General features: G+C 39.2%; 2 protein-coding genes, 1 long non-coding RNA gene and 1 pseudogene across 16 annotated transcripts; 1 reads left to right on the top strand and 3 right to left on the bottom strand.

Annotated features, from left to right (window-relative positions):
- Nucleotides 1–100,415: 100,415 nt before the first annotated feature.
- On the bottom strand, nt 100,416–102,288 carry LOC101438995 (Fanconi anemia core complex-associated protein 24 pseudogene; annotated as a pseudogene).
- A 6,791-nt stretch (nt 102,289–109,079) lies between these two features.
- On the bottom strand, nt 109,080–198,221 carry DPY19L3 (dpy-19 like C-mannosyltransferase 3). Of its 11 annotated transcripts, none has more exons than XM_058280101.2 (20): nt 197,634–197,803; nt 195,959–196,009; nt 195,746–195,884; nt 188,345–188,478; nt 169,434–169,524; nt 164,309–164,430; nt 163,616–163,761; nt 161,238–161,361; nt 160,559–160,693; nt 143,043–143,174; nt 141,750–141,851; nt 139,316–139,389; nt 139,006–139,164; nt 135,976–136,098; nt 135,492–135,603; nt 134,918–134,974; nt 130,602–130,684; nt 117,437–117,569; nt 113,869–114,027; nt 109,080–112,688 (listed from the first exon to the last, which is right to left on the bottom strand). In XM_058280101.2, exons 3-20 carry the CDS (start codon nt 195,846–195,848, stop codon nt 112,527–112,529), a joined length of 2,151 nt encoding a protein of 716 aa, XP_058136084.1. In that variant the 5' UTR covers nt 195,849–195,884; nt 195,959–196,009; nt 197,634–197,803; the 3' UTR covers nt 109,080–112,526. The 11 variants fall into 11 exon arrangements, with proteins under 11 accessions (XP_058136084.1, XP_058136086.1, XP_058136085.1 ...); XM_058280103.2 differs by lacking the exon at nt 134,918–134,974 and adding an exon at nt 135,029–135,049 and having other exon boundaries at nt 197,634–197,790; XM_058280102.2 differs by lacking the exons at nt 134,918–134,974; nt 195,959–196,009 and adding an exon at nt 135,029–135,049 and having other exon boundaries at nt 197,634–198,198.
- Nucleotides 198,222–210,652: 12,431 nt separating this feature from the next.
- Nucleotides 210,653–240,985, bottom strand: ZNF507 (zinc finger protein 507). 3 transcript variants are annotated; one of them, XM_012518244.4, is made up of 8 exons: nt 240,797–240,981; nt 239,318–239,409; nt 236,447–236,492; nt 231,552–233,680; nt 230,123–230,240; nt 226,330–226,444; nt 214,623–214,757; nt 210,653–214,501 (listed from the first exon to the last, which is right to left on the bottom strand). In XM_012518244.4, exons 4-8 carry the CDS (start codon nt 233,676–233,678, stop codon nt 214,135–214,137), a joined length of 2,862 nt encoding a protein of 953 aa, XP_012373698.1. In that variant the 5' UTR covers nt 233,679–233,680; nt 236,447–236,492; nt 239,318–239,409; nt 240,797–240,981; the 3' UTR covers nt 210,653–214,134. The 3 variants fall into 3 exon arrangements, with proteins under 3 accessions (XP_012373698.1, XP_004475156.1, XP_004475157.1); XM_004475099.5 differs by lacking the exon at nt 236,447–236,492; XM_004475100.5 differs by lacking the exons at nt 236,447–236,492; nt 239,318–239,409 and having other exon boundaries at nt 240,797–240,985.
- Nucleotides 240,986–241,044: 59 nt separating this feature from the next.
- Nucleotides 241,045–260,123, top strand: LOC111759576 (uncharacterized). Of its 2 annotated transcripts, none has more exons than XR_011646322.1 (3): nt 241,045–241,095; nt 257,499–257,774; nt 258,252–260,123. It is a non-coding gene; the product is annotated as an uncharacterized lncRNA (long non-coding RNA). The 2 variants fall into 2 exon arrangements; XR_002793512.3 differs by having other exon boundaries at nt 241,066–241,197.
- The last annotated feature ends 28,235 nt before the right edge of the window (nt 260,124–288,358 follow it).

Raw genomic sequence — 288,358 nt, 5'->3', positions numbered from 1 at the left:
TACCACCTTATTAGGTGTCCTGGGTGGATCAGTTATCTATTGCTGCGTAAGAAACCACCACAAATTATTTGTTCATGATTCCATGGAATCAGCAATTTGGTCTGGGCCAGCTGGTCTCACCTAGGGTCACTCTAACGGCTGTCATTGTTTGGTGTTTCACCTGGAGCTGGATGATCCAAGGTGACCTCACTCATATATCTGGTAGGTGCCGATTGAATTCTTACTCCATCTTGTAGCTTTTCAATTAATTTTCTTGGATTTTCCAATCAGATCATCTGCAAATAATGATTGTGTATCTCTCCCTTCCTAGTTTCTATGCCTTTCATTTCTTTCTATTGACTAATTGCATTGGCTAGTACTGCCAAGACATCGTTACGCAACAAGGAGTGTTGGAGGCATATTTGTTTTCTTTCTGACTCTAGCGGGAATGATCCTGGTGTATCCCCATTGTGTTGATGTGTGCATTGGGGCTGAAGTTTTTATTAAAGTAGACAAATATGTCCTTATTCAGTATTTATTAATAATGTTGAATATGCCTTTTTAACATCATGAAAAATTTTAGATCATAATTTTCTCCTTTGATCCATTGATCAAATGGTTAGAAGTCTATTCATAGAATGCACACAAATTCTACATTTCCTATTTGATGTTGGCTATATTAAAGTTTTTTCAGAGAGCTGAGAAGCCCAGCCTGGAAAAGATAGTTATACAGGATGAAGGTAGTAACAGTCACAATGGGAGAAGTAGATGAATTTGAGTTACATTTTGGACATAAAGATAAATCAAGGATGACTTTTTGGGTTTGGGTGTGACAAATGGCTCCAACAGAGGTCACCAATAATTCCTGACTGCCAAATGCAGTGGAATCTTTCTGATATTTGCTGGAACCCAAGGCCTAGGCCCCTGCAGACAACTTTCTTTACTTGAAGTTCTGCAATCCCAGGCCCTCCTCCTTCAATTTTCCGACTGTTTCTTCTTAAACTCTTAGTGGGCTCTTCTCCATTTGCCTTCCCATTAGCCTGAGATGCCCAGGCTAACTCATCCCACCCCCTACCTCTGTTCTTAGCTACCTTCATTTCTTGAATAATGTACCACCTGTGATGCCAACAACTCCCAATCTGTGTCTCTAGCACCCTCTTGCTCCTTATCTCCTACCTGAAGATCCCATTGGCTCTCTCTCTACCTGGGTCTTCTTAGGTTTCTAAAACCTTTCATGTCTAAAGCCAAACACCTCATGTTCCCTTTCCCAAATATGATGAGAGGCACATCGTAGATTCCATCTCCTCATTCACTCTTTTCCTTGGTCAGTCACTAACTCCTGATGACTCCACTGTCTCAAATCAGTTCCTTTGTACTTCCTAAATTCTGCATCCGTCTTAGTTCCAGTCTTCTCCACTTGGACTTGCAGAACAGCCTCCTAAATTATCTCCTACTCCCTTTCCTCCAAACAATCCACCGTTTATGAATGTCACCCTTTACTTCTGACCCTCGAGTGGCTCTCCACAAAATCAGGTTTTCATCCCAAAGTATCAATGAATTCAAAGGACTTCTACTTTGCTTTCCCAGAGTGTTTTTTTTTTTTTAATCTATTGAGACACTTTTGTCTTATAAGAGACTCTTCTATCAGAATGCATTTTTGCTGGCAGAACAATGAGTACCAGAACAGAATGCTATGTTCTTCCCATCTCTCTTATCTGGCCATAGAAAATTGGGGTTCCAAGATTCTTTCACTTTGAGACTGGTGCTTTGTCAAACTTTTTTGTGTTTTAAAGAAAGTTTAGTTACCATCCAGTACAAACCATGTTGAGAATGCTTGCATTAATTTCTGTATCTGTTTTGTGTTTGAAATACAGTCTTTAATTATTGATAAGGCCGAGCAGTTCCATAAGCTGCTCTCCTTCTACAGTCACTTGACTCTCAAGGTCAACATTCAGACATAAATTTTAGTCTGAAATAGTTTTCACTAGCCACAGTTGCAAGAATCTGCTCTCACTGATATATTGGATGACAGAAGAGGAAGAGGTGTGTGTGCCAAGGGTCCACGTGGGGCTGGGACCATGGGCTTCAAGTGGCCACCAGCCTGCAGGGCTGTGTGGCTTCTTGGGCAGGACTTGGCAGCTGGCAGGTGCAGGACTGGGGCAGGTGGTCAGTGAGACCTGATGCAAGGGATTGAGCTTGCGAGGGAGACACCAGCTCAGAGGAGCCACTCCAGGGTTCAGTGTGGGAAGCCAGAAAGGAAGGGAGCTGGGCCAGGCAGTGGAGAGCAGGGGGACGCAGAAGCCCTGTGAGCTGATGCCGCCGTTAAGAGCCAGGAAGAGTGGGAGGTGGAAAGTCAGGAGGGGATGTTCAGAGGGCTGAGGTTGGGCTTAACACTTCAGACAGGAACATGCCTCAGTTTGTGGGAATTCACGGATAGAGAGGGTGAGGGAGGAAGACACTGAGAAAGAGAGAGACAGAGACAGAGAGAGAGGTAGGGAGGGAGAGAGAAAGACATGGAAAGAGAGACAGACTCCACAAGTGGAGGGAAAACAAGATTTAACAATATTTTTTTGCACTTGTCAGAGAACTTAATCCAGGTGTCCCCACTGGGTGACTCATTCTAAAGGGCAGGGGGGCTGATATTTTCTCCTTTCTGTGGGTGAGACACCAAGCTATGTGATCTCCTGGTGTTATTTCTTTTCCTCCTACCCTAATCCCATTTTACAGATGAGGAAATGGCGTCCAGAAAGGTTTAGCCTCCCAGTTGGTATTGGAAGAGTTAACATGGCATCTCCTGAGCCCCAGCTTTTTACAGCTGCTCTGGACAAAGAGAGCCGGGACAGATGTTTCACAACTTGTGTAGAAGACTGGTTCTTCGGCCAGTTCTGTCATGCGGAATCCTATGAGACATAACATCCCAGTCCCCTAGGAGCTTATGAGGAAAGTCCCTTGCCTACGTTCTGAGGAATCAGGTCTTGATAGTATACCGGGGGCCACATTCTCAGTCTTCTTTCGCTCCCATAGGGCACCCAGATTAAGAGATTGGATTTAAAAATCACTAGAGAACTTCATAACATTTGAACGTCTTCAGGGACCCAAATAAGCATGTCTGCAACCACGGGGAATGAGGAACTAACCTGAGCTAAGGGTCTTCCAACGCGGTAGCGGGGGACCAGGGGCTGCATTCGGCTGCCTGTGGTGGGAAGTTACTAAGAGGGGAAGGGGCGGGCCATCAGCGACCCCAGCCGTCGGTCCGAGGCGAGCCGCTTCTGAGAGCAGCTGCGATGAGCACCCCTGCAAGGCCTGAGCGGGGCCGCGGGGCCGCCAAAGGCGGACCTCCTTGCAGCGGGCCAGGCCAAGCGGTGGTCTGCTTGGAGTCTTGACGGAAACCCCTCATTTAAAGTTCCGACGCGATTTCAGCCTCCTAGGGGATCTCGGGCGGGGGGCGGGGGGGAGGTTTGTGCAGTGAGAGGCGAGGCTAGCACAGCAGGAGGGGCGGGGGCCTGCAACTGCTGAGCGGACGCTCCCCACAGGTTCCCACAGGGAGCTGACCTGTGTCCTGCGTTGGATTCTAAGGGGAGGGCCGCTTCCAATCGGGCAGCAGGAAAGCGTCAGGATAATTCAGCGCCTGAGTGTCTACGCGCAGCAGAAGCCTTGTCTGCAGTACCTCTTCTATTCTAAGTCACATTTTTGAAAAACACTTTGCTTCCTAAGTTCCTTTGGTTTATTGTGGTGGCTGCCTTGTGCACATTCACATTGGGTAGGCTGCTGTGACCACACTATGCAAATCAACACATATGTGCAGTAGGAAAATAACATAGATCCTGAAGGTAAACAATTGGAGGTTAGGAGTCAGTTTAGATAAAAATTACGGAAACTCCTTTTGCTCTCTTAGTAGGAATGACCCTCAGAGGAGCGCTGGGATGTCTGGAACACTGGTCCTCATTCTGCCTGGCTTTTGTTGGAATCATGCAGATTTTGATTATGGCTTTTATTAACAGATCTCTTCTCTCTCCTCCTGGGAAAACTTACTGCCTTTTTTCCCCGTATCTATGCTTTGGTTCCCATACATTCAGTCAAACATTTATTAAGTGCCTACTGTATGCATGGGCCAGCTGGTTCTCCCTCCCAAATCTTGCCCCATGCTTCATTCTCCTCCCCCTCCCCACCCAAAGTGGTGCTGGACCGAGATGGGAGAAACTCAGAGTTTTCAGGAGGGTCCTTGGAGCTTTGGGGAGCACAAAGAATTGTGCTTGGCATCTCTCTGTTCCTCATCACCCAAAAGCCAGAATGTTGCCAGCGGTTCAAATCCCTTAGATAGAAGCAGCCCAAATCAGAGCTTTATCTTAAAATTGAGTAACATATATTTAATAAAAATATTTAAGAATGTGTACTATTGGCACTTGATGTATACGTCCCCATTCTGTCGGGAAATTTCAAACATATACCAAGTTGAGAAAATAGACTGATGGACCCCCAGAGGCCCAGACCCAATTTCAAAAATTATCAACTCACAGCCAGTTTGACTTCATCTATACTCCCACCCATTCTCTCCTCCCCCCGGATGGTTTTGAAGCAATCCCAGACATCGTATTATTTCATCTGTAGTATTTCAAAAAAGTCGGGTAATAAAATATGGACTAGAGTAGACTTACTGGTATTCTACTATAGACTTATTGTGATTCGAGCAATGGAAGAAATTATATCACTGATGTGGAGACAGTGGCCACTGGAGGTGCTGAAGTCAGGGAAGGAAAAAAGAGGTGTGATATGGGGGCATTTTTGGGACTTGGCATTGTCCTGAATGACCTTGCAATGACAGATACAGGCCATTATATATCCTGCTATAACTTACAGAATTGAATGGGAGAGAGCAAAAACAACAGTGTAAACTAATATCCCTGCTTAGTGGCAATGCTCCAAATATGTTCATCAATTGCAATGAATGTACCGCACTAATGAAAGAAGCTGTTAATGTGGGGAAGGGTGGGAGGTGTGGGAAGTGGGGCATATGGGAATCCCTTATATTTTTGTGTGTAACATTTTGTGTAATCTAAGTATCTTTTTAAAAAAATGAAAAAAATATTTTTTAAAAAGTAAGGATAAAATCCACAGGACTATTATCTCACTAATCCCCTCCCTCCCTGAATTATTTAATATCAAATATCTAGTCAGTAAGTCTCAAATGACTAGAGTGCATTTCCAGGTTGTCTGTTATAGATGGTTTCTGGATAAGGCCATATATCGAGTTTATCAAGATGCCTGCTAATTCCTCAATCTGTGCATTACTCCCTTTTCCTTCTGTTGCTCACGTCTGTTCTTTAAAATGGCAAAACCATCTGTTGAATATTATCTGCAAATGTATTTAGATGTCATGAAATCATCTTCAGTGAAAAATTAAAGTTGTTTTATTGGTTTATGTACATAATTAAAAACAAATAATAGAGAATTGCTTACAATGAAAACGGTCCTCTGCCTCATTATATCCCCCTCCCCTCCCAGTTCACTTTATACTGTTTTGTATTTACTTTATTTGTTTGTTTAAAAAAAAACAGTTTGCTGGACCTAATTTTGTAGTTCTTGAGTCAGAGCTAATTTTCATGGAAGGTTAAGGTTCTTTTCTCTTACACCACCTATTCTCTGATGTTAGCAGTTTTTCACTGCATTAGTTTGTGTATTTTTTAACCAGTCTTTTTCATTTTTGCCAATCTAATAAGTAATAGTAACTTTTTTTCCCTATTAATTTGCAGTTCTTTGATCAGTAGTAAGGTTAACAACATACTTTTTGTCCCCCAATCTTTGAGACTTCTAAAAGCTCTGATGAACTTTTCTTCCTCTCAAATTATTCTTTTTTTTTTTATTTAAAAATTTCTAAAATGTACAAATACTTTATGCCCACCATGCAACAGCTCCACCTTCACCCCTGCTCCCATCCCCTGGTAACCCGTAGTCTAGTTTCTGTCTCTATGAATTTGGTATTTCTCAATATTTCGTATAAGTGGAATCATACAGTAGTTGTACTTATGTGCCTTATTTTACTCAGCATAATGTTTTCAAGGTTCACCCATGTTGCAGTATGTCTCAGAACTTCATTCCTTCCTATGGCTGAGTAATATTCTGTTGTGTGTATGTACCACATTTTGTTTATCCATTCACCTGTTTATGGGCATGTGGTATATTTTCACCTTTTTGCTATTGTGAATATTTCTTTGGGTATATGCCTGGAAGTGGAATTGCTGAGTCATATGGTAATTCTATATTTAACTTTTTGGGGAACCATATACTGCTTTCCACAGTGGCTGCACCATTTTATATTCCCACCAACAATGCACAAGTGTTCAAATTTCTCCACATCCTCTCCAACATTTGTTATTGTCCATTAACAGAAATTGTCAGCCTTGTGGTATAAAATGGTATCTCATTGTAGTTTTGATTTTCATTTCCCTAGTGGCTAATGATGTTGAGCATCTTTTCATGTGTTCATTGGCCATTTCTATATCTTCTTTGGAGAATTATCTATTCCAGTCCTTTGCCCATTTTTAAATTGGGGGTTGTCTTTTTGTTGTTGGGTTGTAAGAGCTCATTATATATACTTGATATTAAACTCTTTTCATATATATGATTTTCAACTATTTTCAACTATTATGCAGGTTGTCTTTTTACTTTCTTTTTTCCTCTTTCCCCAACTCACCCCTGCCCCTGCCCTACTGTTTTTGCTGTCTGTGTCCATTTGCTGTGTGATCTTCCATATCTATTTCTCTGTTTGTCTTCTCATCTTTCTCCTCTAGGATTCACTGGGATTTGATCCTGGGGACCTCTGATGCAGAGAGAGGTTCCCTGTTAATTGTGCCACCTCAGCTCCTGGTCTCTGCTGTGCTTCACCTTGACTCTTCCTCACTTCTTGATAATGTCCTTTGATACACAAATTTTTAATTTTGATGAAGTTGAATTTAGCTATTTTTCTTTTGTTGCTTGTGCTTCTTGTGTCATATCTAAGAATCCATTGCTGAATCTAAGAAGATGAAAATGTGCCCCTATGTTTTCTTCCAAGAATATTATCATTTTAGGTCTTATATTTAGGTTGTTGGTCCATTTTTAGTTAATTTTTGTATATGGTACAAGATAGGGCTGCAACTTCATTCTTTTGCATTTGGTCACCTAGCATCATTTGTTGAAGAGACTATTCTTTCCCCATTGCATGTACCTGACACCCTTGTTGAAAACCAATTAGCCATGTTTGAATCTATTTCTGAACTTCTAATTCTATTCCATTGATTTATTTTGTCTATCCTTATGCCAGTACCATATGGTTTTGATTGTTGTAGCTTTGTAGTAAGTTTTGAAATCAGGGAGTGTGAATCCTCCAAGTTTGTTCTTCTTTTGACTGTTATTTTGACCATTTGGGGCCCCTTGCAATTTCATATGAATTTGAGAACTGGCTTTTCAATTTCTGTTAAAAAAAATATCTGCTGCTATTTTGATAGTTGATTGTGTTGAAACTGTAGATCACTTTGAGTAGTACTGACATCTGAACAATATTAGGTCTTCTAATCCATGAACATGGGCTATCTTACAATTTATTTAGTTGTTTTTTAAATTTCTTTCAGCAGTGTTTTGTTGTTTTCAGGGTGAAAGTCTTTTATGTCATTGGTTAAATTTATTTCTAGATATTTTATTCTTTCTCATACTATTGTAAATGGAATTTTCTTAATTACCTCTTTGGATTGTTCATTGCTAGTGTGAATCTTTAGTTTTTCTAGTGTTACTCTACAACTATAATTGGTATATGTGTCTCTATTTCACAGACAGCATGGACTGACTCCTCATTATGAAAGATGAGGATTTAGAGCTCTTACCCTTTCCTTTATCCTCCCTCTTTCTATGTACACTTTTGTCTTTGGTCACCTTTGAAACATTAAATAACCAACTTAAACTTCTGCATATTGTTTCATCTACTTTTGGTGGTATCTCTAAACTTGCTACCTCAAAGAAGGGAGATATTAATTCCCTGTAGCCTTCCACTCTCCTTCTATCTACATTTACCAACTGCCTTTAGATGAACCTTCCACTTTTTAGTATATTCAAGGTAAAAATATTTACATTTTTTTCCTGTAACTGTTTGTTTTTTCTTGGTTTACCTAGAGATTACTTTTTAAAAAACTAGAAGCCAATAAACGGCATTATCTGTTAAAATTTTTTTACTTTGGTCGTGTGATCCTGTTCACTGGAGTACCTTGTTATTGGCTGAGTACACTCAAACGTAACAGAATGAATGTTTGGCAGGTAAATCTTATGAATCTTTGAAAACACTTTATTGATAGTTGCCCTGGGTTTAGAAGTTGTAAGGTCTAAGAACACTGGAGGCATTTTAATTGAGAAAGTAACTTGAAGGGGAGTGGATATGGCTCAAGAGGTTAAACACCTCTTTCCCACATGGGAGGTCCTGGGTTCAGTCCCTGGTGACTCTAAAAACAAAAACAAAACAACAAGCAAACAAACGAAAAAACCAATTCAGACGAGCTGATGTGGCTCAGTGGTTGAGTGCCAACTTCCCACATACAAGACCCCAGTTTGAATCCCTGGCCCTGGTATGTACAAAAAAAAAAAAAGTAATTTACAAGGTTAATTTCCTTAGCTATTATTACTAAGGGCTAACATTTGAGTATTACTATGTGTCAAACCCTGTTTGAAGTGTACGTGAGAGTATCAAATTTAAACCTTAACCCTAGGAAGTAGGTGGCATTAGTATTTGCACTTTACACATGAGGAAACCAAGGCACGTCACTTGTGCAGGAAGGATTTTAAAGCCCAGAACTTGCATTCTGAACCTGGCAGCCTTCTTCTGCCTAAGGCCATAGCTCCTGTTGAAGGGCCCTCTCCCATCGTTCCAGTTCCCACTGGATTCCAGAAACTGCTTCCTCCCCTTATCCTTTCGAGGGTTGGGGTGAACAACTTCCCTATGCCAGTCTCCACATGCTTTGCCATCCAGATTGGTTCCTCAAGCCAGCCCATGCCTCTGGGAACAGCTTTCCTTAACCCCTTTGAGTTCCCCGAAAGGACCTGGCCTGATACAGTCATGAGGCTGGGAGGTGCTGGGCCTCAGCTTCACTTCTGTTAGGCTCCAGGTGCCACTGATGTGGAGAAAGTGGCCATGGTAGTTGCTGAGGGCAGGAAGAGGGAAGAAGAGATGTGATGTGGGGGCAATTTGGGGACTTGGAGTTGTCCTAAATGATATTGCAGGGACTGATGCTGGACATTATATAGCCTGCCATAGCCCACTGAATGTACTGGGGGAGAGTGTAAGCTACAATGTGAACTATTATTCATGTGGTGCAGCAATGCTCTAAAAGGTATTCACTAAATGCAATGAATGTGCTGCAATGATGAAAGACGTAGTTGATGTGGGAGGTGAGGGGTGGAGTGGGTGTGGGGTATATGGGAACCTCATATTTTTTAATGTAACATTTTTTTGTGATCTATGTATCTTTAAAAAATACAATTAAATAATGATGGGAGTGGGGGTGTGGGGAGGGGGTATATGGGAACCTCATATATATTTTTTACCCCCCCCTTGGCTTTTTGCATGGTCTGCTCTCTGTGTCAATTTGCTGTGCATTCTTCTGCGTCTGTATTTATTTATTTTCCCTCTCCCCTTGTGGCTTACTTGCTGTCTGCTCTGAGTCCATTAGCTGCGTGCTTTTCTGTGTTTTTGCTTGTCTCCCTTTTTTGTTGTGTCACCTTGCTGAGTTGGTTCTCCACGGCGCCTGTGGGCTGGGCAGCACTCCACAGTGTGCGGGCGAGCCTGCCTTCACAAGGAGGCCCTGGGACGTGAACCCAGGGCCTCCCATATGGTAGAAGGGAGCCCAACTCTTTAAGCCACAGCCACTTCCCTCTTATGTTTTTTAATGCAACATTTTGTGTAATCTATTAACTTTTAAAAAAAGATAATTAAAAAATAAAATTAAATAAAAAGATAAGAAGACAATAGTTTGAAAATGATAGAAGAGGAAGATGGTGAAAGTTTGGGTTCATGTATTTTAATTTAGGATGGAATGTCCCCATATTTTAAATAAGCAACATGTTATAATATTATAATAATTATCACACTAATCATATTGCCATTTTTAAAATTTTATTTATTTTTAATTTATTAAAATATATCACCCACACACATTCATACATAAACATAGCAATAGTTGCGAACTTACAAAACAAACATATGTAACACCATACAAGACTCTCATAACTCACCCTATCACCAACACCTTGCATTTTGTTAAACCTTTTTAACTAATGATTAAAGAGCATTGTCAAAATATTACTACTAACCAAAGTATTTTCCCCCAACCTTCCCTATTATTATTATCTTTATATCATTTAAATATGAACATACATAAACAAGTAAGTGTATAGTAAAAGTTGTGAACTTACAGAGCAAACAATGCGGAACATCATACAGGGGTCCCATACATCAACCCTCCACATCCTTGCATTGTTATGAGATGTTTGTTACAAATTATGAAAGAATATTGTCAAAATCTGACTACTAATTATTGTCTTTATCTTATATTTGGTGTGTTTTTCCCCCAACCCACCCTTTTATTGTTTTTAAATATGTTTTTTTATGACAGAAGTTGTAAACTTATAAAAACAATCACGTGCATGTGTAGAATTCCCAAACAACCTTCCTCTATCAACACACCACACTTGTGGAACATTTGTTACAGGTAAGATAATATCATCTGATTGTTACCATGTCCATAGTGTACGTTTGGCTCACATTTTCCATACTGCCTCATTATCAACATAGCACATCTTTTGCATAGATGCAAGAATATTATATTGTTACTGCTAACCACAGTCCATAGGTCACTCCAGTTTTATTTCTCCCATGCATTCCCAACACTCTGCAGTAGTGATGTACATTTGCTCGAGCTAACAAAGGGCACACACTATTACATCTGTACCATCAACCACAATTCTCATCCACCTCTTGGTGAACAAGATAGCACAGTAAAGTGCTATTCAGTTCCTAAATTATTCTTCAGTTTTCTGTCTATTGGCATTTATATCCCTAGACTACCATTTTCAGCCACATCCCCATTTATAAACTAGCCATTAGTATTTGTCACCATCCACTCTATACATTTCCACACTTTTACAGTAAAACTAATTAAAATTTCTACGTACATTAAACATCAGTAGTTCATCTCAGTCCTCCTCTTATCTCTTTTAAAAATCTACCACCTACCACCAGGTCTTCTTCTAGAAGTTTTATGGTTTCTTGCTTGTATTTTAGATTTTTTTAATCCATTTTGAGTTAATTTTTAGATAAGGTGTGAGATAGGGGTCCTCTTTCCTTTATTCAGCTATGAATATCCAGTTCTTTCAGTACCATTTTGTTGAATGGAATGTTCTGCTCAAGCTGTGTGGGTTTGACAGGCTAGTCAAAAAATCACTTGACCGTGCATGTGAGGGTCTGTTTCTGAACCATCAGTTTGGTTCTATTGCTCTATATGTCTGTCTTTACACCAGTACCATGCTGTTTTACCACTATACCTAGGTAATATGATTTAAAGTCTGGAGATGAGTGTTCACTTTTCCTTTTTATTGTTTCTGGCTATTCAGGATGCCTTACCCTTCCAAATAAATTTGATAATCTAGTTTTCAATTTTTAAAAAAATGCTGGTGGAGTTTTTATTGGGATTGCATTGAATCTGTATATTGATTTGAGTAAAATTAACATCTTAAAGATATTTAGTCTTCAATCCATGAGTATGGAATGGTCTTCCAGTTATTTAGGCCTTTTAAAATTTCTTTTAACATTGAGTTGCAGTTTTCTGGATGCAAGTGCTTTACCTCGTTGGTTAAGTTTATTCCTGTCTATTTGAGTTTTATCTGTCATATTTTATTTTCACCACTCTTTCGACACTCTTAGTTACTTTTATTGATATAATCTTCATTTCTAGACTCTCTTTCAGACCCCTCTCTCCTGTTTTTTCTTTTCAGGCTCTAGCACACTCTTTAGTATTTCCTGAAAATTTGGTCTCTTGCTTAGAAATTCTCGCAGTTTCTGTTTATCTGTGAATATTCTAATCTCGCTCTCATTTTTGAAAGACAGCATTGCTGGATATAAGATTCTTGGCTGGAAGTTTTTCTCTTTTATTATCTTAAATATATTGTACGACTGTCCTCTTGCCTCCATGGTTTCTGGTGAGAAATCAGCACTTAATCTTATTGGGAATCCCTTATATGTTATGCGTTGCTTTTCTCTTGCTGTTCTCTGAATTCTCTCTTTGTCTTTGGCATTTGACATTCTGATTAGTATGCATCTCGGAGTTAGTCTATTCGGGTTTTGCTGTGCTTCTTGGACATGGATATCTATATCCTTCAATAGGGTTGGGAAATTTTCTACCATTATTTTTTCAAATATTCCTTCTGCCCCTTTCCCTTTCTCATCTCCTTCAGGCTCACCAATCCTTTCTTCTGTCTCCTCAAATCTATTATATGATTCCAATGTTTTTTTAAAATTTCTTTTATTGAACCTTTCATTTCCATAAGATCTGCTATTTTTCTATGTATACTTTCTTTTTTTTAAAGATTTAATTTTTATTTTATTTCTTTCTCCCCACCCCCCCACCCATTTGTCTGTTCTCTGTGTGTTCTTCTGTGTCTGCTTGCATTCTTGTCAGCAGCACTGGGAATCTGTGTCTCTTTTTGGCTGCATCATCTTGCTGTATCAGCTCTCCATGTGTGTGGCACCACTCCTGGGCAGGCTGCACTTTTTTGTCATGTGGGACAGCTCTCCTTGCGGGGTGCACTCTTTGCGCGTGGGGCTTCCCTACACAGGGAACACCCCTGTGTGGTATGGCACTCCTTGCACACATCAGCGCTGCACGTGGGCCAGCTCACCACATGAACTAGGAGGCCCTGGGTTTGAACCCTGGACCTCCCATGTGGTAGGCAGATGCTCTTTCAGTTGAGCCAAATCCACTTCCCTCTATGTATACTTTCAAATTCTTCTTTGTGTTCATTTAGTGTCTTCTTAATATCCTTAATCTCTTTAGCCATCTCATTGAATTTATTAAGGAGATTTGTTTGAACATCTATGCTTAGTTGTCTCAACTCTTTCATGTCATCTGGAGACTTATCTTGTACCTTTAACTGGGCCATATCTTCCTGTTTCTTGGTGTGGGTTGTAATTTTTTGTTAGTGTCTTGACATCTGGATTATTCTAGGTGCAGTTTTTCTGTTTAGTTTAGGACTTCCTGTCCTTTCTCCCTTCCTGGTTGTGCAGTAGGAGCCAAGGATGTAATTGGTGCTATAAGCTGTGGAGGCTCAAGCTGCCCTCATTGCCCCTGGGACCAATGAAGCTTCTTCCAATTTTCTCTTTTACCAGAGGTAGGGACAGAGTCATAGCTTTGTGGAATAATCCAAATCAGGCAGGCCTAGACTGTAGTTGCCCCGAGAGACTGATGAAGCTTCACGCCCCTTTCTCCCCTGCCTGGGTCAGGGATGGAGCTGCAGGTGTGGGCAGCAATCTATGCAGTGTGGGTCCAAGATGACCACAGTTGCCTGGGTACACTTCCTATTATTCAGTCTGTGCCAGCCAAAGGTACCTGCAGTTACCTGGATAGTCTCCTCCTTGCTGGAGGTGGGGCTGAAGCCTAGACTAAGGCTGCAGGCTGATCTGGGTGAAAGAAACCGGTTCCTACCATCACTGTGATTTTTGGTCACACCAGCTTCCCCTCAAGCTGTGGGCAGAGTAAAAATGATAGGCACTGGCCTTTTTCTGACTTGGACAGATTCACACCCCACTTATTCCCAGGGTTATCTCTTAGGCAGCCAAGTCTACTAATCAGTAGCTGAAATCGGCAGTCAGCCGTCTCCTCCTCCTCAGTTTGGGGGACATGGAGCTTCCAATTCCAGCCACAGAACAGCTTCTGGGGTGGCTTGCACCACCAGAGTAAGATAATCAACGGCTTACCTGGTTATTTCCTGGAAAGACTGGTGCAGGTCCCCACAGCTTCCTCCCTGCTGGAGGTGGGGCCTAGACTAAAGCTGCAATCTGACCTGGATGGAAAGAAGCCAGTCCCTACCAGCACTGTGATTTTCAGTCTGCCCTGCTTCCCCTCATGCCAGGTGCAGAGTTAAAATGGTGCCTCCCAGCCTCTTTCTGACTCAGACTCAAACTTTAGCTGTTTTCAGGATTATAATTTAGCCCCTCTGAATTTACTCATCAGTAGATGAAGCTGGTGCCCAACCGTCTCTTTCTCCCCCATTTTGGGGAAATGGAGCTTTCAATTCCAGTCGTGGAACAGCTCCCAAGGTGGCTGTTCGTCCAGTGGAGGGTGGACACCAGCCTCCATGGTGTGGAGCACTATATTTACAAGTCTTCTCTGCAGATCCTCCTTCCACTCCCCCAAGGATGTTGCAAGATGCTCTTCTGGTCTCCTGGACCCCCCAAACAGGTGCTTCAGTTAGCTCCAGAGAGCTCTGTATGTTTACTAACTGCCCTGTAGCAGGAGCTGACTCTGGGAGCTCCTTACTGCACTGCCATCTTGCTGGTTGTCATATTGCCGTTTTAATATGTCACCACTTCATATCTGTGCAGTAAAACAGTGGAGATAAGCAACTAAACTTTTTTTTAAGGTACTGAGCCAGGGATTGAACTTGTATGTGGGAAGCAAGTGCTCAACTGCTTGAGCCTCATTTGCTCCCAACTTTTTTTTTTAAAGATTTACTTATTTATTTTGCTCCCAACTTTTTAAGAAGGCATAATGTATTTTCAAGTCTTTGTTTTGCCATTTTAAAAAACTTTTTATTTTGAAATAATTTTGAACGTCAAACTTTTTTGAAAACCAGTGATGAGCTATCTGTGGGACACTCTGGTGACCTGAGGTTCAGCCTCCCATTGGCTTTTTTTTTTTTAAGATTTATTTATTTATTTCTCTCCCCTTTCCCCCCCATCCCGGTTGTCTATTCTCTGTGTCCATTGGCTGCGTGTTCTTCTTTGTCTGCTTCTGTAGTTGTCAGCGGATGGGAATCTGTGTTTCTTTCTGTTGCGTCATCTTGTTGTGTCAGCTCCCATGTGTGTGGCACCATTCCTGGGCAGGCTGCACTTTCTTTTGCTCTGGGCAGCTCTCCTTATGGGGCGCACTCCTTGCGCATGGGGCTCCCCTACACGGGGGACACCCCTGCGTGGCCGGGCACTCCTTGCGCACATCAGCACTGCTCATGGGCCAGCTGCACACGGGTCAAGGAGGCCCAGGGTTTGAACCGCGAACCTCCCATGTGGTAGACGGATGCCCTAACCACTGGGCCAAGTCCGCTTCCCCCCCCATTGGCTTTTAATTGTCATCTCAGAGGACAACTACTACTCTCCCGAGTTTAAACAACTGACCTATGGTAAAGATATTGTTTCTGGCAGAGTTACCATGACAACCTCCCACTTCAAGGTGAACAGTTGAGTTTTATCAAAATAAACGACTGGGCTTGGTGTTAAATTGGTCACATGGCAGTTTTCATCACAGCATGTCTGCTGTGTTTGCTGCCTCCGCTTCTCCTGTAGCTTCTCCTGACATCCGGACCTCTGCCCAGGACTGATGGCCACCTGCTTCCCATTTGTGCTCAGACCAGAAGCCTGGTCTCTAAGGAACAAGATCTGGTTTCTCTAAAGCAAGTTCTTTGTGAATATAGGCTCTTAGGTTTGGAAAGAAAATATTGTGTCTTGGAATAGACTCCTGTTTTTTTCTCTGTCCTGCATCCTTCCACTCTCCCTCGTTCTTCTGGAAATAGTTTTTGCCTTCTTTTGGAGGACTGGTCCACTGATTAGTCAATAAATATTGCTGGGACAACTGGCCATCCATATGGGGGAGAAGTTACATCCCTGCTTTCCTAATATTGACAAAATTCTAGATGGATTAAACATCCAAAAGTGAAAGAAATACTAAAGTAACAGGAGAAAATATAGGAGCATGTTTCATAATCTGAGAGATGGAAATTAAATAAATCCAGAAGCAACAGAAGAAAAAAAAGACATGGCCCAAAATTTAAAAACTCATATGTATCATAAATAAAGTAAAAAAACAAAACAAAACATGAAAACATATTTAGGACATGTAGCAAAGTGTTAATACTCATAATGTTAAACAGCTTCTGAAAATAGATGAGGTGAATATTGGGTGAAAAGTGCTCAGCATTATAAATCAAAGAAATTAAATAAACTAGCAACAATATCATGGTCACCTATTGGACCAGCTGAAATGGGAAAATGTTAAAAAGAAATTCAGTGTTTGTAAAGGTGTGGGGGAGAGGCAGTTCTGCTTTGTTGGTGGGAAGATACAATTGTGCCATCTTTGAAGAAGGTAAATGTGGCAGATTTTGTCATTTTAAAATGTCCTGGGAAGCGGACTTGGCCTAGTGGTTAGGGCATCCGTCTACCACATGGGAGGTCCACAGTTCAAACCCCTGGCCTACTTGACCCATGAGGAGCTGGCCCACGCGCAATGCTGATGCACGCAAGGAGTGCCATGCCACGCAGAGGTGTCCACCGCGTAGGGGAGCCCCATGCACAAGGAGTGCGCCCAGTAAGGAGAGCCGCCCAGCGCGAAAGAAAGTGCAGCCTGCCCAGGAATGGCGCCGCACACACGGAGAGCTGATGCAATAAGATGACACAGCAAAAAGAAACACAGATTCCTGTGCCGCTGACAACAACAGAAGTGGACAAAGAAGACGCAGCAAATAGACACAGAGAACAGACAGCTGGGGTGAGGTGAGGGAAGGGGAGAGAAATAAAATAAATAAATCTTAGAAAAAATTTAAAATGTCCTATGGGACTTTTCTTTCAGGTTAAATGTGTGTGTGTGTGTGAAAGTTGAGTGTGTGTGTGAGAGGATGTTGCGTTAGAGGGTGTGGGCATGTGTACTTGAGACTGTATATACATGGGTGAGTGAGTGTGTGCATGTTGAGATCATATATGAGGGTGCACATGTCACAGAGTATGTAAGTGCATATGTGTGTATTTGAGACAGTAGATGTGAGGATGCACCTGATTGAGTGAGTGTATGTGTGTTTGGGAGTGTATGAATACGTGAACATGAGTCTGAGTGCAAGAGTGTGTGAGAGCATGTGTGTGTGTGAATTGGGTGAGAGTGTGTTGAGAGTGTGAACACGAGTGGAGCGAGTGTGTGTGTGCATGAGAGCACATGTCTGATGTTGGTAATTGGTTTAGTCTCTTCCCTCCATAGAAACTGCCTGAGGGCAGACTCTGCTGATTCTGGTCTTTTGGTTTGTACCCAGCACCATGGACAGTGCCTGGCACATGGTGGATGCTCAGACATTGGACTACTCAACTGCCAGGCAGATGCAATAAAAAACAGAAACAAAAAAAGAAACTGCGGTTGCATTTTTATTATGCAACATAGAATTTGGGTCAAAGTATTAATGGTACAGATGATATGATTCACAATGAAGGGATCTACATCACTAACACAACTGTAGCAAGTTATTGAAGTTGAAATAAAGGAAGAAAAACCAGAAGAAACTGCCATAAGGAAAATCAGAGTAACATACTTTAACACATGTTCTCAATCTCTGACTGGTGAAAAAGGAAAAACAAAAGATTTAGAGGCTCTGTAATAAGATTGATTTATAAATTCATGGGATGTTGGGCTTGTCCCAGAACCTGTGAAACAAGAAGAAAATCTCCAATTCTAATGGGCAGAAATAGTACAGGCACATTTTCTGACAACAGTGTAATAAAACTAGAAGTTAAATGCAAAACTTTTATTTTAAAAATTCAAATTAAAGAAACAAGTCTTTCAAGTAACTCTTCTGTCAAGGAGAAACCAAAACAGCAATTACAGACTCCTCAGAAGTTAGGAATTGGGAGAATACTGAACATCAAATTTAGGATATATAGCTATAGCCAAAGCTTTTAAGAGTGAGGCAAATGAGATAGTTGTATTATTACGCAAGAAAGGAGGAAATAAATGGACTCAGTATCTAGAAAAACAATAAAATAAAACCAAGAAAAATAAAAACAGAACAAATGGAGATTAAATTAGAGAACAACAAAGCAAAGAAAAGAACTAGGATAGAATTTTCAATACAAGAAATGGTTCTGTTAAAAAAATTAGAAATGACCTAAATTTTGGCAAAGCTAATCAAAGAAAAACAAAGAGCAAACATTGGTAATGGCAAAGGACATGAAAACACAGAAAAGAGGGGAGATTGTTACCGTTACTCTAAGATCTACCCTCCCCAACCCATTCTCTCAGCAGGCTTGGCTCTCTTTGGGGCACTAAGAGGGAATAAAGAGTCTGGGCTGGCCAGCCCAGGCCCTCCTACATCACACAAAGGCAGAAGCTTCACAACCTCTTTCTTCTCTTCCAGTGGCCAAAGTTTACTCGTTTTCTATCTATAGCTGCCTGGACCAGGGGCAGATGCCTGAATCAAGCTGGAGTGGTCACAATCTCTCTCCTGAAAATAGATTTAAGATTCCAAGACTCTAGTAACTCAGGACAATTCATCTAACTTGAGACCTAGGGGAGTGGTGGTGGTGAGCATTTTTACTGTGTGTGGAAAGAGGGTCAGCCTGCTGGGAGAAAAGCATATTGGAGTCTTGGGGAGCAAGGGAGCAAGAGATAGTGTACTTGAGCACCCACAGGGACCCCAAGGCAGGGGCCATTTTGGGAGGCTGGGCAGCTTCTCCAGTTCTTGGGATTTCAGAGATGCCTTTTTTTTTTTTTTTTACATTCAGTTAAAATATAAGTCACAGAACTTCAAATAACCTGACTCTCTTGCTTTGCCAGGGCTGCTTGAGTCCAACATCGAGGTCTCGACAGTCCAGCCTTTCTCCTGAAGGCGGTAGTGCTCTGGTGCCTGCCGGCCGCAGTCCTTGGGGTTCCTTGGCTTGCCCCTCTGCCTCTGTCCCATGGCTTCTCCTTCTGGCTTCTTCTGCGTGGTCGTCTGTGTCTCAGTCTAGGTTGCTTCTCCTTATATGGACTCTATTCGTATAGATTAAGGCCCACACTGATTTAATTTGGCCTCATCTAAATAAGATCTTTGAAGTTCCTATTCGCAAATGAGTCTACACTTAACTAATAATAACACCTTCAAAGGTTCTTTTTACAAGTGGGTTCACACCGGCAGGAATGTAGTTTAAAACTTGAACATGTCTTTTGGGGGTTCCATGATTCAATTCCCCAAAATGACTCATACAAATATAAGATGAACAAGTGCCAGGATTTTTTCTTTAACACTTTATTTAATGAGGGAACCAATAGGATGTTGAAACGGGTTCAAAGCACACTTGCGCACCTAGGCATTTTAGGCAGCATAATAAAGGAATGCCAGGATAGGATTGCTGGTGTAGATACTATGCTTGCCAATCACTTACAGGTCTATGAAGCCATAACATCTGGATTTATCTTTTCCACTGGTCAGAGATTATTCAATACCTACCCCCAAAATTCTATCACTTCACCTGGGCCTCCTCAGAGATGTGAACTAGTTCAGGCAATAGAAAGTCAATCAAAGGCACAAGCAAAGTAGTGCACTGAAACAATACCCAGCAAATCTTTTTAAAAAAATCTATTTTCAGGTGTAAAGGAGTTTAGCCAAACTGCAGAGTCATTAGGAACAATCCCTCCAACACTGCCCTTGTGTCAGACAACAGCTGCAAGTTTGGGCCTTCCCAGGACCACACTCACTTCAGACCAACTGACTACAAATTTTGGGGTCCCCATGACCACCCTCAGTCTTGGTAACTACCTAGAACAATTACAGAACTCAAGAAAGTGCTATATATATGACTATGGTTTTATTTTAATGAAAGGATACAAATTGGAATAAGCCAAAGGAAGGGGCGCACATGGTAAAGTCTGGGAGGGTTCCAAACATGCAGCTTCTGAGTCCACAGGATGTTACCCTTCTGTGACAATATGCATGGAGTATTGCCAACCCTGAAAGATCACGGAATTGGTGTCCACAGTTTTTCTTGGGGGTTTAATTTTACCCAGGCATGATTGATGGAATCATTGCCTAATGGTTGAACTCACTCTCTCGCCCCCTCCACTCCCCAGAGGTTGAGCTGATATCATGTGGCTCAAAGCCCCAAACCTTTGATCACGCAGTTGGTCTTTCTGGCAAGGCCAGCTCTTACCCTAAGATACCTTGTTAGCATAAACTATTGGGGGCCTGCCAGGAAAACAAAGGCACTCCTATCACATGGAACACTCCAGAGGTTTAGACGTTACCCCCCAGGGTCCCTGGAGCTGGAAAAAAGGCCAGACTTCTCTTTGGGTGAGACCAAATTTGTGTGTCTTACTAGACTCAAGTCTTTGGATAATTTTTTCTGGCACTCGAAATAAATCCCTTCTTTAACCTAATCTGAGAAGGGGTTTTGTTACTCACAGCCAAAACAGTCTTGACCAATTCTGGTGGGAAGGGAGGAATCAAGCAGTTAGGGCCAATCAGGCATTGAAGACTTTAGGAAGGAAGAGGAATCCTCAGCCTGACTGGGGAGCCGGTCCAGAACCAACAAGCTTCCCTTCCGTCACTTCTAAACAGAGCTCTGTAGAAGAACAGTATTCAGATTTTAGTTCATTAGAAATTAGTCTAGTATCCATCAACTGTGTGTTTGAGAGCCTCCTACGAGGTTAGATCCAGGCTGGAAGTATGAGATATGTGGAAGTACTTGGAGACTGCCCTGCAAAGACTTCACTGGTGTAGCTAACACATGGAAATTAGTTCTGTGTGTATCATTATACATATGCAATTTCTTTTCCTGGAAATCTTTTATAATCATAGCTGCTATTGTGATTGATGGAGAGAATAGGAACAGTGCATTTGAACTAGGAGCAAAAACTAATAGTGAAAAAAATAAGGAAAAGACACATTTGTGTTTTCAAAGATTGTTCTCCATAGTTAGGCCTTCTCTTGTAGTTTCTAGTACCATACAGACTCTCTCCTGGAGACTGAGGGTTTGGAAACTGTGCCAGTTAACTATTGCTACTTAACAAACCACCCCCAAACTTAGTGGCTTAAAAAAAACATTGACTTGTTATTTCTTACAATTCCAAGGGTTGGTTGGGCTCGCTAGAGGATTCTTCTTTTAATCTTGCCTGGACTTACTCATGTGACTGCAGGCATCTGGCACCTTTCTTGGGGCTTGAAGGTCCAAGATGGCCTAGTCATATGTTTGGGGCTGTCAGCTAGACCTATCCCTCTACTTGGTCTCTCATCACGTGGAAGTCTAGTCGAGGCTTCAAAGAAGATTCTTACGACCTAGTCTCATGGCTGCCACACTCTCTGGGCTAAAAGAAATCACAAGATTCAAGTAGTGGGAAAGCAGACCCCTCCACGTGATGGAAGGAGCCAAAAAATCACACTGAAAATGGGTATGATGCCAGGAGGTATGATTCATTGGAGGGGATTTATGTCTCAATCTACCACAAAACTGTGAGGCTATGTGTTTACAAGGTGCAGCAGGATATAGGCATTTGTGAGTTAAGCTACGTGCTTAATTCAACCAGCACCACACATACGGGAAAAGTTTAATAAACTTTTACTGCACAAAACTAGACTGAATAAATTTAGACCCAAAGTGAGTGTTTCCTCTCCCTCCTTTGTAACCTTCATCTTCTTACCTTGTACAGAGTCAATGGGCCAAAAACCCTGGAAAAGGTAGTTAAAGGATGGAGTGAAACCTTTCGTGGAATTTTTTTTCTACTTAATTTTAACAAATAGTATAGATATCAGTTAATGAATATTTCAGTCTTTCACGTATGAACCAAAAATGTAATTATGGATTTGATTTTACCAACGTTTGCTGCCTGCAGTAGTCAGTGATCACAAATCGCATTAAATGAAAGGTGAACCCCATTAAAGTATCTGGAAAATGGAGCTTAATAAGTTTTGTAATTATGGGGCAAATCTATGCAAATTGCAATTTTTATTAGGTAATTTTCCATCTTCATCTAGGCTCTAATAGTCTATTAGACTTGTGGCACTTCAGTGCTTTTATTAAGGAAGTTCTTTAACTTCTCTGTTTTGTTCCTTATAATGAAGAAATTGTATTTTGAGGTAAAATGGTCACAGACCTGATTTACTTATCTTTTTCAATCTTATTACAAATAGGTAGCCAAATTCTATGTTAATTATTCAGCTAAGACTCTATAGAGCCAAATTATGTCCATCTTACATAAAGATTAAGAATTTAAGAGAATTTTATACTAAAAAAAGGAAATCCTACAACCCAGGTATATTCTATTTAATATGCCATGTTGAAATATTGGCCAAAGGAAAGGATGTCTTGATATCAAAATCTTACTGGGCCAGACTTTTGTCCTAAAGGTGTTGTGTCACCTGTTTGATGCTTATGAAATTATAAATTACTTTTTCCCCCTGCACTGTTTTGTGTTGGTGATAAGATTTTGTGATCTATTAGATTCAATAATTCCATGTTTAGCAAATTATCAGGTTTCATTGTCACATGCTTTTAAATCATGATTTGATAAGGAAAACTTGGCTGTGTTAATTCTTCTAAGTAGTAGGAAGCAGCCTTGTGGGGAGGTTTTGTTCAGACTGTTTGGATATTTCTATGTGCAGTATTGGAGGCGGATGAGGCAGGACACCCCTGGGCTTTGCTCCATGCTCAGCAAGTGAGACATTTAGCACAAACCTGGCACAGTGAGCACAGAGGGCATGACAAGCAGGGCTCGCCCCGAATAACGCTCAGTGCAAGGGAACTTGGCACATTAGGCAGAGGAATGTGCATGCTTTTGCTTTAATTTTTCATAAAGGTTTTGTGCCAGGTACTGATGTCTCCATAATTTGGACTCTTTCTGCAGACTACTTTCTGTCTTCTGCATCTTACCCTTCAGATGATGAAAACAGTTTCTCATTTGGGAGGTTCCGGAAAAACAATGTTGTGTGCTTTCTTGGGATCAGAGATCCAACTTAGTCCTAACTGATGCCAAATCACAATGCCAGCTTTGCTTGTAGAGACTTTGGATTATGAAAGAAGCAACATGTTAAGAATATGTTTAATCTAGAAAGCTGGAAAAACTACAGAGCGGAATAAAACCCCCTTCATCCGCTCACCTATTTTTCCCTTTAAGGTGTTAGGTATTACATAACCCACTTTTTCTCTTCTGCTATTATCCTTAATTTATTAAATGATTTAATTTTAAATTATTTTTCTTTTAAAATTTAGAGCCATCCAATATCCATATTGTTCCCTCCCACAAAGCAAGCCCCTCAGCAGCCTTTACTTCCTAGCTAAGATATTGATCTGCTTACTGAGACTTAACTAACCTTGCATTAGCGTCCTTCTTCACTTACATGGTAAATTTCCTAAATCTGCTAAGTCTGTATTTGCCTCCTGCCCCTCATTTTTGAAAGATAATTGGGCTGGGAATAGAATCCTAGGTGCAGAAAAATTTTCCTTCTAAATAAGGAAGGAAGGAGGGAGGGAGGAAGGAAGGTCCTCTGTTGTAGTCTTCTATGCAGGATTGTCAAGGAGTTCACCGTGAAAATGATCACTGGTTCTTGCTCCTTCTGGAAGTGGCTGAGAGTTTTCTCTCTCTCTGGTGTTCTGAATTTCACATACTGTGTCTTGGGTGAGTTCTCCTTTCCTTGCCCCTGGGGCGCTTAGTCCTATGGATTCTGGTCTCTCTTCAACTCTTGCTTACGCTTCCTCCCGTTTTTTTCTTCTTCCCCTCCCATAGGGCCTCTGCTCCTGGATCTTCCGCTGACCTGCTGTTGAAACTCTTGGCTCTTTCTCTCTGTCCTCCACTTTCGGGCTCTTCCATCCCTGCAGCCTTTGTGTGAATCCAGGCCACCCCACTGCTTGCCGGCTTGGTCCCCAGCAGTACCCATTCTGTCACATGGTCCATCCGTTCATTCCCATGATTTGTATGTGTTCTTTTCATGCGGCCCGTTCTTGCCCTTGTTGGCTGCTTGGTGTGGCCTGGAAACGGGGTGGACTGCCCTGCCTGCGTGACACTGCTGCAAGCTCCAGGGCTATGGAGCTGCCTCCTGCCCCTGCACCTTAGCTGCTCCACAGCCCTGGCAAGTCACTCCTGGGCATGTTTGGGGCTGGTGAGTCCTCCCTCACTCCAGGCCCATCTGCCTTCTAACAATCAGGGAGTTCTCATGACTGCAGGTTCATTAAAGTCACCCTTTCTTTTTCCAGCACTGTTCAGAGATTTATAAAAATATAAAAATATTTATAAAAACAAAAAAATACATACATACACACATTTATGTGTACAGGCATGTGCCATATTTAGTCATTTGCAGTCGGAGGAGCCTTGATATACTATCTTGATTCAGTGTCTCCATGCTGGCAAGTATCCTTTTTTTCTCCATTATATGACATTTTTTACCAATCTTAAAGGAGTCCTTGAGAGTCTCTGAGAACAAGGCTCTTAATGGAGTGGCAGACTTGGCCCAGTGGTTAGGGCATCTGTCTACCTCATGGGAGGTCCACGGTTGAAACCCCGGGCCTCCTTGACCCGTGTGCAGCTGGCCCATGCGCAGCTGGCCCATGCGCAGTATTGATGTGCGCGAGTGCCCTGCCACACAGGGGTGTCCCCTGTGTAGGGGTGGCCCCCGCATAGGGGAGCCCCATGCGCAAGGAGTGTGCCCCCTAAGGAGTGTGCCCCATAAGGAGAGCCGCCCAGCGCGAAAGCGAAAGAAAATGCAGCCTGCCCAGGAATGGCACCACACACACGGAGAGATGACACAACAAGATGATGCAACAAAAAGAAACACAGATTCCCGTGCCATTGACAACAACAGAAGCAGACAAAGAACAAGACGCAGCGAATAGACACAGAGAACAGACAACCAGGGGTGGGGGGGGAGGGGAGAGAAATAAATAAATAAATAAATCTTTAAAGACAAGGTTCTTAATGGTCGCTGACATTGTTACATTCATATACCATCGTTTATTGAACTGGTTCCTTATTATTAGAATAAAGAAGTTTCCAGGTTTTTTCCTATCATATCCATAACTGAGAAATTCCCTCTACCTATTTCTTCCTCAGTTGTATCTCCCTGTGCTGTGACTCCCATATCCACCTCCTATCTTCCTTCCAGAGGTAGCCACTGCCCTAATGCTTTTCTTTCCCTTGCATAAAAATAAAGTTATGTTTATATGTATCATTAAACAATATATTGTTTAGTCTCCCTGATTGAGTTTATAAAATTTACATCACCCTGTCGGTGATCCTCTGAGACTTGCTCTTATCACTCAGTGTTCTAAGATTCACTCATGTCATTGCATGGAGCTTTCACCCAGTTGAGAAGCCCATTTTGTGACTCTATCTAACCATTCTCTTTTTGATGGACATTTGGTCTCCTGCTTTTGCCATTAAAATCATGTTTCTTATGAATTGGCTTCTATATGTCTTTTGGGGCACACATGCAAGATTTTCTCTAGGTTTATAATAGTGGGGTGATTGCAGGGTTATAGAATGTGTGTTGAACTTCACAAAATTGCTTCTCACTTCTCCAGAGTGGTTTTGGCACTTCACACTCCGAAGAGCAGTGGTGTCAGTTCCCACTCAGTCACCTGCTCATTAGCATGTGTCAGGCTTCTAATTCTGGCCCACCAATTGGGTGGAAAACAATTTCTCATTGTAAAGTTTTGTTTTTTTTTAATTTTTCATTGGATTTTTTTTAATAAAGCTTTTTTTTTTTTAAGATTTATTTATTTCTCTCCCCTTCCCCTGCCCACCCCCGTCGTCAGTTCTCTGTGTCCATTTCCTGGTGTTCTTTTTGTCCACTTCTGCTGTTGTCAGCGGCATGGGAATCTCTGTTTCTTTTTGTTGCGTCATCTTGTTGTGTCAGCTCTCTGTGTGTGCGGCACCATTCCTGGGCAGGCTGCACTTTCTTTTGTGCTGGGCAGCTCTCCTTACGGGGCGCACTCCTTGTGTGTGGGGCTCCCCTACACGGGGGACACCCCTGCGTGACCCGGCATTCCTTGCGCGCATCAGCACTGTGCATGGGCCAGCTCCACACGGGTCAAGGAGGCCCGGGGTTTGAACTGCGAACCTCCCATGTGGTAGACGGATGCCCTATCCACTGGGCCAAGTCCGCTTTCCTGGATTTTTTTGTAATTATAGAAGTTGTAGGATTACAAAAAATCAGATTAAAAAAAACAGCATTGCCATATACTCCCTATTGTTGACACTTTGCATTGTTGTGATACCTTTGTTACAACTGATGAAAGAATAGTAAAATATTACTATTAACTATAGTCCATAGTTTACATTGGGTCTATTTTCCCCCATATGCCATCCTTTTATTAACACCTTATAATAGTGTTGTACATTTGTTATAATTCATATAAGAAAATTATTATACTTGTACTATTAATCCCAATCCATCATCCACAACAGGGTTCACTGTGTTACAGTCTCACCTTTTGCCTTCTAACTTCCCTTCTAGTAACATACATGACCTAAAACTTCCCCTTTCAACCACATGCACAAACATAATTCAGTGCTGTTAATCACATTCATGGGAAACAGCTGTGGCTCAATTGGTTGGGCTCCTGTCTACCATATAGGAGGCCCTGGGTTCACAACCCAGGTCCTTTTATGAAGGCAAGCTGGCCCGTGCGCCACGGAGAGCTGACACAGCAAGATGATGCAACAAAGGAAGACAAGCAGACACAGAAAAAACACACAGCGAATGGACACAGAGAACAGACAGCAAAAAATAAGCCACAAGGTGGGGGGGATAAATAAATAAAAATAAATAAATCTTAAAAAGAATTCACAATGCTGTGCTACCATCACCACCATCCATTTCCAAAGCTTTACAATCAGACTAAATAGAAATTCTGCCCAAATTAAGCATCAGCTCCCCATTCTCAACCCCCATTCTATCCCCTGGTAACCTATATTGTAGATTCTAACTAGAGTTTGCCTATTATAATTAGTTCATGTCAGTGAGGTCATACAATCATTGTCTTTTAGTGTTTGGTTTATGACTCTCAGCATTATGTCCCCAGGCTTCATCCTAGTCACATGCATCAGGACTTCATTCCTTCTTACAGCTGAATAATATTCCATTGTATCTATACACCATAATTTATTTATCCAAAAACCCTTTTTATTATAGACCCTTTCAAATGTACACAAGTAGAGAGAATAGAATAATGAACCTCATGTCTCTCTCACCCAGCTGGGTGTCTTTACCTCGTATTTCAAGCACCCAGGCATCGTATTTATTATGGTCTCCACTTACTTTTTCCTGATGTCTAATGAGATTGAGCAGCTTTTTTATGTTTATGGGCCATTCTTCTGTAAAATGATTGTTTTTGGTTTTGTTTTGTTTTTGTATTTTGTGCATGGATATATTGGTTTTCTCTTAGGTTATTTGTGTTTTCCTTCACATATTCTGGATTCTTAAGCTGGTTATAGGTGTTGCAAATATTTTCTCCTATGCTTGTGACTTGTCTTCACTTTCTCTGGAGTTGGTTTTTAAACTTTTTATTTGATATGATTTGAGACTTATGAAAAAGTTGCAAAAACAATACAGAACATTCCTGTATACCCCATATCCAGCTTTCCCCAATTTTAATAGCTTACATAATCTCTCTGATGTTTTTGAGTAGACAAAAGTTCTTATTTTAATATGCAAATTTATCCTTCCCATCTCAAGATCATATGTTATCCTATGTTTTCTACTAGGCATTTTATAGTTTTGATTTCCAGATTTAAACCTTTAACCCATGAGGAATTTCACCATCAGGTAAAAGGTAGGGCTCCAATTCCATCTTTTTCGATACAGATTATCCTAACACTATCACCGAGTGGTCCATCCTGTAATGCCACCTTTTCCACAAAGTGTTTCCATATTTGCTAGTTGTGCCAGGTGAGCAGATGTATCTTAACGGAAGTTTAATATACATTTCTCTTGTGCACTTGGGGATCTCTCAGATAACATTTTGAAGAGATGGGATGAGAAGTGGTGGTGGCTATTAACAATTGCTGAGAGCCTGTGATGTGTTGGCTCTCTGTGAGGCCCAGGTACATCGTTTCATTGAATTCTCGTGATGGCCTCATGAAAATATTCTTAACTTCCCCATTCGTGGTTAGAGACATCGAGCTCACAGAGCAAGAGAGTTGCAGAGCAATGACTCTGGCGAAGTCTGTCTCGCTGCTTAGTTCTGTCCTCTGCAGTACATTCAGGGATAACATAGATGCCCCAGGACCTATGGCCCAGTGTGACGGGGGAGTGGTGCTCGTCGTGCTTCCTCTCCTGTTGCTGAGATGATGTCAGTAGAGGGGTCACTGATCTCTGTCGCATGCCAGCTTTCTCCTTGTTTGATGCCTTTTCTAACTCTCCCCACCAGAACATTCAGCATTATATATTGAAATAGTCTTGCTTTAGTTACACAAAGCTTTACGGTCTCTCTAAAGAATTAAGTTTATCAATTACTGACTATAGGAAGAAGTTGAATAGGAAAACTCTTGATTTAAGCAAGAGTCCTTTTTTTCCCAGGTGATAGTTCCTTTCTAACTGAGATAAACTTGAGCTTCTGTGACTTTAGGACAAAAAGTTATGATTCTCCATTGTCCAGTGACATATTCGGCATCAATTATTTACACATTATGTCTGTTTAAACAAATTGGACGCGACACTCATTTGATACTCTAGTGCTTTTGAGTAATGTGCTTTTGGTATGTAAATGGTCTAAAGCCCTAAGGGTGTATTTCTGCATCGTCTGCAGATTCGTCTTCATTTAATGTGCAGGGAGACAGTGTAAGGAATCAGAGCCGACAGAAGGGGCTCAGAGGGGTGTTTTAATCTCTTGCTTCTTGCCTCTCTAGACAATGCCTATTTGCACATTTTCATCATTGACATGAATGATAAAAACAAAGTCTTGGGACTTCCGGTTTCAGCTCCACCATCTAAAGAGCTTGGAAGTCATCACGCCTGACCTGATGACCGAGGAGCCTGGCGGCAGGCCAAAATCATATGTGCAAGCTTTCGGGTCTGACCACAGGCAATTAAAAGGTTTTACCTGGCAGGCCTCATGGAGAAAGCTGCCCTCTACACACTAGATTGTGTGCACAGTGTGTAGATTGCAGTTGGCAGGTCAGCCATGCTTGCATGTATAGCTAAATTCAAAGACCTTCTTATCAGGAGCATTTCTCTTCTTATTAGGCACTTTTCTCTGCTCTAATTCAGTACCTTTCCACTCCCATTTCTACCTCCCACCCTCTGCTTCTCTAGGTCCACAAAGAGGTAGAGGCCTTTCATTTGGTGTTGCTTGGCAGAGAGACCATTCTCTCTATCTGTGCTGAATCCATCTGACTCTCACCTGGTGCTGTTACGTGAAGGAAAATGGAACACCAGGGAGCTAATGCCTGTCTTTTTGCCTCTTGCTTGCACCTGTTACAATAAATAAAGGATTGATTGTTACTTTCAATTTGGCTCATTGTCCTAATTGACCACCTCAACACCTGGCAGCACACCAAAAGATGGACAATTGGAAATCAGTGACTTCTTGGACACATCAGAGAGCTGATGTTGCAGGGCAAACCACTACCCTGAAATCTAGGGAAACAGATGCATCAAGTGGTCATTGCTGAGAGTGATTCCCTGGAGCAGAAGCTGCTGGGACAATAAACTGGTAATTTTACCTTCAATTTTGTCATAAAATGGTAATTTTTGTTGACTTTCTGGAGGCTGGATGAATGTAAAAGTGAGAAATTCTTGGGGACCAGTTTCAAGGGCACCCCACACTTCTGTGGGCTTTATATCTAAGAATCCCAATAGATTCTCATGGTGAAAATACATGAAAGATTCCCTCATGGCCCTGGCAGGGAGAGGAGAAAAACAATCATTGTGAAACATGCCATAGCCATTTCTATAGCAAAGGGATTAGTTAAAAATATTGTAAACTCTTGAAAGCCACTAATTTTTTAAAAAGTATAATTGATATTTTAAAAGAGGAGATAAAATGGAACCATATATTCTCAATTAAAACCAGAGAAGGAGGAAAAGGGGAGAGGGAAGAAATAAAAAGGACAAATGCAATGAATAGAAACCATTTACCAACATGGCATATATAAATCTAACTATCTCATTAATCACTTTAAATGTGAATGGTCTAAATACACCAGTCAAAAGACAGAGATTGGTTATATGTTGTCCACAGGAAATCCACTTTAAATATAAGACACAGGTGGGTTAAAAGTAAAAGGATGTGTAAAGAGATACCATGCTAACAATAATCAAAAGAAAGCTTAAGTAGTTATATTAATTTCAATCAAAGCAGACTTCAGGACAAGCAGTATTACAGGGGATGAAAAAGGGCATTTAATAACGAATAAGGGATACATTAATATTCTCTAAGACATAAAATCCTAAACATGTATGTATCTAACAATAGAGCTTCAAAACTTACAAGGCAAAAACTGATAGAACTGAAAGGAAAAATTAGACAAATCCACTATCATAGTTGGAGACTCAAAATCCCTCTATCCATAATTGCCAGATCTAGCAGGCAGAAAATCAGTAAGGATATAATTGAACCAAACAGCACCATCAATCAACTGGATCTAAGTGACATTTATAAAATACTTTATTCAACAACAGTGGAATACACATTCTTCTCAAGCTCACAAGGAACACTCACCAATATAGACCACATTTTGTGCTATAAAACACATCTTAAAAATTTAAAAAGACTAGAAATCCCACAAAGTATGCTCTCAGATCACAGTGGAATTAAACTAGAAGTCAATAACAGAATGATAGTAAAAAAAAAAAAAAATCCCCAAATATTTGGAGATTAAACAACACACCTCTAAGTAACACATTGGTCAAAGAAGTCTCAAGAGAAATTTAAAAATATTTTGAACAAAGTGAAAATAAAAATACAAAAAAATTGTGGGCAACAGCAAAAGCAGTGCTTAGAGGGAAAGTTATGGCATTGAATGCATATATTAGAGAAAAAAAGATCTAAAATCAATAAGCTAAGCCATTTTAGGAAACTCGGAAAAGAAGAACAAATTAAAACCAAAGCAAGGAGAAGAAAAGAAGTAGTAAAAATTAGAGCAGAAATCAATGAAATTGAAAACAGGAAATTAATAGAGAAAACAAATGAAACCAAAAGCCAGTTCTTTGAAAAGATCAATGAAATTGACAAACCTCCAGTCAGGCTAAACAAGTAAAAAGAAGAGGAGACACAAAATACTAATATCAGAAGTGAAGAGGGATCATCACAACTGATCCTAAAGCTAAACATAATCTGATCATATATCTAGGTGTTTATCCCAATGAGTTGAAAATGTATGCACATTCAAAAACACGCACACAGGGAAATGGATGTGGTTCAAGCAGTTGGGCTCCGTCTACCATACAGGAGCTCCAGGTTTCGATGCCCAGGACCTCCTGGTGAGGGCAATCTGGCCTGCACAGCGAGTTGGCCCATGTGGCATGGCACCCTGCACAACAGTGCTGCCCCACACAGGAGTGCTGGCCCATACAGAGAGCTGGTGCAGCAAGATCACATGACAAAAAGAGACATAAGAGGAGAGTCAATAACAGACATAGCAGCAGAAGAGGGAGCTGAAGTGGCACAGAGAATGATCGCCTCTCTCCCATTCCGGAAGGTCTCAGGATTGGTTCTCAGAGCTGCCTAATGAGAATACAAGCAGACAGGAGAACACACAGCAAATGGACAGAGAGCAGACAATGGGGTGGGGGTGGGGGAATAATTAAATAAATCTTTTTAAAAAACGGGCACAAACGTTTATAGTAGTTGTATCACTAATCACCAAAAACTGGAAGCTAGCAAGTTATCTTTTAGTACAGGGGTTCTTAACCGTTTTTGTTTCATGAACCCCTTTGCCAGTCAGGTGAAAACCACGAACCCCTTACTAAGTCCACATTATACTGTGTATTGTTTAATAAATATATCACATCCCACCAACATATCCCCACAAGAATAATGTGGTTTTTAAAAAAAATTTCAATTCAAGCTCATGAACCCCTTGTTAAGAGTCCCTGCTTTAGTAGGAGACTGGATAAACAAATTGTGGTGTATTCAGGCAATGGAGTACTATTCATCAATAAAAAGAACTGCACTATCAAGCCACACAAAGACATGGGTGGATCTTAAATGCATATTTCTAAGTAAAAGAATTCAGTGTTGTCATGATGATGGGAACGAGTGTTGCTGGGGGGGGGAGAGGTGGGGTGGGGGGGTGGGGTTGAATGGGACCTCATATATATATTTTCAATGTAATATTATTACAAAGTCAATTAAAAAAAAAGAATTCAGTGTGATTCCAATTAAATGACATTTTGGAAAAAGCAAATCTATGGAGATGGTAAACAGATTCGTGGTTGCCAGGGGTTTGGGTGGGAGTTTGAATAGGTGAAGCACAGGAGAGTTTTTAGGGCAGCGATAATGTTCTGTATGATACTATAGTGGTGCATACATGGTGAATATAGGGTGGATACAAGCTCATAGAACTTTACAGCAGAAAGAATGAGTGTTAACATATGCAACTTTTAAAAAGTAATTTAGGAGCTCAGGGGACCCCAAGATGAAGTGCAGAATGTGACAAAAGACTAACTATATTACAAATATATGAAACAACATCAGTGAAATGGGTGGGGGAATAGGTGCTGGCCTAAGTAACTGTAAAGCAGTAGAATCTGTAAGACAAAAGACAAAAGGAACTGTACATAAGCACTGTACTCTATCTGGTAAAGTGGATTCCCATGGGGTACAGGTTAACAATTCTGAAGCCACCATACAAGTATACTGGAATTGAACAACTAAGTAAATAGATGGTGGATGGTGGGAGCCAGGTTTCTCACTGTTGGAGTTGGAGGTTACAGATGATCAAGGGCAGGAGGCTAGCATGATCTGTGTGGTAATGGATTAGAGGTGGAGAAATCAGTATGAACTCATGTTTCACTTCGTATAGAGATATTTATAGATGTGCACATATACAGAGGTTAGTACATATACACACATACATATACTCATTCTGTCAGCTGAGAGGGCACCCCCAAAGAAGTGATTATCACTTCTTTGTTTAATATGCAGCCTTACACACTATTTTTTTTTTTTTACCAGATTTTGATTTCTTCTACCATTCTCTGAGAAAAGGAACAAGGGTTCCTCAGGACAAAAGGCTGATTGAAGACTGGGGCAGGAAATATACAAGATGAGCCTGGAGCATTTTATAGTATCGGGAAATAAGGCAGTGCTCAAAAAACAAATCCCCACAATGATGGGAGTATGTCAAAGGATCAACAGAAAGATGTCCCAATGGCTAAAGGTGGAACAAGGAGCAGCAAAATAATGTGGTATTGGATTATAACCCAAAGTATAAAATAAATATTAATGAGTCCCTATTGATAAAATTAAATGATGGGATACACAAATAAATGGGGAAGACAAATCTCATTTGCAGGAGAATTCCAAGTAATTTATATAGATACTCTGCCCTCAAGGAGGTGGAGCCTAACTCCCTACTCCTTAAACATGGGCTGTGCATAATGACTTCCTTCCAAAGAGTACCAGTGTGAAAGCATGTGTGTATGTGTGATAACTTCACAGTTGTGAAACCTGACAAACACAACGTTGGCCAGGTGATCAAGGTCAACATCAACAGTGGTAAGTCATGTGCAGTGGGATGAGCAAGCATGGAACTTCATCTCTGTGGTCTCCCTCCTCAAAATTCATAACCCTAATCTAACTGTGAGAAGAACATCAGACAAACCCAAATTGAGGGACATTCTCTACAATATCTGACCAGTATTCCTCAAAACCATCAAGGTCATCCAAAACAAGGAAAGTCTGAGAAATTGTCACGGCCAAGAGGAGGCTAAGGAGACAATGATGACTAAATGGATTGTGGTGTCCTGGACAGAATCCCAGAACAGAAAAAGGACATTAGATAAAAACTAGGGAAATCTGAACAAAGTGTGGGCTTTAGTTAATAATAATGTATCATATTAGTTCATTAACTGTGACAAATGTACTAATGTGGCATGTTAATAACAGGGAAAATTGAGTGTGGAGTATGTGGGAACTCTATTATCTTTGACATTTTTCTCTAAATGTGAATCTGTCCTAAAATTAAAGTTTATTAAAACAAACAAACAAAAAGCCTGTATACAAGGTTTTTATGAAGTTCCACTGCATAAACACTAGGGCGTAAGCTTTTCTTTTCTTGCCCTTCAACCCATTGTTTTTTGCCTACCTCATTTCAGCAAGGATTTACTGAGTGATTCTGCTGTGTCAGGCCCTGTCCCCTGCCCCAGTGATGTTGGGGGTAAGATTGACAATCAGTACAGTAAATTTCAAGGTAAAAGTGAACTACTGGAATTCCCTGTAGCTTAATTTATTTATTTGTTAATACTTAAAATTTTTTAAAGATACTTAGACTACATAAACGTTACATAAAAAATGTAGGGATTGGGAATCGGCTGTGGCTCAATTTGTTGGGCTCCCGTCTACTATATGGGAGGCCCTGGGTTCATGTCCCAGAGCCTCCTTGTGAAAGCAGGCTTGCCTGCAAGCACCGCAGAGTGCTGGCCGGCCCACAAGCACCACAGAGAGCTGCCCATCCTGTAAGTGCCGTGGAGAGCCAACTCAGCAAGGTGATGCAACAAAAAGGGAGACAAAGCAAAACAAACACACACAGAAGAGCACACAGTGAATGGACACAGAGAGCAGACAACAAGCAAGCCACAAGGGCGGGAGGGAAATAAAAAATTTTTTTTTTAAATGTAGGGGATTCTCATATGCCCCACTCCCTATCCATCCCACACTTTCCCACATTAACAATATTCTTCATGAGCATGGTACATTTGTTATAATTGATTAACACATATTGGAGCATTGCCACTAAGTGTGGGTTATAGCTTATATTATAGGTTAAACTCTATCCTGCACAATTTTCTAAGTTATAACAAGATACATAATGGTTTGTATCTCTCATTGCAACTTCACTCAGGATAATTCCAATGTCCTGAAAATGCCCCATGTTACACCTATTTTTCCCCTCTCCCTCCCTTCAGAACCTCTGGTGGCCACTGCCTCCACATCAATTTTAAAAGTTCTTCCATTGCTAGAAGAACAAGTCTACAGTAGAGTAACAGTAAGTCTACTCAAATCCTGAGGATTCTGGGATGGTGATGCCCACTCCACTTCTAATTGAGAGGGGGTTTGATCCCATGGGGCAGATGAATGGGAATATCTTGCTTTCAGTTGTAGACTCTCTCTATTCCTTGGGATGGTCATTGTCCGATGTCATCTCCTTGTTAGTTGTTCTGGGTGAGCCCATTGAACTGGAGAGTAGGTGCTGCAACTCTGTTGAGATTCAGAGCCCAACTGGCACATGGAAAGCCCAAAGATTTAAGTCTCTTGGACATAAATCTATCAGTTCTAGTACTAACAATAGGTTCAAATAGAAGGGCCAGAAGAGCTATGTGTAGGGAAACCACAACAGAGTCCAACTCTGTCACACTGGGCAGCATAAGTTCCAAAGTAGGGCCTCCTAGCAGGGCACCAAGTGCCTGAGCTGTCAGCCCTGCCTATAGTGTCTCGATGTCTCCAGAGCCCTCAGGAGCACTGCTAGCTGAGGGAATATTTACTGTGGCAGTCAATGAGTTCCTGCTGAGACATGCATAAGTGTAACCTCTGGAATAACTTTCTGACTCACTTTGAAGTCTTAGCCATATAAACTCATTTGTCTTTACCCATTTCCCCTTTTGGTCAAGATCTTTTTCCAGTTGAGTGTAGCTTAATGTAAAGCACCAACCAATAATTTTCCATTTATTAAGACACTTTTAATTTTCTGTACTTAAGAACTTGTGAGTAAATTTGTAAATGGGCATTACCCATTGTAGTGGTCATTTGTTGTTGTTTTTAACTTCAGTGTATCCATTTTGCTTTTCCTCCAATCCATCCCTATGGAGGTTCCATGTCTTTTGAGCTCCATCCTGCACCAAGCCTCAGTCTGTGTGGACCAGATGGACCCATTCTCAGCTCCCAGGAGGGAACACTTCGCCTGGGCTGCACAAGGATGGTTTCAGGGAAGGAAAGTTAATTGTAGTCAAAGCAATTGGGACCAATTCTGGGACTTGTGCAGAAGTTTCCAGAAAGAGAATATCAACCTTTCTTGCTGGTCCTGAATGTGGAAATTAAGGCTGGAGTGTCTTCATCCTTCTTGCCACAGAGAAGGTGAACTCAGGGGAGAGGCAGCCAACACAGAGAACGAGGGGCTGAGATGAAGAAAGAGGACCCAGGCTTTGGTGACATCATTTTGGCTGCTGACTAAAGTAACATCTCTTCAATCATATAAGCCATTTTGTTCTCCTTTGTGTTGAAACTAGTTTGGGATGGAATTTCTATCCCTTGTAGCCAAAAGCATACTCACAGGTTCTCCCAAGTAACTGTTTTATTAAATCAGTGGGATTATAAAAAGTGGGATCAAATTTGCATATGCAGGTTTGCCTCTCTTAAAGAGCACGTGATAACAAATATTTAAGAAAGAAAAGATAAAAATAGTTCAGATTGAATCCTTTTAGCCTCGCAGCTTCTCTGGACTCAGGGTAGGTACTGATTTATTACTCCCAACTGGTAATAGCTAAGTCAGGAGGGGCCTAGATAGATAAGGAGCTGTGCCTCTCAATCTTTTCTCTTTATTAGAGAAGTTGTATGTTTACAGAAAAATCAAGCAGAAAGTACAGTCTCTATATTATCCACACACCCCTGCTCAGCTTTCCTTATTATTAACTCTTTACATTAGTGTGGTACCTTGATTACATCTGATAAAACAATGTTATAATAATACTGTTAACTATAGTCTATAGTTTACATTAGGGTTCACTGTGTTGTGCAGCTCTATACTTTTTAAAATTTTAAAATTCTGGGTGATGGTGATGGTAGCACAACATTGTGAATGTAATTAACACCCCTGAATTGTATTTTTGAATGCTAACTATTCATATTGCTCCTTTCCAATTGTAATCCCCTTTCTACCCTACAGTCTTTACCATAAAGTCAGAATGGTGATGATTATGTCTTTGTTTAGTATTCAGCCTTAAATGCCAGTTTATTTTTTTACTGTTTTAAATTTTACATAAATAGCATCACACACTTTAAATTCTTTTATGTTCAGCTTCTTATGCTCAAGATCAAGAGGATTTTTCCCCCTCTTTCTTTACTTTTAAAGAAACTTGAGATTACATAAATGTTACATCAAAAATGTAGGGAATTCCCATATTTCCCACCCCCTCCCACTCTTTTCCCCATTAACAACATCTTTCATTAGTGTGATACATTCGTTACAATTGATGAACACATACTGAAGCATTGCTACTAACCGTGGTCTATAGTTTACATTATGGTTTACACTTTAGCACTGAACAATATTACAGGTTTTGACAAAATGTATAATGGCTTGTATCTGACATTGAATATCATGTAGAACAATTTCAATGTCTCCAAAATGCCCCATGTTACACCTATTCTTCCCTCTACATCCCCTCAGACCCTCTGGTGACCACTAACTTTATATCAATGTTACAAGTTCTTCCATTACTAGAATAAGTCTACTTTAGTTAATAGTTGCATCCCCCTCTTATGTTTGTTCATTCCTCAATATTGAGGATTTGGGGATGGTGATGCTAACTCTGCTTCTGATTGATTCCATGGGGCAAATGAATGGAACTGTCTTGCTTACAGTTGTAGATACTCTGTTTTTTGAGATGGGTATTGTCCATCGGCATCCTTTTTTAGTTATGCTGGGTGAGTCTGATGAGCTGGAAAACAGGTGTTGGCTGCAACTCCGCTGAGACTCAAGGCTCAACCAGCATATGAACAGTCAGAAGATTTAAGTCTCTTGGACATATGTTTAATGGGTATAGTGCTAATTATAGGTTCAAATAAAGGGGGCAGAAAAACAATGTGCAGGAAAATTATAAATGAGTATAACTCTGATGTATTGGGGAGATAGGTTATCATATATTCCAAGATAAGGCCCACTGACAGGGTGGTGATTTCCTGGGGTTGTCTGCCCTGCCTATAGTGTCTACATGTCTCTAGGGCCCCCAGGATCATCCCTGCTTGAGGCAATGTTTACTGTGGCAGTCAGTGAGATTCTCCTGAGACATGCATAAGTGTAACCTCTGACTCACTTTGAAATCTCTTAGCCACAGAAACTCATTTGTATCTAATATTTTCTCCTCTCTTGATCATGGTCTTTTGCCAAGTGCATTGCTAGTTAGCATTTTGTGATAATCCCTCTGGTACCAGGGAGGCTCATCCCTGGGAGTCATGTCCCATGCCTAGGGGAAGGTAGTGAGTTTATATGCTCTGAGTTTGGCTTAGAGAGAGGTCATATTTGAGCAACAAGGAGGCTTTCAGGAAGAAACTCTTAAGTAATATATATTACTAGATTAAGTTTCAATTTCACAAGAACAAAGTTCATAAGTACAAGCATCAATATCAAGGTCCAATCTCCTTCCCTAGGCACTGACCATGTACTCTAGAGTTTCTTGCCACTCTATTAGGGAATGTAGCAGAACTCCCCAAGATGGAAATGCAGTATTCCTTTGGTTATTGTATAAGTCTCCACCCACTGAGACAACATCCCATGACCACATATACTCATTCATATTCCACAGTGGCATGCCCCAGGTACACCCCTCCTCACACATTCCCCCAGTACCGACACCCCACACCAGTGACTCTCCCCTGCCACAGTTGTGACTCTTCTGCAATCCAAAACCTTCCCCCAAACAAAGGCAAAAAATAATGAAATAAAATAATAATTTTTTAAGAAATTTGCATTGTGCTTTCATCACTGTAAGATCTGTAATCTTTTATTTATATTGACAATTTCTTCTGTATGTTCCCCCAGGGTCTTATTTATTTTTTCCACTTTATTTTCCAAGAAGCTTTAGTTACAGAAAAGTCACAGAGAAAATATAGGGGATTCCTATATTTACCTCCCCTCCCTCCCCCGTCTGCCCCTACCAATAATATCCTACATGAGTTACAATTGATGAACAAATATCAAAGCATTGCTACTAGCCATGGTCAATGGTTTACATTATGGTTACGTTTTGCACCATATACTTTTATAGGTCTGACAAAATGTATAATGGTTTGTATCCCTCATCACAGATTATACAGTACAATTCCAATGCCCCCCAAATGTCCTATGTTCCAATTCTTCCACCCTGCTCCCCTCAGAACCTATGGCAACCACTAAGTTTCCATTTTTGAAGAATAAGGTTCATAGTTACATACATTAATCTTGAGGGCTTTACATACTTGTTTGTTTTCTTTTATTAGGCACTACCTACATAGTTGAGAGATTCTTGCCTCTCTATTTGAGAATGTAGCAGAACTCCCCAGGATGGGAGTTTAATATTTTGCTGTTTATTGTGTGGGTCTCCACTGACTGAGATAACACCCTATGCCAAGAAGAACACATTCATACTCCACAGAAGCATGCCCCTGTTGCATCCTTTCCCACATGTTCCCCCACCACCAATGCCCTATACTAGTGACCCTCCCCTGCCATACTTGCCAAAAGAATAGTCCCACCATTGTAGTTTTAACCACAGACCTACAAATTCCCAGAGTTTACCTGTTCCTTCCTCCAGCACTTCCCCTGGTTCAATGGATAGTCCAACCCAACCCACCACCCTGTTCACCCTCACATTCCATCACCATCAGCCCCACTCACATCCCTACACCACCATCATCCCCATCCACTGCCCAACCACACCCTTCCACCTTATCATGGGTTTTGCCCATATTGCACATCAGCTCACCACACTCTACTTCCTTTCTGTCTCCTGGTAACTTATCTTCCAGACTCTAGCTCTGTGAATCTGTTCAATATGCTTAGGGCTTATCAGTGAGGTCACACAGTATTTGTCCTTTTGTGACTGGCTTACTTCACTTAGCATAATATCTTCAAGATTCATCCATGTCATGTGTCATTTCTTCTTACAGCTGAGTAATATTCCATTGTATGTAAATACCACATTTTACTTATCCATTCATCTGTTGATGGACACTTGGGTTGCTTCCAACTTTTGGCAATAGTGAATAATGCTGCTATGAACATTCGTGTATATATATCTCTTCATGTCCCTGCTTTCAATTCTTCTGGGTGTATACCCAGCAGTGGGATTGCTGGATCTTATGAAAATTCTATAGTTAGCTTCCTGAGGAACTGCCAAACTGTCCTACACAATGACTGTACCATTCTACATTCCCACCAGCAGTGGATAAGGGTTTCCTTTCCTACAAATCCTTTCCAACTGTTGTAGTCCTCTATTTTTTATAATAGCCCCCAGTCTAATAGGTGTAAGATGATATCTCATTGTAGTTTTGATTTGCATTTCCCTAATAGCTAGTGATGTTGAGCATCTTTTCATTTGCTTTTTAGCCATTTGTATTTCCTCTTTGGAAAAGCATCTGCTCAAATATCTTGCATTTATTTTTTTATTGTATTTTTTTTTGAGGATATATAGATCACAAAAAATGTTACATTAAAAAATACAAGAGGTTCCCACATACCCCACACCACTCCCCCATACACATTCCTACCACATCAACAACCTCTTTCATCATTGTGGCACATTCATTGTATTTGGTGAATACATTTTGGAGCACTGCTACACAGCATGGATTATAGTTTACGTTGTAGTTCACACTCTCCACCAGTACATGGGTTATGGCAGGATATATAATGTCCTGCATCTGTCCCTGCAATATCATTCAGGACAATTCCAAGTCCCCAAAATGCCCCCATATCACTCCTCTTTTTCCCTCTCCCTGCCTTCAGCAACTCCTGTGGCCACTGTCTCCACATCAATGATATAATTTCTTCCATTGCTAGAGTCACAATAATTCTATATTTTATTCCCCCATCCTGTGGACCCCAGGACGGCAATGTCCACTTCACCTCTAAATTGAGAGGGGGCTTAGATCCCACATGGTTGATGGATGCAATTCTCCTGCTTGCAGTTGTGGACACTCTCGGGTCCCTGACCATCTTCACCTCCCTATTAGCTGGCCTGGGTAAGTCCAATGAACTGGAGAGTAAGAGTTGCAACTCTGCTGAGTCTCAGAGCCCAGCTAGCACATGGCCAGTCTGGAGATTCCAGTCCCTGTGTAAACACCAACCCCAGTGCTAACCACAGGTTCCGTAAAAGTGACAGAAGAGGCATGTATAGAAAGGTCACATCTGAGTCCAACTTCGTCACACTTAGGAGCACAAATTCCAAAGTAGGGCCCACTGACAAGGCACTGAACTCCAGAGGCATCTGCCATGACTGTAGAACCTGTGTGTCTCCATTGGCTCTCAGGAGCACCAATATCTGGGGTTGTATCTACTTTGGCTGTCTCTGGGATCCTGCTGAGGCGTGTGTAAGTGCAACCCCTCTGATGTCCTTCTGACTCTTTTTTGAAGACTCTTAGCCATATAATCTCATTTGTCTTTACCGTTTCCCCCTTTTATTCAAGGTCTTTTTTTATCCCACCCCTCCTTGTGGCTTTTTTTTTTTTGCTTGCTGTCTGCTCTCTGTGTCCATTTGCTGTGCATTCTTCTGTGTCTGTATTTATTTTTATTTATTCCACCCCGCTTGCAGGTGCTTGCTGTCTGCTTTCTGTGTTCATTTGCTTCATGTTCTTCTGTGTTTTTGCTTATCTCCCTTTTCGTTGCATCACCTTGCTGAGTTGGCTATCCGTGGCATTGCAGGCTGGCAGCAGTCCATTACACCTGGGCCAGCTGCTCTTTGCAGTGTGCAGGTGAGCCTTCACAAGGACACCCTGGGACATGAACCCAGGCCCACCCAAATGGTAGACAGGAGCCCAACTGATTGAGCCACAATCGCTTCCCTATTCAAGGTCTTTGTCTAGTTGCATCACCAGTTAGTGATTGATAGTAGTCCCTCGGCTAACCAGGGAGTCTCATCCCCGGGAGTCATGTCCCATGCTGGGGGGAAGGTAATGCCTTTACATGCTGGGTTTGGCTTAGAGACTGGCCACATTTGAGCAACGTGGAGGCTCTTAGGAGGTAACTCTTAGGCACCCTGCAGCTCTAGGCCTAGTTCAAATTTCAGGCACACAGGTTCATAAGCATAGTCATCAGTATCAAGAGCTCATCATTGGACCATCCTTCTTCACTGGTCTTTGTCCTTGCACTTGGGGGATTGTTGCTGTTCCATTGGGGAATGTGGCAGAGCTCCCCTAGCTAGGAACTCAGCACTCCCTCAGTTGTCGTTTGTAACTGTAACTACTATGAAAATATCCAACGAATATCCGAACATTTATATATACCCTACATACATGCTCCTGAGAACTCCCTCCCAACCATGTGTCCCCCATCAGTAACACTCCACACCAGCATTCCTCCCCTACCATAGATGACCACCTCTGTGGTCCAAAATTTCTTAAAAAATGAAGCCTAATATATTGCCAAATTCAATTAATAGGAAAATGAAATATAGTGATGGGTTTAAAGATTAGAAATAGAATACATACTAATTTAGAAAAACTAAAATAAAGTAAAAATAAAATGTATTAAAAAATGAAAAATATCGTAAAACTTTGTTTTTGACATTTTGCCTTTCATCACTGTAATAGGTGTTGCCCTGTATATACAGTAGCAAGGCAATTTCTTTCATTTTTTCCTCAGTGTCTACATCCTTTTTTCCCCCTAATTTTTTATTTTGTCTTCAAAAAAGTTTTAGATCACAGTAAAGTCACATATGCAATATATGGGACTTCCATATATCCAACATCAAACCCTTTCCCCCTTCCCCAGTATGATCTTTTTACATGTTCATGTTATATTTGCTGCCACTGATGTACAGATATTGAAATATAACTATCAAACATGGATCTATTTTGGTTTACATTATGGTTTATTTTTTAGACTGTACAATTTTCTAAATTTTTAGTTACATTCTGGTTTACATTTTAGCCTATAGACTTTTAGGCTGTAATTTAACATGTCCTGTATTCATCATTGCCTAATCTTGTGGAACACATCCATTGCTCCCCAGTCACCTGTTTCCATCTATTCTATTCTTCCTTCCCCCTCCCCTCAGGGCCCACAGTGACAACTAAGCTTCACTGCTTGAAGGACCAGATTCACAGATACTTGCAACAATGCCGAGGGCTTGACATACTAGACTGTCCTACCCTACTGGGAGCCACCAATTCTCTGGAGAGATACAATTCCCTCTGAGAAATCAGGCCTTTCCAGGATGTGGGTACACCTTCCCACTCATTGTATGGGTCTCCACACAGTGAAATAACACACTATGAGAAGATGAGCACTTACACACTCCCTAGAAGCCTGCCCCTGTGCCAGATGCCCCCCTTGAAGCACTTTAAACAGGTAATCCTTCTTTATTATATTTTCTAAAGAGTTTTCTCAACATTATAGTTTCAACCACATACCTGACAATTTCCCATGTTCCACTGTTCCCCCCAAGCCTCCCCCCAATTCCTTGGGCTATCTGACCCATCTTCCCAATCCTAGCCCCCCTCAAGCCTGCAAAGCCCCACCCAATAGTATCCCTATGCCTCTGTCTTATCCCTTCCCTTTATAAATACTTACCTCCACTTTATCATAGATTTCACCCATGTAGGTGTCAGCTCACAACCTCCTCTCCCCACCCCAAATAACTGTAAGCCTATCATCCAGTCTCTAGCTCTCTGAGACAGCTTGGTTTGCTTATTTCATATCAGAGAGGTCATGTAGTATTTGTCCTTCAGTGCCTGGCTTGCTTCACTCCACATAAGGTCCTCAAGATTCATCCATGTTATCACGTGTGTTTGCACTGTTTTCCTTCTTATAGCTGAGTAGTATTCCATTGTATGTTTATATCACATTTTGTTTATCCATTCTTCTATTGACGGGCATTTGGGTTGCTTCCAACTTTTGGCAATAGTGAATAATGCCAGTATGAATACTGATGTGCATATATCGGTTTGTCCTTGTTTTCAGTTCTTCTGGGTATATACCCAGCTGTGGAATTGCTGGGTCATATGGCAAATCTATAGCTAGTTTTTTGAGAAACTGCCAAACTGTCCTCCAGAATGGCTGGATCCTTCTGCATTCCCACCAGCAGGGGATGAGTGTTCCCATTCCTCCACATCCTCTCCAACAGTTGTAGTGTTCTATTTTTTTGATAGCTGCCAGTCTTATGGGAGTAAGATGGTATCTCATTGTACTTTTGATTTGTATTTCCCTAATAGCTAGTGACTTCAAGCATTTTTTATGTGCTTTTTAGCCATTTGGATCTCTTCTTTGGAGAAGCATCTGTTCAAATCTCTTGCCCATTTTTTAAATGAGTTGTTAGCTTTTTATTTTCTACATATAGGAGTACTTTATATATGCAGGATATTAGTTTCCTATCAGATATGTAGTTACCAAGTATTTTCTCCCATTGGGTAGGCTGTCTTTTCACTTTCTTACTTCCCCATTTTTAAAATGGGTTGTCTTTTATTTTTGAGATACAGGATTTCTTTATATATGCTGGATATTAGACCCTTATCAGGTAAGTGGTTCCCAAACATTTTCTCGAGAGGATTCTTTATGTTATTAGGTACAGCTGTAGTGCATTCATTCTTGAGTAATATAATTCTCTTAAAAATTCATATACCACAATTTATTTATTCACTCCATTATTAAGGGGATATTATGGTATTTGATTAATGCTTCTGTGAATATTCTTAAGCATGCTTCCTGTATGGTAAGTGTGCCTTTTTGGTGTGTATACACCTACAAGCAGAATTTTAGGGTATAGGATATATGTATCTTCAACCTTAGGAGAGAATGACAATTTGGTGGTTATACCAAAATATCATCTTACCAGCAGTGTTTGAATTTTTGTTGTTTCACATCCTTTCCAACACTTGGTAATATTAAACTTTTAAATTTCTGGTGGGCATGTAGTGGTGTTTCATCGGGTAATGGATCAAATCAAGGTGGCCCGTTGTTCAGTCTTGGAAGAGGAAGCATCCAACAAGGGGGCATAAAAGGTGGCTGGGGTGTCTGGGAAGATTTCCTAGGGTGACCACTCTTGTCTCATGGAAGGAAAAGAGCATTACTGGAAAGATAAATCATGGAAACTGTGAGAGCCTATTTTGTTTCCATCCTATCTCTGGTGCTGACTAGAGATATGATGTGAAATACTGAGCCATCCTTGAAGACGGAGAAGACAAAAAATTAACCCAGGAGGTAACACAGCTCTCTGATTTCCAGACGTCAACAATGAGATTATTCTAAGGTTCATGACCAATATCTGGCTTGCAGTCACTGGGGGAAGTTAGTTCGGATGCCTTTCTAGTGTTAGTAAATGTAGAAATACTTTCAACATTATTTCTGTTAGGAGTGACCCAGACCAGAAGGTTTATCTTGAAAATGATAAATACATTTGTCCAATTGTCTTTTGAAATGCTTTGATTATTAGATGTGGACAGATAGGTTCAGTTTTGCCATTGGAGACGCTGTTGTGGAATTTAAGAGAAGTTCAATTATTTGAGTATAGAGAGGCCAGGACTCAGGAATGATTTTGAGAAGGAAAAATGGTTTATTGACGGCCGGCCGGACTCGGGAGCTTTCAGTTTGAATCCCGAGCCCCGAACAAGATTTTCAAACGTCTTTTATACAGAGAGGAAAGGCCAAATGGTCCCTTTGTTTCAGTTCTCAATAGGCTTCAATTAGCATATATCTTCCACATCTTAGGTAAGCTTTTAGCATGGACTCCAGACATTCTAGATAAGCCTTTAGCATATTTGGTTTTTGCATTTCCCCTAAATACTTAAAGTTTATAGCCCCCGCATTGTTAAACATTTCCTGGGACTGGAGCTGCTGCTAGTCCCCAAGGGCAGGACTGCAGCCCCCCACCGTTCCACACCCACAAGTCAAACAACTTAGTTATCTCTGAAGAGACAAAGAGCCTTCCACCCATAGCCCACATCATTCCCCCCTTTTGTCAAAGTTTACTTGCTAAGCTTTGGCATAATTATTGTTGGAGCTATGAGGTGGATGGCTGTTTGTTGTCTTGACTGATTATTTATCAGTCTTTAGTACAGCATCCAGGACCGTTTTTAGAAGTTTAGAACTTTTCGTTCTGGACAGCAGAATCTTGGGCAGGGGCCTCCCGCAGTTATTCTGCTGCCACTGGCACTCACGTGGATTTCCAGTCAGGTTCCAGATCCATCTATTACTTTTATTTTACTTTTAAAGAGTTTACACCTTTAATTTAAAAGGGGTGCTGAAGGGAGACGATCTCTTTTCTGTAACTGCTTCCTGCTGGCCATGGGCTGTAGTCATTGCCTAATAAGGTGTAAAACTCTTTAATTTATTCTAACTGGAGGAAGATGGATCTGGCATTCTGTACGAAGTTGGATGAAGTTTTCATATGGTTAATAAGATGTTCACTCTGAAAGAAACAAACTTAATTAAAATTTTGGAATACCTGTTTTTAAAAGAGGACACATTGGATTACAGAGGTAGACAAGGTTAGGTGCCTATAAAGATGGCATTCCTTAAAAGCTGGTGGGAACAGCATATATATATTCTTTTTTAAGTTATCCATCTTTAGAGAGAAATTGCAACAGACACTTAGCTTTGTCTGAAGACACATTCCAAGCTGTTCAATGATTGACACTCATTCGCTCTGTCAGATGCTCCTGGTGAACTGGTACTCCTTGGGCAACTGGCTTCACTCAGGATTAGAACACTAATTTGGAAATACTCTTAGTTTTCACCTGTGGGAGTGATCAGAACTACAGAATAAAGATTTTTACACCTTGGTTTTCATTGTACAATTTCTAGCAATTTTGACTTGTTCAATAGGTGACTCACCATCAGCAAGCAAGCCTCACTTTTGCTAACTGAGACTGGCTGAGACTGCCACCTTATTCTATAGACATGTTATTAACTGTTTAGAAAATGATTTTACCAGGAATTTAACATGTCTAATATACTTCTGCACTTGATCCAAAATAGAAAAGATAACATTACAATTATTAGGCATATATTTAGTACAGGATAAAAGTACAGCACTTAATATTAACTAATGTATTACTTAATGCATAAGGATTCAGAGTTGCCATTATTAGTTTTGAGTTTCAGGTTTGTAATACTTTACATGTTATCTCTCCATGAGAGCAGGCCATAATGCCAATTGTGTTTAAGTTTTACTTACAGTCTCCTGGTATCATGGCTCCACTTAGCATGTTCTTCAACGCAGTGAGCAAGTTGCAGCATCCTTCCAGTATTCCAGAGATTTTCCAGTATTCTACTAGCCTGGTGCATAGTGCTCTCTGGCACCATGGAACAGTGCCAGTCTGGAGGCGATATCCATTGTACACTTGGCTGTACCGAGTCATTATTGGCTGCAGGAGCTTGAAACTGCAATATAGTTTCCATCGACTTCAGGAGCAGAACCAGAGACTGATATAGCACATATTTTTAATTGAGGGGTCAGTGACCAGCCTAGCCAATAACTCACATGGAGAGGCCACCTGTAATGTATACAAGGCCTGGTTCGAATGCACAAGAGTTTGACAATGTTAAAGTTTATTCCTTGTTTTATATATATTTTAAACAACTTAACGCAATACATATATCAAATGACTATTTACTTACACAATTTTACTATGAAGATAACAGTAGGTACTTTACTTTAGTAATAGAGGAAAAATATTATTTTTCATTGTTAGAATGAAAACAGAATATTTCCAATAGAATCAAGACAACTTTTTATTACCATTTACTTAAATGTGTATTTTGCAGTGGCCTTCAGACAGGTTTATTATCATGAAGTTATTTCTGCTACCAATACCAATCTAAGTTTCTTTAGTTAACAATGACTTCTACAATTAGAACTATTTAAACATTTTCAGTTTGGAAGATGTTTTACAAACTCCTTATAATTGACTATAACCGCATTGACTAGACACCTCATGTTTAAATAAACTTACTAAATTACAATTACCAATGAAAGAAATTTACTCTTTATTTAAGAGAGCATATCTACAATCTTTTTCCTTTAGCCTAATTTCACCAATGTGAACTTACAATTTTCATTACTGTAAAGATTTTGTACATATGTTAATTTAGTTTATAAATTAACTATAGGAGATTACACTCAAGTTAAATAAAATTGAAACCATAATAGTTTATGCAAGGAATGTTCTCTTTTTCCCTTACAGGAAGCTAAAAACTTCTTTTCTTTAAGTTATGAAAATTATTAATTTAAAAGCATAACTGACTACCAGGTTTTAAAACACATGCATACTGACTACCAGGTTTTAAAACACATTACACAATTACTTAATTTTTTTAAAAATCATAACCCAGGAAAGATCTCTCCATAGTTTTTATGGACTTTCCTTTACTTACTGAAATTTGTTAATAGAGCCACTAATTACCTTATTTTGTTGGAAAGAAATCTTCTGGAAGAAAATAAGGCTCACCAGATTGTGGAGAAGAAAATAATTTATTCTCAATCTTGCAAGAAGGGGCGCAGAGCCAGATATGGCTGGTGCCCCGAACAAAGAAAAATGACACAATTTATACCCCTAAGCCTAGCATGCAAGCTCTTCCTCTGTTTTTCCATAGATTGGATACTTCAGAAGTTACAGCTTATCTGAGATTTAACTTTCCCACGCAAAAGTTTGATTTAACTGCTTCCTCTATCACATTCCAACCATTTTAGTTTTTACCTGCTCCCCCCTTTTTCAAATAAGGAATAGAATTTAGTGCTGAAATGGCACCGACTTAGTTAGCTCCTTCTTGGGCATCCTTCCACTGCCCATAGGACTGGCCTAAACTGGTCTCCACTGCTGTCCAACCCGGGAGTGGGAGACTGAGGCAGCAGGCCGCCAGGTTACATCAACATTTTTCTTATGTGAAAATTAACCTAATCTTTGTGGTTTTTTTTTTTTTTTTTTTGCAATTTATGGCTGACAAAGGTTTAAACTGGGAGATTACCAGGCAAACTGATTCTTAATTCCCTAGCCTAGTAGATAGGTTTAATCTGCCACACCTAGTCTTGCCTTAAAAGCTCTTGCAAAGAGGAGGCCCTTTCCCAATTGTTTCCATAATCAGATTTCTATGACTTTTTCATCCTGCTTAGTTCAATTTGGGCTTTAAGAATATTTATAAATATAACTGCATATTTAATTTTTAACAATTTGAATAGACCTCTTTTAAGAATTTTTATTTGTTAATTTGATATTATCCTGATGTATGAAGACATACATTGAGCATTTTTTTAAAAAAATGGGCAGACACAAAGAGTTAGACACAAACACAACTCATTGATATTACTTGTAATTTGCATTATTTTATATACTGTTTAGCTTAATTAATTAGGGGTCCAGAAATACATATTACTTATATAACTGCATATTTAACCTCAACAATTTGAGCAAATAGGCAGACATGAATAGTTTGACACAACAACATGACTTTAGTTACTTTAAACTTTTCAAAGACTTTTGAAACTCTTCTTAATTTGCACTATGACCATGCAGTTTACCACAAGAATTTTCTTTCTTACTTAATGGATTGTAATAACCAAAATGTTCTCAATGCCTTAGCACCATTTTGTTTTAGAACTTTATATTTTACCTTGAAATTAGCAGAATTTTGGATAAGCAACAAGATTAATTTTATATATATTTACTGAGGCTATTTGAAGCCTCAGGGAGACAGACTGCTTTCTCTCATGAATTGCCACTCTTAGGAACACTGACAGTCAAGGCAGGAGACTTCTCCCCCTCCACCCCCCTTTTGGTTTTGGAGATAATAAAACTCCAGTGGTCATTTAACCTTATTCTATCAGGCAGCAATTTATTTAGTTTACACTTGAATTCATGAGAGAAAGGGTTACTAATACCAGAAGAGGAGACAGTGATGTCCCAGCTCTTCTCAATTATGAAATAACCATAGGCAAAGGCAAAGGGTGAGGTTAGGCTTGAAGTAACCATAAACAAAGGAAAGGTTAGTGTAGAATTTACACTTAAATAATAGTTTCAGGCTAAATTCACCCAGCTATAATCTCAGTTATTGTCTTTCCACTGTTTTATAATATAAATGCATTTATAAATGATTTTAACTCTTAGTTACAGTTTTTATTAATTTTTTAAAACCTATTAATTTTATAACACCTTTAAATATCTTTCATTCAACTTATAACATATTAAATGAACTTAACCATTACTTTAATTTTTCCTTTAAAGTAAAAGAATAAATCTCTTGCAGTTAGTTTGAAATAAAAGGCTACTTTTCAGGATTTGATTTCTAGAACATAAAATGTTCTTTTAAAAGAGGTAAGACTCTTCTTCAAACATTGAGGATATGATGAGGTTAAAGCACAAGAAGCTATTGATAAAATATTTTCTTTGTATATTGATCTTACTCAATTTAATCATAAAAATTTCCCTTCCACAAACCTTCTACACTTTCAGTATTCATTCAGGTTCTGTCCCACACTCTACTCTTTCCAATAATCAATCATTTTATCTTAGGACAAAATCATCTTCTGTTGCCTTAACAATAAAAACACACTCCATATATCCCACATGCTAAGTTACCAGGCAAACTTCTTACAACATATAATTGCCATTAATACTAAACATGTTTGTTAAAATAATGAACTTTTCTTCTCTTTAAATACTTAGTAGCATGTAATACCAGAAACAGTTTTTTTGGAAGCAAGTTGGCAGGGGAGATTGGCTGCCGAAAAAGTTTGTTATAAAATTGCCTTTTATTATTATTATTATCAATTCAGTTTTGTTAAATAATGACTTTCTGCAATTAGCCACTTAAATACCTTAAACAATGTTTTGTAAAATTTTATAATTATTTATACCCTTAAGACAGATTTTACCTTCACAGAACACATTCTCTCACTTAAGGTTACTACAATACCTTCTAAGAACCTGAGCAGAATGCAAACGTATTTTGGCTTTGACACCCTAAGGAGGGAAATTTACTGCATTTATTCTGATTCTGCTTTTCACCTCCTTCAATTCCCCCCCTTTCAGGCAGTCGGGTGCACAACAAACAGGAATGCGGCTTATGAATAGAAGGGTGGACTCACTGGAAAGGGGCAAGCCGCTCCCCGATTTCCAGCTTTCAGCCAAAATGGGCAGACAGAACCTACTCAAATTTGGCAACTCTCCCAGGAACCCAGCCGCCCCGACTGGGACATTCCCAACAAACTTGGGTGCTTGGCGCGGACACAGATGGCCTCCAAGCCCCGGCAAAGGGCCAGACCAGAGACAAGACAGCAGAACATGCGCAAACATCTAGACTCCTCAGCTTTTGCCCCAGAATCATTTCACCCCCTTGCCAATGGCAAGGGAGGGCTCCAGCTCAGCTGTAATTCTACTTTATGTAAGGACACAACTCCAACACTAACATTGAGCTGACACAGACAGAAGCACAAAGGTCACTAATCTGACTCACAAGTTTATATATTTATTTTCACCATGGCTGCCCCCACAGCCATCACAAACCTCAGAACACTTAACATTTGGTATAAAGCGAATTCATTCACAAATTAGCACCATAACAAAAGATTTCAGCTAGACTTTTCCACTGTTTAAACTTTACATCCAGACCAAGCTCCACCAGAAAAGCCGATCCATTTTCCTGTAACCAAGTTTTGTTTTCCTTAATCTAGACCAATTTCCAAGACATTAGGGCTTGAACCTATAAATAGCCCTTCCTATTAAAATCGAGACTCCACTCCTTTAGTGGATATAAGACCAGTACCAGATTCTAACATGCAGTTAGACAAACCCAAAACACCAGGGCTTTTCCCCGGTTTTCCTCCTTTTCCCAAGCCTAGAGAGAACGGCTTCCCCCCAGCCTTCTGGGGCTACTAGGGTTCTCTCGGGAGGTGATCAGCCTCCCCTTCCTAGCAATTAAACTAGGGCCTTCCAGACTGTGCTCACCCGGGGAGTCTTACCTTCTTCCATGTTCGGAGTTCTTTTTCGTTCCCAGAATCTTTCTCTTCAGACCTTCCATTGCCCTCGATTTTTGTCGGGAAGATTCTGGTGGAGCCCACATCTTTTCTGGATTAAATTTAATCCAGGGGCGCCCAGATTTGGGGTTCACCCGAGTCCTCCCGGCTTCCTCGGGGATTTGGAAGGGTCAGCAAAATGCTACCGTCTCTGGCCTTCATTTACTATCCCACCAGAGTCACCAAAAATGTTGTGGAATTTAAGAGAAGTTCAATTATTTGAGTATAGAGAGGCCAGGACTCAGGAATGATTTTGAGAAGGAAAAATGGTTTATTGACGGCCGGCCGGACTCGGGAGCTTTCAGTTTGAATCCCGAGCCCCGAACAAGATTTTCAAACATCTTTTATACAGAGAGGAAAGGCCAAATGGTCCCTTTGTTTCAGTTCTCAATAGGCTTCAATTAGCATATATCTTCCACATCTTAGGTAAGCTTTTAGCATGGACTCCAGACATTCTAGATAAGCCTTTAGCATATTTGGTTTTTGCATTTCCCCTAAATACTTAAAGTTTATAGCCCCCGCATTGTTAAACATTTCCTGGGACTGGAGCTGCTGCTAGTCCCCAAGGGCAGGACTGCAGCCCCCCACCGTTCCACACCCACAAGTCAAACAACTTAGTTATCTCTGAAGAGACAAAGAGCCTTCCACCCATAGCCCACATCAACGCAAACATGTTTGATTGAAATGATCACAGTGCATTTCTTCTAAAGTATGGGTTGCTGGTTGCTTCATTGATGGTACCTGAGGAAGGCTTTGGTTTAAATCAGAGGTTCTCAAGCTTGACTGCATATTGGAATCACTGGGGGAGCCTTTAAAAAAAAAATCCAGTAGCCCACTAGACCTCAGACCCATTCAATCAAAATTACTCCTCAACTGACTCATGTCTCCCCTATCCAGGTGATTCTGTTACCGCCCTAGTGGGCTCCTCATCTGATATGCACAGAACTCAATGCCTGATGCCAGGATTTTGAGAAAAGGGAGTTTATTGTGAGCAGCTCATGAAGGAGAACAGGAAGTAAAAACTTCAGATCTATCTTCCTGAGATGGAGAGGCTTGAGATATTTATGCACTTTGGGGTAAGAGGGTCTAGGGGAGGGTTTAGGTTAAGGGGAGGTGATGTGGGTTAAGGGGCAGGCTTTAGGGGAGCTCGTACAGTTAGTTCCAAATCATGCTACTTCTTGTGACGCGTGTTCAAAAATGGCAGCTTAGCCAGCTTGGTGGGTGTGATTTTTACTATTGTAATTAGGCAAAGGTAAGTTTAGATTGGAGCATCACCTGCCTGTGCATGCTCTAGTGGCTGGATTCCCTCCCAAACCCTTTAGCAGAGGTGGGGAGAGAAAACAGTAACTTTTCTTGCAAGGTAGCAAGAGGTTTTCTAATACACATGAGGAGGTGGGAGCTGTAACCTTTGGCTGGCTGCCTGAAAAACAAACTCAAGAAGAAAAGGAAATTTACAAAACTTATGAATAAGCAAATATGCTACTAACTGGTTCTGAGCTGCTGCATTAACCCTTGCTGAGTCCCTTAGCAGAGGAGAAGGATAGAATGGTAATAACCTGCCCTCGGTTTCACTCCCTCCTCCTTTTTTTTTTTTTTTTTAAGATTTATTTATTTATTTATTTCTCTCCCCGCCCTGCCCCGCCCCGCCCCGGTTGTCTGTTCTCTGTGTCCATTCGCTGGGTCTTCTTTGTCCGCTTCTGTTGTCAGTGGCATGGGAATCTGTGTTTCTTTTTGTTGCATCATCCCCTGTCAGCTCTCTGTGAGTGCAGCGCCACTCCTGGGCAGGCTGCACTCTCCCTCGTGCTGGGCGGCTCTCCCCACGGGGCGGGGGCGCACTCCCTGCGCGTGGGGCTCACCCACGCGGGGGACACCCCCACGCAGGGCAGGGCACTCCCCGCGGGCAGCAGTACCGCGCATGGGCCAGCTCCACACGGGTCAAGGAGGCCCAGGGCTTGAACCGCAGACCTCCCATGTGGCAGTCGCCCTAACCACTGGGCCAAGTCTCCCGCCTCACTCCCTCCTTCTGTTGTTGCATTCCTCAACCTTGAGGGATCAGGGGCTTTGACTGCTCTAAGTACTTCTTGCTGACTTGGGGCCTAAATTGGGGTTCACAGAATGGAGTATCTTGATGTGCAGTTGGAGGTAATCTTGGGTCCCAGGCTGGGGAAGGGCTCAGGAATGTTTATTTCCCCAAACTGGGCTGGTAGCTAGGGCCCAGGCTGGTACCCCTGTTTTCTAAGTGGGAGGCGGAGTAGAAGAGGCCTGTGGACTGCAGTCTCTGGGATACATACTTGGCAACAAGGTTTCAGAACTAAGGTTCAAACAGGAGAAGCACTTTTATTGTTATTACTGGGCTTAAAATGGGTAAGAGCCAAGACAGCTGGGACAAGTAGCTTTTAATTGAGTCCCATAAGGTTTGTGCAGGTGTGTTTTTAATATTACACAGCCAGGTGGCTTGATTGTATGGCTTTTGTATGTTGAACTCAATCTGGCTGGAGATATTTACCCAAGTACAGCAGGAGGTGTTTGCCATAGTGTAAACTTCTCCTCGTTCTGCTAAAAGATAGTCCTAAACTATCGAATTATCCATGACAACATTTGCTAGAATTGTGGTTAATCCTAACCTAGCAGTAGTCTCACCCAGTGTCCATTTATTATGTAGATTAGCAAGATGGTATATAGAAACGTTAGGCCTTAAATACCCTGGAGTACATTGGCCTTTTATCCAGATATTATTTATGCATTGGAACATTCTGACCCTAGTGCCAAAGATGCCTTCTTCAAAACCTTTAAAAGGTAAGTGGCTCCTGGGGGCTTCTATGGATAAATACATAGCTGTTTAGGACACAGAATTTCCAAAGAAGTTTCCTGCAGGCTTGTATTTGTTGAAATGCTTTAGGACTATCTAGGGTGTTGTTAAGGTCACAACAGAGGGCAGACAAGGGGCCTACTTTATAAGGTTCAGGTGAGGAGTGTGACTGGCAGGAGGGGCTTTTACAGGTTTTCTTCCTTTTATTTCAATTTCTTTTTTTATGCTAATTACCAGTTTCAGTTACTAGCAAACGTTTTTTTTTTTTTAGATTTTTAAATTTTTAAAAATTAATTTCTCTCCCCTTCCCCACCCCCAGTTGTCTGCTCTCTGCGTCCACTTTGCTGTGTGTTCTTCTGTGTCTGCTTGTATTCTTGTCAGTGGCACCCAGAATCTGTGTCTCTTTTTGTGGCATCATCTTGCTGTGTCAGCTCTCCGTGTGTGTGGTGCCACTCCTGGGCAGGCTGCGCTTTTTCATGCTAGGCAGCTCTCCTTATGGGGTGCACTCTTTGTGTGTGGGGATACCCTATGTGGGGGACACCCCTGAGTGACAGGGCACTCCTTGCGTGTAACAGCACTGCGCGTGGGCCAGTTCACCACATAGGTCAGGAGGCCCTGGGTTTGAACCTGGACCTCCCATGTGGTAGGCGGACACTCTATCTGTTGAGCCAAATCAGCTGCCCACTAGCAAACATTTTGATGGTATAAGAGGTATAAACTTCTCCCTCTATCTCTATGGTTCCCTTTGCAAAGTCCTGGCAGGTTGCCATACTACTCAGACTTCCATTCACCATATAGTAGCGTGTTGTATGATTACAGTTGCCTACATAGACCCAGGATAAGTTAGCTCTGTGACTATATAGAACCTGCTGTGGCTGAAGGAGCTTAGGAGTAGGATTCCGTATCTTCGATCTTTTTCTAGGGAATGGTTATGACAGTGGGTAAGATAGAAGCAAAGGAGGGAATGAAAAGTGAGCAGTTCCCTGCCTATGGGAAGCTTACCCTTACGATTCTGGCAACCCATTAGTGGGATTAACTCAGGAGCTTGGTGAAAATTGGTCATAGGTAGAACAACGTAGGAATTGGATTTTGTATCAGGGTTTTGATGGCATGTCCAGCAATTCTCCTTCCTTATGAAAGTGTGATTATTTGAAAACAAAGTTTTCCTTCTAATTCCCTTTTTCCATGAAACTAGGAAGATTATAGTTGGACAAAATCGTGAGAATTATAGAAAGCCATTCTTTTTAAAATCTTTTACCTTCAATCTTAAATAGCATACCTGGAAGGAAGATGGTATATTTATCCCTTAACATGTAATTCTTACAGGCTGAAAAGAAAATGATTAGAAACACTGGCCAAGAGGCAGACAGACACAAATCCATAAAGATAAGAAAGAGAACCCAATTAATGCAGAAAAAAAGAATGTCTAGCCAAGTAGTACAGTCTACATTAATCATCACTTGTCTTTGGCTCCCCTGGAAAGTCGCTTCAGGGCTGTGATAGGAACACAGGTGTAAATGGGTGGTGAGCAGGGACTTCTGCCAGGACGATGGTCCTGCTTTCATGTTGACAACTTCACTGGAGCGTCAGTATTCTGAAGAGTGAGTGAAGAGTTCCCTTGTAGGGTGGGGAAAGCTTTCACTCTTGAGTGATAAATCTAAGGCTGGGTTCCCTCAACTTACTGGAACAGTAAGTAACAAGCAAGACCTGATAGGCCCATTCCATTGGGACTTTAATTGGCTATCTGCATACTGTACCTTCCAATTTTTAAGAAGTATCCAATCTCCTGGGTATATACAATATAGGGAGGACATCATTTGGGGACAGGAGCTGATCAGAAGCATATTGATTTATTGCCTAGAGAGTGGCGCCTAAAGATTGGACGTATTTTATGGTTTTTAGTTCATCAATTACATGTTCATTATCCTGGCTGATGTTATAAGTGGCTTTAAGGAAGGGTCTCCTAAGCACTATTTCATAGGAACGCCAACTGAGCCTGCCTCTGGGAGCTACTCTTATCCTAAGCAGGGCCCCTTGTAGAACTTTGCCCCAGGTCAGGTTGGTTCTTCAAAGTTTTGGCTATAATTTTCTTTATAGGGTGGTTCTTCTTTTCAGTCTTTCCTGTGGACTGTGATCTCCAAGATGCATGTAGCTTCCAGGAATACCAGAATCATCTGACACATCTCAGGTGGCTCTGGCTATAAAGACACTCCCATTATCACTTCAGATGGAGTGTGGCACTCCAAACTGGGGAATAATTTCCCTTAGTAATGCTGTATGTTCTGAAGGGGAATGCTTCAACCCATCCTGAGAAAGTGTCCACAAAAATAAGGAGGCATCTGTAATTCTGTTGGGCTTTTGACATAACTGTGAAGCCTGTGTTCCAATCCTCCCCGTCCCATTCCTCGTGGTTGACCCTCCTTTATGGATGGTGTGGATCCTGTCTTAGGGCTACTTTTAGCACAGATAAGACATTCTTGAGTCACTTTTTGTATGGCTTTCCCATGTTAGGGTTGTGTATTTTTTTTTTTTTAAGATTTATTTATTTATTTCTCTCCCCTTCTACCCTTCCCCCCGCCCAGTTGTCTGTTCTGTGTGTCTATTTGCTGCGTGTTCTTCTTTGTCCGCTTCTGTTGTTGTCAGCGGAATGGGAATCTGTGTTTCTTTTTGTTGTGTCATCTTGTGTCAGCTCTCCGTGTGTGCAGCACCATTCCTGGGCAGGCTGCACTTTCTTTCACGCTGGGCGGCTCTCCTTACGGGGAGCACTTCTTGTGCGTGGAGCTCCCCTATGCGGGGGACACCCCTGCATGGCAGGGCACTCCTTGCATGCATTAGCACTGCACATGGGCCAGCTCCACACGGGTCAAGGAGGTTTGAACCGTGGACCTTCCATGTGGTAGATGGACGCCTTAACCACTGGGCCAAGTCCACTGCCCCTAACAGTGTATTTTAATAGCTGTTGGAACATGGCCTCTCGCCCTTGATGCAGATGAGTGATAATTCTTTTCATTAAATTGTCTTGAGTTAATACTATGACCTCCATGTTATAAATCTAGCCTTCTGTACTGGTTTGATTGGTTCCCCTGGTGTCTCTGGGTCATACTGTTATTGAGGGGGTGTCGTGGTTTGGAAGGAAATTCCATTGCTCAGTTCTTGTTATGTCATTGAGCAATACCCTGGTAGGAGAGGTGTCAGTGTGTGATGTGAGAGCTGCCAGGTTTGTTGGCTGTTGAAATTTAGCTGCCTTTTTAGCTGCACAATATGCTAAATTGTTTCTTTTTTCTATTAGTTCCTTACTCCTCTGATGTCCAAGCCAGTGGATAATTATGACCTCTTGTGGCAGCATAATGGCATTTAGTCAAGTTATGACCATGTAGGAGGGTTTTATTCCCCTGTTCCCAGTAGTCCTCTTTCCTTCCAGATAGCACCATGTGCATGGACTACTGAAAAGCCATATTTGGAATCTGTGTTTATATTCACTTTCTTTTTGTTTCTTAAATGTAAGGCTCTGGTGAGGGTTATAAGTTCTGCTTGTTGAACAGATATAACTGAGGGAAGTGCCTCAAGAGTCCCTTGTAGAGTTCTTACAGCATACTCATCTCTCTGGTGTCCTTGGTCCATGAAACTGCTTCCATTGGTGAACAGCTCCAGGTCTGAGATCCCTGGAGGTTGGGTCCTAGATCATGTTGGCTTTTATAGACTTCCTCAATTATTTGTATACAGTCATGAACAGCTTCTCCTGGAGTGTTAGGGAGCGAATATAGCAGGATTCAGAGAGGAGACTACTTTTAGTTTTAAATTCAGATTATCTAGCAAGATAGCTTGGTACTTGCCCAGCCTCCAGGAGACAAGCCATTAGCCTCTGTTCTGTTTCTGTAGGAGCAAAACACAGGAGGCGTGTGTATAAGTGTGTGTAATCATAGGCTGTCCTAAAGGTGAATTTCTCTGCTTCTTGCAATTTCTCAAGTAGCCGCTACCGCCTGGAGGTAGACCAACCAATCCAAGCCCCAGCATCTTGTTGTTCTGAGAAACAGGCAACTGCCTCCAGGTGTTACTGAGATTCGGGGTTAACAACCCTAAACTGTCCTGTTGGTATTCATGCACAATCAAATCAAAGGGCTTTACATTTTTTTAAATTGAAGTATATAATTCATACATGAACATACATAAACAATAAGTATATTGTAACAGTTGTGAACTTATAAAACAAAATACGCCTATCATCCTGTATCTCATTCTACCTACCGGACACCTTGCTTGTGAAATATTTTGTAACAAACTGTGAAGGAGTGTCAATGTTCTTTTTAATGTTTGGGACACCTGGGGCTAGAGCTGTTAAAAAGTTTTTCTTTGATTTTACAGAATACTCATTTGCAGTCTGTAGTCCAGTGCAGTGGTTCTTTATTTCCACCATTCAAAGCTTCATATAAAGGTTTAACTAAAAGTTCCAAAGCTGGTAACCAAATGTGGCAGAATCCTGCCATTTCTAAAAACCTTCACAGCTGTCTGTGGCCGTTTGGTTCTGTTACTCTAGCTAAGGCTTCTCTCCTGTCAGGTAGCAAGTTTCTCTCTCCCTTTGACAATTTAAACCCTAAATATTTTACAGTGGGCTGTGAAACTGAACTTTCTTCTCAGATACCATATATCCTCAGTCTGCTAGGAAAAATTCAGAGTTAAATAGTACTATGGTTGGGTACTTCCTCTGATCTTCTGGTGATTAAGCTGTCATCCACATATTGTAAACCTACTCTATCCTGGAGGTACAATTCTTTTAATTTTTTTGCTAAGGTTTCTCCAAGCAAAGTAAGGGCATTTTTTAAAACCTTGGGGGACTACATCTAACAATATTGTGCTTTCTGTTAGTCCAGGGATTCTTCCATTTAAAAGCAAACAGTTCCTGGGATTCAGGGCTTAATGGCACACCCTAGGAAGCATCCTTTAGATCTAGTCCAGTAAATCAGCAAAGATCTCCAGACAGGGTAGTGAGAATGTGTATGGTTTAGCACTACTGGATGACTGTCCTCTACTATTTGATTGATGGCTCAGATCTTGCACAAATTGATACTCCTTTTTAGTACCTGGTAGTTGGACAGAGAGGATAGGGGTGTTGTATGGAGACTGGCAGGATCAAATTAACTGATCTTTGAGAATAGAGTCTATTATTGGTTCTATGCCTTCTCAGGCATCTTTTCTTAAGGGGTATTGCTTAACGTTAAGAATGTTCACGTTGGGCTGAATTTTTACTTGAATTGGTTCAGTGGTTCAGGCTCTTCCTGGTGTCCTGTCAGCCCACACCTCTGGCTTTACCTACAAAAGGATGTCTTCAGGAATCTTGGCTTGGACTTCTTCTCTTAGGTGTAACAGAGCAGCCTGGAGGATGTAAGCCTGGTCTGGGGAAACTTCAATGTCTAGTTTTTCCGCCGAGAAAGTCACTTGTGTATTTAATTTGGTTAGTAAGTCTAGTCCGAGTAGTGGCATAGGACACTTAGGTGTTTGAAGAAAGCTGCGTTTTAAGTTGATAGCCTTGCAGAAAAGGCCTATCGTTTGAGGCTCCAGACATCTCAATAATTGCTACAGTTCTTGGTGAAAGACTCCCCTGTTTTTAGTTCAAAACAGAGTAGGTAGCACCAGTGTCAATGAAAAAGTCTCTAAGGTTCTTTCCCCCTAATATAGAAACCCGGGGCTCCTTGTGGGAAATGGTGATGCGTCCACTGAAGGTGCCCCTAGGCCCATCACTCCTGCTCATTCTTGCCCCTGCAAGCTGTGGCATCTGGTAGGTGGCTTTGTGAGGCGTCTAGGCCTCCCCTGTCTGGAGGAGACGCAGGCCTTCTTGCATCCAGCAACCTTATTCTTTGCAATAGGCACATTGTGGCCATGGGGGACAGATATACTTCAGGTTAGCTGATGGGGGCCTTGGCCTTTCATTGTTGTTTTTTGGCTGATCCACTATGTCTTGACCCTGTTACACTTTAGCCAACGGCTGTTCCCCATAAGGCAGCTTGGTGAATCATCTGCTCTGAAGTTGGACTTGGTTGTTAAAGATCTTAAAAGCAATCTCAACTAGTTGAGACACTGGCTTTTTAAACCCCCCTTCTAATTTCTGCAGGTTCTTTCTTAGGCCTGGAGCACTTGGCTAATAAATGTCATGTTAATTAATCTCCTGTTGTCTGGATGCTCCGAATCCAGACTGGTATACCATCTACATGCTTCAAAGATCCTTTCAAGAAAGACCAAAGGATTTTTTCGTGGTCCCTGTTGGAACTCCTGAATTTTCTTCAGGCTTTTTTGTTTTGGAATGCCTCTCTGTATTTTCATGATGAACCCCTTGGAGTGATCCAGTTTAGCTCGATCCCCTGCCTATCTGGGTACTAATGTGGCTCTGTCATAGGAATGCCAGAGCTCCAGGGACATGGGCTGGGCTGTTGTATTTTCGGCCATGCAACCTGTCTAGAACCATTCTACCCCCCTCAGGGATGAGAAGGGTGTTCAAGAGAGCTTGAATATCCACCCATGAAGTACTATGTTGCAAAAATAGAAGTAAAGAGATACTCCTTTTTCTTAGGGTTGTCTTGCTATGAAGGCATGACGTTTTTCCAACATATACAGATCAGAGATGGAGAAGGGAGAATGCACGTAAACAAATCCTCTGGAGTTCCTTTGGTTATCTAGTCCAGCTGGAACTTGTCTGAGTGGAAACCGCCCTGCCTGGGTTTGGACAGTCCCCTGACCAAATTGGGTGCCTGAGGAGTATGTGGTGGGGAGACCATTCCTTCCAACTAGGTGGTGAAGGGGGGACCAGACACGGACTTACTCAGAGGGAAAGAGGCACTGTCTTCCCCTGTTCCCTGGTGTGAGGAGGCAGGAGAGCTGAGGGCTGTTGGCACTGATTACTATATGAATTCAAGGAACCCTCATAAGTACCAGTAAAGGTTATGATTTAAATACAAGTTTTCTTAATTTCTTATCCCCAAACCTTCAGAAGGGAGTTCCTTCTCTACTTTCCTTATGGTTATATATACAATGAGACTAGGAGTTGGTCTTAATTCCAAACTGCAGATAGGAGAACACCTGGCAGTTGAGCAAAATGGAAGAAAAATGACAAGGAACATCATCTTAGAGTTTAAAACACCAGTCTTTCTCTAAATGCACCCAGAAAATCCTTTTCAGACATGAGCAGGGTTCAAGATAACTGGAACTGGGTATTATCATGCTGTAGGATCAGTGAAGAGTGACAGGGGAGATGGAGTTAAAAGAGAACCTTATGGCCAAACCATCTTATTTATTTATTTATTTATTTATTTATTTATTTATTTTCAAATTGGCTTTGCCACTTGGAAACAGCTTAGAGGTTAGATGAAGATGAGGAAACTAGGAAACAGGAAACCGATTTTATAGCTGCAGACTAGAGTTTGCTGAACAGAAGTGGGCAGATAGACTATCAACCCCAAACCTGGAGGCTGACTGCAAAATAATGGTTACTCCTTCCATTTAGATGTGGAGTCTAATTTTGCAACCCTTGAATCTGAGCTGGCCTTATTGACTTGCTTGGCCAATAAATCAATTGCAGTGGGAGTGATATTCTGGGTATTTTGGGACTAGGTCATAAGAAGCTTTGCAGCTTCATCTTGAACTTTTTCAGAATGCTTGCATGGTAGCTGGTTGCCATGTACAAAATCCAACTACTCTGAGACTGCCATACTGTGAAGAAGTCCAAACTAGTCATGCGGAGAGGCTACCAGGAGAAAAAGATGCCTACCAGCCTCTAGCCAGGCCTGTCCAGCCTGTGCCAGGCATCTGAGTGAAGAAGCTCTCAGAAGATTCCAACCCCAGCCACCATCTGACTGCAACAGCATAAGATACAGCAGAAGAACCACCCAGCTGAGCCCAGTCAACCCTCAGAGCAGTGAGATAATACATTGTTGTTTTAAGCTACGAAGCACTGAGGTGGTTTGTACGGCCATGGTAGATAACCGGTACAGAGCTACAAGGTTTTACTCTGCTCTATGTTAGAAAGAAAGCTGCACCTGTAAGAAAACAAAAGCTCACCCCATTGTGGAGGAGAAAAGAATTTTATTAAGGATCTTGCAAGAATGGACATGGGACCTGAATAAAATGGCCCTGCGCCAAACAGCAAGAAACACTGACATTTATACCCTAAACCTAACACACACGTCCCTTCCCTGCTCCCCATTGATTGGGTACCTCAGGGGTTACAGCCTATCCAAGATGTCTAAATTCCGCAGTTCCCACTCTCAGTCACTGCTCCACCTTCCCTACAGTCCAGTGGGCTGGGCGGGCTCAGCGCAGCTTTCATTCCTGGTGCACTTTTCAAATTTGGCGCCGTCTTCACTATTGGCCCTGCCTCCTCTTCTCACCATTGGTCCCCTTGCTTTGGCCGCTCCCCTAGCACTCACCATTGCCCACCCCCCCCCCCGCCTCATTTTGGCACCACTTTTCAAATTCCTGGCATGCCAAAGCCACTAGAACCCCTTTTCCTCCCCCCTCAAATGCAGAGCCAGCTCCGGCTTCCCCTTTGGAAAATTAAACTTAACTCTTTCCTGAATCAACTGCCATGATGCCTCTTACTCACCCCAAAGAGAGAAATGCCAGACATATCAGAGACATGAAAAAGATTTGCTATTAACATTCCGAAATTCAGGCAGCCAGTTACTAAAGCTCACATCTTACCCCTTTCTCCCATGCCCCATCACCTGCAAGTGTGCACAGATATTACGTCATATATAATAAATAACCATTTCTTTGTCTGTTTCTAAGGGTAGATTGAAAGCAGTGCTCAGGTTTTCAAAGAAGTTAGGGTGATGGAATCATGAAATTCTCAGGCAGGCTCAGATAGCCCCGTCCCCATTCAGTGATGATCAGAAAGGAACGCATGTGTGACTTAGGCACACACACACACATACGCCTATTTTTATGTAGGTGGTGTTGAACAAGAATTAGATCACATAAATGAAGAAAAAATTAGATAAAACTTGTTCAAACCCTCAAAGAAAGTAAAGAGGACATGTCTGTAAATCAAAAGTTCAAACCAAAGAAGCAAGAGGTCAAAGATGAACCCTAAATAACAGAAAGAGGCAAAGAGTAGCTTTTAGAGAATGAGTTGAGGGGCAAAAAACTTTATAAAATGAAAACCACCTTAGAAGCATCTCAAAGTTGAAGCTGTACTGCTGCCACAGAAATGAAGTCCAAGGGGGAAAACACATCAAGTGCAAAGGTAGAGAACAAACATGTCTAGATAATGGAAGCTGACAATAATGATAAAACATACACAAGTGGGTTTTCTTGACAACAGAAAAAATGCAACAAAACCACATTTATAGATAAAAAGGGAGGATGACTGGAATTTGTACATTAAAAGGATTCTGTTACTATAACAAGACAAATCCGTATAAAACCGTCAAGACCAATACAAGTTTTATAGGCAATGGGGCAGAAAAAGGTCAGCTTATTATGGAAAATTCCAGCTTGACTTCAGACTTTTCCTCCATAACTTGAGATGTCAAAAGATAATGGAACAATTATTTGCAGATTAGGGTGGGGGAAAGGCTTTGAGCCAGAGACTCACAAATGCTTCTTAAAAATAAATACATTAGTTGATGGGATAGATATCAAAGAAGAATCAAAATATAGAAAGTTCAAGATGAGCCTTGAATCTAAATAAGCTGCAAACTATTTGGTCTAAATGACTGGAAGTTATAGCCTTGAGGCAGAATTTACTTATTATAGTATTATTTTTATATTGTTTGGTTTAGTAAAGAAATATAATAGAGCACAAAACCCCTGGATAGTGTCAGCAGAAGTAACAGAAAGAGAGAGAGGATAGGAAAGGAAGTTTGTTTTTTCAGTTTTTTACAGGAGGAATCAAGAGACAATGTTTATTTCCATAACTGATAAATATACTTTGACTCTGTCATACCAACTCCTAACTTTAGATGACCACAAACTTTAAAAAAATCTTTCTGTATAAACAAATGTAATATGATTATATCATTTCCATATATTTGTATTCATTCATATACTTGTCCTGACTGGTTTTGAGATGACTTAAAACCCTTGCTGTGCTCTTGTCTTGTGTCTCTTTTTTCAGACATTTCAATGCTATGTTATCTGGTACATAAAAGTACATGACTGTTATCTCCATTGTGGAATGTAAACCCAATTATCCTAAAACAATCCTCTTTGACTCATTTGATGCATTTGCCTAGGATTCATATATTTGATGATAATATTGCTACCTGTTCTTTCTTAGTTTGCATTTGCCTAACGTATTTTTACATATTCTTGTATTTTCAAATTTTTGATGTTTCTTTGTCTCAGGTATGTTTCATATAGATAACATAGCGTTGGGCTTAGGTTCTAGACTGAATTTTAGAACATGTTTCATTTTATAGACTTTTTTTTAAAGATTTATTTTATTTAATTTATTTTTCTCCCTGCCCCCCCCTTGTCTCTTCTCTGTGTCCATTCACTGTGTGTTCTTCTGTGTCCACCTGAGTTCTTGTCAGGTGGCACCAGGAATCTGTGTCTCTTAATTGCATCATCTTTCTGTGTCAGCACCCCGTGTGTGCCACTCCTGGGTGGGCTGTGCTTTTTTGCGTGGGGCAGCTCTCCTTATGGGGGCATCGCTATGCAGGGGGCATCCCTGCGTCGCATGGTACTCCTTGCACAGCAGTGCTGCATGTGGGCCAGTTCACCACATGGGTCAGGAGACGCTGGGTACTGAATCCTGAACCTCCGATATGGTAGGTGGATGCTCTATCAATCAGTTGAGCCATGTCCATTTCCCATCATAGACTGTTTTGTTCCATTTTTACTTATTAGAGAAGTTGTGAGTTTATAAAACAATCATGCATACCATGTGGAGGCTTTCTAAAGGAAAGATCAGAGAATGTTTCATTTGTGTTCCATCTTATAGGGGGTCACCAAATGTGAAAAGTGGGGATGTCCAGCCACCCCATCCTGGGCAAAAACAGCAGCACAAGGCACTGGCAGTTTTGGTAACAAATCTGATCCCTGCAGCTTCCACAGCAGATAGGTAAATAGTATAGGCTGCATTCCCACAACTTGTTTGTGTGAGTCCAGCAGGATACTGCTTTAATTTTTTTCTACTGGGTGGTGTTTGTGTGGACATTTATTAAGTTTTCCACTTCTTCTCCTTAGATTTCTGTTCTATCCTGCCTCAACAGTGCCAAACACACTGTAGGTATTTGAGCTTGGTTTATGTTTGATTTGTGAAAGTCATAATTTTTATGCTAGAGATTTAGACCTAGAAGGTCTCTACTTAGCTATTATTGGAACACAAAGTGGGGTAGACTGTTTTACAGTGACAGGTATATATAAATTGGTTACTTAGAGGCACTTCATTTTGAAACCATTTGGACAGCTCACATTCAGGAATTACAGCAGAAGAGTTATAAGATGAGCATTGGGGAAAGCAGAAGTGACACATTTAAAATGTGATTGGCAGAAACATTCGAAGGAGATTCCATCCATCTCCGTATTCACTTCATGATGAGTGTTGAAGGGAGGCAGATGCTTTTTAGTGCACTAGCTCCCAATGACTTTGTTTTCTTATAGATTTGGGAAAGGACCTAGTAAGATTATCGTATATTAAATTGTTGGGTGTAGAGTTAAAAGTCATCAATTTTTGTAGCAACTTTTCCTAATTGCTTTACAGAATGTTTTTCCTTCTATGTGCCATCTTCTTCAAGACTGAAGAGTTTAAAGTTGATGCATTGATTTCATTTTGATTTTTAATATAGACTCTGTTACTTATATTGATTCATTTTCTATGAGCAGTGAACAGGTGGGGGCTGAAGTGGAGGAGGGAAACATGATTGGATTTGCATTTTGAAACAATACCACAGTGTGGAAAATGGGGGGGGGGGGCAGGGCACAGCGGTAGATATAGACAGAAGGCTACCAGACGACTCCAGCGGAAAGGTGACAACAGTTTAGAACAGGTTGTGGTGAAGAGGGTCGGATGCACAGATACCAGAGATGCTGGGGATATTAAAGGACTTGGAGATGGACTGGATACTGGGGACAACTGAAAAGATGGCATCAGGATAGCTCTGACATTTCTGGCTTGAAGGACAGGATGAGTGAAGGTGACATTCACTGAGCCAGGAGTCATGGGATGAATGGTGGCTCTCCAAATGTATGTCCACCTGGAACTTATGAATGTGACCTTATTTGGAAAATCGGTCTCAGCAGATATAATTTAAATTGAATATGTTGAGCTGAGATCATCCTTGATTTTATCTAGGTAGTCCTTAAATCCAGTGACAAGTGTCCTTATAAATGGAAGGCAGAGGGGGATTTGAGACACATGAGAAGAGGAAAAGGCCATGCGAAGATGGAGGCAGAGATTGGAATGGCACAGCCAAAATCAAGGAACACCTGGAGCCATCAGAATCTGGAAGAGGTAAGGAATGAGTCTCCCCTAGAGACTTTGGAGGGAGCATGACTCTTGATTTTGGACTTCTGGCCTCCAGAATTGTAAGAGAATTAATTTCTGTTACAGCATCCCCGGGAAACTAATATGCTAAGAAACATTGGCATTTTTAGGTCATTGGAATTGTCCTGCATGACATTGCAATGATGGATACAAGCCATTATACATTTTGTCATAAACTATAAAATTGTGTGGGGCAGAGTGTAAACTATAACGCAAACTATAGTCCACGGTTAGTAGCAATGCTTCAGTATGTGTTCATCAATTGTAACAAATGTATCACACTAATGAAAGATGTTGTTAATGTGGGGAAGTGTGTGGGGGGACAGGGGGTGGAGCATATGGAATCCCCTATATTTTGAATGTAACTGTTATATAATCTAAAGCTAAATAAATAAATAAATAAATAAATAAAAGAACAGGTTTGGTGGAAAAAGATAAGTTTCATTTTTAGACATATTGAGCTTGAAGTGCCTTTGAGATTTCAAGGAAGAGATGCACAGGTTGGTGGTACTTGGAGCTAGGACATAGATAAGATCATTGAGAGAGAGAATACAGAATAGGAAGGTAAATCCTAAGACCAAACCCCAAGGAATCCCAAGTTTAAAGAGATTAGCTGTATAAGATAAACCTGCACAAGAATTAAAGAATGAGAGGCAGGGGAAACAGGAATTGGATCAGGAAAGCACTGTTTCAGAAAATAAGGGAAGAAGGGTTTCAGAAAGGATGATGTGGTCTCCAATGTTTAAGATTAAAGAGAACATAGTAAGATGAGGATTAAAAATGTTTACTGGATCTCAAGAAGTCAATGGTAACACTAGCAGGAGTTGTCACTCAAGCAAGCCTCTCAGAAACTACCTTGGAGTGGACTGACAAGTAAGTCAGAAGTGAAGAAATAAAGACATCCAGAATATCTGCATTCACCAGTATGTGATTTACCATGCATCTTTCTCCTGAAGGGGTGATAATGAAAAGGCAGGTTAAGATAGAATTTTTGTTACTCTGAATCACTGATTGATTGAATGAGGTCCCTGCTGAACTACACTGTTGGCCGTGGTATCTAAGCAAGAAATAATGCTTTGTTGTGGGGGAAAAAAGAATATCTGCACTCAATTAAAGAAACAACTAGACACAGGAATAAAAAGAATAGGCTGCCCAAAGAAATACAAATGGTTAATTATACATGAAAAAATGTTCAACACCACCAGTGATTAGGGAAATGCAAATCAAAACTACAGTGAGATACCATTTCGCACCTATTAGAATGGCTGCTATTAAAAAGTCGGAAAATTAAATGTTGGAGAGGATGTGGAGAGTTAGGAATGTTTATTTGTTTTTGGTGGGAATGTAAAATGGTACAGCCACTGTGGAGGACTGTGTGACAGCTCCTAAGGAAGTTGAATATAGGCTTGCCGTGTAACTGGGCAATACCATTTCTAGGTATATACCCAGAAGAACTGAGAGCAGAGATATGAACAGACATCTGCACACCAATGTTCATAGTGGCATTATTTATGATTGTCAAAAGTTGGATACAACCCAGGTGTCTATCAACTGAAGAATGGGTAAACAAATTGCAGTGTATACACATTATAGAATTTTGTGCAATGGTAAGAAGAAAAGAAGTCATGAAGCACATGACAACATGGATGAATCTGGAGGACATTATGTTAAGTGAAGCAAGTCAGACACGAAAGGACAAATACTGTATGATTGCACAATTATTAACTAATGTATTGTGTAATCCCACGGAGTTAATAACTTGAATATGGGTCACTAGAAAAATAGAATGATGTTAGAGAATGGAAAGCTGAGGGTTAATCTGTGCAGAATTGGTTAAAAGGTTGTTTGTAAATCTTTGAAAATGAATAGAAATAGTGAAAGCATATCATGCAGTTTGTAACTAGCAGAGCTATTAAATATATATGATAGTGGTTGAAAGGGAAGTCAAAGGTCATGTATATTCTAGAAGGAAAGCTAAAAATGTAACATGGGACTATATAAGATAGTAAAACCTCATGTAAAACATGAATATGGATGATATTGCATATATAAGCCTGTTTTTACAAAATATAAATACAAACACACTAGAGAGAAGGAAAAGGAATAACATGTATGTATGGCAGGGGAAGCATAGAGAGATTGAGAGGTGATGAGTTTTGTTTGTTTTTGTTTATTATTATTATTGGAATAATGAAAGTGTTCTAAGAATGTTTGAAGCGATAAATTCACAAATATGTCATTACACAGAATACCACTGATTTTATGCTTTGGATGGATTTATGCTTTATTAATATGTATAAATAAAATTTATTTGTTTAAAGAAAAAAGAATGGACTGCTTTTTTGGTGGAGAGAAGTGTAGAGGATTTGGGCAATGGAATAAAAGGAGCAAATAGAGTGATATATATTGGAAACAGAATATAAGGAAGGGGTTTGATTTGTGTTTTTGTTGTTTTCTGTGGGAAGAATCTTGAGTACACTGAAAAGCTGATAGGAAAGATGCTGTTGAAAGGAGAGGTTGACTAAGTAACAAAGGGGATTACATAATCATCTAAGAAGAAGGATCAAAATGGGAACATAACCATAGGTGAAGAGGCAGCTTCTCTATTGCTACACGAAATAAGAACAATAGGATGGTGCAGCTGAATGAGTGGAAGATGACAATGTTCTCATGCATGGTTTCTACTTTCTGTGTAAGATTGGAAATGAAGTGTGCTGTGCAGCTTCTAAGATGGCCCCAGTGACCCCTCTCTATTCATGGACTGTGTAATCCCTTCCTTTGAGTGTTCTCTGGACCTACGACTTGCTTCTAACACATAGACTGCAACATAAGTAATGGGATATCACTTCCAAGATTAGATTATAAAATAAGGCAGTGGTTTTGTCTTGGGCTATCTCACACATGTGTTTTGAGGAAAATCAGCTGCAATGTTGTAAGTGTCCCTATAGAAAGGCCTGCAAGACAAGGACCTGAGGAAAATCTCCAACCACTTGCCTGCAAGGAACTGATTCCTCCAAACAACTATGTGAGTGACCTTGGAAGAGGATCCTCTCCCAGTTGAGCTTTCCAATGAGACCACACACCCACTGGCAGCTTGCATGAAATGTAATGAGAGACCTTGAGCCAGAGGCATCCAGCTAAGCCACACCTGGATTCCTAAATAGTGGAAACTAGGAGATAATAAATGTTATTTCTCTTTTAAGCCACTAAATTTTGGGGGTAACTTGTTACACAGCAAGAGATAACTAATACATGTCATTATCTACAGAGAATATGGGAAGGGAATTGGGTTCTGTGTTTAAAAAGGGTAAAATATTTGAAATAGTTGTGGTGGAAAGTGAGAAAGAGTAAACTGGCAATATATAGGATTTCTGGTCAGTTTGAGGACAAATATGGGCATGGAAGTCATGGCTTTATAGTGGAACCAGTTTGCCTTATGTAAGATTTCATGGGGATTAAGTTTTTTCTAACAAATTTCTATTATGCTTTATTATATTTAGTCTCCCCATGACATCTTTAGGGACATTTAGTCATTCCATACATTTACTGAAGGCCTATGATGGGCCTGGCACTTAAATAAATATTGAGTGTCTATTCAGTGCTGGATATTTGAGGCCCTGGGGACATGAAGCTGAGTTCTAGTTGGGGACGTGGAAAATAAATAAGCAAATAAGCAGTAAGTCAGATGGTGATGCATACTATGAAGAAAAGTAAAGCTGAACACAGGGGACAGAGCAAAAGGGATTACGATTGTTACGGAGAGTCCAGGGAAGCCTAACTGGAGTGGGCTCTGGAAGCTGGAAATAGAACAGCGAATAAGATAAAAGTCCTTGCCCTCCCAAAACTGACATCCTAGTGGAGGATGTATAAAATGAACATGTGAAAATATAATCATAGGTGCTGATAAATACTATGACACAGAGTTAGCATGACTGGGGTAAGTCTCTTTGAAGGTGATATTTGAGCAGAAAGTAGAATGGAGGGAGGGAGTCATGTGGAAGTGGCACATGCAAATGCTCTCAGATGGGGCCATGCTTGGAATGATCAGGTAGTGGCTAAAGCTTTGTGGCACAAAGAGTATCAAAAGGGGCAAGGAGAATATGTGGGCGGGAGGGGAAGGGCATATTAATATATTGTTTAGCCATACCAGGGGTAAACATTTTACATCATAAAGTAAAAAGAGTATGTAATACGAACTCCCTTTTAAGAAGTGTCAAAAATTGTGTTAATAACAGCAATAAATATTTATTAGGTACTTACCCCATGCTAGGCACTGTTCTAAGAGCTTTAAATTATTAACTAATTTAATCTTTTAAAAAACCCTATGGAATAGAACTTAATTTTATCTGTTTACAGTTCAGGAAACTGAGATACAAATAATGTACTCAAGGTCACACTGCTGGCAGAGATGACACTGGTGTGGAACCCTTTGTCTTTGTGCTGCCTTCTTCCACATCTCGTGAAAGGGTATTAGAAAATATTAGAAAATAATGTGCCTTATAACTTAGGTTTAATGGAGTGGATTATATATGTGAAGGGAAAATTAATTTCAAATATCTTAATATAATAAGTACCATTATATTTTTGGTAGTCAAATAGAAAGCAGCCTAGATTTTACAGATGACTCACTAATTGTTTTGCATTAGAATTTTTAAAATATTATACACTGAGTTTGCTTATTAACCTAAAATACCATAAGGATATTAATAGGCTAATGATTTATGCTGTAATCTCAGCTGCTAACATGCTAAAATCTTTAAGATATTGTTAAACTGGAAAAAAACAAACATGATAACAGATAGTAGTAATTCTTCATGTTTTATAGTGTTGCTGTTACACATTAGGCTCAAGTATTCTGTATTTTATTTTCTTTGTTAGATTTAAGGCCCAGCTGTTAATGACCTATTTTCATTTAATTAACTTTTTCTGAAATTTAAGATCACCCATTTAAGTCCAACGATAAAAATATAAGAACGTCTAACACTAGTTCTTCAAAAGTAACTTGTCATTTATGTCTAAATTACTTGATATTCCAGATTAAATCAATTTGTCGGGGAAGGGCAAAGAGATGGGAGCAGGCAACAAATCTCAGTGGAGGTAAACAAATGTAGTATGATCTCCTCTTTCCAGGATATTCACCTAATGATATATCCATGAACTGCTTCACTCATCTCTGTAAAAAAGCATTCTTGCCATCTTACCAGTTCAAACAAGAGGTAAAATTCATTGGTCTAATCTAGTTACCAGTATACTTTATTCAGCGTGTTCTTCAGTTAAATTTTCATCTTTTAAAGACTTTTAAAGAAATCTTTTAAAAAAATTTATAAAAGAGAAAAAAAGCCTTGCATATTTAACCATATATATATATATACACACACACACATACATACATACATATATTATTTCTAGAGTTCTTCATTCCTTTAGAAGTCTCAGTTTCCATCTGACATCATTTTCCTTCAGCCAGAAGAACTTTCATTAACATTTATGGTAGTGCAAATTCAGTTAACAAATTCTCTTAGCTTTTGTCTCTTTGAAAATGTCATTATTTGCCTTCATTTTTAAGAAGATATAGAATTCTAAGTGATAGTACTTTTTCTTTCAACATTTTAATAATGATGTTCCACTTGAGTACTATCTAGACCTTTTTCCAATGAGATATTAGCAGTAATTCTTCTCATTGATTCTAGTTCAGTAATGTGTCTTTTTCCTTTGACTGCCTAAAATTCTCTTATCTTTGGCTTTCAGTAATTTGATTATGATGTATTCCGGTATGATTTTCTTTGTGTTTATTGTTCTTGGTGGTACATTGAGCTTCTTGGATCTATGGGCTTACATTTCTAAATCAAATTTGGGAAATTTTCAGCTCTTATTGTTAAAATTTGTTTTCTGATCAATCTCCTCTCTTTTTGGATCTCCAATTAAATATATGTTAGACATTTGATATTTTCCAACAGGTCACTTAGGCTCTGTTCCTTTTTCTCAGTCATTTTTCTCTCTGTACTTCATTTTGGATAGTTTGTATTACCCTGTTGAAACTATCCGATCATTACTTCCAGAATGTCCAACCCTGCTTTTAAGAAAATCCAACGAATTTCACTTAAGATCTTAGATTTGCTTCTTATAGTTTTCATTCTCTATGGAGATTCTTGATCTATTTCCTCATTGTGTTTGTATTTTCCTTTAAATCTTTGAATACAGTGATACATCCTATCAATTCCAACATCTCTGTCATTTCTGATCTGTATTTATTGACTTATTTTTTTCTCCTGGTAATGGGACATCTTTTCCTGTTCCTTCACATGTCTAATATTTTAATTACATGCTGGATATTGTACATTCTACATTGCTGGTGACATGTTGAGTTTCTGAATGTTTTTTCCTTTCAGGAGTAGAGTTTTGTTCAAAAGGCAGTTGTTACTTGGGTTTCTGACTGATCCTTTAATGTCCTGTTTTTGAGCATTGTTGGGATGAAACTAAAAGGTGTCAAGACTAGTTCTTACTCTCGGGGTGCAGTAGTCCTACTTCTGAGACATGACCTCTCTGAAGTCTCAACTGAATGTCCAGGTATTCAGGAAAGTCTCTCTCACTCTGCCTGGTCATGATTGAAACATCTCAGCGTTGTGTGCCTCTGGGATCTCCATTCAGCACACAGCTTCTAGTAGTTGTTTTCTGTGTTGCATTTTTACCATACTTTACTAGCTCTATTTTCTACTGTGTCTGGTCTGCTTTTAAATGCATCCAAGAAGTTCTTAATGTCAGTTATTATACACTTGTTCTAGAGTCTTCATTTTTTGTAGATTCCAATTTTTCTGTTGAATTCTCCCTTTTTTCATCCATTTTGACTATCTTTTCCTATATTTCCTTTAACATAAACATTTTAAAGTCCCTGGCTGCTGGTTACAACATCTGGACCATTTGTGGCTTTTTAAAAAATATACTTTTAAATTTTTAAAAAACAAACTTAGATTACATAAATGTTACTTAAAAACTATAGGAGATTCCCATATGACCCACTCCCTAGCACTCCCACATTTTCCCACATTAACAACATCCTTCGTTAGTGTGGTACATTTGTTACAATTGATGAACACATTTTGGAGCTTTGCCACTAAGCATGGATTATAGTTCACATTGTAGTTTATGCTGTCTCCTGCACTATTATGCAAGTTATTACAAGATATATAAGGGCCTGTATCTGTCATTGCAGTGTCATTCAGAACAATGCCCAAGTCCCAAAGATGCCCCCAAATTATACCTTTTTTTTCCCCTTTCCTTCCCCTCAGAACCTCCAGTGGCCATTGCCTCCACATCGATGATAAAAGTTCTTCCATTGCTATGATCACAATAAGTCTATAGTGGTATGAACTGTAAGTCTACTCTAGTTCATTGTTCATTCCCTAGTTCTAATGATTCTGGGATAGTCATGCACCCTCCACCTCTAATTGAGCAGGGGCTTAGATCCCATAGGGCAGATGGATGGGACTATCTTGCTTGCAGTTGTAGACTCTCTCTGTTCCTTGAGATGGTTGTGGTCAATTGCCATCTCCCTATTAGTTGTCCGGGGTGAGTCCAAAGAACTGGAGAGTAGGTGTTGCAAATCTGTTGAGATTTGGGGCCCAACTGGTACATGGACAGCCCAAAGATTTAGGTCTCTTGGACATACACCTCCTGTACTAACTATAGCTACAAATAGGAGGGGCAGAAGAGCCATGTGTAGGGAGACCACAATTAAGTCCAACTCTGTCACATTGGGGAGCATAAATTCCAAAGTAGGGCACCAAGTTCCTGAGGTGTCTTCCCCTGCCTATAGTGTCTGGATGTCTCCAGAGCCCTCAGGAGTCCTGCTATTTGAGGCAATATTTATTTTGGCAGTCAATGAGATCCTGCTGAGACATGCATAAGTGTGCCCTCTGGAATGACCTCTCTACTCACTTTGAAGTTTCTTAGCTATATAAACTCACTTATCTTTACCCTTTCCCCTTTTGGTTGAGGTCTTTTTCTATTTGTATTGCTAGTTGGTGCTTGGTAGTAATCCCTTGGTGCCAGGGAGGCTCATCCCTGGGAGTCATGTCCCATACTGTGGGGAAGGTAATGCATTTATATGGTGAATTTGGCTTAGAGAGAGGCCACATTTGAGCAACAAGGAGGCTCTCAGGAGGTAATGCTTAGGTACCTTATAATACTAGGCTAAGTTTGAACTTCAAAAGTAAAGGTTCATAAGTACAGTCATCATTATTAAAGGCCCGTCAATTGTCCATCCTTCTTAATTTGTCACTGCCCCCTGTACTCAGGGGATTCTTGCTGTCCCATTAGAGAATGTGGCAGAGCTCCCCAGGATGGAAATTCGATATTCTTTTGTGTCCCCTGCTCCCACCCTGCTCTACACTTCCCTGTACTTTACCCGACTGTTCTTCGTAACCTCTCTGTATTATGGTCCTTCTCAGCAGTAGCTTATGCTGCTGCCTCCCTCCGCCCCTCCTCCCAGCCACTGTTATCTTCCTCCTCCCAGCCGATCGCTGTTCTCCCCGCCTCATTTCAACTGCCCTCATCCCGTATCCGCCCCGGCACAACCTCTGAAACAACCCCCCCTGCCATCAATGGCTTACGCCCTAAACCGCAGGTCCGCCCTTGCCTCTGCAGCCAATCCTCAGCTGCCCCGCGGACATGCCCCTCCCACAACCTCCACGCCCCCACGAGACTATAAAACCCCATGTACTTCCCTAATAAAATCAGACCTGCGCATAGACCTCGTCTCCGTGGTTCTTCTTCCATCGAACCGCGCGTCCCACCAAGTCTTGAGCTGCCCGCTGCCGCCCCAGTCCGGCCGTGGGCTCGGCCCGACTCCCGGCAGCGACCCGCCCGCGCGGCAGCGACCCGCCCGCGGTACCGCAGCGGCGGCCACACTTTTGGTTATTGTGTGAATTTCCATCCTCTGTGACAATGCCTCATGAATACTTGAACACCTTCATACGCCTTATAGGTATGCCCCAGGTTAACCTCTTCCCATTCATCCCCCATCTCTGACACCCTGCACCAAGGGTCCTGCCTTGCCACAGTTGCAACCCTTCTGTGATCCAAAGCTTTTTCAAAATTGAGGCCAACAAAATAACTGAATACAATTAATAGGAAAATGTTATAATAATGATAGGTTTAAAAATAATGAATAAGATACAAAAAATTTAGGTTTGAAATAGTTAAAAAATATAGAATTAAGAAAAAATTTCACATTGTCTTTCCATCACTGTAAGATCTGTTGTCCTGTATGTACAGTGACACTTTCTTCCATTTATTCCCCGTGTCTTATTTTTTCATTTTGTCTTCAAAGAAGCTTTTGGTTATAGAAAAGTCACATATAGGATATAGGTGATTCCCATATACCCAACATCCTCCCCTTTTCCCCTTCCCCTATTAATAAAATTTTACATGTGGATGATACATTTCTTAAAATTAATGTACAAATATTGAAACATTGCTACTAACCATGGTCAGTGATTTACATTATGGTTTATGCTTTGGACCATACACTTTTATAGATTTTGATGAAGTTTGACATGGTCTGTAGCCATCATTGCAAGATCATGTACAAGAATTCCATCACCCCAAAAATGTCCCACATTCCGTCTATTCTATTCTTCCCTACTCTTCCCCGGGGGACCCATGGTAAACATGAATTCATTGAAGGTCAAGGTCATAGTTATTTGCAACAACATTGAAGGCTTGACATACTGACCTGTCCTCCCCTATTAGGCACTGCCTATGCTCTCAAGAGACTCCCGCCCCTCTATTTGAAATCATAGCAGGACTCCCCAGGATAGGAGTCCAACAACTTCCTGCTCATTATGTGAGTTGCCACCCCCTGACACAACATACTGTGACAAGGTGAACACTACACACTTCCTAGAAACCTACTCTAGGTTCTGTCCCACATGTCTCCCACATCCAATACCTTAAACCAGCAACTCTCTCCTGCCATATTTGCCAAAAAAAACATTGCGAGAGTTGTAGTTTCTTACCACATACATGCAAATCCCCATAGTTCACCTGCTCCCTCCCCAACCCTCTGCACAGTTCCATGGGAAGTCCAACCCACTCTCCCCACCCTACTCTCCTCATAGACCAGCACCACCCCACCCAAAAGCATTACTGTACCCCTGTTATGCCCATCCACTGTACAACTACATGATTCCACCTTACCATAGATTTTGCCCATATGGACATTGACTCACAACCTTCTTTTCCCTTCCTGTTTCCTGTAAACCTATCTTCCAGGCTCTAGCACTATGAGTCTGCTCAATTTACTTAATTCATATCTGTGAGGTCTTGTGATATTTGCCCTTCAGTGCCTGGCTTGCTTCACTCAACATTAGGATTTCAAGATTCACCCATGTTATCCCGTTCCTTAATACTGCATTCCTTCTTACAGCTGGTAATATTACATTGTATGTATATACCACAATTTGTTTATCCATTCATCTGTTGGTGGACATTTAGGTTGTTTCTAACTTTTGGCAATAGTGAATAATGCTGCTGTGAACATTGGTGTGCATATATCTGTTCATGTCCCTGTTTTCAATTATCTGGGTATACACTCAGCAGTGGGATTGATGGATCTTCCTGAGGAACCACCAAACTGTGCTCCATAATGGCTGCACCATTCTACATTCCCACCAGCACTGCATAAGTGTTCCCATTCCTCCACATCTTCTCCAACACTTGTAGTCCTCTGTTTTTTAAATAGCTGCCAGTCTAATGGGTGTAAGATGATATCTCATTGTGGTTTTGATTTGCATTTCCCTAGTAGCTAGTGATGTTGAGCATCTTTTCATGTGCTTTTTAGCCATTTGTATTTCTTCTTTGGAGAAGTGTCTATTCAGATCACCTGCCCATTTTTAAAATGGGTTGTTTGTATTTTTATTTCAGTAGTGTAGGATTTCTATATATATGCAGGATATTATGTCCCTATCAAATGTATGGTTACCAAATATTTTCTCCCATTGAATGGGCTGCCTTTTCACTTTCATGACAAACTCCTTTGAGGTGCAAAAGTTTCTAATTTTGAGGAGGTCCTATTTATCTATTTTTACTTTTACTGCTCATGCTTTGGGTATAAAGTTCACGAAATCATTTCCTAATACAAGATCCTGTAGATGCTTCCCTTCCAAGATCTTTATGGTCTTGGCTCTTATATTTATATCTTTGATCCATCTTGAGTTAATTTTTGTGTAAGGTGTGAGTTGGTATTCCTCTCTCATTCTTTTGAATATGGATATTTAGTTTTCCACGCACTGTTTGTTGAAGAGGCCATTCTCTCCCAGTTGAGTAGGCTTGGTGGCCTTGTTAATACCAGTTAACTGTATATGTGACCTATATCAGAACCCTCAATTTGGTTCCATTGGTCAGTATGTCTGTCCTTGTGCTAATACCATGCAGTTTTGACCACTGTAGCTTTGCAATAAGTTTTAGGTCAGGTAGTGTGATTCCTTCAATTTCATTGTTCTTTTTAAATATATCTTTGGTTATTTGGGGCTCCTTGCCCTTCCAAATAAATTTCATAGTTCACTTTTCCAGTTCAGTAAACAATGCTGTGGTAATTTTAAAAGTAGCTGCCAGTCTAATTTTTGGGGGGATTGCATTAAATCTGTAAATCAGTTTGGGTAGGATAGACATCTTAATAATGTTTAGTCTTCCTATCCATGAACAGGGAATATTCTTCCATTTATTTAGATCTTCTTTGATTTCCTTTAACAGTGTTGTATAGTTTTCTATGTACAAGTCATTTATATTTTTGTTAAATTTATTCGTAGTTATTTGATTCTTTTAGTTGCTATTGTAAATTGTATTTTTTTTCTTGATTTTCTCCTCAGTTTGCTCATTATTGGTGTACAGAAATGCTATGATTTTTGCATGTTGGTCTTATAAGCTGCCACTTTACTGAGCTCATTTATAAGCTCTAGCAGCTTTGTTGTAGATTTCTGAAGGGTTTTCTATATACATGATCATGTAATCTGCAATAGTGAAAGTTTTACTTCTTTTCCTGTTTGGGTGCCTTTTATATCATTTTCTTGCCCAAGTGCTCAAGCAGTACTTCTAACCCAATGTTAAATAAGAGTGATGAAAGTGGGCATCCTTGTCTTGTTCCAGATCTTAGAGGGAAAGCCTTTAGCAGTTCACCATTCAATAGGATGCTAGCTGTGGGTTTTTCATATTTACCCTTTATCATGTTGAGGAAGTTTCCTTCTATTCCAATCTTTTGCAGTGTTTTTATCAGGAAAGGGTGCTGTATTTTGTCAAATGTTTTTTCTGGATCTATAGAGATGATCATGTTATTTTTTTCTTTCTATCTGCTTATGTGGTGTACTACATTGATTGATTTTCTTATGTTGAACCATCCTTGCATATCAGGGATGAAACCCATTTGGTCATTGTGTATAATTCATATGTGTTGTTGAATACAATTAACAAGAATTCTGTTGAGGATATTAGCATCTAGGTTCATTAGAAAGATTGGTCTATAGTTTTCCTTTCATGTGGTATCTTTGTTTGGCTTTGGTATAAGGGTGATGTTGGCATCATAGAATGGGTTAGACAATGTTCCCTCCATTTCTATTTTTTGGAAGAGTTTCAGCAGGATTGGTGTTAGGTCTTTCTGGAATGTTTGGTAGAATTCATCCATGAAGTCATCTGGTCCTGGGCTCTTCTTAGTTGGGAGGTGTTTTGTTTGTTTGTTTTAAAAGATGTATTTAATTTATTTCTCCCCACCCTCTCATTGTTTGCACTTTCTATGTCTTCATCTTCCTTGTTTTTTTAGGAGGCACTTTGAACGAAACCAGGACCTCTGATGTGGGTGGGAAGCACCTAATCATTTAGCCACCTCTGTTTACTGCTTTTTTGTGTCTTTTGTTATGCTTTTCTTCTTGTGTCTCTTTGTTGTGTTATCTTGTTGCATCAGCTTGCTGTACCTGCCCATTGCACCAACTCACTGTCTTCTTTTAGTAGGCACTGTAGGTAACCAAACCAGGGACCTCCTATGTGGTAGGTGGGAGCCCAATCACTTGAGCCACATCTCCTTCCCAGTTGGGAGGTTTTTGATAAATAATTCAATCTTGCTACTTGTGATTGGTCTGTTGAGTTCATCAGTTTCTTCTTTTGTGAGTGTAGGCTGCTTGTATGTTTCTAGGAATTTGTCCATTTCATCTAAATTATCCATCTTGTTGGCATACAATTTTTCAAAGTATCCTCTTGTAATACTCTTTATTTCTGTGGGGTCAGTGGTGATATTCCCTTCCTTGCTTCTTAGTTTATGTATATGTATCTTCTCTCTTTTTGTCTTTGTTAGACTAGCTAAGGGTTTATCAATTTTATTAATCTTCTCAAAGAACCAGCTTTTTGTTTTATTTTTTCTAGTACTTTCTTATTTTTCAATTTCATTTCACTCCACTCTAATCTTTGTTATTTCCTTCTTTCTACTTGTTTTAGGGTTAGTTTGTTGTTCTTTTCTATTTCCTCCAGATGTGCAGTTACGTCCTTGATTTTAACTCATCTTTTTTAAAATATAGGCATTCATGGCTATGAATTTCCCTCTCAGTACAGCTTTTGCCTCATCCCGTAGATTTTGACATATTGTGTTGTCATTTTCATTCATTTCAAAGTAGTTACTATTTCTTTTGTGATTTCCTCCTTGACCCACTGTTTGTTTAAGAGTATGTTATTTAACTTCCGTATCTTTGTGCCTAATCTGGCTCTCTGCCCCTTACTGATTTCAGCATCATTCCATTGTGATCAGAGAAATTCCATTGTATAATTTCAATCTTTCTGAATTCATTGAGTGTTGTTCTGTGGCATACCATGTGATCTAACCTGGAGAATGATCCATGTGTTCATGAGAAAAATGTATATCCTACTATATTTGGGTGTAATGTTCTGTATATATCTATTAGGTTCAGATCCTCTAACGTATTATTCAATGTCTTCTTTATTGATTCTGTGTTGAGATGTTTTGTCTAATGGTGATAATGGGATATTAAAGTTTCCCACTATAATTGTAGAGGCATGTATTTCTCCACTTAGTTTTTCCAGTGTTTGCTTTATGTATTTTGAGGCACCCTGATTAGGTGCATAAATGTTTATGATTATTCTTTCTTCTCGATAGGTTATCTCTTTTATTACTACATAGTGGCCTACTTTATTTCCTACAATAGTTTTGTGTTTAAAGTCTGTTTTGTCTGATGTTAGTATAGCTACTCCCACTATTTTTTGGTTATTGTTTGCCTGTGAAATTGTTTTCCAACCTTTCACTTTCAGCCTCTTGCATCTGTGGGTCTAAGGTTTCTTGTAAACAGCATATAGATGGATCATATTTCCTTATCCATTCTGCCAAACTGTGTCTCTTTACTGGAAAGTTTACTCCATTATCATTCAATGTTATTACTGTCAAGGAATTACTTGCATTAGCCATATTTTCTTTAGGTTTATGTATGCCATTGGTTCTTTTTATTTTTCTTTTTATCTTTTTAGTCTCTGCCAACTTTCTCTCTCCTGTTTTCTCCTTTTGACCTGTAGAACTCCCTTTAGCATTTCTTGAAGGACAAATTTCTTATTGACAAACTCTCTTAATTTCTGTTTATCTGTGAAAATTTGAGCTCTCCCTCATTTTTAAATGCCAGTTGCTGGATAGAGACTTCTTGCCTGGAAGATTTTTTCTTTTAGCACCTTAACTATGTCAAACCACTGCCTTCCTGCCTCCATAGTTTCAGATGAGAAATCAGCACTTAGTCTAATCGAACTTCCCTTGTATGTGATGGATCTCTTTTCTCTTGCTGCTTTCAGTATTCTATCTTTGTCTTGAGCATCGGACAATTTGACAAGTATGTCTTGGAGTAGGCCTGTTCGGATATATGCTATTTGGGGTGTATTGTGCTTCTTGGACTTGTATCTCCATGTTCCTCAATAGGATGGGAAATTTTCAGCCATTGTTTCCTCCAACACACCTTCTGTCCCTTTCCCATCTCTTGTTTCTCTGGGGTGCCTATAATGAGTATGTTTTTGTGTTTTGTATTGTCATTCAAATCCCTAAGTCCCTGCTAGATTTTTTCTATCTTTTATCTATCTGATTTCAGATGTACTGTCTTCCACATCATTAATTCTTTCTCCTGCCTGTTCAAATCTGCTATGTGCTTCCAGTATATTTTTGATTTCTTGCATTGTGCCATCATGTCCCTTATTTTTTTATGTATGTGTGTTTATAATTTCTTCAGTATGTTCTCCCAGTGTCTTCTTAATATCTCTAATTTCTTCCTTCACTTCATTAAGTTGGTTCATGATATTTGTTTGGATGTCTCTGATTAGTTGGTCCATGTTCTGTATCTCCTCCTGTTTTTTAGTTCTTTCATTGGACTGGGCCATGTGTTCCTGTTTCTCAGTATGGCTTTTAATTTTTTTGTTGGTGTCTAGGCATCTGTTTATCTTGATGGATTTATTCAGTTGATTAGCTTCTCTTTCTACTCTAGGGGTTAATTTTGTTGTGTGTGTGGTAAGGTTTCACTTTGACTCTTCATTTCTCTTGTTCTATTTCCTTGCTATTGTCTATATTCCCTTGGAAAAAAAATTAGGACCAGAGAAAAGGAGAGAGATAAGAAGAGGAAAAGAATAATAGTGATAATAATAGTAGAATATAGAAGAAGTGCTATACAACACAGTTTTCCCTTGGCTTCTTTATCTCTCCAGTACCCTCCTGGTGCTAGATGACTCAGAGCACCGTCCCATTCTCTCTATATGTCCAAAGCAGCTCCTTCAGTCAGGTCTTTGCCTTCTCTCTGCTCCTTCATTATGAGAGGGTCAGATTCTGCCTACCTACCTTGGCACTATTTTCCCAGACTTTTTAAAAAACTCCAAAAAAATACATATAACTTAGATGAAATGGAAAAATTCCTAGAAAAATTCCCAGAAAGACACCAATTACCAAAGCTGACTCAAGGAGAAATAGAAAATCTTAAAAGGCCTAGGACAAGTAATCTAAAAACTTCCCACTAAAACTTCATTCTTTATCAAGATGGTTTTGACTATGAGAGTCCTTTCATATGAATTTGATAACTAACTTCCATTTCTACAAAGAAGACTGTTGGAATTTTGATTGGGACTGTGTCAAATCTGTAAAACACTTTGGGAGGAACTGACATCTTTACAATATTTATTCTCCCAATCCATGACCACAGAATATCCTTCAATTTATTTAGGCCTTTTAAAATTTCTTTCAGCAATATTTTTTTAGTTTTCCAAATTCAGCTCCTTTATAATCTTGGTTTAATTTTTTCCTAGGTATTTGATTCTTTTAATTGCTATTGTATATGGATTTTTTCTTGATTTTTTCCTTCAGATTATTCATTATTCATGTATAGAAACACCACTGAATTTTGTGTGTTGATCTTTGCTGAATTTGTTTATTAGCTCTAGTAGCATTATCATGAATTTTTCCGTTTTTGTGTGTAGGATCATGTTATCTGCAAATAGGGATAGCTTTACTTCTTCCTTTCCAATTTGGATGTCATTTATTTCTTTTTCTTTTCTAATTACTTTGTCTAGAACTTCCAGTACAATGTGGAATAACAGTCATAACAGTTCTTGTCATGTTCTTCATCTTAGAGGGAAAGTTTTAAGTCTTTCACTATTGAGTATGATGCTAACTGTGGATTTTTCATATATGTTCTTTATCATGTTAAGGATGTTACCTTCTATTCCTATTAAAAATTTTTTTAATCGAGAAGTGGTGCTAGATTTTGTCAGATGCCTTTTCTGTGTCAATTGAGTTGATCATGTTTTTTTTTTTCTCCTTCATTCTCCTAATGTTGTGCATTACACTATTTGATTATCTTATGTTTAACCACCCTTTCACTCCAGGGATAAATCTCACTTGCTCTTGGTACATAATTCATTTGCTAGTGTATTAGTCAATGTTCTCTAGGGAAACAGAATCAATAGGAGATATCTGTCAATAGTAAGAGATTTTCTAAGAGTCTCTCACATGGCTGCACAAGTTATGGTTCTGCAGTCAGGCTGCAAACCAGGGGCTCTGATGAAAGCCCAGTGAAGGTTCTTGACAAGTTCTGGGAGACATTGGCTGTCCAAACATGAACTGGGAAATTCTCCCTGAATGCTGAAATCACTTCCCTTTTTATGGTATTCAACTGATTGGATAAAGCATCACTCATTGCTGATGGCAATCTCCCTGATTGATGTAACAGTAATCAGCTATCTATGCAGTAAAGTCACTGGTGATTAAAGTCCATAAATGACCTTGTATTACAGTTAGCCCAGTGCTTGCTTGGCCAAACAACTGAGCACTATTACCTGGCCAAGTTGACACATTAGCTTAACCATCACAGCTAGTATTTTCATGAGGGTTATTGGTTCATAATTTTCTTTATCTGGCTTTGATATTAGGGTGATTTTGGCCTCATAAAATGAGTTAGGAAGTGTTCCCTACTCCTCAAATTTTTGGAAGAGTTTGAGTAGGATTGATTGGTGTTAATTCTTCTTGGAATGCTGGGTAAAATTCATCAGTGAAACCATCTGGTCCTGGGCTTTTCTTTTGGGGGGAGTTCTTTTTTTTTCTCTTTTTTTCTTTAGGAGGCACTGGAAGCTGAACCCAGGACCTCCCATGTGGGAGGCAGGCACTCAACTGCTTGGGCCACATCTGCTCCCTGCTTGTTTGTTTTTGCTCATTGTCTGCACATTTGTTTTTGCTCATTTTCTGCTCCTTGTCTTCGCTCATTATTTTTGCTCGTTGTCTGTTCATTGTTTTTGTATTTTTGGGTTTTTTTTGCTTGTCTGCTTGTTGTTTGTTTGTTTTCTTAGGAGGCACCAGGAAACAAACCCCATACTTCTCATGTGGGAGGTGGTGCTCAACTGCTTGAGTAACATCCACTCTCTGGGGAGAATTTTTAAAAAATATTTATTTTATTTATTCCGCCCCCCCTACCCCCCCCCCCCCCGGTTCCCTCATTGTCTGCTCTCTGTGTGTTGTTCTATGTCTGCTTGTATTCTCATTAGGTGGCTCTGGGAACCAATTCTGAGACCTTCCGGAGTCAGAGAAAGGTGATTACTCTCTTGCACCACCTCAACTTCCTGTTCTGCTTTGTCTTCTTATTTTCTCTCCTCTGTGTCTCTTGTTGCATCATCTTGCTGTGCTGGCTTTCTGTGCCAACTGGCACTCCAACGCAGGGCAGCTTTCCCATGCTGGGTGGCATTCCCATGCAGGGCAGCATTCCTGCGCAGGCTGTGTAGGGTGGCATTCCGGTGTGGACCGGCACTCCATGTGGGCTAGCTTGTCGCATGGGCTAGCTTGCCCTTACCAGGGCGCCCTGGGATCAAACCCTGGACCTCCTATATGGTAGTTGGGAGCCCAATTGACTGAGCCACATCTATTTCCCTAGGGAGATTTTTGATTACTTATTTAATCTCTTGTTATTTGTCTGTTGAGATCTTTTTTTTTCTTGAATCAGTGTAGCTTGTTTGTGTGCTTCTAGGAGTTTGTCCACTTCATCTAAATTATCTAATTTGTTGGCTTAGAGGTGTTAATAGTATCCTCTTACCCTTTTTATTTCTGTGGGGTCATTAAGAAAATCCTTCTTTAAATTTCTGATTTTAATTATTTGTGTCCTATCTCTTTTTTTTTTCCTTTGTCAGTCTGGCTAAGGATTTGTCAATTTTATTGATCTTTTCAAAGAACCATCTTTTGGTTTTGTCACTTCTCTATATTATATATTTAATTCTCTATTTCATTTATCTCCACTCTAATCTGCATTTCCTTCCTTCTGCTCACTTTGGATTTAGTTTGTTCTTTTTCTAGATTCTCCAGTTGGGAAGTTTTCTCTTACTGGAGATCTTCTTAATGTAAGCATTTAGAGTTACAAAATTTCCCCTCAGCACTGCCTTTGCTGCATTCCATAAGTTTTGGCATGTTGTGTTTTCATTTTCATTTGCCTCAAGATATTTCCTAATTTCCCCTGTGACTTATTTGACCCTTTGGTTAAGAGTACATTTTAAAATTTGCACATATTTGTGAATTTTCCATTTCTCTCTCTGTTATTGATTTCTAACTTCATTCCATTGTGGCTACAGAAGATACATTGTATGATTTCAATATTTTTGAATTTATTGAGACTTGTTTTCTGATTGAGGGTATGATCTATCCTGGAGAATGATCCATGTGTACTAAAGAATGTATATTCTGCTGTTGTTGGGTGAGATGTTCTATATATGTCTGTTAGATATAGTTGGTTTAGAGTATCATTCATGTCTTCTCTTTGCTTATTGATCTTCTGTCTAGATGATTAATCCATTACCAAAAGTGCTGCATTGGAGTCTCCTACTATTAATGCAGAACCGTCCTGGAGAAGGATCCATGAGTGCTTAAAAAGAGTGTATATCCTGCTGTTTGGGGGTATAATGCTTTATAAGTGTCTGTTAGGTCTAGTTCTTTTATCATATTAATCAAGTTCTCTGTTTCCTTAATGATCTTCTATCTAGATGTTCTATCTGTTGATGAGTGTGGTGTATTAAAGTCTCCCCTAAAATTATTGTTCATATGTCTATTTCTTCCTTCAGTTATTTTATTTTGTTTTTTAAAATTTCCCCTCCCCCTTTGCAGCTTGCTTGCCATCTGCTCTCTGTGTCCATTCACTGTGCACTCTTCTATGTTTTTGTTTGTCTCCCATTTTTGTTGCATCACCTTGCTGAGTCAGCTCTCTGTGGCACTTGCGGGCCAGGCGGTGCTCCGTGGCACTTGCAGGCCGGGGGGCTTTCTGAAGTGTGCGGCGAGCCTGCCTTCTTAAGGAGGCCGCAGGATATGAAACCAGGGCCTCCCATATAGTATATGGGAGCCCAACCGATTGAACCACAGTGGCTTCCCTCCCTTCAGTTTTGCCATATTGTGTGCCTCATATATTTTGAGGCACCCAGCTTAGGTACATAAATACTTATTATTTCTTCTTGGTGAATTGCCCCTTTTATTAATATATTAATAACCTTCACCATTTCTTATAACAGCTTTACATTTAAGATCTATTTTTTCTGATACTAGTATCACTATTCCAGCTCTTTTTTGATTACTATTTGCATGGAATATCTTTTCCCAGCCTTTCAATTTGAACCTGGTTGTGTCCTTACACCTGAGGTCAGTCTCTTGGCTCATAATTTTTTAAATCAATACTACCCATCTATGTCGGATTGGGGAGTTCAAACCATTAACAGTCAATGTTATTACTGTAAAGGCATTACTCTGTTCATTTTGTCCTTTGTTTTTCTGTTGTCATATCTTACTATTGTCTGTCTTTTTACCCTTTTAGTTACCCTTACTAATTTTTTTTAAAGATTTATTATTTATTTATTTATTTATTTATTTATTTATTTATTTATTTCTGTTCCCTTCACCTCCCACCCCCAGTTGTCTGCTCTCTGTGTCCATTCACTGTGTGTTCTTCTGTGACTGCTTCTATCCTTATCAGTGGCACCAGGAATCTGTTTCTTTTTGTTATGTCATCTTGTTGTGTCAGCTCTCCGTGTATGCGGGGCCATTCTTGGGCAGGCTACACTTTCTTTCACGCTGGGCGACTCTCCCTATGGGGTGCACTCATTGCGCATGGGGCTCCCCTATGCAGGGAACACCTCTGCGTGTCATGGCACTCCTTGCGCGCATCATCACTGCTCATGGGCCAGCTCCACATGGGTCAAGGAGGCCTGGGGTTTGAACCCTGGACCTCCCATGTGGTAAGTGAGCACCCTATCCATTGGGCCATGTCCTTTTCCCTACCCTTACTAATAATCTTCATTTCTACACTCTTTTCCAAGTCTCTTGCACTTGTTTTTTCCTTTCAGGCCTCAGCACTTCATTTAGCATCTCTTGTAATTCTGGTCTTTTGGTAACATACTCTCAGTTTTTGTTTGTCTTGTGAAGACTTGAAACTCACCCTCAAAGGACAGTTTTGCCAGATACAGAATTCTTGACTTGAAGATCCTTTCTGGTATCTTAAATACATCTTACCATTTTCTTCTTGCCTCCATGGTTTCTGATGAAAGATCGTCACTTAATCTTATTGAGGTCCCCTTGTATGTGATTCATTGCTTTTCTCTTGCTGCTTTCAGAATTCTCTTTATATCTCTCATATTTGACATTCTAAATAGCAGATGTCTCTGAGTAGGTTTGTTCTGGTTATTCTATTTGGAGTGCATTGTCTTTCTTGGATATTGATATTTATGTCTTTCATAGGGGTTGGGAAGTTTTTGGTTGTTATTTGCTCATATATTCTTTCTGCTTTTCTCTTCTTCAGGGACATGGATAATATGTATGTTTGTGTGTTTTGCATTGTCGTTCAATTCCCTGAGACCCTGTTCCATTTTGTCCTTTCTTTTCTCTTTCTGTTACCTTCTCTTTTCAAGTTCAGTTGTTTTGTCCTTGAAATCACTAATTCTGTCCTCCATCAACTCCAATATGCTTTTTATGCCTTTAATGTATTTTTATTCTCATCCATTTTGTCTTTCATTCCCACAAGCTCTGTTACTTTGTGGTTATCATTGATTTGTTATCTTAAATACTATGTCTTATCAGGATATTTGGATTGTTCCTTTGGCTGGACCATCTTTTCCTGTTTCTTAGTATGGTCTGTAATTTTTTGCTGATTTCTAGGCATCTGATTATTTTGGTGAATTTACTCTATGTTAATTTCTCACTCTTGACTAGTGGTTTTGTTTCATGGCTTTTCTTTAAGTTTTGGTTCAACCTATTCTAAATCTTTAAGATTTCTCTGTTTCAGCTATCAGAACAGGACCAGGGACTCATTTTTAATGGGGCACAGACCAGATTCAAGAGGAGTCTGGATATGAGAAGCGAAAAAGCTTTTTACTTTTTTGCAATTTCTGGGCCTGCCCACAGATGGCACTCTTCAGGTGGACCTTTCCACAGAGATGTCTCTTTCTGGGTTGTCCAGACCCAAGATTAAAACAAGCTCTGCTGACCAAACTCATGGATGAGAAACCGTTCTCCACCTTCAGCCATAATCTTCCTCCTCCCAGGGAGGATGTTGTCTCTCTCTGTATTGTGTTTTTTCTCAATTTCATTTATTTATTAATCTTTGCTATTTTTTTCCTTCTGCTTGCTTTGTGATTAGTTTGCTGTTCTTTCTTGAGTTCCTCCAGTTGTTTAGGTAGGTCTTTGAGTTTAGTCCCTTCTTCTTTTTTAATATAAACATTTTAGGGCAATACATTTTCCTCTCAGCACTGCCTTTGCTCCATTCCATAAGTTTTGATATGTTGTGTTTGCATTTTCTTTCATCTTGAGATATTTACTGATTTCTCTTGCATTTTGTTCTATGATCCACCAATTGTTAAGGAGTTTTTAACTTCCATATGTTTGTGAATTTTACTGTTCTCCACCTGTTATTGATTTCCAGCTTCATTTCATTATGACCAGAAAAACTGTTTTATATAAATACAATTTTTAAAAAATTCAACAAGACCCAATGTATGGTCTATCCTAGAGAAACATTCATGAACACCTGAGAAGAATGTATACCCAGATGATTTGGTGTGCAATGTTCTATACTTGTCTGTTAAGTCTAGTTCATTTATCATATTGTTCAAGTTCTCTGTTTCTTTACTGATCCTCTGTCTAGATATTATTTTGATTGATGAGCATTGTGTATTGTCATCTCCAACTATTATTGTATCTCTACAAAAATCTCTACAAATATTTTTATTATTCTGTTTCTCCCTTCAGTTTTGCCAGTGTTTGCCTCATGTATTTTGGGTCACCCTGGTTAGGTACATAAATATTTGATTGTTATTTTTTCCTGGTGGGTTGCTCCTTTTATTAATATTTAATTTCTTTCTTTACCTCTTATAATCGTTTTGTATTTAAAGTCTGTTTTGCCTATTAGTATAGCTACCCCTGCTCTTTTTTAGTTACTGTTTGCATGTGGAATATCTTTTTCAAACTTTCAAGTTTTGAATTTTTGTGTTTTTTTTTTTTTTTTTTTTGTATCTTCAGTCTAAGATGGGTCTCTTTTAGAAAGCATATAGATGACTCATACATTTTTATCCATTCTGTAAGCCTGTGCCTTTTGATTGGGGCATTTAACCCATTAAGATTCAATATTGTTACTTCAACCATTTTATCCTTTGGCTTTCATTTGTCATGTCTTACTTTTTCTATCTTTTTACTCTTCTAGTTACCCTTTCCAATAATCTTCATTTTTATACTCTCCTCCCAGCATCTCTTTCCTGTCTTTTCCTTTCAGGCTGTAGAACTCCCTTTATTATTTCTTATAGGGCTGGATTCTTGTTAAGAAACTCTTTTACTTTCTGTTTATCTCTGAATGTTTTAAACTTACCCTCTTTTTGAAGGACAATAAAGAATTCTTCACTGGTAGTTTTTCTTTTTCAGTATCTTAAATATATCATGCCACTACTTCTCACCTCCTTGGTTTCTGATGAGAGATGGGCACCTAATCTTATTGAGCTTCCCTTTTATGTGATGTTTTGCTTTTCTCTTCTTTCAGAACTCTATCTCTGGCATTTGACATTCTGGTAAGTATGTGTGTCAGATTAGGTCTATTTGTATTTATTCTGTTTGGATTATGTTGTACTTCTTGGATGTGGATTTTCATGTCTTCCATAAGAGTTCAGAATTTTTTGGACATTATTTTCAAATATTCTTTCTGCCCCTTTCTCTTCTCTTCTTCTGGAACACACATGATGCATATGTTAGTGCACTTTATGCTATTAATATCATTCATTTCTCTGAGCCCCTGCTTACTTTTTTCCATTCTTTATTTGCTCTTATGTCTTTGCAATTTCAGTTGTTCTGTCCTCTGCATCACTAATCCTTTCTTCTGCCTATTCAAATCTGTTGTCATATGCTTCTACTGTGTTATTTCATTCATCTTCTGTCATTCCTATAAATTCTGTTATTTTTTTGTTCAAGCTTTCAAAATTTTCTTTTTGCTCACTCAGTGTCTTCTTCCTTTTTTTTAAAAAAAAGATTTATTTATTTATTCCTCCCCTTCCCCCCCCACATTGTCTGCTCTCTGTGTCCACTTGTATTCTCATCAGGTGGCACTGGGGATCTGTGTCTCTTTTTGTCACATCATATTGCTGTGTCAGTTCTCTGTATGTGTGGCACCACTCCTGAGTGGACTGTGGTTTCATGTGGGGTGGCTCTCCTTGTGCAGGGGCCACTCCTTGCATGGGAGTACCCTTATGCAGGGGCATCCTTGCATGGGCTGGCACTCTTTGCGTGCAGCAGCACTGTGTGTGGGCCAGCTCACCATACAAGTCAGGAGGTCCTGGGTATTGAACACTTGGACCTCCTGTATGGTAGGCAGATGCGTTATCTGTTGAGCCACATCCGCTTCCTAGTGTCTTCTTAATATCCTTTATCTCTTTAGCCATATTTTCCATCCTCTTTGAATTGATTTAGGAGATTTGTTTGAACATCATGATTAGTTGTTTTAAATCCTTTGTTTCACCTGTATTTTTTTAAAGATTTATTTTTATTTATTTCTCTCCCACCCCAGTTGTCTGCTCTCTGTGTCCATTCACTGTGTTCTTCTGTGACTGCTTTTATTCTTATCAGCAGCACCGGGAATCTGTGTTTCTTTTTGTTGCATCATCTTGTTGTGTTGGCTCTCCGTGTGTGTGGTGCCATTCTTGGGCAGGCTGCACTTTCTTTTGTGCTGGGCAGCTCTCCTTACAGGGTGCACTCCTTGGGCATGGGGCTCCCCTATGTGGGGGACATCCCTGTGTGGCATGGCACTCCTTGCACGCATCAGCACTGCGCATGGGCCAGCTCCATACGGGTCAAGGTGGCCCGGGGTTTGAACCTCAGACCTCCCATGTGATAGGCGGACACCCTATCCATTGGGCCAAGTCCGTTTCCCTGTTTCACCTGTATTTTCAATTTGTTCCTTTGACTGGGCCATATCTTCCTATTTCTTAGTATGGCTTTTAACTTTTTGCTGATGTCTAGGCATCTGATTATGATGGTGGCATTACTCTGGTCAGCTTCTCTCTTGCCTAGGGTTTTATTGTTGATTGGCTTTGTGTTACAGCTCTTCTTTGATTCCTGGTTTAAGTTTTTCCAGCTCTCTAAAATTGCCTGTGGGAAGCAGATGTGGCTCAAGCAATTGGGCTCCCATGTACCATATGGGAGGTCCAGGGTTCAATTCCTGGGGCCTCCTGGTTAAAGCGAGTTGGCCCACACAGGGTGCTGGCCCAAGCAGAGTGCTGGCCTGTGCAAAAGAGCTGGCTCACATGGAGTGCTGGAGATGCAACAGACCAGGGAAATGAGCTGGCACAAGAGATTGAGACCTCTCTCCCACTCTGAAAGGTTCCAGGATCAGTTCCCAGTGCCACCTGAAGAGAAGACAAACATTTACGGAAGAATGTACAGTGAATGGACACAGAGAGCAGACAATGGAGGGAAGGGAGAAATCAATAAATCAACAAATCTTTTTTAAAAACTTCCTGTGTTTAGTTATCAAAACAGGGTCAGGGACCCACTAATGGGGTACAGACCATTTTCCAAGGTCCCTGGGCAGCGGGACAGTAAAGTTTTTCTCTCTCTTTAGAATTCCTGGAGTGCACTTTCTCTCTCTTTAGAATTCCTGGAGTGCACTTTCCTGGCCTGTGAGCAGATGGTGCTCTTCGGCAGACCTTTCCCAGCAGCACTGGAAGGGAGTGTCTTTACTCCAACCTCCATTGGCTGGTGCAAAAACAATATCCTTGGGAATTCTCCCACTGAGGAGCCTAGAACTATGATTCACAACCAGGCCCCCATTCCAAACTTGCTGATCAAAAGCCACACTTGGCTCAGTGGAGTCCTCCCTGTTCCCATTGAGTCTCTGCTCTGTTCTGAGTCAGCAGCAGCCAGTTCCAGTCTGCATCAATGGTGACTCCTCAAGGGTGGGAAGTGGGTGCCGTTTCCTCTTGTGGCAGTGATTCACTCCGTTTTTGCTTCCACTTCTTGTCTCCACGTCCCACTCCATCCTGGATAGTAGATAGCGCTCCCCTTCTCTGCAAACCTCTAGAACATTTTTTTGATGGGCAGTTTCTGCCTCTCCTCTTGCTGTTTTTAGAAGAGAGGTGAGCTCTATCTCTAAGCTGCCATCTTCCCAGAAGTCTCCCAATAATCTATATATACTCTGTATTTGATACAAATAGAAAAGGAGGTAGGCATGAAACCACTCATTCAGGGAATAAAAATTAACAGGGAAAAATGGGCATGGGCAAAAATTAACAGGGAATTGTGAAAAATATTACAAAGATTTTAAACAGTGACTGGCTCTGCACCCCAATGGTATATGTTCTTTTCCTTAATATAATACATTGTGCCCTTTATTATAAGAAAAATGAAATCCAAATCAATATTGTAATATAAAGAAAGTTTCAAGCAATGATTCTTTTTTTCCTCTAGTGATCTTGCATATAAATATATATTCAAACTACTTTTTAAGGAGTAGTTTGTGTTTTTCTAATTCAAATCTCATCCTCACAAATAGACTAGCTGTCTGCAATAGACAGATGTCTGTTTTAAAATATACTTTTTCTCCATGGTTTGCAAAAACAACCTGTAGAAGTTCATCTAACCATGAAATCCATGAAGAAAAATAACCAGCCAGACTTGATCTTGCTGGTCTACTTGATTTTAGTGGAGACAAAATATTGGCTGTAGATTTTCATATAAAAAGTAAGCAAATGACATATTGTGTGATATAATAAAGCCTAACTTGTTATGTCTGCTCATTAGATGCACATTATTAGTTCACTTCAGAGCCTTCTTTAACAGTTGGTAACAGGTCCTCATTTAATACAATTATAATAAAACCATTGCTTACAGACTAATTACCAGCATGGACCAGGCAACTGTGGTTCTGCAACATTTCTATTGGCCCAAAGCCAAACCATCCTGGTTTTAAAACAATGTGAGAAAACTCCTGCTCAATCCTTCTTATATAATAGTAAGTTAGTAAGAAATAGAAGATCAAAGAGCAGATTCACTCTGGACTGTCCATGTGCCAGCTGGACCCTGATCCTCAGCAGAGTTACAATGCCTACTCTCTTGTTTGTTGGATGTACCCAGGTCAGCTGACAGGGAGGTGAGAATGATCAACCACCACACCGGGGAACTGAGAGTGTCTGCAACTGCAAGCAGGAGAATCACATCCATTAGCCATGTGGGATCTAAGCCCCCTCTTGATTTAGAGGTGGAGTGGACTTCACCATCACAGGGTCTACAAGATGGAGGAATATTGATGTGGGCTATGGGTGGAGGGCTCTGTGTCTCTTCAGAAATAACTAAGTTGTTTGACTTGTGGGTGTGGAGCGGTGGGAGGCTGCAGTCCTGCCCTTAGGGACAGTGGCGGGCGGCTCCAGTCCCAGGAAATGTTTAACAGTGCAAGGGCTATAAACTTTGGGTATTTAGGGGAAATGCAAAAACCAAATATGCTAAAGGCTTATCTAGAATGTCTGGAGTCCATGCTAAAAGCTTACCTAAGATGTGGAAGATATATGCTAATTGAAGCCTATTGAGAACTGAAACAAAGGGACCATTTGGCCTTTCCTCTCTGTATAAAAGACGTTTGAAAATCTTGTTCAGGGCTCGGGATTCAAACTGAAAGCTCCCGAGTCCGGCCGGCCGTCAATAAACCATTTTTCCTTCTCAAAATCATTCCTGAGTCCTGGCCTCTCTATACTCAAATAATTGAACTTCTCTTAAATTCCACAACAATATAATATGGACTGGAGTGGACTTGCTGGTATTTTACTATAGAACTGTTGTGACTCTATCAATGGAAGAAATTATATCATTGATATAGAGACGGTTGCCATGGGAGTTGCTGAGGGCTGGGAGAGGGAGGAAGAGGTATGATATGGGGCATTTGGGGACTTGGAGTTGTCCTGAACAATATTGCAGGGACAGATGCAGAACTTTGTTTATCCTGCCATAATCCACTGGATGGACTGGGGAAGAGTGTCAACCACAGTGTAAGCCATGGTCCATGTGGTGTGGAAGTGCTCCAGGGTATATTCACCAAATGCAATGAATGTGCCTTACTGATGAAAGGGGATGCTGATGTGGGAGGAGCCGGAGTGGGGAGGTGGGGAGTGGAGTATATGGGAACTTCTTATGTTTTTTAATGTAACGTTTTGTGTGATCAATTTATCTTAAAAAAAAGACAAAAAGATTTAAAAAAGAGCAGATTCAGTTTTCTTAGTTTTTAAGATTAAAATTTTATTCCAGTGATTAAACAATAACAACAACAAAAAGCAAAATGGTGGCTTTTGAACAAATAACATTACAGGGGTCAGTTGTTGGCATTGTTTCTAAAAGCAGCAATTGGGAAGCGGATTTGGCCCAATGGATGGGGCGTCCGCCTACCACATGGGAGGTCCAGGGTTCAAACCCAGGGCCTCCCAACCCGTGTGGGGCTGGCCCATGCGCAGTGCTGATGTGCACAGGGAGTGCCGTGCCACGCAGGGGTGTCCCCCATGTAGGGGAGCCCCATGCGCAGGGGGTGCACCCCATAACATCCAGCATGAAAGAAGTGCAGCCTGCCCAGGGATGGCGCTGCATGCATGGAGAGCTGATGCAGCAAGATGACCCAACAAGATGAGATGCAGATTCTGGGTGCCACTGACAAAGGCGGACACAGAAGAGCACGCAGCAAGTGGACACAGAGAGCAGACAATGGGGGGTGAAGGGGAGATAAAGAAATAAAAAATAAATCTTTAAAAAAATAAAAATAAATAAAGTACCAATTGCCCAGCAATATAAATATGACAACAATCATAACATACGTATAACGCCTGAGAAAACACATCTCTTCTTGGGCAAATCCAAACAGAGAGCTTCATGCATGTGTCTCACTCACTGGTCATCTGAAAATTTGTTCTATCAATGTGTTGTCCATCTAGGAAAGGACTCAAACTCATAAAAACAGGTTCCTCTATTAAAAACCCTTGGTAAGGAGAATTCCCACCCCCATCCCACTTTGTGTGTGTGTGTGTGGGGCGGTTGTTGACTTGAAAGCATGGATTTTTAAAAACAAGTTTATTGATACATATTAATAAAGCATAAATCCATCCAAAGTGTACAATCAATGATATTTGGTTTAATCACTTGGTGGTGGAGTCATCCCTGCAATCATATTTTTGAGTGGAGTTTTCATGTTTCATACATTTCTTTTGGAATATCTGGACAAAGTGGCTTCTTTGATAGGTATAGGAAGGGAAAGTTAGCTTACCAACCATCCTGGTCCATGCTCTCCTGCCTTTTCTTTCCCTGGGAGAGCCAACTGATGACGCTATCATTAATTTATATGAACTTCACTGCAGAATCCCCTCACTCTGTGTGTGTTTTAGGGATTTGAATGTGAAAAAGACATAGTCCCTGCCCTCAGGAAGATCAAAGCACAGTGAGAGGTATAGAAATGAGAATTCAGAAAGTACCATGTGAACTGAATGGAAATGTTATGAGGGTAAAGAACCTTAAAAAAATGTCCTTCTGGAGAAAACCAAACTCTTGAGAACTCTTTGCCTTCATGAGCATCTTCATCAGAGATCATTTGGTATAAGGAACCCACATCTACTCACATTCGTTCAAGTCAAAGAAGTAAAGTAACTTACTGGAAAGATAGGGGTGCTTCTTGGAACTCAACAAAAAGTGAATTGCTGCTTCAGGAGAAATGAATAGGCACCACAAGTCCACAACCATGGATTCCTCTCCCTGCCTCCTGAGGCCACACAGTCACATATCACTACTTTTTGGTGTCTGCTTCACTCCTCAGCAGGTTGGCTTTGTCTACTTTGGCATACATACAGCTGCTTCAGGCTCATGACTTTTCAAGTTTCCACTGGAGACTGATAAGGGTCTCCAGGTTGCTTTTCAAAATATACAAAGAATCTGATGGCCTACTTTGGGTAAGACTGCTTTCTAGTCATTTGTGGGTAGGAATCATAAATGTGGTCTCCTCCCTGTTCAGTAGAGGCTGAGGGAGCCTACGGGGATGTAGGCAATGCAGGTCATACACCAGCTAAAAATGGGCAGACTTCAGGCTTTTCAGGCATCTCTACATGGCTAATTATCATAGTTGTGGCACTGTCAAAAATGTTATTTTTTTCATAGCTTCCATGAGAAAAACGTTTGCCCAAATGAATCTGTTGGTGGATAAAATTTATGTACAAGATTTTCTCATCAATTCTAGCTGAAATTGTCAGTGTTTATAATGGGTCCCTGAAAGATGGGAATATCGTTAAGAAAGTACATGCAAAGTTCCAAGCACAGTGCCAGGCCTACAATAGGAAATGGAAGGTATTTTTTCTCTTGCAGTGGACGTGCCTTCCCAGCATCTATTCCCATGTTCTCCCTTCCCAATAGTGATCTTGTTTTCTTAGTCATGACATTTCCATGGGATGGGTCCCAATTTCAGCTCCAGAGATAGAAACTGGCCTGAGCCAATAAAGAGAACCCATTGCTCTGGTCACAATGAGTGGCTCTAAGATTAGCACATGATAGGTGAGAGACACTCCATTCTGGGAACTTTGACCTGTCTGGGAAGCACACTCTCTCCCCTCTGGATTTGGACTGGGAAGCATGCCTTGTGAGGAGCTGGCAGATAGTCTAAAACCTAGAAGTAACAGGTCTGTGAGAATGAAGTCAATATGCTAATACTAATTGAAGTAAAGCAGTGACGTGGCCAGAGGAACAGAACTGGATACACAGTTTATGATGCACTAGAACTTAACATGGCCAATTCATAAGTCTGTTCCTGCTTCTGCAAAAGACCTGCTCCTCCCCAATGTCATTCAGGAGAGACTAGATCCTGGTCTGAAACAACTCCCAAACAGCAAAGCTTTTAAACTGCTGAATGTTAAGTCGGCAGTAACTTCTGCTCCATATCATCCTTATTCCAGGACCCAGGCCATTATCTGTGAGAGGGAAAGAGAGCTCTTAAGGACTTTGCACTGGCAGTTAAATGCTCAGACCCAGAAGTGACACATCTTGTTGCCAGATTTTGTTACAAGGCCCCAACCAAGCAAAAGGGGACCAAGAAGATGGGCGAACAAGAAATATTTGTTTTTGTTTTTTTTTTTTAAAGATTTATTTATTTATTTAATTCCCCCCCCTCCCCTGGTTGTTCTTGGTGTCTATTTGCTGCGTCTTGTTTCTTTGTCCGCTTCTGTTGTCGTCAGCGGCACGGGAAGTGTGGGCGGCGCCATTCCTGGGCAGGCTGCTCTTTCTTTTCACGCTGGGCGGCTTTCCTCACGGGCGCACTCCTTGCGCGTGGGGCTCCCCCACGCGGGGGACACCCTTGCGTGGCACGGCACTCCTTGCGCGCATCAGCACTGCGCATGGCCAGCTCCACACGGGTCAAGGAGGCCCGGGGCTTGAACCGCGGACCTCCCATATGGTAGACGGACGCCCTAACCACTGGGCCGAAGTCCGTTTCCCAAGAAATATTTGTTGAACAGCAACAATGACTACCATACCAATCTTTGCTATCTCAAGGAAAGGCACTCTCATCATCTACCCACTCAAGCCAAAAACAAACAAAACTCAAAACCAAAGCTAGGTGTTACTCTTGATTCCTCTTTCCTTTATTACCCCCAACCTCTAATCTGCCAGCAAGTCCTATCAACCCCATTTCTCTTTTTTTTCTCTGCCAGTACCATTCTGTTTGCAAGCACCATAACGTCTTTCTTGGACTATTGAAATACCCTTATAACTTGTCCTGATCCCAATTTTACCCCTGGCCCACCCAACTATAATTTCCACACAGCATCTGTGGTAAGTTAACTCCCCTTTCACCCTTTCCCCCCAAAGAGGTCCACTTCTTCATCTCCAGAACCTGTGAAAATGTTACATTATATAGCAAAAGGGTCTTTGTAGATGTGAAGGTTACGGACCTTGAGATGGGGAGATTATCCAGCATTATCTAGTGGGCCCAATCTAATCACATGAACCCTGAGAAGCAGAGAACTTTTTCTGGCTTAAGTTGGAAAAATGCAGCACAGAGGAGGCAGAAAAGAGGCAGTGGCATGAGAAAGATTTGATCCTCCATTGCTGGTTCTGAGATGCAGGAGCAAGGAATGGAGAGAGGCCTCGAGGAGCTAAGGGTGGTCCCTGGCTGACAGCCAGCAAAGAAATGACAGCCTCAGTTCTACAACTGAATTCTACCAACACCTGAAAGAGCCTGAAATTAGAATCTTCCCCAGAGCTTCCAGAAGAGAACCTAGATTTCATCCTTGTGAGACTCTTGGTTTTTTGTTTGTTTTTTTTCTTTTTGTTCTTACTTGTGTTTCTTTTTTGAGTGGACAAGTATATTTTTTGATCCCCAGTCCCTGGCTCCCCTGCCATTTTCTTGTGTATGTTCCCATCGATGGGCCATACATTTACAAACACCCTTTCCCCCCCTTCCCTTACACACATTAGTTTCTCTCTAAATGGCAGCTTCAGGCTCTAGGATTTCTCAAGGCACTATGTGTTTGGAAGACATGTCCAGTGATTGTAGCAACTGTATGGCTACCAAAAAAATAAATAAATTTAAAAAAGGGAGGGGGAAGGAGAGGCAGTATAGTTTATTTACATTGGCAGCCCCAAAGCCCAGGTATATGAAGACCAGCCCTGAAGAGCAGCAGCTCTGACACCAGGAAAACTAGGCTTATGACACACAGTGCTTCACTGTAGGTTTGGTTTTCTTCAGATGTTCATGCCCACTACCAGAAACTTTAGAAGACCCTTCCATGATAGACGCAGGTCAAGGTCACACATTAAAATCTGCCCAGGCCGGCTTTCTGCTGAGGACGAGGATCTCCAAATTAACTGGTCTCCCTTAGGAAGATCCCCAAAGCCCAATTTCTGGGGCCCACGAAAACACCTGAACCCAGTGAGCGAGGCCTCATCTTTCACTCGTTGCTGAGAGGAAATATTTTTTGTTTGTTTTTAAGTATGACCCTGTAACTTGTGGTCTAAAGGAGAAAAGGGAGCAGATGTCCTGGGAGGAGCCGTCACCTGGACTGTGTGAAGAGCACGTGAATTTGCTGTGCCGCTGCTTGTCCTGTTGTGGCAGAGAGAAGTCGGATGATCGCGTTTGAAGGCCAGGACGCGAGAAATCCCTGAGAAGTAAGATTTATTACGACAGGCTGGGCCTGGCGAACTCCTGTCCAAAAAGCCAAAAAGTCTTTTTATACAGAGGATGTAGGAGTGGGGAGTCAAACGGTGCTTTTATGCAAAAAGGACTTTGTTAGTTTCTTAGAGTTTTGTTTGTCTGAGTACCAGATAGGTTTTGAATTAGCATATCCCCCATATTCCGTCTGGATGTAAGTTTGAATACACATTCAGTCTGCATCCTCCCTGATTATCCAAAGCCTATAGAGCCTGTATCACTTACTTGGCTTTCCAGGAACTAGGCATACTTGGATATAGAATAAGATAAGTTTGAATTCATGTGCAGGCCATATTAGTCCTAACCACCTGCTCGAGTTCTTGGTTGGAAGCATTACTTGGTTGTAGGATACTTGGGAATTGCTGAAGCCAAGGAGGGATGGCTCAGAGAGCAGAGCCCGTTTCTTCCTGAGAAAAGGGTTCTTACTGTGCAGCTTGGTTTGCTCCTGACCTAGTGGCTGATCAGGCAGGCTGCTTCCACTGGCAGCAACACCATCCCAAGGTCCAGCACAGTCAACTTCTGCACTGCTGGGAAGTATTGTTCACTCATCTGTGTTTTTTCAACTAGTACTGTTGTAGAAATTGAGAGAGGTTCAATTATTTGCGTATAGAAAGGCCAGGACTCAGGAATGATTTTGAGAAGGAAAAATGATTTATTGACAGCCAGCTGGACTCGGGAGCTTTCTGTTTCAAACCCCAGCTTTGAACAAGATTTTCAAGTTCCTTTTATACAGGGTAGGGAGTCAAATGGTGCTTTTATCAAAGAAAAGCTACTTTCTTTGTTAATTAAGTCTTTGAGTACCAGGTAGGTTTTGAATTAACATATCGCCGCCCACATTTCAGGTGAGCTTGAAGTAGCATCTTGGCCACATTCTGTCTGGATGCAACCTTGAATACACATTCAGTCTTACATCCTTTCTGAACATTCAAAGCCCATATCCCTTAACTGGATTTCTAGAGACTAGGCACACCTGGATACAGAATTAGATGATTTTGAATTTATGCACAGGCTATATTTCCCATTCGAGGCCAAGTCCAAGTTCCCTTAAGTTTTGGCATCACTACCATCAGAGTTTCCCTGGACTGACTGGTATTTATATAGAGTTTGCATTGCTAAATGGCCTCTCAGGACTGGAGTCGTTGCCATGGTCACCAAGGGCAGGACTGCGGCTTCTTACCGTCCCACACCCACAAGTCAGGACAGACAGCTCAGGTTATCTCTGAAGAGACAAAGAGCCTCGCACCCAAAGCCCACATCAGTACAATCCCTTCAAGATTACTGGCATTTCTAACCCAGACCAGTCTTTCCGTAGGCATTTCCTGCCACTAAATCAGCTTTGGTGATATAGAGAACACAGGATCTGATAAGTGAAAATCTACACGTGTTGTGCTATCCTCAAAAGTGAGTTTAATTTTCCCTTGCATCTCCTGTGCCAGTGGCGACCCGCGCCGTTTCTCATTGGCCATAATGTGCCCCAAAGGCACGTCTATGGGGCCTGTGGCAACAGGGGGTCCGCTTTCCTTCAGTGGCCCGGATCTGAGGGAAACGCAGACCGCACTTGAGCAGGCTCTCCAGCCGCACGGCCCCACCCACCTTCCGCCCAAGGCTGGAGTCTCTCTGGCAGGATACCGTCTGCAGCTAGTTCTTTCAAAGGCTGAATTATCTGCCAAAGTCTTAAGAGCCTGGAGATTTCCTCTCTCGGTGGCCGTGTTCATCATTTAGGTCACTTGCCTGGCCCCTGATTCCCCACTCAGCCCACGCCCTGGCTCCTAGCTTAGTCCAGGGCTAAGGTGGGCGGGATGCCTACTGTGGCCCAACCTGGGGGACACAGCAAACTTCCAAACTCTTTGGCAGAGAACACAGTGAGACACGCTGGGCTGACCTACAGAACTGTGAGATAACATATTTGTGATGTTTTAAGCATCTAACTGTTTTTGGTTGTTATGGCAGCAAAAGAATACAAATACAGCATCCATGGACACCGTTTTTTGAAATGTAAATTAGATCATATCACTATCCTGCTCAAAACCCTCCAATGTTTTTCTATCACATTTGGAATAAATCCAACTTCTTTACTGTGGCTTCTATGATCCGACTTCTTCATACTTCTATTCTCTCCCTTCCCCATTGTCTTATTTCCCATCCTCAGTCACACCCGGCCACCTGCCTGCACCTGGACCTTTGTAATAACTGGTCCATCTACCTGCAATATTCTTCCCTCTGATCTTAGCATGGTGGGCTCATTGTTATTCAAATGTTACCTTAAGTGTCATCTCTGAGAAGCCTTCCTGAGCACTTAAAACCAAGTAGCTACCCAATTCAATTATCACATTATTTGAATTCTCTTCCAACAATTAGCATTTTCTTATTTGTTGTCTATATCCTACAACTAGAACTCAACAATAAGGAACTTACCTATCTTGTCCTCTTAGTTGTTTCCAGTGCTTATAGTTCTCAACCGTTATCAGTTGACTGCATTTAATGAACTAAGACATTAGATTAAGCCTCATCTGAAGGCCTAAAAAACAGTTAAATGTGCTAATAAAGTCTCTTTATAGTTTAAGGTAGTTTGGGTTAGGTTTTCTGTATGAAACTTCCTAAGTGGTAGACGCTTTGCTTTCCCTTAGAGGAGTTTTTATAGCTTTGCCTAAAGCATGTCATCATAACCAGTTTTATTCAGTGCAATAATTTATTCACATGTGCTTCCAGAGGACAGTCCCTATCCCCAGGCTTCCTCCTGACAAAGAGTAGGTACTCAGCAAGTTCTCATTGAAAGAATTACTGAGCTGAATAATGGCATTGGAAGGTTGTACTCACAATGTTCAGACTCCACCAGGCCTTAGAGACACTCAAAGATGCTGAAACACTTTCTTCTAGTAAACAAACAGAAAGGATGCCCACAAAGAAAGAGCAAAGTAACAGTACAATCTGTCTCCTAACTATGGTGTTGTCTATTTGTACTACACTATTAATTATCAATGATCCTAAAGTACTTTTCTAGTGAGGGTGAAATCTAGTGTGAGATCAGGTGTTGTTATAAAAAAAAAAATTTAACAGCATTGAATGCTAAATGAGCACAACTTATGTAAATAATCTTAATAGTAATAATAAGAGAGATAATTGTTCACAGGTGTCATTTCCTGGAGAAAAAAACATCCACCTTTACTTGCAAGAGAAAATGCTAATAGTTTCATTAAATTTATGAGCCTTAATTAGCACACTGCTGTTCTAATTACTGTGCTAGTCCTGAAATCATGTTCTTTCCACTCCCTTTCCTTTCCTAAGCAGATTCACACACAACCAGCCACTTGTACTTTATGATATGTGCACTTGGCAGGGCTTTGACACTTAACTTCAACAATGATGATGTCTCTTCCAACAACATTCAATCAATCAGTCTCTCTTATTCTTTGTCTATGGCTCTTCCCACCCCTTCTCCCTGTACATATAGATAAACATTCACACACACACACCTCTCCTTGTGATGCAAATTCATACCTTGGGGATTACCAAGAAGTTGGTTTCCTCACAAAATATTCTGTCAATCTCATCCCAAATCACTCAAGATGTTTTTTTCGAAGATATTTTCTACAGTGAGAATATTTCTCATAAATTACTGAGAGTTTTTAGTTTCTGACTTACATGCAACTTTGCTCTTCATAATTTTCTCCTTGGCATTCTAATTTTGATGATACTGATGTTGAAATCCACTAGCTTCCATTTATTGTATTTACCATGTGCTAGGCACTAGATCTTTAAATGTGTTATTTAATCCTCTCAACAACTCCATAGATTATTATATCTCCATTTCCAAAAGAAAGAAAATAAAGAAAAAGAAACTAAGTATAAGTAGCTTGTCCAGTTATTTCGGCTCATTCTCTTTCCTTTTGGGATTCCACTTACATTTACAGCATAAAGTGAAAAGCTCTAAAGTATGTCTCATGTATTTTCTGTATTTTTCATCTATTTTTCTGTTTCAGTCAATATTTCCTTGTCTTCCTGTTGATTGCTTCTTGACCTATGTCTAATTTGCTATTTAACCCATCATTGGGTACACTGGGGATTTACTGCATCCTTCAGTTCTAGTATTTGTTTCTTTTAAAAATAGGTTTCAGTTCTTGTTCTAAATTCTATACTTTGTCATTTAATATCTTGAAAACAATTTAAAGTCTATGCTTTAAATTCCAATATCTCAATTACCTGTGGCTCTGTTTATATTTCAAATGTTTCAGCTTTGTTATTATTCCTAGTTATTTTTTATTGAGTGTTAGACATTGTATATAAACATTTGTAGATAATTTGAGGTCATGGATGAGGTTATTGTCCTTTATGGCAGATTTATATTTTCTTCTGACAGGATAAAAGCCCCCACCCCTGTTTAAAGGTGTGGCCTTTTCTGGGGTCTCAAATGAATGAAATACCTGGGAGTATCATGATGATCTCTCCCCCCACCCCCCACCCGCAGCTGGGTCCCAATCTCAATGTCTCCCCAGCATGGTGAAACTTTTAAAATCTTTGCTCAGTTCTCTGCCTCTTACCTGTTCTCTACTAAGCCATACATGTATAGGTTAGGAACTGGCCAAGGACCCAAGGAGAACTTTTACATGGATTATTTTGGATTTTCTTTTCTGCAACTCCCTCTTCTCTAACCCTTACTAAATTCTAGCCACCTTAGTGAAGCAGGCTAGTAAGGTAGGGAATCAATAGATGGATCTGGAACCTGGCAAGAAGTCCACATGGACGTTGATACCCCCAAGATGGGTGCTGGAAGACCCTCCCAGAGATTCTGCCATTCATAACAAGACTTCCTTCAGAAGCCAGGAGAAGCCCTGGATATTCTCCAAGGACTTTATCATTGGGCCCTAATGGGGGATTGATGGGGGAGGGAGTAATCAATCAAAACAGCAAACAGCTGGAACTCCTCCCCTGCCATTAGCAAAGGGGTGGAATAATTACTGGTTCAAAAAGCAGGCACACAGGTCCTGAGCCTCAACAGACTCCAGCACCTACAATCTGATCTATTGGACTTACCACACTCAACTAAGATGGAGTTGAAGAAGGACAACCACCACACCATGGAGCCTAGAGTGATTACAACTGAAAATGGGAGGATTGCATCCAGCATCCATGTGGAATCTGAGCCTCCTCTTGACATAGAGGTGCAATGGACACAACCAATCCAATGTCCACATAGAAGAGGTGGCATTGGATTGGGAAAAGTGGACATGGTGGACGATGGGTATGGGGAAAGGCAGGAAGAGATGAGAGGTGGAGGCGTCTTTGGGACATGGAGCTGCCCTGGATGGTGCTTCAGAGGTAATCACCGGACATTGTAAATCCTCACAGGGCCCACTAGATGGAATGGAGGAGAGTATGGGCCATGATGTGAACCATTGTCTATGAGGTGCAGAGGTGCCCAAAGATGTACTTACCAAATCCAATGGATGTGTCATGATGATGGGAACGAGTGTTGTTGGGGGGGGAGAGGGGGGGTGGGGTTGAATGGGACCTCACATATATATTTTTAATGTAATATTATTACAAAGTCAATAAAAAAAAAAAAAAAAAGAGGCAGGCAGACCAAAAAAAAAAAAAAAAAAAAAAAAGCAGGCACAAGGCCTGAACTCACCCTCTTGCCTTTAGACCCCAGTTCTGGCCATCTTCTCCCCCCCACTTGGATCACTATGCAAGTAAACCTGGGGATTTATAATCTATAATGGGAAATTGTAGTCTGTAAATTTTTATCACTTTTCAGCCCCTTCATTTTCACCCAGGACCCATGATCTGTTATTTTCTCCCATTTCTCTTCCCTCCCTATCTGAATAAATTACTGGCCTAACTACCCAACATGCTCTTGAAATTCAGTTCTGCAGCATAGTCCGGAACCTAGACAAAATCTGGTAACATTAGCAGCCATTAACTCCAAATCTGCTTCCCCCAGTAACACTGCCATTCTCTGACTGGGCTCCATTTTCCCTGTGTGACACCTTGGAAGACTCTCAAGGAGAAAGCCAGGGTGAAATTGGGACTCACTTGTGTGTTTCCCTTCTCTCAAAGATTATAGTCTTATGTTAGTTGTCAAATAGTCATGGCCAGAACCCTTATTTTCTAATTAAACTGTGATAGGCAGAATTCTAAAACAGCCCCCAAGATTCCCACTCCTGGTGTACATGTCCTGTATTATCAGCTCCCTTGTGTTCGAGTAGGACCCATGGACATGATGGATGTCACTCCTGTAATTAGTTTACCTTATTCGGCAAAAGTGAAGGGACTTTGCAGATATAAGATCCCAAATCAGTTGATTTTGAGTTAATCAAAATGGAGATTGCACTGGGTATGACTGGCTTAATCAGGTGAAAGCCCTGAAAAGAGGGACTAAACCCTTCCTAAAGAGAGATGCTTTTCTGCTGGCCTTGAAGAAACATAGTCATGTTGTGTACTGTTATGGATGAGGGTAGCTTCTTAACTAAGCCTCAGTCCTACAACAAAAAGAAGCTGAATTCTGCCCACAATTTAAGTGAGCCTGGAAGAGGACCCTGTTAAACTGTACTCAGACTCCTGACCCAGGGAAACTGTGAGATAAATGCATATTGTTTTATGACACCAAAGTCATGGTAATTTCTTGCAACAATAGAAAACCAACACACCATCTGTGTTGAGTTTTGGTGTTAAAATTGGGCTTTCAAAAATGAACTTGGAGCTTTTCCTGCTGACCCCCCATGGCCTAGACTAGTTCACTAACATTGGAATGATCTCTTCCTTTAACGTTAGAACGAACATTAGAATGTGTCCCCTTTTCATCCAAGTGTCATTTGTAACCTTTGAACATATTTCCAGATCTTCTATTGATGTTATCTATTCAAGTTTTCAACTTGTTTTGGGGGCAATTTTGACAATTTATATTTTGTTAGGAAATAAACCTATTTCCTGTAGGTTTTCAATTTTATTTCTTAGGAGGTACCTGGGGATTGAATCTAGGACCTCGTACATAAGAAGCAGGTGCTCAACCACTGAGCTCCACTCAATTAAAAAAATTTTTTTTAAACACAGAATTGCATACTTTCTTCTCATAGAGTTCTTTTTTATTATTTCTACAATTCTGGGATTATGTCTTCTTTTCATGTTCCTAATTGTTATATTTTTGCTCTTTTTCTTGATCAGGTTTACCGGGTATTTATTTCTTTAGTTTTTTAAGGAACCAGTTCACAGATTTTTTAACCTTTCTATTTTTCTAATTGATTAATTTTAACATTTACCTTTTTATCTTCCTAGTTTCCTGGCTTATTTTATTGGGTCTTCTCTAATTCCTCTTTTATTCATCATTAAAAAATTTTCCAAACTAGCTTAAATTCTATTACTCATGGCCAACCTTATTTCATCTATATACCTCACAAAATTATTCTTATGCAAATCCTGGATATAGAATTTCATCTGTAAATATTTGACTGCATTCTAAAAAATAAAAATTCTTTAAAAAGCATAGCCATGTCATCATACCTAAAATTATATGATAATTCTTTAATATCATCAATGTTAATAGGGTTCTACTAGAGTAGGGGGCAAGGACAGAGACAAGTTCAAGCTGCTGTAACTCTGTGGCTTTCAAATTTTGTAACCCACAGAGAAATGCTTTTTATACTTCCCCCACTCTAGTACACTAATATTTATGTACATAATGGAAACAAATAGTTCACAAAACAATACTTACACTTTCTACTCTATTCCCATCTTTTGTTAAAATGTTGTTTGCAATCTACTAAATTGATTTCATGTTCCACTATAGTACCATTGCATGAACTCTGAAAAACAATCCTATATAGCAAACTTCTAAATATTAAATAACCTGAAAAGATTAATGAGTTTCAGATATTCCTTCTAAAAGGAGAGGCAGAGAAAAAGCATTTCATTTGCCAAGTGCCTTGTGTCACTGTCAAACCATTATATATTCTGTTATTCATATCCTGAATCTCTTACTTGAATATACCAGTTGTAATTCTTCCTTTGCTAGAGATTGCTCAGTACAGAATATTTGAAATTCCACTCTGAGTTTCTTCTCTTTGGAAGTATATTACTCTCCCAAACTGTGTTGGCTTGGAATTTCAACATCTACTTTGAATAATCGAATGGTCAAGCACATTTGCTATCTACACACCCTTACTATAGAATGTGGACTAACATTCATCCATCTCAATTACTAAAGACTGAGAATTTAATCAAAAAGTAGAAACTATTCCAAAGGTCAAAACAAATACATATGTGTTTCAGGATAAATTCCTGAAAGCAGCTATCTCTTTAGAAATCTAAATCAGAACTTTGAGATTCACGTGAAAGAAGAGGCTATCAAACCAAATCCATGTGAAAAATAAACTCCTGCAACATTAGCAAGTACAATTAAGACCTTGCCACATCCATCTTCAATGATTACTCTCTAACACATATTTAATGCACTTCAATAAGCTGGTTCTTTGGTTTTTGACCTTCAAAGAAATGAAAGACATTCCTCTGGTGTGATTTAAAAGAGCTTTATTTAGTATATAATCTCCATACAACTTAGTACAACAGATTATAAAAGCTCTTTGTGAGAATTCACCCATAAGATGTTAAAAACAGAAAATCAATTGCTGCAAGAAAGTCACTCTCTCATCTTAAAAGCTTTTTTCCATGAATAGACAAACACTCTCTTCTAGGCCAAAAGGCTGTCATGTAAAAAGCATTTGGGAATATATTAACCAAGATATATCATCTGGGAACATTTTAATATCTTCCTATTAATTCCAAGGTTTAAATTAATTTTCAAAAATTAAACATTTCTATGTTAATTCAGGTAGATTTTGACCACAGAGGAGTTAAAATTTTTACATCTTAACTATGCTCATGTGGAACCAGAATAAACATTTTTAGTTAACTGTGAAATAAAGATGCAGACCAGATGAAATATCTACATATATCCTTGCCAGACAGTAGCACCTACCCAACACACACACACATATACACCCCAAAAAACTTAAGCTAGTTGATTTCACAAAGTCCGGAAAACCATTTTTCAATGGAAAACAAATGGTGTTACACCTAATTATGCTCCTGGCTAATATATCTAAAATGAATCCTTGTTCTTTAAAAAGCCTGTAATAAATGTGATTAAACCTTTTAACTTCAGTGGAATCTCTAACAGCTATTGTGATCAGTACCAGCAGCTGGTCACTGAATGAAGGGTAAGTAGGTTAAAGTAGGAAATCATAACTTAAAATGTTTGCTCATACATCAACTGCTGATCCTTCTGATGTAAAGGCAAGGCCTTTCCTTTGCATAAGGATCCAATGATAGTAGTTCTACTTGTATAAATCATACCTATAATATCATTTTAGTACATTTTATTACCTTTCTATCAGATTAGAATTTTAAACATATGAAGCAATCAAAGTTCAGAATTTTGATTCTTCTATTTTCCCTGGTATTTTATACTTTTCTCAATTTTCCCACAGCAGATTTGAAAGCAATTTTTTATTGGCAATTTAACCTTTATCAAATCTTACTAAAGCACTCAGCTTAATTTTCATAGAAATAATTCTTTTTATACCCATATTTCTTAGGTTTATGTAAGTAGTTAATTGAATTATGTATTTTCACTAAGAAGGCAGGCTTGCATGGCATACACCGCCACTGAGAAGCAGGAGTGTGGGAGAGTGCCAGTTTACAAGAGGGATAGAGACTGGGGTTCTGGTGAGCCAGGGAGGCAGAGGCCAGGTAAGAGCACTTCTGTACTTAACGGTACAACTCTGAGGAAAATTCAAGTGGTCTTTCTATCCATAAAAAATGGAGCCAGAGTTTGAGGCTATTACCAAATGTTAACACAGCTGCCAAAGTCTCTGGCCTTGGCTTGGTAGGGGGCTGAAGGCCAGAGTCAGGAATCAGGTGATGCTTTTCTTCTCTTTTCCCCTGTGTACTTCAAAGAGAATGTCATAAAAGAGAGTATTTAACATGATTCAGTGAGAGATTTGGTTATCAAGAAATAAAAACTTCTATTGTACATGGTCACAGTGTCTTGGAAAGAGTGTATGGGTTCTGTCTTGCAAGTTTTTTTGGCACTTTTTATTTTTTACTAAAGAATGAACACGAAGTTTTGGCAACAATGGCACCTACACTATGAAAAAAGAATCACTATATAACCATCAATGCAGTGATGATTGGTATAAAAATTTAAGTAAATGTTTCTTGTTTATCAAGACTCCAAATACTCATAATGCTTAGACTAATACACATATGGACATTTAAATTAAATGCATCTGAAAAAGAACCACATAGTCTGACATACTGTACCTTACATGTGCTTGGTTCAATTAGAGTAAGGCACTCGCTGAAAGATGTGCTGACCCATGCTGTCAGCTAAAACAGGCATGCAGCATTCCTGGCTTCTATTAAAGTTTTAGTATTGATTAAAATGTTTTATTATTGTATTATCCTAAACTGCAGTGGTCTCCAACCTTATTAAGGGACACAGGAAAGATGAATTCAGGAGTTTCAGTTGTGTAATTTAACCCAGTTACTGTCAATTTTTATTTAAGTTTTGATAAAAGCCAAGTATTCTTGTGTCTAACATGACCATGCATAAAAATTTCTTGAATGCTGCTTAATAAGGAGTAACCGAAATAAAATTATTTGAACATGTGATATATCCATCTCAATGTCTATGGTAATTTACTGCAATACAACTTTGGAGAAATAATTTAAATCATTTCCAACTGGCAAGAACAGGGGGAAAGTTAATTTCATTAGCTATCTTGATTTAATTAAATGAACAGTATGCTTTTGTCAGCAATATTTACATGTCCCCATCATTAGAAACTAATTATAAAAGCAATTATCAAAAAAAATTTGAGCAGGTATACATAATCCTCTTTGTGTTTACAGGTAGGCATGACTTAGAGGCACTTGATTATCTTTTAGTAAGGAAAAGAATAACACTACCAGGGTCCTCAAGGTAAGACTGGAGACCACAGATCAAACTTGGTATGAAAATGCTGTCTGCCAAAAATATTGGATTAGCAAGTTAGTTAGGACACGCATTTTAAAAATATTCAGACTTTGCAAGGTTCTAGGCAGTAAAAAATACAAAAGCTAAAAACACAAAAAGTTTACAAAATTTTGCAAACCCAGTACATTTAAGTGAGTAAGAATTAAAGTAAAACTCTCTTACTTGCTATCAGTAGATTTTAAAATAAAAACAGTAAACAGTAACAAATTCTACTTGGATGCCCCTTTTAAGGACTTACAATACAAAATTTTGATGTTGTGCCCAGCATTAAAACACACACACAAACACACAGATTTAATGTGTGACACATCATACTGAAAGGTGAAACGAGATTATTTCAGACAGAGCCCAATCCAGAAGGTTCAGATACATTTACAAAGACCTAACGTGATTTTTAAAAAAATGTTAAGAGCACGAAAATTGGAGAGCACTATAAAATTTTAATGTAAAACAGGACAATAAGGAGCTTTTAAAAAAGCCACCAGTTGGTCTTCACTAGTGAAACAATATGACAGAATAATTTAATTATGCATTCATCCCTTCAATTCAACCATAGCTGTCTTAAGTCAACTAGAAATTAAAAAAGTATTTCAAATCCCAAACAGGCTCTCAATTTCCAACATGCTATGTGGCTGTTCAGGTTACCCATGGAAAACATACTGTTCTCTTCAACACCATCTTAGAAATTTGTGAATATTTATGCTGAAGAACATCAATGGAAAAGATAGATGAGACTAAAAAGACTTAAGCTTGCAGAAGAGAATTTCAAAGATGGTAATGCTAGTGTAAACATCTGTAGAATTTACTCATATCACAGCTTTAAGGTACAGGCTACCTAATTACACAGGAAACTTTGTCAAGTGAGCTTCATTATGCTAGAATTTCACTGTATCAAAAATAGAGATAGAAGAGAAAGCTTGGTTACTTATTTTTGGACAGCTTGTAAACATGGAATGTTTTGTTCTGAAACACTCTAGTGAAGTGTGCCACATAAGGAGCCAGGTTTCTTTTTATCTCTTCACAGAAGCGAGGGTGGCCTGCAGGTTTCAAATCAGGATCATTCTCTCCTGGTCCATCCATTGTCTAAAATCCAAACAAACCCAAAAAACAATTTGAAAAAAAAAAAAAAAAATCATATTTATGAGACAACAGAAACAGGAATAAGTATTAGGTTTCTTTAAGATGGTATGTTGGTGAAATTAAATAGTTTCAATTTCAAAGGCTACTTGGAGATCATCTGGTTCACCCTGTCAGTCTTCAGAAGTCCAAACCAAGGAGCAGAAGGAAATTTCATTCTCACACAGTGATCACCACCGATGGCAAATCTAGACTGAAAACTTGTATTGCCTTTATCTTAGGCATGCCCCTCTCATGGCAATGAAATTAAGGGAAGAATTACTATGACCAGAGCAAGGTCTTCAACTCATTAGATGGCCTACTTAGAACAAGCTACACACAAAATTTAAATGCAGCCTTTGGTTTGTACCTCCTCTGAACTCCAGTTATGACTGTCCCTGGATAAAAACCTGAATCCCGAATTCTGTATAATCAAATTTTTAGAATTGTACTAGGCCTGTAACTTTGTTCCATTCATTTTATAAACATCTGTTAATTGTTATACTGATAATTACAGTACATACCACTTCTAAAAGGTGAAAAGCTTTTGTTTGCTCTATTTGAGACTGGAGAGAGCTCCAAGAATGTTTTCCTCTGAAGGGCGAAAGGAGAAGTAGCTATTTTTCTGCTCTGGAGTATAGGCTCACGCACAGAAAACCATCTTGTGGAAGTGTTAGAGGACAAAAGGGGCCACCCAACAGCCAGTGAGAGAGAGGAGGGACAGCAATCATAATCTACCATGTGGCTGGGAGGGGAGAGAGATGGGAACCACCACACAGCCTCTCATGTATGAGCCAACGTGATGCTTCAGAGCAGTGGTTTTTAAGGATGAAGTTTATTTAGTTTTTGCAGCAACATCCTTAAAAATATATTTTTTATGTACAGTCCCATGACACAAAACAATTAAAGGCCGAGCTGCCCTGTTGGATGTGAAGGTGGGGCTTGGGAGTTCCTCTCATTTTAACCCTGACCACCCCATGGGGCAGCTAATGAAGTGCCAAGGTGGTGAGTTCTGCAGAACGGAAGAACAAAACAAATACTTGATTCAAACGACAACTATCCATAGAGTATAAAATGATTGTGACAGTACTTCGGATTAAGAATGGCATCCTAGCTCCTCCAGGAGACTGAGATTGGCCATGCTTACGTGTCCATTGGCGATGTCCAGTAGGTCCCGCAGCCGGCAGCCCCGGTGGTGCCTTCGCTCATAGCAGATGCTGTCTTCCAGGATTACATAGTCAGTGCCAAAGGACCTTAGGAGGGCATGCACTTCCTCTGGAGACCTCTTTGCATATATCTGATAAACCTTTCAAAATGAGATCAAACAGAGTAAGGGAAAATGCCACTCAACTGCCAGGGAGTAAGCTGAGGAATATCTAAAGGCACAACCTCCTCTAGGGGTTGAATCTAAGACCTGAACACCCAGTTTCCTCTCTTCTCCCTGCCCAGGCCCCTGCTGCGCTCACTTGAAGTGTGTGGGAAATTTCCTAAACAATACTGCAATTATTTAGCTTTGATGAGAGGGAAAGTGAGTCATGCTGAATATATATGGATTTTGAGATCAAATACATTTTGATCCAGGATGTATTATTTAGAGTTATTTATAAGTAGATCCAATTCTAAGAATGCTTTACTGGGGTAAATAATGTGGCTGAGTACATAAGACATAGTCTCTACTTTAAAAAGAGCCCTATAGGCTAAAAGTATCCATTAGGGATAGTGTACAGTTTTTTTTTTTTTTTTTTTTGGGGGGGGGGGCACATACTAGCAAGGAGACCCAGTCCCTGATGATGGAAGCTGAGGAAAAGGAGCCCAGTGGAGACTCTGGTTATGGCTGGGACGGCTAGCAATTTTCCTGTAGTTATGCTGCATCCTGCTCAATCAGAATGAGATGCCCAATGCTCTCTCTCTCTCATCCTTCCTCAAAGCAAGAGCAACTTGCAGCACCCAACAGCAGTTCAAGAGGAGGTACAACTTTGGTTTTCCTCACCAGCTTCACGCACTGTATGTGAGGAACCCAGACTGTCAGTATCATATATCCTGGGACTTGGCATGGGGAAAAGCCTGTTGGGGAGGGGTAAGAAAAGGAGTCACTAAGAGAGTTGCTGCTTCCTTTGCTGCCCCCTGCTTTCTAATGACAGGTTTCTGACTTAAGAGGTTGGAATGAGAGCCTAATTCAGCGTGTCCATGAAGATGGGTGAAACGGTAGGAGGGCAAGCTGCTTCTACTGCTAAAACTGAAACCCATCCTACAGTCTAGCTGCAGGACTTGAAAGTCACAACTGAAGAAGAGTCCTGGGACATTCAAGATGTCAGTTTTTAGGGCATAAAACTTGGTATCTGGGCAGGTTCTGGATTCTGAAACACTCCTGCACAGTTTATCCATCTTTTCACTTTCCTCTTGAGTCTAAGCATTATAGACTGAGCCTTGTGTTTGCTGAGCCAGGCTCTGCCCCACCCCACCCTGCCCCCAATCTAGCTAACTTCGGGCTATCCGGAACACCTGGACCACCCAAAAATACCCATTTAGCAGGACTCTAAGGTCAAACAATTTTCAGAATACCAAACATTTTTTTTAGACTAGTCAAATCTCACCCCCAAACAGGATTTCTCCATGACCAAGACAAAATATCATAAAATTTGAAATCACTGCTAGTGAGGATTAAGGGAAACAGGTATACATCTGCATTGTTGATGCAAACTGGTACAACTGCTATAAAGGGGGTCTTGGCAATATCTAAATTACAAATTCTTTGACCCACAATTCTTCATATAGGAATGTGATGTACAGATATACATTTGTACCAGTGCAGGGTGAATCACATACAAGTTTATTATCTGGAGCACTTTTTATAATTACAAAAGACAGGGAAACAACCTAAAAGGTTAATTAAGGGAAGCGGACTTGGCCCAATGGATAGGGCGTCCGCCTACCACATGGGAGGTCTGCAGTTCAAACCCGGGCCTCCTTGACCTGTGTGGAGCTGGCCTATGCGCGCAAGGAGTGCCGTGCAATGTAGGGTAGCCCTACGTGCAAGGAGTGCATCCCGTAAGGAGAGCCAACCAGTGCAAAAGAAAGTGCAGCCTGCCCAAGAATGGCGCCACACACACGGAGAGCTGACACAACAAGTCCCAGTGCCACTGATCAGGATAGAAGCAGTCACAGAAGAACACACAGGGAAATGGACTAGGCCCAGTGGTTAGGGCGTCCGTCTACCACATGGGAGGTCCGCGGTTCAAACCTTGGGCCTCCTTGACCCATGTGGAGCTGGCCCATGCGCAGTGCTGAGGCGCGCAAGGAGTGCCCTGCCACGCAGGGGTGTCCCCCGCGTAGGGGAGCCCCACATGCAAGGAGTGCACCCCGTAAGGAGAGCCGCCCAGCGCGAAAGAAAGTGCAGCCTGCCCAGGAATGGCGCTGCCCACACTTCCCGTGCCGATGACGACAACAGAAGCGGACAAAGAAACAAGACGCAGCAAATAGACACGGAGAACAGACAACCGGGGGAGGGGGGGGATTTAAATAAATAAATAAATCTTTAAAAAAAAGAAGAACACACAGCGAATGGACACAGAGCAGACAACTGGGTGGGGGGAGAAATAAATTAAAAAATCTTAAAAAAAAAAAAGGTTAAATAAAATATGCTACATGTGCATAAGAGAATTACGCAGCTTTAAAAATAACAAGGAAGCTGTTAATATACAGATATGGAATGACTTTTGTTTGTTTGTTTCTCTCCCCTTCCCCCTGCCCTGCCCCAGTTGTCTGTTCTCAGTGTCCATTTTGCTGTGTGTTCTTCTTTTGTCTGCTTCTGTTGTTGTCAGTGGCACAGGAATCTGTGTCTCTTTTTTGTTGCGTCATCTTGCCGCGTCAGCTCTCTGTGTGTGTGGTGCCATTCTTGGGCAGGCTGCACTTTTTTTCACGCAGGGCGGCTCTCCTTACAGGGTGCACTCCTTGTGAATGGGGCTCCCCTACGCGGGGGCACCCCTGCGTGGCACGGCACTCCTGGGGCGCATCAGCACTGCGCGTGGGCCAGCTCCACACGGGCCAAGGAGGCCCGGGGTTTGAACCACGGACGGATGCCCTATCCACTGGGCCAAGTCTGCTTCCCCGGAATGACTTTTAAAATATATTAAGTACCCCTGAAAAAGCAAGATGTAGTAAGTTACTTCTTGTATAAAAAGAGGGATGAAGGATACAAATGTGTATATATTTATACATTTTCACAGGCATAAAATACCTGTGGAAAGATATACCAGAAACTGGTCACATTATTGCCTCCTAGGGGAACCAGGAGCTGGGATATAGGGCCTGGGGAGGAAGACTTTTTACTATATTCCCTTTGTATGCTCTGAACTTTGAATTCTGTGGCTATCCAATCTACTTAGACACATGCATTAGAAATAAATGCTCCAAACAGTGTGATAGATATTTCTCTGCTCCTTTTCCTTTTCTCTCACACACTGTCTTCAGTATATCTCAAAGCAATCATCATCTCTTTTATTCTAGTGAGAGGGATGTGTGGCCAGAGAGCATGCCTTTAACTGTCAAGTGCAGGCCCAAGTCCAGAATTAGGAGATGTGAGCCCCATGCATGACGTGCTCCTATTTCCCCTCATTACCCATGGCTGTTGGGGTATAGCACCTAAACCCCATCTTTAGCACCCACAGGATGGCCCTGGTGGTTGCAGGAAGCAAGGAAAGGCAGAGGGCTCTCACCGCTCTGGTCCGCTCCCTGAGGCCTTTGTCTTCGTAGTGTGGGTGGTTGGTTAAGATCCTTCCCGTGCAGAGCTTCACTCCGGCCAGCAGCTGCATGCTTCCAGCAAACACCGCCTTCCTTGGAGTGTTAGTGCTGAAAGATATTAGAGTATGAATTAACCCCATTGCTGAGGTTTCCTCCAAGGCAACAAAGGAGACATCATCACACTCACAGAATTACTCATGGATGTGAGGTGCTAGAGCTGGGAAAATCCAAGAGACTGCTGGGATTTCTGACTTGCATATAAACTATTTTAGAAAACTTATCACATCTGTATTTGACTGTTCACAATGGTTAGGAAGCTTCTAACTTAACTGTTAAAATGAACTGTCTTAGGCAGCAGGTATTTCCAACTCCAAAAAGGTTTCTAGACCAAAACCCACAATCCTCTCCTGCTATTGTTCCAGAGGGGCAGATTCTAACAAGAAGAATTCAGAAGACTGCCATTGCTTTTTGCATTAAACTTAACTAAAGGGCTGTCAAGTATAAAACATAAAGCTTGAAACTGCAGTTGATTATGAGAGGATTCCCAGGATTTCTTATTTAAAACAAAAGCAGGGAAGCGGACTTGGCTTAGTGGATAGAGCATCTGCCTACCACATGGGGGGTCCGCAGTTCAAACCCAGGACCTCCTTGACCCGTGTGGAGCTGGCCCACGCACAGTGTTGATGCACTCAAGGAGTGCCCTGCCACCTAGGGGGGCCCCATGCACAAGGAGTGCACCCCATAAGGAGAGCTGCCCAGCGCAAAAGAAAGCCCAGCCTGCCCAGGAGTGGCACTGCACACACAGAGAGCTGATGCAGCAAGATGACACAATAAAAAAGAGATAAAGATTCCTGAACTGCTGACAAGAATAGAAGTGGACACAGAAGAACACACAGCAAGTGGACACAGAGAGCAGACAACTGGGGTGGGGGTGGGGGATGGAAGGGGAGAGAAATAAATAAAAAAATAAATCTTAAAAAAAAAAAGGAAAAAAGATCAAGACATTACTAGAAGTACTTTTAAGAAGAAAAATATATAAAAGAACATGGAAAGAAGATTTTTAAATAGCAAATGTATCATTACTCAATATAGAAATTTAAAATATTTCTGAGGCATACAAGCATTGCATTTTTTTCTATTATACATTCCTTTTCTTTAGTCATGATTATGGAAAATATACATCTTAAGTGATACACCTAATATTAAATGATGATCTCATTTTCCAGTTAACACCAAGTTATGATTCTCTGCCTCCCTGTAGAATGTGAGGGGCAGTGATGGAGGACCAAAGAAAGACCATGAATACAGCAAAAGCATTTCTCTTTTTTGCCTGCCCCCCCCCCCCCAAAAAAAACCTATACCAAAGGAAAAACAAAACAAAAAACCCCACAACAATCTTAGAAGTCAACATAATTTCCTTCCATTTTTAGAAAACTGGCCAGTTACTTGCAAACTGATGCTATGTTATTTTATGAACACAACAACTCTTCTACGGAGTCTCCCCAAATATCAGCTAGGAATCCTACAAGATACATTAATTCCTCTTGGGTTAAGAAAGGAGTCTATGCCCACTAGAGAGTTTTGAGAAGGTGTTTAATTAAAATCATTGAAAGTCAACATCCAAGACAACCAGCAAGATGGCAGGAGAGCAAGGAGCTCCTAGAGTCAGCCCTGCTACAGGGCCGTTAGTAAATACCCAGACCTATCTGGAGCTACCTGAAGCACCTGTTTGGGGACTCCAGGAGACCAAAAGAGCATCCTGAAACATCCTTGAAGGAATGGAAGGAGGAGACTGCCCATCTGCAGAGAACATTTGTAAGCAGAGAGCTCCACGCCCCGGAGGCCGGTGCCCATCCTCCACTGGAGGCACAAACCGCCTCAGGAGCTATTCCATGGCTGGAATATGAAGCTCCACTTCCCCCAAAACAGGGAAAAGACAGTTGGGCACCAACTTCAGCTACTAATATGTAAACTCAGTGGGCTAAAGCATAATCCTGACAACAACTAAAGTTTGAGTCTGTCCAAGTCAGAAAGAGACTGGGAGCTGCCACCTTAACTCTGTGCCTGGCATGAGGGGAAGTGGGGCAGACTGAAAATCACAGTGCTGGTGGGGACTGGCTTCTTTCCATCCAGATCAGATTGTAGCTCCAGCCTAGCACCCAATCCCACCTCCAGCAGGGAGGAAGCTGGGGGGACCTGCGCCAGCCTCTCCAGGAAATTACTGGCCAAGCCGTGGAGGCCGGTGATTATCCTACTGTGGTAGTGTAAGCTGCCCCAGAGCTGTTCTGTGACTGGAATTGGAAGCTCCATTTCCCAAAAACAGGGGAGGAGGTGGCTGGCTGATTTTGGTTACCAAGTAGTGACTCAGCTGGCTAAGGTATAACCCTAGGAACAGCTGGACAATGAATCTGTCCAAATTGTAAAGAGGTGGGTGGCTGCCATTTTGACTCCGCCCCCAGCCGGAGGGGAAGCCAAGACTGAAAATCACAGTGATGGTAGGGACTGGTTTCTTTCACCCAGATTGGCCTGCAGCCCTAGCCTATGCTTCAGCCCTGCCTCTGGCAGGGAGGAGGCTCGCAGGCTCTGCACCAGCCTATCCAGGTAACTACAGGTACCTTTGGCTGGCACAGACTGAATAATCCAAGTCTACCAGGGTAACTGTGGTCATCTTGGACCTGAACTGCATAGAATGTTGCCCACACCTGCAGCTCCATCCCCACCCCAGGCAGGAGAGAAAGGGGTGTGAAGCTTCATCAGTCTCTCTGGGCAACTACAGTTGAGGCCTGCATGACTTGGATTATTCCACACAGCTGTGACTCTGTCCCTACCCCTGGCAAAGGAGAAAGTTGGGAGAAGCTTCATCAGTCCCTGGAGCAACAAGGGCAGCTTGAGCCTCCACAGCTTATAGCACCAACTACATCCTTGGCGCCTACTGCACAACCAGCAAAGGAGTAAGGGCAGGAAGTTCTTTTCTCTAACAAGAAAAACTGCACCCAGAATACTCTAGTAAGCCAGATGCCAAGACACAAAAAAAAAAAAAAAAAAAAAAAAAAATTATAATCCACATCAAGAAATGGGAAGATATGTCCCAGTTAAAGGAAAAAAATAAGCCTCCAAGATGACATAAAGGATTTGGGACAACTAATCATAGATGTTCAAACAAATCTCCTTAATAAATTCAATGAGATGCCTGAAGAGATTAAGGATATTAAGAAGACACAGGGGGAAGCAGACTTGGCCCAATGGACAGGGTGTCCACCTACCACATGGGAGGTCCACGGTTCAAACCAAGGGCTTCCTTGACCCGTGTGGAGCTAGCCCATGCGCAGTGCTGATGTGCGCAAGGAGTGCCGTGCCACACAGGGGTGTCCCCCACGTAGGGGAGCCCCACACGCAAGGAGTGCGCCCTGTAAGGAGAGCTGCCCAGTGCAAAAGAAAGTGCAGCCTGCCCAAGAATGGCGCCACACATACGGAGAGCTGACAAAACAAGGTGATGCAACAAAAAGAAACACAGATTCCTGGTGCCGCTAATAAGGATAGAAGCAGTCACAGAAGAACACACAGCGAATGGACAGAGAGAGCAGACAACTGGGGGGCAGGGAAGGGGAGAGAAATAAATTAAAAAATGAATAAAAAAAAAAAGACACTGCATGAGCACAAAGAAGAATTTGAAAGTATACATAGAAAAATAACAGATCTTATGGGAATGAAAGGTACAATAAATTAAATTTTTAAAAACCACTGGGATCATTAATATGCTATTGCATATTTGAGGAGGCAAAAGAAAGGACTGGTGAGCTTGAAGAAATGGCTTCTGAAAGGAAACATACAAAAGAACATATGAAGAATGGAAAAAATTGAACAAGATCTCAAGGAACTAAATGACAGCAAGAGACATGCAAACATGTGCCATAGGTGTCCCAGAAGGAGAAGAGATGGGAAAAGGGGCAGAAAGAATATGTGAAGAAATAATGGTAGAAAATTTCCCAACCTATTGAAGGACATAGATATCCATGTCCAAGAAGCACAACATACTCCCATCTGAAAAAATCTGAATAGACCAACTCCAAGACACATACTGATCAGAGTGTCAAATGCCAAAGACAAAGAGAAAATTCTCAGAACAGGAAGAGAGAAGCAATGCATAACATATAAGGGATACCCAATGAGATTAAGTGTTGATTTCTCACCAGAAACCATTGAGGCAAGAAGACAGTGGTCTGATATATTTAAGATACTACAAGAGAAAAACTTCCAGCCAAGAATCTTATATCTGGCAAAACTTTCTTTAAAAAATGAGGGCGAGGTTAGACTAGTCACAGATAAACAGAAACTGACAGGATTTCTAACCAAGAGTCCAGATTTTCAGGAAATCCTAAAGGGTATGCTAGAGCCTTAAAATATAGGAGAGGCCTGGAAGAGATTCTAGAAATAAAGATTATATCAATAAAAGTAACTGAAAGTGTCAAAAGTGTGTGGTGAAAATAAAACATGACAGATAAAACTCAAAGTAAGCACCTGTATTCAGAAAACTGCAACTCAACGTTGAAAGAAATAAAAAAAGGCCTAAATAACTGGAAGAACATTCCATGCTCACAGATTGGAAAACTAAATATCATTAAGATGTCAATTCTACTCAAATTGATGAACATATCCAATGCAATCCTGATAAAAATTCCACCACCAATTAGAAAAAAATGTAAACATGATTACCAAATTTATTTGGAAGAGTAAGGAGTCCTGAATAGCCAGAAATATCTTAAAAAGGAAAAGCAAACTCTTAACTCCAGACTTTAAATCATATTACCTAGCTATAGTGGTAGAAACAGCATGGTACTGGCATAAAGACAAACACATAGAGTAATGGAACCAAATGGATGGTTCAGAAATAGACCTTCACATGTATGGTCAAGTGATTTTTGACTAGCCTGTCAAACCCACACAACTCTAGCAGAAGCCCATTCATAGCCAAAAGAAGGAAAGAGGACCTCTATGTCACACCTTATCCAAAAAGTAACTCAAAACCTAAATATAAAAGAACCATAAAGCTTCTAGAAGAAATTGAAGGAAAATATCTTTAAGATATGTTAGTAGGTGGTGGATTCTTAAAGGAGGTAAGAGGATGACTGAAATGGACTACTGATGTTTAATGTAGAAGTTTTAATTAAGTTTACTGTTCAAGTATGGAAATGTATACAGTGGATGGTAACACATAGTAACAGCTAGTTTATAAGTGGGGATGTGGCTGAAAAGGGTAGTCTAGGGATGTAAATGCCAATTGACAGAATGCTTGAGAATAATCCAGGAAGTAATAGGACAGTAAACCAAGAGGTGGATGAGAATTGCGGTTAATGGTACAGATATAAGAGTGTCCATTATGAACTAGAGCAAATGTACATTGCTAGTGCTGGGTGGTAGGAATGTGGAGAAGCATGGGAAAAAATACAACTGGAGTGACTTATGGACTGTTAGCAGTAATAATATTCTTGCACCTATGCCAAAGATGTACTGTGTTGATAATGGTGCAGTATGGAAAATGTATCAAATGTACACTATGGATGTGGTTAATAATCAGATGATATTATCTGTAACAAATGTTCTACCAGTGTTGTGTTAATAAAGGAGGGGTGTTGTTTGGGAATTCTGCACAAGTGCATGATTGTTTTAGAAGTTTACAACTTCTGTCATAAAAAATGTATTAAAAAAAATACAGGGTGGGTTGGGGGAAAATACACCGAAATGTAAGAAAAGGACTATAATTAGCAAGATTTTGACAATATTATTTCCTAATTTGTAACAAACGTCTCACAACAATGCAAGGTTTTAGTGGAGGGTTGCTCTAGGGGACCCCTGTATGATGTTATGCATGTTTGCTTTGTAAGTTCACAACCTTTACTATACTTATTATGTATGTTCATATATAAATGATATAAATATAATAATAGAGTGGGTTGGGAGAAAATACTTTGGTTAGTAGTAATATTTTGAAAATGCTCCTTAATCATTAGTTAGAAATGTTTAACAACAACACAAGATATTAGTGGAAGGGTAGTTATGAGAGTCCTATATGATGTTATGTTTGTTTTCTAAGTTCGCATGTATTACTATACACCTATTGTTTATGTATGTTTATGAGTGATGTACTTCAATAAATTAAAACACACACAACAATAAAACCTCTAAAGCCAATAAAGAAAGGCCCCTTTTATAGCAGCAGGATTCATCCTTGAACCAGGAAGTCAAGTAAACATTTTGTTTTTGCTAAACTAAAAAAAAAAAGAAAAAGTCAATATCTTTTGCAGAAAAAGCAACAGTAGGATGTTGTCCTTCCTTAATGTTTCCAGAGAGCACGGTAGGAAACTTGCTCTGTTGGTGAAGTTTCTAAGAGAAGCCCTATTATATTCACTTATCTCCTAAGTATGTTCTATTTATTACAACTTAATATGCTACTACTACAGCATGAATGCCACCCCAAAAGGGCTTATGCTATAAGCAAGAAGTGACAGTTCAAGTTGTGATATTTATAATTTACTTTTTTTTTTTTCCCAGGAGGTACCAGGGATTGAACCTTGGACCTTAAACATGGGAAGCAGGTACCCAACCACCTGAGGTACATCCACTCCCCTATAATTTACTTTTGAAAATGTCTTAATTTTCTAACAGTAACATACCCTTTTACTTGCATTACAGTAAAGCTTTAAGTGAAAAAAAAAAAAAAAAGTGGATAGAATTACAATGAGATGACACACAATAATCTATATCCTCCCTTAACCATGCCAGAACCCAGAAAGTGGGTTATAGTTGAAAGTTCTATGTGAACTTGCCTGTACTTGATAGGTCATCGTTGTTCTAACAACCAGACCCAGGAACACAAGAACAAATGACTGGGCTCTCCCCCTCTGTACTAGCAATTTATATGGAATCCTTGACATCTGTCCATCATGGCCAGAGGGACATAAGGGTTCAAATGAGACAAATGAAAGTTCTCAGAAAGGTTTTATGGAAATTCAGTTTAATTCAATTAGGACTTATTCAACACTTATTCTGTGCCATGTATACTGTACTACCATCATTTGTGGTAGACCAAAATTGCTGAAGAGCATAAATATGGATATGAATGAATAAAAGAAAATGCCATCATTTTTCCAAGCCAGACTTCTCTCCTTCTGTATACGTATACTCTCAACTGGCATAAAACATTCCACTGCAAGAAATGATATAATAGTATCACATATGAATGCCAAGAAGTTGCTGTCTGGGTCCTCTAAATGAGACAGATTTAGAATGCATGAAAAAAATTAGTCTGCTGTCCATATCTGGCAGAGCATGAAGCACAGGCAAGAGCTATCAGGAGGTGCATTAACCTGATTTGTACAGCCTTACTGCCTAAATAGTATCAAATTGGTCTTTCTACACAAATGACAGACCCGCCAGCTGAACTTGTAACACCCATTAAAGCTGCAAGATTGTCTTACCATTGGCATTTTGAATATATAATAGGAATTAGCACCAAGCAGATGGACAGAGCTGTTTATGGTATACGTTTTATAATTATGATTCCTGCTAGCATGTGATGTTTTCTTAGGAGTAAAAGTATATTTGACAGCGATGGATGACTGACCTTGTTATCTATTCATGGCTACGGACCAAGATTTCAGTCTGCTTCCTGGATTTTAGCCATAATGCTTCCATGAATTACATAGTTCAAATTACATAGTGGAAATGTCAAAAGCCCTGACCCGCTTGTTGGTAGTTACAAAGTCTTAATTAAAAAATTATTACTGAGGGCCTACTATGTGCTGGGCTGGCAAACATAGTATGATGGCCTGCCCCCAAGCAGTGTACAAGCTAACAGACCCAGACTCAGCTCCCAATACAGGAAGACACTTCAAAATAAATTGGTAATTAGTCAATCAAGTGCTTATTAATGCTTACATAAGAAACATCAAACATGCCTCTCTCCTCAGCTTGCTCTGAGAGCAGTGGAGTGGTACACCCTCCCCTCACCCATCCACGGCTGGTGCAGCCCCCGAGGCAGTGGCAAAGCCATCACTGGGCAGAGGAATGTGACATGTCTGTCACCTGGGTGCTTGGAGGAGTTGAGGGAAAAATGGAAAAAAGTCACTAAATTGTAACATGTCTTAATGTTTGGCCTTGTTAGCAAAGAGTAAGAAAGGTTAAATGAAATGAAATGTAATCTGTTCAAACTGTTAGTATAACAATACTTTGGACTATTAACATACTCTTTTACTAAGTGCCTAGGTAGGTTTTATTTAAGTAGAAAAGACAAGCACCCTTATGCCTATAAAATGAATTAGAAACAATACTAGTTTTAAAAGTACTCACATCCAAGGACAGTAGAGGTGATGTTTATTCACTTTATTCTATTTTGTTTGGCTTTATGTGCTAGCCCCATGGCAAAACTGGGATATTTCATCTTCACTTTAAATATTTACATTTACCCTTAAAGTAATGCAACAAGTAAAAGCAACAAGCAAAACGGAACAAAATGAGAAAAGCAGCACACATTTTCTAAACTTTAAAAAACTATATTCATATTCTTCTATATTTTCTGTGATGAATTTTGCAGACAAAGGGAGAAGGGAATTTTTGTCCTTAAGATATGCAGTATGACAGATAAAACACTGAGTACTCATCCTTCACAGATACTTGTGCCTCTACAGTCCCTGGTCTCTAAAACAGCTAATATATTTTAACCAATGAATGACACTTCCCTATTATAGAAAAGCAAAGCAATTTTTACAAATGTTTGAACAATTGATGTACAAAATGAAATAACAATTTGTTCTTATAGGTCTCTGCCAAGCTCCATAGTAGGCTGTCCAACCTGAAAACAATTCATTCAGTAAGAAAGGTCACTAACAGGGACTCATAGGTCAAATGGATTTACATTATATAATTTAAGATTAAAAAAAAAAATTAATTTCTCTCCCCTTTCCCTGTCCCCCCCCAGTTGTCTGCTCTCTGTGTTCATTCGCTGTGTGTTCTGTGCCCGCTTTTATTCTTGTCAGTGCCACTGGGAATCTATGTCTCTTGTTGCGTCAGCCTGCTGCATCAGCGCTCCGAGTGTGCAGTGCCACCCTGGGCAGCTCTCCTTACGGAGCACACCCCTGCGTGGCAGGGCACTCCTTGCACGTATCAGCACTGCGCGTGGGCCAGTTCCACACAGGTCAGGAGGCCCTGGGTGTGAACACTGGACCTCCCATGTGGTAGGTGGACGCCCTATCCATTGGGCCAAACCCACTTCCCTACATTATATAATTTATATGTCATTCCAGGAAGACCTGATAACATTTTGACCAAGTAATCTCACTTATTTTTGAAGTACTAAATTCCCACAAGTTAATTACTATTGAACTAATGGGTAAACTGAGATGGTAATATTATGTGTGAACATTTGCTTTATCTACACTTGAAAAAGCTAAAGAATTATGCAAATACTACAAAATGATTCAATAAATATAAGAGGTTTACAAGCATTTAAGGTCTGAACTTCCACTGTATTTAAATTATGCAGTAATTCACTTTGATTAAATGTGAAGGAAATTTAGTGCATTTTTTCAATTGCAACAAGTCAATACAGCACATGCAGGCTTCATTACTGGAAAGAGACTATTTCTAGTGAAATTCCCCTATAGTCAAGTAGTTAATATGTCACACCTCAAAATATTCAAATCTACAGATCTGTTTATCTTAACTGCACAATGTCAAATAAAATTTTCTAGAAACATAAAGGAAACACTCAAGGACACAAAGGAACAAAGTACAAAGACTGGCAGCTGTGGCATTTGGCCTTGTTGAAATAAATGTATTTCTATTCACACATGAAGCCTATAAAAGTACCGGCCTAGTTTTTGTGTAAACAGTAGAAAGCAAAACAAAAACAAAAACCACCCAGGTTTTTAATCTTTGTATCCAGGAAACATTCTGGCCTCAGTAGGACAGGAAAGGAAGGCAACTAGGTAAACAGTAGGCTGGGTGGGGAAGGCAACTGGGGCTATCACCCTTGGAAACCTGATTTCAACACAATGTTCTTGCAGAATTCCTGTGAAATTTAATCCCTAAGTATTCTTGGTCTTAAATCCCCACTCATCTGAGGAACTAAAGATAGGAAAACATAAAACATTTTCTATCATTAAAATTTAGAATTTTTAAAAAATTCCACTGTAACTGTTAAACTTCTACAAAATTTTAAATTCTGACAGTAAAAATATGGCAGATAAATGAAGACGATACTACTAAGAAGAGTTTCAACATTTACTCTGATGAAAAGGGAGTTATAATGGATTGCTATACAATGTTTAAAGCAGTATTTGATATATACATAGTTGATGCTCAAGAAATATCTATTAAATTGTATTAATAAGTATACAACTTCAGCCAAGAAATAGCTTTATATATTAAGGCTTTAAATATTTTCACAAACATCAAACCCCTTTGGTAAGACCCCTCTCATATCATTAAGTCTTATCTTAAAATTTTGCCCTTTGTCTCCTCTTAAAGCTATCCACTTAGCCTGTAAAAGGGCATTATTCCCTTAAAAAGAACAGAGAAGAACTTCCACTAAGCGACAGAATCTAGATCTAAACTTACCCTCGAAGTACAGAAGTCCTTAGCAACATCAGTGGAAAGACCCAATCTGCAAATGGAAACTCAGTGTCCCTTGAATCACAACAGACTTACCTAATGCCAGGTGTGGTCTACCCCAGAATCAAGACCGGGAGATGATGGATAAGCCTCTTACATTTTATGTAAGTCACCCAGTGCTCAAAAGGAGGACCACTTGAGGTGTCCCTCGAGTTTCTGTAGGCCACTATTTCCCTAGTCCCAACACAACCTGGAGGGCAGGCATCCTTCACTGGAAGCTGAGGTGCCCTGCCTCTGTCCCAGATGCCCTGACTGCATAGACAAAGGACAGGCGACCACATGCTTCTACTCTGATTGAGACTAGACTGGATGGAAAGAGCTAAGGCATCCCTTGCTGAAACAGCCAGTCCCTTGCAGTTGTCTGGCGGCTGCTTTCAGATACATTCCATGTATTCTAGGCCACAGCTTTGTCCTCCAGCACATCTCATACCTACTAACATAATGGACATTGTGTGACTACTCAATGTAGAATGGTGATAGTTGAAGGTCATATTTTATGTTCCAAAAACAGAAAAATCAGAGTAGGCTGAAAGAATATTAAGTACATTCACTTGTGTTTGGAATTTAAGACTACAGACCAAAGCTGATTTAAATGTTGATTTAAACAAACATATTTTGTGTCTAAATAGACCCTGTTTTGGCATACATTCATCATCACTTAAGCTTAATTCACAAACATGCCTAGCAGCTATTTTTGCAAAAATGGTAATTTAGATTTGAAGAATTTAAAGGGAAAACAGGCAAGAGAAGATCACAATGGAGCCATTACAAAACAAACAAAGTACAAATCCTTCAATTGCAGAGAATTAAAAAAAAAAAAATCAAAGGAATATTTCTACAAAGGCACTACTCAGGGAGAAGCGTGGTTTAGTAGGGAATGAAGGAACAAAGACCATATCCCAGCCAGAAGAAGAAAGTCATACCAACATACAATCTTCCTTACACCTAGAATAATCTCTCATCTACTAGTTTTCAGAGCCAGAAATGTTACTTTCGTTTTAGTAATATTCTGTAAGAAAAAGCATGAAAATAAAAGACATTGCAAATAGTACATCCAGTCTGAGACAGCCCAAGACAACTTGGGGCTTTACTAGAATAAATGTTTAATGACTGCATAATTAAAACCTCAAAGGCTGGGGAGTGGAGGTGGGGATGTTTATGATGCTAATCCAGGTAGATGTGGAAGAGCTGCCATCTTCATGAGGCAACCAGCAAGTGGTGCCCCATGGCGCTGATTTCAACAGTGCAATTTTAAGAATAGGAAGTCACAGCCTCACCTTCAGATGCGTGTCATAAATTGCCAGTTGAATACAGTTAATGCAAGACTAATTAGCTTTCCTTTATCTGAATAATCCTCTTTTCTTCTACCCAATAAATACTGAAGGAATTATTTACTCTATAATTGTCTGCCATGATTTAAAATTAAATAAATAAAGACAAAACACTGCTTAGCAGTTTTAGCACTGGAAATACATGAAAAATTATACTCATTGCATCTAGTCAAACCCAGTCCAACATTGGGACCAAAGGCACATATATATTTTAGACATAAATCTCTATAAAATCCATGTATTGCACTCAAGAGACCTAAGCTATCAAACATTTACCATCGCTTAATACACAAGCGGTACTAAACTGTACTGGTTAGCAAACATTAGTCATGAGCAAGTGCCAATATGGCTACTAAAATTCTAAGTGATGGAGACGATGCAGCCAATGCTTTCAGAACATGTCACAAAAGATTTGCAACATCTATTTATGTGTGAATAATTACACTGCTGCTTTTTGCTTATAAAGTAGGGAAATACAGTTGGACAGGGTGCACTAATGCTGCTCTGAGGCAAAGAGTTTTGTTTTTTTGTTTTGTGGGTAGGAGGGTCGTTTCATTAACAAAGCTTGGAGGAGGCAAAGTAGTCAAAGTAAGAACCAATATACTGGCAAAGCACTGCAAAGTTCAAGAGAGGAAAAGCTCTAGCTTTCCTATTTTCAATTTTCTTTAGCTTAGGCTTAGACATTATGATTAAAAGTGAAATCTGAACTATTATGACTCTAATTAACTGTAGTTTACAATTTTTAAATGATTAACAAAGAAAGAATACTTCCAGGTGTCAACAGTAATGGAAAACCTGAATGGTATTAAAATGAAAGAAAATAAAGATAAAATTGACAGAAAGTATAAAACATTAAGTTTTAACACATGACGATGAATAAAATTTAATTTCCACTTATGTTAGTGGCTTGATATTTATTCCCTGATCCTGTTTTCTTCTTCAGATGGTTATCCTCCTTTCTTCATGGGAATATGGCTGGAGAGAATAATTTTGAATGAAAAGAAATTTCCAAATTTAGAATAAAAAAAAAGTAAATGAATATTTCTTCACAATTAAATTCATAAGAAAAAAAAGAAAATGAGGTCTGTTGTGACTCTTAAAAAGAACTTAAAATTTTAAAAGTTTAAAAAAATCTTCTTACTTAATCCAGTTCATCAGCTCCACTGTATCTGGATCATAGAATTCTCTCAACTCGGAGAGTTCATCCATCATTCCTGGCCAGAACTGAAATTAAAAACAAAACAAAACAAAAACAAAATCCACCCCCGTGCTCACAACTATACTCAAGTTAAATGAAAAAAGAGAAGCTACATATAATTTATAAACTGAGTAAACATGGCAACTGGAATATAGAAGTATTTTACTGTTATGAAAACCCTCCTAGTACAACAAGTAAGCTTAAGTCTGGAAAAGTTGACAAAATTATTTTGAGCAGGAGCTAGTAGGACTAGAAGTGTTGTCAACTTTAAACAATGAGCTTTTATTTTATAATTGTAGTGTCAATATCTAGGAAAACATTGATTTTGATGACAGGAATACCAATCACAAGAAAGTTGACAGTATATTAGGAAAATGTGACTAATTAACATCCTGTTGCTTGTGTGTAGTCTACTCTGAATATACCCTCAGAGTGAAATGGCATTACCATTTCTACAGAGAATTTGTGGGAGGTAATGCCATTTTATAGTTACAAAAGTGCTTTCAGATGTAGAACCTTACTTTATCCAGTGAGGCAGATGATGCCACAAGTATCATCACTGCTATTTTTCATTTTATAAGTAAGGAAATGCAGCTCAGAAAAGGAATCTGACTTGCCCAGGTCATAGAGTGGCAGAAGCCATGACTTGGAATCTGACTCGAATTTCAGCCCCCCTTCACTCTGTAATATGGTGATTTTGTTTTTGAACTAGAAATCTGGACAACTCTGGATATATTTTAATATAGTTTCAGGTACACTGGCAAAGAATATTTGAAAGCAGGAGTCTCTAAGAAAGCCTGGTAGATTTGAACATTCTATCTGTACCACTGGTGCCTCCTGACCCACATAATTTACTTAAGGTTATGCAGATATAATGTAAAATTACACTATGAATTCACCACCTAATATACCTTGTCTGTTTAATTTAACAATTAATTCAATCTTATTTGTTTTATAAGATTGATGGTTGACTTAAAAGACTTGATCATCTATATCCTCAGGTTAAGTGTGGAATCCATTTCTTATGTCGTAATGCATACATATATTGACAATGTATGTATGTTTCAGTGATGTTCCAAATATAATACTTTTATTTCAGTAACACTAACTAGAACCAAAGTAGCACCTGCCTGGTCTATGGCTATGCTTCAGCCCTATCACTTTCTTATCCTGTCATCATATTGTTGGTCATTTTTACTATGCGTTCACATTTTGTCTCCTGGGTATGTGAATCAAGAATAATCCTGGAGATGTGAAATCAGATGTCAGCACTTATAGTTCCAGTTTTTGAAGAGATGTAGTAAAAACTACTGATTAAATGATAACTTTGTAGTATTTCAACTATCTTACCTATTAATTTTGATCAACAGAGTACCTAGAGTACCAACTTAATGATAAGCTCTAATTTCTTCAGGTATAAAACATATATTGAAATCTGTGAACTCAAGGGATACTGGATATTTTTTGAAAGCTGCTGGTATTAATTCTGAAAATAACAAAATCTAGCCACAAAACCTTGCAGCAAACTCCTTAAACAATGTGAAAGTCAGCGCCAAATTAACTAAATACTGTTTCTAAACAATCAACAGTAGCTATATGGGATTTCAGCAACCCAGATAGTTATTTAAAACTAGAGTAATAATTTTATTTAACTCTTGGTTTCAGAATAGAGATTAGTACATGCTTTCCCCTTTGAAATAAGATTATCCAAAAGATAGTTATTTAAAACTAGAGTAATAATTTTATTTAACTCTTGGTTTCAGAATAGAGATTAGTACATGCTTTCCCCTTTGAAATAAGATTATCCAAAAGAAGAGACGCAGCAAAATTGGTAATGTGAACAACCAACTCTGAAAACCCTATTACGAATGTTATATAAAACTCAAATCAGGGTTTAAAAGACATTAACTCACATTACTCACAGAAAAATATGTTCAACAGTTGAAAAACACATTCAGTTTCAAGATAACTCATATATATTTTCCTTGTGATTTTTTATTTTACAAATTTTGAGAACATGAATATCTTAAGTATTTTATACAGTGAAAGATGGATGCCTTAAGATTTCTTCGTAAGTCCTATACTCAAAGAGACTAGGCCAACAGTCTTCTGCAGGATTCTTTAGAATACTAACTCCCTAACTCAGGGAAAATCTACAAAGATTTCCTGAAAATGATGGCATTTTCAAAGCAATCAGTTGGTTCTTCTTCAGCAGTGGTTCTCAAGGGCGGTGGAGGTGGGACTTTGCCCCCAGGGGACACTTAGCAAGGTATGGAGATGTTTTTGGTTGTCACAACTGCAGGAAAGGGGATGCTATTAACATTTAGTGGGAAGAGCCTAAGGACGCTGCTAAAATTCTATTCTGCACAGGACAATCCCTTGCAAGAAAGAATTATCCAGCCAAAATGCCACATGCCATGGGTTGATAAACCCTGTTCCATAGCAGGGGGGGTTCTCAAACTTGGTAGTGCAACAGCATCACCTGAAGCGCTGGTTAAAGCAGATTTTCAGGACCCCATTCCCAGAGTTTCTAAGTCAGTAGGTCTGGGGTGGGCCACAAGAATCTGAATTTCTAACCAGTTCCCAAGTAAAACTGATGCTGCTGGTTTGGAAATTCCACTTTGAGAACTACTGCATTGTAGGTTTATAGAAGTTTATTACTTCTATAATGCCCTTCCTCAATTTTATCAAGAAAAAGAGATCTAAGTCCTCAAAAAGCTTTAAAAAAATCAATACATTTCAAATAAATAGAATTCAGCCAACACAAACAGTGGAAAAGATTGTTCTAGTTTGCAAACATCTTTAGTGGTAAGACAAAAATGATGATGAGCTCTATCTTTTTTTAAGTGGGGCTTTTACCCCTCAGGATCAATGTATAAAGGTGAATTTACCTTTAATTACCTTAATTTATTATTAAACATACACTGTCTGATCCTTGGGGTTGCTACTTTCCAGATAGTGTTAAGAAGTTCAGTTTATTTATATTAGAGCAATCAAATTTCCAGAGGAGGCAAGGGCTAAATATTTCTGTGTTTTCCAACATCTAGGATTTAGCACAGGGCTTTGCCCATAATAGTATATGTTTTGAAAGATAGGAACACAGAACATAATATTTTGACAAATTTATACTAGAATTATCCAACACAGTGATTATCAAACTTTTTTTGGCCTAAACTCTTTGGTTCAAATAAACTCTTTCATGAAAATATCATGTAAAACCAAAGCTGAGCTGCTTGTGGTTGATCCCTTGTTTGGGTGATTTCCCTCACCTCCCCATAGTCCCCACTTTAACTGCCTTCCCAAATCAGGGGCTCTGATTCAAACACAGTAAAGTCTGAAATCTACTCTTCTAACTAAAAAGAAAAAAAATTTGAAGGAAAAATCTAAACTTAAAAAATATTTAAAATTTCTCTTTTGGTAACAGGTGGATGAAGATAATGGCAGCACAACATTGTAAATGTAATTAACACTGTAGAACTGTATATTTGAAAACGGTTAGAATGAGAAAAGTTAAGTTGTAAGAAAAACTTCAATTATGAAAGAATTTTTAAAAAGAGAGGGCAAGAGCTCAACTGGATAAAACAAATTCTCTGTGCTACTTGCCCAAGTGAAAATTCAAGCCTCTAAATCTCAACAGTGTGAAAAGACTCACAAAGTAGTCAGCCTGATCATTTTATCTTACAGGGTGTTCTCAGATTAGAAGCAGTTAATGCTGTTTCAGAAATCAGTAGATGAGAATAGGAAGAATTTAATCATTTCCTACTGAAACTGAAGAACAGATAAAAAGGCTAATCTTAAACTGTATTTAATTATATATGCCCAGCCCTATCACAAAGGTAATTTCAGCATCTAATAAAACATGTACTTCAAAGTGAGACACATTTAAGTCTCTTACTCTATATAAATCATGTAACAGGGGAGAATATTTTTTCTACTTTATTCATCTCAAAACAGGTCTGAAAACATCCTGATTTTTAGAATTTGCAACAGATGAATACTAGAATTAAATCCAAAATTAATGAAAATTAATTAAAATTAAATTTAATTAAAATTAGATTTGTTACAGCTTTTCATTTGTTAAAAACTTAGGGAAAACAGATCAGTTTTCCTATCAATGCCAATTGTCACAAGCATCTAAGGAGGTACTTATAACCTCCACAAACTATTCTAATTTGTCAAATAATACACAAAGTACATTGAGTCAAAGCAATTATTCTGTTAAATGAATTAATGATAAGAATGAGGAAAATCAGTCTTACCTTATAGGAAAGATACAGCAGTACTAATATCGGTACTGAATATCGCATTATACATATCTACATAAGAAAGAAACTACTTAGATTACAATTATTTTAAATGTTTTGACTTACTGTTCTGCTTTGTAAACATGCCTTAAAAAAAAAAAAAAGAAATATAATTTAATGGAGCACAAGTCCAATATGGACAACAACTCAGTCAAAGCTAGGGTTCCAGTCATTTATCAGATATTTGTAGCTTCCACCACATTGCCACCTAGTGAATTTATAGGGCAGAACAACTCAAAACTGCATTTGTAGGCTAGTCATCATTATCATTCATTTATTAATAATTATTTTTTAGGAAAATACATTAGAATAATAAGTGATAACTGGATAATGGAATCACTGACTTCTTTTTTGTGCTTTTTAGTATTTACAAATTCTGTTTAATGAACATATCTACTTATGGTTGAGGGAAAAAGAAATGATACACTTAAAAAATGCTTATAAAATTGTAATATATTAATTAATTTTATCGTCAAATTTTAGTCTCCATTTCACCAGACTAATTTAAGGGATAAGGGGTAGCACTGACCCTTTTTGGGTTGTAAAGATGGACTAACTTCAGAAGTAATTCCCATATTTTAGGGCTGCATAAACCAAATGATGCAAACACACACATGTGCGATGTCCAGAGATACTTCATTCTGTAACAGCAGAAACAGGCAAAGGTCAAATAAGTACTTGCTGTATTTAAACCTGGAGTCTATGGCAGGTGAAGAGATCGCTTCACAGTCTGTCACAGTAAAATCTTACTGAAACCATGCAAAAACCATCTTCCAAAGAGTTATTAATTTCATAGCCTTCTGTGAACTATCCCATAAGTAAAGTATAGGAATGTTTGTAATTTGGAAAAAACTGGTTATAAATAATATTTTATACTGGAAGAGGACATTAGTGAACAAGGGCACTTTTATACAAACCATAATTGTTACTGAAGATGATTTTAACTTTCCAAATTGTATTGCTAAATTATGTCAAAGAGTGGTTGAATAAAGAAATCAAACAGGCAAAAATACCTCATTGTACTCAAAGCCAAGAATCCAAACAGAATGGTATGTATTAAGTTGTAGGCAGTTTCAGGTTTCAGTTCAATTGTGCATTTTTCCATTTTACTCATGGATTGCTGATTTGTAGAATCACTGAATAAAATAGTAAACATAAAAAATGAAGCTAGATTCATAACTTTAATTTAGTTAAATGTTTTTTTTAAAGAAAATAAACTTATGCCTTCAAACACTTATAAATCTGTTTAAATTTATTTAAAAATATAAAAGAGCATTTCCCTAAGATGAAATTAATTAACATAAATAATTCTGAATTTGTTTATAATGCTAAAAATGTCAATACTTTTAAAGTATTAGAATAACAAGTATTAGAATAACAACAATTTCACAGATATCATATCAGTAAAAATTTAAAGTGCTTCAATTCTTTAAATAAAAAAAAGGAAAAACAAAAAAATCCTTTTAGAATCACTGACACTGGAAGAGACCTTTAAGAGATGTTTTACAAATTATTACTGGTATTTTGCAAATTTTCACAAATAAGCAAAAATAAACATGTAACCATGAACTTCAAATTCAGCTCCTTTATTAATCAATGACCACTTTTTAAGCCTATACTTTGTTATGTATAATAGATGTCTTTTATTAAATGTAGCTACATTAAAATAATCATACGCATTAAAATTAACAGTAGTTACTTAACATCACTAACACCCAGTTAGTGTTTTATTTTCCTTGGTTACTGCAATTGTTTTTTTCAGTTTTGTTTGAACCAGGATCCAAATGCTGTACACTGCATTTCATTGATATATCTCTTTAAGTATCTTTTATTCCGTAACAATATCCCCTTCCTTTGTCTGCCCCCAAGACCACTTATTTGCTAAAGAAAACATTTGTCCTGTAACTCTTCCCACCATGTAGATTTGGCTGATTATCAACCTGTGGTAATGTTTACCATATTTCTCCATTCCCATGCTTCTTGTGAGTTTGTAATTAGATTTACAGGTTTATTAGAGTTCTTTTTTTTACCCCCCAACAACAGTTCATGGAGGTATGATGTACTTTGTACTTGATGTTGCCTCACATTGGGAAGCACATACTTTCTGGTTATCTCCATTTTGGTGATATTAAGACTGATGAGTAGATCCAGATGTTACAGAATTTGTTGTCAAGGGGAAAAGACAACAGCAGTTAAGGACCTTCAATGTAAGATAAAAGTAAGACTCTCATAAAGGCCCACTGATTGAATAGGCTTTGATAGTTATGATGCTTCTCTATGTAACCAGAGAAGTTTTATTTCCTAGAAATCCTCTTCTCACATTCTTAGATTCATAAGAAAATTAAAATGATACTCTAAGGCAGTTTTCACCATTGGTGGTAATTTTTTACTTAACTCTTATATATCATAACCCAAACTCTGGTTTCTATATTAAAAGACTGCTGAGTGCTCCAGACAAGTGGAGAATATATGCTCTCATACCAGGGAAATCTGGTAACCCTCCCCACCCCTCCAATCCAAGGTGAAAGGCTCTTATTAATCCCACGAGTATAGAACACTGTGCACTTTCAGCTGCATCCTTCATGCAATGCAGGTTGTTGTATAAAATCCAACAGTATCATTTTTCCTCACACTAAAAAGGTAGAAATACTTTAAATACTTGGCATTGATAAAAATTCTTCAAATTACCTAAAAGTTAACTCATCTTAAGACACTATAATTCTTAAATTACTTTTTTTCTCTAATAAAGTCCTAATATCCCTACCTGGTGGATGAGGATGCTCTAAAATCTTTATCTATAATCATATACCAAATCAGCTTCCAGAGACGGCTCATAGATTCACACTGAGCATGGCAGACACTTTCTCAAAGATACTGCAGGCCAACTGAACTTCCTGCTTTGCATGCAGTCTAGTGTCCTGTCGACACTTCGTATGTCTGGAATAATATTAAATTACACTGTCTAGAATAATTTCCATCTATTTTCACAGGGCTAAATTTTATCTTGGGCTAAGTATAAAAAAGAACATTTCTGAAAGATACTAAAATAGTTTATAGTCAATGAAATATTTTCATGGTTCAATGTTGCTTCATTCTTAATAATCATAAAACACCTCAACTGATCTGGGCTCATTTTAGTAACTTTTTCCCAACATGGCTCTCTTGTGGCAGTGAATCACAGTTCACCAGCACCTGAACGGGCAAGATAACTATATAGAAAAAGGGCCACCTTGTGAGCTTCATTAAGTTTTCACAAATGACAGTAGCTTCAACTTCTTGCACTTAATATTCCTTTAATTTAACATGGATAGTAAATGCAAAAATCTCCATGAGCTTCATAGGGAAAAATTCTAACAAGTTTTTATAAAAGTCTTAATATAATCCCTGACTCTTTCTTTCAATAGACTAGTAGACAAGCTAAGTTTAAAAATTTTGTCAATTATTGCTTAAGACTTTTAATAGATATAATTATGGTCTATTGCAACTTTATGTACCCTGAAACAAGATGCAACAAAACAAATGAATATTAGTTAACTCTTGATATTTCATTAGAAATAAAAAAGCAGCTAGAAGAAGACAGCAGAAAAACATAAGAAACTAATAATGGAAAAAAAATGGGAGACTTAAAAGTCAGTAATAGATAACATCTAAAAATATTCTAGGCATGAGGAATACTTTAAGTACTTTATGTTGTTTTAACTTATTTCTTACAAAACCCTGTAGAGTAAATACTCTTAAGTATTCCTCATTGTACAGAGAAGGTAACGGAAATACTGAAAGGTTAAATAACTGGCTCAAAGATCACACTGTTCCCAAGTGTGCAGCCAGGACTTAAACTGAGACCAGTCTGCACCTGTACCCACTGTTCTTAACTGTATCTTCACATGGACACCTGAGAGTGGAGCCCACTCTAAACTGTTCCCCCTTTAAGCTCAACAATTCTTCTCTGTGTCTGATAGTTTCACTTTCTATTTAGCAACTTTTCTGCAACACAGAATAAATTCATTAAAGTAGAGTGTTAGATTTCTGAAATAATGCCATACCTGAGATTATGAAGGGCAACAGCAATAGCTACAATCACTGTGATGGACAGAACAAATATGTAAGCATAAAAAAGCAGAGTATCTGAAAGTCTTTCAAATGTATTAAAAGGGAGGAGGCCAAAAGCTTCTTCACATAGATAAAGATTTGCATCAAAATCCCTAGGGAATACATGGAGAGCAAAGTATTAAATTCAATACAAGGTAAACAAACATTTTATTTTTCCTCAACATGAGCCTGCAATTAATAGCTGAAGGCACAAAGATAGTTTAATTTAATATAAAATAGCACAGTTTATCAATTCAGTCATACCTTGTTGCTCCAAAACCAAATTTTGCCTTCAAAAATTTAAATATATGCTCATCAGACTTCAGGTTAAGAATTTTCTATTGGGGAGGGAGAAAACAAAAACCACTATTAGTGTTTTAGGTATGGTTTCTTGATAATTTCCCAATGGAGAAAAAATATGTAAAACAAGTAAATGTTCACAGGAGTTCCTAGAACTGAGGAAGTCTAAGGCAGGGATTTTCAAGCTTTTTTTATGCCCCCACTTTCAATTTTTTTTTAGCAGAACCCTTTTTTTAAACAAAATCTTATATGTAAAAATCTTATATGTTTGTCAATATGTAAAATAGATAAAAGATGAGCTGCTTTGGTTTGAGAGAGGCTGAAGCACAGTGGGAACAATTTTTTTAGACCAGAATAGCAACAATATGATGATCTGAAACCTAAAAATGTTCAATACTGGGAAACGGACTTTGGCCCAGTGGTTAGGGCGTCCGTCTACCATATGGGAGGTCCGCGGTTCAAACCCCGGGCCTCCTTGACCCGTGTGGAGCTGGCCCATGCGCAGTGCTGATGCGCGCAAGGAGTGCCGTGCCACGCAAGGGTGTCCCCCGCGTGGGGGAGCCCCACGCGCAAGGAGTGCGCCCGTGAGGAAAGCCGCCCAGCGTGAAAAGAAAGTGCAGCCTGCCCAGGAATGGCGCCGCCCACACTTCCCGTGCCGCTGACGACAACAGAAGCGGACAAAGAAACAAGACGCAGCAAATAGACACCAAGAACAGACAACCAGGGGAGGGGGGGAAATTAAATAAATAAATAAATCTTAAAAAAAAAAAAAATGTTCAATACGTTAAATAGTCCCCAAGGCTATTGGCTCTGGGGTTTTTGTGTCTGCAGATACAAAGTGATGTAAGACTCATTCATCCAAAGACAATTTAAGACCCTGTAGTGATCCCCTAGAGGTGAGTGCTGGGGTCCATCTTAAATGATTTCAACTTTAATTCACAAAATTTTAATTTGATTAATTTTAATTTATGGCTTATAAACATCCATACAACATAAGTGGGTGAAGAAATAAAATCAGAAAAAAAGATAGGAAAAAAGTAGAATGACACCAGAACTGAGGTTAGTACACAAAATATATTCATTAGCTTAAAATAAGCCACAAATCTGGGCTTGGGCATTCTAGCAGTCAATGCAAAGAGGAAGATAAAAACATTTATGTTACTCACAGGGTCATACAATTAAAACAAAACCAGTTGCTCAGAAGAGATCCTGAAAGTCCTAGAACTGATAATTAAGAAATTTCTCTCAGGGGAATAGAAAACACACCAAAGAGTTTCATAGGACTGTACCTTCTAACTCCCCTCATTGTAGGTCACTGGCATAATATCATGTGCAATTCAAAGGAAATTATTCTTTGGGGAGCCAAAAAGAGTGGTCCAGGCATGCAGCTTTACACTGGTCTGGCTTAATCTAAGAAAAGATCCCTGAATATGTAGAGTAGGTACATGGATGAATGGCATCTCTTTCAGCCAAGCTTCCAGAAACACTGTTCTGCTCAAATAAGCTTTTAAGTACTGAACTACATGGAGTTTAAGAACTTACTGATAAGGACCTGGAATGGAGTTGTTCAAGGTTGCTGGTTGAGTGAAGTCTTTTTCTTTGACAGGCAGCAGATAGGAAAGGACTGCCATTCTCTTATGAAGGGGCATGAGCCTGCCATGCACATGTGTGTTTGTTGTCCTGAGACAGGACTTCTAGAAGGGGCATAATTGTCTCAAGAAATAATTGTTTCTGCTCTAGCCTAAAACATATGGGACATCAAGATGCAAGAGCTATACCCTTAAGTAAAGCCTGTCCTCTAAAAAATTTTAACCTGAAAAGTATATTAAAAAGTATGTTTAGCTAAGTAGTGCCCTAGGCACTGAAAAAATCTTAGCCAAACTCCTACTAAGCATATAACAAATGGATGCATGAGTTACTAAATAAGTTATTTTACTAAGCAGGGTTGTTAATTTTAAGTCAGTTAAATGTTGGGGAACATATACTAAGACTGAGCTCTGCTCTGCTTTCCAGCAGAAATTAGATAGTAGGGTCAGTTTTAAAATTAATTCAACCCAATAAAAATCATGTCATTTTTTTTTAAAGTACCATAGCTCTTAATTTAGGGAAATACTTGTTTAATGCTTTTGAGATAGAGCTTTTAAAAAGTTTAATAACTCAAAAAGTAAGTTCAACGTAGATCATGTTAAAGAATGCGAAGAAATCAGGGACTAAAAATCAAGAAAATAATCTTTTCACTGAAACAAAGCTAAAATTGAGCCTGTTTAGTGTAAACTTGTAACTCTTTAGTAATGCAGATACACTTTATAAAGCAAGAATTATTTGAAACTGCAAGTTTTAAAATGTCTCTCCAATGTTATGAATAAAAAATACATTAAATGCCATTTTATTAACCTACCTTGATAATGTTGTTGAGAAAAAGTGTCAAACATAAAACCATGAACAAATGTAACAAAAGTTTCCCAAGCCTATTAAAGAAGCTTCCAGTTTTCAGATTTTTCTAGAAATTAAAAGAGTTGAGTTTTACTTCTCAAATTTTAATATAGCTTCATAAACACCATCATATTATTCAATGATTTTCAACATTGGATTATGCAAAATATAGGGAAAATATTAATGCAATATGTAATCTACTAATCTTCATGAGGTTACACTGTCTTAATGTATGTAATGTTATAGTAGTATAAGGACCCTTTTAATAATGAGCTCTGTAAGATGAGGAAATGTGTCCTAGTCTTATTTCTTATACCTATGCAACCAAACTGAGTATTTGGGTCTACCGTTTAAGGTACTCAGGCTATGTTTACTGAACAAATCTTTATATCTTTATACATTAATTGATGTATCACAGACATAGCTATAAACCAGTTTAATAAAAATCTATTAATAGAAAAAAAGTATTTTGTGCTCTTTGATAACAGTTTTCATAAAATCATCAGATAACTTCAAAGATTGCTAAATAAAGTAATAGCTAAAGGCTTAAAAATGAATGTTTATTTTTAATTAACCTTTCAAGGATGACTGTTTTTTAGATAAAACTATCTACTGTTTTTAGATAGTCAACTAAAAACCTGTTTTGTTCTTTTGAAATTTTTTTGTGACAGTTTGTCCATAGTTGCTCTTACTAAAATGACTAAAAAGGGATTTATTCTTCCAAAAGCAGAGAACAAAATGGTTTCTTGATAAAGAAATGTTTGTATAAGAGAAAGGAAACAGGCTCCATCAGAATATTAAGGAAAAACAATTTAAATCTTGTGTAAATTTAAGAATCTTTTATTTTATTTAAAAATCAATAATTTGGTATGGGAGGATGGGGGAAAGAGTAGTGTTAGTACATAAAACCACAAAGTGCCTGTCAGCTTTGCTCATGGGTTCACACACAAAACAGTTTAAAAATTTTCCTTTTATTTCAACTTTAAAATCAATGGCAATCAACTAAGCATCTCTGGCAAATCTCTGAATCAAAGTTCTGATTCTCTAAAAAATAATAAATGTCAAAACAAAGGGGATTTCAAAGGATCTCAGGAATTTGAAAACAGAAATGGTACTTGAAATAAAGAGCAAATGTAGCACTAGTTCTTTTTAGTGGAATTTTGGTCGTAAATTTTCCTTCATATGCTGTACAAAAATAAGATTCAAACAACTGAACGATTTTCAAAGAAAGTTTGATTAAGAACATAAAATGTCGTACCTGAAGTTTTCTTGCAATTAATACTGAAAGGTTAAAACTGATAAGCAGTGATCCAAGAATCATGGAATTAAAAAACTGAAGAGTGCACACCAGGAGTAAACCTGTTATCTGTATATTATACAGCCATGTCGCCTGCAACAGTCAAAGATTAGGTGGTTAAACAGACATCTTGAGACCTGCATGGTCACTAGGTGGGACAGCTCTGGTTACATAACACACCAGAGTCAAGAAACATAATTGGAAAAAGGAACCAAATCACATTGTACATATTGATTCTCTACCTATTAATAACAGAATATGTAAATTTTTGTAACATTAAATGGAAACAAAGGGGTTAAATTACGCACAGGAAGCAAACAATGGTGTAAATGTGTCGTGGGAATCAGCAAGGGCAGTTTGTAATCTTCAGTTTTCTCCTAAATTACTTCTAATTACTGTCTACAATTACTAAAAACCACTACCTTATTGAATTCCATTATTTCCTAATTCTCCATACCATACATTTTAGGACCATATTGTATATTGCTTGATCTCCCTGATTAGACTGCAAACTCCTCTAGGCAAGGCCATATGCTCTTCGGCTCATGGCCTCATAGCAGGCAGCACGGGGTGATGGCTGAGAAGATGGGTCCTGGAGTTAATGGCACCCTCACTGTGGTGCTGAGTCTGCCACGGACCTGCTGTGTGACCTCCATGGGCCAGAACTGTTTCATCTGTGAACGAGAGATGATGATACTTTCCTGCATGCTAAGGATCTGGTATAAAGACCAAATGTGGTAATGCCTAGACATAATAAGCACTCACTAAAGATAACTGTAATAAATTTAATAAAAACTGTTGATAGGTTGATACAGAAAGAAGCAAAAACCAATTTTTACACAAAAAAAATATGCTACAAATAAAAAAGAGGCAGCCCCTAATAGTGAGTCGATATTTTCTCTTAGTTTTCCTCCTCTTTCAAATAAGCCAACTCCACACTCACGCTGGTATATAATAAATACCAGTTTTATCCAGCAGATTATATTTTCCCCATAGTTTTGTTTCCGTCATCTTGAAGGAAACAAACTTTCATTAAGCATTTAAAAGTTAGATGAGCAACATTTAAATACTTTTGCTTGGTGCTAATGGAAACTCAAGGAAGTGGATTCTTATGGTTTTTATGATTATAAGGATAATTTATCTTACTGTAGGAGCTTTAAAATTTCAGAAAAACAACAATAATAATCAGGGGAAAGGTAGATTCTTGAGTCCCAACATTACTACCTTAGAAATAATTTTGATTTCATATTGGTTTATAACATTTTGAATAACATTTTCTTTAATTTATATTATGTTGTATAATTTTCCCCATCGATGACTATTCTGTGAACAATTTAATTTTAAATTGTTCTGTAACATTCCACTATGTAGCTATGCCATAATTTATCTGCTGCTGGATCATCTAAGGTTGCTTCCAGTTTTTCTTCTTCTTACAGAAATTAATGTAATGACTACCCTTTATTAAAAAAAAACAACCCAGGTTTTTAATCTGATCTGATTAGATCCTTATTTTGTTCATTATTATATCCTCAGCACCTAAAGTAGTATCCACTAGAACATACTAATCATCCAATAAATATTAGAGGAATGAATGAATGAATATATTTCCTTAGGATAGATTCTTAAAAACAGAATTACTGGTTAGAACAGTTTAGAAAAAGAATAGTTTTACTTTTTAAAAAAAATGTGTTTCTTAAAAGAATTTTTTACTCTTCAAACCACCCCCCCCCCAACACACACACACTCCCCGAGATGGCTCCGTCATCTGTCTACTGGCTTTCTTTAGGAGGCACTGGAAACCAAATCGGGGTCCTCCCATGCGGGAGGTGAGTGTCTAATTGCTTGAGCCACATTCGCTCCCAATTTTTCCTTTTAAACAGCTTTTATTGAGATATAATCCACACACTATAAATGTACCCATTTAAATTATATAATTCATGATTGTTAGTATATTCACAGAGTTGTGCATCCCTTACCACAATCTTCAATTTTCTCTATTGTGGCAACATATATAACATATAATTTGCCATTTCAATCGTTTAAGTGTGCAATTGCATGGTATTCATTAGTGATAATCACCACCACCCATTACCAAGACTTTTTGTCAACAAAACAGAAACTTCTGTACCCATAAGCAGTAACTCCCCATTTCCAATCCCCCAGCCCCTGGGAACCTCTAATCTACTTTCTGTCTCTATGATTTTGCCTTTTCTAGAGATTACATATAGACGGAACCATAAAATATCTATCCTTTGTGTCTGGCTTCTTTCATTTAGCACAATGTTTCAGAGGTTCATCCATGTTGTGCTATATATCACAACTGCATTCCTTTTAATGGCTAAATAATAATCTGAATGTATACATATGTATATTTAATATTTCTTATTTTCTATTTCTCTTCCCTTCTCCCCTGACCCTTCTCCCCTGACCTGTGTGTTCTTCTGTGTCCGCTTGCATTCTTGTCAGTGGCACCATGAATCTATGTCTCTTTTTGTTGTCATCTTGCTGTGTCAGCTCTGTGTGTGTGTGGCACCACTCCTGGGCAGGCTGTGCTATTTTTCACGCGGGGCGGCTCTCCTTGCGGGGCACACTCCTTGAGCGTGGGGCTCCCCTACATGGGGGACACCCCTGCATGGCATGGTACTCCTTGCGCACAGTGCAGCTCTGTGCATGGGCCAGCTCACCACATGGGTTGGGAAGCCCTGAGTTTGAACCCTGGACCTCCCACATGGTAGGTGGACATTCTATCTGTTGAGCCAAATCCGCTTCCCTAAATAGTATACATTTTTTGAATACCCATTCATCTGTTGATGGAAGCTTGGGTTGTTTCCACATTCTGGTTATAGGTGAATAATGTTGCTATGAACACTGGTGTGTATCTGTTTAAATATATGCTTTTGGGAGTATATATCTAATGGTGATATTGCTGGGTCATGTTGTAATTCTTATGTTTAACTTTTTGAGGACCCACCAAACAGCTTTCCACAATGGTTGCACAATTTTACATTCCTACTAATACTGCAAGATGGATCCTATTTCTCTGCATCCTCCCCAACACTAGATATTTTCTCTTTTTTAAGTAATGGCCATCCTAGTGGGTATCCTAGTGGTACCTCATTGTGGCTTTGATTTACATTTCCCTAATTATTAATGATGCTGAGAATCTTTTCATGGGCCCATTTGGATACCTTTATATCTTTGCATGAATGTTGACTTAAATCCTTTGCCCATATTAGTGTTGAAAGAGGTTTAATAGTTCTTTATATATTCTGGAATCCTCATCAGATATATGATTTACAAATATTTTCTAGTATTTTGTGGGTTTGCCTTTTCACTTTTTTGAGGGTGCAAGCACGAAAGTTTTAAATTTTGAAGTCAAATTGATCTATTTTTTCTTTGATTGCATGGGCTTTTTGGTATCACAGCTAAGAAACCATTGCCAAAAAACAAGATCGTGAACATTTCTTGCTATGTTTTATCTTAAAAGTTTCATAATTTTGGCTCTTATTTAGGTCTATGATCCATTTTGAGTTAATTTTTGTGTATGGTGTGAGGAAGGGCTCTTAGTCAGCCAAAGGAGTACTGATGTGAAGTACCAGAAATCTGTTGGCTGTTATAAAAGGGTATTTATTTAGGGTAGAAGCTTACAGTTACCAGCCCATAAAGCATAAGTTATTTCCCTCCCCAAAGTCTGTTGCCACGTGTTGGAGCAAAATGGCTGCTGATGTCTGCAAGGGTTCAGCCTCCCTTTCTCTTAAGGCTCCGTGGCCCCAGCTTCTTCCAATATCAGCCACAGGCTGGGATAAGTCTTGTCTCTCTCCAGGGGCTCCTTCTTCTCCGGGGTCAGCTGCTCTGTGTTCTCTCCACAAGGTCAGCTGTAGACTATCAGGCTCTCTCTTCCCAGGGCCTCTGCCAGTCTATGGAGCCATCTCTGTTCCTCTATGTTCTTTTCCTAATTGTTTCCTTCCCAGGACTCCAGTTCAAAACTCCAACTAACTCCTCTGCCTTGTCATTTTCTCTGTGAGTCTCCACCTACCAAGGGGGCAGGGTCTCAATGTTCTACTGATATGGCCCAATCAAAACTATAATCATTATTTAATCAAGTAAAAGTGAAACCTCTCAATTTAATACAATCAAATGCCCAGAGGAAAAGAACATTTTACAAATAGAATCTATTTTTGGAATTCATAAACAATATCAAACTGCTACAGGCTCCAAATTCACTCTTTTGCATTTGAGTTTCGGTCTGATACCATTTTTGGAAAAGACTACTTTTCCAACAATTTTTGCCTTTTCAAAAATCAATTGAGATTCAGAGAAAGATAGAGTCTCATGCAGGACACAGTGCTCTTATGAAACAGGGGAGGAAGGGCAGAAGTTGTCCAAGGGAGCTACTTTGGGGATCTGCAAACTAAGTGAGTGACGTGTGCATTATCCAGGAGGGATTGGGTACTGAGAGAGGAAGAGACTGAAAGGGAAACTGTGAGTTATTGCCCCCATGCCTGGGAGTGGAGCCCCTTCCCCACCCTTGAGGCAAACAGCCTCTGCAAAACTTGCGACTGACAGCAAAACTTGTGGCTGATGGTGGCCAAATGAGAGGGGAGCAGGCATATTCCTCCCTGAGGGTGAGGAAGGCTGAGTTTGGTTTCTCTTCTGTAAGTTTAAATGGTAGGGCCCAGCTTTGAACTGGGGCCCCAATAGGCTCAGAAAATCCAACCAATGAAAGCTTTCGATCTACCTGGGAAAGTGAAGGAAGACAAGGCTTGTCTTTCTTGTCTCTATTTCCCAGGATTCTGTGGATATGGTCTGGACCCCATTAGTGGATCCCTGGCCCTGTTTTGATAACTCAAGTTGGAAAATCTTAAAATTTTAGAAAAATGTGAACCAAAAATCACAGAAGAGTCATGAAACAAAACCATTAAGCAGAAAGAGGAACTGACCAGAGTAAATTAACCAATATAATCAGATGCCTAGACACGAGCAAAAACTTATAAGCCATACTAAGAAACAGGAAGATATGACCCAATCAAAGAAAAGAATAAAAAATTCTGACAAGACACAGGATTTAAGACAGCTAATCAATGGCAATCATACAAATCTCCTAAATCAATTCAAAGAGGTGAAGGAAAATATGGTTAAAGAGATAAAGAATACTAAGACGACACTGGGGGAAGCGGACTTGGCCCAGTGGTTAGGGCATCCGTCTACCAAATGAGAGGTCCACGGTTCAAATCCCGGGCCTCCTTGACCCATGTGGAGCTGGCCCACGCGCAGTGCTGATGCGTGCAAGGAGTGCCCTGCCATGCAGGGGTGTCCCCCGCGTAGGGGAGCCCCACGCGCGGGGAGTGCACCCTGTAAGGAGAGCTGCCCAGCGCGAAAGAAAGTTCAGCCTGCCCGGGAATGGTGCCACACACATGGAGAGTTGACGCAGCAAGATGACGCAACCAAAAGAAACACAGTTTCCCATGCCACTGACACCAACAGAAGTGGACAAAAGAAGAACACACAGCAAACAGACACAGAGAACAGACAACCGGGGTGGGGGGGAGAAGGGAAGGGGAGGGGAGAGAAATAAATAAATAAATAAATCTTAAAAAATAAAAAATAAAAAAGAAGACACTAAGTAAACATAAAGGAAAACTTGAAAGCCTGCAAAGAAACCTAACAGAGCTTATGGGAATGAAAGACATAATGGATGAGATTAAAAATAAATGTGAGGCATAAATGCATATTTGAATTGGCCGGGGACAGAATAAGTGAATTAAAAAACATAGCATTTCAACCTAAAAAGACAGAAGAACAGAAAGAGAAGAGAATGGAAAAAATTGAACGAGATCTAAGGAAATTGCATGACAATACAAAATGTACAAACATACGCATTATAGGCATCACAGAAGAAGAGAAATGGAAAAGGGACAAAAGGAGTATTTGAGGAAATCAGGAAAATTTCCCAACCCTTATGAAAGACATAAATTTCAACATCCATGAAGGACAACACATCCCAAACAAAATAAATGCAAACAGACTACACCAAGACATCTACTATTCAAAATGTCAAATGCCAGAGATAAAGAGGATTCTGAAAGTAGCAAAAACAATGTAAACACATGCATGAGGCAAACATGGGTAAAACTAAAGGGAGAAATAAAAGTCTCTACAATAATAGCTGGAGACTTCAATACACCACTCTCAGCACTGGATATAACATCTGGACAGAGGATAAATAAGGAAATAGAGTGCTTGAATAATATGATAAATGAACTAGACCTAAAGACATCTATAAAGCATTGCACCCCAAAATAGCAAGATATACATTCTTCTCAAGTGCTCAAGGATCTTTCTCTGGGATAGACCATATGTTCGGTCACAAGACAGGTCTCAATAAATTTAAAAGACTGAAATTATACAAAGCACTTTCTCTGATTATAATGGAATGATTCTGACAATCAATTATAGACAGAAAAAGGGAAAATTCACAAATACATGGAGATGAAACAACACTCTTAAATAATCAGTGGGTCAAAAAAGAAACTGCAAGAAAGAACTGCAAATATCTTGAGGCAAACGAAAATGAGAACACAACATATCAAAACCTATGGGATCAAAACCTATGGGATACAGTGAAGGCAGTGCCAAGAGGGAAATTTATAGCCCACAATGCTTATATTAAAAAAAAAGAGCTAAAATCAAAGAACTAATTGCAAACCTGTAGGAACTAGAAAAATAAGTGCAAACAAATCCCAAAGCAAGCAAAAGGAAAGAAATAACAAAAATTAGAGCAGAAATAAATGGAAAACAAAAACAAAACAAAACAAAAAACAATAGAGAGAATCAACCAAGCCTAAAGAGAATCAACTTCTCAAAGTTGGTTCTTTGAGAAGATCAACAAAATCTACAAACCCTTAGCTAGACTAACAAAGGGGGAAAAAAGGACAGAACATGTAAATAAATAAAATCAGAAATAAAAGGGGGGACATTATCACTGACATCGCAGAAATGAGAGATCATAAGAGTATACTATGAACAGCGATACATAACAAAATCAATAACATAGATGAAGTGGACATTCCTAAAAACACAAGAACTACCCACAATGACCCTAGAAGAAAGAGAAGACCTCAACAAACTAATCACAAGTAAAGAGACTGAGTCATCAAAAGCCTCCCAAAAATGAAAAGCTCAGGACCAGAAACTTCACAGATGAATTCTACCAATCATTCAAAGAAGATCTAATACAAATCTTGCTCAAACTTGCACAGGAGAGAACACTACGAAACTTGTTTCTATGAAGACAACATCACCGTAAGACCAAAACCAGATAAAGTTATTTTGGAAAAAGAAAACTACAGACCAATTTCTCCAATGAATATAGATGTAAAAATCCTCAGAAGATTACTTGCGAACCAATACCAAAAGCAAATTAAAAGAATTATACACTTCAATTAAATAGGTTTTATCCCAGGTATGCAAGGGTGGTCCAACATTAGAATACCAATTAGTGTAATAAATGACATGGTCTTTTTGATTGATGCAGAAAAGACATTTTACAAAATATAGCACCCTTTCTTGATAAAAACACACCAAAAGACATGAACAGAAGGAAGCTTTCTCAATATGGTAAAGTACATATATGAAAAACCTACAGTTAGCATTACACTCAATGGTGAAAGACTGAAAGCTTTCCTACTGAGATAAGGAATAAGACAAGACTGTCCACTATGACCACTGTTATTCAATATGGTACTAGACATTCTAGCTAGAGCAATTAGCCTAAAGAAATAAAATGCATCCAAATAGGAAATGAGAAGTAAAACTTTCACTGTTCACTGATGGTATGATCCTTTATCTAAAACATCCCAAAAAATCCACCACAAAGTGACTCCTAGAAGATGAATTCAGCAAACTGGCAGGATACAAGATTAATACGCAAAAATCAATAGCGTTTCTAAACATTACTGATGAGCAATCTAAGGAGGAAATTAAAAAAAAAAAATCCATTTACAATAGTGGCTAAAAGAATCAAATATAAGCATTCAGCATTCAGAAAACTACAAAATATTGCTAAAAGACACCAAAGAGGACCTAAATAAATGGAAGGACAGTTCATGATCATGGATTGGAAGACTAAATATTAAGTTGTCCGTTACACCCAAATTGATTTATAGATTCAATACAATCCCAATCAAAATTCCAAGAGAGCACTTTATATAAATGGGAAAGTTAAATACTAAATTTATCTGGAAGTGTAAGGGGCCCCATTTCACACCTTAGACAAAAATAAACTCAAAATGGATCAAGGACCGAAATATAAAAGCAACAACTGTAAAACTCCTAGAAGAAAAAATAGATAAATGGGACCTACTCAAAATTAAACCACTTTTGTGCTTCAAATGACTTGTTAAGAAGGTGAAAAGGCAGTCTATTCAATGGGAGAAAATTTTTGGAAATGACCTATTTGATAAGGGTTTGATTTCCATGTTATATAAAGAGCTCATACAACTCACCAATAAAAAGACAAGCAATCTGATTTAAAAATGGGCAAATGACATGAATAGACATTTTTCTAAAGAGGAAATACAAATGGCTAGAAAGTACACAAAAAGATGCTCAACATCACTACTAGGGATATGCATATCAAAACTACAACGAGATCATTTCATGCCTTACAGAATGGTCTTTACTAAAAAAAAAAAAATCCTGAAAACTACAAGACTGGAGAAGATGTGGAGAAACAGAACACTCCTTCACCGTTAGTGGTAATGTAAAATGGTGTAGCATCTGTGGAAGACATTTTGGCAGTTCCTCAGGAAGATAAACATAGAAACTGCTGTATAATCCAGCAGTCCCACTAGGAATATATTCAGAAGTGAAAGGATATGAACAGACATTTTCCTGCTGATGTTCATAACAGCATTATTCACAATTGCTAAAAGATGGAAACAACCCAATTGTCCATCAACCCATGAATGGATAAGCAAAATGTGGTACAGGACATATGATGGGATAGTACTGAATTGTAAGAAGAAATGAAGTTGGGATGCATATGACAACAGCGATGAAATCTTGAGGACATTAATGTTGAGTTAAACAAGCCAGACACAAATGGACAAATATTTATGGTCTCACTAATATGAACTAAATAAATAAACTCATGAATGGAGCTAAACTCTAGAGTATTGGGTCAGTAGGAGATAGAATATGGGTTGAGAAGGGGGAGCTGAGGCTGAATGTATGTACAATGTTTAACAAAGTTAATTGTAAATGTAAGGAATTGGATAGATTTTGATGGTAACACATTACAGCGAGTATAACAAACACTGCTGACTAATGAATATAATTGTATCTGAAAGGGAGGTTAATGTCAATAGAAAGAAAGCTAGAGGACAATCTAGAGACATCACAGTGAGTAAAACAATTCTGTTCTTTTTCAAGATAGTTTTGGCTATTCTGGGTCCTTTGTATTTTCCTGTGAATTTTAAGATCAACTTGTCAAATTCTACAAAGAAGCCAGGTGGGTTTCTGATAGAGACACTGCATTAAATCTATAGATTAATTTGGTGAATACTGCCATCTTAACTGATAATTAAGTTTTCCGATCCATGGAGATGAGAGACGTTTTTCTTTGCTAAATTTTTCGTTGTTACATTTTTTTCAGTACATTATCTAGTTGGTAAGAAATGGTATCACAGTATGATTTTAATTTTTACTTACATAGTTGTTGAACATGCAGATGAGCTTTTTAGATGTTTATTGGCCATTCCTTTTTTTTTTTCTTATTAAAATACACTAATATGATTTGTCCATTTTTTCCTATTGGGGTACTTATATTTCTCTTATTGAGTAGCAAGAGTTATTTTAAGGTATTGTATTCTAATTCTTGGTTGGCTATATGCAGTATAACTATCTTCTCCCTGATTATACTTTATACTTTGTTCATGGTGTCCTTCGTTAAGCTTATTTGTTTAATGTAGTTGGATTTATCAACTTCAAAAAAAATTTTTTTAATTAGTTTATTGAAGTACATCACTCATACATAAGCAATAAGTGTATAATTATAGCTGTGAAATTACAAAACAAACATATATAACATCATACAGGACTCTCATAACTCACCTTACCACCAATAACTTGCATTGTTGTTAGACCATTTAACGAATGATTAAAGAGCATTGTCAAGGGAAGTGGACTTGGCCCAGTGGATAGGGCGTCCGCCTACCACATGGGAGATCCACAGTTCAAACCCCGGGCCTTCTTGACATGTGTGGAGCTGGCCCATGTGCAACACTGATGTGTGCAACGAGTGCCATGCCACGCAGGGGTGTCCCCCACATAGGGGAGCCCCACGCGCAAAGAGTGCTCTCCGTAAGGAGAGCCGCCCAGCGCAAAACAAAGTGCAGCCTGCCCAAGAATGGCACCACACACATGGAGAGCTGACACAGCAAGATGACACAACAAAAAACCCCCACAGATTCCCATGCCGCTGATGAGGATAGAAGTGGTCACAGAAGAACACACAGCGAATGGACACATAGAGCAGACAACTGGGGGAGGGGGAAGGGGGAGAGAAATAAAAAATAAATCTTAAAAAAAAAAAAAAGAGCATTGTCAAAATATTACTACTAACCAAAGTATTTTCCCCCAACCAACCCTATTATTATCTTTATATCATTTATATGTGAACATACATAAACAATTAAGTGTATAGTAAAAGCTGTGAACTCACAAAGCAAACATGCATAACATTATACAGGGGTCCCATACATCAACCCTCCATCAACACCTTGCATTGTTGAGAGACATTTGTTACAAATTATGAAAGAATATTGTCAAAATATTACTACTCATCATAGTCCTTATCTTATATTTGGTGTGTTTTTCCCCCAACCCACCTTATTATTTTTAAAAATATGTATTTTAAAGATTTATTTTTTATCTATTTCTCTCCCCTCCCCCCACCCCAGTTGTCTGTTCTCTGTGTCCATTTGCTGCATGTTTTTCTTTTGTCCGCTTCTGTTGTCAGCGGCATGGGAATCTGTGGGTTTTTTTTGTCGCGTCATCTTGCTGTGTTAGCTCTCTGTGTGTGTGGCGCCATTCTTGGGCAGGCTGCACTTTGTTTTGCGCTGGGCAGCTCTCCTTACGGGGAGCACTCCTTGCGCGTGGAGCTCCCCTACGCGGGGGACACCCCTGCGTGGCATGGTACTCCTTGTGCGTATCAGCACTGCGCATGGGCCAGCTCCACACGGGTCAAGGAGGCCCAGGGTTTATATATATATTTTTTTCAAGATTTATTTTTTATTTCTCTCCCCTCCCCACCCCAGTTGTCTGCTCTCTGTGTCCATTTGCTGTGTGTTCTTCTGTGACCGCTTCTATCCTCATCAGCAGCACCGGGAATCTGTGTTTCTTTTTGTTGCGTCATCTTGCTGTGCCAGCTCTCTGTGTGTGTGGTGCCATTCTTGGGCAGGCTGCACTTTCTTTCGTGCCGGGCAGCTCTCCTTACGGAGTGCATTCCTTGTGCATGGGGTTTCCCTACGTGGGGGACACCCCTGCGTGGCAGGGCACTCTTTGTGCGCATCAGCACTGCACATGGGCCAGGTCCACACAGGTCGAGGTGGCCGGGATTTGAACCACGGACCTCCCATGTGGTAGGTGAATATGCCCTATCCACTGGGCCAAGTCCACTTCCCAATAGTCTCTGCTAAAATATTTTATATATTTTTGCATATTTAAACCTTTGAATGACCTAGAATTATTTTTTGTACATGTTGTATAGTGTGAATCCAATTTTACTTTGCCATTGGTATGACCAGCATTTTCCTTATCATTTATGAACCACTCCCAATAGTCTCCAGTATCTTACTTGTATGGGAATGCTTCAGGGACCTTTGGTATAAAAATCTGTTAAGATTCAAAAGCTTTTAATGCTCCATGGCAATTATAGAGACTTGTTAGAAGTTTGTTGATTTTATGGACCTTCTTATAGAACTAGAGCTTCTTATTTCATTGATTCTTGGTATTCTTTCTTTGCTCTTAATTTCACTGATTTCTGCTCCTATGTTTATTATTTCCTTCCTTCTGCTTGATTTGGGTTTATTCTTCTTTTCCTAGCGTCTTAAGGTTGGAACTTAATATTGTTATTGATCTTTAGTCTGAATCTGTTTGGTCCTAGAACATAGTCTGTACGGTCATAATTCTTTTTAATTTGTTGGTGTTTAAGTTCCAGGATATGGTATATCTTGGTAAATGTTCCATGGGTGCTTAAAACGAATGTACATTCTGTAGTTGCTAGGTGAAGTGTTATATAAATATTGAGTAGTTCCTGTTGGTTAATGATGCTGCACAGTTCTTCTCTATACTTGCTGGTTTTCTTTCTAGCTGTTATATCACTGTTGAAGTTTCCAGCTATAATTGTCTATTTGTCTATTTCTCCTTTCAGTTGTCAGGTTTTGTTTCATGGATTTTGCAATTCTATTATTTACTGCATAACATTTAAGATTGTTATGTCTTTTTCTTTAAGATTTATTTATTTCTCTCCCCACCCCCACCCTGGTTGTCTGTTCTCTGTGTCTATTTGCTGCGTCTTCTTTGTCTGCTTCTGTTGTCTGTGGCACGGAAATCTGTTTCTTTTTGTTGCGTCATCTTGTTGTGTCAGCTCTCCCTGTGTGTGGCATCATTCCTGGGCAGGCTGCACTTTCTTTCGCGCTGGGCGGCTCTCCTTGCGCATGGGGCTCCCCTACGCGGGGACACCCCTGCGTGACACGGCACTCTTTGCACATATCAGCACTGCACATGGGCCAGCTCCACATGGGTCAAGAAGGCCCAGGGGGAAACGGACTTTGGCCCAGTGGTTAGGGCGTCCGTCTACCATATGGGAGGTCCGCGGTTCAAACCCCGGGCCTCCTTGACCCGTGTGGAGCTGGCCATGCGCAGTGCTGATGCGCGCAAGGAGTGCCGTGCCACGCAAGGGTGTCCCCCGCGTGGGGGAGCCCCACGCGCAAGGAGTGCGCCCGTGAGGAAAGCCACCCAGCGTGAAAAGAAAGAGCAGCCTGCCCAGGAATGGCGCCACCCACATTTCCCGTGCCGCTGACGACAACAGAAGCGGACAAAGAAACAAGACGCAGCAAATAGACACCAAAGAACAGACAACCAGGGGAGGGGGGGAAATTAAATAAATAAATAAAATCTTAAAAAAAAAAAAAAAAAAAAAAAAGAAGGCCCAGGGTTTGAACCTTGGCTCTCCCATGTGGTAGACGAACGCCCTAACCACTGGGCCAAGTCCGCCACCTGTTATGTCTTCTTGATAACTGACCCTTTTATAATTACATAATTTCTTCTCTGTACCCGGTAATTTTCTTTGCTCTGCAGTCTATTTTATATATTACTGTAGCTGTTCCTGCTTTCTTTTGATTAAAGTTTGCATGGTATATCTTTTTCCATCCTTTTACTTTCAACCTACCTATTTTATTGTAGTTGGAGTGACTTTCCTATATTTGAAGTGAGTTTCTGATAAGCAGTAATACAGTAGGGTCGTGTTTTTTATTTGTGCATTTAGACCAATTTTATATAATGTTATTACTGATGCATTAAATATGCCATTTTATTGTTTTCTCTTTGTCCTCTGCTTTTTTCCCCTTTTTCCTGTATTTGTCTGGCTTAGTAGAACACATTTAGAATTCTTTTATTCATCTTAGTGTTTTTGAGTGCATCCCTTTGTGGATATTTTCAGTGGTTGTGCTGAGTATTACATTACATATTCATAACATCACAGTCTACTGATGTTTGCTTTTTTTAAAGATTTATTTATTTATCCCCCCCTTGTGGCTTGTTACTTTTTTTTTTGCTGTCTTTTCTCTGTGTCCATTCACTGTGCGTTTTCTCTGTATCTGTTTGTATCCCTTTTGTTGTGTCATCTAGCTGCATCAGCTCTCTGTGGCGCATGGGCCAGCTTTGCCTTCCCACTGATATTATTTTACCAGTTCAAGTGAAGTGTAGTAAACTTACCTCTATTTAAGTCCCTTTATCCTCCTCATTTTTAATTGCTTTAAATATTTCCTATACATACAACTGAGAATCACCTACAACATTATTATAATTTTGCTTCAATCACCGAACATAATTTGGAAAATCCAAGAGAAGGAAAGCCCCTTGTATTTACCCATATTTTAACTCTTTTTATTGCTTTTTCCAAAAAATGTTCCAAAATTCCTTATTTTATCATTTCCTTTCTGTTTCAAGAATTTCCTTTAGCCATTCTTTCAGGGTGTACTAAGATTGCTGATGCCAAATTCCATTAGTTTTCCTTCTACTGAGAATGTCAGATGAATTCCCCTTCATTGCTGAAAAATATTTTTGCTGGACATAGGATTCCTGATTGACAATTCTTTTCTTTCAGCAGCTGAAAAATACTGTGCCACTTCCTTCTAGCCTCCATGGTTTCTGATGAGAAATCCACTGTTAATTCTAATTAGTTTTCCCTCACAGGTAAAGTGTTTTTTTGTTGGCTGATTTAAGATTTTTTTTTTTTGTCTTTAGTTTTCAGAAATTTGCTTATGTTGTGTCCTGGCATCGTTTTATTTCAATCTGTGTATCTTTTTCCAAATTTGGTAAAATTTCAGCTATTATTTTCTCAAATACTCTTTCAGTCCCACGTTATTTCTCCTCTCCTAGGACTCCGATGACATGAATGTTTTCATGTTTCATGATTTCTGTTATAGTTTCACAAGTCACTGGAATTGCTGCTCATTTTTTTCAGTCTATTTTTTCTTGTTCAGATTAGAAATGCCTATTGTTCTATCTTTAAGTTAAATGGCCTCTCCATTCTGCTTGAGACCATCCAATGAGGTTTTATGTTTCGGTTATTGGAAATTTTCAGTTCTAGAATTTCCATTTGGCTCTTCTTGGCATCTCTATTTCTTTGCTGAGAGTTTTTTTCCTTTGTTTCAAGTCTGTAATTGCTTGATGAAGCTTTTTTAAAAATTACAGTTGCTTTAAATTCCTGCTAAGATAATTCCAACTTCTTTGTCTCTCCATGTTGGCATCTGTTAGTTGTCCCTTCTTTCAAAAGAGATTTTCCTGGTTCTTAGTATAATGAATGATTTTTAAAATTGTATCTTGTACATTTTGGGCATTATACTGTAAGACTCCAGATCTTATTTAGCTCTTTCGTGTCACAGCCACCAGTGCCATGTTGGTGGAAAAAGAAGAGTGCCACTCTTTATTTTCAGATGGGCGTGGAAGTTCAGGTTCTGCACTTGGCCTCCTGGGGTGGGAAGGGGCAGGGTGCCTCATTACTGCTGGGTGTGGATGAATGTTCAGGCTCCTTGTGAAAGCCCCAGCTTCCCATTTGGTCTGCTCTAACACCATCTCGGCAGGGAAGGAAAGGGATGTCTCATGATCATTGGGTGAACTTTCATGATCTCCCCACGTAGACTTCCTGACATCCCTGGAAAATGGTGAAAGTCCTGGCTCCCAATTAGGCTTCTTCTGACACAACCATGGTGGGAAGTGAGTGGTGCCTTGTTACAGCTGGGCAAGGATTGAAGGACAGACTCTCCACTCAGCATTTGCTGACAAGAGGGAACAGGGCTGCTGTTTTTTCCTGTGGTGTTTGGCTGGAGTAGGGTGGTTACTGTCTGAAAGTTTCTATCTTGCTCAGTTCTCCTTTTCGGATCCTTTTGCTAGAAAGAAGGCTTTACTGGCAGCTTTTCTATCTGAGACCACTGGTATTTCCAGATTGCTGGCTTTTCCAGGACACAGTTCAGCATATATGAGGCAAAGAGAAAACCCTGGTAACTCAATGCCATTTCTTCCCTTGGGTCTCAAGATTCCTAGGAGGTTTGCTTTCTTCTCTCCACCTTGCAAAATCTTATGCTTGTTTTATATATACTGTCCAGGGTTTTAGCTCTACTTAGTGGGAAGAACAGAGGGAGGTATGTGTACTCCATCTGGTCTAGAACTGTATGGAATATTTTAAAATGATCTCTCAGGCATTTATTATTAATGTGTCTTCTTGTTTCCACATCAGATTAATAAAACTTTATTAACCTTCATATTTTTAGCCTTTAATGAAGCAAAAATATATGCTCAACAATACCATTTGCTACTCTGCTTTATATTTAAAAACCCTTGAACACATTTCTAACTGGAAACTTGGGGTTTTGTTGGTAAGAGATGTCTCATCATCCATGAAAAGATAATGACCTATCAGTAGATATCACTTCTTATCACCACATTGTGCTCTGAACTTGGATTACTTTTTTCTATACCAATTATTCTGACTCTTTGCTGACATGATTGGAGATCAATGATCAAATATGAAGAAACTAAGGTTCAAGAAGGTAAATGACTTGCCAGAGTTTAAGAGCTAGTAATTTTCAGAGTTGATGCTAGCAACATGGTTTTATAACTCAGGATCATTTCATTATAATACTGTTCTTCCTTAAATTCTGACAATTATAACTACTTGTAACACCAACATAATTTCAAATATAAAAGTTTAACCAAGTTTAGAATCGAATCCCATGAAATAAATTAACTGCACTATTTTTAAAATTTTGTGTTTGTGTGCCAAAACAGTACCCTTTGTTTTTTCTAATTTTAAATGAAATACATGATTACAGAAAAACTAATTCAGAAGAGTCAAAGAACAAAGGGAATATACAGAACCATGCAGTTGACTATTAACACGTTGAAATGTTTTACTTTAAAAAAAAATAGAGGGGAGGTCGAAAAATGGTTATATAATACTTCCTTACAGAGATAAGCCAGAAATTATTTAACAGTACCCTACTGGTAATGTCTTCGCTTGTTTTCAAGCTTTTATCATTACAATACAATTAAAAGGAACACTCTTATTTCCTTAGGATAAATTTCCAGAGGTGGAATTGCTCTCTACTGCAAGGACAGGGAATAGCATTTTATATTCTTACCAGTGGTGTGTGAATGACCATGACTTCACAACTACAGAAACACTAAATATTATATACATGTAATATTTAATTTGCCAATGCTTTTCCTACCGCATTTTACCTTCCCAGCCTGCCCTTTCACATTCTACCTAAGTCCTACTACTCTTCTCTTTTGTGGCTCAGCTCAAGGTCCCCACTTCTGTGAAACTTTTCCACAGAAAAGATGTTATAGTCCCTTTGAGTTTCTTGGGGGGGGGGAAATGGAATATCCAGTAAGACATTTTAAAATGTCTATCTTATATTTGTACATTTAATTCATCTCTAAAAGGACAACTGACCACCTATATGCTCCCAAATAACTCTGTCTTTTAACTTGAAATAAACAGAATCAAAGTGAAGATGTGTCAAACTAGGCTGCATAAATTACACTGCTTCAACTGACCACAGCATACTTATATTAGATCTAAGAAGCAGCTTCATCTTATTATCAAGCACTTGCATATTTGAGCTCACTCTATTATATAAAACACCAAACAATGAAATTTTCAAATGAGAAAAGAAAGCAAAACTTACCTTCACAGCTGGAAGCATGTCCAAAGAGTCCAGTATGAACAGTACTAATGCTTGCATCAGCATCATAAATTGATTAAATTGCCATGTCAGGCTAAAGAGAAAAGTTGATATGAAAATGGCAAGCAGTATCAGCCTCTGAAAAAAGAAAACCTTTGCATAATTTATATGTCTCTATTAATAAAAAGCCTTGCAGAAAAGTTTTCTCCAGAGCAGCCAATTTCTCTACAAACCAAATAGAAAAACCATAAACTGTTGCTCTAAAAATCCTTGCATTTGTTACTTAAGCTCTAAATATCCTAAAGTGACACTTTGCATATAAATATTCACATACAGTATGTGTATTCCACACTATTATAGAGGTGATAACATACCACATCATCTCAAGAGCAATGGCTTAAAAATTCTGACAGTTTTGCACAAAGTATGTGTGGGTTTGCTGCAACTATTTAAGGGTAGATTATGTACAGTACATTTTTAACATCAAAAATGAAAACATTTTCCTTGCAAAGTAGGAAAAAGCTCAGAAAAAGAAAACTTCATTTAATTCAAGTAAAAAATGGGTCACAGAATAAGAATGATTCACATACACTGGGACACTATATAAAACACATCTCATTTTCTGAGGCTTCTTATATAAAATTGGGAAATTAAAACAATATAAGCTATTATCAAAACTTACTTCAGAAAGAGGCTGTAAATTTGGTCTCAGGAAATATGTAATTGCTGCTATTTGAATTGCAAAGAATGGCAGTGCCCAATTCTCCCTCAATGGAATGGTAAATTCAACTCTTGTGGTGTCTATTCTGCACAAAATAAAACAAAATTGGCCAAAGTGGTATTTTTTGCAATAATTTCCTCAAACAGTTCCTAAAATGAAAGTTCCATTACATGAAGTCCAAGTATATTTGAAGCCTAGTCTAAGTTCTCAATAATAACAATTGGTCTTATCATCACCATCCCTGTAACATAAAACTGGCATTGAGAAATTATCCAGGGGTATGTATTTAGCTAAGTGGTAGATCTGAGGTCCAAACCCACGTCAGTCTGACTCCTAAGCACGTGGATATTACAGGTGGCATCACCTCCTACTTTACTTCTAACTCCACTAGTGCCAAGAGGCAATGTTTTGCATTCTCCCTCTATGTATTTCTTTAGTACTTTACACTGAGTCTTAAATTCGTCACTGGCAATAAAGTTTTTGTCCCTCCACCCCCTCTAGATTTTAAGCCCCAGAGGACAAGCACAGGTCAGTTTTCATCTTCATATGCACAGCACAAAGAACCATCTCTACCCATGTTACACATTCAATAAATGCCCTTTATTTATTCTTACTAAAAGCAATTTATTTGACTTACACTTAGTTTTTTTTGAAAGATTTATTTTTACCCTGTCCCCTCCTCTTCCCTTCCCCCCCACCTCCCACTGTTTTTGCAGACTGTGTCCATTCACTGTGTGATCTTCTGTTATCTATTTCTCTTTTTTTCTTCTCATTTTTTCTCCTCTAGGATTCACCGGGATTTGATCCTGGGGACTCTGATGTGGAGAGTGGTTCCTGTCGCTGCGCCACCTCAGTTCCTGGTTTCTGCTGTGGTTCCCTTGACTCTCCCTTTTGTCTCTCTTTTTATTGCATCATCATCTTGCTTCGTGACTCACTTGCGCAGGCACTGGCTCGCCGCACAAGCATGCTTCCTCTTCTTTTTCTCCAGGAGGCCCCAGGGATTGAACCTGGGTCCTCCCATATGGTAGGTGGAAGACCTATCACTTGAGCCACATCTGCTTCCCTTCACTTACTTTTAACAGGAATAATAAGGATATTAGATTAAAATGTTAAGAGGCTGGATGGTAGTGAGGGTAGGGCAACACTGTGAACATGATTAATCCCACTGAATGGTATGCTTGGGGAAGGCTGAGATGGGAAAATTCATATTGCATATGTTTCCACAATTAAAAAAAAAAAAAAGAGCAACTAAATAGACAATGACAAATGCAAGACATGATCCTGGATGGGATCTAGCAAGGGAGAAGAAAAGTATCAGAGGGATATTACTGGGACATATGAAAAAACTGGACTATAGACTATGAGCTTTATATCAGTGCTAAATATTTTCAACTTGGTAACTGCACTTAAGTTCATTATGTAAGTAGATATCCTGTTCTTAGAAAAAATATATGTTTGAGGAGCATGATGTATACAACCTACTCTCAAATGTTTAGAAAACATATAAAGACACAGATACATAACTATCTAGAGCTAGAGTAATACAGCAATGTGGCAAAATGTTAAAATTGGTGGATCTGGGTCTTGGGGTGGGGTAGGGTGGTCCTGGTATGCTGGAGTTCTCTGTATGGCTTTTGTATTATTTTTGTAATTGTTCTGTATAAGTGTGAAATTATCTCAAAATAAAATGTTAAAAAAATGTTAAGTGGCAGTCATAACATAGTTATGTCTCACACTCTGAGTTTGAATCCTAACCAAGACTTAGTTGTGATATTACTTAAACTCTTAAGGCACAATTTCCTCATCTCTAAAATAGGGATAACAATAGCACCTACCCTACAGAGTTATTAAATGATTATGTAATACAGTTAGTAATACAATTCACAAGTATTTGGTATATAGTAAGCAACAAATAAGGTTGTAATAAAAAATAATTTGCTTAAATTCACAGGGACAAAAAGTAGATTACAGGTTACCCAGGTTAGGGGGCAAGGAGAATGGGTAGACTTTCTATTGGGGTGGTAAAAAAGTTTTAGTAATGGATGGTGGTGATGTTATCACATTATTGTGAATGTAATTAATATCAGTGAATTGCACATATGAAAAGAGTTAAAATGGGAAATTTTGTGTTGCATATATATTAGCACAATAATAATGTTTAAAAAATTAACTTAAAAAAAAAAAAAATAAGTACAAACAGGTCAAGAAAAATAATCACTGACAGATAAACCAAGGAGAAAACATTCCCACCCAAACAAATTTCACTAACCTAGAAATGAAGTCACTTCAATTTCATTTACTTTTTGGGAAAGGAGAGATGCGTTATGATTCCAACTCACCTATTTGTGACATACCAGAAAGCTGCTAATAGTCCTGATAGCCATGTACCACTAAGGAGCCAGCTAGTTATGTAAAGAGCTGTGACGTAGATTGCCTGGAGTCCAAATAAGGTGTAAATATAAAAATAAACTGGCTCTAAATATTTCTGTGAAAGGAAACAATAAAAATGTTTGTTAGAGCAGCGCTAACCCTTATCACCATTTAAAAAGTATAACAAAGGAAATTTAATGTGCAGAAGCCCAGTGGCAATTCCAAGCAATAAATCCACTTTATCCCCCTTTCCAACTGAAAGTCCTTAAGGGTTCTGGCTTTATTTTCTACTCTACACAGTTCTTGGTCCAATTTTTCCCCATTCACATGAGAAGTAGGTGTTGTAATTGGATAATTAAAAATTTTTTTTTTTTATCTCAAAGATAAATTAGGAGTGATTATACATTTCCAAATAGAAAAATTTGTCAACTTTTATACCACATAAATGTATTATGATATAAGCCAGGAAGCATCTTAAATGTGAAAAATATCTTTTAAAATGCAAATAAAAAGGAAAGGTCACAATATAAATGCAGAAAATTAGTATATTATTGATTTTACACCAAGCAGTTGAAGATGTGAAGAATACATGTAAAACTTTCAACTTAAAATGACAGGTATCACCTGCTATTAATAACTCAATGTCACAAAATACAACGTACCTGTATAGGAAGAGCTCTATATAAAATACTGAGAAAAACCTCTTGGTAAATATTCATTCGTTCAAGGAGATTAATTGTCCTCATGGATTCAGTTTTATTATCATATATTAAGCCATGTAAACCTAAGAATGATATTTGAAAAACCAGGAAAAAATAACTATAATTTAAATCATAATCATTCATTCAAAACTAACCATAGATTCTTTAGTATGTCCCAGCAACTGTGCTAGGCATTGCAGTGAGTAAAAACCCAGAGTACTACCTTCACAGAGTATATTGTGTATTGTACATTATTTAAATATCTATACAAATAGGTAAATTAATACTTTTGTGACGGCAATGAAAAAAAAAGTACATTTCTCTGTAGAAATTTGGGCAAGAGGATTTTATGTTCCTCTGATGTCCTCCTGCTATGACACCTGCAATGCAATGCCTCCCTCTGGAGAATATAAATGGCCTCCCTCCCTGTGGTAGGTTTCACCACTTCACAAACTCTGGCCAATGCCATGTGAATGGACATAAAACACTTCTTTCTTTTTTAAGGAGGTACTACCACCTTGTACGTGGGAAGTAGGCGGTCAACCACTGGGCTATATCTACTCTCCAATGAGAGTCGATTTTTTGTTTGTTTGTTTTTAGGAGGTACCAGAGATTGAACCCAGGACCTTGTACATGGGAAGCAAGTGCTCAACCACTTGAGCTACATTTGCTCCCCACACACAACACTTCTGAGTCTCTTAAGATAATACATGTTTCTGCCAACTCTTTTCTTTCCCTCTACAATGATAACAGCATGTTCCAAAGGGGGGCAAATATGTTATAAGAGTGGGAAAATAAACCCATTGTTAAAGAAATCCACTGCTATTTTCATGTCATAAGCTACTATAACCAAGCAGATTAATTACTGGAAGGTGTGAATGGGTAGTTCACAGAAGAAAACATGCATTTGGCCCTTAAATATTTGAAAAGATGCTAAACCTCACTCCTACCAAGAGAATTGCAAATTAAAACTACACTGAGATAACATTTCTTATTGATCAGTTTGTTAAGAATCAAATCTGACAATAATTTCTGTCAATGAAGCAGTAAGGAAGCAGATACTCATACACTGCAGTTGGGAATGCAAAATGGAGTAATTCCTATGGAGAGGAATCTGGCAATACCCAGCAAAATTACATGTGCATTTTTACCCTCTGATCTGATAAGCCCATGTCTAGAAATCATTCTCAAATATACGTTGGCAAAAATAGTCGATGATATGGGCACAAGGTCACACAGCTCCAATTATATTAGCAAAAGATCAGAAACAACCCATATGCCTATCAGTAGGAGACTATTTGAATAAACCATGGATATCCATACAAAGGAGCACTATGTAGCTGCAAAAATGAATAAGGAATATCTCTTGAGTGATCAAGATTCTTATTACATGACAAAAGCAAAACGCAGAACAGTGTATACAGTAAGCAGTTTTTTTTTTTAATGCACCAAAGGGGGCAATATGAATAAACTATTTGCTTATGTTAAAAATATTAACAGTGTAATGAAAAATCAAGAACTAATAAAAATGGTTACCTACAAGGTGAGGAAGGAAACAGAGTAGAGGGGACAGGGATGGAAGAAGACTTCCCTGAATGTCCTTGTTTTATAGTTCTGACTTTGGAACAATGTAAACTTTTTTATAAAAGTTTGAAAAAAAATTTTTTTAAAAAATAAAGCAATCCCTGAAAACTAAAAGCAAAATAAAATAAATAAACCTTTTGAGCTTGGTCACACAGAGAAAACTCTTTCAAGTGACTTGAAAACAGAGTAACATGGCTATACATTCCCAATGGGTTATGTCCTAAGGGAAAAAAGGACTGCAAAGACAGCTTGAGTTGTTTCAGGCAATCATACTGTTACTAGCAATATAGTAGTAACTTTGAAACTATTCTCTATATAGTAGCATAAAACAAATAAGTCATGTTAATGTCATTAGGAACCAAGGTTTTCAGCTTAAGAGAAAAGAGATACAAGATAAAATAGAAAAAAAAAAAGCAAAAACCTTGTTTTCTTAAGTTTGACTTGAAAACAGTTAGATTCATGAAGTATTTCCTCTTAGGAAAAAACCAAAACACATTTCCTAGTGTGACAGTTTGAAATTTTGTGTGTGTGAATCCCAGAAAAGACCCTGGTCTTAAATTAATCCATTCCTATGGGTGTGAAGCCCTTTGATTACACTAAGGGATCTTCTGATTAGATCATTTGATAGTTAGGAGTGACCCAGGTTAGGTCTCCGCCTTCTTGCAGGGGTCTTATATAAACTTCAAACTGAAAGCAGAAAAACAGAAAGACAGCTGCCATTTGACCCTGCCATGAGAGAAAGTAGAATTAAGGAACAGTAGAGATTGGCTGCCATCTTGCCTTGCCATGGGGCAGGAATCCAGGATCTGCTGGCAGATAACATGTGATGAGAAAGCATCTCTGATAGTGCTGTGATTTGGACATTTCACTGCCTCGGAACTGTAAGATTTTCCCCTTATAAAATTCCCATCAAAAAAGCCAACCTGTTTCTGGTATTTTGTATAGGCAGCCTTAGCAAACAAACACCTAGTTTGGATTACTAAAAAGGCCTGGAACAATGACTAATCCAGTTGCAACAAGAATCCTTAGTATCCGTGCTATGGTCTCTAACTAGCTACTAAAAAGAACTAGGCTTCCTTGAAGAAATGTCTGATTCCAGTTCAGGGATATAAAAGAAAAAAAATGAGCCAAAAACATCTTACCATGCCAAAAAGCAAGGAAGTTTTCAAGGACCTCTGGGGTCATATCTAAAAGGCCTGAAAGGGATCCCAATGGCCAAAGAAGGATAATTTGAATATATAAAGAACAATGAATGCTAAGGATTAAAACTCATCAAAGATGTTAAAAATTCATGAGCTCATGACGATACTTAAAAGGCAAAATATCATCGTTACTTTTAGTGGATACTAGAGATGCAACTTGTTCACAAAACAAATAAATAAAGGGAAAGAACCAATATGTATTCTATGTTCTTTTTATGAACTGAACCTCTGGGAAAGAAAAGAGTTGATTAGAAAACACCTTTCTTTAAAGACAAATTCCACCTAATGATGATGGAAGAAAAGACAGAATTAGAGTATCACCGTTTTGTAGTCCTTATGGAAATAAATCTACATGATGATCATCAATGGTATTAAACCATTAGATGTAAAGCTAACTGGTAACTTAAAAATGGATCATTCTAAACCCAAAAAGAGATACCCAGCCATCAGGTGCCCCCAATGGTACACTAACAGGAAGTATACAACACCACTTAAGAAGCAATCTTGAAAAAAAAAATTTTTGATCCCTGAGTCTGTGCAAGCTTCTAGTGCTAACTACCAATTAACAGGAAATAAGGGAAAAGAGAGGCTATAAAATGACTCCATGCGGCTCCAGGAAAACCCAAGAAGTAGAAAACTCTATCAGACAAATGAATCAGTTTTCAACAAAAAATTATAAGGAAAAAGAATCACAAAAACTGTTTTAAACTATAAGACAATCAGAGAAATGGGAACACTGGACATTTATTATTAAAGAATCTCTCAATTAAGTGTGATAATGATATTGTGGTTATGTCTCTTTTAGAGAAACATATTGATATATTTACAAATGAAACAATGTGTTGTCTTGTACTTACTCCAAAATAATCCAGGTTGGGGATGGGGTATAGAGGAAATAAGATTGGTCGTGAATTGTTAAGTGTTTTAGCTGGATGATGGATACACCAAAGTCCATTAGAGGATTCTTTCTACCTTTTTATAGGTTTGAAACTTTCTATTAGAAAAACCTTAGAAAATGACTTACAGAATTGAAACAGAGCAATCACTGAGTTCATAGTGATACTTAAAAAGAAAATATTCATCATGTACCTTTAGAGAAGGGTTTCTCAACCTCAGCACTACTGATATTTTGGGCCAGATAATTGTTGTGGGGACCATCTTGTGCATTGTAGGATGCTTAGCAGCATCCCTGGCCTCCACCCACTAGATGCCAGTAGCATCCAAAAATGTCTTCAGACCTTGCCGGGTATCCCTAGAGGGTCACAACTGCCCCCTTTACAGAGAGAGAACCACTGCTTTAGAGGATGCTAGAGAAGCAACCTCTAATTGTCAAAACGTGAATATGGAAGGCAAAAACCCAATACTGATTCTACCTTTTTTGTATAAACTATACCTCAGGGTAACCAAATAATTGACGAGTAAAAGGTTTCTACGTAATAGAATTCCACCTAATAAATATAGGAGGAATTATAGAATCAGAATATCATTATTTGCAACTCTACTGAAGTAAGGGACATTATAATCATTAATGGCTGCCAAGACCATTAAGTGGAAGGCTGATAGGTAATTAATTTTATTATGGATTAATCAGGCTATTAACAGGAACAAAATAATTTTTATGCCATAAAGAGAAAGACAATCAAACATTTCACATTTGATATGAAACACTGTGATATACAGTAAGCAGCAAAACACCACCTATGAAGAATTCTTGCCAGAAAAATCAAATCTGAATCTAACCAAAGCCTAGAATGGGTGAATCTCTGTCGTGTATGCCCATGTTAAGCATATCAAGGCTATAGTAAGTAGGAGAGATTCTTTTTGGAGCTTTCAATTACATGTAGGGAGGGTAAAGAGTTTGGGCTCTAAACCACTTATGAAAACTGGAAACCTACAATTAATGACAACTGCAAATAAAGGAATGAAGGGGGATTTGGTGTGAGGAGAGAGAACTTTAATTTTCATTTGTAATACCCAAATTGCCCCTGCCGTTAGACAACACTACTGTTATCTGCCAAGGCCTCTTCCAAAAGGATCACAAGAAAAATTAGCAACAAAACCAAGAAATTTCAAACAGATTACTTCAGGGAAGGAGTAGCTGGGAGGTAAAGAGAGTAATATAAAATATTACAGAACTTCTTTCAGAGCAGAACATTTTCATGAAATGACTGGATGTTAACAAGGAAAAACTTTGCACATTCTGCAATGCATTTAAAATGCTTTAATACAAAAAGTATGTTTTGACTGAAATACTGAAAAAAATATACTAGGCCCCAAATGAAAATATTAGTTGTCATTACCTTGCTTGAGGGTTGGAGCCTGCAGCATTTGCTTGTAGTAGGAGTAATACAGTCCACATTCTGTTCTGAAAGAGATTTCTCTCTCCACTTCCTGAAACAGAGTTAGAGTTACTTGGTATACATAGATTGGTTTTGTTTACCTATCTTTTATCACTGTGGAAATAAGATACTGAAATTACAGATTAACATTAAAAAATCAGAAAATATAATCTCAAATCTTGGCATACAAGAGTAGTGGTTATTAACTACTGGAAGTTGGGTTGAGAGGTACATGGGTATTTTTCTAATACTATTCTTTCTACTTTTGTGAATATTAAAATTTTTTCATTTGGAGACAATCAGTTCTGTATAAATTGATTTTTCAGAGTTAAAGTTTTCTCCTATTTTCACACAAATTAAAACTAAACTTTAAAATTAAAAACAAAACAACCCAAAACACCACCATTCCTAGATAATATTAGTGAGAAAAAAAACAAGGAGTCTAAAAAAACCTCCCAAATAAAAAAGAACTTTAATTGCCTTAGACACCTGCCCAAAAGCTAATGATATTATATGAGATCAATACTTTTCTTTTTATTCTAAGAATATAAGGCATTCTTAGTAAAATGGGAAGAACTTTTATATATGAATTTTACTTTGACAACTTTAGTGGAAAGATGTTCATATAGGCAAATTAATACATTAATTAAACCACTTATAGTCAATCTCAGAAAAAAAAGAAAATTTAAAGTAACAACTATTAACTAATTTGGTTGTAAGATACTTTTAATAAATTTAAAATTAGTAGTAAGGATAGAGATTTTCTAGAATACTCTTATTGCTATTCAGATTCTATATTTCATATACATTTAACAATATAAATGGACATAAAGTTATAATCTATGTCATTACAGATTCTTTCACTCAGTGTTAAAAAAAACACCAGGTCCTAGAATCTGTAACACATTGGTCTAAAATGTAATTTCATCAATGGTATATACAGCAGTTCCATAAACCCTAAACCCAACTTTATACTGGAGGAAGATGAACACAGTACACCTTACTTTCTCACCAATGGACTTCTTTTAGTTCATCATTGTTTTCTACTGCCTTCAACTACTTTTTAAATAGTAATAAACATTTCATTAAAATAACCACTCAGGGGAATGGATGTGGCTCAAGTGGTTAATTGCCTGCTTCTCACATGAGAGGTCTCGGTTTGGTTCCCTGTGCCTTCTTAAAAAAACAAACAATGAGCAAACAAATGAAAAAAACAATTTAGGGGAGCCAATGTGGCTCAGTTTTGAGTGCCAGCTTCCTACATTTGAGGTCCTGGGTTCAAGCCCTGGCCCTGGTACCTCAAACAAACAGACAAAAAACCAAACCACTCAAATGCTATTTAGCTTCAGATCTGAAAATTTTTTGATGCATTTCTCCACCCTTTAAATATCTTAAAAAAAAAAAAAAAGAGTATTATAAATTCGTTCATGAATAAAGTACTGAAGAAATATTCTCTATTATCTAAGAATGTAAATATCCAATTATTGATCCCTAAAATAAACTATTATATTTTACTGCCATTAACTGATTCTTTTAAGAAAAATGGGAAGGGTAGCAGAGCTTATATGTTAAACTTCCTTTCACATATTTATCCTGGGAAACCAAGCATGAAAAAAAGGCCCTGAAAATTAACTTCATTAGCACACTTTATAAAAAAGATGATAGAAAATGGTATGGCTTTTAAGCATTTACAGTTGCTACTGATTGGTTGATTATCTCTCATAGCAGTAAAAGCAACTCTTTTAGCTGTCACATTAATCCACTCATCTTTAATCTTTGAGAAAAACTGCTCTACTGCTTTTGATAATATAAAACCAAACTGACATCACTTGTTTCTAGAATATTCACACCACTCTTCAGTCAAGTAACCCCAGAAACTATAAATTGAAGTTAAATGAGCAAATATTACTCTTGTCCATGCAAAAACAAAACAAAACACGTTAAGTTTAATTACATTCCTCCTTTTCTCTACATGAACACCCTAACTTCAAATCTACACCCCCAAATTAAACAGGAGAGCCAAGTTAGTCATCCATATGTATGAGTTTCATTTCCAATATGATAAAAGAATAAAAAATGGCAGACTTTATAAAGATGGAGAAAAAGAAATGAAATCTCTCAAAGTACTAAAAGTGGAAAGCTTTTGTAGGTCATCCCTCTTTTATACATGCAGAATATATAAAGAACAGAGGGGGACCTAATTAGTAAAAATGCATTCAAACATGATTAATTGGTAATCTTGACACCAGCTGTACAGAACCAAATGCTATACTTTATTAGACAGACATTTGCAAGTTTTACATCTGCTTCATGCTAAGAAAACATCTGCTTTACTCATTCAAGCACTTTTCCAGTTTTACAGCAATTTACACTTTGCCTGGTAGATCATGTCAATGGAAATGTATACCAATAGAAGTTACCCTCTAAAGAGTGCAAAACTAACAAATATGCCATATTTTAATTTACACAGGTTCCATAGAGGAAGCAATATTTATTCGGAGAATGAAAACATCTTCTCTGAAGATACAGAAAGAAACGGAATGGCAAAAGAATTGTATTTTAAAGAACTGTATAGCTAAAACCATTTAAGTTTATATATCAATTTAACAGAAGTACTAAAGGGAAACAGCACAGAAGAAAAAAATGACTGTTCACAATTAATGATTTACATCTCCCCCAGGCAATAAGGCAAGTTGCTAGCAACGTGTAAAAGACAACATGCCCTTTTAAGCAATTAACATCAAATTTGGAAAGGAAATATATCAAATTAGTTTTTAAAAATCTCATGTAAATAACTTTTGTCTCTGAAAACTGTCCCCCAAATAATTAGGCTCATTATAAGACAGCTGTTCTTAAAGCTTTATATGAGAAATCATGCCCTCAGCAAACATATTTACAGCACATATATGGTTTATTGTCTGGTTAAATTCATGTCCATCTGTTAGAATGGAATGATTCTTGCCCTAGATTTGATTAAAGCCTTGACATGTGACAGCTGCCAAGCAGCATGTATGTGAGTAGGTTGAACTTCTGCTGAAGTGTAAGTACCTCCACTGGGCACACATTGAAGCAATCATGAGTTGGGGTACCACTTTGGAGTGATGGAAATGTTTTGGAAGTAGACAGAGGGAGTGGTCTGTACAACACAGTGAATGTACCAAATGCTACAGAATTGTTCACTTTAAAATGGTTAAATTTTCACAAAGTAAATCTCACCTCAATAAATTATTTTTTAAAAATTCAGTTCCTCAGTTCCTGAGTACATTTGGCAAGTGGCTATCTTACTGGACAGCACAACACAGATATGGAACTTTTCTCTATCATCAAAGAAAGATTTACTGGCTAACACTGTGTTAGTGTTTTCCTATTGGGTAGGATGTTGGCAAAAAGTTTGAGGTAAACGCATGCTATATAAAAAAGATCATTTTTTCAAACAGCTTTATTGAACTATAATTCACATGCCATACAATTCATCCATTCAAGTGTATAAGTCAATAATTTTGGTATATTCAGAGAGTTGTGCAGCCACCACCACAATCAATTTAGGAACATTTTCATTACCCTCAGAAGAAACCCTGCTCTCCTTAGCCATCCACCCCCCAAACCCTCCAGCACTCCTAGCCCTAGAAAACCACTAAACTACATTGTCTCTTTAGATTGGCCTATCTGGATATTTCAAATAAATGGAGTTACACAATATGTGGTGGAGTTACACAATATGTGGTGGTCCTTTGTGACTGGTTTCTTTCACTATCATATTTACAAGGCTCATCCATGTTGAAGCATGTGTCAGTAACTCATTTTTTTGTATTGCCAAGTCCTTTGAATAAATATAGCACATTTTATTCACCTACCCATTAGTTTATGAATATGTGAGTTAATTTCTCCACATCCTTGTCAACACTTGTTATTACCTGTCTTTTTACAGCCAGCCTAGTCGAAGTTAAGTGGTATCTCATGGTTTTGATTTGTATTTCTCTATGACTAATGATACTGAACATCTTTTCATGTATTTTTGGCCATCTGTATATCTTCTTTGGAGGACTGTCTATTCAGATTCTTTGCCCATTAAAAAAATTGTACTTATCTTTTCATTGAACTGTAATAGTTTTTTATATAGCCTAGATCCAATTCCCTTATTAGATACACAATTTGTCAAAAAAAAAAAAAAAAAAAAAAGTGGGTTATTTTTTCACTTTCTTAGTGGTGTCCTCAAAGTACAAAAATTTTTAACTTTTATGAAGACCAATCTATTTTTTTCTTTTATTGCTTGTACTTGACACCATATGCCAATTCCAAAGTCATGAAGACTTACAGTTTTCTTTTAAGGTGTTTATAATTTTGGTTCTTACATTTAGGTTTATGATCCATTTTGAGTTCATTTTTATGGATGGTGTGAGGAGTGTTTTGCAACTGACTATCCAGTTGTCCTAGGGCCATTAATTGAAAAAACTATTTTTTCCAAATGATTTTTCCTTTTCAAAATCAAATGACTATACATAAAAGGGGCTATTTCTGGGTACTCTATTCTATTCTATTGATCCAAATGTCTACCCTTGTGTCAGTACCACACTATCTTGAGTACTGTAGCTTTGTAGTAAGTTTGAAATCAGATGTGTGACTCCTCAATCTTTTTTTTTCTTCCAAGGTTGTTTTGGTTATTATGGGCCACTGGAGTTTCCATATGGATTTTAGAGTTAGCTTGCAAATTTCTGCAAAAATTGCAGCTGGAATTCTGATGGGGATGGGTTCTGAATCTACAGAACAGTTTGGAGACTATGACATCTTAACAATAGTAAATCTCCCAATTCATGAATATGGTATAAATTTTATCCTTCTTTGTTAACTTTGTTCCTAATTATTTTGTTCTTTTTGTTGCTAAGGAACTGTTTTCTTAATTTAATTTTTGTTTTGCTTATTGCTACTGATTTTGTATATTGATCTCGTATCCTGCAACCTTGCTGAATCTGTTTATTAGTTTGACTAGCTTTTTAGTCAATTCCTGAGAAGTCTCTACTTACATGACCATTCCATCTATGAAGAGTTTTACTTCCTTTCTAGTTTGACAGCTTTTATTTTGTTTTCTTGCCTAATTCCTCTGGCTAGACCCTCTGGTACAATGAAGAGCTGTGGCAACAGTAGGCATATTTGTCTTGTTCTTGATCTTGAGACAGAAGCTTTCAGTCTTTCATAATAAGTATGATGCTAACTGTGATATTTTCATAGATGCCCTTTTCAGATATAAGTTCCCTTCTATCCTACTTGAGCATTTTTATAATGAAGTGACAATAAATTGTGTCAAATGTTTTTCTGTGTCTGTTGAGATGATCACGACTTTTGTCCTTTATTCTATTGATTTGGTGGGCTTATATTTTGAATTTTAAAAAGGAATTTAATAAGGAATCATAATGAATTTTATCAACCCCCTGCCCCACTTGTTTTGCACCCTTTGAAGTAGCAATATGTTGAACAAGTATACTACCACACTTCTTTACAATAAACCATTCTTACATTCCTGGCATAAAAACAACTTGTCCACAGTGCATTTTAATTTTCACGGGCTACTAGATTCTCTTTACTAGTATTATTTAGGATTTTTGCTTCAATGTACTTAGGTGAGATTAGTTGGTTTCATATTTTAATATTATCTGGATTTTATACAGTCAGTTCTTGTTATTTGCAGTACTTATATTGTATTTAGTTACCAAGAACACTGTATCAATTAATACTGAATCACTGCCCTTAGGGAAAATACAAGGTTAGGTTCCTTCTGGGCTTCTGGTCACAGTATCTCAACAGCTGATTGATAGGTACCGTTGTTTTATGTGTTTTTGTTTAAAGACACTTTGTATCTTTTGTTTCTTCCTTAAATTTGGAATTAAATTTAAGATAAAACTTTCCTCCAGAAATTCTCTAAGAAGTTGTTTCACCAGTCTTTTAGAGGCTGCCCCTGTTTAACCTCATTTAGAAAGAGAATCCTTGCCTTCAGAACATTTTAGAACATTTAAACACTTTTCACAGTGAGAGCATTGAAACAAGAGGCAGAACTTTGCCCTGTCTGTCCTTGACTGGGATTGTGCTTACCCAGTGACTCAAATTTTTCATAGCTCTACACATCTGTAAATGACTATGAAAACACTGTAATCTGTGAATAATGAGGACGGATTGTAATTATAGTGTATTCTGATAGTCAGTTTGGGTGTCACTGTTATGCTTACTTTATTAAAATAATTTGTAAGGGGAAGTAGATGTGGCTCAAGCGATTGAGCTCCTGCCTACCACATGGAGGGGGGGGGGAAGGTCCCTGGTTCAATTCTCGGTGCCTCCTAAAGAAGAAAGTGAGCTGGTGAGGCAGGCAGACATGGCAAGCTGATGCAACTAAGAGACACAAGAAGAATAACATGATGAGACACACAACAAGGCAGGGAACTGAGGTGGCTCAATCAATTAGACACCTCCCTCCCCTATCAGAGGTGCCAGGTTCCTGGTCCTGCCTAAAGAAACAATGAAGATGAACAGATACGGCAAGTACAAACAATGAAGGGGTGGGAAGGTTCTAAAATGGTTCAATAGTATCATAAAATTTTGTTATTTAAAGGTTTGGTTAAATTCTTCCACCAAATCTTCTGGTACATTTTTGGGGATGGGTAGGGTAAGATGGGGATCTCTTTGTCAAGTATTCCAAATCATATCTATAGAAATTGTTTTGTTTTGGGGGGCAGTTATGGTAATACATATTTTCCTAGAAAACCATCCATTTAGCCCAAATAAATTGCACTGAATTAAACAAAAGACTCTCTAGTGACCCTTTCCTATTTCATGGTGTCTCTATTTATGTTACTGTATTTTGTGGTCTCTGTAGTTATTTCTCTGCTACCATTTCTTATTTTGGGTATTTGTACTTGCTACCCCAGCTGTCTTCATTTTTGTGTAAATTAAAGATTTACCTAGTTTAGTTTTTATTCCCCAAATAACCATTGATTCATAGATATTTTTGCTACCTTCTAGTTGGTTAAATTTTGCTTTTACCTTTATTACTTTTTCTGTTGCTAGACTTTACTTTCCAACCTCATGAGTTGAATAATTAATTCATTTATACTTACTCATTCATTTCATATTATTTAAAGACACATATTTTCTCCTGAGTATAGTTTTAGCTGTACTCCATAACCCTCAAATATAGTATTTTCATTATTCACTAGGTACTCTACAAATTCAGTTTTAATTTCTCCATAACTTGAGTTACTTAAGAAATACCTTTTATAAAGTATGTGAATATATCTCAACAAAACTTTTTAAATACATACAGAGCAGCTATGTACAGCAGGGGAAGCACAGAGATTAAGACATGATATTTTGTTTTTTTGTTTTATTATCACTGAAATAATGAAAATACTCTAATAATGATTGAAGTGATGATTGCACAACTATGTGATTATACCAAATACCATTGATTTTATACTTAAGATGGACTGTATGCTTTATTAATATGTATCAATAAAATATATTTATTAAAAGAGAGGAAGAAATGCTTTTTAATTTCCAGGGAGTAAGTTGTTTACTTAAAATAAATTAGCAAGAGGAGTCTACAACCACTATCCCCAAAGTCAGAAACAAACCCAGACTGTCCACAATGATATTTTGCATGTACATTTTCTATATTTTTTGATTTGAGATTTTCATTATAGCATAAATTTTTAACAGTATTTTTGTGAATGTTCTATGGACATTTGAGAAGGTATATTCTGTCCTCAGTTATTTACAGATAGATTTATTATATTTATTATTTTATCTGAATATATTTTATATAAATATAAAATATATAGTTTATCTGGGTATTCTATAGCCTTACTTCTGTCCACTTGCCTTTTCATTAACTGAGAAAGCATTAAAACTCAATACTAATGTATTTCTGTAATTTTCCTTTAATTTTCTGTGGTTTTTCCTTTATGATTATTGATATTTGATGCACGGATAGTCATAACTGTGACCAGTACCTTTATCACTGAAACAGTGCCCTTGTCTGATTTATCAAACTCTGTTTAAACATTTTCTTTTCCCTTTTTGCATGTTTAGTAAATTCTTCTATATATCTTTGGTCTCAATTCTAAATTACTTTATTCTGGGAGCATCTAATGCATATAGCATGTGGTTTGGTTTTGGTTTGTGATCCAGAATTTTTACTTTAATAGTTTTTGATACTCATTTATTTATATTTAAAGTAAATAATTGGACATATTTATGCTAATACATTTTGTCATACTTTTTAAAACAAATCTTCCTCTGTATGATTTGTATCTGCCTGTTCTTTAAGTCTGTGCATTTCTTCTAATTTTAGAGGCTTATGTTCTAAAGCTTGCCTTCATAACTTCATAGGATAACTTCTTTATTTCTATGGATTGTGTTTTAGTTCCCTAGCCTTCTCCAAGCAAATATTGTGAAATGGTTTGGCTTAAACAATGGGAATTTATTAGCTTACAGTTTTGAGTCCATGAAACTGTTCAAATTAAGTCATCATTAGGGTGATGCTTTCTTCCTAAAGACTGGTTGCTGGCAATTCTTGGGTCCTCTGTCATATGGCAAGGTATATGGCATCATCTGCTGGTCTCATCCTTTACTTCCAGGTTTCACTGACTTCAGCTTCTTGCTTCCACAGCTTTCTGTCTGAATTTCAATTTCTTAATCCTATTCTTAATCCAGAATAGGATTAAGACCCAATCTGATTGAGGTGGGTCACACCTTAACTGAAGTAGCCTCATCAAAATGTCCTACTTACAATGGTACCACACCTACAGGAATAGATTAAATTTAAGAACATGATTTTCTGGGGGTACATACAGCTTCAAACCAACACTCTCCTCACCCTTAGGCCCCCCAAAGACATGTTCTTTCTACGTGCAAAATACATTCATTACATCACAATATTCCAAAAGCTCAAAAACAATGCTATGTACAAAGTCTCATCAAAATCAATTATAGGTGTGGTCTATCCTGGGGCACAATTCTCCTCTGGCTGTAGACTTACAAAACTTAGAAAACGAGTTATGTGCTTCCATACATAAAGAAGGAACAGGCATAAGATAAACATTTCCATTCCCATAGAGAGAATTTGGAAGGAAAACAGGGGCCAAAGGTCCCAAACAATTCTGAAACTCAGCGTAGATTTCAAGGTCTGAGAATCATCTATGGAAAGATGGTTTGTTCTGAGCCTGATGAAGTGGCAGCTCCAACTCTTCCAAGTGCTTGTAGAGTGGCCAGCTCTCCCCAAACAGGTGTGAAGTCTCCACCCACTCCAAGACTTGGGATGATGGCCAGACTCTCCATAATCCACTGGGCATGAGAAAATGGGGGGTGTGCAACATGCTTCCTGAACAATGGGGTGAAAGGCCTGTCCTCGCCAAGCGCCAGGGCAGATTCAACCATTCCACGTACATGTGTCGGTGTGCTTTCTTGGCCCAAAAACATGTCTTCACTCCAGACCTTAACTTCCATGGTCCTGCCGTTGATTGATTTTTTCCTTCAATCTGTCCCTTTTCTGTCCCTTTTCAGTCCAGGCTGGCAGTGGCTCCACTCTTACAGATCATGCAAAAAACTTTGTTGGTTTTCCATGTAATACAAAGGGTCCAAACCACAAGACAAAATAACTTTCCACAAATCCTTCCTAGATAACCACATTTCTACTCCTGACTTAGAGTGAAATGATGACTAGTTCCATGTTCAGTTAAGTCCTAACATGGGGCATTATTTTCTGGGGTCTTGCTTTCCGGAAGCTCAGAATTTTCAAAACTATCAGTTTCTACTTTCTTTGTGTCCAGGAGTTCAGTTCTCGGCTTGCCCCTTTCCTCTTGGATTTTAGTATAAGCTGCAAGGTAAAATAGCTGCACTTTGACATTTAGCTTGGAAATCTCCTCAGCTAAATATCTAAACTCATCACTTTCAAATTCTGCCTTTCATCTTACATCAGAACTCAATTTTGCCTAGTTCTCTGCCACTTTAAAACTGGTTTCCTCCAGTTTCCAATAACACATTCATCATTTTCTTCTAAGCAGTACCTTTAGCATCCATGTATCTACAACAGCCTCTTTAAAACAGGGGTTCTTAACCTTTTTTGTTCCATGGACCTCTTTGCAGTCAGGTGAAAACCACGAATTCCTTAATAAGTCCACACTATACTGTATATTATTTAATAAATGTATCATATCGGCACCAACATGTCCTCAGAAGAATACTGTTTTTTGAATCTCAATTCAAGCTCATGGACCCCTTGTTAAGAACCCCTGCTTTAAAGCAATCTAGGCCTTTTCTTTCAATTACCACACAATTCTTTCAGTCTCTACCCATCACCCAAATCAAGAGTTGTTTCGGTATTTTCCATATTTGCAACCGCAGCACCCCATCCTTGGTACCAAAATCTGTTTTAGTTTTCTATGCTGCCCCAAGCAAATACCATGAAGTGATATTTGGCTTACATAATAAGAATTCATTAGCTTTTGAGGCTGTGAAAATGTCCAAATCAAGGCAATACTTTCTTCCCGAAGACCAGCTACTAGCAATCATTGATTCCTCTATCATATGGCAAGGCACATGGCAGCGTCTGCTGGTCTCTTCTTTTCTTTGCAGGTTTCACTGATTTCAGCTTCTTGCTTCCATGGCTTTCTTATCTGAATTTCATCCTCTTATAAAGGATTCCAGTAATAGGATTAGTGAATGAGGTGGGTCATACCTCAACTGAAGGAGCCTCATCCAAAGGTCCTATATACAATCCACCGGAATGGATTAAATTTAAGAACATGTTTTTCTGGAATACATACAGCTTCAAACCACCACAAATAGTATCTACTGACTTCCTATTATGAATAATGACATTTCTGTGAAGTTTATACTTCTCCCCTAAATAATTTAATTGGTATTATTTTTTAGGGTTTTCTTTTACATACCTCAGTTGCTTTCTTTTAAAATGAAAAATTTTTTTAAATTGAAAAACTGTGGGTTTACAGAATCACACCTAAAATACATGATTCCCTTATACCACCCTATTATTTAACATCTTGCCTTGGTGTGGTACAACTGTTAAAACTGCTAAAAGCAGTTTTATAATCATACTATTAACTGAAGTCCATGGTTTAACGTAGGAGTCGCTGTTTGTGCTGCGCAGTTTCATGAAATTTTCTTTAAAAATTTATTCTCTTACCATATATACAACCTAACATTTCATCTTTTAGCTACATTCAAATACATATTTCAGTGCTGTTAATTATGTTCAATGTTTTACTACCATCATCACTATCCATTACCAAACCATTTCCATTGTTCCAAATAGGAACTGTATATTTTAAGTCTTAACTCCCTATTTTCTATCCCTACCCTGTCCCCTGGTAACTTTTATTCTACGTTCTGACTCTATGAATTTGCTTATTCTAATTATTTCATGTCAATGAGATCATACAACATTTGTCCTTTTTGTCTGGTTTATTTCACTCAATGTGACATCCTCAAGGTTCACCGACATTGTCACATGTACCAGAACTCCACTCTTTTTTATGGTTGAATACTATGCCATTGTATATACATGACACATTTTGTTTATCCATCCATTGGCTAATGGTCACTTGTGTTGCTTCCATCTTTTGGCAACTGTGAATAATGCTACTATGAGTACTGGTTTGCAAATATCTGTTCGAGTCCCTGCTTTCAATTCTTTTGGGTATATACCTAGTAATGGGATTGCCAGGTCATACAGTAATTCTATACTTAACTTTCTGAAATTGTCTTTCACAGCGGCTGTACCATTTTACTTGCCCCCAGCAAGGAATGAGTGTTCCTATTTCTCCACATCCTCTCCAACACTTATTTTCTATTTTTTAAATAGTAGTCATTACAGTGGATGTGAAATGGTATCTCATTGTTGGTTTTGATTTTCATTTCCCTAATGGCAAAAGATGTTAAGCATCTTTTCATGTGTTTTTTGGCCATTTGTTTATCTGTAGGCTCCCTTTCTCCAGAGCTCAGCTGCGTTATGATCCTGGAGTCCTTTCTCACATGGCAGGGTAAAAATGGCAGCTCTTTTTTTCTGTGTGTGTATGTTTCTCCCATTTATAAAGGCTCCAGCAAGAAGGCAGTGAAGCAAGCTCTGCCAGCAATAAGGCAGAGAAGCAGTGAGCAACGCCTCACTGATGTACTCCAATCAAACACTCCCAACTGAATTCAATCTAATCCAAGGGGCCTACACTCACAGGAATGGATTAGCTCCCAGAACATGAAAGCTTCAAACTGTCAGACGGTCCCATTTATCTTTTTCTTTTGTTGCTTGTGTTTTGGGTGTAAAGTCTAAGAAACCATTGCTACCTTCTGCCATTTTGCTATTTAGTCTTTGTAAATTTTATACCTATTTTGCCCTACAATTCTACCGTTAATGCCTACTTTTCTATTTATTTGATTTTTTGTGTGTTGTACCATATTGCGTGCCTTTTCATTTCTATCTGACCAATAAACCAGCCAGGCTCCATACCTCACAGCAGCCTGATGCAAGAGTGAGGGGTGGGCACCAGTAACTTCCAGTCTTTATGGTAATTTACCAGTCTCTTCCTCCTGCTTCTGCCAGGATGTTATACAGTGTCCTACCAGACTCTGGAGTTTCTAAATGATATCTCCACCATCTTTTCCCTTCTCCTTCTTACTTACGTTATTATTACAATAGGATTTATATCATTCACATTTTGTTCTGTAACTGTTTATTAAGTCTTACTCATACAGTTAAATAAATAAAGTCAAGCCCATTACCAGTCTTTTTGCCACTGTTTTTTCACTTATCTTTTGATTGGATTGGATAAAGTTTTTTTTCTCTACCCATTTTTTCAGGTGATTGTTAAAAGAATCGCCCTCCCTCTCCCCATCAAAAACGTTTTTATGGTCCCTTTATACATGTTAGAATGACTAGGTTAAAATATACAAATCATTTTCTCTTCGTTTTTTTTTCACTTATAAGGATACTTTGACTATGTCATTTAAATAATGTGTTCATCTATGTATCTTCCTAAAAATATCCAAATCACTCTCTTTTCTTTGAGAACTTTGTAAATATCATTCATGTCTTTTAGCATTAAATGTTATGATGGAAGCATCAGAGGCTGGGTTGACTTTGTCTCCCCTTATAATTTTCTTGATCTTTTTGCCTGGATGCACTAAAGCTGCTTTATTTATTTTTACATCCAGCAACATTATGGAGCTACATCCTATGACTGATTTTTCTAGGCCAATTTTTCCTGGGACACAATGTACCATTCAACTGATAAAGTCAAGCCTTTATTTTGGCAAACTTTCTTGAGTTCTTTTTCTTTCTGCTTCATTGTTTTGTTTCCCTTTTTTATGATACAAATTTTGTGTATGCTTGTCGTTGTCTTCCTTAGCCATCATTTTCTAATATTTTATTAAATTCACATACTTTTATTAGTTCTGTCCAATGTTTCTTTCCGTACTTTAGATTGTTCTCGTGTATTGCTTACAATATGGTTTTAATACTTAATTTATATTATGACTCTATCTTTTAATTCTATTTCTTGCCTAGATTCTGCCAGCCGTTTCATTTCCTTTTATTTTTTTCCCATATATCTTAAAAGAAGGTATATAACCTCTCTTATCTCTGCTTTATATTAATCTTTCTCAGTGGCAAAAGCTTTATGTTTGTTTAATAATGGTGACACATTCAGTCACAATTTTATGTGTTCTGCTGCAAAATGTTTCTGATGACTGTTCATCTGCCACTTGTTCTTGTTTTCCCCTCCTTTTTTCTTGACATATCATTGCATAGATCCTATGTTAGTGCCTTTCCAGTTATTAGCCACTTCAGAATATGGGAAGTTCTTACTAAACTAGTTACTTGCAGGAAGTTCACATGGGGGAGAAGCCAGGGTCACATCTCAAGCCAGCAATAATCTTCCTCATGATACAGGGTGGTTTACATGAGTGAGTTCTTTAGTCTTCTCATTTTCACCAATACAGACTAACAAGCTTCAGGGCTGTTCAAAATACCAATTCTCTCTTTATCCGTATCCTCTTCAATTCTACTTTCTACAAATATGCATCTGTAATTACTCCTTTTGGTCTCCAAACTTACTTCATAACAATTGTTTCTAGAAGCTTATCCCATTAGCCTTCAAATCCATTCCCTGGGTTTTGCTCAGGACCATTTGCATGGTTTCGGACTGCTGGTTTTGCCCCTCAGCATATGCCAGTAACGTTGGGGAACTATGCTTTACTAGCTTTATCTGAAACATGTAGCTTAAATAGTACTCCTTCAGAATTTTTCTAAACTCCTTTGAATTTCATGAATTTGGCAGCCCTTCCTCTTATAGTGTGGTTCCAGATAACAGCTCTTAGTTTAATCAAAGATGGAATGTGACTATTTTTCATTTTCCTAACTGCTCTGAGGTAATTCCAAAAAAAAGGAGCTGACATCTTTACACTGCCACTTTAAAATGAGAGGTTAAGTGAGAAATTTTAGGAGTTTAAATACAAAACTAGAAATAGTCTACTCAATAATGGGGGAGTAGGGAAACAATGAAATAACTAAGAGCATAAAAACTTCAAAAAATTATATTACATAACCATAATTATTCACATTTTAATTGTAAAAGTTTGTGAAAATATGCAGCTATATATTTAAAGAGTATATAATAGGAGATAAAGCAGATTATAAAAACTATACTGGGGTCATAAATAAAATGTATATGCATATAAATAAATAAGGGAAAAATGAAAAGAGATTTTGGTAAGCGTATCAAACGGCTTCATTGGTGTCACAATATAGATTGTGCAAAAAAATGCATGCTCAAAAAAATAAAAAGTTAAGATGACTATTCTATTAACGACAACTCAATAAAAACGGATTTATTGGCCCTATACCTAAAAGGCAAGTCCTAAAAGTTGCATCCTTCTGCCCTAGTGTCAACCAAGAACTTTATTTATTTATTTTTAGGTACCAGGGCCAGAGTTTGAACCCATGACCTCTTATGTGGTATGCTGGCACTCAACCACTTGAGCTATACCAGCTCCCTAACCCAGAACTTTTATCCCAGCTTTAGCCTCACTTTCTCCCCTGCTTACAACATTCCCTCATGCCGGGGGTTAAGTCTATAATAAAGTCTAATATTTAGTACCAACAACACACACTCATTCTTACTTGCTGCAAGGGCTTTGCCCTTTCCATTCACTTTATTTATATAAGGCCAGCAAAAAAAAGCAGGTTACACTTAAGGAAAATTTAGAATTAAAATGGGCTTTACAGATAAGACACAGTAAATAAAATATTTATAAAATGCACCTAAAACAATGCCAAGCATGTAGCTGATAGTCAAGAAAGGCTATTTTAAAAAATGGTTGGGGAGTGGATGTAGTTCAAGTGGTTGAGTGCCTGCTTTCCATGTACGAGGTCCCCGGTTCAATCCCTGGTACCTCCTAAAAAAAAAAAACAATCATTTTGTGTAAGCTATGTATCTTTAAAAAAATAAAAGATAATTAAAAAAACAAAACAAAACAAAAACCCCACCAAACAATTAAAAAACCAACTCTCACTGGGGAACAGATTTAGCTCAGTGGTTGAGCACCTGCTTGCCATGTACAAAGTCTGGAGTTCAATCTCTGGTTAACTCCTAAAAAAAAAACTGGCTAATACTTTCAATTTTTGGGCAAGGGAAATATAACAGACTGATTAAGCAAGTAGAATTTTCAATTAAAAATATGCTGATAAAGCATACTACATACATTTGTCCATGGCCATTTAAAACCAACATCTCTTTGTAATCTATGTATCTTTAAAAAAAAAAAAAATTTGTTAAAACAAAACAAAAATCTTTTCTTTCAACTCTCATGTTACTGTTTCAGGGTTACCACTTTTCAAATAGTAACATATCACAATGAACCTTTAAAAAATCATTTTGAATGAATAAACATAATATATTACTTGTCCATTTTATAAGCAAGATTTTTATTCCATGAGTAACTACAACTAATTCAAAGTATTCAAAAGTGAATAAAAGTATTTTAATAAAAAATATTTAAAAATTGACACACAAATAAAAATTGAATAAAATTTAAAATCACTTCCTTAGTTGCACTAGCCACATTTCAAGCACTCAATAATCACGTGACTAGTGACTATTTTATTGAAGAGCGCAGATAAATAACATTTCCTTTAGTGCAGACAGTTCTACTGGAAGGCACAGGTCTATATAATCCAAGCTGAAAAATAAACCTAATACCACCACAGAGGCCTCAACAAGCTTGAAAAATTGTTACAATTGTTACTGTACCAGAGAGTTCCTCTTTTGTGAGGCAGAAAAAGTCTATGTTATGAGATACTGCATGAATAAGGAAAAATGAAGTAAGACTGCGCTTAAACATAAGTTTCAGAAGCAGGATGGTGGGTGGGGAGACCTGTCAGAGGATGTGTCTGTTTTGTAGTTTCTCACAGATGGTATCCGTGGCACAGACAGAAACTGGCCAAGGATCTCCCGTTTTTCTCACTCTACACTCCTGAAACAATCTCACCCACACATATACATGCTGGTAACATGAAAATGTCCATTTCTAACACAGATGGAATTCCTGCCTTCAGATCCACATATCCAGCTTCCTTTATTCCATATCTCTACTTAGACTGTTTCTAAAGTGCCTCACTTAAATACACCAAACCTGAACTCATTATTTCTTGCCTTGACCCCAGTTACCACAGCAAATGGCACATCCATCCATCCATGTGCAAATAGAAGAAAGCAAGTCACCACTGATGAGTCTTCCCTTTCAACCACGGTGGCAGGTTGAATTATGTATCCCACATTAGACATGTTCTTAATCTTAATCCACTCCCCTGTGGGTGTGAACCTATTGTAAACAGGACCTCTTAAAGATGTTATTTTTAATTAAGGTGTGACAAACTGAACCATGGTGGGTCTTAATTTAGATTAGTGAAGTCCTATAGAAAGAAGGCCACAGGGAGAAGCAGAAGTCAATGGGAACCCAGAAGAAAAAGAAGACATCACCATGTGACAGTAAAAACAAGGAATCCCAAGGACTGGGGGAATATTAGAAATGCCATTTTTAACCTTCAAATTAAGAAGTTAGATTTATAGTTTAAAAATAAGTTATTGTGACCTCTTTCAGAGTATCCGCTAGCTATACAGTTACTAGCATTTCATTTTAGCTGTATGTCCACCAGGATATTTCAGCCTTTATTAAAAATATGTGAATTAATTACAAGCATCACAATGCTTAGTTCTAGGGAAACTACTTACAAGTACTCCATTTTAAAGAGAGAAAGGTTAAGTAAAATTTATCTTAAGAAAAATCTGCCAACTGTTACTGAAGGAAAAGAATTATCATTCATTGGTACCAGATGATTTGTGCATGTGTATAAATATATATATACACAACAGATAGATTCATTCTGTGCCTATAAAGTAATGTGACTGGTTTTTAATATAAACATATGAGAAGTCATTCATATAAATTAAATATGTTATTCAATGCAATCTCCTCTGGAGACTCAATCCAATAATGGAACCAAAGCTAAAAATATTTTGCAGTGCTCTCTTTTAGATCTTACAACACATTTTTTGAATATTCTCACTGATGATAAACCTTCGCCCTTTGATAAAGCTTATTTTACCTTTGCAAGCAACTAGTCATTAAAGTATGGCTAGTCGGGAAGCGGACTTGTCCCAGTGGTTAGGGCATCCGTCTACCACATAGGAGGCCCGCGGTTCAAACCCCGGGTCTCCTTGACCCGTGTGGAGCTGGCCCATGCGCAGTGCTGATGCGCGCAAGGAGTGCCCTGCCATGCAGGGGTGTCCCCTGTGTACGGGAGCCCCACGCGCAAGGAGTGTGCCCCATAAGGAGAGCCGCCCAGCGCAAAGGAAAGTTCAGCCTGCCCAGGAATGGCGCCGCACACACGGAGAACTGACGCAGCAAGATGACGCGACAAAAAGACACACAGATTTCCGTGCTGCTGACAACAACAGAAGCGGATGAAGAACAACAAACAGCAAATGGACAAAGAGAACAGACAACTAGGGGGGGGGAGGGGAGAGAAATAAAGAAAAATAAACCTTTAAAATAAATAAATAAATAAAGGATGGCTAGTAAATAAGGTAAAAGATTTTGAGATTTTGAATCAAAAACAACACCGGCAATGTGCAAAAGTTTCCTTGTGTAATATACTAGCTCTGAAATTATGTCAAGAGGGGTTCTGGAAATATTGAGAGAGAGAGAAAAAGGGGAAAGGAGGGGGGAGAGAAAGGGTACAAGGAAACTGGTGTTTAGAAAGAGGCACAAACCTTTCTGAGAATCTGATGAAAATTAAGCCATGGACACTGTGAGGTCTATCTACTGAGCGAGATTAAGATCTCATGATGTAGAGAAATGCTTTGGATACCACCCTCCCCCCCTTTCTTTTTACTGTAACTCACAGTAAAAATTACATTTTATACAGTTTGCACATACATACATCTAATTAAAACAAAAGCTTCAAAGAACAATTCTCAACCCTACTATACATGATATACTAATATTTTTTCTTCTATTTGATTCCATTAAGAAAGAATGGTCCTCATGACCTACAGCAACAATTTCACAATTCACCCTGAAAAATACTAGAGTAGCTGCCGTATAATTGAAGTTAATGAAAAAGGGAAGTCTCACTTGATTATTAAAATTCAGATATTATTTTAAAATAATAAATACAAAAGTTTTTATGGCTAAACCTTTTAAGCACTTGGATTCTTTATAGGAAAGCTGCCTTGTATTGGTCATTCATCTACATGGCTAAGTACTGGAGGCACTGATAAGTAAATCGTACAATGGTCATAAAACCCCCATACCTTAATATTAGAAAACCATAAATCATTTTCATGTAAAGTGGCAAGGTAGACCGATGTAAGAAGTCCAATGCAAAGGGCAATGGTTCCACCAGCTGTAAATGACAGAATCTTCCATAATCTTCTACTGGTATAACCTTTTAGAAAAAGGAAACAGATAAAGAAGCAAATCAGTAAAGAATTTAGAATTCAGTAAGTTTTCTCTATCCCTGGTAGACGGTTAGAGACTGTCCACAGACCATTTTTCATATTTTTATTACAGCTTTTATCCCACTGTATCAAACTGTTCACTTGTCCATTTTGCCAACTAGGCCATGAGCTTATTAAGGACAAATACATCGTATTATTCATCTTTAATACCTAGAGCATGTGTACAGCAGAGTTCAACAACTACAGTTTAATTATGAAGTTTGTTAAATGGAGGGATAATGGGTTACCTGTCTAGGATGTAAAAACTCTTTTAGAAGGAATAAAGTCCTGATATATCTGACAACATGCATGGCTGAACCTTGAAAATATCATGTTTAGTGAATTAAGCCAGATTCAAAAGGACAAATACTATATGATCTCACTGATTTGAAACTATTAGAATAAGCAAACTAATAAGAGTTAGAATCTAGAATATGGGTTACCGGGGGATGTGGTGGGGATAGGGAATGGGAAGCTAAGGCTTAAAATGTACAAGATTCCTATTTGGAAAGATGGAAATAGTTTGGTAATGGATAATGGTGATGGTGGCACAACACTGTGAGTGCAATTAACAGCACTGAAATAGATATCTGAATATAAGAGGGGAAATGTTAGATTGTATATATGGTAATAGAATAAAAAATTGTTAAAAAATTCATGGAACTACACTACAGAAAGAGTGAACCCTAAGTTAAACCATGAGCTTTAATTAGTAGTACAAATAAATAGTACAATGAAATTGAGAACAAAAAAAACCCAACAGAATCAACAAAACCAAAAGATGGCCCTTTGAAAAGAGTAACAAAATTGACAAACCCTTAACAAGACTGACAAAAAAAAAGTAAGAAGATGCAAACAAAATCAGAAACGAGAAGGGGGACATTACTACTGATCCTACAGAAATAAGAAAGATCATAAGATGATTCTATGAACAAATGTGTGCTAGCAAATTAGACAACTTAGATGAAATGGACAGCAGCCAGATATAAGCAAATTACAGACGAAGCGCTCTAATGAATATAGGTGCAAAAATCCTTAAAAAAAAAAGAAAAAAAACACAAAACCCTTGTAAATGGAATCCAACAGCACATTAAAAGAATTATACACCATGATCAAGTGGGTGTTATCTCAGGTACGTAAAGGTGGTTCAACACAAGAAAATCAATTAATGTAATCAAAGAAAAATCACACGATCATCTCTATTGATGCAGAAAAGGCATTTGACAAAATCCAGCATTCTGTCAAAATGCTTTGAAAGATAGGAATAGAAGGACACATCCTCAGTATAATACAAGACCTATAACTCTCAGCCAACAATGTATTCAGTGGTGAAAAACTGAAAACTTTCCCTTTAAGATAGGGGACAAGACAAGGATGCCCACTGTCACCACTGCTATTCAACATTGTACTAGTAGTTCTAGCTAGAGCAATTGGCAAGAAAAAGAAATACAAGGAATCTAAATTGGAAAGGAAGAAGTAAAACCTTTACTATTTGCAGAAGACATAAATCTATATATAAAAAGTCCCTCACCTCGCCCCCCAATGACAATGAAACTACTAGAAGTAATAAATGAATTCAGCAAAGGGATGTGATACAAGATCAACATGCAAAAATCAGTAGTGTTTCTATACACTAGAAATGAACAATCTGAGAAGGAAATCAGGAAACAAATTCCATTTACAATAACGACTTAAAGCAGGGGTTCTTAACCTTTTTTGTTCCATGGACCCCTCTGCCAGTCAGATAAAACTCCCTTACTAAGTTCACCCTATACTGTATATTATTTAATAAATATCACACCTGCACCAATACATCCCCACAAGAATAATGTTTTTTTGAATTTCAATTCAAGCTCACAGACCCCTTGTTAAGAACCCCTGACTTAAAGAATCAAATACCTAGGAATAAACTTATAGGATGTAAAGGATCTGTACTCAGAAAACTACAAAACATTGCTGAAAGAAATTAAAGAGAGGGAAGTGGATTTGGCCCAACGGATAGGGCATCTGCCTACCACATGGGAGGTCCAAGGTTCAAATCCAGGCTCCTGACACGTGTGATGAGCTGGCCCAAGCGCAGTGCTGATGCGCACAAGGACTGCCGTGCCATGCAGGGATGTCCCCTGCGTAGGGGAGGCCCATGTGCAAGGAGTGTGTCCCATACAGAGAGACGCCCAGTGTGAAAAAAATGAAACCTGCCCACGAATAGCACTGTACACACGGAGAGCTGACGCAGCAAGATGATGCAACAAAATGAGACACAGATTCCGGGTGTTGCTGACAAGAATACAAGTGGACACAGAAGAACACACAGCAAATGGACAGAGAGAGCAGACAACTGGGAGCAGGGAAGGGGAGAGAAATATATACAGAATCAATCTTAAAAAAAAAAAAAAAAAGACAGTAAGGAGATCTAAACAAATGGAACCTATGTTAATGGATTGGAAGACTATCGTTAAAATATCAATTCTACCCCAATTAATTTACAGGTTCAATGTAATCCCAATCAAAATTCCAAAAGCCTACTTTGCAGAAATGGAAAAGTCAATTACCAAATTTATTTAGAAGGGCAAGGGACCCTGAATAGCTAAAAATATCTTTAAAAAGAAGAACAAAGTGGGTAGACTCACACTTCCTGACTTTAAACGATATTACTTAGCTACAGTGGTCAAAACAGCATAGAATTGGCATAAAGACAGAAGTATACCTCAATGGAATCAAGTTGAGATATCAGAAATAGACCCTCACCTCAATGATCAATTGATTTAAAAATATATATATATGTATATTTGTTATCAATTGATTTTTGACAAGGCAACCAATCCCACTCAACTGGGACAGAACAGTCTCTTCAAAAATGGCGGTGGACTTGGCCCAGTGGTTAGGGCATCCGTCTACCATATGGGAGGTCCGTAGTTCAAACCCTTGGCCTCCATGACCCATGTGGAGTTGGCCCATGCGCAGTGCTGATGCGCGCAAGGAGTGCCCTGCCAGGCAGGGGTGTCCCCCGCGTAGGGGAGCTCCACGCACAAGGAGTGCACCCCGTAAGGAGAGCCGCCCAGCGCGAAAGAAAGTGCAGCCTGCCCAGGAATGGTGCCCTACACACAGAGAGCTGACACAACAAGATGACGCAACAAAAGGAAACACAGATTACCGGTGCCACTGACAACAACAGAAGCAGACAGAGATGACGCAGCAAAACAGACACAGAGAACAGACAACTGGGGTGGGGGGAGGGAAATAAATAAATAATCTAAAAAAAAGAAAAAAAGGTGCTCGGAGAACTGGATAGACATAACCAAAAGAATGAAAGAAGACTCCTATCTCACATCCTTCACAAAAAGTAACTCAAAATAAAAAAGCTAAATATAAAAGCCAGGATCATAAAAGTCCTAGAAGAAAAATTTAGGAAAGCATCATCAGGATCTTGTGGTAGGAGGTGGTTCCTTAGACGTTACAACCAAAGTTTGAGAAACGAAGAAAAAAATAGATAAATGGGATCTTCTCAAAATTAAATGCTTTTGTGCTTCAAAGGTTTTTGTCAAAAAGGTGAAAAGGCAGCCTACTAAATGGGAGAAAATATTTGGAAATCACATATCCAATAAGGGTTTAATGTCCATGATATATAAGGGGACCCTATAATTCAAAGATAAAAAGAAAAATGACCCAATTAAAGAATGGGCAGAACAAATGAATCTATGTTTTTCCAAAGATGAAATACAAATGGCAAAAAAGCACATACCTAGCTATTAGGGAAATGCACATCAGAATGACAAGATATCATTTCACACATATCAGAATGACCACTATTAAAAAAACTGAAAACTACAAGTGTTGGAGGGATGTGGAGAGACAGGAACGCTTATTCACTGTTGGTGGGAATGTAGAATGGTGCAGCTGCTGTGGAAGACTGTTTGACAGTTCCTCAGGAAGTTAATTATAGAGCTCCCATACAATCCCATTCCAAAGTCTATACTCAGAAGAAGTGAAAGCAGGGATGGGATCAGACATTTGCATACTGATGTTCAAAGCAGCATTATTCACAACTGCCAAAAGTTGGAAATAACCCATGTGACCATAAACCAATGAATGGAGAGACAAAATGTAATATATGAACATGATGCAGTATTATTCAGCTGTAAGAACACATGAAGTTGTGATGCATATGACAACATGGATGAATCTTGAGGACATTATGCTGAGTGAAACAAGCCAGATACAAAATAACAAATACTGTATTATCAACACATTTGTATCAATATGAACTACATATAATGAGCAAAGTCATGGAGTTAATAGCTAGAAGATTTGTCACCAGAGGATAGATGAGGACAGAGAATGGGGAGCAATGGCTAAATTTGTGCAGAATTAGTACTAAAGTTAACTGTAAATGCTTGGAACTGGACAGAAGTGATGACAGCACAATAGAGTGAATGCAATTAGCAGCACCAATAAGGGAATATGATTGTGGATGAGAGGGAAGGTTTAGGGTTGTGTATGTCACTAGAAGAAAAGCTAAAGGATGAAACATGGGACTGTATAGCATAGTGAATTCTGATGCAGATGATGAATGTGATTAATAGTACAAATATAAGAGTGTTCTTCCATAAATCTGAACGAATATATGTTAATATTACAAGATTTTATTAATAGGGTGGTATCTGAAGTAAAATGCACCTAAAGCAAACTATGGACTATAGTGAAAAGCAATATATTACTATTTTTTCAATTGTTAAAAAATAAAGCACATGTGTTTGAGAGAATTATTCTACATGATATATTGGTGAACATGTATGGCAGGGGATGGATAGAAGGATTGAGAGGTAACTGCTAAGTAGGAGAGGGTTTTTCTTTTCGGAGTAATGAAAATGCTCAAATATTGATTGTGGTGATGAATGTACAACTCTGTGATTATATAGAAACCCCATGAATGTACACTTTGGATAGACTGTATGGTATATGAATATATCTCAGTAAAATTGCCAAAAAAAATAGTACAATTACAAAAGTGTGCTAGCATCAATTGTAACAAATATTCCACACCAATGCAAGGTGTCAGTAGTGGGGTGGTATATGGGAAGTTTGTATTTTATGTGTGATTTTTCTGTAAACCCACAACTTCTCTTTAAAAAAAACCCCACAAAACTCTTTTGGACCACTCATTTATAATTTGTGGTTTATTATAAAAGCTATCAAAAAACTTGATTATTTAAAATGAAAAAACCTATAGCTTAAAAAAAAATCACAACTCAAGTTAAAGGACATATAAACTAGTAAAAATTATTTATTGCATATATAAGAAGCTTAAACATCATTAACATAGGATAAATACTTGCAGGACAATATAAAATGATGAATAGGCAATGCATATAAGGAAAAATGCCCAAGAAACAGAAGCAAAAAATATTCAAATTCCATAGTATTAAAGAAATGCAAATCAAAACAATGTGGCATAATTTGTTTAATCTTGGCCAATCAGAGAGCGTAATGCTAATAATTTTTGGTAAAAGTATAAAAAAACGGACATTTTTTGAACATCGCTGGTAGAAGAATAATTAGGCTTACTGGAAGGCAGCATGGTGATATGGAGTAAAAGCTATTAAAATGAGCATACCATATGACCTGTGATTCCAAGTCTAGGCATCTACCACAAAGAAATAAAGTTTTAGGAAAGTGGAGGTGGCTCACGTGACTGGGCTCCCGTTTACCATAGCAAGCTGGCCTATGCCTGCAGAGAGCTGATGGTCTGCATCCACTGAGAGCAGACACAGCAACATGCAACAAAGGAGATAAGCAGACACAGAAGAACACATAGTGAATGGACAGTGAGCAAGCAGCAAGGGGGGTATAAGTAAATAAATCTTAAAAAAAAAAAAAAAAAAAGGTCACTGGGCCAGGGTGGGGTTTGGTGGCAATCCCACCCCCAGGGACAACTAAAAAAATAAAATAAAATAAAGTTTTAAACAAATATTAGATTACAAGGATATTTTTCACTGCGCTGTTTGTATGAGTAAAAGGTTAGAAAATTATCTAAATTTTCATGCTACAACCACACAATGGAGTACTATTAGCCACTGACAATATTTTAATATATTTACTGACATATGTTCATATAACAATAAGAGAAAAAGAGCAAGTTACAAAACAGCATGTAGGATTTCAATTTTGTAAAACTACATATGAAGGCTTGTGACTATACACATGCAGAAAATGGCATTTAGATGGCAAAAGAACCAAAGCATCAATGGGGGTTGTCATAAAATGGGTGAGTTTGTGGAAGTTCTTTCCCTCTTTTTTGCTTTTCTTTAGTTTTCAGTTTTTCTTATATGAAGAAATACTTCTTGGGTAAGATAAACAATCTCCAAAGTTATGTTTTAATAATAATGATGATAATAATAAAAAAACACTTGAATTTTCACTGTTAAAGCTCTTCAGAAAGTTCTGTGAATTACCCAAAAGGCATTTGATTAGTAGCTGAGTCAGATGGCATGACACCCCCAGTGTATATTACTTTTATTAAACTGTTTCCCCAAATTACTAGCTCTGGTTGATAATTACAATTACTGTAAATTCTGTCAGCTATCTTAAATGACTGATGGACATGAAATTTCTCATGTTTTCTTTTAAAATCCTGACTGCTCAGTTAAGCAAGTAACTCCGGAGGCAAAATGTGATTAATGCTATTTGATGTACTGCTTAACAAGAATCCTCTGTCTTACAGAGATAATTTACCAAATTCTGATCACTTTCCCATCAAAAGAAAGCAAAGGAGAAGACTTTAGCAAGCTCACTGAAAATGAATAAAAATAAAAATTTCAATCCATCTTTGAACACTTTAATGAAATGATAAAGTCACCCAAAGAAAGGCTGCCTAATATGAACATGCACAAATCAGAAAAATGAGAAGTCAACCAAAATCTGAATGGCAGGGAAAAGCATTCCTCTAGAGAGTCAAAGGAACAGATCAGCATGAAGAGAGGCTAATGAATAGACAACTGAGAAACACGGGGTTCTAATCAAAGCTCTTTCATCATAACCATAAAACCAAAATAATCAAATTGCAATCAAATCAAGTCTAAAGCCAAAACATCGGGGTATTAGAACAAGTTAGACATAAGTTAGGTTTCACCGAATTTTTATCCTATTCAAGGCTGATATTTTAATATGCAGAAACAAAAGTAATCTAAAAATGCAGCTTTAGTTTAAATCACCTACCAGATGGCAATTTATCTTCCAACTTTACGTTTTCTTCTTGTGCTGAATAATCCTCAGAAATGTCCTCAGTTTTGATTCCTTTTCTTTGCCGGAGGGACATCATGATGTCAGACTTACATGCATTGTTCTTCCAAACTTCCTATAAACAGCACAGAAATAAAAGATACATCCATATGTCAGCACCCTTCCCCCACCCACACACATCATGCTCACCTGTGCTTAAAAACTTCACTTGTGCCATTTTCCCATCCAAACTTAACCAGCCTTCAAAGCAAGACACACACTAATATTTATTTGAATACACCATATTTATGAAGCACCTATTTTATATGACAGGCACTACCATGTGTTAGGAATACAGGTGAGTAATGTGGACAAGGCACGCCCCCTCCTTCTGGAAGCCTTCCTGCCCTGGATGCTCCAGCTAGTGCGGATCTCCCTCCCTGAATCACAGCAGTTACTCTGCAATTTGTTGCATAATTATATATCTTTATATTATTTTCTACTGTTCCACAGGCAATAATAGGTCTTCTGTATTCTTTTTCTCCCACAGAACTGACCGTGTGGGAGGTATTCAGTGGCAAATTTGCTGACAGTTTGATTTTGAAGACCTGAGATAGTGTTTTGTCTCAGATATCTGAATTTTAATAACGGTGTTCTTTGAAACAACTCCTGCTGAACGCTTGAGCAGTGATGACAGCGGGGGTGTGCCCGTCATAGCAGCTGCTATCCCAGGGAGCAACAGTGGGAGGAACCGCAGGGAGCAGGAGCCTGGTTTGGAAGCAGCAAGTGGGAGGAAAGGGACTGTGGCAGTGAGTTTGCCGGTTACAGTCCCCCGGAACATCTTGCCTTACCACCCTGAATAAAGCACAGCATTTTACTAATTATTTTATTCAGCAGAGATCAGTATCCCCAGGTGATTATTTAGGAAGTTTACTAATTCCTAAAGGGAAACCATTTGCTCTCTAGAAAAGAAGAAACCAACTAATATACAATGGATTCAATGGTTCATACAAAACATATATGAAAGAAAACAGCAAATTAAGGAGAAGGTGCTATGCTTTCAAACGCTGAAAACGGGAGAATTTGGAGCACTTAAGGAGAAAAGGCGTGTCAGCAGCCACGCAGTATTGCCAGAGATGAATTTCTCCCCCAAAATGACCTAATCCCAGAGTCATGCCCTTTCTATCTGGGAAGAGGAGTTTTAAAAATCCACACACTTTAACATAAGACAGAAAAGTCAACAAATACTTAGTTCCAATTAAGTGCCAGGTGCTGTGATAATCCCATAAACTACGGGACAAAGTTCCTCCAACAAATTAAAAGGAATGCCATTTTAAATGTTTGAAAAGGGGCCTAAATGCAATTCTTCCATTAGTTAAATGACTGGTATGTCCGTACTGGGCTTCTCCTCGGCGCTGCAGGGCACTTTGCCCAGTTTACCTCCGCACCGCAGCCCTCCACCACCTGGTCTGCTCTTCAGGTACAGGCAGGGACAGCTAGCAGCCGGAGCAGCTTAGTCTCTTGCTCCAGGCCACCCAGATCCAGGGGCCCAGCGGAGGTCGCAAACCAGGCCCGCGCCTCCCCCGCGGCTAAGTACCGCTAAGACATCCGAGAAGCGGGCACCGCCACTTCGCAAACTTAATCTCGAGCTCGCGCCCCCGACCTCCTTAAGCGCTCCATTCCCACCAGGGCACCCCAATGCCCCCAAATCTCCCGACCGCGCGACGCGGGGTCTGTCGGAGGAGCCTGCGTTAGTCGCCGCGGACGCCGAGAAGCACCCCGGGGCAGGACGCGGAAGGCGCGCGCCCGGCCACTCCCGCCCCGCCGCGGAGCCTTCACGCCCGAGAGCCCACTCCCGCCCGCGACCCGTCGCGCAGTCCCAGACCTGCGGACTCTCAGCCTTCTTCACGCGCGCTCCGCGGGAGTGAGGGGAAGGGAAGGAGGCCGGCCGGAGGGCGAGGGCCGCGGGAGGCGGGACCGCCCAAAGCCAAGGGAAGACGCGCACTGGCGCGGTTTTGTGAAGCGCCGCTCTGATGTGGTGGGAGGCTCGTCAGCTACTCCCGGGAAGGGGCAAGGGGGAGGGCGCTGCTACGACCGCATCCATAGGTCGCGCGATCCGTCCGTCAACGCGACCCTCCGCCCCCTCTCGGGACGCCCCTCCCATCTCGTGCGGCGCTGGCCGGAAGGAAGCAGTACACTTCCGCTCTCCGGTCCCGCCCCACCCAGTCGCGCTCCCTGGAGGCTGTGGGCAGTCTGCTTGGCAGATTCTGCGCCTTCTGGCCGGATCGCGAGATGGGGGTCGGGGAGGAGCCTGGATGTTCCAAGGAACTGTCGTTTCAGGTCGGCGGCGGAAAGACAGTCACTGACGGACTGAGGCCGCGAGCGGGGTGATCTGTTCTTGTCAAACACTCTTCCTCGCTGTTCCTCTCTCCTGGCCGTCCCTGGTAGGCGGGTGCGAAGGGTTCAGTAACCCGGACGGAAGCCGTCGGGTGTCAACCTGTGGCGCCCTCCCCACTGCCACGGAGAGGGCGCTACTTTGTAGTCATAGAGATACTTTCGCTTCTCCGAAGACTCTTTCTCTAGTGTTGGGAGCCGAGCTGGGGGGAGGGGGCGCTGTTTCCTTATTATTATTATTTTCCTTAGAGAATTTGCTCCTGGGTTCTTAGTCTGTATGTTATTCTGTCTTCAAATTAGATTGTAAACCTAATTTGAGAGCAGGGACTGTGCTTTACTTTATACCTGGATATCTTAATCTCGCTGCAAAAAATAGTAGGTAATAAATTTTACTTATCAGCGGATCCTCAAATTTCTTGTTGATTCTTGATAAGGAATGACCCTTCAGGGCCTCCACCTGTGAAAATACGCCCCCTCTACCCCGGCCCAGTCTAGTTCTAACATGAAATCATTTTATCTTGGAAGTCTTTCTTAGTCACCCTACTGGATATTTTCCTCCTCCTTTGTGTATGTGTTGCTGGTAATAAGCATACTGTGTTAATGGTATCTATTGGGTGGCCTTAATGAAAAGAAGTGTTGTTTCTTTTTTCCAGATGGTACTTGTCATGTTTTAACATGGTCTTTGATGTCTTTTCATGTTACGGACAAGAGAACAGGGGCTATATTTTCATTTCGTTTCCTTTTTTTATTTTTAATGTTACGACATGTGTGGTGAAGCTACATGTAACCCAGTAAACACGTTCTTAAATTTAACCCATTTCTTTGGGTGCGAACCCATTATAAGTAGGACCTTTTGATGAGGTTACTTCAGTTAAAGAGTGGTTCATCCCAAACAGAACGGGTCTTAATTCTATTACTGTAGTCCCTTATAAGTGGAATGGATTCAGGCAAGAGTGGGTGAGAGAGAAAGCCACAGGATGCAAGCTGCTGAAACAGATCCTGGAAGAGAAAGAAGAGACCACGAGAGGCTGCCATGTGCCTTACCAAGTGACAGGAACCAAGGTTCACCGCAGCTAGTTCCAGAATGCCACAGCCTTCGGGAAGAAAGCATTGCTTTTCTGATGCCTTGATTTGGATTTTTAGCCTCAAAAGTGTAAGCTAATAAATCCCCACTGTTTAAGCTGACCCATTTCATAGTATTTGCTTAAGCAGCTTAGGGAACTAAAGCAACGCCTTACATAAAATAAATTTGAGTACTTAATACATGCATATGTGAGTTGATTTTTTCTTAAATAGTTTTTTTTTCCTTCTTGTATAGGGGTTTTTCTGGGGAAATGTGCGATCAAGACAAATGCATCCCTTGAGGAAAGGAAATAGTATTCATTAGAAGCTGTTCATTTTATTTTAATATGAAACTGCTTTCCTAAGCAAGAGAAAGCTTTGAAACTTACAAGTAGTAGGCACTCACAACTGAGAGTAGGTTTGGGGAAAGAATAAGCCAATTGGGATTGAGTCCTTAGATCTGCCTTAGCAATCTTGGGAGTGATGGATAATGAATAATAGGCTCCTGCCCACTGCTGGCTTTAGGAGCTGAGGAATCAGGGAGGGACCAGGAAAGGAATGTGCTCTGGTCGTGGACTGTAACTGTAGTTGTGTACAGGCATACTTGTTTGTATTGTGTTTTTTGCAGCCCAAATGGATACCCTGACTTTTCCTTACAGCCAGCAGTAATGGTCCTTCAGAAGAGTGCAACTCATAGTGTGAACTGGGTATTTCAGCATCAGCATCACAGTTACCTGGGAGCTTGCAAGAAATGCAAATTATCAGGTTCTACTCCCTGAACCAGAATTTGCATTTTAATATGATCCACAAGTGATTTGTGTATACATCCCAAGTTGAGAAGCACTGAATCAGGAATCATTAACACTGTTCATAACATCCTTCCCTTAAAAATACCTTGTCTTGGAACCACTTTTCCTATCCGATATGCAAAGTTTGCTAAGTTTTTAATTGCTTGACTTAGTACTATGCACATATTTGATCATTCCTCCTTCAGTGATTCCTCTTACTCATCCTGTCTACTTTTCCTGCATTCGTTTTTAGTGTCCTTGTAAGCTCCATTTCCTCTATTAAAAAATAAATAAATGAATGATTCTCTGGGCCATGGCTCCAGTTTCCACTGGTATGCTGATAACTTAAGTTTTTACGTCCAGGCTTATCTCCTGACCAGTGCACACTGGGCATTTCCAAATGTGCAAGAACCTCAAATTCAACATGTTAAAAACTAAACTTCCTCCAGTCCCCAAAGCTATTCTTCCATGTGCCTTATTTGCTTAATTGTTCAAGTAAAAAACCTGGGAGCCAGCCTTCTTACCTGTTTTGTTTTTTTGTGTTTTTTTTTGCATGACAAAGAATCTTTACTTTTAAATGATTACCAGTACATTAAGCAATAACATATAATAAGTCTTGAATTCTATCTAGTGATTTTTATTAAAAGAAACTAAAAACAGCTCAGTTATTCTAGTATTCATTGTTCAGACTCTTAGCCAGAAAGGACTACTTTAAGGTTGGCTGTTGCTTCACACACATCTTCCCTGTTTTTTAATCCATACATCCAATCATTGAGTCTTATTGGATTTATCTCCTAAATATCTCAGAATATGCCCACTTTTTTCCATCTCTAGTACCACCACCCAAATCCAACTTTCTATTTCATGTCCACATCATTTCAGTAGCTTCCTGGTTTCCTTACCTCTACTCCTTCCCCCTGCCCCTTATCCCCGGCCCCCCAGCCCCCCTCCCCACTTAATCCACCGATCCACCCTTCATGCAGTAACTGGAGTGATCCTCCTAAAATCTAACTCCTTTGGTGACTTGGCTATATTATAAAAAAAATATCAAACTCCTTAACACTGCTTGCAAGGACTGCCAGGAATGAGGCTCCATTTCCTCCAGACTCATTTCTACTTCCTGTTCACACTAAATTTCTTTTAAATTCCTGCCCCAAAACGTTTTATAAGCTATTCTGCTTGGCACTCTGGACCTAACTACTGATCAGCCTTTAGATCTCAGCTGAAATGATCCTTGCTGCCTGTTCTTTAATGCCCTTCTATTGTTCCTGCTTACCAAAACATGGCTGTTCTGTGTGACAGAATACTGTGGAAGTGACAGTATGGGAAACTGAAGGTAGGTCTTAAAAGACATTCCAGTTTCAGCCTCAACCTCTCCTGGATTGTTCACTGAAAGGAAAGCTAGCTGCCATGTTGTGCGGACACTCATAAACAACCTGTGAAAAAGCCCACATGAAGAGGAACTGGTCTCTAGCCCCTGCCAAATAGGAACTTTGGCAGTGGTTAAGTGAGCTGCCTTGGAAATAGATCTTCCAGCTCCAGGCTAGCCTTCAGAGGACTGCAGGCTCATGAGAGCCCAATCCAGAACTGCCCAAAAACCTGATGCACGGAAACCATGAGGATAATAAATGTTTATTGCTATTTTAAGCCACTAAGTTTTGGCTGATAGATGACAAATAGTAAAATAGTCTGCTATATGGATGTATCATAATTTAAGTGTTCCCCTCTAATTCAACACTTGGGTTGTTTCTGGTTTTATGCTATTATAAGTTATGCTAAAAAGAACAGCCTTATATAACTCTTTAGAATATATTTCTAGAAATAGAATTGTTAGCACTCATATCCTAAATTGTGATAAATATTGGCAAATATTGTGTATTATGGTGTGCATTGCTTATTTCCAAGCCCTTGCTAACAATGGGTATTTTTAATCTTTGCCCATTGTAGGTGACAAAAATATTTTATATGTATTTCTTTATTAGTGAGGTGGAGACAATTATATCAGAGGTTCATTGGCTGAATTTCTTTTTCTTGGATTTTCTTTCAAGTCCTTTGGTTGTATATTTAATCTTGATATGAAGGGATTATTTATAGATTATGGGTATTAACCTTTTCTCATAAATGTTGCAGATATTTTCTCACTGTTGTGTATAGTGGCTAGTGTCTTCAACTATGCAGGGATTTTACATTTTTATATTATCTAATCTGTCATCTTTCCTTTATTGCTTCTAGGTTTTTCCATCATGCTTAGAAAAACCTTCCCCACCAAGATTGTATTTTTTTTTATACTTTCTTCTAGTGTTTTAAAATAAAGAAGTTTTAATATGGGATGAGATAGATCTGATATACTTTTTTGTCTAATTGGACAGTTAATTGTTTTACTGTCATTTTTACTCTACTATTTGAATTGTAACCTGCATAACATACTAAATTCCTATATGTAGATAGCCTAGTTGTAAATTCACTGTTGTTTAAATGATTTTTAAAAAGCTATTGTAACAATTCCACATATTTTTACTGTTTCTTCATAAAATGATATTTGGGAGAGCAATTGCCCCTTCATTATACTCCTTTTAAACACACATCATGTATATTTATTTGTTCAGGTAAACTTTTATAATTTACCAGATTCCAAAAAATAATCCATAGGGATTTTTACTAGAATTATATAAAATGTATGGAAATGTTTAGGAGAAATTAGATTTTTACAATACTGAGTATTCCTGTATAGGAACATGTATTCAGTTAAGGACAGTTTGGCCTACTATGTAGATTTTTAAAATAGCACTTTCATCCAATTCATATTCTTCCCATCTTGTCCACAGGGTCATTTACTTTTTAAATGTCTAGATAAATGTGAGAGTAGTGGTTTTCAAACTTTGTTGATCCCTCATCTCTATCAGGCACAAATATTTGTTATTTGTCTCTCTGTATGCATAAATAAAACTAAAGTAAATATAAATGGAAGTCCTAATATTTTCTTCCTACATCCTATTTATTGTTTTACTCACCTCTTGCATGATCCATGTCAGAGACCTCAGAGTGGGTCTATGGCATACTTCTTTAGCCTGTTTGACATGCTGGGTTCTTAGGGAACCCAGGCCAAGTCTTAAGACTCAGTTCTCACAGATCACTCCAGAGTTGCACAAGAATTGATATCACACTGAAACACTCCTTTCCTTTAAAATATTTGTCAATATATGGCTTTTCCCCTGTGTGGGGGGTCTTACGAAAGGGCATTATAAAATATTATTAGTATTTTTTCCTCTTCCTTTGATCAGCTTTGTACTTTCTTAAGATCTGCAGTGGTTTAGAATAGTGAAACTTACAGGCAGATTAGCTTAGGAGCACAATTATCCAAGAACTCTATTAAATAAAGTCAACAAGTATTCACCAAATGCAATGAATGTCTCATGATGATGGACGAGATTGTTGCTTATGGGGGGAGGAGTGGGATGAGGGGGGTGGGGGGTATATGGGGACCTCATATTTTTTTAACGTAATATTAAAAAAATAAAGACAAAAAAAAAAAAAGACAAATGGAACCCAGGCCTGAAAAAAAGATAAATAAAAGTCAACAAAGTATTTAAATGTTAAGAATTTTCTTTCATTTTCCTCCTCAATATCTGCTATTCTTACCATTCCTCCTTGTTGTTCCTACGTACACCTTCCTATCATTTCCATGGTTAGAATAACTCCTGCATATTTTTGAATGAGGACATGAATAGTCAAGATATTCAACTGAAGCAGATGATGATTGTTTATTACATTAGCTACTTGCCAAATGTTATGATTCCTAGATGTTGGCTGATCTAGTCCAACATCTAGCTATGGCTGGTCCTTCCAATTTGTTCCCTTGGACTGCTCTAATGTTATTCCCTGCAAAACACATATACACAACAGGTGTCTAAAAAACCTAGAAGCAGATTTTGCCTACTAACAGATGCTAAAGCGTATTGTCAGGCGTGGGAGTTTTTGATTTTTCTGTAGGAAGACATAAGACTTTCAGCCAGAAATGTATGCATTTCTAACACTCTTGAATTCAGACATTTTATCATGCCTCACATTATGGCTAATCTAGTACTGGGCTGGATTTCCACTAACACCAAGTGCTCCTCGCAAACTTTTCCTGAATTCGCCCAGGGATAGTGATAAGCTAACTCAAAGGGTTTCTTATGCACAAATGGAATTCATAAGTTTTTAGCTCCAGGCCTGAAAGCAGCAAGGATTCAAACAGCTGTGTGGAGACCTACCCACATGACAAAGGTGATAACTACTCTTAGAGATTTTTAATTACAGTCCCTTGATGACCTTTTTGAATTCTCAGTCAAGATATCAGAAAATGAAGTTTGAAGTATCTTTTTCTCTGTGCTAAGACTGCCAGCTAGTTCATTTACATGCTTTGCCTGCAGCAGGAAGAGAATTGGTTCTTGGGGGTTGAAAAAAATCTTACTCTTTATGTATAAAGAGCAGATAGACATATATAGTACATAAACTGATACCCAATGTATTGGTGGTATTAAAATTTCATGGGAGATGATTAGGAAAAAAATGTCTAGAAAGGCTCTTAGAGGGATGGCAATAGGAAAAAAAAAGTTTTTTTTTCTGCACTGATAGACGTTTTTGGTGTTGGACCCCTGGCAGAATCTTGGACATATACTTTTGCCTCTAGTGGATTTTTCCTTCACATAAGTTGGGCGACAGACTATAAAAATTATGGCTGAGGATTTGGTACTATTTAGGACACAGGTTGGACTGCTGAAACAAGACCTCAAAAAAAAAAAAAACAAACCAGTGGTTAAAGAAGAAGTTTGTTCTGTTTATCAGGCCAGGACTGATAGATGGCTCCACCCACTGTCACCGACTCAGGGTCCTCCATCTTATTGCTCTGCTGTCACCGGGTGTCACCCTTGTTTTCCTGGGTCAGTGAGGGCTCATCACCACCATAAGCGGAAAAGAGAAAGAAGGCAAAGGTATGGAACTCCCCTGAATTTTAAGAGGACAACCCAGAAATTTCACATCTACTTAGATCCCCTTGGCCTGAATTCTCATATTTGGTTACATGGCCTCACCTCGCTATGAGTGAGGTTGGGAAATAAAGTTCTGTTGCTGGGCAGATACTACTACCATGGGAAAAAGAATGGATATTGGGGAACAACCTGTGGGGGTCTATCACAACCCGTGGTAAGTATTTTCTTTTGAGAGAACTGTATGTGTGCCGCTTCCTACACATAATTAGTTTTTTTGGTGATCACAAACTGTAAAGCACAAGCAGTTTAAGAATTATTTTCTGAAGGAGCTAGTGTGCAGGGATGGCTCAGGGCTGGGAAATAGAACCTGAAGAACTCAGTTTATTAGTCTAAGTGAATACCCCAAATCAATTATAAAAGATGTATGTCTGATTAGCTGATGAGCCTAAATACAGATACCTTAGTTATAAGCTGTTTTTCCTACTTCTCGAAAGGATATATATTTCTCTTCCTAAAACTGGAATCTGAATTTTATTGGATGAATTTTACCAAAAGAGCTCTCTCAGGAGTATTTAGAAGCTCAATTAGTAGATGCTTGTTAAGTATTTGAGACTATCAGCTGAAAGGTGCTATGTAAATGTGAATTACCGTGTAGGCAAGATTTGGTGCCTTCTTGAATTTATAAAGCAATCCTTCAGGGTATTTACTAGAAGACACGGGTACAGTGCAGGGAGAATTTGATTCCAGCACTTGTACTCATTCACTGCTATTGTTTTAAAGTTTTCAGTAGAAATTATGCCCTTTGTAGCATACTTTTTTGTTTTTTTCTGTAAGGTTTAACTTACAGCTGCAAATAGGAGTTACCAAGCTCTTTTAAGAGTATGTTACATCGGTGGATTAGGGTTAACACAAGTACTGATTTTTTATCTTTGCCACTTTTGCCATTTTCCTACATGATTACATGTCCACTAGGAAAGCTGCACCCCAGGCCTGCAGGGCAGCAGGGCTTGCAGGCACACTTTAGAATTAGACTCGTTTTGCACCAGTCCTGCAACTGAAATGTCGTTGTGAGAGGTGAGGAGATTGGCTTTTGCATGTGAACCTTGTACAGTCTGGGTCAGGCCATTTCTTACCTTCTCCAAGAATGTCCACCTTTCCTCAGTAGTGCAATGGTTGGTACTCACTCTGCCCTCTCAGCTTCAAACTTCATTTATTGTCTTATCACACAGTTAGATGCTGGTTAGATTTAGTTCATATACTCCTAAGTAAGGTTCCTTCTCCGTGGGCCTAAATTTTACCAATCCAGCCAGTTCATATGCTTATTCAGGGGAAGTGCCAGTCTTAGGTTTTTCTTATCCAACATGCCAGTTTGTAGGAGTGAAAGAATTGTACATCAATGATTATATGAACTTAACATGATGTTAAGATGGTAATGTTCTAACATTTTCTCTTGGGCTGTTAACTTTTCAGATGTAACATGAATTGAATGCAATTCTCTAGGAGCTGGTAAACCAGGTTTGTCTTTTTCGTGTGTGTGTATATTTTAAGGGATAGGATATTTTGTTTTGAGTGTCCTGCCTAAAAAGACCACCAACAAAAAAACGAGTGTAGTTCTTAGGTTCCTTGCCAAGGTCTTATCTAAATAGCACTGGTACCAGAGAACAAATATAGCTCAAGTGGTTGAGTGCCTGCTTCCCATGTACAGGGGCCTGGGTTCAATCCCAAGTACCGCCTTTAAAAAAAAAAAAAAAAAATATATATATATATATATATATATATATATATATATGTAGTATAAATAACATTGCTACCATGATTTATAAGGGCAGTTTAATCCCGCCCCCCCAAGTTTGTCCTCAAACTATAATAGCGACCACTGTTTTGAGTTCCTATATATGCAAGTCCTTTATATACAACAACCCTATAAGGTGTTCCATGTTTTACTGATAAACTGAGACTCAAAAAGGTCACATGGCTTGCTAAGCTAGGACTGGAACCAGAATTGTGCCAGAAACTTGATTAGGTATTTTAGACTAAACTCATTAATCCATGTAACTCTAAGAATACATCAACCCTTTACATATAAGAAAAGAGAGGAAATAACTGAGCTCCCCAGAGATTAAAAAAAGGAAAAGCCAAACTATATTTCAAACAAGTTGAGGCAGCTATATATGCCCCATGTGCAGCTCTGGTTGGCTGTACACACAGTAGGTCCTCCACTTGGCTCCAGATGGGACATGCTTTCCCATTAGAAAGTCTCATACTTTTCCCCCTATTACAAAATAACTTTTAAAAATTGGCCAACTATAGGCAGGAGCCTCTTTATCAGTATTTGCAGATAGAGTATAGTTGTTCCAGCTGGGCACAGATGCTGAAGAGACGCGTTTTAAGGAGTTGTAAACCTATATGGTGATTCTCTGCATGGACTTCAATATCATCACAATGGGCAAGTATGACCCCACCAACTGTGTTCATGTGCTTGATATGGAAAAGGGCTTAGAAAATGAAGATCACCTTGAAACCACTGGTTTCTTGCAATTATTTATTTCAGCATAATTAAATTTTTATAGAATGTTAGCTGGAGGGGATCAGAAATAAATGTAGCTTTAAGACCTGAGCCACATCCTGCGGTACTTTTTTCATACGCTTAAAATAGAATTTTCTAACACCTTCCTTTTGTGGTTGGAAATACTGAATTTAAAAAATAGGACTGCAGATATAAACAAAAAGAGCAAGATGTGGATTGATGTGCCTATTTCAGTAAAACACAGCCACGCTATTTCTGAAATATGGGTACTAAAATTAATAAAATGACAAGTAGAAGAAACAAAAATCTGGAGATGTGTACTGTAGTGACAATAAGCCTTTAAATAAAGCTATTAAGTACTAAAATAAAAGACCTGAAAAATGAGTAAACTTGTTTTATTTTGTTGAGGGTCCCTTCAGGTCACAATTTTCCATTGTGTACACATTCAAGATAACATACTGTATTAACTTTAATGAAATTAAAACTATCATGGTACTAGTAGCAATGACATGGATAATTAAGTATTCTTTTTATTTTTCCTTTTAATAAAGGACAAAGCTGAGAAATCATAAAGATGAAATAGTTGGGTCTGAGCTCATAGCCAAATATTCATTATTTCCTTGTTTGTATAAATAAACTCTATCTAACATGTCAAGTCTTTAAAAAGATACCAATATTTGACAACTGTTATACAGTAGTAAGAATTTATATTTGATGCCTAAAATTAAACTTTTTAATACAAAGAAAGAGCAACTCTAATCTACTTTTGTAAGGCAAACAATTTAAATAGTGATGACCCACTACTGGAAAAACTATTAGATTAAAATAAACAAAGCTGTCATGATCTTACAAATACTTTATGGTTCAAATGATAAAATTAGGCACAGTATGTTTATTACAGTATTACCAGAGAAATGAGATTTATAGCCCTCCAATACAGTATGCAAATGATTCTGCTGCACACATAGGACTCTGGAAATGGTTCAAGCCACTTATACTCAATTGGATTCTGAGATATAAATCAAATCACACTACCTAAGAAAGCCCATCATATGGCACCAATTAAAAAAACAACAAACTTCTCTAGTTTTTGCAGGGCCAAAAAATGTTCTCATTTTATATCTCTGTCGATTGGTTTAGAGGAAATATATGTAGGAGAGTGACTGTTTTCTTAGCTCTGCCGTTTAATCAACAGCTCTAGACTTCTCAGGAATTTGGCTTTAGGCTCACACAATGCTATTCACTGTAAGGAGGTACATCAAGGACTCTTGTAGTTGAGGAGTTACCAGTTACCCTCTACTCATGTTACATATGCAGCTGATATGACCGCTTCAGTGACCACAGCACTGAAAGGGTGGAGCAGTGAGGGGTTACCACTGGAGCTGTAAGCTAGACAGGAGGAAAACAAGATGATACTTTTCATAGCAGCATTATTCGCTTAATTTATTATTTAATTTTATTTGTTGTTCCCTTAAACACATTTTGTTTAAACATCAGGGAAGATGAAATAGTGAGGTTAAAATCAGAAATAATGAGTAATGGCTGCAGAGGGAGAAACAGTATAATTTAGTTAGAAAACACCACTATATAAGGCTTTGTTAAATCTTTCCCCCCCCCCACCCCCCCCCCACCCCCCCACCCCCCCCCCCGTCTGGTGCCTTGAAAGCACATTGTTCTACTCCAGAGGTCAGCAAACTTTTTTTTTTGGTACCAGGACCAAAAAGGAACCCAGCATCTCAATGTGGAAAGCCGGCACTCAACCACTGAGCTACATTTGCTTCCGAGTTGGGTTTTTCATTCGCTATTTTTTTTTTTAGGAAGCACAGGGAACCAAACCCTGGACCTCCCATGTGAGAAGTAGGCGCTCAATGGCTTGAGCCACAACCACTCCCCAGCCAGCAAACATTTTTTGTAAAGGAAGAGAGAGTAAACAATTTGAGTTTGGTGGGCCATATGGTCTCTAGCACAACTACTCAATGCTGTTGCTGAACCATGAAAATAGCCATATACACTATGTAAACAAATGGTTGTGGCTTTGTTCCAATAAAGCTTTATTTACAAAATCAGGTGGCAGGCCAGATTTGAAGGGAATGCTGTAGTTTGCTAATGTCTGTTTTATACCTGTGCTGTCCAACAGAAATATAATGTGAGCCACATATATAATTTAAAATTTTGTAGTAGCTACATTAAAAGAAGTAAAAACAGGTGAAATTAATGTTAGCAATGTATTTTATTTAGCCCAATATATCCAAAATATCATTGCTACATGTAATGTAAAAAAAAAAAAAATAGATAGGGTCCACTTTTTGGGTACTAAATCTTTGAAGCTTGTGTATATTTTATCCTAATAGCATACTAGCCAGATTTCAAGTGGTCAATAGCTACATGTGGCTGGTGGCTGCCATATTGGAGAGTGATCTTCTAGACCTTCCACAATGAGATTTCTACCTCTAATCTGGAGTTTAGTGACAGTGTTGAGATTGGATTCTTGAAAGATAGAGGATATGGTTATTTTGCCCCTGGGCAGCATGGGACAAGAGAATACAGCTACTAGGAAGAAAAACTGGCCCTCAGTCACTTTAAGCAGAGGTGCCCCAGGATTCAAGAACATGAACTGATAACTAGACCAATGATGCTGCTGGAAGGTGTTAGCATCACTTGCCAACGCAACAAATGTAATGCCAAAAAATAGCTGATAGAGACTACAATCAAAGTGCACACATCAATGTAATCTGTGACCTTTGATAAAGAATGTTAATGGTCACTACAGAACATCAGCTAGTCTTTAGTATTTTGACTGTACTGAAACTGAAAGCATATACTGCAAAGGCATGATTTGGAAGATAAATTGAAGAAATGAGTCTAGTTAGAACAATCTTTCAAAATCAGGTTAAATTTAAAAAATCAGTGCTTTTTTCAATTATTCTGTGTAACACAGTTTAATGGTAGTCAGACAGACTGTATAAAAAACATAGCCAGCAATAGTTTAACAAGTTACTGAAGGTAATTTTAAGTGTTGGTAAATTTTAATTGTTTAGAAAAACTTGGGAATTTTTTTAACTTGGGAAGTTTTTGTTTGAACACAACTCTCTAAGTAATCATACCAACATTTCCAAGATAAGAATGGACATAACCTTTTGTTAATAAAACTTAGAGGCAAATGTTTTTAACAAAAAATTTATTACCAAAATACAATATTAAAGTCAATACATGACAAACTCCTGTAAAGCAAAATAAATTATTCTAACATTGTACAGTATTTCCAAAGGTAGTTAAAGAAGCGCTATAGACCTTGCTTCACTGTTTGTTCTGAACAGATACACTGTTCTATCATGAACACAATCCTAGAGTTTTAGGCTTTAAGGCATGCAGCTCAATGTGCAGGATAATTTTACAAAATGCAAATCATCCTATTATAATAAGATACAGTATCAGAATTAACTGTAGTCTTTACATGTCAGTTTTCCGGAAGTTTTTATACTTTGGCTATAGAAGCAAAGCCATAGTGTTACACAATACTTATTTCTTAAAAAAATACAAGTATTCATGTCCATGAATATCAAACTCAAATATCTATTAAATATATTTTATAGAACATTACTTAGAGCACCTTGCTGTACAGTAAAAAAAAAAATTAAATAAGTGTCTGTGAAAACTAAAAATACAACAGTTTCAACAGAGAAGCCTGCTTGTCTTTGCCAAGGCAAACACACTGCGGGGAGATACAATGTAAACATGGGTGCCCACCATTTGCTTTGTGAGAAAAGACAGAAGAGAGTAACAGAAGCCACCAGGACAACTACCTGGAATGGGGTTAATGACCTAGAACAAAGGCTTCAGTCACTGTTACCACATTGCACTGGCTGGCCACAGAATTTAAAGGCTGCAGATAATTAAATGGAATATAGGTATGGTACTGTTGGAACAAGGGACACCAATCCTATTCCAGATTATCAGAGAAAGGGAAAAATGATAAGGCCATGGAAAGTATTATTTATAATGATCAAAATACATCGTCTTCCCTCCCCTCTCCCCACCTTTGCTTTATGAAGTTTCTTTCAAAAATAATTTTCACTGTCAAATCTCAGAATTCTAAGGGTTCAGAACAGAAAACAAACCTATGAGCTTTATATGACAAAATGCCCAGTACCACTAAACAAAACGTTATTCCGGTAAAGGGGACTCCTACTTGGTCATTTTAGTATTAATCTACTCCACAAACAGAATTGCATATTTAGTCTTCATTATTACTTTTAGAAATATTCAATTGTTCTTGGTAGAGACAGTTAACTTAAGGCTTGCCACAAATCAATAATGGAAAGGTGTTGAACACCCTTGGTATACTGTTCCTCCTACAGGCCAGGAGGGCGCTTTTGAGGACATTTCTAGGCCAGAATCAGGTAAAAGTTTAAAGGCTTTGAACTTCTGGAGTAAACTTTTCTCTGTGAGCTAGGGAAATTTTAAATCCATGATTCCAGATAGGAAAATTTAAGTATCAATCAGTAGAAGTGGTTTGGAAATGAAGAAAGGTAATTTAAAAGTTCACATCAAAAAATTTAAAAATTCACACGAAAATGTTTGGGATGTTTTTTGGTTATCAGTATTTTCTAAATGATTACATAAAATTAAAGACAAGGAAAATTTTATAAAACAAAATTCTTCTATGGTTATTAATTTTCAGAATAGATTTTTACAGAGAAACACTGAGTCACAGTTACCAGCAGTGAGAAAACTGACTATAATATGAGTGGCAACAATATAAGTGATAATAATGAAACAATTTATTTTATTTGAAATTAAATATAAATGCTTCAATTCTGAAAAACAGAAGAAAAAGAATATAAATCCGCACACAGTGAATATGGGGAATATAATTTAGGATACATAAATTCATTTTATCTTTTTAAAAGCCACATAGAAATGGATTAGTTTTCATAAATAAAGCTACCTAAATTAATGAGCTGCAAAGTTACAATCATTTGTTTGTTTAAATATCATCATCAAAATGAGATTAAAAACAAAAAAGTCAGACTATGTTTCAGGATGCCTGGTTAATTAAGTAATTAAATAGCTAATGCTATCTTAAAAATTTTAATTCATTCAAATCATACCTGGACTTTGGGAACAGATTCTTTTCTACAATTTGTCTACAGAGTAGCCCATTAAAAAAAACTCTTTTCTAAATTTATCAGTGTCACAGCCTCAACTCTAGAAGCTGTCAAAAATCAAGCTCAGAAATAGCACCACGAGAATGGTGCACTGAATGATGCACCAGCCTTTGGCCTTGTAGGCAGAACTTACAGCAGCAAAGCAATGCATAAGTAATGAGAACTACAAAACCAAAACTAAACACCCTAGGTTTTTCTTCACTCTTTAAAATACATTTAATACAAAATGTGTAATTAATGAGGAGATGACATCTATTTGATGGCAGTTTTTAATGCAAAAGCACTTTTAGTTGGTTTTCCGTATCTGTATGTCCTCTCTCTCTCTCACAAAATGGCATTTCCTAGATAGGAGAAATCCTGCAGACTTCCCAAATGCTGTAGCTCTGCCACTAAAATTTTCAAAAACAACTTGAATTTTTCTATATTTTAGACATGCCTGGTTATACCTCTTTATATTAAATATACCTAAGTTGGTTAAATCTGGAAGCAAAGTCTCCATAACATTACTTACTTTAAGGGGCTACTGAATTTCACTCAAGTGATTTTTATTTTAGAGTTCAAACTATTTTCCAGGTCTGATGACCAAATGTAAAATTTTGCACTTTGTTGCTTTAACAGACTTTTTCAAGCTCACTCTGGTTTAGAAAAGACAATTAGAAGGTCTATATATATTGAGAAAGCATGCAGTGCTCTGAAAAACACTCTGAAAAGAACCTTGGAGAAGTGCACTGCGCTCAGTAAGGTATAACTGCTATGAAACTGGGAATTCAACTATTTCCTGCAATGTCCATAAGAAATTCACATAAGACAAAAATAATTTACTTTTAAAATGCCTATTTACAATCTAGATTTGGACTTAAGAGGTCTTTTTCTTTTTTTTAGGGAGTAAAGGAACATATCCTAGATTGAGTATATGATTAATTCCTATCAATTTAGGGTGAGATTTAGGTAGATCATTTCGAAGCCTTCTAAGAATTTGTTTCCTTGTTGACTCAGAGAACTGTGTTCCATTTCTCACAAGAGGCCAGTCATTCTAGAGTTGGCATGTCAGAGTTAGAAATGAAGAAAACTAAGGCTCTGCTTAAGACTGTGACACTTTTACAAGTTTGTTTTAGAAAAGTTCCTGAAAAGTCTTTTCTTAACTCCTTTGCTTGCACATATACACTATAATAAGCTTTTAATAATAAATACACTCAACAATAAGAAGGCATGGCAGAGGGTTAGGACAGGATTATATCTTTGCTTCTTCCTCAACCCACCTTCCCTTGCCCAAAATATTTAAATATCTTTACTGATTATCTATTTGGAATAACTTTTGTTACATTACAAATTGGGTTCCAAAGTTTCTTGTGTCATTTCCTCAAAAATCACACTATTTATCCTTTGTCTAGAAAGTTATTTGACATTGGCGCAAAGGCGAAACTGCTGCTTAAAGGAATCTTCTTCTACCTTTTCCCTCTTCAAGCAATTATTCCATCTAATTTGTGTTAAGAGTTGTATTATGGTCTTTACTTAGGATGATGTTTACAATTTCACCCTCGTGCTCTTTCATATGATCCAAGAGATTTTCTTTGCTGGTTGATTCAAAACCACAAATACAACAACAGAAGAGTAAAACACAATACTCCATGCCAGGAGGGACCAGGCTGGAGTTTTTTTCTAAATTATATGAGGTATTACTTGTTGGGCTCAGTTTCTCATTCTCGTTGGGACCTACGACTTCACTGGGAGCCTGGGAAATTAGCTCAGAGGATGACACCAAATTTTCTGAACTTCCAGCAATAGGATCCGCTCTCTCTTCATTGCTCTTTAATAGAGTCTTTCCAGAGGATTTCCCCAGAACTCTTTAAAAGTAAAACAAAACAAAACATACCTTGAGTTGGCTATAATGTAGGACTAGTATATTTAATCTTAGCTTTAACTGACATATAAAACAAAGGGGGGGGCGGGGTTAGGATCAAATACCTGCCACTTTGTGAAATTGCATCATTAATAGCCTTGTTTACTTGTTCATAGTTATAATTTTGGTCACTTGCATGCTTCCACATATGAGATTTCAAAGAAGGAGGATGGCTGCATACATACCCACACAAAGAGCACCTGAAAGACAAGTGGGAGGAAAATGAGAATGATCCCAGAATATCATTTGAGAGATTATAATGATTCTGCAACAATGATTAAATTCCTTCTCTTAAAGCCTTTTTAGACTTATCCACATTTCACAAAATCTAAGATGTCATTGATTGTAAGATGCCTACTGATTTCAGAGAGGTTAAAACATCCTAGGAATCAATGAAATACAGTATTTTACATTATAAAGAATTTATAAGTATCAAGACAATCATCCCAGACTACTTTGGCTATAATATTTGGAAAAATTTCTAATATAGTAACATAAAAAATCTTTCCTCTAAATATTTAACAAAAACATACAAAACCAATGCTCTCTACCACATAAAGAAAGCAAAAGGAAATTAAATAAATTTCAACATGAACTGTGTACTAATTTACAGATTCAGAAAACAGAAGTCCTGAAAGAACTTTCATAAACTTAAATTTCATAACAGAAATAATCTTAAAAATTTCTATTCAAAACAATTGTTGCATATCAATGGGTACACTTGGTGAAATCTGAACTCCACAATGCAGTGCTTTTTAAAAATTTAGACTATTATTTAGAGTAGTTTTAGTTTCATAGAAAACCTCAGAGATCCTATATACTCTCCCCTACCTCATTTCTCCATAGTTTCACCTATTATCATCTTGCATTAGTGTGGTACATTTATTACAATTGATGAACCAATATTGATACATTATTAAGTGAAGTCCATAGTTTACATTATGGTTCCCTCTTTGTGTCCTACAGATCTATGAGTTTTGACAGATGCATAATGTCAGGTATTCGCCATTTCAGTATCATACAGAATAGTTTCACTGCCCTAAAAATGCTCTGTGCTCCCTTCTTCCCCAGGCAACTCCTGATGTTCTTACTGTTTCTATAGTTCTACCGTTTCCAGAATATCCTATTTGTTGGAATCATATGGTACACGCCTTTTCAGACTGGCTTCTTTCACTTAGCAATGTGCACTTAAGGGTCCTCCATGTCTTTTCCAGGCTTGATAGCTTCATTTCTTTCTATCTCTGAATAGTATCCTATTATATGGCTATGCCATAGTTTGTTTATCCATTTACTTATTAAAGGATATCTTGGTTGTTTCTAGTTTTTGGCAAATATGAATAAAGTTGCCATAAACACCTGCTGCAGGCTTTTGTGTGCACATACGTTTTCAGCTCTTTTGAGTAAATACCTAGGAGTGTAATTGCTGGATCATACGGCAATATTGTGCTTACTTTTTAAAGAAACTGCAAAAGTACTTTTTAAAAGATATTTTTGTCTTTAAAAACACACTTAACCAATCAGGCAACTCGTCTGAACTCTCTCCTACCACAATAACATTATTGGAAGTGGATATAGCCCAAGTAGTTGAGCGCCTGCTTCCCACTTGGGAGGACCCGGGGTTTGGTTCCAGTGCCTTAAATAAATAATAAAAACACCAACTGAGGAGAACCAAAGTGGCTCAGTGGTTAAGTGCAGGCTTCTCACATAAGAGGTCTTGGGTTCAATACCTAGCCCCTGGTATCTCAAAACAAAGAAACAAACACACATACATTACCAGCAATAATAGCACACAAAGAAAATCGAATGGAATAAGAGTAAATAAAACAACTAAATACGGCAAGGAATAAACTCTTAATCTAAACCCACCTCCGATTTAACTTTATCATGTCATGGCAGTATTATGTCTTTCACCTCAAGAAATACCAGCCCACTTAAAGGCAATGAATAGGCAGTTCTTAAAGGAATTCAGGGAAATTTAAGCATATGAAAATATGTTTAATCTCATTAATAATCAGGGAAATGCATCACTCCCATAAGATTGGCAAAGGTGAACAAGACTGTTAACGCCACTGTTCCAAGGATGTGGAGAAATGGAAATGTTCAAATTGCTGGTGGGCATGTATAAGCACTCTAATGAGTAATTTGGTTATATGTATTAATACTGAAAGCACACACCCAAGACCCTGCAATTCCAGTTCTAGATTTCTTTTTTTTTTAAAGATTTATTTATTTAAAAAATTTATTTATCCCCCCTCCCGCCCCTGCAGCTTGCTCGCTCTCTGTGTCCATTTGCTGCGGATTCTTCTGTGTCTGCTTGTCTCCCTTTGTTGCATCATCTTCCTGTGCCAGCTCTCCGTGGGCATGGGCCGTCAGCTCCCTGCGGGCGCAGGCTGTCAGCTTTCCGCGAGTGCAGGCCAGCTTGCCTTCAGAAGGAGGCCCTAGGATGTGAACCTAGGGCCTCCCAAATGGTAGATGGGAGCCCAATCGATTGAGCCATAGCCACTTCCCCCTGTTCTAGATTTCTACCCTAAAGACATAACTGTATGTGTTCACAAGCACACAGATACAAGAATGTTCACCTTAGCCATGAATAGCGAAAAATGAATACAGATAATGTAAATGTTTTTACAAAGGATACAGAAATAAACTGCTTTAGTTTCAAATAATGAAACACTCGAGAATAGGGGTTATTAACCTTTTTTGTTCCACGGACTCTTTTGCCAGTCAGATGAAATGAATACTATGGTAATTTATTTATTGCGTATGTTCATAAGTGAAGAAATGCTAGATTTCACTTAGAGGTCAGAGAAATTAAAGATATTAAATTGATTATTTTCAGTTCAAGCTCACAGACCCATGAGCATATGGGACCCCTGGTTAAGAACCCCTGCTCTTGAGTGGTGAAAATGAAAAAAGTAATTTATACATACCATTATACACCAATCTCAATAATGATCAGTAAAAAGCAAGTAACAAAAAGATTTGTTTGGTATACCATGTAAATAAATGGTTGTAACACCAAAAATAACAGTATGTATGTTGTGCATATATATATATGTACATTACATATGTATAGAGATGTATATTTACACTTATAAACACATATACACATACATACGTATGTATGTAGTAAAATTGTAAAAAAATTCCTGGAAATGCTGCACAGCAACATCAGGATAGGAAAGTGGTTTTCTCTGGAAAGGAAGGGCTGAGGAAGTGAAGAAGAAAGGCTTAAGCTGTACTGAGGTTTAAGCTATATCTACAATGTTTTACTTCTTCAAAATGTGGTAAAATGAAAGTTTTCATTATCTAAACATTATAAAGATGGTTAGCCTATTCTCTTTAAGACTTTATAGGATACACAATAAAACTAAAACCACACCATAGTCTATCACTGGCCACACACAAACCCTAATCAAGAGTTCAAGGAACATGATGTACACAACCTACACTCAGAAAATGGATTGATAAAAAGACAGACAGAGGGATAGAATGATAGGGCAAATGTGGCAAAATGTTTAAATTGATGGATCTGGGTAGGGGTATGTTGGAGTTCTCTATTTGGGGTTTTTATTATTTTTGTAACTGTCCTGTAAGTTTGAAAGTATTTCAAAATAAAAAATTAAAAATAGAAAAGAAAAAGAGCTCATAGTCCTTCCTCTATTCCCAAAAGAGGCATCACTTTTCTGAATTCTTTATCATTTGCTTGCTTTCTCTTAGTTTTACTTCTATGTATCCCTAAACAACTGTTGTTAATTTGAATATTTCTGAATGCAAAAATAGAATAAATTTTATGTATTCTTCTGTGATTTGCTCATCTTTAGCTCAATGCCCGAGATTCATCCATGTTGACAGGTATAGCTCATTTACTTCATAGTCTTCCTGCTTTTACTCTGATTTTTACTCTGCAGTTCCTCAATTTACCCATCAGGCCTTCTACACATTTAAAAGTTGTTTCAGATATTTACACAGCATTTTAGTTATTTTCATGAGGAGAATTGTTCAGGTTGTCTAGTCTGCTATGTTATTTGAAATAGGAGCCCATAAATATTTAGTTTAAATGACTAAGCCAATTTTTGTCCACTGAACTGACTGTCAAATGCAGTCGTTATTTTAAAACTGTCTGCTTACATAATCTATATTCCTTGTACAAAAACGGAATATAGAGACAAGTACAAAGGCAAATTCTAAAAAACTACTTGCATAACTTCCCAGTCTTTTTTTATGTACATATGAAGAAAAAGTAGAGTCATAATATAGATTTTTATTCTGTTCTTTGAAAAAGTTTTGTAGTATTTTTCAAGTTTAAAATTACTTATTTTTAATGGGTTTAAAGTCCCATTATATAAAAGTATCCTAATTTAACTATTCTATTATTATTACAGCGCTAGAATGCTTTCCATCTTTCTGACATTAAGCAATGGTGTAATAAACATCTTGAACATCAATCTGAATGCATCGCTGACTAATCTTTAGCATAAAGTCCATCTTTTTTAGAATCTTGAAAAAGAAATTAGGCAATATCTTGTACTTAGAAGACTGTAAATTAATGTATAAACCATTTAAAGATTAATTTAAAAATATGAGGACTCTAAGATCCAGAACATGACTGATATAACTCTGAAACGCACTGAGTGCCCCACCTTATTTGCCTTCTTCTAGGGTAAGCACATTCCTGAACTGGGGGACGCAGAAAGTTTAAGACTTTTGAGTTGTTAGCATTTACTGCTTAAGGGAGAAATCAAGTATTATGAAATAAGTACATTTAAATTAAAAGTAAGATATTTATGTAAGTAGTGAATCACATATTTTAAAAGTAATCACTCAAATTATTATTATAATATATATATACACACACAGACACATATATATTTTTTTGACGTACTGGGGGCTAGGGATTGAACCTGGGACCTCATATCTTGGGAAGCCAATGCTCAACTATTGAGCTACGTCAACTCCCTCAAATTAATTTTAGGATAGCTTGTAGAGGACTGTATACTTTAAAGAGTTTGAGAATAGCTAAAATTTATAGTGAAATATTATTAACTATCATAAATTATCTTTTCTAATAGTCAGACTTATCTGTGAGCTAACATAAAGTCTATCACTTTCATTAGCTTTCCTATATAAACATGCCCCACAGATGAAGCCTTTTACTTTCCTGCTCTAATGTTTTCAAATTTCACCCTTCCATCCTATTGGACAAAGACTTACTCTGTGCATTTTGCAACTTTGGTTAATAACTACCTTGTCTTTAATAAAAAGAAGTCCTTAAAATCCTGTTTAGAGAGAGGAAGGGAGAGAGAAAGTAGAGCAGTGTGCTGAACAACTAAACCCAAAGTCCATGAATGCCTTCTTTAGCCTGGAACAAAGGTTCTTCTGAAGGGGCACGTACAATATTCATGAAAAGATCTAAGTATGAAAGAAAAAAGTCTAAGGGTAAAAACAAAATGATAAGTTTAAGCACTAACTAAAGTGACTTTCAGCTGATCAGAAGAGAATGGGTACTACAGGAGAATTCTAACTTCAAAGTCAGAAAAGGTAGCCCAAACCCTCTACTTCCCTTATACAATTCCATGGAGCAAACCAAATTCTGTTTAAAAAAACTAGAGTCAGTCACTACATATCATCATCCTGTTTTATTTACTTCACTGCACTTATTTTCTGAAATTATCGTTTTTACTTGTCTTTCTTCTTTCATGAGAATGTAAATTCCAAGTCTACATGTTTTGAGTTACAAAATGAACAGCTGACCCATTTCAACCAGACCAAAAAAGCCACATCATAGTACCTAGAGAAGGAAGAGATGATAGAAAGTGTGTTTTGAAACAGTCATTTCTAACCACCTCACCAATGGATGAGCAACACCCACATTTCCTTTCTTGATAAAACTGGTCCTTCCTACCCTGTCCCTTCTAATGGGAAAAAACAAACAAAAACAACAACAACAAACAACCCCAAAAAACAAAATAACAAAAAAACCCCAAAAGTCAAAAAACCCCAAATCCAAAGCAAAGCAAACCCCAAACCTGTTAAAAGACCAACAAATTCACCTCAGCACAGGCACATTCACCATGACATCCCCCAACACAATTTTGCTTTGCTCCATTAGTGGAAATGCCTGAGGCTTCTGGTGATAGAGCCAACTAGCACTTCAATTATTCAAGTCTGTCAAGGCAAAGTCATACATGTGACATAAGGAAACAAGTGAACATCCTAACGACTCCATTGCTGGCCCCTTGGTATAGCCTGTAAATAAGTCCATTGGGGAAAAAAGCTTCCGGAATGGCAGAATAAAGAAAATTTCTATGTCAGCTGATAACCCACGTCTGTATAAAAAATGATTTCCCTGATGTAAGAAAGTCATTTGGGTGACCAAAAGAGAGCCAATGTAGAAACCAAAGGCTTCTTGGTACCTGGCTAAAAAATTGGGGACTGAATTGGAGGCAAGTTTTTCTGTAGTTTTTGTCCCATTGCAAATAGTTCAGTAACTTCAGTCCCAGAACCCCAGGGAGATAAGGATGATGGTTAAAACCCCTATTTCCCTGGCATGGGACCTTACTCAGTTAATTTCCATGGCTGATACAATAAGGAACAAATGCCTTGAACACCTAGGTAGAAGAAAGTAGAGTTGGATATCTGACAAGATTTGGGGTAATCTGAGTATTATGGGAACCTACATGCAAATATTTCAATAGAAATTTTACAACAGGGTTTGGTTTGTTTACTATATTCAATTCCTTTCCTATGCTTTAAATTTATTTTACCTAAGATAATAGAATAACTAACTAAGGCCAGGAAAAGTGGCCATTTCAGATTCTGTGATGAATCTGAGAAGTCTTTATCCCACCAAAGAACAAACTACTTTAGCCCATCCCCTTAAAACAAAATGCATTTCTTTTGCCTCCAAATTAAATATCTGTTAAACTTTTCCTGAAAACAATTTCAAGCCTTTTAAGACTTGGATTTCCCCCCAAGTCAATACAATTGACTAAAGACTCAATATATCTACAGTTGAAAAGAGACCCTAAGAAATCTATGACTATGGTGAAGTGATGGTGTATAACTTCTAAGGGTAGGTTAGAAAAGGCTATACAGCTTTTGTCTACTACTGCTAGGAAGGCTCACATTTGGAACCCAACTGCCACACCATGAGGAAGCCTCAAACAGTCTACCTGGAAAATCCACAGGGAGAAATCATGTGGCTGTGTTTCAGGTGAGCGCCCAAGTTAACAGTCAAGGTCAAGCACTGGACTGTGGTGAGGGAGCCCTCAGATGCCTGCAACCATCAGCTGTGTGACAGACCTCCCGCCTCCTTCAAGTCACCCCTGCTGAGGTCCCAGACCTCAAGAACAGAGATGAGCCAAACCTACTGTGCCTTTTCTAAATTCTTGACCCACAGGATCCCCAAGCATAATAAAGTGGTTGCTGTTTTATACATGTATGCTGGGAATGGTTTGACATGTGGCAGCAGCACACCTACTTAAGAGTCTCTGGCACATCAGAGACTGGCAGGATGGCAAAGTCATCAGGAGCAAGGGTTTAAGCCCTGACTCTGTTACTTGTGTGACCTGGGTAAACGTCTGTCTAGCCTGTTTCCATGTCTATAAAATGGACATAGTAACATTCCTAAGTACTGGAGTGTAATGAGGATTAAGAATACAAAATGTTAGATGTCATCATTTCTGGTATATGTATTTATATAAAGACCAGATTTTATAGAGTGACTGAATACCCTGAAAGGCAATCTAGTGATCCCCAAAATGCAACCATTGCTTAAACCTTTCTGGAATTTTTTTGAGATTTTTCTTTTAGGTTACATGCCATATTAGTAAATCAGGCTCATTATTACACAAGCACACACTATTTTTGACCTTGTTGATGTTGCCATCCCTGAAAACCAGGCTCATTATTTTACAAGCACACATTTCCCACCATTTTATCATCTACCTTACTCACCAGACTATTTTAAAAATTCAAAACCAGATTCAGGGTATAAAAACATAAAAGCTTTAACCACACACACAAAAAGATGAATAAATCTATGTTAATTAAAACTAAGGACTGGGTACCTGGACTTGAACACACAGACCTGCCAGACAGAAACTACAACAAACATAGTGAGCCCTCTTACCCTAACATCTTTCCCTTATCCCCAGCACTGGAGGATCTTAACCACAGAAGAGGGAGGGGAGGAAAAAACAAAACTAGGAGCTTTTGTTTATCAAAGATACCACTAAGAGACAGCTTACAGATAAATCATAGTTTAGGAAAATATATCTGTAATACACATAACAAAGAACTTGTATCCAGAATACATAAAGAATTCCTACAAATCAGTGAAAAAAGGCAGACAACCCAATGAAGAAACAGGCAACAGTCCATAAACATATGAAAAGATGCTCAACCTCATTATCATCACGGAAACAAAAAACCATGATAACATTCTACTACACACCTACTAAAATTATTAAAATTAAAAGACTGAGTGTAAAATGAGGCAAGGATATGAATTAGTATACCTACTGTTTAAGGGTACAACCATTTTGTAAAGATTTTGACAATATATACCAATGCTGAACATATACATGCCCAAATACCCAGAAATTCCACTCCTAGATATTCACCTAGCAGAAATGGACCCAAAAAACAAGTAAAGACTACTCAAAATGGCACTATTCATAACATTTGGCAATAACCCAAATGTCTATCAAGAATAAATTGTGGGGAAGCAGATTTGGCTCAACTGATAGAGCTTCCGCCTACCATATGGAGGGTGCAGAGTTCAAACCCAGGGCCTCCTAAGCCATGTAGTGAGCTGGCTCACGCTCAGCACTGATGCGTGCAAGAAGTGCTGTGCCACACAGGGGTGCCCCCACGTACAGGAGTCCCACCCCACATGAAAAAAGCATAGCCTGCCCAGGAATGGTGCCACACACAGAGAGAGCTGATGCAGCAAGATGACGCAATTAAAAAAGTGACCCAGTTTCCTGGTGCCACCTGACAATGCATGTGGACACAGAAGAACATACAGAAAGAAGACAACGGGGGGGGGGGGGGGGGGGCGGGAAGGGGAGAGAAATAAATAAAAAAAAAAAAAAGAAAGAAAGAAAATAAGCCCAAATTCTGACCATTAGTGTGCCAGGCAACAAAACTGAGTGAAGTAGATATGAAATAAGCTAGAAAAACTACTGGGATACTTTGGAATTAAATCAGACACCAAGGAGGCTATGCTGGGAAGCGGACTTGGCCCAATGGATAGGGTGTCCGCCTACCACATGGGAGGTCTGCAGTTCAAACCCTGGGCCTCCTTGACCCATGTGGAGCTGGCCCATGCACAGTGCTGATGCGCGCAAGGAGTGCTGTGCCACGCAGAGGTGTCCTCCGCAGAGGGAAGCCCCACATGCATGGAGTGTACCCCGTAAGGAGAGCTGCCCAGGGCGAAAGAAAGTGCAGCCTGCCCAAGGATGGCGCCGCACACACGGAGAGCTGACAAAACAAGATTACGCAATAAAAAGAAACACAGATTCCCGTGCTGCTGATAAGGATAGAAGCGGTCACAGAGGAGCACAGCGAATGGACAGAGAGCAGACAACTGGGGGAGGGAAAGGGAAGGAGAGAGAAATAAATAAATCGTAAAAAAAAAAAAAAAGGCTATGCTTACTAAGCTTAAGGCAAACTGTCTATGACAATGAGGAGAAAGTCTTAGAAGCAAATTGGAATAGAACATTTTAATCCACATGATCTGCAAATCCCATGAAGATAAAAGAGGATGTATAGTACTTAAAGAAGGTTAAAAGGAGAGTCATGAGATTAGAAAGTCTGAAAATAAGACAGATGAGAAAAAACGGGAAATAATTAGATGGAGGGAGAGATATGACAATGTAACCATTCAGGCCCTGCAGACCCAGCCACACAGAGAAGTGTGAGTAACTTCGGAAGATAATACACTGAGATCTCTCTGATTTTACATGGAGCATATTCTCACAGGATGTTGCCTAATGGCAGGAAGACCCAAGGATAAATTCAACCAATTCTATTTTAAGAACATAAAAAAAAAAAAAAACGAAACACAATTCTTAAGGCACCAAGAAGCTAAACCTTTATTTAGTAGACCCTGCCAAAAATTCTGGCTCAAAAAGAAATCAGTCTATCAAAGTGAGTCTTTAGCTGTAAGACTCATCTACTCATTTGGATATGAAATTCTCCTCTAAAAACCAGAATCAATCATTAACTTCTTTTATAAATTTAACCAAATTAGATATTTGAGAGTTCACTTGTTTATTCTTTGTCTACAGGTTCCAGGATGGACATGAGGATCCTTTTTGCTTATTACTATAGTCAAGTCCCTAGCACAGTTCCTGGAACATAATGTTTTCTCAATAAATATTTTTCAGTGAATGAAGAGTCTAACTCTAGAACCCAGAGATTATTATTTTATGCTTGCCCAGATCACATGAATTTGCATAGTATGTCATTAAACTCAAGAATAAACACACCCCAAATATAAAAGCAAAACTTTCTCCTCCTATCAGGTGACCTATGTCCCATTTCTATTATGATATCCTAACGTAAATGATATAAAATGATACATGTTCAATACCACCTATTACTCCTTATCTAGAATTTATGGCACTGAGTTATTATTAATAATAGTTAATGATGGCCTTACATTATCTCTGGAGGAAAAAAGTCTTTCCTAGGGATTTTAATTTTGAAAAAAATTTGAATAATAATTGAGACACTGAGGTAAGGTCAAATGCCTTCCATAAAGCTACAAAAGACTTTGCAACCAGATGCACTGTGAAGAGTGATTATAAATAAGTCTTCTGGTTAGCAAATTAAGCACATTTTCATTAAACCCATACGTACTGAGAAAGCCACAGTATGGGGCCAAAGAATGACACTTTCTGGCATAGTCTGTCAGGTGAGTTTTCATTTAGAAAACAATACAGTAACTTTCCAACATTCACTTGTGTCATACCAGAAAACCCAGAGAGAGATCTCAAATGTGAAACAAGTCTTAACAAGGGGGTTAAAAGAATCCATGTCCATTGCCTAGTGATGATGACTTGCTTAGTGCTGATGTGGGAGCCTAATGTTCCATCATGGCTACAAGTAGAACAAACTACTCGATTACAGCTGGACAAACTCTTTGCAAAAATATGTGCACTTTTGTTATATGTAATTAACAAATAATTTACTTTCAAGAGGCAGAGTCTGTTTACGAAATGATTTCTGTTTAGCGATCTGTCTTGATCAACTGAGAATGCCTGCACTTTTAAAAATTACATACCAGAAGTGGCTTTTGTGAAAAATTAAGTACTAAAATTCAACTAAAACACCTTATTCTACATGTTAGCATAATTTTTAAAAACTTAATCTGTTACAGGGAATTTTTTTGCTTTTAAGTTTTAAAGATCTTTTGCTGGAATATTGAGTACCTAGTGGTCAAATTGCTGAAATGTTATCTCAACATTGAAAATTGCTATGATAATTTATATTCAAATGAAGTTGAAGACATAAAACTCACAGGTATAGATAGCTTCTTAAATTACAACTAGACAAAATGCCTACTGTTTTAAGATTCAAACTTAAAGTTCATGTTCCTTAAACTAAACAACATTCATGAGACCCATTAAGTGGAAGTTTCTTAGCTCTTAACCTGTATTTAAACAAGTGCTATGAATTTTAAATTATTTCTACTTTTTCTCTCTACAATAGATAAATATTTTAACACAAGCACTGAAACGCTAGAATCATCACACTTACCTGTATGGCTTATCAGAATTATGGATTCGTCTGTGGTTTCTGACACCAACATATGTTGTGCTTGTATAGTCACACACATCACATCTATACCGTTTCTGGACTGAAGACTTATTCCCTAGACAAGGCATTTCAGAGTTTTAGTGGCACACTTGATAAGATTCAAATGACAGCACTGTAAATGAATACTCATACCACACATATATTAATAGTATAATTCAGGCTTTTTCAGTGCTTAAAGTTAAAAAGTTTGAAGGTAGGTTTACAGATTCTCCTGCATCTGGATTATCAACAGATATAAAGAGAACATTATCTGATTTATAAGCATAGGCAGCTTGGGATGGTTTCTGCATAACCTTGTACAAAATTCTAAAACATAATGAACTTGGTTCCAGCTCCCTTGCTGACCATGTAGCAGCTAAATTAACCAGAGATACACTGTTGATTTATGGTCTAATCAATACTGGATATACTATCTTAAGGGAACATCAATTTGCCAATAAGCTGTATATTTAATACTTTACCCAATATTATAAAGTGTGGCTACAAAGCATATATAATGAACTCAGTATATAAAAAGCTGAAAGCTTTTTCACCCTGTGGGTTTCCTTTGTTTATAATTAAATGTCAATTATGAATGCAACAATGGAAGGAAAAGCAACTGCAAATTCTTAAGTGCTATATAATGTGGTAGACTTGTATTTAATAAACTGATAGGTTACAAGGACAAAGGTTATGCCTACTGTGAATCTGTAGCTCTCTGAAATCCAGGAAGCATGGATCTGATGGAAGCAGGACACGTTACTAACCTCACTCGATGACACAGGGCTGGATAATTCAAGTAAGGGTAAGTTTGTGAAACACAAGTTGAAAGACTTGATGATATGAAATTGTTTCCTTAAGATATTCAATGCTTTATTTACTCTCCTGTCAGCACAAAATCCACAGGCTAGTCACACCCTAACTGCTTGAGATTCAGAAACAAGGCCAGCATGGAAGCTCAAGAATAAGCCAGAGCAAGAAGAAAGCTTAGAGAGAAAACTAGTACCAAAGAAAACCCACACTGAAATTTCAATGAAACAAAGAGACTACTCAAGTTAAATTTAAGCTTTCTAAAATTTAAATTTTCTTTTGTTAATAACTACTGCCAGGCAGACCAAAATGTCCTAATTTCCTGGTATAAACCTGTAACATGAATATATACACTAATCATAATTATAATCTAAGTATTGCTCTTAATTGGTAGGTTAAAAACTTGGACTTGATTTTAAGTGGCATTGTTCCAAATACAGTTAAAAAAAAAAACAAACACAACACCCTGAAAAACCAATGTGTGAAATATTGGATAATGGTTTGTGTGAGAAATATTACAGATCAATGACAACTAATAAAAATGACAGATGGAAAAACTTAATATAGCACAGAATGAGAGCCAGTGCTACTTCAAGCAACTGTTTCCAATGGAAAGAACACTGGCTCGAAAGTTCAAAGTCTTGGGTTTAGTCCGCTCTCTACCACTTACTACCAAGGTGATCACAGGAAAATTATTTGACCTTGTGAGGTCTTGGTTTTCTCATTTATAAAATGGAACTACAACCTCACCACAGAGTTTAAGAAGTCTAGGAACACCTTGTGTTCTTCCTTCACCACTGGGTGTACATGACTCACATGTGTGTAAGAAGTCTCTGCCCTTATCACTAAGATACAGATTCCAAGGACAGGGGTCTGAACTTTTTGCTTATGTTGAACCCTCAGGGCTCAGCAAATTGCAGGTTTTCAATAAAGAACAATTTGATTCAATGCCATGAAGACACACTATATGGTAATGCTTTGCCCGCAGCTCTACTAGAGCACCTGTGTGTTTGCTGATGCACCTGTCGATACAGTCCTGTTCTCTCCACTAGGCTGGGTTCCCCAAGGACACCTCACTGCACTCCCACTCCAACACAGCACCCTGTACAAGACAGACACTCCATACCTTTTGGATGAACCAATGCCTGAAGCACAGTTGCATGGGACTTCCAGGTCAAAGAGATGCCCTAAGTTATCTGTGCTATCATGCGGGCAGACACTGGGTACCACACAGGCACATGTCTCCCCTTTTGTTTACTAAGTTTATTAAATGGTTAAGGAAGTTTTAATAAAACATGAGTTATCTGTACCTTCTTGTGAGTTAAATACTTGTTCAATGGCCTGACAATCAGATTTCAAAATATCTAAAATTGAACCAATAAAGTACCAGTCCAGGTATAAGTATGCAGGAAGATATCAGTCGCTTGACTGTTATACTACTATGACAGAAAAAAGCAGATGGAGGTATGAAGATAGAGTTTTAAAAAAAAAAAGAGAAAGTGTGACAAGCAATTTAAAATCTACACATTTAACCCTAAGCAAAAATAGTATGTTCCATAAAGAAAAGATGCCACAAAATGGAATACGGTGGGCAGACATTAATGCTGCGAAGTTTCAACTACTTATTCCTATATTTTGAGCTGGCATTTTAATCTTTTTATTAAAATTGTGAGTTACAATTAAGAGTTAGCCCATTTGTTAGCTTATTAGAGCAATTTAAAATTACTGCTTTCTAAGACGGTGCTAGAAAAGACACATTCCAACACTAGTATTAACTGCAGGGGTGCCACTGTGTAGTACTCACTTTATTCCTTCATTAGGGATTTATGGTCCAATTACATCAAATGTTTTAATGTCCCCCTTAAAGAGGATATGGAAACATAATGAATTAAAATAAAAGGAGACGTTCAGGACTATTTTGTAGAAAGGAAACAAAACTCTTTTAGTTCAGCCATCTATCGCAGAAACAGATGCTATGTCATAAACTCCTTTTGTTTTGGATAGTTTTACAGGGATGACATCTGTTTGACAAGAGAATTTTGGTGCTACAGTGGTGTCAAAATCAGTTCTTTCACAAACACTGCAGAATCAGTTATGCTTTCTGGGGTATAATTTAATGAAACATTATGGTAAAACATTTTACTCTGCAGTCATTTTCTAACTTTAATTCTTAGGAAATCTAAAAAGAAAAGTCACCCCAATATGTTTTATTTCCCATAAACACTATGTACTGCACTCGAGACATTAAAAGTATATCAATTTAAGTGAGCTGATGCAAGGAAGCACAGCTATTACGTTTTATCCCTAATTCTCCGGATGTGGCATCCACCTTTTCACGGAACTCTAATTAAATCTTTGATTCTAATATTCCTATTACCAGATACTTGGCTGACTGGTACCTAACTGGTACATAAAATACTCCTGTGGTTTTGCTTATTTGTTTTTTTTAAATAATGCAGGGAAATCTGGCAGTCATACTTGGGTAAGAATAAGATCACAGCAGGAAGCCTCCACTGAAGAATGAAGTGAGGGCCTACCATCTGCAAAAGCACTGTTCTCTATGGGTCAACTGGTATTGGGAGAGGTGAGAAAGCATTCTTTCTATGCTGCAGCTTCTCTGGCTTGCTGGTATGTCACTTTCTAAAAGTCTATGCTGTATGTTGGCTCTTAAGGGACTGCATAAATTTCAACTGTAATATCTATCTGCCTAGTTGAAGCAGAATACTTATGAACCTAATATTTCTCACCTAAGACCTTGTAATATTTACTTCAACTACTACTTTGAATATCCTCAGTATCAGAGATAAATTCCACTCATATTCATACTCTAAAAATAGAGGAGAATATATGCAGTGTTAGTCCTGAAAATAACCCACAAGACAACTAAGGGCATTTTTTACTTCATATGTTAGTCAGTACAGCCTGCATAAAAAAATGCAGATACCTTCTTGAACACATTTTCCGTCAGATGTATCACTGGAAAGTCTTGGCTCATTAGAAGTTGCTACTGACAAGGTATCTGAAAGACTGTGTTGCTCTCTCTCATGATTCCTTAGTTGACTCTGAAAAATTGAGATAAATTATATGTAATTTTCAACAAATACACATACCCTGTCACTGGGAAGTTGGAGAAGGAATTAATTGCTTTCAGGGTCTATGACCTAAAACATATCACCAATAAGTCAAGATTAAATGTGCTAAAAGATTATTTGACCCATTTGACAGTTAATTCAAAGAAATATACGAGGGAGATCACAATCTCCTTAGAAAGATAGCTCCTCTTTTCATTCTCCAAAGGGAAGCCACTGTTGTCTTAGGAGGCATCTGTGCTTGGCACACAAATGCTTACTGAACCACTGGCAGTCCCAGAAAAGGAAAGAGCCCAGAGTGTTCTGAATCTCTCAACACCTTTCACAAAAACAAAACAAATCAGTAACCAAAGGACTCCTGCTAAATGTCAGCTACATGTGTAACACAGACCTATTTGGACATTCCCCTCTTCTACCTCTGCCCCACAAATCAAGAGCATAGCAGCAAAAGAAACTCCCAGAAACTTTTAGAATTTGCTTTTGCAGCTCATTTGGATGAGGCTATGTGAAGTTTCATGAGGGCAGCCCAAGTAGCAGTGAATCTCAGACTCAAAGGCTTTTTTCAAAGTTACCTTCTCATTACCTGCTAGATCTCAGCTCTGGGTAATCTGAGAAAAAAACCTACATCTCAGCTAACATTTTTTCAGAGTCAACTGGCACATTGAAGAAGAAAAGTTCCTCTACAAAAAAATAGCATTTCATCTCAGCTGTTCCAAGGTCGGCATATAAAGTGAAATCACATTGTCAAAAGAACTTTTGACAAAGTCCCTTACACTGCCCATAAAACATAACAACTGTGGTTCTATTTCTAGTGTCTTTCAATAAGTCCAATACATCCCATTTTTCCTTCTGCAATGGTACTGTTTGGTGGCTGTAGAGCAGATAAAGTGAATGACTTGCATTTTTGGGGCCACCTAAAATGCAGAATAACATTATTTTTGCCCTAATAATTCAGGATTAAATTAAAATCAAATGGTGTCATCCACTGTACCTGGTGTAATTTAAAATCAACACATTTCTTTAAAAAGGCATACACACTAAAGCAATCATCACAGAGGCTCTATGTGCACAGCATGCAGTGGAAAGAACCCTGCGCTGGAGATTCTGAAGACCTAGATTTTAATCCCAGCTCTAATACTAATTAGCTGAGAACCCCTGGGCAAACTGGCAAACTTTTTTTGCCTCCTTATCTATGAGATGAGGTGGCTGGAGTAGATCTACAAAGTTCCCTCCTTGCTCTACAATTCTCAGATTCTCTGAAGGATTTCCTGAACCAATCCTTACCTTATAATGGAAAGATTCTTCACACTGCTTGCACTGGTATATTCTTGTTTTACAGTGGTTGATCATATGGCTCTCCAAATCTTTGCTGTTGTCGGCAATATGCTCGCAGATGGGACACTGGTACGGCTGTCTCTGTCGATGGACTCTCAAGTGCTGCTTAATGTAGCCCTTGTTACCACTTGTGTAGTGGCACAGGCGGCAGCGGTAGGGTCGATCGGTATTAGGGATATACTCCACCACGTTGCTTCCAGACAAACTTGCATCGCTACTAGGTTGGCACTGGGCGTTGTCCTGCAACTCTTTCAAAATGTCATCATCTGAAGCATTTTGGTCTGTCCTTTCCCTCAATTTTTCAATTACTGTTAGCAAGGACATGCTGATGCCTGTCTTAACTTGCCCATCTGACAATTCCTGCCTTTCTTCTGGAAGCTCTACCAAGGTAGGGTTGCTTTGGTTAAAATGAGTCAATCCCTCTGAAGAGTTTTTAAGTGGTGACATTATTTTAGAATATGCTGCCAACGTACTATCTACTTGTCTTTGTCCAGTATCTGGATCTAAAAGGTTTATCTCCCCATAGTGCCCAAGGTTGGCTCGTGTTAGTTCTGCAGCTCTTATAGGCATCGTGACCAGGGCTTCTGCAGCTAATGAATGTAGTCTAAGAGACTCTGAGTTTGTCCTTCTTCGACCTGGTGGGGCATTCTCATCAGCAGCCAGTCCTTTGTTTATTAACTCACTGTCTGTCTTCTCTGCATTGCTCCAACCTATGATTAACCCCCCAATATCAACAGTACACTTATCAGCATGATAAACTTCATCTATTCTTTCACATCCAATCTTGGTCTCTGTAGGGCTCAGGTTTTTACCCCCCTCAATTTCAGCATTCATGAGGAAACGTTTCTGTGAAAGAGTTTCTTCAGCACTTGGCAAACGCTCCACTATCACATTAACATGACCTTTTTTATTTGGGCTACTGCTAATGATTTTCTGTGCTGATGAAAGTAGGCTGTCAGCAATCAGATTCTCCTCTGCATCAGAAATCACTTCTAGCATTTCTTCCTCATTAGGGTCAAGGGTAACTGACTGACTTAGGTGCACTCTCCCTTCAGCACTCTGTTCTAAAGGAGATGATAATGGCTCTGAGCTGCAAATTTGCACTTGAACTGATGGCCCATTGTGGATACTCAGTTCGTTGTCTCCAATAGCAATGACTACGGCATCAACACCACGAGGTACAGCAGTCATGGAAGAATCCAGCAAGCCTAGGGGCTCATTTTCATTTTCAAAGATTGGATAGGAACAATCAACCTCACCAGCATGTTTCCAAGCATGTGTTTTCAACATTCTCTGCTGGCCACAAGTATAACTACAAAACAAGCATCGATACATGCCATACTGCTCATATGCATACCATTTCCTCTTACCCATTTCTCCCATGGATGCAGTTTGGACAGAATGAGTTTGTGGACTGTCCACATTTACTGGAATGTCAGGAATGGTTTCATTATTTCTTCCTATGGTTCTCTGACGCAAGGAGTTGGAGGGATTTGTGCGTTGTTGGGTTTTGTATGGGATGTAAGTGTTAGCATCATTTTCGTGATCATTTACCACGTGAGCTTCAAGTTCCTCTTGGCTTTTAGATGTAATATGGCACTCTGAGCACATTAATATCACTTCATTCTGTTGACCATGCTGCTTGATATGATCTTTTAACACAGAGAAAGATGATGATAGAAACTTACAAAGGCTACACTGATAAGACATAGCCTTCCCTTCATTCTGGGAAAGTGAGCCAGGGATAAAATTTGTTTGCGACATCTCAGCCCTTCTAATATCAGCAGCAGGTGACTGGGTCACTTTAGCTGGAATCTCACAAAGTTCTTGGGTTTCAAGAGAGCGTGCTGTGGCACTTGCTCGTGAGCGTTTTTTCCCAATTAAAAGACATTTTTGTGACTTTTCATGTTCCACTATCTTGCTTAACTTCTGTATAACGTGGATTAATGGATCTGGTTTAGTTCTTCTTTGTTCATCAAGTTCCAAAGATGGACTGATGACAGTTTCAGCAGTCAGTATAGCTTCTTGTTCCCCAATATCTGACACCAACATGGCAACACTGCTGCTTTCTTCCATACCTATAAAAGGGAAATATACAATAGAAAGAAATACCTGGTTACAGGATAATCACAGGTATGTACTTCAGGAAATCTAAGCCATTCTTAGTATCTAAGCTAGTCTAAGTACCTTCAAAGCTGGGGCTCCATATCAGTGTACCTGGCAATCTCCAACTTAAGACTTGATTGGTATTTTTCTTTAAAATATTATTTTCTATCAAAACTGAGATGGAGAGCTTTCCATCCTTATTTCTTTGGTAACAACTGTAACAATCTGCATCTCTTTTTGCCTTGTCTTCATTTTCTATGATCATCCCTCATCCAGCCAGACCTTATCAATACTCCTTCCCTTTTTCACCATTCCAAAAAATAGTTCCAAGTTCTTGACTGAGGAACAAGGTCTTTCTCAGGGTATATGGCCCATTCTCAAAGTACTGTGAAACATCACTCTGCAAAGCCAATACATGATTGACACAATTCTTGGAAAACTACTGACACCAATTATAACTTGGTTTTATTGAAACTACACATTCCTGCTTTTTCCCTCCAAATCTTTGGGATTGTGAAAATAGTCATATATCGTATTGTAAAGCACACAATGGATTTTGAGAAGTACTATAAAAACCAATCTAAATAAAAGCAATGATCTAGTTCCCTTTTTTTTTTTTTATTAGTACTTCCCTTGATATATCTTCCTGAAGAAAAACCACAAATTATGCTGTGGTTTTTTCCCTCGAGGTCATATTAGTGGTCAGCTATTACTCATATCCACATCCATGTTTTTTACTTTTTCTGAAGATGAGAGGGGCATTAAAGAAGGGAAAAATGATATTCCAGTCATGTTTCAGGTCCAGCTATGAAGAGAGTCCTTAAAAGTGGTTATCTGTAGGTTCTCATATGCATTGTGACCCAGAATTCACTAAGCATGCAATACTCAGACATCTTTCAGTCTAAGTCTTGAATACTCTTTATATTTCCTGGCAGTACTTTAATTTCAAAGACTTTCTTTGGCATAAAGTAAGATTAATTTGTTCACTTGGATCACATTTTTAAGTTTAGGCTTTTTTCCAACAACAAATTGTGTTTTTCTACATTTTAGGTGCATTCTGGAATCTTACTCACAACATTCAATAAATGCCAGCAAGTTTTAGTGGCACTAGCTGTAGACCAAAGACCCATACTATTCTTAATTTTCAGTTACAGTCTCTGAATTCTTATTTCAGGCAGTAAATCATGGCTCTTCTTCCCCCACATGGCCAAATCAACATATAAGGTCCCTTCAGACCATACCAGAATAATACCTAAACTGGCCTGACAGGTCCATGTCAACTCTTGGCACCATTTTTGGTCTTCCCTCTTATTTTTTACTCCCTCCAGGGTATACCAGCTTCCTATATCTAGGAATGCAAACATTTTACATTCTTCTTCTTTAATACTACTTCTTGCCCTTTTAATACTCTGCCTGATGGGTTAGAGGAATCAGTTTTTCAATTTTCCACCACCTGTCTCTAACTGCCTTTCTTTGTGGACATGTATTCCAAGCCACCATAGTAATGGACAGCTATTCAAGCTCCCAAGGTCCCTGTTCTTCAGTCACTCTCTTCCCTAAATGAACTGAGGACACTCTCTCTCAAAGCCTGGCTCCTTCCCATTTTTCTCAGGTAGAAAGAACAAAAGTATTTTTGGATTCCTATGCTTCACCTCAAGTCACTAAAGACAAGGTAAGTAAAGGAACAACTTTTACTTTAGGAAAACCATTTTGTGACTTTGTAAGTTACTCTCTTGCAGGGGTTCTTAACCTTTTTTGTTCTATGGACCCCTTTGCCAGTCAGGTGAAAACCACGATTCCTTACGAAGTCCATACTATACCGTGCATTATTTAATGAATATATCACCAACATGTCCCCACAAGAAGGAAGTTTTTTTGAATTTCAATTCAAGCTCATGGATCCCTTGTTAAGAACCTGTGCTCTAATGCCTTAGAATTCCACATATTTAGGTCAAGGGAAGCTGTGGCCCTTTATGAGACTACTGATTTTCCTTTAGGGCCATTCACTTAAGGCTTGTACTTTATTTCTTTAAGTTCAATTGTTGATTGCAAATTAATTAAATAACACATATAACAGAAAGGGTCCCCAAACATTCTATTCCTTGCACAAGATATGGCACTCTATGGTAATAATCTACGGTCTCCTTCCCCATGAAATGTGACAATAATGTAGGATGATCATCATCTGGAGGTTAACAAGCAAATGTTTGCTCAACATACTTGGCACACCCACAGGGTTACAAAGGTGACTCACATTATCGCTCTCCTACTTAATGACATAATAGGAGGGAGGCAGAGCAAGGCAAATTGCTCCCTGCGGATATTTCAGTGTATACCTTCAAAAGAAAGTGAAATGAAGAGGAGGAGGAAGAGTTCATCTTATCTCAAAAAAAGAGACTAATACAAAAGAATCTGACAAAACATTCAGAATTTTAAAGCAGTGTCTGTTCAGGCATTAAGAGCTAATGGAAATTTGCAGCAGATGCTCCAATTTTCCCTGAACATTTATGTAAGTATCTCGTTTTAGAGACTGCATACATTTGGGGATAAGTACAGAAATGGCAGTTATAAAACAAATATGACAGCAAAAGTACATCAAGAAACACCTGAAAAACCAGTTTGGGCCCACATGCAAAATCAATGTATAAGTTAAATCTCATTAAAACAAAAGTCTCTGTTTAAAAAAAAAAGTTAGAAAAACAGTACATAAAAAAAGTATACACAACTGGGAAAGTTACCTTCAGGCCAACTCTTCAAATTTTTCTCAAAATTCCACCTAGGCCACTAATGCAAACATATGCAGAAAGGATTACAAGTCAAGTGAAGTACAATTTATATGAATAATAAAAGAGTTAAAGTAACTCAATGATTACATCACGGATTATGATTATCTTTGTACTATTAAGGGCCTATAAGAGATCAATGTAAACACAACCTTTAAAAAATTACCACGGTGGAGGGTAAAAGGAGTGGGGATACATCAAGTAAGAATGACAAATTTTATAACTGAAGTTGAGGGATGAGTACTTAGGAATGCATTATACTATTCTTTCTACTTGTGTAAATATTTAAAAACTTTCTTAATAAAAAGTTACAAAAAAATTAGGTGCAAGGTACCATGCTAAATGTTAGAAAGAATAAGAAATTTAAAAATTCACAGTACTCAGAGTTTAAAACTTGGTTTAGTGGATAAGACAAATATATTTAAACAAAGAGATTTACGTAACAGCTTTTAAACAATGCAATAGGTCCCAAGGTGAAATAGTCACAAGCAATGCCGTTCTTTCTGAGGGATTACGTCACCAGGCTCCCATGCCCTTTGGCTTCTCCTTGAATTTTGAGTCAAGGCAAGGAATCAGAGGGAGACCTCAGAGATCAGGATGTTCATTCTGCTTCTCTAGGTCACCTTGGACTGGATGTGTCCATTGACAGAAGGCCACTTCTCCTCTCTGCCCACACTGCTCTACATGCCTCTTCTGGTTCTGGTACTTCTCCCTCCTCCTGATGCTGCTAGCTCTGGCTAACTGCATTAACCCCTGTAGTGCCCCTCCATAGCAGCCACACCTTTATAATTAATATCTCTGTAAATACACACTTCTTGAATTCTCCTAATTTGAGTGTGCCATTTGCTTTCTTGGAACACCGTTAATACAATGGGTAAGACTGACAAGGAAAGCAGCCATAACATTAATATGTTTTTAGAAGACAGAATAAGCATACTATTGGAGGTTTAGTGAAAAAGATCAATATGGCTGAATAGGAAGGCTTATTATGAAGATAGAAGACTAGGAAAGCATCAGTAAAACAGGGAATTTTGTTTGGAATCCTTGGATATAAACCAGCATTTAGTCCAAACACATCAATTTGTTATAAATAAATAAAAATTATATTCCAAACCAGAAGAATTCTACCTTTTCCAGAGTCTCTCAAATCTTTCCTCAACAAAAGTATTGCACAGGCAAAAACTTATAATTAACGTCTTTCTCAAGAAAAATTAAGAGCCAAATTTTTTTAGTTGTCTTTACTTCCTTATAATTTGCTACTTGGTTTATTTGTGCACCTAATTAATTCCTTTCAGTTACAGTAGTATTTTTATCATCACTGAAATCAAGTTGAACAATTCATGCAGGGCCATGTGGGACTGCAGAAAAGGCTGTAATTTTCTGTCTCTATACGAAGACAGTTCAATATGATAAAAAGAACTGTCTCTTTCAGAGAAAGCATTTGTTCTTTTTCAACTAGAAAAAAATTTGTGCTATATAATAGCCAAGCCCTCGTTCTTCCAGATGACTGTAATTCTAAAATACAAAACATTTTTTTTTTTTTTTTTGCCTCAGCCACAAGAAGGCAGGGGAGAATTAGCTCACACTTCCTCCCCTAGAGTGCCCTCAGTTAGGTGTGTGGCCTTAGGCAAGTCACCAGCTCTGTAAAGGGAATGCATTGATCTGTATGAACTTTGAGGTCCCTAAATTATAAACTGTCTATAAAAATTTACCTGGAAAACTGCTCATACATTATTTAAAAGATTAACCATTTTAATGCCAGCTCTAATTTATGTGAATTAAAACTACTTAGCTCTATGTAATTATTATTTTTTAAAGATTTATTTATGTCCCCCCCTTCCCCTCCTCTTGTCCTTTTGTTTTTGCTATCTGTGTTGTCTTCTCATTTTCTCTCCTCTAGGATTCACAGGGATTTGATTCTGGAGCCCCCTAATGTGGAAAGAGATTCCCTGTCAATTGCACCACCTCAGTTCCTGGTTTCTGCTACCTTCACCTTGACTCTCCCCTTGTCTCTCTTCTGATGTGTTATCTTGCTGCATGACTCACTTGAGTGAGCACTGGTTCACCATGCAGGCACTTGCCCGGGCCCTGGCTCGCTGTGTGGGCATGCTTTTTCTTCTTTTTCACCAGGATGCCCCAGGGATCAAACCTGGGTCCTCTCATATGGTAGGCAGAAGCTCTATCACTTTAGCCACATCTGCTTCCCTCTAGGTAATTATTAGTTGCCACTAAGAAAAAAACTGAGTATAAATATCACATGTATTTTAACAGCCTAATATTTCTTAGCTGGCACCTAGTTTGAAAGAATACTCTAATTTCGCAGCTGTGATTAAGACATAAGGTCTGAATAAAGTCAAGCAATATTCAGATTTAACTAACATTTATTGAGCACCTGTAATGTGCCAAGCACAGTGATGGAAACTACAAAAATGAGTTAAGAGGGAGTCGTTGCCCTTAAGGTGCTCACAGTCCTGTAGTGTCTGTGTAGATTTTGAGTAACAGTCATGTAATTCCTGGCAATACTAACCTCTTTTTGTAGATTTTCAATCTGAGGCTCAAAAATGTAAAGTGGTGCATGAATAATTGGAATCTAGGCCTACCTGGTTCTAAAGCCAAGCTTTCTCCAAGTACATCAATTTCCCAATTAGTTCTCAGTGAGAACAAAAATGTTTAAAGTATTGACGTTGAAAAAAGAAACAGCCTCTTAAAGTTAGATTGTATTAAACATGTCAGCCTGTTTGATCCTAACAACTCTTTGGGACATGATGGGTGGGTATTACACAATTTTGCAAATAAGGAAACACTCAGTGCAGTTAAGTGACTTACCCAAGGTTACATGGCTGTTAAGTGGCAGAGCCAGTGTCTTTCAAATCAATTCCTGAAATTAATAGTCCCTTGGATCAATCTTCAAAATCCAGCTGTGGCCAAGAATGAAAGTATATAGTATCAAACATTTCTCTTTCTTGGTGAAATAAAGTAATTATTCTTTTGGTAGTGAACATCTTTCTAATATTCCACATCAAAAAGAAATTCAGGGGAATGTCCACGCAACTCAAATATGTGATACAAATTTACATAATTTATCCAACAATTAGAAATGAGGATTTCCCATAAATTTGGGGGAAAAAATCTCAAGAAACTTCTCCCAATATATATTTTTTAATGATTTAGTTCAGAATTCTTCTGATTCAAAATACTAATGTTTTTACTGACCTCACTCTCTTAATCAAAAACAACCTAAAGGGTGATTCTGCAAAAATTCAGTTTTCTACGAGCACAGTGGGCAGAATGACAGTATGAAAATATGATATAGTGGCTTGACCTAAATATCTTCTAATACTGTTTCCTACACTGGTCTTACATTATTATTTTTTTTGTTATCGTTTCTTATACTAGCTAGAATGAATCCAAAAGATCAAAGAAGTTTCATCCGTTTCTCCTAGAATGCAACTACGTTACTGATCATGGTTAAGTAAATAGAAATAGTTCACCACCAGGTCAGAAAACGCGTCTTTGGGCCCCCTCTTAAGTTTAAACGAGCTAGTGAGATGAAGAAGAGTTCAGGCTTTCTCTTTTAATCAGCCGAGCTGAGTCAGAGCGGAGCCCTGAAGAAAGTACAAACACGAGGAGGTGATACATTCAGTTATAGACTGATAGCAAACTACAGCCCAATGCAGGAACTAAAAAGATCGCTTACAGGCTGGGATTGTGGCCTCCACCTAATTAATCATCCAGGCCTTCCGCACAAACCATTCACTGCGGATGTCCCGAGGTCGTAAAAGGTAGGGGATTTCCCCAAGTATCTCAGAGACCTTTGGGGGATCACTCCATCGAAGAGAATGGTAGTAGGTGAAAAAGGCAGGGATTGCTTCTCCATACTAGCTTTTCCTAAACCAAGGTGTGGCTAAAGAGCTGGGGCGATGGGGGTTGAGAAAAGTAATGAAGAGAAGCGGCAAGGACACTGTTGATAGCTCCATCCTGGACCGCCTAAGAGAAAGGAAACTACGCCTCGAGAGCGGAGGTGGAATGGAAGGAGGCCTGCCCACCGACCAGGCTGGTGACAGTATGCGTGGAGCGATAGGTTCCCCCTTTCCCAACTGCAGGGCGGCCCCAACGTCTCCAGAAGCCTTTCTGTGGGCGGCAGAGAGGACTGAAAGGGGGCACGGAACTCGGGCATCTGGGGAGCCCCGGCGGGTGTCGGCCGGCCGAAGAGGAAGCGGGCGCCAGCAGAGGCCTGAGGGGTGGACGCACATGGCCCGCGGCGGCGCTAACAGCGGGCGGAGGGGCGGCCCCGGGGCGCGGTACCTGCGGTCGGGCGGTGGCTGCTGCTTCCGCGAGCCTCCTCTGGCGGACCAGGAGCCCAGCCGTGCCCTCGCCCTCGTCCTTGCCCACCTCGCTCCTGGCTGTTTTCCCTCTTTTCCCCCCCGCTTTCCCCCTCCTCATCCGGAGCTCCAAAATGGCGGCGCAAAGGGATGGATCACGTGATCCGCGGGCAGGTCAGGTGACCCTAGTGGCGGTCTGTAGGGGTGGGGCGATGCCCAGGCTCCGCCCATGGGCATTCCGGGACGGTGGGGCTGGGCAGCGAGCTGGAGTGAGCGGCTGGAGTGAGTCTCTCTAGTCCCCGGCGCCTGGGCGGGGTTCGCGCATAGGTTACCCGGCTTTCGCAGCTCCTGCGCTCTCCTGTCTGTGGTCGTCTTGCATTTGAAGTCAGTGTGTATTCAGTTTGGTGTCTCCTCACATCGCCCCTGTCTCCCGTGGGCGAGATCTCTCTCTCTTTCTCTCTCTCTTTCACACACACACACAAACACACACACCCTAATCGGCTTTCAACAAAGTGCATTGACATTCTTTTCAACTCTATGCTTATGAATTTGGGCTGAGACAGGGAATTACTTCTGCTGGTTGGGATATACATTTGTGGGATTGCTGGCTTAAATGTAGAGGTCCTAGCTATGCCTGCTGAAAGTGGGGCGCTGGCCCTAGGAAATCTATTTGCTTGAGGGATTGAGGATTTTCAGCTAAAAGGTCAAACTTGGTAGCTTGACCCAGTAACACAACCTTAGTCCTCTGAGGGTAACAATGTGCTATTTGGATCTCTCTTACGAAATACCCACCGGAGTTTAAGCAGCCTTTTTCCTGGTTCCGCCACTAAGGGAGTGAACTTAGAAGTGTGTGAGGCATTCCACCCAACTACATCAAGAATGCTGAGCAGCTTTGGCATATTAGGAACTATACAGCAAGGTGCTGAGGTCTGGACTTAGCGGGTGGGCCATGAGCAGGAGAAAGGGAGTAAAATTGAAGATTCCACTCTTTGTAATGGACTGGACTTACTTGTTCAGTGAAATGGCTCTGGTGTCTCACAGATGTATTTAGGGGTCCATGAAGCAGGCTGAGCTTTCACTTATCAAGTGGGAAGAAGGGCCAGCATTTCAGAGCCACTCTTCAGGTAGGGCAGTAACTTCCCTTACTGTGCCTCAGTATATAAATTCGCCTGAATTTGGAGTTGGGAAACCAGCAGTTCCATAGAATCCTTTGCTAGTTGCTCCAAATAGGTAAAATGTAAAAAGAAAGGGTTGAGTAATTTGTCAATGAAATATAAGAGATTGAGCTTGGGTCTAGCATGGAAGGATAGAAGGAAAAAAAAAAAATAAAGAAAAACCAGAAATGAATGAAAGGGAGAAAGGAAGAACAAACAGTAGGCAAATGTCTTTTCTGTCCTTTCCTTGAACAATTGACACAGACAATCCTAGTCATGACAATCCCAAGAAAGGTTTTTCTTTAGTAATATCCATCAATCTGCAAATGGATGTTAGATATCAGAGAATTATTTGATCAAGAGAGACTACAAAAACAAAGTGCAGAAAATCTAATTTAGAGAAATTAAGGGAATTCTAAATCAAGTGTAGGAAGTTAAGTCCATCCATGTCTGGAGCTCCCAATGGTAGTTGTTACTGGTTTCACCAGCTATTTCTGGTTTTCCCTTTTCCAACCCATGGTAAGATGGTACTTTCTGGTCCCCTTGTGGGAAAGGGGCAGGGCCTGTGACTGGTGCTGGTCAATGAATTGAGTGTAGAAGTGAGGGGTGTCACCTCCATATTGGAGCATTTAATTGCCAGTGCAGTTCCTTCCAGAGTACTCTTTTCCCTCTCTTTGATGATTGGCATGTTTAACAAAGTGGTCACCCTGTCAGCATACATCTTAGAGTGACATTGATAAACTGGGCCCCCAGCTTACCTACGATGTACATGTAGGGGTGAGCAAGTCAGTGAGGTTTTGGAGCCGTTTATTACTGCAGCATGATGTAGTTACTGCTGACCAAAATGCTGCCCTACCCTGAAGTATCTGGCAGAGGCCGAACCAATAGGAAGAAACTGTTATAGGCAGAAAGGAGTACAAATTCATAAATTAAGACCTTTATTTCTGAAGATAGAGAAGGTATCAGGCAGAGGAATCAAACAGAAAAGCTCAACCATTTCAAAAAGCCAGTGGTGTTTCTCTTTCCTTAAAAAAAAAGAGTTCGCAAGAATTATAGTAAACAATTTTAAAGTCAGAGGAATGCAAAGACATTCATAAATATGGTTCCATTGAACTTGTGGTCATCTCACCTAAACTCTTCTAAGCACCTTCCACTGGCCTCAGAACGTTATTCATCATGCTTTAATTAACCAATCATAATAAGATTTAGTGTTACAGATAGGAAAACTGCCTGTTCAGTTATCAAGCATCTGCTCAGTGGAATTTGATTCTGTGCCCAGTTGAGAGATAACCCAGATAATGGAATCCTTATCTCCACATACTCTATATTCCAGTTTAGGATAATTAATTCGTTGATGAGGTTAAAGGTTTTGCTTCTTCTGTAAGTATCATGGCTTTGTGGCTTCTAGGGTGACCAGGGAGTCTGATAATATATACGGCTCCCAGCTTAAACCAGATCACTGTTTGGGTGAATGCTTAGGTCACTGTGAGTGAACTGCCAAGGTTATGGCCATTTGTTAACTGAATGAGACACTGAACCAGTTGAAACTTGAGGAGAAAACTGACCTGTGCACAGCCATGTTACATATGAAGGACACCTTGTCATTTGTGTAATACGATCAGATTAGAATTCTTTTGAAGGGATTAACCATGTAAGTCTTTGACACAGTACAGAAAATTGGAAGTGACATGCTCTCCTATATTTCTTCTCATTGTAGTTTTTATCATGGCCTTTGGCAATATAGACTGTGGAAGGGGAAGAGGAGGCAGGAGAGCAAAAAGGGTATAAAGGAGGTGTCGGTGTGAACTGAAAAGGGAAATTGTCTCTGGCTTTGTTATTTAGCTCCCATGGGGCTGTGAGCAGGTGGATTCCATCTTTCTGATGTTTTCACCTTGCTTGTAAAGCAGGAAGCTCAATTGCTCCTTTTTTGAGCTTCAGTTGTCTGGGATATAGAAGTATGGAGTTTAATTAGAGGTGTCCTTCAGGTTCAAAATGGGATTTAGTCATTATGAATAATGGAAAGGCTTGATTTTATTAATGAATGAAAAGATTGCTTGATGGAACTTGAGAAGGAATGAAAGATTAAAAGACATAATATACTATTATATATACAGCTGCCAGTAATAAATTAACATTAGCTCTGGGTTCCTTACACTTTGCATCCTGAATATATACTTATAGTTCAGGTCTCAAGAATCACCATAAATTATCTGTCTGTCATTCCTTCTATGCCAAAAGCTACAGACTTATGCTATTTCAGTAGCACAGCAGTATCTAAAATCCCTGGTGCTACAAGGCACACACTATTAATTTATTCCTTATTGAGTGCCCACATAAACCAGAAGGATATGCAACAGCCAACTCTGACTAGGAAGAAGAGGAGAAAGAGAAGAGGGCACCGGACTGTGAGCATTCTAGCGAACACTGGTCTCGCTTAAATTTCAGCTCAGCTGTTTGGGTCTGAGGTGCTCACTGGTTAAGAAGAGGTGCAAATTCAGACTGTCCTGGTGAGTGAAGTAGCCCTGCAAGAAAGGTTGTGAAGGAGTTCTGTCGCGAGTTCTCCTAGCCCCTGGGACTTGGTCTTATACCCAAGACCTGTGTCAGGACAGGGCTCAGTGCTGGTGACATCTGGTGGCCTGCCCGGGGTGCGCAGTCAAGCCATGAAGCTCTCCAGCGAGAAGTGGGACATTGGCCTTGTCCAGCTCACCCAGGCCAGACCCCTGGTGCCTGCATCAGCCTGAGAGTTCGGTTTCTGACAGAGATTCCCTGAATTCATGTTGATTTATGGTTGAGATCCGGGAGACTCAGCAGCAGGCTGGGAGTGGATGTGGAGAGGGGCTGCTTTTTAGGACGACAGGAGGCTCCTCTCAGTCTGGGCTGCACATGCCACAGACTCGTGCTGTGGCGGAGTGTGGCTCAGCCGAGCTCTGTGATGAGGCAGGGAGTTTGCCTCCGCCAGACTGTCTCTCTGCTTCAGTGCAGACTGGTTATTGGAACGCTCAAGCAATTTTCAGTCGTCTTTGTCAATAAAGTCAGTCTCTTCTCCACAAGGGGAATGAAAATGAGATTTTGAGGCCTCTAAGGGGCTCTTTTCTTTTGCCACTTTATCTGCCCAGGAGCCAGGGAGTAGCTCAGTGGAGTAAGGTGGCAGCTATTTGCTATGCCCCAAACCCGGTTGACAGGTAATACCACATGCTTCTGAACAAGACAATGTGATGATAATGGGATACTGCTAAATTCTTCTCAGAGAAGCAGTTTCCTTAAAGCCGTGACCTTTATTGATGAGCGACATAGGGGAAGAAAATGAAAAGAAGGAGATGATAAAGAAAGACACTAAGAAGAAAAGTAACTGCTAATCACACCAGGAGAGGGAGGCTAAGGGGTAATCTGTGACCTAAAAATAAGTAATTTGTTATTTTGACAACTTCTCCTGAAGCAATAGACTAGGAGGAGCCACTAGCGCCATCGGCTGGCTGGGACTTCCACTTCTTGCTTAAGACATCAGTAAATAGAAATCACAAACAGTAAGTAGTCTGTCTTCTAAGCATCCTCCAGCTCTAAGAAACATTGGATAATGTTTGACTTCCTGTGATGTTTCTTTCATTGAGAAAGAGACACAAGTGAGGAATGAGGTTGAAAAGCACATGGTTCCTATTAATCCACACTGCGATTTTCATGCCCTTTCTGACCCTGGGGCCATAACTGCTCACATAAGGTGAGTTCTTTCATCTCCACCAAGTCATAAGGATGGAAGGGCCCAGCAGAACCCTGTTGGGAGATGGAAGTGGCACATCCAAATCAGGCCTGTGGAAGGTATTGGGGTATAAGTAACTTCACCAGCAGGTGGCCAGGTTCCCATGTCATCTACCTCTCTTGCACCATCACCTCTCCCTTAGTTCATACCTCTGGGCCACTTGGAGGGAGACCCCCTAATGAACAGCTGATGGGGGAAAAGGATGCTTGAGCTAAGTTTGTGGAGGGATCAGCTTGGCATGTGGAAGCAAATGGACTAATATGAATGGAGATGTGAGGTGAGAGTGCACCCAGGGTGTCTGTCTGGGTGGTGGAGACCCCTCTGCCTGGCGTGGGGAGCAGGAAGAGCTAGGACTGGAAAAGCATGTTGGGGCTGGGGCTAGACCAGGCAGAGATGGGCAGCCAGCATCTGTTGCAGGAGTTTCTGGTGTGGAGCCTTGTATCAGCAGCTCTACTCATATTTTGAAAACACATCTTTGTGGACTTAGTTCTATTGTTGTTAATTACATGTGTGGTTGCTGCCTCAATGTCTGTCTACCCTGGTGGAGAATGAGCTCCAAGAGTCCAGGGAGCTTGTTAGTTTTGTTCATTGATATTTTCCTCTGGCCTAGAGCAAGGCCTGGAATGTAGCTACACTCAGCAAATACTTGATGGAATGAAAACCTGATTTCATTTAGTAGACAAGCTTTCAGGCATGGACTTTGACAGGCAGTGATGACCCACTGGAGGCTTTTGGTCAGAGGAGCTACTTGAAAGCAATGTTTTTGGAAGATTGGGCATCATATTGAGGGGTTGAGGATAAGAATAAAGATGCCGTTCAATTAGGGATCTGGGAGGCAGCCTCAGAGAGGCCTTAAGAATCCAGTCTGGATTCTGGTGCCCTGGATTTCAAAATCTATTACCATGCACTGTGTGACTTTGGGCAAGTTACTTAACTTCTCTGTGCCTCAATTACTTCATCTGTAAAATGAGGGTAGTGATACTTATCTCATAGGGCTGTTGCAAGATTTAAAGGGCGTAATATACATAAATCACTGATGTGCTGGCTCATAGTAAATAATTGAGTATAAGTATGATTATAGCAAAGATTCAGACTAAAATGATAAGAAATGGACAGAAGAGGTGGAGATGAGAGATACTGGAACAAAGAACATGTCATGTTTGATGGCTATTTGGAAATAGAGTGTGAAGTTGAGGGCCAGTGAAGACCGCTGTACATTCAGTGTGTCCTTAATTGGAAGCTGCTACTTGCAAGGCAGACAACCCTGGGATCCAGACAGCAACAAAAGAGGCAGACACCGAAGTCAGAGGACACATGGAAAAGAAGAGGAGCAGATCTCCCAGCTACTCTATAATCAGCTTATGAATTGTGGAATTTGATGTGAGTTGGTTAGTCATATGTCACATGTGACTATGTGGTTCTCAGCCTGCCTATTTTTCCTAACTACAGATTTTCTTGGCAACTGAATGCCTGTTAACACTCTGAGACTTAGCTACATTTTAGTTAAGAAGTCCAGAAGACTTTGGACTTGGCTTTGAAAAATTGAACGTGAATTGAATTTGCATTATTTAAACAGCTTATTCAGATGAACGCTGCTATCTCTTCAGATTTGCAATTTCAAAGACTCAAAATTTGATATTTCAGCAGCAACAATGACATCTAGGGGTTGGTTTCTACAGGTTTAATCCTAGATATATGTCCTCTACATTTTGAAAAATAAGGGTACTAGCATGTTGATTCCATCCAAAATGTTTGCTTGGACTGTTTGAATCTGGTTGGCGGCCAGGTTACCACTGGTGGATCAAAGAAAGAAAAAAACTTGGAAGTGGCTTCTGCTGTCATGTAAGAAAGCAACTTTCCTTCTAAATTGTAAAACCTCTCAGTTTGCTTAATATACTCATTTCCTGAGTATATTTCCTGATCCTTTAAGTTTCTGGTTATCTTAGGATGGACCAAGATGTCATGTTTGTGTTGATACTGGTGGTTGACCTTTTTTTTTTTTTTCTTTCTTTAGGGTGGGTATTTGTCCAGTTTCTTGCATTGGCAAGTAGAGCGTACAGAGCTGATGTATCTGTCCATTTCACCCTCTAAAGAGTTCCTGAACCCTTCTCCTTTTACTAGTGCTTAAAAATCTCCAGCAGCTTTTAACTGAATAAAGACCCAGACCTTTATTTGGCCTTTGAGGCCCGGCCTGATATCCTGCCTCAGCCCATCACACGTGACCAGCCTTGGCCTGCGTTTTTGGTTTCACATTTGCACCATGCTCTGTGTCCTCCCCACTGCTCCCCACTCCCCACTGCATGGTGATCTCTTACTCTTCCTTCAGGTCTCAGCAAAAGAGTCATTTTCTCAGGGAAGCCTTTGCCAACCTCTGTGACCAGGTAAAACCTCCTAGGGCCTGGGGCACTTTGTTCACAGCTTTTATTATAGCTGTTATTTACCCAGATGGTCAGTGTCAAGGCCCTTCCATTAACTGTGACTTCTGTGGGGCCAGCTACGATGTTGTGTCCCTATCACTCTGCATGGTGCCTGGCACTTAGACGATGCTCAAAAAAGAAACAAGCAGTAAGGAATACATGAATAAATGAATGAATGATAACTCTAATGGAGTTTGTCTTGGGTGCTTCGAGCTCATCATTCCAGCATCAAATCACTTCATTTGATCTTGTAAAATAGAGAACTGGAGGATAGAGAATATGGGATTAAATGTTGTGGATTCTAGGGCACCCTGAGGAAAGTTTGTTTTAAAGGAATACTTAAAATCGTGGGCTTCAGAGATGAGTATAGAAAGTTCCAGTTATTTGAGTGGTCTCGTTAATCAAAGATCCTTCTGCCTATTCACATTGAAATGATGTGGAGTAAAGGGGCACCTGGTAAGCCCAATTTTGCCTTAGTAGAGAATTTCCTCTACGTTAGCTGAGAATTCTTATAATCCAAACTCTTGGCAGCGAGTCTAAGAAGTGGAGTTGCATTCTCACAGCTCTGGGGAAGAACTGTTCAACTTCTCCAGGGAAAGAATTAAAAGACATCATTTGCCTCACTAATCTCAGGTTAATATAGTCTTGCTATTTTATCTATTAGGGGAGATTATTAAGTGACATCTTAATTTGGAGCAAGGATTTGTAATTTGCAATTGACTTTGAAAGAAAAACAAGTAGGCCCAAGGGAACAAAGGGTTAATGCCTCAAAGCCCCTGTCTTGGGTATTCTTATTGCTTTTATATTTAGCCTAGTTTTCAAAGTCAAAAGTAAAAGCGTAGCACCTAAGTTAAGGGCACAGCCTCTGGGGTTGGACTGCCTGGTCTGTTTCTTGGCGCTGTCACTTACTAGCTCTGTAATCTTGGGCACATGGTTCTACCTGTTTGTGCTCCAGCCCTTCACCTGGAGCTTGCAGAGGATAACAGATGCACAGTGTTACTGTGTGGACTTTATGAATGAATATACCTGTGCCCCCGAAGAAAGTGCTAGTTAAGCATTAGCTACAGTTACTCCTCGAGAAGTGACGGTGTATGTGCTTTTTTTTTTTTTAAAGATTTATTTATTTCTCTCCCCTCTCCCCCCGCCCCGGTTGTCTGTTCTCTGGTTTGTGTTTTCTGTGTCTTCTTCTTTGTCCGCTTCTTTTGTTGTCAGTGACACGGGAATCTGTGTTTCTTTTTGTTGCGTCATCTTGTTGTGTCAGCTCTCCATGTGGGCGGCCATTCTTAGGCAGGCTGCACTTTCTTAGGCTCTCCTTATGGGGCACACTCTTTGAGCGTAGGGCTCCCCTACGTGGGGGATGCCCCTGCATGGCACGGCACTCTTGCATGCATCAGCACTGAGCTTGGACCAGCTCCACACGAGTCAAGGAGGCCCAGGGTTAGAACCGTCGACCTCCCATGTGGTAGACAGACGCCCTAACCACTGGGCCAAGTCCACTTCTTGGTGTATGTGCTTTTACCTCTCCTGCTGCATGGATAGAGATTGTGGTGCAGCAGCCTCTTGCCCTCACTCATTTCAGTGTTAAAGCACCTAAAGTGTAGGCAATGCTGAAGGACTGCAGAGATCCACAGGTTCTATGGTCATGGCAGATGGCTCTGGAGCTTGTCAGTCATGTCAGTTGGTCCTACTTTGGAGTTTGTGTTCCTGAGTGTGATGGAGCTGGACTCAGATATGACCTTTCTACACATGCCTCTTCTGTTACTTTTACTGGACCTGTGGTTGGCATTTGGGTTGGTGTATACTCAGGAGACCTGAATCTCTGGACTGTCCATGCGGTGGCCAGGCCCTGGGTCTCAGCAGACTTGTAGCTCCTACCCTCTGGCTTGTTGGACTCACCCTGACCAGCCAACAGGGAGGTGAAGAAGGTCAGCCACCACACCAGGGAGCCAAGAGTGCCTATAGCTGCAAGCAGGAGAATTGCATCCATCATCCATGTGGAATCTAAGCCCCCTCTTGATGTAGAGGGGGGCTGGACATCACCATCCCAGGATCCACAGGATGGAGGAATAGAGTATAGATTAGAGTGGACTTACTGGTGTTCTGCTGGGGAACTATTGTGATTAGTAAGGGAAGAAATTGTAATAGTGATGTGGAGAGGGTGGCCATGGTGGCTGCTGATGATAGGGAGATAGAAGAGGAGATATGGTGTGGGGCATTTTCGGGATTTGGAATTGTCCTGGGTGGTGCTGCAGGAATGGATGCTGGATGTTGTATGTCCTGCCATGACCCACAGGTTGGACTGGGGGAGAGTATGGACTACAATGTGGACCACTGTCCATGTGGTGCAGCAGTGCTCCAGAGTCTATTCAGCAGGTGCAGTGGATGTGCCATGGTGATGGAATGGGTTGTTGATGTGGAAGAAGTGGGGTGGGGGGGTTTTTGGGGACCTCATTTTTTTCTGAATGTAACATTAAAAGAAAATAAAAGAAAAAGAAAAAAGACCGGATGCTATCTGGAGGGCCCCTGCTTTCAGGGGAGTTAGGATCCCTGTTTGAGAGAGAAGGTCCCCCCCCCCCCAAGCACAGCCATGGTATTTACCAAGTCCATCCTTTCACTGAGCAAATATTTCTTGAGTACCTATTATGTGCCAGGTGCTGTGCCAGGCACTAGGAATGCAGCAGGGGAAAAGACGGACCAAATTTCTACCCTCATGGGCCTTCGGCTCTAGGGGAAGATAGACACAAATGGGTAAACAGAACAAAACGCAGCACAGGTTCAGATTGGGGCTGGTGCAATGAAGAAAATGGGTGGAGTAAGGAGTTAGGAGGTGTGGGGTGGTGGAGCCACTGTCTTAGAGAAACGGGGTATTCAGGGGAGACTGCTCTGAGGGGGATCAGAAGAATAATGGTTCCAGGCTTGGGGGGCCTTAAAGCGAATAGAGCCTGGATCAAACAATATAAGGTGTGGGAAGGCCAAAGCAGAGCAAGGTAGGACCAGGGAGTCAGGAGGTCCTGAGGAAAATGAACTGTGTGGATGGCAGAGCACAGGGGAAGGTGTTATACTACTCTGTTGGTGGTGCCCAGGGAGGCATCAGGAAGAGAAGGGCTACACATGCCTCCCTCACCTTCATGAAGGGTGTTCTGGGGGCTGCACAAGGTTCCCATGGCTTGTACCCCAGTGCCTGGCACGTGCCATTTTCTCCAGCAGGTGCCGTGTCTAGCTAAGCCCCTTCTCCTCTTCCTCGCTGTACCGGGAAATCGACACAGGGTTCAGTGATGCCAGCAGAGAGCCCAAGAGCAAATGGGATTTTAAAGTTGTTAGGGCATTTTGGCATTCAGTTTCCCAAGATGAACAAAGTGTCTTGTCTGGTAATTGCAATTAATGGCTCCGCTATTCAAGCATATCCGTCAATAAATCTTCTCTAATAACCGATTGGGCTCAGTAGTTGCCATAGTTATGTCTCTAAATTGAGCCCAGGGTAGTTGGCCATGACACTGACCTTATTGGGGTCAGGCCTGCTTCCTGTCTGTATGGCTCCATATCCCAGGAATTAAAGTTACCCTCTAAATGATTGGCTTTGAGCCAGTTGAATGACAAGCTCAGTCCCTTGGCTTGACTGCCTGGAGATTTCCTGTAAATTTCTCAAATGTGAATAAAAATCTTCGAAACCCCATAATGTCAACAGGTGTAGTAATTAATCCTGCCTAGTCCACCTTTGTGTGGTGCTGAAAAGTCATCAACAGGGAGAGTCCACGTTAGAGCAGCCATCCTCAGTGTTATTCACAGCAGGTCTCACCTCACATTCCCTGCTCGACAAGGCCAGTGCTTTACCCCGCGCTGTTTCCTTCCATGTCTCCCTTACCATTATTCTGTAGCTGATCCCTCAAGGGCCATCATGCTTGCTTGTTTGGCTAAGGGATCCATTTCTGGAAACTCTAGCCATTCTTTCAGAGACTGGGGCTGTTCCTTTTCCTTCTCATCTCCCTGGCATGTCTTGTGTCCTCAGGGAAACTTGTATTTCTAGAATGCTATCTCACAACCAAGATTGGAACACCTAATGAGGTGGGGGTATTTTTAAATGTGTCTATTTATGCATTTGAGATGATTACAGGTAATTGCAAAGAAGGTGGAAGCTCTAGAAGCAAAAATATTCAGTAAGATATTCTCTCTTAATTCATATCTATGTAAAATCCCTAAAAAAGGGGGCGAGGAAGGAGTGAAGACAATGGAAGCTTAAGCATGTACTTCCTGTCTCTGGTTGGGTTCAAGACTTGATTTTCGCTTTCCAAACTCTTCTTTTCGTTCTTCTCCACTTTTACTCTTCTTCCACGGTTTTTCTCAGAATCGATGTCATCAAGTTTTAGAACTGGGAGGATCCCAGAAATGGGAAGAGCAGGGAGGTGGTGTGGCCACAGGACATGGAGCAGAGCTGTGGAATCAGCAATCCTGCCACTGGCCCAGTTTCTGCAGCACCTCCCTTTCAGGGGAATCCCCCTAACACACTGTGTGGCCATGCTTAACATTTTTACCTTCTCTTGGTTGGTCTTGCTTATGAGAAAGATGGAGAAGGACTTCAACATCCAGAAATCTGCCTAGACATCCCTTTAAGGTGAAACAAAACTTAAAAAAATAATTGGTTTGCATTCCACTTTTCCTATAATCTTCAAATATAAATAAAAGTGATGGTGTCTGTTATCAAAGTGGATAAGGTTTGTGAAACTCCCTTGGGCCATTGCAGGAATACTCATTATCTTTTGGACTGTTGTGTTTTAAGTTAATACCAAAAGGAAACTAACCAGTCCATGTGCAGGTTCAGATAGAAGAAATGTGCATGCTTTTAAACTGCTGCATCGCAGTGGCTCATAAAAGTGTTTTGATGGATGTGTGGTAGAATTTGAATTATTAAGCCATGTCAAATAGAATTTTGGCTTCCCTGTTAATGATGCATCATGGAAAGGAGTTATAGAAATAGCAAGAGATTTGTTTTAATAAAAGAGGAAAAAAGGAAAGGCATATTAAAGCCAATAAACACATGGAGCTGTACATTGGAGGCACCCACTGCGTTCTTCAACTCCCTTCTCTCCCGTATGCTTGGTGCTCCTCACCACCTCCACTGAGATATTCAACACAGACATCTAATTAGTTCTAGGGGACACTGGGTCCAGAGCCAAGAGATACCTCCTCACACTGACTTTTCCCAGACTTGTGGAATATCTCCAGGTTTCCGAATCCCGTCCCAAATGTATTTCTTCTGCAGCCTGACTGGTTCATTGCTCATCGTGGTATCTGGGCTTGGAGAAGTCAATGCAGACAACTCTGCTGAACACTTTAGTTCCAGTCCAGGGTAGATGGCAGATGCGGCTGTGAACCATAAAGCACACAGTGGGTACCCAGAAAGCCCAGCCATGGCAGGAACAAAGGTTGGCTCTGGTCCTCTTCCTGGAGGTGACCATAGGGAGAGAGGAGCCTCAGAGAGAGGCAGAACAGAAGGACTTGCAGAGAAATTGGAGTGAGAATTGATATCTAGGAGAAGAGTCAAGCAGAGGAAGTATGATAAAGGGGTGGAGCAGACCCGGCAAGAAAGGCAAGTTCCGGATGGATGAGAGCCAAGGAACCTGTGGCGGGGAGGCTGTGCCTCAGCAAGCCCTGACTTCTCCTAGCCCACCAGCGCAGCCTTTCCCTTCTCCATCCTTCCCTTGCCCCTTTCTTCCTCCCTCCTAGCCTCCTTTGTCCCTTCTTCATAATTATTGCCTTTCCCTTTTAATTATAATCCAAAGCAGTTTTTAAAATGTTTTATCTTTGTTGATACATTTTTAAGTAGTCAATGTATGCATATAGTATAACTTTCAAGACAAAAATGGGAATAGAGTGAAAATAAAGTGTCCCCTACCCCTGTTAGCTCAGTTCATGTATGCAGAGGATGCAACTGTGGTTAATCATTTATTGTATTTATTTCCAAAGAGAGTCTAAGCAAATAACTATAGAAGGTGTATTATACACATTGTTTTGTACCTGGCTTTTTTCTTCTTCATTTGACTGTATAATCTTGGAAATTGTGCCATAGTGGTACATATAGAGTTGCCTTATTGATTTCCAAGTCTCCACAGTTTCCATTTTCTGGATTTACCATAAGTCGCTCTACAATTCTTCCATTAGTGGACATTTAGTTTGATTCCAATTTTGGCTGTCATGGATTTTCTTGTGCACATGTATGGATATAGTTGAAGAATATGTCTTTAGAAGTGGCATTGCTGATAGGTACATTTTACATTTTGGAAAAATAATCACCAAATTCCCCTCCAGTTTCCACTGCCACCTTGACAAAACCAGTGTTACCAACAGTTGGTCTTTGCCACTCTGTTAGATACAAACACATATCTCTTTGTTGTTTTAATTTGTCTTTCTCTGGTTGTGAGTCAGATCACTGGTATTTCCTTTTCAGTGAACTGCTTGCTCATGCAAAGGGTATTTTTGATAAATCTGGAGGGAAGAGAATTAGGTTCATGGAGGTCACCAATGGGGAAAGATTTGAGAGGGCAGCAAAAGAATCAAATGAGCTTTATGAAAGAAAAATAAACTCAAAGGCTATTTCTCTCCTCACAGAAGCCACTGTATCTGGATTATGCTATGTCAACGTGCCGGTGAGGCATAGATGACTCTTTGGTTTGATGAATTAACATTTTTCCACCTGGAATGTGATGTAAGAGCTTTTCCCCTCTCAAACCTAGTGCTCACAATGCCACACTAGCACTGCTAGAGTATGTTTTCATTGCAAATTGCATGTAAAAACTGTGGATTCATTGCAAATAAAAGTTTAGATTTACTGTGACGTGACCACAATGTAATATTTTCATCCATAAAGTCCTCAGTTATTTGCTTGCTTTAGTGCATTAGACTAGAATGAGCCATCTCATTTTCAGGGAGTGACCTTGAGGTGGCAGCAACATTACATTCAATTCTGTGATGAACCAAGTCCATTACAAAGTGAAAGTAAAAATTGCAATAAATCAGACTAATACTGATTGTTGTAATTTTATTATCAGAGCATTAAGTCAATAAAACTTATCTGAAATGTCATTTGCATTGTATACAATTTTTACTAGTTATCCGGTATGTCTTAAAAGCATGTTTAAAACAACAAAATGAAGAAATTGGTGATAAATTGTGCAAAAGCTGAGACTTGCCTCATGCTGTAGTAAAAGTAAATTGTCACTTGATTCTTTCCATTGTAAAATACTCTTTTTGCAGACTTTTAACTATACCATAATGCTTTATGTCAGCCCAACTGTATTAGCGCCCTATTGTCTGATTACTTATTTTCCTACAGGTTGTCTGGTACTTTTTCATTTATGATTTTATACAGGAAGGTCATCTAATATATGGCATCCTTACAGGAAAAGACAATGTGGTTTATTATTTTATTTTTTATTAATGAGGAATAATGAAATTTATGAAAGAAGTCAGAAAAATTTATTGAAGAATCACTGTAAAAAACATGCAAATTAAAAAAACCCTGCTTAATAGCATATTCATTACCAGGGAGCTTCTAAGTAATGAATTAGTTGGGTAAAAGGCAGGGTATTAGGTGAGGTAGTATTGCTTACATCAGGTATAATACATGATTACTATGCATTTTTATCTTGTCAATTGTTATTAGATTATTGCAATATTGTTTTGCAATTACTTAAGATGCAAGACACTAAAAATGTTTAGACCCATATTTTTGCAACTTTTTTTTTTTTTCATTTTTATGTGATGGCTTGCTGACATGTAAGTTATAGGAAGTTGGGAAAATAGATTCTGAATGTACCCCTATTTTGATATATTAAAGATGTTCTGGTTATCACTTTGGTCTTGGTCTTTACGAAAACCTTTTTAAGAAAAATGTGAAGTTGAGGCTTTCTGCTGTGGATGAGTCCCTGGTCCAGCTCTGTGATCCATCTCTGTGGCTTCATGCAGTGGCCTGGCCTCTTGGCACTTCAGCTACCTCATCTGTACAGTGAGCTGGTTGGTGTGAGTGCATGTATGCAATTATTCATGCACCCAATAGACATTCATGAGTGGGTTGGGAACTATGTTGGGGACTGGGGATCCTGAGATGAATGAAGTACCAGCCAGGTCTGGGAGGGCTCACAATATGAGTGAGAAGGAAGGCATATAAACAAAGTTTTTTAGCAGCTGTTGTACAGGGGACAGTAGGGGTCTCAGCAGTTGTCCACAGCGTGTGTAACAGAAGTGAGCATGTATTTTGTGCCAGGCACAGTGCTGAGTGCTTTATGTGTGCTGTTTCTTATAACTCTCTTCCTAATCCCATGTTGCAGAGGAATTATGATTATCCCTATTTTACAGGTGCAGGAACCGAGGCACAGAGAATTTCTCATATTTAGGACAGATCATTTAAGTGATGACCTGGGATTTTAACATGGGGTTGTACCACATCCCCATGTTCCTCTCCTTCCTTTTATCCTTACTTAGGAAATACCCTTTGTCTGCAGAATGGACCTTTAGTTCTTCCATCTCATGTATAACACTCCTAGAGAAAGGGCACACATCTTAGACAGAAGGAAACCAATGCACAGAGGACAATAAACAGAAGTGACTTTTACCTTATTCAGGGACTGGGTCAACTGTCAGTGCTATTGTCCCAGTTCCTCTGATTTGCTGACTCAGAGTGGGAAGGCATTTTATGGAAATCTCCTAGGACAGACGCCTTCCCTTGGAATTTCTCCTGTCACTGAGAAGTGGAGCAGTGCAGTGGAAAGAGCAGGGCTCTGGGCTCAGACAGCCTGAGTCAAATCCCAGGAAAAAGACACTTAAGGTCCCAACCCCAGTTCATCATCCCTAAGTGGGAAACCAATTCTGACCTCCTCCTAGGTTTGCTGAAGGTTAAAGTAGGTAATAACTATTGTCCTGAGCCCAGAGTCTGGAAGTTAAAATTGCTCAATAAATGCTTTTCCATGACTTTTACTACTGGTGGTCTTTTCCTCCTGGGTAATCAGTATAAATAGATATGTTCTAGAAAATCCACAACAAAATTAAATTACCAGCTCACATTTTATCTGAATCTGACTGATATGAAGATCAAAGTAATAGATAGTTAATTGTTAATAATTCAGAAATGCTTTTTGGTAACAGCAACCAGCATTGTGAATCTCAAAGTTGATTATTAGATAAGATACTTATTCTTCCCTTAGGAGAAGTATTGTAATTTTGGTGATAGTGCTGATTTGAGGGGGCTGATAGAATATGCTGAAAAATATTCACATAAAATAGGCTAAGATTACAAGTTCTTTGAATTGCAGGATGTGTATATGCATGCATGTATTTCAGAATCAACTTGTCTTCTGGCTGCTCCTTTAGCTTTGTACAGTTCTCCTGGAAGTAGAAGTTGTATCTGAAATGCAGAAAATTCAGATTCACCTTCCACAGAGCCTGTGATCCCTACAATGGTCTTGCTTTGACTTTGAGGGAAAAAGATCTGAAAATGAGCCACTGTACTCACTGTGCCATTGTGAAAGGGACAGCGACACATCAACAGACACTTCCTGGTACCAAAGCCAACACGCCCTTTCTCTTTCTGTTCTGGAAAGAGATAGACAGGAGGAATGTGATGAAGGTGACCACAGATTTTTCAAGGTAAATATTGCGTTCAAGTGGAACTCCACTGAGCATGCTCAAGGATCAGACTCTTGGGTTCTGCCCAAGGTTTTAACTGTAAACTACAATGTAAACTATACTCCATGCAGTGCAGCAGTGCTCCAAAATGTGTTCACCAAATGCAATGAATGTGCCACAATGATGAAAGAGGTTGTCGATGTGGGAGGAGTGGGTGGGGAGTGGGGTATATGGGAACCTCTTTTATTGTTTAATGTAACAGTTTTTGTGATCTATGTATCTTTAAAAAAAGGCAATAAAAAATGGAAACAAAACAAATATTTGAAACAACAGGAGGGACTGCTGCTGGTGGAATGGTTCTTTTTCTGTCCTCTAAAGGAAAAAAAATCCTCCTTTTGTGATGGTGTCAGACACAAGACAACTTTCATGTTTACAGTTGGGATTAGTGGCATGAGATGGTTTTGTTCCTAAATTCTTCCTCTTGCTCTACCTCCCCAGGCTCAGTCTGCCCCAGGCCAAATTCCTGTGTCCTCATGCCAAGGCTCAAAATTATTCTGAGTCTGAAAGGAAAGAAATGGAGAGGCCTAGTCCTCCAACAGAAACAGAGGACAGGAAAAGCTGAAAAATGGATTGAATCCTTCCCTGGAATGGTCCAGAAAAGATTAAAAAAGGCCCATTATCTGGGTCATTTTAGCTCGATGAATTCAAGATTTCAAGATGGTAACCTGATTGAACTCATTTTCTTTATCATCATCATCCTCATCATCATCACCATCTTCTTTTCATTTTAAGAAAAAAGTATGTGAAATGCCACAAGGGATTCTGGCTGCCCACCCAGAATAGGAACTCGCCAGGTTAACGGGCTGCAGTGTTTAATGCAAAACAAATTGCCAAGCTGGCACTGAGCAATGTGAAATCCAACTGGCTTGAAACTGTCTCATTAAAGGACCGTCCACACAGCAAGCAAATGCACTTGGCAATAATCGTGTGATTCCTTCTCAGCAATCACGGGAGTGATATTTGCTGCTAGGCAGCCAATCATTTCCCACAAATCTGTTTGCAGTTTCTCTTGCTTGATATTCTGCCTCTTCTAAAATCTCCCTCCCCTGCTTTTACCCAATCACCTCTACCAAACACAGTAGAATCCTCAGCAAAGATAATCCTTTAAGTTGACTTCAAGACCCACAGGGTTAAGTATAAAGTCTGAATCCCAAGCCAAACAATTCAGTAAGCCCTCTCCTACCCTTTGCAGATTAGATACAAACACAATTCTGGTGGAGAAAACACCTTCCTTGGGTTGAGTCTTCACAAAGTAGATGTTTATATTTATGCCAAGATTTGTTCCTAACCTATGCTTTGCATTTTTTTTTTTTAAGGAGAAAGGAAAAATCACCATATGCAAACAAGTTAAAACATTTCTCATGTTGCAGAATTGAATGTTACCAGCATTTATATTTCTTATGAGTTGGCTCCTAAATTCCTTTTAAAAAAAAGTAACATACTTGTATCTCTCCCAAGAATGATGGGAAAGGGTTTATCATTAATCCTGACACACTGATAACTCATTGCCATCAGAGAGTTGTTCAAGCCAAAAATGCCCTTGGAGTAACCCTATATTTCTTTGTTTTTTCACATCCCACTTAACTCATTAGCAGGTTTTGCTGGCTCTATCTCACCCCTACTCTCAAAAATCCAAGTCCATTTACTTCTCTCTACTTCCACTACTATCATCTCAGGTCCCACCGTTACTTACCTGACACTTGTGAAAATCTCCATCCCCCTATCACTGCTGCGACACCTGATTCCTGTAATCCTAAGCCAGATAATGTTACTGCTTTGCTTGAAAACTGCCAAGGTTTCCTGATGCCAAAAGAATAAAAGTCAAACTCTTTACTCTTTTCTAAGACCCTTGCCTCTCACTGATCTCATCTGGTATCACTCACCCCCTGCACTTTAACCATACAGACTTACTTTCTGTCCTGGAAATCACCTGTGGGCCTTATGGATGCTCCAAATGTTCTTTCTATGTTCTTTGCATGGCTGGCTTTATCTCACTCTTCAGGTTTCTATCCAAATGCTCCCAACCACCTATGCTATAAAGTAGTGCTCCCTACACCCTGCTTGATCTTGCCAATGATTCTCAGTCACTCCATCCTATTTTTTCATAGCACTTACAACTTCATGAAGTCATCTTGTTTGTGGTTTGTTTACGGTTTAATTGTTGTTCTCCCCCTACTAGAAAGTGAGCACCAGAGGGGCCAGGGTCCTCGTTAGCTGTTCTCGGCTGATCAAATATTCAGCACCAAGGACAGCATCAGACCCTTTGCCCAACCTGTGTGTGAAGTAATGAATAAATGAGGTCATCCCAAATCCTTAAGGCCAATGCATGAAGTCATTGAATCCTCTCGTTTTGCAGTCTTTTTTCTTCCCAATGGTCCTTTGGCTTAGTTATCAGTCTCCAGAAAATTCTTGGATGAGCAACTCTTCCAGGTTTACTTTTTACTCTGCTTTCTTTTGAATAGCCTTGTAGTCGTGCATCTTGTTGCTCTGTCATAGAAGTCATTCCACACAAAGGTATCCTTTACTGTTCTCCAATATCAGAGGCAGAGCAGTGTCTAATTTTAATATCCTGGTGTTTGTATAGAGAGACAGTTTGTAAAGGGATGACAATGAATTAGAGGAAAGCTCCTGAATAGGGCCACCTGAGGGATCTCAGTCCTCTGGACAGCCCTTTGGACAGCCCTTGCAATGCCAGGAGAGGTGTCTTTTGATGAATTATCATGATGAATTACAGCTTACTTTCTCTGCTGGGGAACTCAGCTTAGACTCTTCCCAATCTAGTCACTGCAAAGAAATGGACTAAGAAGGGCAAAATGGGTGGGTAAGGTTGCACTGCCAGAGCCCCCCCCAGAGAAAGGCTGCTTAGTACTCTTAAATGGGCATTCACTGTAGGGGTACAAAGTATTTAACTTCTAGTAGGATAATTTTTATAACAGAAGCTGCTTTCCCTATTGTATAAAAAATTATTGCATTGTATGCATGACTGGCTATTCATATTGCCATGGAAGGATACTTACTGCCCTAGCTAGAGAAATTCCTACTGGCTCCAGGAGATGAACATTTTCTCCAAACCAGTCTAGGGTCTCAGACTCCCACTTCTGACCTGTTATGAACTGATTCCTGGAAAGAGAAGTGTTTTAGTTTGCTAAAAGCTGCTGGGAACAATATACCAGAAATGGGTTGGCTTTTATAATGGAAATCTATTAGGTTAAAAGCTTGCAATTCTGAAGCTGGGAAAAATGTCCAGATCAAGGCATCAGGCAAAGCTCTCTACCAAAGGTTGGCTGCTGGAGATCATGGACTCCTGCCACGTGGCAAAGCACAATGGTGGTTCTGCCGGTCTCTGACTTTTCCACCAGGCTCACTCTCTCCTTGTGCTGGGGGCAATCAAGCCTATGGCAGGACATAATGGTGGTGTCAGCTTGTCTCTTCCTTCTCCTCCAGGCCTCATTGCTAGTTCTGCTTTGGGCTACTCCATCTGTGGCTTTTCTTTGTCCTGGGCTCATTGATTTCAACTTCTGTTGGCCTCTCTCTATCACTGTGACTTTTCTCTGTGTCTCAGGCTTTTATTCCTCTGTTTATAAGGACTCCAGCAAGAGCATTAAGACCCATCTTATAGGTAATGATTGTTCAGCTGGGTAAGATCAAATTTGGGGTGGTTGCAAGGAACTCAGGAATGGAGAAAATGAAAATAATGAAAATCAGCCATACATCTGAAGTGATCTTACAGTTCAATCTCAGCAGCTCTTTGCACAAGTAATTTGTGAGAAAATTAATTACATTTACATTATAGTGGCAGCAAGCACAGTCCATATAAATGCACACATGCTCTGCTCATAACACCCTCCTCTGATTGTGTTGTGTGGAGAGTGTTAAACTCATAGGGTTTGAAGGAGAAGAGCCCATTTTAAAGGTGAATAAATAAATCCCAGAGAAGAAGGAGCTTCCCCAGGTTCCCCAAAATCCTTGGCAGCAGAGCTGGGACTGCACCCAAGCCTTCTGAATATCCCTCTGCATATCTTCACCAGCCCCAATGTCTGCTCTGTCCTCCTCCCCAGACTCTTCTGTCTAGGCATTGATATATGTGTTTGCACATGTGTCAGCATTGCCCTTCACTCTCTGAAAGTCCTGCTCCATAAAGCCATTAGTGAGCACTGGGCTATCAGGTCACAGCATGAGACCCCATGTCATCTCCAATAGAAAGTTTTTGTTACCAATGACCAATTGTCCATTCTACAGTGCTCAATCACCTGGCCTTCATCATCTCAGGATGCAAAGTCCCCCTCCTCTTTATGCCAAACAGCTCAGCTCTTCCCTCAGTTCTGCCTTGAAACTCACAAACCCAAACCCAGAGAAACAAAGGACGCTTCTTTCTAAAACAAACTGACACGGGGAATTTGAAACCAAGTTGTTCCAGAGCCACCATTGGTTCAGAGGCCGCATCATGGCATGTGATGGAAGATGAGTTGTGAGTGAAAATGTGGGTCCCATGGGAGGAGCAGTACCTGCTCTGGGTCTGGCATAAGGTGCTGATCCGATACTGATCTGTTGTACAGACCCTGGAGGCATGTCCCCTCACAGGCTATCCAGGCTTGAAGAAGTCACAGATGTCCCTCTGCGGGAGCGCCTGAGCACAGTCCCCGAAGACTTGGTAGACTTTGGGCCCCTTGGGAGTCAGTGAACATTGCCCTCAGCCAGACCCACAGGTCCACCCCTCCTTTGGGGAGTGTTGTGCCACTTGAAGGGGTTGAGTTGACCAGGAAGATCGATGTGCGGCAAATGTATTTGTCGGCGTGCATATTTGCGGGCTCCGATGTACGCAGAGGATGGCTGAACATGTGTTGACAATGTTGAAAAGGGAGAAATTCTGAAGCAACAGCTATTGATCTTACAGCGTGTTTGCACCGCTGAGGGTGGTGGAGGAAGTGGCTAGTGCGGGGCTGCCAGCCAGCTCTGCTGTCCCGGTTCACACTCCCCGACAGCCTGTGAAGGCAGCGCTTATGGTCGGGACGGCGCCTGTGCTCAGGCTCGGCTGTGAGGCATCAGAGGCCTCGATGAGCCACTGGAGGCCTCCTGGCAGGCTGTGCTGCGTGGGCTGCTGCCAGATCGCCGTCTCCTGAACGAATGTGTGAGTGAGGGCTCTAACTCAACCCAAAAGAGCTTTATAAAAAACCAAAGGAAAAAATCTTCCAAAAGTAAGGTGCTTTTGTGAATTTTTTAACTTCTGGAAGTTACCCAGAAACTTCCAGTTGGATTAAATCTACTCCTAAGACTTCCTGCTCTGCGTACCGTGATTTCTGTAGGTTTCGGACCCGTTTGGGCCATGTTGCTGCCAGCGACAGAGAAGCATCAGGCTTTGGGTGCATCTTCCCCTGGGTGGCTGGTTGCAGGATGTGCAGGCACTCGGATCACTGATTGCTTTATTCTGCCCCAAGCCTGCCAAGAGCACAATTCTAACCAGAGTAATATTCAGAAAGGTAGAGTCTAATACTTAAAGCTAAAAATAAACAGCACAAAAATCTCAGCATCTTGTGATCTGCAAATGAAACCAAGGCTGATAATTTATGACCTTGAAGTGGATATGCGAAGACACTTATGGAATCCAAAATGGACTTCCATGAGGCTGTTGACGGGGTTTCCTGGAAATCTTCACTATCCATGGGAAGTTTATTAAATGCAGGAACCACCTAGCATTTCACCTCACCCTGGTGATTTGATTACCTGTTTTTCACTCTCCTAAATTTTACTCAACATAATATATATATACAATTTTTTTTTTTTTTTTTTGCGGAGCCACAGCATGCCAAGTTTCTGATAGAATCCCATAGGGAGAGGCACAATTAAGAAACTTAGGCAAGAACACGTTCCTTTGTTCTTATAATCAGCACATGTCTGGACTTCCACAGTGGGGAAAATAGTGCTGATGTAGGTTCTCTGAGTTGGCTTTTTTATTTTTGCAGAACCATACCTGCAGATTTTAGTTATGCTATCATAAACATATACCTCATTATTATGGTATTATATACCTTAGTATTATGGTAGTGTGAAGACATTGACTTCTAGGATAATGACAATTGCTTCTGTAGCAATTGTCATTGAAGACACCCTGGGAATATTTCCTACTAATCAGGTTTTTGACCTCTGAAGTGATATCTATACAATTCCAAAACATGTTGTCATTTCAGTACAAAACTTAAAAAAAAAAAAGGCAATTAACCAGTTGCCTAGTAATGTATAGATAAAAGATCTAGATAACCAACGTAATCTTTGATTTGGCTTGATTGTTAATTAATTAAACACTTATTGAGCCTGTGCGTGGTGCTGCCAGGCTGCATCTGAGAGTCAGGAGCTTGGAAGGTAATTTGCAAATGTTGATCCTGCCTGTGAGGTGCATGGGGAAGAAGGAAGAATGCAGCAGAGGCAGCAGGTGTGAGAGGGTCCCTTTCTCAGTTATCCTGGCACCGACATATGTGTCTCTGGGAAGTCAGAAGGTTTAACTTTCTATCATAGCTGTGCAGCATTGGCAGGACATTGAGTGTGGCACATTAGGTCTGTGCACGGGCATGCCCATTTGTGCACACACACTGGCCATGCAGCTGAAGGGGGCAGAAGTCCCACTCTCACTGTGTAAGTATGTTAATTAGTGTGCCCTCCTTGGAATCTAACTGTAAGATGCACACCCCTTTTGACCCACCTGGTCAACATCTAGGAATTTACCCTAAAGGTAGACACACCTATGTGCCAGTGATGAGTATTCAGAGGATATTCACTATTAATTCATAGGTTCATTCATGAAATGTTCAACAAGCTCCGTGCACATTCCAGGCACTGTTTAAGGTTCGGGAGAAACAGAAGGAAACAGAACAGATGGTTTTTAACCCTTCAGGAACTTAGCTTTTTGTGGGGGAGACAGATGATAAACAGATGCACAAGGAATACATAATAGCTCAGGTAGGATGAGCATGCTCCTGGGCTGTCTGCGACAGTCATATTGATATCCTCCAGTAACTGTAAATAGCGCCCCCTTTTGTTCTCGAGTGTCCTAATCTGCTCAATAAATTATATGGTCACCCCAAGGCACTGCTGATGAGTGCCATGAAAAAAAGGAGTTGGAGAAAAGGGAGAGTGCCTGCAGTGGGTAGTGTTTTATGTATTCATTGCAGATAGTTTGTTGTAGCAAAAATTGGAAACAACCTGAAAGTCCATCAATAGGAGACTGGTTAATAAATTATGTTACACCCATACAATAGAATACTTTGTAGCTGTCAGAAAGAATGAGACAGAACTATGTTTCCTGCTATGGCAAAAGCTCTAAGATATACTGTTAAGTGAAAAGGGCAAGATGCAGAACAGCATGTACAGTCTAATACCATTGCCTATAAAGAAGGATGCATATATACAGGGATGTCTGCCCATGCAAAAATTGGTAACAATGGTTGCTTTTGGAGAGGAAAACTGAGGTACTAAAGATTAGGACTATGAGGGAGACTTACTTTTCGCTCTATACTAGTTTATAGTTTTTAATTTTAAAATGTTATACACATGTAGTACTTATTGAAAATAACACCAAGGGCAGAGGAAAAAAATTTCAAGTTCAGGTGGGTATGAATTGCGGGAATCTTATGGGCCTGGGGTTTTCACTCCAGTCACACATCAGAATCCTTTGGGGAGACTTTAAAAAAATATGGCTGGGGGATCAGATGTAGCTCAGTGGTTGAGCACCTGCTCCCCATGTATGAGGTCCTGGGTTCAATCCCTGGTACCTCCTTACAAAATATTTATATGGATGTCTGAGCCCCATTCCTGACACCCCAGAGATTCTGATTCACTTGGTTGGGGATGGGGCCTGGGTGTAGAGATTTAAAAACTAAAACTGCACATTTGATTCTAATGTGCAGCTGAGGTTGTGCACCAACACTTTCCAAACTTTATCGTGCACACAAATCATGGGGTAGGGGGGTCCTGATAAAATGCAGATTCTGATTCTGTATACACCTGGGATGGAGCATTTCTTACAAGGTTCTGCATTTCTAATGGGTCCCTGGTGATGCTGATGCTGCTGGCCCATGGACCAGACTGTTAGCACAAGGCTAGAATATATCTGTCCAGAGCAGATATTCCTTGTGCTGCTCTGCTTATACATCTTTGGAGGTGAGCTGCTCACTACTTTTTGAATGCTGCTGTTTCATGGAAGGATAGATGCCAATAGTTAGCTTTTCTAAGTTTGAAAAGCTGAGTACTACTGAAGTAGTCCTGGATCCTCGGGTTAAATTTTATATTTCTATAATTCTTCTAGGACACAAAGTTAGGTCTGGTGTGATGTTTCGTTCATTTTGTCCATTCAGTTGTAACACCCCCTGGCATCCCCTTCACCAGAACTGCTGATTTGCTCTTAAGGAAATGGACTTTACACCCAGTTTGAGCCCAAATCAGCTGACCCTCAGGAGAGGTTTGACTAAGTTACATTGGATGGGCCCAAGTTTTGTGAGATCCAATCTTCCTAATTTCCCCCTAGGTCCTGAGCCGAGTCGGTGACTGATTAGCCTTCAAACAGTCATGTGCTGGTTGTATTTATAGCCCTAATTAATTAATACAGGTAAAGAGCTTGGAAGATAAAGTGCTATGAGAGTGCAGTGTCTTAAAATGACTATTAGCGCACGGGCTGGGGACCTTTGAATGTGAATGTATGGGGGAAAAAAGTGCCATCACAGGTGGAGCCTTTTAAAAAGCATCAACTTGATTACGGAAGACATAAATTAACCAGAGGAAGTAGCGCTTTCTGTGACAGACTGTCGTCAGAATCCTTTCCCGTTTGGTTTCCATTTAAATCTACGCATATGGCAAGGGGTTGTTTAAGGGTTTCAAGCATATCTGTGCACTCTCCTACAGGAAGAGGAATGCCTTAGTTTAAGTGAACCCAGTGGGTGGTGCGGTTTCCTAACCGTGGCGGGTGCTACAAACCCCCAGAAAAGAAGTGATGAGCTCTGTTGAGGGCTGGGGAGCCCAAAGAAGGTGGCATGTTTCATTTTATTGCATTTCCTTAGAGGTACCTGGAACTCTTCAAAAACGTATTTTTAAAAATTATTTATTTATTTGTTTTTTAATTTTTTTTAGTGTGGTATATTTATTGCATTTGATGAATACATTTTGGAGCACTGCTACACTGCATGGATTACAGTTTATGTTGTAGTTTACACTCTCTCCCAGTCCATTCAGTGGGTTATAGTAGGATATATAATGTCTTGCATCTGTCCCTGCAATATCATTAAGGATAATTCCAAGTCCCAAAAATGCCCCCATATCACACCTCTTTTTCCCTCTCCCTGCCTTCAGCAACTCCCATGGCCACTGTCTCCACATCAATGATATAATTTCTTCCATTGCTAGAGTTACAATAATTCTGTAGTAGAATACCAGTAGGTCCACTCTAATCCATATTATTCCTCCATTCTGTGGACCCTGGGATGGCAATGCCCACTCCACCTCTAAATTGAGAGGGGGCTTAGATCACACATGACTAATGGATGGGATTCTCCTGTTTGCAGTTGTAGACTTTCTCGGTTCCTTTGTATGGTGGTTGACAATCCTCGCCTCCTTGTTAGGTGACCTGTGTAAGTCCAACGAACTGAAAAGGAAGTATTGCAACTCTGCTGAGGCTCAGAGCCCAGCTGGCAGATGGATAGTCCAGAGATTCATGTCTCCTGGGCATACAGCAACCCCAGTACCAACCACACATTCAGTAAAAGTGACAGAAGAGGGATGTGTAGAGAAGTCACATGTGAGTCCAACTTCATCACACTGAGGAGCACAAATTCCAATGTAGGGCCCACTGGCAAGGCACTGAACTCCAGAGTCATCTGCCATAACTGTAGGACCTGGGTGTCTCCATAGCCCTCAGAAACACCACTACTGGGATTGTATCTACTTTAGCTGTCTCTGAGATTCTGCTGACACAAGCATAAGTGCGACCCCTCTGATGACCTCCCAACTCACTTTGAAATCTCTTAGCTATATAAACTCATTTGTCTTTGCTATATCCTCCTTTTATTCAAGGTCTTTTTCCTGGTTGCATCACCAGCTGGTGCTTGGTACTAATCCCTTGGTGCCAGGCAGGTTCATCCGTGGGAGTCGTGTCCCACACTGTGGGGAAGGTAATACATTTATATGCTGCAACAATGTATTGTTGACACAGTTGCCTGGAAGGAATCGGTGATACCAATGCCTGTCCTTTGGGAGGGCTGTGAGGATCCTACTGTGTTCTTCATGTGGTAACAGGGGCCAGGCAGAAAGATTCCTGGCTGTTTGGGGTCCCAAGGTCTAGAAGGTCTATGAGGACAGGGTTAGTTAACTGCTTCATGGTTTCTCACCAGCACCCTGCTCTGAGCTACACAAAATGGGATGTTTTGAGCAATGTAAGGTCAAGTTTGGGGTAGCTTCAGAAGCTCTCCTGGTTCCCTAAACTGTTCTGTTCTGAGCTGGCCTTCACCTGAGTGGAAAAGCCCATTAATCCCAATGGAAATACTTCCCCTCTGAAATGCCTGGTTTGGCCCAGGAGGTAATGCTACTTGTCAGGAACTGGGTATCTGGGATGTATGTTGGATTTCTCTGAGTGGGTCTTTGGTATTATTTTTGCAACTGATTCATAATTTTGAAATTATTTCAAAATAAAAGTTTTTATAAATAAAAAAGTAATTTTGGGACTACCCATTGCGGCGTTCTATTTCTGAGGGCTCCTGGCATGTCTAACCTGAGACTCCTCCTTGGAAAGGGTGCTTGAGCAAACAATGTGTTTCTCCCCTGCCTCTATGAAGACTTAATTCCAGGGCTCATTTCTTGTTGTTGAAATAATGAATCCATGATTACTTTGGGCCTTTATTTGAACCTTAGAGAGGCTCAGAGGTCCTGCTAAGGGAGGGACTCTGGGGGCATAGAGAGTCCTGGCCTGAAGATGTGGGTATGGGTGCTTGTTCACATTTGTCTGGGAGACTCTGTCCCAGAAGCATGCTCTGGATTTGTGCCCTTCTGTACCCATCAGGGTTCTTTGGTGACAGGCAACCAAGGCTAATGTAATGTAGGGGAAGGCTCTCAGACAGCTTGGGAGAAGACAGGAAGCCTGGAGAACAAGCCTTGGAAACAGGAGATTATCCAGGAAGGTCTGAGACCTCTGGGTGGTGTGACCACTTCCACAAGTCCAGGCACCTTGGCAGGAATGAAAGGACTCTCTTCTTTGCAGCTGCCCCCCAGGCTCCTGGGCCTGGGTTGGTGGAGCTTGGACAAGGTGACAGTCCTTTGGCTGGAGGGTGGGGTAAGGGGAAGAACACGAGATGGGCAGAGAAGTTCCTTAAAGAAAACTGGTATGTGTGGGGAGGGGTGAGAGGAAAGGGCAATGGAAACTGAGTGGCCTAAATGGCAAATGTCCACTTGAAGAAGGGTACCATCCCTATCCCATCATGCGCTTGCTGTAAACTCCATACAGGGCTGGGAAGCAGGAAAAAGAAGAAGGCGTTTCCTGGGCTTACCCTCTAGGTCTAAACCAAGGTTAAAGTCCAGCCTAGTCCTGGACACATCTGCCCCAGTACCTGGGTCCCCAGTCCATGCACTGTTGTTTTGGCTTGTGCCACTATGATGCCATTTTCAGCGGATGGCTCCTGGATTGTCTTGGAGAGAATGCTTTCTCCTGTGTTTAACCCAAATCCCATAAATCTCTAGGAGTAACAAAGCAACAGTGTTTGGGGCCTTCACGAATCTTTACAGGACCCCGTGGGAGGGACAACCAGCTGCAAACCAGTGTATGACCTCATTGCCCTAGAAAAATATGAATCTTGGCTAACTTTTCCCTTCTTCCCAAACATGCAGTAAAAGGTTTACTTCCATATAGACTTTTAAATGCACCACTGATGCACTGGTTCCCCAAGTACATCAGCAGATTTAAAAGGTTCATAAAAATTCCCTTCATAGGGCTACAGTAAACTTTTGTGCAATTGTTCTTCTGTGAGATTAGCAGTTCACAGACCATCTTTTTAAGTTTGATCACTGATTTGTTTGAGAGCTAATTATCAGCGGGCTGGGGAATGATGAAGTTTATTTATCGCCTAAGCTGGTGAATCAACATAGTCCATTAAGCCTCCAGGGTCTTATATTTCAAGGACCTCATTCCTCTGTGGAGCGTGAAATGCCGTCCTCTCTCCCTCTCCTGGCACTCTTGTCTCAAGCACGTTGCTCATCAGTGAGCAGCCGTGGGTGCCTCAGCTTGGGGATTTAGCGAGCAGGGCTTGGAGGGAGAAAGAGAATGAGGACCTGGGCTTGTGGGGCTAAGTGTCGGCTGTGCTGCCTGGAAGAATGAAGTTTTCAATTCCCATTTCCCTGAAAACCTGACCAACAGGGACTTGAACGTGTAGACTGGAATTTGAGGAACTTACCATCTACGATGTCAGCAGCCCATGGGCACTGTCACCACGTGGCATGAAGTCTGGTGGTGGAGGGGGTTGTGGCTCGGTTCCACTAAGCAGGCGCTCACCTAGGGTGTTGGCCTTTGCTATGCCCTCTGCTGGGGACGTGCTTCCCCCAGATGTCCACTTGGCTCACTTGCTCACCTCCTTCAAGTGCTTGCTTACCTCTCACCTTCTTAAAGAGGCCCACACTCACTCAGGGCCTAGACTAGGGTGAGGCAAGTGAGGAAGTGCCCAGGGCACAACATTTAAGGAGGCTCTTGCTCCCTCCAGGTGCCATCCCTGCTCTCACATGAGCCTGAGTGAGGGCCTCCTTAAATATTGCATCCTGGGCACCCTAATCCCTGCCCTCATGACACCCTGTTTTTTTTTTTTTTCTCTATATCCCTCCTCCTCATCCAACAATCCAGACTCTCCGTACTCTTAGCACCTCCCAGCACCCTAGATATTATATTTACTTATGTTCATTGCTATCGTCTGGTCCCTTCTCTGGAATGCCAGTGCCACTGAGGCAGACATCCTCAGTTTGCTTCTCCGTGTCTCCTAGGGCAAGGCTGGCACATAGTAGGTACTCAAATATTTGTTGAATGAATGAAGGGTGCTGCCTTTTCTTGGCCCTTGTGCCCTGGCCAGGGAGAGGGGGCCTAGAGCCCATCTTTAGGAGATTTCTCCTTCCAGTGACAGAGTTGAAGGGCTTTTTAGGGCATCTGCCTCCACCCTCGGCTTGGGGAGGGGTTGGGGAAGTGGCGCGAGGGCGAGCCGGCGCAGTGGAGTGACCCTGCTTTGCTGCTGACTTTATGACTTCATGGTGCTTAAGCGTTATGGCTCTGTGATGGACAGTCTGGTCCCCTCTGCCTCATGAGAGGGCACGGGAAGCCCCCCCTCCCATCTCCCTTCCCCTGCTCTACCCTTTCCAGGCCACAGAACAGCAGCAGTCCAGCCCGCCTTGGCAGCTCTGGGACCACCATCCTTTTGTAAGTTCCTCATATTTCTTACTGTGAGGGGGAAGTAGAGCCAAGATATTACCCTTAATTTAAGACTGCTTGACCCCAATTTTATCATTCACCTTTCTTACAACATTGTCTTTGGTGGGATTTTATGTTGCCGTGTGGATGATTCTGTTCATGTTGACCAAGCGGAAAGCACCCGTGTGTGTATATATTAGTATGTATATAATTCCACCTCCCCAGCTGAAAATGTTCACACTAGTGGTATATTTAGAGGAATGTACATGAGTTTGGGCTTCTTCAACTAGACACCACAATCAAGATATGGAACATTTCCATTACTCCAGAAAGTTCACACATGCCTCATTCCAGTGGATGACCCCTTTACTCGTCCTGATTTCTTTCACTATAGATTAATTTTATCTGTCCTGAACTTCAAATAAATGAAAGTATACAGCGTGTACTCTTTTGCATCTGGCGTCCTTCACTCAACATGTATATATTTTTTTCTTTTGTAGTTTTCACAGGGCTGTGCAACTGCAGGTGACCTTTTCCAGCACAAATTTTTATTTTTTAAAACTATATTAATCCAGGAAGCAGATGTGACTCAAGTGATTGAGCTTCTGCCTACCACATGGGAGGCCTCGGGTTTGGTTCCCAGTGCCTCCTGGAGAAGGCGAGCTGGTATAGCACGCAGGCACGGTGAGCTGATGCCACAAGATGACGTAACTAAAGAGACACAAAGAGGAACAATAATGAGAGGCACAACAAACCAGGGAGCTGATGTGGCTCAAGAGACTGAGTGCCTCTCTTCCATGTGGGAGGTCCTGGGTTCGTTTCCTGGTGCCTTCTAAAGAGAAGACGAGCACACGGCAAATGGACACAGAGAGCAGACAGAGACTGCAAATAATGGGGGGAGTGGGAGGATAAAGAAATAAGTCTTTTTAAAAAAAGCTATTAATCTAAGCATAACAAGTATAACATTGAACCATGCTACCCAACAGGTGTTCCAGCTTTCCAGCAAAAGCTTTGAGATCGTGATGTCAGGTCTGGCACATGTGCTGGACATGCTTGATTATACAGAAGTCTCAGCTTAGGCATTAGATGTAAAACAGCAGAATTTCTCACCCCATCACTGATAACCATTGGGTTTCTATTTTATCCCTTTTCTAACCATATCCCTATATTATTTTAAATTCTATTTCTGGTTTTACTTCATCCTTTACTTCCACTCCTTCTGCCTTTGCCAGGAATATTTTGAAGAAAACTCATAACAAAGAGCCTGGAATATACAGCAATGTTCAACAAATATTGGTTCCCTTCCATACACATTCTTTGTCTTGAACAAGTTAGCATAACCTTGTCCTCCCACTCTTTTTTTTTTTTTTCTTACTTCAAACACATTTATTTTCAAATTTATTTTCTCAGTTCTAGAGACCTGAATCCCCAAATGCATTTCATTGGGCTAAAATCAAGGTGCATTTCTCCTGGAAGTTCGATGGGGAGGAGCCGTTTCCTGGCTTTCCCAGCTGCTGGGGACCACCCACATTCCCGGGCTTGTGGCCCCCACCTCGTGTCTCTCTGACCTCTTGCTTCCATCATACGTCCCCTGCTTCCATGCCAAAGCTCACTCTGCCTCCCTCTCGTGAGGACACTTGTGCCTGGAGAACTCAGGGTCCTCTCCTGCTCTCAAAAGTCCCCCTTGCCATATAAGTTGATGCTCATAGGGCCTGGGGATCGGGGAGGGATATCTCTGAGGGTGGCTATACTTGTGTTGGCCCTAGGAATGCAACAGGAATTATCATGCATTGTAATGAAGTGGATCCATCAGCAATCTGAGCAGGAGACAGAAACCAGTGGAGATGTTTTAACAGAAAGGGGTTGAGTACAGGAAACCCACAAGTACTCATCTTTGCCATTACAGCCTTAGACAGTACATAAATAAATGCTGACCTTCAACTCTTAACACTGAGTAGAGTTTCTTTCTTGCCCAAAGGTGACCAATATTGATGCAGACTTCATAAGGGGTCAAGGCCAATGACAACAGAGGAGAAGGAGATACTTCTATCATCATTGCTTACTCACGTCTCTACTGCCTCTCATTTCTTTTTTGTTTTATTCCCCTAGAATCTACTATAACTCCTTTACAGAAACAAAATATTTACTGGATAAATGATGTGATCACATTTGAAGGTGTGTTATTAGAACCCATTTCAAAAAAGATTTTTGAAGCTTGTTAACCTATAACAAGGTCCTTTCTTTTCTTTATTTTTACAGAAAAACACTTCCCTTCCTCCTTCCCCATACCTCTTAACTAGTGATATCTAATCTGTTTTATAGCTATATGAATTTGTTATTTTTAGCCATCTTTTATAAATGATTTCAAACAACGTTTGTCCTTATATGTCTTCCTTGTTTTGCATAATATTTTCAAAGTTCTACCATATTACAGCATAACTTCATTTTTTCTTTCGGCCAAAAATATTCAATTGTGTGCATGTACCACATTTTGCTTCTCCATTCCTTTGTTGATGGATATTTGGGCTGTTTCCAGCTTTTGCTATTGTGAATAATGCTGCTATAAACATTGGTGTGGAAGTATTTGTTTGTAACCCTGTTTTCACTCTCTTTGGGCTTTACCTAGATGTGAGACTGCAAGGTCAAATGGTCTATAGTTAACTTTTTGAAAATCTACCATATTGCCTTCTACAGCAGCTGCACCATTTTATATTTCTACCAATAATGCTTTAGAATTGCAGCATCTATGTTTCCTCTGCAATACTAGATCATTTTCCATTCTTTTAATTTTAGCCATCCTAGTGGGTATGAAATGGTATCTCATGTGGTTTTATTTGTATTTCACTAATGGTTAATAATTCCGAGCATCTTTTCATGGATTTCTAAGCCATTTGTATATCTTCTTTGGAGAAATGTCTATTGAAGCACTATGCCCATTTTAAAATTGGGTTGTCTTTTTGTTGTTGAATGGTAGAAGATTTTATATATTCTGGATATTAAACTCTTATCTGATATGTGGTTTGAAACTATTTTCTTCCATTTTGTAGGTTGTCTTAACTTTCTTGGTAATTTCCTTTGATGCACATGAGCTTTAAATTTTGATAAAATCAAATGAACTGTTATATCTTTTGTTGTTTAGAGGAAATCTAAGAATCCATTGCCAACTCTCAGAACGTAAGGATTTGCCCCTATTTTATTTTAAGAAAGCTTTATAATTTTTAGGTCCTTGATCTTGATCCATTTTGAGTTGATTTTTGTATAAGGTATGAGGTGGGGGTCCACTTTCATTCTTTTGCATGTGGATATCCATTTTTCCCAACACCATTTGTTGAAAAGACTATTCTTTCCTTGCTGCATGTACGTAGCACCCTTGTAAAAAAATCAGTTTGTCATAGATATGTGTGTCTATTTCTGGGTTTTCAATTCTATTCCAGTGGTCTGTTTATTTACCTTTGTGCCAGTGCCACACTGTTTTGATTATTGTCACTTTACAATACAGTTTGAAATTAGGAAATGTCAGTTCTCCAACCTTGTTCTTTTTCAAGATTGTTTTGGCTATTCTGGTCTACTTGCATTTCCATATAAATTTGAGGATTGATTTTTCCTCAATTGGGCAAAAATGGCTGCTGGAATTTTAGTAGGGATTGCATTGAATTAGTATATTGTTTTGAGTAATAGGGACATATCAACAAGGTTAACTCTTCCAATCCATAATCATGGGATGCCTTTCCATTTATTTAAGGTTGCTTTAATTTCTTTCAGCAGTGTTCTGTAGTTTTCAGTATATAAGTATTGCATACCTTAGCTAAATTTATTCCTAGATATTTTATTCTTTTATATGCTATCATAAATGGAGTTGTTCTCTTAATTTTCTTTTTGGATTGTTCATTGCTAGTGCATAGGAACATAGTTGCTTTTGTGTGTTGATCTGGTATCCTGCAGTTTTGCTAAATTCATTGATTAGTTGTAATAATTTTCTTGTGGATTCCTTTGGATTTTCTGTATGTAAGATTATGGATCATGTTGTCTGCAAATAGAAGAGGTTTTAAATACTTAAAAAAAGATTTATTTATTTACTTAAAAGTTATTTACCCTCTGTAGCAGTTTGATATGGTTATGAATTCCAAAAATAGATATTGGATTATGTTTGTAATCTGGTCTGTACCTGGGTGTGATTGAGTTATGATTAGGGCTTTGACTGGGCCACATCATTAGGGGGTTGAGTCCCTGCCCCTTAGTGAGTGGGGACTCACAGATAAAAGGCTTGGCAAAGGAGAGAGTTGAGGGTTTCTGATGTTGGAGTTTGATGCTTAAGTCTTAAGCTGGAGCCCCAGGAAGTCAGCATGCAGAGGAAAGAGAAGCAAGCCCTGAAAAGAGAGGACCTGAGCCAGGAGAAGAACCCAGAGGAATTGAGACGGCTCCTTAGACATGGCAGAAACCCCAGGGAGAGAGACAGAGCCATTCACCTGATAGTCTACAGCTGACCTTGTGGAGAGAGGCAAAGTCTAGAGAGCCTCATAGTCTACAGCTGATGTTGTGGAGAAAAGAGAGAGGCTGAGCCCAGAGAAACCCAGGAAGCCTGAACCTTCACAGACGTCGGCAGCCATCTTGTTCCAACACATGGAAATAGACTTTGGTGAGGGAAGTAACTTGTGCTTTATGGCTTGGAATCTGTAAGCTCCTACCCCAAATAAATACCCTTTATTAAAACCAACCAATTTCTGGTATTTTGCATCAGCACCCCTTCGAATGACTAATACATCCTCCCTCCCCACAATGGTTCTCTTGTCTGTCTGCTCATTGTTTGCTCACCTGCACAGGAGGCACTGGGAACTGAACCTAGGACCTCCCATATGGGAGGCGAGTGCCCAACAGCCTGAGCCACATCTGCTTCCTGCTGGATGCAGCATCTGCTGGCTTGTGGCACCTGCTCATTTATGCATCTGCTCATTGCAGCAGGTGCAGCATCTACGTATCTTCTTTAGGAGGCACCAGGGCCTCCCATGTGGTAGGCAGGTGCCCAACTGGTTGAGCCACATCCACTTTCCAATACTTTTTTTTAAAAGGAGGTATGAAGATTGAACCCAGGAGCTCACATATGTGAAGCAGGTGCTCAACCACTGAGCTACACCTGCTTACCGAGAGAAGTTTTACTTCTTCCTTTACAATTTGAATAGCTTTTATTTCTTTTTCTTGCCTAAATTGCTTTGGCAAGAACTAATACAATACTGAATAACAGTAGCCTTGATGCATAATCTTTTTAGCATGCCATTGGATTCAGTTCACTAGTATTTTGTTAAGAATTTTTGCATTTGTATTCATAGGGGAAATTGGTCATAATTTTCTTTTCTTGTGATGTCTCTACCAGGCTTTGGTACTAGTGTAATGCTGGCATCATAGAATGAATTAGGAAGTGTCACTCCTCTTGAGTTCTTTGGAAGCATTTGAAAAGAATTGATATGAATTCTTCTTTAAAAGTTTGGTAGAATTCACTAGTGAAACCACCTGGTCTTGGACTTTTCTTTGAAAGTTTTTGATAATTGATTCAGTCTCTGTATTTGTTAGAGGATTATTGATGTTTTCTATTTCTTCTTGAGTAAATTTGGGTAAATCATATTTCTAGGAATTTTCCCATTTTTTTCAAATTGTCTACTTTGTTGGCATACATTTATTCACAATATTCTCTTATAATCCTTTTTATTTCTATAAGGTCAATATTGGTATCACCATTTTCCTTTCTGATTTCGGTTATTTGCATGTTTTCTCTTTTTTCTGTCAGATTAGCTAAAGTTTTGTTAATTATTATTTCTTTCCAAAGATCCAAATTTTAAAATTTGTCACTTGTTTTTCTAGTCTCTTTTTTCATTTATCTCTACTGTAAACTTAGTTGTTTTTTTTCCTGCTGGCTTTGATTTACTTTCATCTTCTTTTTCTAGTTCCTCAAAGTGTAAATATAGTTTATTAATTTGAGATCTTTCTTTTTTCTTAATATAGGCATTAATAGCCTCAAATTTCCCTCTGAGCACTGCCTTTGCTGTTTTATTTGTGTCTAAAAGTTTTTTTTTTTTTTTTTAGAAAGCCATGAATTTATTTTATTTAGCAATCACAGAAGACCCATGGTACACAGGATAATATTAGGAAGTTTTTTTTTTTAAATTAAAATTATTTATTTTTACAAATTACATTAAAAAAATATGAGGTCCCAATCAACCCCACCGCCCCCACCCCCCACTCCCCCCACAGCAACACTCTCTCCCATCGTCGTGAGACATCCATTGCACCCAGTAAGTACATCTCTGAACATCACTGCACCCCGTAGTCAATGGTCCACATCATAGCCCACACTCTCCCCCGTTCCATCCAGTGGGCCCTGGGGGGATCTACAATGTCCTGTAATTGTCCGTGAAGCACCACCCAGGTGTGTCTAAAAGTTTTTAAATTTCTCTTGAATTTCTTCTTTAACCCATTGGTTGTTTAACTGTGTGCTGTTTAAAGTCCAGAAATTAGTGAATGTTTCAGTTTTCCTTCTGTTATTCATTTTTAGCTTATTCCTCTTTGGTCAGATATTACTTTTTATGATTTCAATACTGTAAAATTAATTTAGACGTTTTCTGTGCCCTAATATATGGTCTACTCTAGAGAATATTCTGTGTGCATTTGAAGAGAATATGCATTCATTTTGGGTGATGTGTTCTATATATGTGGATTAGAGCTAGTTGGTTTATAGTGTTGTTCAGATTCTCTACTTCTTTTTTGATCTTCTATTTAAAAGTTCTATCCATAAATAAAGAAAAAAAAAGAAAAAATAAACAATTAAAAACAGCCCCCCCCCCCCCCAAATGTTGAAAGTGGTGTATTGAAATCTCCAACTGTTTTTTGAGGAAATGCCTATTTCTCCCTTCAATTCTGTCAATGTTTGCTTCACATATTTTGGTGCTTTGCTGTTTGGTGCATAAATGTTTAATTGATAAATTTTCTTGTTAAATTGATCCTTTTATCAATATATAATGTCCTTCTTTGTCTCTTGTAACAGTTTTTGAGTTAAAGTTTATTTTGTCAGATATAAGTATGCCACCTCCACTCTCTTTTGATGATTAATTGAATGAAATATTTTTTCTATCCTTTCACCTTCAATGTATTCTCATCTATGGACCTAAGATGGGCTTCTTATAAACCACATATATTTAGGCCATGTTTCTTTATCCATTCTGCCAAGCTCTGCCTTTTGATGGGAGAGTTTAATCTATTTACATTTGGGGAAATTAGTGATAAGGCAATATTTACTTCTGCCATTTTGCTAATTGTTTTTGTAAGCATATCTTTTTTCCACTCCTTTCCTCCATTACTGTCTTTCTTTTGTTTAGTTGATCTTTTATAATGAACCATTTTGAATCACTCATCCTTTCCTATTGTGTACATTTTTAAGATATGTTCTTTATGGTTATCATGGGATTATATTTAGCATACTAAATCAATTATAATTTATTTTGCATTGATTCCAACAGCCTATGCATATATGGTACCTATATACTTCCCTCCCTCAATTTTATGTAGTTCATGCCACAAACTGCATCTTTATACGTTGTGTGCTCAATAACAAAGATTTATGCTTGTTTTTATACATTTGAATATTCACCCTTATAAGAAGTTAAAGCTTTGCATATGAAAAATGAAATAATACTGGCATGTATATTTATTCATATTGTTACTTACCTGAGATATCTTTTTTTTAATGTTAAGAGAAGCAATTTTATCTTCAATTAAGTATATCATGACATTATTTTAAATATCCTATCATAGATGAATTATTTCCTAAGTAATTTGATTTAAGAAAAGAATATAGCTGTTTTCCACATCAATAAAACAGTTCCCTTAAATGTACAAACTTACTAAGATCAGATGAATTCATGCCCTCCTCTGCTTGCTGTGGGGGTAAAATGCAAAGTCATAAAATTGTAAAAGAAATTGTTTACATTCACCTTATTCTTATGCAAAAATTCAAATCCATTGTTAGTCTATTTTGAATAGTGGTACCTTATGCATTTTAAGAAATTAGGAATAAGGAAGATATCTTCTTTTAATCAACCAATATTGAGATACTATCTAGTGTACTTTCCTTTTAACATGAAGGACTCCCTTTAGAACTTCCTGTAAGGAAGATCTAGTGGTAATGAACTCCCTCAGTTTTTGTTTGTGTGGAAATATTTTAATTTCTTCCTCATCTTTGAAGGACAACTTTACCAGGTATCTTTTGTTTATTTGTTTGTTTTGTTTTTTGACTTTTAAAAATTTTGTATATTTAATAGTTGAAAATATAAATAAAAACTAAAAAGAAAACACATTTGAATAAAAATATACATTTTTCAATTAAATGTACTAGATACAGGGAAGGAGCTGTGGCTCAATCAGTTGGGCTCCCATCTACCATATGGGAGGCCCCGGGTTCATGTCCCAGGGCCTCCTTGTGAAGGCAAGCTTGCTCACATGCTGTGGAGAGCCGCTGGCCTGCAAGTGCTGTGGAGAGTCGACTCAGCAATGTGACACAACAGAAAGGGAGACATGTGAAAAAAAAACACAGAAGAGTGCGCAGCAAGTGGACACAGAGAGCAGACAACAAGCAAGCTGCAAGGGAGGGGGGAGTAAATAAAAAAATAAATACAGACACACAGAAGAATGCACAGCAAATGGACACTGATAGCAGACAGCAAGCAAGCTGCAAGGGAAGGGGCGGGGAATAAAACATATATCATTTAAATGTACTAGATACATAAAATTTTTTTTTGAATCATACAATATGTTCTCAATATATCTGGTTCATAATAATGCAATCATACACTATTTGTCCTTTTGTGTCTGGCTTGCTTCACTCAACATAATGTCCTCCAGGTTCATCCATGTTGTCATATGCTTTATGACTTCCTTTCTTCTTTTTTTTAGATTTTATTATTATTATTATTATTTTATTTATTTCTCTCCCCTTCCGTTCCCCCCTCCCCCCAGTTGTCTGCTCTCTGTGTCCATTTGCTGTTTGTTCTTCTGTGCCTGCTTTCATTTTTGTCAGTGGCACGGGGAATCTGTGTCTCTTTCTGTTGCATCATCTTGCTGCGTCAGCTCTCCATGTGTGCAGTGCCATTCCTGGGCAGGTTGCACTTTTTTTGCACTGTGTGGCTCTCCTTACGGGGAGCACTCCTTGCACGTGGGGCTCCCCTATGCAGGGGATGCCCCTGCGTGGCACAGCACTCCTTGTGTGCATTAGCACTGTGTGTGGCCCAGGCCATCACATGGATCAGGAGGCCCTGGGTTTGAACCTTGGACCTCCCATGTGGTAGGCAGATACCTAATCCATTGGGCCAAATCTGCTTCCTTCATTTCTTCTTAAATTGTATAATAATCCATTGTGTGACTACACCATACACTTTCTTTATCCATTCATCAATTGATGGACGCCTGGGTTTTTTCCAGCCTTTGGCAATTGTGAATGATGCTGCTATGAACATTGGTGTGCAGATGTCTGTTTGTGTCACTGCTCTCAGTTCTTCTGATATATACCCATTAACGGTATTGCAGGGTCACATGGCAAATCTATATTCAGCTTCTTTAGGAACTGCCAAACAGTCCTCCACAGTGGCTGTACCATTCTGCATTCCCATCAAAGGTGATTAAGTTCCTATTTTTCCACATCCTCTCCAACACTTGTAGTTCTCTTTTTTTCCTTTTCTCTCTTCTCTCCTCCCCCACTCTGCTGGGTTTCTTTGCTTTCTGTGTCCATTTGCTGTGTGATCTTCTATATCTATTTCTCTTTTTGTTTTCTCTTCTCATCTTTCTCTTCTAGGATTCACCGGGATTTGATCCTGGGGACCTCTGACATGGAGAGAGGTAACCTGTCAATTGTGCCACCTCAGTTCCTGGTCTCTGCTGCACTTCACCTTCACCTCCCCCTTATCTCTCTTTTGTTGCATCATCATCTTGCTGCATGACTCACTTGTGCAGGCAATGGCTCACCATGTGGGCACTGCCTTGTCGCATGGGCACTCGGCTTGCTGCACTGACACTGGCTCACCATGTGGGCACTTGTCTCACTGCATGGGTACTCAGCTCACCATGCGCGCATTTGGCTTGCCATGTGGCACTTGTGTGGGCACTTGGCTCACTGCATGGCACCTACATGGGCACTCGGCTCACCATGTGGGCACTGGTTTGCTGTGCAGGCATGCTTTCTCTTCTTCTTTTTCACTGGGAGGCCCCAGGGATCGAACCGGGGTCCTACCATATGGTAGGTGGAGGCTTTATCACTTGAGCCACATCTGCTTCCCTCTCTGTCTTTTTAATAGTGGCCATTCTGATAGGTGTGAAATAATGTCTCATTGTAGTTTTGATTAGTGATGTTGAGCCTTTCTTCATATGGTATTTTTTTTTTTTTTTGCCATTTGTATTTCTTCTTTGGACAAATGTCTATTCAAATCTTTTGCCCATTTCTAAATTGGGTCATTTGTCTTTTTATTGCTGAGTTGTAACATCTCTATATATTCTGGATATTACACCCTTATTGGATATGTGATTTCCAAATATTTTCTCCTATTGATTTGGCTGCCTTTTCACCCTTTTGACAAAATCCTGTGAGGTGCAAAAGTTTTTAATTTTGAGGAGGTCCCATTTACCTGTTTTTTCTTTTGTTGCATGTGCTTTGGGTACAAGGTTCAAGAAACCATCACCTACTACAAGGTCTTGAAGATGTTTCTCTATATTTTCTTCTAGTAGTTTTATGCTCCTGGCTCTTATATTTAGACCTTTGATCCATTTTGAGTTGATTCTTGTATAGGGAGTGAGATGGGGTCCTCTTTCATTCTTTTGGTTATAGATGTCCTGTTGTCCCAGCACCATTTGTTGAAGAGACTGTTTTGTCCTGTTAACATTAAGTTGGTGGGTTTGTAAAAAACAAGTTGATTGTATAGGTGCGGGTTTATTTCTGAATTCTCAATTCTATTCCACTGATTGATGTGTCTATCTTTTTGCCAGTACCATGCTGTTTTGACCACTGTAGCATTGTAATATGTTTCAGGGTCAGGCAGTAAAATTCCTTCCATGTCGTGCTTCTTTTTTAGAATACTTTTGGTTGTTCTGGTGCACTTTCCCTTCCAAATGAATTTGGTAATTGCCTTTTCTAGTCCAGTAAAGTAAGCTGTTGGGATTTTGATTGGTATTGCATTGAATCTATAAATCAGTTTGTGTAAGATTGACATCTTCATGATATTTATTCTTCCAATCCATGAACATAGAATATCTTTCCATTTGTTTAGGTCTTAAAATTTCTTTGAACAGTTTTCTGCATATAGGTCCTGTACTTCTTTGGTTAAATTGATTCCTAGGTACGTGAGTTTTTGTTGTTATTGAAAGTGGAATTCCCCCCCTGATTTCCTCCTCAGATTGTTCAGTACTAGTGTACAAAAACACTGATTTTTGCATGTTGATCTTGTAACCTGCCACTTTGCTGACCTAATTTATTAGTTCAAATAGCTTTGTTGAACATAATTCAGGATTTTCTAACTACAGGATCATGTCATCCACAAGCAGTGAGAGTTTTACTTCCTGTTTTCCTGTTTGGATGCCCTTCATTTTTTTCTTGTCTAATTGCCCTAGCCAGAACTTCTAGCACAATATTGAATAACAATGTTGACAGTGGGCATCATTATTTTGTTCCTGATCTTAGAGGGAAAGCTTTCAACCTTCCCCATTGAGTATGATGTTGGCTGTGGGTTTTTCATATATGCCTTTTATCAGATTGAGGAATTCCCCTTCTATTCCTATCTTTTGAAGTGTTTTTATCAAAAAAAGGATGCTGGATTTTGTTGAATGTCTTTTCTGCAGTAATTAAGATTATCATTTTTTTTCCCCCTTCAATTTGTTAATATGGTGTATTACGTTGATTGATTTTCTTATCTTGAACCCACCTTGCATACCAGGAATAAATTCCACTTGGTGGTGATGTGTAAGTCTCTTGGTATGCTGTTGGATTCATTTGTAAGTATTTTGTTGAGAAATTTTGCATCTATGTTCATTAGAAAGATTGTTCTGTCATTCTCTTTCTTGTGATATCTTTATCTGGCTTTGGTATTATGGTGATGTTGACTTCATAAAATGTGTTGGTAATTTTCCCTCCTCTTCAATTTTTTGGAAGAGTTTCAACAGGATTGGTGTTAATTCTTTTCAAAATGCTTGGTAGAATTCACCTGTGAAGCTATCCGGTCCTGTACTTTTCTTTGCTGGGAGATTTTTGATGACAAATTCAACCTCTCTAAATGTGATTGGTTTGTTAAATTCTTTTATTTCTTGTAGCATCAGTGTAGGTTGGTTGTGTATTTCTAGGAATTTGTTCACTTCATCTAGGCTGTCTAGCTTGTTGGCATAGAGTTTCTCATAATATCCTTTTATAATCTTTTTATTTTTGTGGGGTCATTTGTAACTTCCACCCTTTCATTTCTGATTGTATTTACTTGCATCTTCTCTCTTTTTTCTTTGTTAGTCTAGCTAGGGGTTTGCCAATTTTATTGAACCAGCTTCTGGTTTTGTTCATTTTCTCTGCTTTTTTTCCACCTCAATTTCATTTATTTCTGCTCTAATCTTTATTTCTTTCCTTCTGCTTGCTTTGGGATTGGGTTGTTGTTCTTTTTCTAGTTTCTCTAGTTGTTCAGTTAAATCTTTGAGTTTAGTTCTTTCTTCTTTTTTAATATAGGCATTTAGGGCTATAAATTTCCCTCTCAAGACTCCCTTTGATGTATCCCATAAGTTTTGATAAGTTGTGTTCTCATTTTCATTTGTCTCAATGTATTTACTGGTTTCACTTGCAATTTCTTCTTTGACCCACTGATTATTAGGAGTATGTTGTTAAGCCTCCACACATTTGTGAATTAACTTTTTTCCTGTCTATTGTTGATTTCCAGTTTTAGTCCGTTATGATCTGAGAAGGTGCTTTGTATAATTACAACCTTTTTATATTTTTTGAGAGCTTCGTTGTGCCCTAAAATGTGATCTGTCCTGGAAAAAGATCCATGCGCACTTGAGAAGAAAGTATAACCTGCTGAGTTTGGATGCAGTGTTCTGTAAGTCTGTTAGGGCTAACTCATTTATCATATTGTTCAAGTTCTCTGTTTCCGTGTTGATCTTCTGTCTAGTGGTTCTATCTAATGATGTGAGTGGGGCGTTAAAGTCTCCAAAATTACTGTAGAGATGTTTATTTTTCCCTTCAGTTTTCCCAGAGCTTGTCTCATATATCTTAGGGCACCCTGGTTAGGTGCATATATATTTATTCAATTCCCGGTGAATTGTCCCTTTCATTAATATATAATGGTCTTCTGTATTTCTTATAACTTTTTTTTTTTGCATTTAAAGTCTATTTTGTCTGATATTAGTATAGCTACACTTGATCTTTTTTGGTTATTATTCATGTAGAGTATCTTTTTCCAAACTTTCACTTTTTGCTGTTTTGTCTAAGGTGAGTTTCTTGTAAGCAGCATATGGATGACTCATGTTTTTTAATCCATTCTGTCAGCCTGTATCTTTTTATTGGGGAGTTTAATCCATTCACATTCAATGATATTACTGTAAATGCACTATTTACTTCCACCATTTTATTTTTTGGTTTTCATATGTCATATATTTTTGTCTGTCATTTTACTCTTTCAATTATCCATTCTGTTATTCTTTCTTCTATACTCTCCTTCAAGCCTCTCTCGCCTGTCTTTTTCTTCCAGGTTCTAAGACTTCCTTTAATATTTCATGCAATTTTTTGCAAACACTTTTAGTTTCTGTTTGTTTCTGAATATTTTATACTCACCTTCATATATGAAGAACAATTATGCTGGATAAAGAGTTCTTGGCTGGCAGTTTTTCTCTTTCAGTATTCTGATTGTATTATACCACTGTCTTCTTGCCTCCATTGTTTCTGAAGAGAAATCTGCACTAAGTCTTACTGGTCATCACATGTACATGAAAGTTTGCTTCTCCCTGGCTGCTCTGAGAATTTTCTCTTTAACTTTGATATTTGACATTCTGAGTAGTATGTGTCTTAGAGTAGGCCTATTGAGATTTGTTCTGATTGGGGGTACAGTGTGCTTCTTGGATATGTAAATTCATTTCTTTCATGAGTGTTGGGAAATTTTCAGATATTATTTCCTCAAATACTCTTTCTTCCCCTCTCCTCTTCTCTTTCTGGAATTCCCGTGACATGTATGCTGTTGTGTTTTGGGTTGTTATTCAACTCTCTGAGCCCCTGCTCTGTATTTTCCAATCATTTCTCTCTTCAATTTTAGTTGTTCTGTCTTCAGTATCACTTAATCTTTCTTCTATCATTTTGAGTCTGCTGTTGTATGCCTCTAACATGTTTTTGATCTCACCTATTGTGCCTCTCATTCCCATGAGCTCTGTTACTTTTCTGTTCAGGAATTCAAATTCATCCTTGTGCCCACCCAATGTCTTCTTGATGTCATTTATCTCTTTAATGATATTGTCTTTCAACACGTTATTTTGATTTTGGAAATTTGTGCACATCTTGCTGATTAGTTCTCTGAAATTCTGCATCTCTTTTGGGGCTTTGTTATATTCCTTTTCTTGGGCCATGGCTTCTATTTTCTTAGTATGGATTGTAATTTTTTGCTGATGTCTAGGCATCTGATTAGGATGTAGTTTACTCAGATACTCAATTTCTTTCTCTTTTGTAGGGATTTAGTGGCAAGAGGTTGTGTTGCCACTGCTCTTTGATTCTTGGCTCAACCTGAATTGTTAGGATTGTCCCTGTTGGTTGCTCAAAATTGGGCACTGGACCCAGTAATTAGCTGTAGACTCACTTCCTAAGGCCTTGGAGAGGGAGGCTATAGAGGCTTGAGGAAGCCTCTCCTACTTTAAAAAATTTTTCTCATGTGTACTTCCTTGATCTTCCAGCAAATGGTGGTCTTTGGCTACTCTCAGTTCAATGCCTGGTTGAAGTGTATTTGTTGCAACACAGATGGGATCATTGTGATAGAGCTTCCTGTCTGGAGGCTGGGAGCCTTGTAACTCAAACTTTCTCTGAGACAGTCCTCCAATCTTCTCTGGCAGTCCCCTCCCTTTTCCTGGCTAGGAAATATTTCTACTCCCCACTGAGTCCTCAATAATCAGTTCTGGTTAGTAGAGAAGGAACTTGGGAGGGTGGTATATCTTTAGCCTCTTGCTGGCTCCCAAGGCAAAAAATGGCACAGCCCCATCTGGCCTGGGAGGGGTCCTGGGACATAGAAGGTCAAATCTGTGAGTTAAAAGCTGAGTCAGCCTTAGGCTGTGTCCCTCTTTCTCACTTTCCTGGGGTGGTAGATCCCTGGAACCCCCTTTGTCTGTAGCAGCAGACCCAGAGCAGAGCCACTGGTTTCAACTCATAGTTCTGTTGTCATGATTTCCCTCCTTTATCCCACTTTCTTCTGTGCAGTGTCCAGCCTTCACCTGGTGTCCTAAACCCTACAAGATATTTTTCTAGGCTGTTTCAGCCTGTCCTCTACCTATTTGTCTGGAAAGAAGAGAGTCTCATGTCTTTCTGATCTGCCATCTCCCTGGAAGTTCCTCCAGATATTTTATTTTTGGGTAACTTCTTTTCCTTTCAGCACTTTAAATATGTTCTTCCACTGCCTTCTTGTCTTCCTAGTTTCTATTGAGAACTAATGTGTTAATCTTATAAAGAACCTTTTTTAAAAAATGTGAAATGTCACTTCTTTCTTGCCAAAGAGAAAGATTCTGTCTTTGTCCTTGGCATTTGACAGTTTGATCATAATGTGTCTTGGTATAGATTTGTTTGGTTTCATCTTGCTTAGTGTTTGTTGAGCACCTTGGATTTGTATATTATTATCTTTCATCAGATTTGGGAAGTTTTCTGCCATTATTTATCCAAATTTTTTTTCTGGTCCTTTATCTTTCTCTTCTTCTATCAATAGGATTCCCATTATGTGAATATTGATATGCTTAATTGTGTCTCCCAGGTTCTTCAGATTCCATTCAAATTTTTTTTTCATTCTTTTTTCTTTCTGCTCCTCCACCTGGGCAATTTCAATTGCTTTGTCTTTAATTTCACTGATTCTTTATTCTGCCTCCTCCAATCTGCTTTTGGATTCTTCTACTTAATTTTCACTTTTGTTTTTGTAGTTTTGAGTTTCATAATTTCTATTTGGTTCTTCTTTATAATTTCTTTCTCATTATTGAAATTCTCATTTTGTTCATATATTGTTTTCCTGATTTCCTTTAGTTTTTTTGTCTATGTTTTACTTTGGTTCATTGATCTTACTTATAGAAGTTGTTCTAAGATCTTTGATTAGTAATCCCCCAGAATATGTGCCATCAAATTCTTTTATTTCTTGTGTTTGGGCCATGCTTTCCAGTCTCCTTGTGAGTTTTGTACTTTTTTAAATTGAGAAATGGGCATTGTGAGTATTATCTTGTGGTCACTCTGGAAATCTAGTTCTCCCACACTATTCAGTCTGCCAAAGACAAAGAAGAAAAAAAGGAAGGAAATAAAGAGAGAAAAAAATAAAAAATACTAACAGGCAAAAAAAGCACTCCCTCCCCACTGCCCCACAAAAGAAGAAAAAAAAAGCCAAGGAAAAATAATGAAGGACACTGTCTTTCTAAGTCACTTTTTATGTGCTTGTGGGAAGCAAGAAACTGCTGCTTTTGAAGCCTAAACCTAGGTCAGCATCCTTACTCTTCCCTCAGAGATCTATCAGACCTAAAATTATAAAACGGTGAAAAGAAAAGAAACCATCCAACTAAAAAACATATGAGATAAAGTGGTGTAAAGAATGTAGATGCTGGTATAAGGTTAGAAGAAGCTGCTTCTTAGAGAAACTGATGCTAGTGACTTGCTGGGCACTTAGGGATATGCCAGACTAAACAGTACAAGAAAAAGAATAAATCTGACCAATGAAAAAGTGCACTGGGTCTTTAAGTCCTGGTAGATACTGATTTGAGACCAGAAGCCACTGCTGCAGAGATGGCCAAACATTAGGCCAGAATCTATCCTGTGCCCTCCAGGCTCTGTCAGACCAGGAAATACCTATGTACAGAAGGGAAAAAACACACTAATTCTTTATGTCCAAGTAGATGATGATGGGAGACGGGA

Source organism: Dasypus novemcinctus, chromosome 18 (assembly GCF_030445035.2).
Source record: "Dasypus novemcinctus isolate mDasNov1 chromosome 18, mDasNov1.1.hap2, whole genome shotgun sequence".
Classification (NCBI taxonomy): Eukaryota; Metazoa; Chordata; class Mammalia; order Cingulata; family Dasypodidae; genus Dasypus; species Dasypus novemcinctus.
The sequence above is the reverse complement of the archived record's forward strand: the minus strand, read 5'-3'. Positions and strand labels throughout refer to the sequence as shown.

Bases quoted from the DNA above. Each gene is read 5' to 3' on its own strand.
- DPY19L3 (XM_058280100.2), bottom strand. From the start codon at position 195,848: ATGATGTCCCTCCGGCAAAGAAAAGGAATCAAAACTGAGGACATTTCT. The intron at 135,604-135,975 runs GTATTTTTGCCT...CTGCTGTTACAG, and splicing joins TTGGCTTTGAGTACAATGAG to AATGAAGTATCTCTGGACAT. The intron at 114,028-117,436 runs GTGAGAGCCCTC...TCATTTTGAAAG, and splicing joins TCAGGGAGCGGACCAGAGCG to GTTTATCAGATATATGCAAA.
- ZNF507 (XM_004475100.5), bottom strand. From the start codon at position 233,678: ATGGAAGAAAGCAGCAGTGTTGCCATGTTGGTGTCAGATATTGGGGAA. The intron at 230,241-231,551 runs GTAAGGATTGGT...TCAATTTTTCAG, and splicing joins AAGAATCTTTCCATTATAAG to AGTCAACTAAGGAATCATGA. The intron at 214,502-214,622 runs GTATTTGATCCT...TTACTTTTAAAG, and splicing joins GCAATTTCACAAAGTGGCAG to AGTTCTGGGGAAATCCTCTG.